General features: G+C 42.2%; 5 protein-coding genes and 1 long non-coding RNA gene across 14 annotated transcripts; 3 read left to right on the top strand and 3 right to left on the bottom strand.

The window, feature by feature from the left end:
• Positions 1-35,005: 35,005 nt before the first annotated feature.
• On the top strand, positions 35,006-57,476 carry SEPTIN8 (septin 8). 6 transcript variants are annotated; one of them, XM_055547779.1, is made up of 10 exons: positions 35,006-35,307; positions 46,394-46,514; positions 47,508-47,703; positions 48,043-48,223; positions 49,274-49,435; positions 50,000-50,096; positions 50,292-50,460; positions 50,645-50,777; positions 50,882-51,072; positions 55,388-57,476. In XM_055547779.1, the coding sequence occupies exons 1-10, from the start codon at positions 35,278-35,280 to the stop codon at positions 55,437-55,439; spliced, it is 1,332 nt and encodes a 443-aa protein (XP_055403754.1). In that variant the 5' UTR covers positions 35,006-35,277; the 3' UTR covers positions 55,440-57,476. The 6 variants fall into 6 exon arrangements, with proteins under 6 accessions (XP_055403754.1, XP_055403765.1, XP_055403747.1 ...); XM_055547790.1 differs by lacking the exon at positions 55,388-57,476 and adding an exon at positions 53,796-54,215 and having other exon boundaries at positions 35,007-35,307; XM_055547772.1 differs by having other exon boundaries at positions 35,008-35,307; positions 48,037-48,223.
• A 21-nt stretch (positions 57,477-57,497) lies between these two features.
• Positions 57,498-64,705, bottom strand: CCNI2 (cyclin I family member 2). Its single transcript, XM_055547821.1, has 6 exons — positions 64,234-64,705; positions 63,696-63,827; positions 63,134-63,208; positions 61,379-61,519; positions 60,203-60,433; positions 57,498-59,570 (listed from the first exon to the last, which is right to left on the bottom strand). The coding sequence occupies exons 1-6, from the start codon at positions 64,672-64,674 to the stop codon at positions 59,508-59,510; spliced, it is 1,083 nt and encodes a 360-aa protein (XP_055403796.1). The 5' UTR covers positions 64,675-64,705; the 3' UTR covers positions 57,498-59,507.
• Positions 64,706-69,686: 4,981 nt separating this feature from the next.
• On the top strand, positions 69,687-159,614 carry KIF3A (kinesin family member 3A). 4 transcript variants are annotated; one of them, XM_055547834.1, is made up of 17 exons: positions 69,687-69,900; positions 73,101-73,374; positions 93,291-93,435; positions 93,571-93,655; positions 114,635-114,740; positions 135,490-135,629; positions 136,023-136,220; positions 136,943-137,117; positions 143,198-143,296; positions 150,053-150,209; positions 150,454-150,634; positions 150,840-150,950; positions 151,305-151,430; positions 152,852-152,905; positions 153,421-153,489; positions 154,065-154,189; positions 156,592-159,614. In XM_055547834.1, the coding sequence occupies exons 1-17, from the start codon at positions 69,895-69,897 to the stop codon at positions 156,638-156,640; spliced, it is 2,100 nt and encodes a 699-aa protein (XP_055403809.1). In that variant the 5' UTR covers positions 69,687-69,894; the 3' UTR covers positions 156,641-159,614. The 4 variants fall into 4 exon arrangements, with proteins under 4 accessions (XP_055403809.1, XP_055403826.1, XP_055403816.1 ...); XM_055547841.1 differs by lacking the exon at positions 69,687-69,900 and adding an exon at positions 70,381-70,403; XM_055547825.1 differs by lacking the exon at positions 69,687-69,900 and adding an exon at positions 71,732-71,865.
• Positions 119,437-127,803, top strand: LOC129628413 (uncharacterized). Its single transcript, XR_008702822.1, has 3 exons — positions 119,437-120,680; positions 122,239-122,288; positions 126,732-127,803. It is a non-coding gene; the product is annotated as an uncharacterized LOC129628413 (long non-coding RNA).
• Positions 159,615-164,904: 5,290 nt separating the features above from the next.
• IL4 (interleukin 4) lies at positions 164,905-172,810 on the bottom strand. Its single transcript, XM_055566670.1, has 4 exons — positions 172,676-172,810; positions 172,342-172,389; positions 167,602-167,727; positions 164,905-165,320 (listed from the first exon to the last, which is right to left on the bottom strand). The coding sequence occupies exons 1-4, from the start codon at positions 172,808-172,810 to the stop codon at positions 165,222-165,224; spliced, it is 408 nt and encodes a 135-aa protein (XP_055422645.1). The 3' UTR covers positions 164,905-165,221.
• A 17,297-nt stretch (positions 172,811-190,107) lies between these two features.
• IL13 (interleukin 13) lies at positions 190,108-192,086 on the bottom strand. Its single transcript, XM_055566671.1, has 4 exons — positions 191,913-192,086; positions 190,900-190,953; positions 190,553-190,657; positions 190,108-190,215 (listed from the first exon to the last, which is right to left on the bottom strand). The coding sequence occupies exons 1-4, from the start codon at positions 192,084-192,086 to the stop codon at positions 190,108-190,110; spliced, it is 441 nt and encodes a 146-aa protein (XP_055422646.1).
• Between the last annotated feature and the right edge of the window lie 38,974 nt (positions 192,087-231,060).

A 231,060-nucleotide genomic window follows, 5' to 3' on the forward strand; every position in this document is an offset into this window, starting at 1 on the left:
TGTTTGTATGTTTTGGAGAGAAATTCCTCATGTGTGTCTTTGTTTGCACATATTAGTTCCATTATGAGGTTTGTCTTTTTGTTGTGTTTATGGTTTCCTCTGATGTGCCAGCGCTTTTAAGGGGAGTTAGGTCTGATTTATTTATTTTTGTTTTATTTTTCATGATTCTAAGAGATGAGTCAAAGAAAAACTTGCCGCATTTTATGTCAAAGTGTGTTCTGCTTTTTCCCTTAAGAGTTTCACATTATCTGTGCTTTTATTTAGGTCTTTAATCTATTTGGAGTTTACTTTTGTGCATGCTGTTAGGCACTATTCTAATTTCATTCTCATGATCATTTCTTAAAAACCCTGCACACTGTTCTTCACAGTTCAGTTCAGTTCAGTCACTCAGTCGTGTCCGACTCTTTGCGACCCCATGGACTGCAGCACACCAGGCCTCCCTGTCTATCACCAACTCCTGAAGTTTACCCAAACTCATGTCCATTGGGTCAGTGATGCCATCCAACCATCTCATCCTCTGTCATCCCCTTATTCTCCTGTCTTTAATCTTTCCCAGCTTCAGGGTCTTTTCAAATGAGTCAGCTCTTCGCATCAGGTGGCCAAAGTACTGGAGTTTCAGCTTCAATATCAGTCCTTCCAATGAACACTCATGACTGATCTCCTTTAGAATGGACTGGCTGGATCTCCTTGCAGTCCAAGGGACTAAGAGTCTTCTCCAACACCACAGTTCAAAAGCATCAATTCTTCGGCGCTCAGCTTTCTTCACAGCCAAATCTCACATCCATACATGACCACTGAAAAAAACCATAGCCTTGACTAGATGGACCTTTGTTGGCAAAGTAATGTCTCTGCTTTTCAATATGCTGTCTAGGTTGGTCATAGCTTTCCTTCCAAGGAGTAAGTGTCTTTTAATTTCATGGCTGCATTCAGCATCCGTAGTGATTTTCACCTTTTCACTAACAGTGTGGGAGGGTTCCCTTCTCTTCATACTTTCTCCAGCACGTATTGTTTGTCAACTTTTGGACAAGAGTCACTGTGAACCATGTGAGGAAATACCTCATTGTAGTTTTAATTTGCATGTCTAATATTTAGTGATGTTGACATCTTTTCATATGGTTCTTTTAAAGGGTGTGAGTTAAACTTACCTCTTGAAATTGGCCACTTGAACATCTGCCCTGTTTTGAATTTTTTTTCAGTGACACCTAGGCTATTTCTTGAAGGCAGGTATTTTTTACTTAGAGCCCCCTGATGCTTGTGCATATTAAATACCCAGCAGCACTGCTTTTCATGGTGTTGTTAAATTAAAAGGCCACAAGGGAGCAGCACTTGTTCATGTCCCACTCTTCTTTTTTTCCCCAGTAATTTCCTTGTTATTTTATGTTGGGATATTGTTGATTTCTGGTGTGTTTGTTTCAGTTGTACAGATACACAATTCAGTTATGGGTAGACATTCATTTATTTTCTTTGTGTTTACTTTCCCGTATGGGTGATTATGATGTGTTCATCAACTTTCTTATGCTATTCAGTAGTTACTTTTTAATCATCTATTTGATGTATATTACTGTGAATATATTAACTCCAAACTCTTAATTTCTCCCACTTGTTTCTGAAGGTTGGGGTCTCTGCAGAGGGCAAGAGACACTCCAGGTCCATTGTGGAGGAACACTCCCTGCACATGCTCCCAGTTCCCTCAGCCCCAGGACACTCCGGCCTTGGTACCCAAGCCAATCAGGCTCCAGGGATGTGACACCAGCCCAGGTCACTTATGGCCTCAGGGGAATAGAATCAGCATTTCTCTTCCATATTTTTCTGTTTTTACCCTATGATTTGAACTGGAGTATATAGGTGAATTACAATCTTGTGGGTTTTTTTTTTCCTTTTCAATCTAATGCAGCTTGATTTTCTTGGTGACCAGAAGTTTCTTTTCTAAATCTGTTAGGCTGTGTTTCTTTGGGAAAGAACTTAATTTGTATCCATTTTTAGATTATACCTAGAGGTGATATCATATGATACTTGTCTCTCCCTGTCTCCCTTATTTCACTTGGAATGATAATCGCTACTTTATTTCCTGTGGCCGGACTTAGCATTATTTCCTACTTTCTTATCGTTGAGAAATATTGCATTGTGTACATATGCCCCATCTCCTGTTTCCATTCATCTGTAATTTCTACATTTAGCTTGTTTCACAGACTTGACTATTGTACCTTGTTGGGCTGAGATTGCAGGAGTTCCCATGTCTTTTAAATTTTTTGTTTTCTCTGGGTTTATGCCCATATGTGGGACTGCTGGGTCATAAGGTACTTGTGTTGCAGTGAAAAGGGGAAAAAGAGGAATTTGTTGCAGCAAAAAGTAAAAAAAAAAAAAAAAGAAAGAAATTAGTTTTTCTCTTTCTGCTTCCTGAGAGCAAAGAAGATAAAGGGAACAGTGAGCAGCCCTGAACATTCCTAGTTGTTTTTTTTTTTTTACTTTAGCCACTCCTAATTCTGCATATCTATAATTAAGTTTGCTTTCCTGTCCCCTAACTCTGCAGGAGCTAAACTTTGCACCTATTTAAAGTCTCCTCCATACTGGGAGCAATTAAATCATACGAAGGATAATCAGTCTAATAACACTAGAAAGCTAGGCTGGGTGCCTTATGGACAATGCCAGTATATAGTTTCCCTAAAAAATAAGGTTTGGTGTGGAACAAGCTAAGGCAGATGACTTAGGTATATACTGGGCTACACATAAGGGAAGTTCTTGACTTAAGTTCTTACTGATGACCTTATTGCTACCTATATTGCCTGTTTCAAAAGTGTTGTCCCGAGCCTATCATACAGAGTGAAGTAAGTCAGAAAGAGAAACACCAATACAGTATATTAATGCATATATATGGAATTTAGAAAGATGGTAACGATGACCCTATATGCAAGCAGCAAAAGAGACACAGATGTAAAAACAGACTTTTGAACGCCATGGGAGAAGGCGACGGTGGGATGATTTGAGAAAATAGCATTAAAACATGTATATTACCATAGGTAAAACAGATGACCAGTGCAAGTTTGATTCATGAAGCAGGGCACTCAAGGCCAGTGCTCTGGGACAACCCAGAGGGATGGGGGAAGGGGAGGTTGGGGGGGGGTTGCAGGATGGGGGAACACATGTACACACATGGCTGATTCATGTTGATGTATGGTAAAAACCACCACAATATTGTAAAGTAATTATACTCCAATTAAAATAAATTTTTAAAAATTAAAAAAAAAATTTTGTCCCTTACATCACCAAGTATGTGACAAAACGGTTATGTAATGCCCCCATCTGTAGTCAGATTTATGACCCTGAAGGGGCTCTGCCATCTACCTGTACAAAGATTAAATCATGAAGCTGCTGACCTTCAACACCCCGGAAAGGAGTTCAGAGCAGAAATTAGGAATGAGGCACTCTGTGCTTCATCCAGTCTGGCATTTCGTGTGATATACTCTGCATAGAAGTTAAATAAGCAGGGTGATAATATACAGCCTTGACATACTCCTTTCCCAATTTGGAACCAGTCTGTTGTTCCATGTCCAGCTCTAACTGTTGCTTCCTAACCTGCATAGAGATTTCTCAGGAGGCAGGTCAGGTGGTCTGGTATTCACATCTCTTGAAGAATTTTCCAGTTTGTTGTGATCCACACAGTCAAAGCCTTTCGTGTAGTCAATAAAGCAGAAGAAGATGTTTTTCTGGAACTCTCTTGTTTTTTTGATGATCCAGCAGATGTTGGCCATTTGATCTCTGGTTCCTCTGCCTTTTCTAAATCCAGCTTGAACATCTGGAAGTTCACAGTTCATGTATTATTGAAGCCTGGCTCAGAGAATTTTGAGCATTACTTTGCTAGCGTGTGAGATGAGTGCAATTGTGCGTTAGTTGAACATTCTTTGGCATTGCCTTTCTTTGGGTTTGGAATGAAAACTGACCTTTTCCAGTCCTGTAGCCGTTACTGAGTTTACCAAATTTGCTGGCATATTGAATGCAGCACTTCACAGCATCATCTTTTAGGATCTGAAATAACTCAACTGGAATTCCATCACCTCCACTAGCTTTGTTGGTAATGATGTTTCCTAAGGCCCACTTGACTTCTCATTTCAGGATGTCTGGCTCTAGATAGGTGATCACACCATTGTGGTTATCTGGGTCATGAAGATCTTTTTTGTATACTTCTGTGTGTTCTTGCCACCTCTTTTAATACTGTCTGCTTCTGTTAGGCCCATACCATTTCTGTCCTTTATTGTGCCCATCTTTGCATGAAATGTTCCCTTCCTATCTCTAATTTTCTTGAAGAGATTCCTAGTCTTTCCCATTCTATTGTTTTCCTCTATTTCTTTGCATTGATCACTGAGGAAGGCTTTCTTATCTTGCTGTGCTATTCTTTGGAACTCTGCATTTAAATGGGATGCATTTGAATCTTTCCTTTTCTCCTTTGCCTTTAGCTTCTCTTCTTTTCTCAGCTATTTGTAAGGCCTCCTCAGACAACCATTTTGCCTTTTTGCATTTCTTTTTCTTGGGGATGATCTTGATCACTGCTTCCTGTACAGTGTCACGAACCTCCATCTATAGTTACAGGGACTCTGTCTTATTCAATCTAATTCCTTGAATCTATTTTTCACATCCACTGTATATTCGTAAGGGATTTGATTTAGGTCATATCTGAATGGTCTAGTGGTTTTCCCTACTTTCTTCAATTTAAGTCTGAATTTTGCAATAAGAAGTTCATGATCTGAGCCACAGTCAGCTCCCCATCTTGTTTTTGCTGACTTTATAGAGCTTCTCCATCTTTGGCTGCAAAGGATATAATCAGTCTGATTTCAGTGTTGACCTTCTGGTGATGTATGGTGACCATCTGTGTCACCGTACTTGGTGATGGTTTCAGTCTAATGCCTTTGCAAAATGTTTCCTCTTCAAGATTTATGAAAAGGACTTAAAGTTTCTAACTTTCAGAACATAATACTGAGCTGAGTAAAAGAAGAATTGAAGCGTTATATTGAGAAACCTGAGGACTTCATGAAGCTGTTAACAAAAAGGATTAGTTACATAGAACTGAGTAAACTGGTAAGCATGGTTGTAATATTATGGTTTCTATCTGAAAGAATTATTGGTTTAAATCCGTGTTTCCCAGATGTCAGAAAAACTTCTTCAATTCATTATGACTTGCAATAAATAGTTTGGTAGATTATGTCTTTTGGAACACTTATCTTTTTCTCTCTACTTGGTTGATCCTGCCAGTAACATAGGCTTGTTTCAAAGATTAAGCTGTGAGTTAAGAGTGTGTGGCAATTTCAGTACAATGAAATTGCAGATACCTCATTAAGTCAATTATAGCTCCTTTGGCCACTCTATTATTATAAATGGATTATAGCTAGTTATACTAATCATTAGTTAAATTTGCTCTTTGTTTTCAAATCATGCTTCGTGTCTATGCTGCTCTATGTCCTTGTCTGCATTACTTATATCCTCTCTAATTTGTAAGATTGTTGTCTCTTACAGTAACCAGTGTATAAATCAGACCTCCAACAAAACTTCTATGACTAAACATTTTAGAAGAAATAATTGTAATAGTGTGGTTCTTGGTATGGGAAGAAGTAATGAGGGAAAATGTCTCCTGGATTATAATTAGACAGAATCCAGAGAATTTTAATTATTGGTGGAAGCTGGTCCAAAACTTAACACCTGGAGTGAAAAAATCAAGAACTTTTTGAGTGAACTGGAGTGAAGCTCCCAGTGCCTTGGGACAAACTTTGATCATGAAATGTTTCCCTGTAATGGTCATTCATGAGCTAGAGGGGAAGGCCTGAGAAACGGAATCAGCAATTGCAGCCCTTCAGTGGAGCCAGTGTGCCCTGAGAAAGGGGAATGCCACCCCCCTGGCAGTCCTTAGACTGCAGCCACTCCACCCACTGTGGAGTGGAGGAACCTTGAGGAGACTCTGAAAACAGGATGATAGGCCCCAGTTAGCTAAGATATATTAAATAGATTTAATCAGCCCTGACTCTTGCGTCTTCCCATGCATAGAAAAGTGATAGATTTCTTAACTTGAGATGCTGCCTCTTATGTTTAAAGTTAAATATTTCTAAGTCTACGGATGTAAAGTAGGCACTTTTCCAAGAGGAACAAAGGAAGACAAGTCTCAACATTTAAAAACACCAGCACCAATGGCAGGCACTCCAGGAAGACCCATCTGACAAGCAAAACGGCCCCCCTTCTCCCACAAAATTGTGGGATGGACACTGAGAGGGGGGATTTGTTACCAGGAAGGGTTAATTTTAAATTTACACTGGATCTGCTTCTGTGACGTTAATCCTTTTTTGTTAGTATAAATATACATAAAGGCATTCATTCTTCAGGGAAATAACCCAAGCTGCCCACCTGTGAAGGACTCTAAGGAAGTGAAACTAACACGTTCCCCTGCCTGAGGCTCGCCATTCTAGGGGATATTTGCAAGGATTGAATAGTCTTTTTTTTTTTCCCTCACCTCCCCTCTCATCTCTGATCCACAAAAGAACCTGGCAACCAAGCCCTGACAAGATGGTTATCAAGGTGCTAGCCTGCCCTCTTCTTACTCAGCTGGCTCCTCTATTGAAGTCTCTTCCTTGCCACAACCCCTCGTCTCTCAAATTCATCGGCCTGTCTTGCTGTGAGCGGAGCGAGCCAGGACTCCGAAACAGAAGCAGTGCTGCGGCATGCGTCGGGTGCGTGCGCCTTTTGATCGACGGTTTTCTCGGGATATAGGCCATGGTGTGAGGCCGTCAGATCTAGTTTTGATCCCTCTGAGAGGTTTTTTTCAGGCCTTCAGAGACTGTCCATTATGCTGACTATTGCCAGTGTATATTCCCAGAGACAGTTTAGGGGCATTCTTTTTCCTCCAGGCTCCCGCCTGCCTTTATTGTCTGTAGATTTGTGGTGATGGTGGTTGTGACTGGTGAGATTTATTTCCTGTTGTCATTTTGATTGGGGTTCTGGCAGGAATTCGGGATCCTTAGCATCTTGTCCTGTTGTGGAGGTTTATTTTGTCCTTTTTTTTTTTTTTTCTAAGGGTGTCAGGACACTTTAACTTTGACAGTTGGGTTCCTGAAAGTCAGGTGTGTTTGGAATTTATTTCTCCAGTACACACCCCAGGACATTTCCTGAGGGCATCTGTCATTAACAGAATCCCAGCCCTTGTGAATTGAGGTGCCCGGGAACACCAAAGATAAAGTTTTAGTTACAGAAAGTGTCCACAAGGTGGCAGCAGTGTTAAGTCCTACCTTTAGTTCCTGGGATAAACAGAGCCTTCAACATATGCCCAACTGACGGAGGATACATCTGGAAGATCTTGCTTTATACATTGTGAATGTATATATATTTATACCATTCACATCACACTTTTGATGCAGAAAAAAGAGAAAGAACTGCAACTCTGGGTTAGGACACCTCAGTCCTAAGTAAGGTTGGGTACCTTCTCATCCCACTTACTTCCTAGGACTGGGAGTGCCCCATTTCTGTTATGGTTGGGGCCATGAGAGCCTCCCTTGTGGCTCAGCTGATAAAGAATCTGCTTGCAATGTGGGAGACCTGGGTTCCATCCCTGGGTTGGAAAGATCCCCTGGAGAAGGGAAAGGCTACCCACTCCAGTATTCTGGCCTACGGAATTCCATGAACTGTATAGTCCATGGGGTTGCAAAGAGTTGGACATGACTGAGTGACTTTAGGGAAAGCTGTGGCAGAAATTGAAGAGGGACTAAAGAGCCTCTTAATGAAAGTGAAAGAGAATGAAAAAGCTGACTTAAAACTTATCATTCAAAAAACTAAGATCATAGCATCTGGTCCCATCACTTCATGGCAAATAGATGGGAAAACAGTGGAAACTCTGTCAGCCTTTATTTTCTTGGTCGTCTCCTTCACCTCCTGCCTTCAGTCTTTCCCAACATCAGGGTCTTTTCCAATGAGTCAGTTCTTCACATCAGGTGGCCCAAGTATTGGAGCTTCAGCTTCAGCATCAGTCCTTCCAATGAATAGTCAGGGCTGATTTCCTTTAGGATTGACAGGTTTGATCTTGCGGTCCAAGAGACTCTCAAGAGTCTTTTCCAACACCACAGTTTGAAAGCATCAGTTCTTTGGCGCTCAGCCTTCTTTATGGTCCAACTCTCACATCCATACGTGACTACTGGAAAATCATTCTTTAATTATTAAATTTTTGGCTGTGCTGGGTCTTTGTTGCTGTGAAGGCTTTCTCTAGTTGTGATGCGAGGGCTTCTCATTGCAGTATCTTCTCTTGTTGCAGAGCAAAGGCTCTAGAGCAAGCCCACTCAGTAGTCGTGGCGAGTGGGCTCAGGAGCTGCAGCTCCCAGGCTCTAGAGCCCAGGCTCAGTAGTTGTGATGCACGGGCTTAGCTGCTCCACGGCATGTGGGATCTTCCCATACCAGGGATCGAACCCATGTCCCCTGCTTGGCAGGCAGATTCTTAACCACTGGACTACCAGGGAAGTCCCTTGGAGGCTTCTTCCTAACTTGTTTTCCAGAAAAGCTACACCAGGAAATTCCCTTGTCTCTCCCTTGCTGATGTTGAGTAGTATCTTTTAGTATGTCATTTTGAAAGGCAAAAAAAAAAAAAAAAAAAGCCTCTCATTCTAATTCCCATTTCTTACTAATGAAGTTAAATTTTTTTCCCTCGTATTTATTGTCTTTAATTTGTTCTTTTGTGATTTGGTTGCTTTTTTCCCATTTACCCACATTTTCTTGCTGATATGTAGTTATTGACCCTTTATTATATACGTTGTAAATATTTTCCTACTTTGTCATTTGTCCTTTAATTTTGTTTTCTGATGGCGCTTTCACTTTTAGACAACTAGTCTTTAATTGCAAATATTGTATCCTTTTAACTCAAGAATATAAGTGAAAAATAAGAAGGTACATCTCCCTGGTAAAGGAAAACTTTTAGCATCAATTTACTCTATAGCAACAAGCAGTCTACAACAGAATGACAATAATGCCCTTGGGAAAAGCCCTTGTGTTTTTAACCCAGAAATTATAACCGTAATCTGCTATCAGTTCTAAGTATTGCCCCTTCCTTAAACCCGGCTCAAATCCTACTCTGTCAAGCCTTTTGCAGCTGCCCCGGCTCTATCATCCTCGTCACTCTTCTTTAATTTATTTCAGTAAACATCTATTGGCTATGTTTGAGTGCAAGGCGGTGAGCCAGGTCTTTTAGGAAGAAGACACAACCTGCCTTTGAAGAGCTTACTGCTTAGTGGAGAGAAAAACACAAGTTTGTTACATGTCCAAATGAAATGAATGCTCTATGTGATTTCTAACAGGTGGATTCTGGGAGAGGCACCTGGGAAAATCTTCACAGGCAGGCTGTGAGAACAGGGTAGGAAAGGGCTTGGAAGTTGGACTGTGAAGATGGAATCTGGGGTAAAGAATGCCTAGTGTGTTTTCTATTTAGGATATGTGTCAGAGACACAGAAGAAGATAATATTCAAAAAGTAATCTGGGGTCATGGATGGAAGTCTTTATATGCAGTTTGGACTTTATCCTCTGCGGTAGGATGCCATTAAAAACTTTCTTCTTTTTAAAAAGTAGCTGAAATGATTTCATGATTATGAAATTAATAGTGATGTTTCCCCAATTCTCAGTAGTTTCCCAAATATGTAAAGAACAGAACACATGTTAAAGAACCACTCCTAATATTTTTGGTTTATTTTGTGAGGTTTTCTTTTTTACATCCATAGATACATATATACCATATATATAGCCATATATACCATTCTACTCAGATAGAATTAGACCACTAACTGTCCCATAACCGATTCTCCCTTACTGCCTGTTGTAACCAGTGCTGATGTGGTGAATGGGTGGAGGAGGCGGCCCTGGAGAGGTTACGATAGGGTCTTTGTGAGAGATGGTGAAAGTCATCCGGCTACAGCAGAAAGACAAGGATGGACGACAAAGATGTTTCAGGAGGAGAACTTGCATTATATTGCTGGTTTTCATTTTTAAAGCCACATTTCCTTTGTTGCAATTTTCATTTCAATATCTACTTTTTATGTTTTATTATCTTAGCTTTTGCAGAACAAGTGCTGGGTCCCTTGAAAAAATCATTTCCATGATCTCATAGGTAGTGGAGCCTCAATCAACTTGGAATTTTGTTACTGCCCCTTCTCTGCAAGGGGAGGAGGGAGAAGTTTCCCCTGTTAAAGATCGTTATTGATTTATGTGGTTGGAATTCTTTCTATGATCTGTAAGAATAGACAGGAATTAAATACTTTGCTTGTACTGAATTGCTGGTACAAGCAAAGTTTATTGACAGTGCTTAGCAGGCTTCAGGCTCTGAGCTATACAAAGAAATATGCCCAAGGTCACAGTTAATAATTCGCTGAGCCCAAACTCATACCCCAGGCTGTCTGATTCCAAAGCTCATGCTCATTTACCATGCAAAATTGGATTACCCATGCTTGAAATTGATGTTCTGTATGTTTAATAAATAAACTGGGGAAGAAGTCATCAAATAAAAATCTAGCTTATATAATTTATAGCTGTATCTGAAAATACTCTGCTTTGATATATTAAGTGATTGGTTTACAGTTTGAGGACACATTAGGATGAGAATGCCAATGACATGCAGGTCCCCAGTCTGCTTTTAAATTTTGGTGCCCTGCTACCAATGAGGCCATTGAATCATTTCTTCTAGTGACCCAGCAGTTTCCCAGTAAACATTTCCCAGGAAAATCAAATATGTAATGTATACTTATAGCAAGGATAAAATTCTATAGTGTTTTGATCATGAGAGAAAGCAATAAGAGGGACATTTGGTTCCTATCTCAGTATCTTAAATTTGGAGGAGGTCAGGGCAGACAGCTCTTTGCATTTTTAAAGTCACATTATTAAATCAATATAAAATTAAAATCCTTCATAACTATATATTTTTTCATAACTGTATTATATTATGTAAGACCATAAAGAAAACTGAGCACCAAAGAATTCATGCTTTTGAACTGTGCTGTTGGAGAAGACTCTTGAGAGTCCCTTGGACTGCAAGGATATCCAACCAGTCCATCCTAAAGGAGATCAGTCCTGAATATTCATTGGAAGGACTGATGCTGAAGCTGAAGCTCCAATACTTTGGCCACCTGATGTGAAGAACTGACTCACTGGAAAAGACCCTGATGATGGGAAAGATTGAGGGCAGGAGGAGAAGGGGACGACAGAGGATGAGATGGTTGGATGGCATCACCGACCCGATGGACATGAGTCTGAGCAAGCTCAGAGATTTGGTGATGGACAGGGAAGCCTGGCGTGCTGCAGTCCACGGGGTCGCAAAGAGTTGGACACGACTGAGCGATTGAAGTGAAGTGATGCTGCGTTGTTGTGTTACATTGCCTGTTCCAACCCACCTGTGCTCTGAGCCCCATAGAGAGCTGTAGCATAGGCTTTATGTTTGCAACTGTCTTGTCTTGGCATCAGTAGGCCCCTTCCATCAGGCTTAGTCCACCACAGCCTGTTTCCTCTGCCCCCTGCAGTCTCACCAGTGCCTTTTTATTTTTTAGGAGTGTCTGGGGCCCTAGTAGGCAGGAGCCCCAGGGACATGAGGGGGATGGGCTACCCAGAATGGCTGTAAAGGGACTTTGTCCAGAGATCAGGCTTGTGTAGTCCTGACTCCAGGAACAAATCATGTTCTGTTCTTGCTTACCAGCCCAGGGGAAGCAAGAGGGGCCTCTTTTTTCTCATGCCTATAACTTGTTAAGGCTGTCCTCTCTGAGGTTCAAATGAACTTTATTTCTAAATCTTAGTGACAAGTGTCAGATCCTTCACCTCTGAGTTTTCATATCTGCAATTCATTTTTCAGGCTGCTGTTCTACCTGGTTGCTCAGTAGGAAACAGGAGACTTGGCTGTGAGAGCTAGAAAGCTGTGTCCTGGCCAAGTGTAGCATGAGAGGATGCTTTTGCTGCCTTTGGTCATCCCTTCGTGGGCTGTTTTATTCTCATAGGCAAGTTTTTCTTAAGCCCCCGGAGAGACCTTTAGGGGCTTTCACCTGGGTCAGTGTCTACATTAGGAGGGCTTAGTTTGAGAAGCCTGCAAAATACTGTTTTAACCATTTTCTTAATTGTAAATTAGAGTCCCTGCTTAGGTCAGGGTGGACAGATCAGCAACCCAGAGGCCAGCCTTGCATTCCATTATGGTTGCCCATTCAGAAGGGCTTGCAGATGACAGCGCCTCATGTTTGGAGCTGTGAAGCCTACCCATAGCATCTGGCCTTAGAGATGGACAGGCAGAACTAGCTCAATCCTTCCCTAAACTTTTATTGGACAAGCACACCATGTTTTTCTTGCCTTCCACGTGACAGCATGGGTGAAGGTAGAGAGAATCCTTAGAGATCAACTTATCTAGCTTCCTAGTCACTGTTTCTTAGAGCCCATGAACAGAGAGCTGAAAAATACAATAATTTGAAGTAAATTATAAGAAAAGACTGAAAGTTATATGTTGCCAAGACCCTCCCTTCTAGAGGGAATGTGTTGGGGTCTAGCTGGGGTCTGTGTAACAGAGGGAGCAGCAAGGGGAGTGGGGGTGAGCAGGCAGCCAAAGGGTTAGTTCCTCAGGAGATCTGCGTGTTTGCTACTTTGAGACCATCCGCTAAGAAAATATGGAACGACTTTATTAACAGAGTAATAATTGGTGACCCTAAACAACAAACAAGAAGCAGGAAGATGAACTGTACTTCTGAGGCTGTGTGGCCGGGGAAGAGGTCATGAACAATGCTGGTTTTTCTTATCTAGGCATTAATAAAATGCCAGCAGCACTGACTGAAAACGAGGACGAGATATGTCTGTCTTCATCAACTTATGCCTGCAATGGCTCAATCCCGGGAGGAAGATGTTGTGTCCGTATCAGTTCGGATGTAGCTCTATATTCAATTAATATTGATAGTGATAAAATGGCAACAGTTCGTCACACGAGTGACTTTCGTTGCTTTGATTTTTCTTCATCAGAGTGGAGCTAGAGGGCGTTGTCCACAGCAATTATTCAGTAGTTATTCAATATGTTCCATAACTATTGATAATGACAAGACAGTAACACTTTGTCGTATGGTAGTCACTCTCATCCCTTTGGCCCTTTCTTTTCATATGGTAGTCACTCTCATCCCTTTGGCTGTTTCTTTTCAAAAGTGGAGTCAGAGGTGACCATCTACATCCCTGACTCTCAGGAAACAACTTGAATACGTTACAGCAGGTTATCATGGCTCACTAGCCACATGATTTCAGAAGCTAGGCGTGAGACCATGGAGAGGGCTGCCTTCCTGGACTTCTGGAAATGTAAACTTCTGGTTACCTTCCCAGCTGTTGATCAAATGGAGGTGAGCACAGCCTAGTAAACAACACGAACATCTATGCTGACCTTGCGAGACTTCAGTCTCAGATGAGAATGGCTGGAGCAAGAGCAAGGAACAGAAACGCAGAGGAATTTGGGGTGCTCTTCCAGAGGGGAGGTTCTGCTTTCCCACCCAGGCTCTGAAGCACAGACTACCGAGGGTCCATCTCAGTGGGAAAGGCTGGAGTCTGCAGCTGGGCTCTTCATGCATGTGCTGTGTTGCTTCCTCTCTTCTTTCTCCTCCATCTTCTCTTCTTTGGCAATGATGATAGAATTTCCTGGGCAAAATAATCCTTTCTTTTTTAACTGGAAAAATCTGGCATAATGTCACAGTGTTCTAATGTCCCCAGAGCTCAACATACTGGGCCTTAGAAAGTTTCCAGGGGAGAGACAATAAGACCACAGTCTGCATAGAGCCTTCTGTGCGGCTGTGGCTGTGAAGACAAAAACAATCATGTTAATGTTGCTGTTTAGGATTGGGCTTGTTTGCTGCGGCTTCTTTGTGAGTGTTTCACTATTCAGTCTAAGTTTTTAAAGGACATTGTGTATGTCTGCATTAAGACAAATTGTTTATATCTCAGAGCTAGCACGTTCTATATCCTCTTTGTTATATTCTGTTCAGAAGATGTAGTAGGTGGAATAGTGGACCCCCACCCCCACCCCCAAGGACATACCTGCATCCCAGAGCTTGTGAATATGATCATATTTGAAAAAAAGCATCTTTGTGAATGTAATTAAGGATCCCAGGATGAGAACATCCTGGATTATCCAGTTGGGTGCCAAATCCAATGAAAAGTGTCGTTATAAAAGGCAGAAGTCGCAGAAGAGGAGAAGGCTATGTGAAGACTGACGCAGAGATTGAAGGGATGCAGTCAAGGAAGCCAAGGCATGCCTGCAGCCCCCAGAAGCTGGGAGAATCAAGGAAAGATTCTCCCCTACAGCTTTTGGGGGACTACAGCCTGATGACACCTTGATTTTATTTGTTTATTTTATGCTTTTAATTTTTTTTTTTTTTTTGCCAGATCACATGGCTTGCAGAATCTTAGTTCCCTGACCAGGGATGGGACCCTGGGCCTTGGGCCCTGGAGTTCTAAACACTGGACCATCAGGGGGTTCCCAACACCTTGATTTTATTTTATTTTTTAAAAATTTTTTTTAAATTTTATTTTATTTTTAAACTTTACAAAATTGTATTAGTTTTGCCAAATATCAAAATGAATCCACCACAGGTATACATGTGTTCCCCATCCTGAACCCTCCTCCCTCCTCCCTCCCCATACCATCCCTCTGGGTCGTCCCAGTGCACCAGCCCCAAGCATCCAGTATCGTGCATTGAACCTGGACTGGCAACTCGCTTCATACATGATATTTTACATGTTTCAATGCCGTTCTCCCAAATCTTCCCACCCTCTCCCTCTCCCACAGAGTCCATAAGACTGTTCTATACATCAGTGTCTCTTTTGCTGTCTCGTACACAGGGTTATTGTTACCATCTTTCTAAATTCCATATATATGCGTTAGTATACTGTATTGGTGTTCTTTATTCTGGCTTACTTCACTCTGTATAATAGGCTCCAGTTTCATCCACCTCATTAGAACTGATTCAAATGTATTCTTTTTAATGGCTGAGTAATACTCCATTGCGTATATGTACCATAGCTTTCTTGTCCATTCATCTGCTGATGGACATCTAGGTTGCTTCCATGTCCTGGCTATTATAAACAGTGCTGCGATGAACACTGGGGTACACGTGTCTCTTTCCCTTCTGGTTTCCTCAGTGTGTATGCCCAGCAGTGGGATTGCTGGATCATAAGGCAGTTCTATTTCCAGTTTTTAAAGGAATCTCCACACTGTTCTCCATAGTGGCTGTACTAGTTTGCATTCCCACCAACAGTGTAAGAGGGTTCCCTTTTCTCCACACCCTCTCCAGCATTTATTACTTGTAGACTTTTAGATCTCAGCCATTCTGACTGGTGTGAAATGGTACCTCATAGTGGTTTTGATTTGCATTTCTCTGATAATGAGTGACGTTGAGCATCTTTTCATGCCGACACCTTGATTTTAGACTTCTGGATTCCAGAATTATGAGAGAACACACTTCTGCAGTTTTAACCCACCCAGTTCGTGATAATTTGTTATGGAAGCTCCAGAAAACTAATCTAGAAGGTTAGGAGGACCCAGTGGATTTATCCAAACATTGTTGGAATGGAAGATTTCATCCCAAAGTAGCATTCCTCAAGTCTCTAGGACTCAGATAACCCAATGTTGTGACATGATCTGGCCCAGGCATGTCTCAACTAAAACCCATGGCTGTAGTTGCCAAGTCCTAATATATACATCAAATTTGGGGAGCAGAAATTCCTTGACAGTATAAAGGTATCCAGACCTGGAGGAACACTCCTCATTCTGCGAGGTATTTTATGTGATAGAATGGTAGACCAGCATGGTATTTTCACTCTGTTGGAGAGGGGTGTTTCTTGTTGGTTCATTCGCTGAACTCCTGGCTCTGTCTTCTCTCTGCTGACAGACTTTCTCTTTCCCAGAACCCACCACCGCCTTTCAGTGCCTGTACCCCTTCGGAGTCATCTGCAATGTGGCATTCTGTGTGGTCATCACCAAGCTAAGAGTGTTGGCAAACAAGATGAAATATCTTCATACTTCTAGTTTAAGGGGTAAAAATAGAAAGGATAATAAGTGACAGTTCCTCTGTACTATAAACCATGGCCTGGGAGAGAAGACAGACACATAAATGGAGATCTATAGGAGACTGTGCTTAGGGCCAAACAGAGATCTACTGGCCTCCTGGGGCACCCAAGGGTGGGAGCACTTCTCCTTGGGAGAAGATTTATGAGAAGACAAAAGATTTGTGCTAATGACCTGGAACTCTGCAAGCTGAGAAGGGAGAGGAAAGCATTCTCAAAAGAGGCATCAGCATAGACAAAGACATATAGTCAATTTGTGGAATAGCAGGAAACTCAGGGTAGCAAGAGAGTAGGGTGCGATTGGAGGTGAGTGAGTGCAGAAACACAGAAATCACGATCAGCCAGGCATTGGTTGTGATTCTTCCTCACTCTGTTTGTTACTTCTTGAGCCCATCCAGCTCTCTCCATTCCTATGCCAGGCTGCCATCATCTCCAGCCTGGACACCTGTAATGGCCCTCTTGCCCCCTTGCACTCAATGTCCTTGCTCCCAGTCTGCCCTGCTCTCCAGTCCATCACTCTTAGCAGCGAGAGCAATCCATTTAGAACACTGACCTGATCATATCCCTCGATTGTCTTTGTAAAACTCAAAACTATTTTAAATGGCTCAAAAAGCCCTCTGTGATATACCTTCTAACCAAAGCAATACATGCACAAAGGAGCATATAATGGGAAGCACTGGGGCCCTGACGTGACATTCTCTATCCCCAGGCTTTCTCCCTGCAGAAACTCATTTGACTAGTTCTAGATTTTGTACTTCTGGTGATTACATCTACATCCCAAGTTTTATGCTTGTGCTGAAGTCTCCAGGTTTATCAATCATGAATGTCCTGGTATAATAAATAAGGGTTTAATTGACTTCTATCACCTTTTTTCTCCTTTCTCCATCCCCAGATTATTCCTGGTTCTTTCTCAGATCTGTTCTGAAGCCTCAAAAAATATACTTAAGCCTTAATTTCTTTCTTTATCAATCTAGGACAGATTTACCTCTAATTTGTCATGTATGGACGTGAGAGTTGGACTGTGAAGAAAGCTGAGCGCCGAAGAATTGATGCTTTTGAACTGTGGTGTTGGAGAAGACTCTTGAGAGTCCCTTGGACTGCAAAGAGATCCAACCAGTCCATCCTAAAGGAGATCAGTCCTGGGTGTTCTTTGGAAGGAATGATGCTAAAGCTGAAACTCCAGTTACTTTGGCCACCTCATGCGAAGAGTTGACTCATTGGAAAAGACTCTGATGCTGGGAGGGATTGGGAGCAGGAGGAGAAGGGGAGGACAGAGGATGAGATGGCTGGATGGCATCACCGACCCAATGGATGTGAGTCTGAGTGGACTCCGGGAGTTGGTGATGGACAGGGAGGCCTGGCATGCTGGGATTCATAGGGTCGCAAAGAGTCGGACATGACTGAGCAACTGAACTGAACTGAACTGAAGATGGGAACATTAGAGCTCCCACCCTACCCTCTGCCTTCCAAGCCCCATGTCTTGCCTACACCTTGACTTATGCATTTGTCATTTGATGACATCTATATTCCATTTAACTGTAGTGAAATCGTCCATAAGTTCTTTTTAAAATAATTAATTAATTCATTGATCTTGGCTGTGCTGGGTCTTCACTGCTGTGTGGGCTTTTCTCCAGCTGCATGGAGCAGGGGCTGCCCTCCAGTCGTGACGCGCGGGCTTCTCACTGCGGTGGCTTCTCTTGTGGATCATGGGCTGTAGGGCATGTGGGCCCAGTAGTTGCGGCCCCTGGGCTCTAGAGCACAGGCTCAGTAGTTGTGGCACACGGGCTTAGTTGCTCTGCAGCATGTGGGATCTTCCCAGCCCAGGGATCGAACCAGTGTCTCCTGCATTGGCAGGTGGATTCTTTACCACTGAGCCACCAAGGAAGCCCCCCAGCCCCATGAGTTCTTTTTAAGTTGAGTCTAAAAGGCAAAACAATTAAAAAATTTTTGTAATAACCATGGAAACCCATTCACTGCAGCTCACTTCTGTGCTGTGTTTCATTTTGCTTTATATTTGAGTCCTGCCTTTCTTATCTATTTTTCATTTGTTTTTCTGGGAGTATAATTGGCTTTTTTTTTTTGCCTTCTGTGGGTTTCAAGGGCATCAGTCATACTCTCTATCTTATGGTATCCCTCCCCACAACCCCTTTGTCTGCCTGGTGGCTCCAGACTTGCTGTACAGGTCTCAGCTCTCATCCTGGGACTCCCCTGGACTGCTCTCCTGGCTTGCACACACTGTTTCTGAGTGCCATACCTTTCTCTCTTTCTTGGAACCTGCTGAAGCATGCTATCAAGTAACTTCCTAACAGAAGATGCTTAGGTGGTAATTTTTTTTTTTTAATCTTCTTGTTATGGAAAACTTCAAACATGTATAAAGGCGTAGACAATAACAAAATGAGCCCATAATGATGGGCACATGACCCAACAACCAGCTCCCAAAATTGTCAACTCATGGTCAATCTTATTTCACCTATATTCCTAGTCACTTCTTACAAAGTGAAAAGTGAAAGTCGCTCAGTCATATTCGACTCTTTTCAGCCCCATGGACTATACAGTCCGTGGAATTCTCCAGGCCAGAATACTGGAGTGGATTGCCATGCCCTTCTCCAGGGGGTCTTCCCAACCCAGGGATAGAATCCAGGTCTCCCGAATTGCAGGTGGATTCTTAACCAGCTGAGCCACAAGGGAAACCTCAGTCAATTCCTACACTCCCAGATTATTTTGAAGCAAATTCCAGATATCCTATTACTAGTAAATATTTATGTATATATCTCAAAAAGTAAGGATTCTTTTAAAAAAACATAATTACCATACCATTAACACATCTAAAAGTTAGCTATAATTTCTTAACATCATCAAATAATCAGTCAGTGTTCAAATTCTGATGTACCTAAATGTTTGCTGGTTTGAATTGAATCCAATTACAGCTGTTTGATACACCTCCTGAGTCTTTGAATCTATGGTTCCCCTGACTCTTTCTTCCTTACAATTTATTTGTTGAAAAAGAATTTTTTGTTTGTTTTCCTTATAAAATTTCCCACAACCTGGACTTTGCTCCTTGCATTCCTGTTGTGACATTTGACATAGTCCTTTATATCTTGTACTTTCTATGGGTTAGTAATTAAAAATAGAGTCTTGAGCACATTCAAGTTTGATTATTGTGGATGTAATTTCATAGATAGTATCTTGTACTTCAAAAAGAAGGCACATCACATCTACTTTTCTCTCTTTTATAATGTGAACAGTTGCTGATGATCCTTGCTTAGGTCCATTATTTTATCCTCATGGCGATATTTTGTCACTCCTTCATTTACTAGCTGGAAGATGTCTGTATTAGGGAGAAATTTCCCCTCATTTACTATTTAGTTACTCTGAGGTTTCTACGGGAAAAGTTTAATAAATTCCCTTTCTTTCTTTTTTTTCATAAACCGCAAGAAGTGTATGTAAAATGCAAGCTGTGGATTTTTCATTTATGACTCCTAGATTCCTTTAATTCCTAGTGTGTTGAGTTTTTTTAATTTTATTTTTTATTGAAGTATAGCCGATTAACAGAGTTGCGATAGTTCCAGGTGGACAGCAAAGGGAATCAGCCATACATGTATCCATATACATGTATTACTTCTCCCCCAAACTCCTCCCATCCCGACTGCCACATAATGTAGACCAGAATTCCCTGTGCTATAGGACCTTGTTGGCGATCAATAAATTAAATTCCCTTTATCATTTTTTGAAATAATGGGTCCCTAGAATCTTCCAATGGAGAAGGCAATGGTACCCCACTCCAATACTCTTGCCTGGAAAATCTCATGGACAGAGGAGCCTGGCGGGCTGCAGTCTGTGGGGTCGTGAAGAGTCGGACACGACCGAGTGACTTCACTTTCACTTTTCAGTTCCATGCATTGGAGAAGGAAATGGCAACCCACTCCAGTGTTCTTGCCTGGAGAATCCCAGGGATGGCGGAGCCTGGGGGTCTGCCATCTATGGGGTCGCACAGAGTCGGACACGACTGAAGCGACTTAGCAGCAGCAGCAGCATCTTCCAAAGGCAACTTGTGAGTTTTGAAAGTTTTACTCATGAATTTAAACATATTTGATGAGCTTCAATTTGTTACAGTTATTATCAGTGATGCTCACATTGTATCTTATTTGTCAGTGGAAACTTTGTTCAGTTGGCTCCTGACCCTCTTGACTTCATTCTTCCTTGATATCTGAAATAAGATGTTTCATTTCCATCTTATGTATATACACTCCTAGATCTGGAATACATCATTTCTCACTGTTACTAGATCAGTCATTTTCCTAGTCCTTTTCAGTAGACAGAACTGGAAATATAATTTTTAAAGAGAAAAAATACATCATAATACCAAAATACTAAAACTTGTAAATCAAGTTGAAGACTGAGGAATTTTATTTAACTTCAAGGATCTTTTATTTCCTTTCTCCCACAGTCAACAGAAGGTAAGCATTGTACTTTTTAAAACGTCTAAATATTTCTTTATTCTCCTTTACATTTAACTGACGGCTTCACTTGGCATAGGATTCTGGGTTGAAAATAATTTTCACTGAGAACTTTGAAGGCATTGTTCCATTTTCTTCTAAGAAACCAGTGCTGCTAATGAGAAGTCTAATACCATTCTGACATTTTTCTTGTGTGTGGCCTCCTATTCCTCCTCCTTCCCCTCCTCCTCAAAGAGAAATTCTTTCTTTGCAAATATCTCCTCCTCTTCTTTTGTGTAATGTAGCAGAAAGAAATATACATAAAAATTTCCTTATAGTTATTGCAAATTGGAAAGAGATGGTAAGCATGGACTGGAAGGCTTGACATGGTCTCTTAGCGCTCTTCCCCTGACCTTCAGCTCCTCTTAGTTCCTGGCATGGGCCTCTCTTTCTCTAAATGCTCTTTTATATTAGGATATTCTTGTCACCTCACAGCCCACATGGACTTTGTGTCTGGTTAACTCCTGCTCGTCTTCCATCTTGGCCTGGGCCTTGGCGTGGTCTCCTCTGATCCTTCGCTAGATCGGGTGCCCTCTTACATGTTCCCCTCACAGTCTGTACTTCCCCCATCACCACGTGGCTCCATCTACAGTCATTGCTTGTTCAGTGCCTGTCTTCAGACTCTGAGTCCCTTGAAGTCTCATCTGCCTTGTTCAGGGTTGCAACCCTGCTTCAGAGAAGTGATGTGTGGGCAACAAGAAGTCAATGTATGGCCAGTGTGGCTCCTAGCAAGCTGTCTGATGGCAACATGGGTGAGGAGCTGGAGAGAGCCGGGTTGGGGAGACTAAAGAGGAAGCTACTGCTGGAGCCCACAGGAGATGAAAAGCTCTGGATTGGGGCAGTGACACAAGGGTGGAGAAGAGAGCCTGGTTGAGGAGACGCTTCTGAGGGTGCAATTGGGATTTGTGACCCTGCAAACAGAGGTGAGGGAATATGGGCATTCAAAGATAATTTCCACAATTTAAGTCTTGTCAGAAGAGGAAAGCAGTGTTGCTGTTTGCTGAGATAGGAAGATTAAAGAAGGGGAAGGTGCAAGTTGAGTTTGGACAAACTGAGGTTTCCAGTTAAGAGGTGTTTGTGTATCACCTGGAAGGTAGCTGTGAATGAGCATCTAGAGCTCAAGAGAGATGTCTGGGCTGGAGACACGGGAGTGAGTCATGAGCTTCTAGATGATGGAGGATGTGAGACTGTGGGAGAGCCCTGCTAGGAAGAAGGTGTGGAAGAGCAGAAAGGAGTGGGTGGGGCCCTGGGGAACCTCAGTCCTGAAGGGGCAGGCAAAGAGCAGTCCGTGGAGGAGAAGAAAAGAGAATGCATAGAGAGGCAGGAAATCCAAGGGAAGAAAGTGTTTCCAAAAATTAGAACATAGGCAGATGGCTAAAGGAGGAAAGGAATGGGGAAAGAGTGCTCAAGATGGCAAGGGGTCTAGTGTGACTTGCACACAGAGAGCAAGAGTAGAAGTCAGAGAAGTAATGAGGAGCTTATGTCCTTACCTTGCAGGCCACGATAAGAACTTAGGCTTTCACTCTGAGGGAGGTGGGAGCCACTGCAGGTTTGAGAATGGCAGGGATAGGATCTAACTTGATCACCCATTAAGCAAGAGAACTGGTATTGAGAGTTGGTGCTTTGAAGCCCAACATAGTGATAGATAGAGTATGGGAGGAGAAAATTCAGAAGTTGGCACTGAAACAAGATAAACATTTCCATGGGCCAGAAACAGAACATAAACCCATAGCCTCAAGTCACAGACCTGATGGCTTCAAAGTCCAGATGCAGTGGAGATACCCAGGAGCTTGGCTTTTGTGAAGTGCCAAGGGTAAGAACACTCCTCACAAGTCTGGGGGGTTAGAGCCTGGCCCACGGTGGGAAGTCAGTGCTGGGATGGAGCTTGTAGAATGAGGCATATAGTTTCTTATGTTTGTTTTTTCTGAAAAATCAAAACTCTAACTGTGCATGAATTCTACTTTTGTTTATACCTGGATAAATATTTGGAAAGCCATGCATCAACCCAGGGAGTGGAGTGGGAGGCTGGGACAGGGGCCTCCCACTCTTGCCTTTTTATGTACTTCTGATATATTTGGCTCTTTTTCACCATGAGTATATACAGTATTGTTTCTCTCCCAGGTAGCTTAGTGATAAAGAATCTGCCTGCCAGTTCAGGAGATGCAAGAGATGCAGGTTTGATCCCTGGGTCTGGAAGATTCCCCTGGAATAGGAAATGTCAGCCCACTCCAGTATTCTTGCCTGGAAAATTCCATGGACAGAGGAGCCTGGCAGGCTACAGTCCATGGGGCCTTAAAGAGTCAGAGCACACGCACACATGTACGGTATCACAGAGAAAGTAACAGGAGCTCAGTGCAGTGTGGGAGGAGTAAGATCAGAACTGAAAACAAGCCACTGGATTTGGACACTAAGAGATCAGTAATAGCCTCAGCAAGCACAGTTTCCTGGGAGATATGGAGAAAAAATACAGACTGACAGGAAATATGCGATGCCTGAGTGAGTTGACAAGTAGATTGTTCTTTCAAGGAAAGGGAAGGAGAGAGATAAGCAGGGGACACAAGGGGGCAGGTGGTTAAGACCGGAGGATGAGCGGACTTGTGGGTGTTGGCTAGGTAAGAGGGTAGGAGAAGGGAGGAGGAAGGGAGAGATTTAAGATGTGGGAAAAGGAAGGAATAATTGACACTATAAAAGGGAATGCGCCAGGGAAGGGTCAGGGCCCTACCTTGTTGGATCCCAGAAGATGGTCCAGGTGGCACTGATGGACACATGTTTTGGGCTGGGTGAGTCCTGGAGGGTGGGGTGTGGGATCAAGGCTTGGGAAGCTGGCTTAGCACCTTCACTTGTATCTGGCCCGTCTGTATTTCTCTGGCTCCTCTGTACTACAGGAGGGCAGGAACCAGGCCTGATTCATCCCCATGGCTCTAGCACACTGTAGACCTCCAGTTAGTATCCGTTGACTGAATGGATGGAGTTTCTTTGTAAAGAAGAGGTTGAAGTGTCAGTTGAGTGTGAAGGCGGATGGAGTGGGGAGGAGAGATTGCTATTTGGAGCCATAGCCATGGGGAGTGGGCCAGGGTGGTGACTAGAAACAGGCGTGGGATTTCTAAGCAACCCTGGGGGTCTGCTGAGCATGGCACCACCAGGAGCGAGTGCTGTCAGGCAGCAGGGCTTGTGTTACTTTTTTTTTTTTGTACAACTCCAAGCCGTGCAGGAGCATGCCGAGAAAGCAGATGGGATTTTTGTAATGTGAGCTGACCTGCTGTGATCCTCTCAGTGGAGGCCTGGAAGAGCTACTGTAGCTCCCCAAAGGCCCTGGCTGCATTCCTAGACAGTGTGCTGCCTAGGGTGGGCTCATCCTTTGTGTTAGTAACTGCTGGGGCCAGCGGAGATTCCTGCATCTGAATGTCATCTCCGGAAGACTTCTTCCCTCTCCATCCTCACATCCTCTGGACCCCTGGCAGGGGGTACCGCGAGTCCCACTCGGAAGCCTGGGCTGAGGTGGAGATTGGCAGCAAGAGACTAGAGCAGGTTGTTGGTACATGGGGGTACAGGATTTGGGCTTCAGGATGCTGGTGCTCGTGCCTTTTATTGGACCTGACACTGCTTTGCTGAGAGCAGATTCTTAAAGGGGTGGCCAAGTTTGGCTATATGTTATTATCTTAAACACTTTTTATATTTGCTTTCCTGTTGAACTCTGAACTCCAGGAGACAGTAACTGTGCCTCGTTATCTTCACAGCCACAGCACATGGGAAGTGCTCAGGAAATCTTTGTCGTGTAAATGATGAAATGACCTCAGTCTTTAGCCAGTCTAGGAACTTATAAAATCATAATAGCCTGGACCAGCAGGGCCCTGAGAAGTGAGCCAGTCCTTCCCTCCAAGAGGATTTCATAGATGACAACAAATTTGGAAGGCCTTGTGTCTGTAATTTAATCAGAAAAATAGACTCTGTCTCAAATCAACTCAGTATATCTGACCTCGAGTCAGAAGACTAGACTAAGTGAACTCTTGTGACTTCAAACAGCTGACTTCAGCCATTCTCCCCTTCTTTATAACAGGACTCCAATTTTGTTTAGATAGTAATGCACCCAGTCCTAGAGGTTGACCATTATTGTCTATCACATGGGAAATTATCTTGATTCCATGTGGCTTCCAAGTGCTTTATCAGGGAAGCTGTCCAGAGGTCATGAACAAAAGGACTCATAAACAAATTTAAGATGGTCGAATCACTCAGCTTAAGGATTCAGTTTAAAACTTGCAGTAATAAACAAGGGGAAAGAAGCGGGGTAGGTAAATCCACTTCGAATTCAGTGTATGTAGAGTGGAAGGCGCACACTGCCTGAATCCTGAGTCCTGGTGTTCACATTCCCTCTCTCTCTCTCCCCCAGCATCCTTGCCCACTGACAGTGTGCTTATGAGAACCAGAGTTGAGATTGAATAAAGGGCCTTAGCAAGCAGAAGGTGCCCAGAGCCAACACATGCTCTACCAGAGAAACACAGGCAAGTACCCCTGGCTACAGCTGTAGCATGTTGATGACCCCGCGGGAGCCGGGGAAGAGCAGGATGGGCCAGAATGGGGTGAGAATGGGTGTCACCAAGACAGTTAATTTGGGGATGACAGCTGTCAACCTGGCATTAACAGGATCCTTACCTTACTTTTTCCATCTCCTTCTATCTGCAAATAACACTCTTGTGTTCTTGCATCCTTCTTATCTATGTTCAACATCCATATGTTTCATTTATTCTAAATCTAGCACTTCTCACAAGTTACCAGCTTACTATCTGTACTTAACAGATCTTATTAATTTTGCATGGTTTTTTGTTGTTTTTTCTTCCATTCTACAGGAGATTCAAACATTCTCAATGATACAACCCAAACACATTTCATTAGTCTGAGCCAACCTTTGACAATCCCCAAACCTCTGTGTGGCCATGTGACTCATTTCTGGGGTCAGTGAGACCCCAGGAGGAGTTTTTAGGAGGCCATCTGGGAAAAATTTTCTTCTTCACAAAAGACAAGGGCAATGGAATGGAATGGAGGAGTGTCCCCTCAGGTCTTTGTCTGCTTTCTCGGAAGTTTTTTGTCTTGCCCCTTCTCCCTACCCCAGCTTGCCACTCCCCACAGAGGATGAATATCTGGCAAACCAGCAGTAGGAGCCAAACAGCTGAGTTATGGGGCCTTGGCTGGCTGTTGGCTCATCTGGCTTAGGTTCTATACATTAATCAGGTCATTTATTCTGTTTTCATTCCCCCATCAGCTGGCCCCATCCTTCTCTATGTGTTTTATTTATTGCTAAGTTAGTCTTATTTCTACTCCTAATACAAGTTAGAGTAATTTTTCTCAGTGCCCTCAGATTCATTCTTCCAATCTCCCTGGCCAACCCCTTGGTTCCAGGTAAGACTCCACCTCTCAGCGCTCTTGACTCAAACTCAGTTGTTCCCTTGGATCCCTTCCAGCAGCAGCCTTTTCCAGACCCGTTTTGTCTGTCTGAATAAATTCCCCCCAGAGATGTGGTTTTCAGACTTATTTTTAGCTGCAGAAGAATCCTTTGTTGAAATGAAAACCCAATATATAAAGCAGATGGAATGGAGCTGTTTGGGAAGGGGGTAGGGCCTTCTCTTCCCCACTCTTCCCCAGGGCCCCTCTGGGCCCAGTTTGAAGACTATTGCTCTGCAGACGCCTCCTGCTCTAAGCTATACCCTGCCATTGCTTCTCCTGAGCTAACTGTCTTCTTTCCTGAAGTCTCCCTTTGGCATCTTGGCCAGAAGGAAGCATTCTTTCTCTCTCCACTTTGCACGTGGCCTTTGAAAGTAATTTTTCCCCCAAACTGCAAAATATTTTAACTTCCTCATCTCTGCCTTGCATATCACTATATGGAGCTGCCTCCCACCTGCTTGTATCTCACCTGTTCGTGGCTGCAGGGATGGAGAACATGCTGAAAGGGGCTGGCCAGCCAGCTGCTTATCACTGGCTATTCCATATGTGAGCATCTTAAGCCTAACATTTGTACAGCTTGTAGCTCTCTGGTCACTGGGCAGTCAGCATATTTTCCCCAGAGGATTCTTGTGGTCACAGCTACCTTGGAGGAGCTGAAATGCTTCCACTATAGGGAAGCCTGTGCCTACTGGGGGAAGTGGGGGGAGGCAGGGACAGAGCCATGGGAGGAATCTTCTGACAAGTCACATAGAATCCCATGTAAAGTTGGTATCAACCCCTGTCCTTGGCTCCAGGCCAGGTTTGGAGTGGGGTTTCCTCCCCATTGGGCAGCTCTGGACTATGGGGGTTGCTTCAGAAATCCCTGTGGACTCAGGGACTAGGCACCCATGGGTGTCTTTGTGGCCCCTTTACTAAGGACATCCTCAGTTCAGTTCAGTTCAGTTGCTCAGTTGTGTCCGACTCCTGTGACCCCATGGACTGCAGCACACCAGGCTTCCCTATCCATCACCAACTCCTGGAGCTTATTCAAACTCATGTCCATTGAGTTGGTGATGCCATCCAGCCATTTCATCCTCTGTTATGCCCTTCTCCTTCTGCTTTCAATCTTGCCCAGCATCAGGGTCTTTTCAAATGAGTCAGTTCTTCCCATCAGGTGGCCAAAGTACTGGAGTTTCAGCTTCAGCATCAGCCCTTCCAATGAATATTCAGGACTGATTTCCTTTAGGATGGACTGGTTGGATCTTCTTGCTGTCCAAGGGACTCTCAACAGTCTTCTCCAACACCACAGTTCAAAAGCATCAATTCTTCTGGACTCAGCTTTCTTTATAGTCCAACTCTCACATCCATACATGACCACAGGAAAAACCATAGCTTTGACTAGATGGACCTTTGTTGGCAAAGTAATGTCTCTGCTTTTGAATATGCTATTTAGGTTGGTCATAACTTTTCTTCCAAGGAGCAAGCGTCTTTTTAATTTCATGGCTACAGTCACCATCTGCAATGATTTTGGAGCCCCCCAAAATTAAGTCTGTCACTGTTTCCATTGTTTCTCCATCTATTTGCCATGAAGGGATGGGACCGGATGCCATGAGCTTAGTTTTCTGAATATTGAGTTTTAAGCCAACTTTTTCACTCTCCTCTTTCACTTTCATCAAGAGGCTTTTGAGTTCCTCTTCACTTTCTGCCATAAGGGTGGTGTCATCTGCATATCTGAGGTTATTCATATTTCTCCCAGCAATCTTGATTCCAGCTTGTGCTTCATCCAGTCCAGCATTTCTCATGATGTACTCTGCATTTAAGTTAAATAAGCAGGGTGACAATATACAGCCTTGACGTACTCCTTTCCCGATTTGGAACCAGTCTGTTGTTCCTTTTGTTCCAGGACACCCTGGAGCTCCTGAAACACATGAAGTTTAAGATTCCAGGCCTCTCACTTACATGGATCCCTCCCAAGTCCCGTTCTTTTCTCACTCAATTACTTCCAAACTTGTACTTATAATTGTGTATCCTATTTTCTCAAAGAAAGCCCTCCATGTTCTATAAGCTTCAGGCTCTATAAAGCCTGGATGTGTCACTGGGAACCATGGTCTCTGGGTTCTCCTAAGAGACCCAGGGACTCATGTGCTATAGGAGGCTCTTCTGTTTAAAAAGGCAAACATCCCCATCTCCAGGGCTTTCCAAGGCACTCCTAGTACTTTGTGTATGAGGCATCCATGCCATATGTTCTGGTGGAAGGCAGGGAGGTCTAAGCTCTGACCTGCTTCCTGTTCCGCCTGCATCCTGCAGTCTCTACTGTGGGACTTGAGGTAGAGGACAGCCGGAAACCCACGAGGCCAGGGAAGGGCTGCTTCCTGCTGGTCGTTCCCCCTATGCCACATGACTCCTGTATCCAGCCTTGGTGCAAACTCTGACCAGTCTCCTGGAAGGAGTTGGAACGTGGTTTCTTCCTTCAGGACAGCGGACTCCTGGCCTAGGTCTCAACCTGGCAGTATTGCCATTTGACTATCATCCCTAAATCTGGCTTGTAAGAGTCATGTTTTGCAATATGGAAGAGTTAGCTTGCTTGGTTGGGACAAATTGGGACTTGTGAACTCTGTGCCTAGGACCCAGGAGGCTCCTTGGATCTGCCCTCGTTTTGGATCATTTCATAGCCCTGGATAACAAGGCAGGTGTGAAAGCCAGAGATAGCCAATGCCACTTTAAAAATGGCCAGGGGCACTTCTAGATGTAGACAGTGGATGAAAGCTTCCCCATAGGATTTCTCTTTCTCAATTCCTAACAAAATAAAATAAAGTAGATAAAAATCACAGGGAAAATTTACTGTCAGCAAATACAATGAACTGCAAATTTCGCATCCAAAGAAACAGCCAGAAGATTTTGGAGTGGCAAGAGGTGGCACAGCACATCTCTGCTCTGCACCCTGTCCTCAATGCCCAGAGATTGACAAAACTTTGAACATTCTCCCCAGTTCTTGTGACTCTGAAAAGAAACAGATATGAGTCATGCTCTCATAGTCTTCCTTTCCTGAATGAGTAGTGTTACAGAGTGTACTGGGGAGAAATAGGGGAAGCTTGGAGCAGGATCCATGGTGCTGACTCAGCAAATGGAAAGAAAGACTCCAGAAACAACACTCCAGCTTGAGAAATTGATCCAAAGCCCGAGTTATTCTCCTTCCCTGGAAAAAGTATATGGTGTCCCCCTATTCATCCCCACTCAGGTGACATGAGCCTCGGGCTGGACATTAATCAGAACCTCAGGGCAGGAACACGTACAGCGATTCCAACAAACACCGCACCCTGCTTTGGCTGAGTGCCCCTCTTCCCCCTGCGACCATTCAGATGACCAGAAAGTGTACAGGCTAAATCCCCAGCCTATTGCTTAGGTCAGAGGGAAAACAGATTGGTCTCAAACCTGGGGACATGGTCAGTAAATGCCCCTCTTTGCCATCAAGTTATAGCAGCATAAAGAAAGTCTGGACAGAGCCAGCAAATCAAGATGAAAAGAAATGGATGCAAACACATAGCAGCAAATGATAGATGATAAATAGAGGGAAAACACTGCCAAAAAAAAAAACACACCAAGGGCTCCTCTCCTCCTCCCCAAAGGAAATTTCTTACAATGGCTTCATATATAAAGCAACTTAATAAGAATATGAACTTAATAAATTAGAGGCTCAAAGATGGGATGATAAAATAAGAGCATTGGTGGAAAGGCAACAAAATAAAGACAAAACAGCATCATTATAGAACAAATAGATACATAAGAACTAACAAGAAAGAGAACTGACCCCACAGAGGTTCAAATTACTGAATTGGGGTAACTAAGGTAAACAGATTTAAGAAATTAGAATGAATAGAAATGGAATACGGATAAAGATGATCCAATATAAGGATTAATTGATATCCCCGAAGGAGAGAAACCAAAAATAGAGCTAAAAAAAGAATGTTTAATGCAGAAAAAGCAAAACTAAAACTGCTGGTTGAAAGACATTATATTCCAGAAAAGCTTTATTCAGAATGGTTAATACTAAAGCATGTTTTAGTTACGTTACCGAACTGGAAAAAATAAAGGATGAAGAGTGACTGCTTTAGACACACAAGCAGGAAAAAAAAAAAGTCACCCCCAAGCGGGGAAATTCAGGCTGGCCTCAGACTTCTTCCCAGAAAAAAAGGAACAAAACCTACCACATTCTATGGGGAAAAAAAGTGAGACCTAAGAGTATTTTATCCAGCCAGGATATGGTTCCAGTGTAAAAGCAACAGACAGACATGCTTAAACATCCAAAACCTTCTTAAAAGAACAACTTAACAATGAGATTCAGTCCATTAAGAGATGAGTTGAAATAAAGACCTCGTAAATGGAGAATCTTTGATATTAGTTAAAGGACCAGTCAGGAACACTAAATTTATTTAAATCTAGAATGTATACTAAGTAACTAGAACAGAATATGATTATCATAAACTTGGACAATGTAGCAATAATATGTAACAAAAGTCAGGATGCAGGGTCAAGAGCTGTGGAAAGATGGAAAGAATCATGAGAGCTAATCTACACACACATACAGAAATGTGCAATTATAATGCAAAAAAACCCCCCAAAACCTGAGTCCAGCCTCTTAATGTTTTTCACAGTTTTTACTTTAACCTCAGAGGTATCTTTTAGGAAGTAATTTCTCTTGTGGTGAAGAAGCATTATTTGAATCTCAACTTTCCCTTCAGTTTCACTTCTTTAAATTAAACTTCTTTTAAATTCAAGTAAAATTAAATTTAATTATTAAAATGGCATCTCTATTATTGTTCAATTCTTACAAAATATCTCTATGATATTTTCTCCTGTCTGTAACTAGGCACGGTGGGTTTTCTGGAATGATGTAATATTAAGGTCATTTCTGTGGTTGATTCTGAAAGGTGTATATAGCTGATTATTTTCTTGTCATTTTTTAAAATTTTAATTTCTCAATAAATAAACAAATTAAAAATTAAAGAATTAGAAAAAAATTTCCCGCATCTTACTCAATACATTCAGAAACAGATTTAGCAGAGATTGCTACCATCTCCCAAAGTCTACTCTCCTAACATTTTGTGGAATTTTTAGCTTGTCACATGATGGCCAAAATAAAGACCCCATTTCCCAGCAGTGGCCAATAGGATATAAACAGACGTGCCACATGGCAGTTTCTGGAACCATCTGGGAGTGTTTGCTCATTGTTCTTTATTACCTTCATTCCCTCCCGCTGTCTGGAATGCTGACTTCACCACGTGGGACCATGAGGTCCAGGCTTTTCAAAGCAAAGCAACATGGGAGGTATGGACAGAATGTCACAACACCGAGACTGCCTATCTGGATGATGTGAGAAAGAAATATCTACCTTATTAAAACAAGTAAACCTTATCCTCACTGAGCCACAGACCTACACACACAAATAGAAATTTAGTCTTTGATACTATTTGCATTGTACATCAAGTGATGATGAAACAGTAGGTTTGGCACACACATAAACAAACCACTGAGGATCTAAATGTGAAAAAAATTAATGTTTCATTAGAAGATACAAAGAGAATATCTTTATGCATTTGAGATAGGGAAGGACTTTTTTTTTAAAGGGGGCTTCCCTTGTGGCTCAGCTGGTAAAGAATCCACCTTAAAGGAGATTTTATGGTGAAAACCATAAAGGAAATAACAGGTAAATTTTACAACATCAACATTTTAAACTTTTGTATGACAAAAAAATTATAAACAAAAGTAAAAGACAAGCAACAATGAGGACTGTCAAGTTCAACTTCAGTGTGTATGTGGGGTAGGGGCATGCTGCTGCTGCTGCTGCTAAGTCGCTTCAGTCGTGTCCGACTCTGTGCGACCCCATGGACTGCAGCCCACCAGGCTTCTCCGTCCATGGGATTCTTCAGGCAAGAACACTGGAGCGGGTTGCCATTTCCTTCTCCAATGCATGAAAGTGGAAAGTGAAAGTGAAGTCGCTCAGTCGTGTCCACTCTTAGCTACCCCATGGACTGCAGCCTACCAGGCTCCTCCATCCATGGGATTTTCCAGGCAAGAGTACTGGAGTGGGGTGCCATTGCCTTCTCCCAGGGTAGGGGCATAGAGATGGTCAATTAAGTTTGAGGAGGGCTGCATATTCCCTTTACCACTCCGACAGTGACAATACATATTACCTTATCTGAGGTACTTGTACCTCAGGACTTGTACAGAAACATTTTTCTGTATGGAACTAAGCCTTCCATACATACAGTTGTTTAACTATGGGACCTCTGTGTGTATATGTGTGTGTAACAGCTATGAAGTTCTCAAGGGTTTCTAAGAAACACTAGGAAATGCTGCCCTGGTGACTCAGCTGGTAAAAAATTTGCCTGAAAGGCAGGACACATGGGTTTGATCCCTGGGTTGGGAAGATCCCCCAGAGAAGGGAACAGAAACCCACTCCAGTATTCTGGCCTGGAGAATTCCATGGACTGTATAGTTGATGGGATTGCAAAGAGTCGGACACGACCAAGCGACTTTCACTATCACTATCAGGAAATGCTGCCTTGAGAAATAACATTTCGCCTCATGTGAGAAATGATTGCTGTATTCAGCTTTGCGTCTTCACAGATAACTCTCCCTCCTTCGGTAGTTCTGACCAGCAGCAACACCGAAGGAGGATGGGGTAAAGAAGGAGGAGGAGAATGTGATGGAGGGAGCGAAGGAGAGGAGGAGGGGAGGAGAAGGAGCAGAGAATGAAGCAGAGGGGAAGGAAGGAGAAGAAGAGGAACAACAAGGAGATGGACAAGAGGAAGAAAGAAAAACAAATTTGAGGTTTGGGGAGTAGATGTAAATTTTCCTAGTAAAGCCGAGCAAACATATCCCAAGAGAAGGAAGTCAGCTGTAATCTGGGCTCTTCCTTCTTACAGCCAGCAACTAGCGCTGCTAGAAGTAGATCATTTTGAAATATGCCCCACTGGGGGCTGGTGGGGAGGAATCATTTTAGAAATAATTTAGGGCAGGTCTCAGAGAGTTGTGATGCAGAAAATGGTAGTTGGGACAGATTTCTTGCCAGTTATAGTGGAGAAAAAGCAAATAACAGATCTGGTCTAGGATGATCAACTCAACACTGAGTGACCGCCCCCCCCCCCCCCCCCCACCTCTCTGGATTCTGACATTAGGGCATCTGTCATCTTGACAGGAAGATTTTATTATGCATTTTATTTCAAATATAGTTTAAAGCCCTTTACTTATTTTATTGTGTTTAATCCTGTGGCAGAGGTACTATAAGTGAAAGTAGTTCAGTCGTGTCTGACCCTTTGGGACCCCATGGACTACACAGTCCATGGGATTCTCCAGGCAAGAATGCTGGAGTGGGTAGCCATTTCCTTCTCCAGGGGATCTTTCCAACCCAGGGATTGAACCCAGGTCTTCCGCATTGCAGGCAGACGCTTTAACCTCTGAGCCACCAGGGAAGCCCAGGGAAGCCCTAATTATTCTCAATTTTAATAATTTCAATGTTGTAGTTATCTACAAGAACTGGGCAAAGCTGTGGTTAAGGAAGCTGGACTTACGGCAAACTGCTGGGGTTAGAACCTGACTCTATCCCTTGCTATCTTTTTAACTTTAGGCAATTTACTTACCTATGCCTCTCTTTCCTCCTAAAATTGAGGGAAGCCCTAATCATTCTCAATTTTAGGATGAGGAAAGAGAGGCATAGGTAAGTAAATTGCCTAAAGTTAAAAAGATAGCAAGGGATAGAGTCAGGGTTCTAACCCCAGCAGTTTGCCTAAGTCCAGCTTCCTTAACCACAGCTTTGCCCAGTTCTTGTAGATAACTACAACATAGCTTGTGAAACTCCGCGATAGGGAGGAACAAAGTGAACACACTGAGTCAGAAGGACCAGCAGGATGTCGGTTCACCTTAGTGAGTGTTTGCCCTGGAGAGAAGGGAGGGGAATGCCACTTCAGGGTGACAGGATCAACTACCTGAAAGTCAGCAGATGGGACAGGGAGGGGCTCCTCTTAAAGCCAGGTGTGCCCAGTGCACATATGGTCTTTGGGCACCTTCAACCAGGACAATTTCCTGAGTCAGAGGGACAGGCTGGGTTGTTTCTCAGGAAACTTGGTGGGTGGGAGGGGTGTGGAGGGTGGATACACCCGGGGATGAGGCCACTGGAGGAGCAGGAGGCAAGCCTTGCTATATATATTTCCAAAAGAGAGAGCAGAGAGAAAGGCAGAGAGAAGGGAAAGAAAAAGAATATCACAGGATTTAGAGATGGATTTGATATAGTCAGTGAAAAGGTCCAGAACCCCCTGAGGCCTCTGGCTTGGGCAAAGGTATTCGTTTTCCTATGTTTTGTACAGGTTTTGAGCAGTGAGATTATCAGAAAGAATGTGCATGCATAGGGAGCCGTAGTCCTTTCTGCACAGTGCCCAGATTCCATAAAGACATTTTCCCAAACCCTTGGGGGCAGGAAGGGTGACAGTCATTCGCAATCTGATGTCCTGACTGTCGAGCTCGGCTTTTCTACTGCATGAATCCCGAGACTGAAGTGCGCATCCTGAGCATTCGTTGCGCAAGAAGCTGAAGGCTGGTCCCTGGCCCGGGAAGGCCGCCTGGCCGGACGCGCGGGTCCCGCCCTGTATGCCGCCCTGTCTCGGACCGGAGCATCAGGTGGGGCCCAGGGGCCGGTCATTCGAGGCTGAGGCTCCTCTCCTGCACCCCACGGGCCACAGGCAGTCCATTGACATTCTGGCCGGTGGTCCCAGTGCACTGCAGGCTCCGGCCGACCGGTTGGAGGCGGCTTGGTGGGGGAGACCCTTAGGGCGCACGCGGCACCCCAATCTCCTCCGCACAGAACGGACTTCCCAGCTCGCGGAAGCCGGACACTCCCTCCGGGGCTCGGCCCCAGCCTCTCGGGGACACGCGGCAGGCCAGCAGACACCGGTCCCGGCCACCAGGCACTGCCCTCCCGGCCCCCCAACTTGGAGACTACAAGTCCCAGCAATCCCCGTAGCTGGCACCTCCCGCCTCACAGCGGAGACCCCCGGCCATCCCAGCTGAGGGGCTTGGGCTGCGCTCTTGGCCGGACCGGGCCAAGCGGGGAGGCCGGTCCCGCGGGCGGGGGCGGGGGCGGCTCCGCGGCTTCTCCCGCCGCCGCCGCCAAGGGGAGTTTCCAGGAAGTGGCCATATTGGATCCATTCAGCCGCAGCCGTCCGGGCGGAGCGCGTCCCGCAACCGGCTTGTCCCCGTCGCGGCCCGGGTGCTCGCCCCGGCTCGCCCGCCCGGTGCGGAGCTCGCCATGGCGGCCACTGACCTGGAGCGCTTCTCGGTGAGGGCCCTGCTGGGCCGCGGCGCGCGCGGGAGGCGCGGGGCGCGGGGAGGGGGCCGCCCTGCTGCTGGCCGGGGGCGCGAGCCGGGCTGTCAGCGCCGCGCGGCCGGGCCTTGACGCCGGGCGGGCCGGGGGACCCTGGAGCGGGCTCTTTGCGGCGCTAGTCCCGGGTCCTGGGGCGTCGGGCGTGAGCGCCTTGCCGGGAGGCTGGCAGGGTCGCCCTCCTTGGGCGAAGAATAGCAGACCCTTTTCGCGAAAAGGAGCAGATAAATACCCGCCTGGTTGTGGCCCGGTGTGACGATAGACTGGGGCCCCAGGGATCAGAGGGAAGATCTAGGATACTCCGGAGCCCCCTCTCCCTGAGTGTTCTTTGCACGGTTGGGGAGATTCCTGGCCGCGCAGGTGCTGCTGGATGGGCACAGTCGGTGACGATGAAGCCCTAGGGATCCTAGGAAGTCCCTCGGATGAGCTCAGGGCAGTTGCAGAGTTGGGTCCTGAAGACCTTGGCCTGCTGCTCCTTCCCACTGCAACCCCCGCCCCCCACCCAAGCGCCAGGATCCAGGGTGCGATTCCAGTGGGTGCCTCAGTGGTCGGGTCTGAGGCAGCCGTTCCCCAGGAACTGGGGCGATTCCACATTCAACCCAGTGGATGTGTGTTTGGGCCCCAGTCCGGGTATGCCTTCTGCAGGGGTATGGTCTCTGGTGGTCCCTGCAGAGGTCTCTCTGGGCTTGAGCCAGCCAATAACCAACTTCCCAAAGGCTTTTATAATCTGTCCCCCCACCCAACTCCCCCCGGGGAGAGAGGCCTTTTGGGGATTGTATCTGCGTGTCCCCCAATGTCTAAGGCTGGATTTGGGTGTGTCTGGGAGGTTGAGCTGTGACAGTGAAGGAAACTGTGTCCTCTTGCCAGCATGTGAGCCCTGGTCGGTGCTAAGGGGGAGGGAGGAGGGCCCAGGGATGTTGTGGGTAGGGGGTAAATGCTAAATATGTGACTGATAAGGTATTGGTTCTGGGGCTAAATAAGGGATTCAGGACTTATGTAATTAATGCTATAAATATTGTCATCTGAATTTATATATGTAAATTTTCTCTTTAATCTGAAAATAGATTTGTTGGTCTATTTTGGAAACATGCGTAACTAAAGCAGGAACTCTTGGTGTCATAATTTTAGACTTGAATGTTTTATGAGGGGGCTGCGAGTCAGTTCAGTAAGTTTAAATACAGGAGGAGCAGATTCAGAGGTTGGGCAAATCAGAGATTCACCCCAGCCCTGCACTCTAAACGAGAATTTATGTACCCCAGGAGGGCTGGGCCTGAATCCCAGCAGACCTGCTGGTTAGCTGGAGACCAGCATACCTTTGTGTTTGCACATCTCTGCCTGCATGCCTGTGTGCATTTTCTGTGCCCAGCTGACCAGAACGTTATGTCTGGGTCTTGTCTTCCTGTGGCCAGAGGTTGTTCTAACAGTTGGTCTTGCAGGTGGGAGTGATATGTACAGTAACTGGAATCAGACTGCCTGACATGAATCCTAGATTACTACTTGTTGGCTGTGTGATTCTGGGCAAGTTGTTTAACCCCTCAGTGTTCTCATCTGTATAATAGGATAAAAATACTACCTCCCTCATAAGGTTATAGGAAGGATTTAATGAGAGGGTCCAGATGAGGTATTTAGAACAGTGTCTGGCACATGATGAAGACACAGTAAATGATACATGAGACTTAGTACCCATGTGGATGTGAAGACTGGCCCTCTGTGTAAGAAGGTAGCAGAGAATGAATTTGCTCTGTTCCAGGGCACCCTCCCTAGGGGCTCCCACCACTACCCACCCAGAGATTATCCTCAGAGGCTGAGCTGAGGGGTCTAGCTGCAGTGCCAGGCAATGGGCTGGAAAGGCTCTTTCCCTTAGATTCCTGTGTTTGTAAGGATTTCCGGTATTATCACCTTGGTAATAATGACTGAGGCACAGAGAGGGAACCGACTCAAGTAAGGATGTGCAGCCTGAGTTCAGGATGGATACCTTCCACACCCTTCACACTCTGAGCCATCAGCCTCCTGGGAGGACTTGGACATGGTTGAATTTGGGTGGAGACCTTGGGTTGGGTTTGGCCTGAATCTCGAAGTCTGGACTCCATTCTCCTTTCCTATCTTGTCATCCTGGGAAAATGATTTCTTCCTTTCTCCGGCTGTAAAGTGGAACAACCCTACTGATACTCTTCAAAGCATTTATGAAGATAATTGCAGTCTGTGACATGTTTGGAGATATGTTTAGCTGTCTTACCAGCTGCAGGGTTGAACTGGTGTTAAGCAGTAGCCATGAAGTTATAATTTGATTGAGCTGTGGCAGGTTGACACTGTTCCTCAGGCTAGCTTGGTGGTCAGACCAGCTCAGGAGGGCATGGGAATTGGCCCAACCTGGAGCTTAGATAAGCATATGGAATGATACTTTTTCTTGGGGGCAGGGGAGTCACATTGTATGAAATGTGTGATTTTAGCTCCCTGACCAGAGATCGAACCCACACCCTCTGCATTGGAAGCATAAAGTCCTAACCACTGGACTGCTAAGGAGGTCCCTGGAATGGTACTTTGAGGTCAGTGTGTGCTGGGTTCCTATTGTCCACAGGCTGAGCCACCTTTACATTTTGACTGGGCCTTGCTCAATCCCAGATCAGCCCTGTGGTTATGATCAAAATCTCCTAGGATGTGCATGTCTGGGACAGCCCTCTGGGGAGTCTGTTGCCTCTTGTCCTCCTTGGGCAGCCAGATTCCTATCCACTCTTCCTCTGCCCTTCCTCCTTACTGGATCCCAGACTCTTTTTCTGCCCCAGGGGCCATCTCCTGTGCCTCTCCTGTCAGAATCTCATGGGACAGGGTTCAAACTCCATGGTGGGGGAGGCCTGAGGAAGGGTTGGAGAAAATGAAGATCTGAGGGAGAGAGGGAAGAAACGTGTGGCATGGCAGCCTGGAGCCTGGCACTCCTCCCAGCCAGTCACTCCCCCTCACCCCCATCTCCACTTTATCCCCAGCACCATCTGTCACTTCCGTTGTCACCCCTGTAATCTTGACACTTTCCCAAGAAGCAGGCTACCCAGGGAATGCCTGTTCTGTCCTCAAGGCAAGAGCTGGTGGGAAGGAATGTAGACAGCAGCCCCTTACTCAAGTGGGGGTGTCACAGAGGGTGTCTCCCTGTCCTATAAAAATGGCCAGAGACCTCTTTGCTGAGCTGCTCTGAAGGAGAAGTGAGAACCGAGCGAGGGACATCGGTGCAGCTCTCAGTGCCTGGTGGCGGGGAGGGGCCATACACGAGCACCGCCTGCAGAGCTGAAGCTCCACGCCCTTCCCCGGGAGGCTGGTCCACCTAGCTCTGCCCCCCGCCCCACCATGGGCATTGTCCCATGCTACGGGTGCTTACTTTAGGAAGGTCTGCCCAGGATCCGGATTGGCATGGACCAGAGCAGGGACACTGATGAGAAGGCACTGGTGATCCAAGGGGGCACCTGACAAGGGGTTGACCAGAGTAGGAGCAGAGAGTCTGGTAAGAGGGAGACTGGCCACAGTGCAGGAGAACAAATGGAGGCTGGGAACCCAGGGCCAGATATTTATCAAAAGCTTTGGATGGCATGGAGGGTGCTGGGTGCGTTGTGCCCATCATCTTGATGCCAGCAGCTCGCCTGAGACCTACCCTCAGCCCCCATGGACCCCTTGTGATGACAGAGAGGGTGGAGCCCTCTGAGTTTGGAGCCCAAAGAAGAGCTAGCTGGAGGTATGTATTTGGGGCAATAACCACCACGAAGGTTTCTGTGGCTCTGGTCCAGCTCCCAGAAGGAAGCTGCTGCAGGATGACGGAGCAAAGGGCCTGAGGACTGGCTGGCCTCTGTGTGTCCCCTGCAGCCTCTCCGGTCTTCCTGCCTCTCCGCTGCCAGGTTGATTCTCTCTCGGGATCCCAAGTCCCGGCCCCCAAGGCACAGGCTTTGCCAGACAGCTAGGTGTGGAGCTCTGCAGGCAGGAGGGAGACACGTGTGCCTGGGGAAGGGACGCCTCCCAAGGTCGACATGCCCTCGTGGCAGAGCTGGGGTGCTCTTCACTGCAGCTGTCAGCATCCTCAGGGCTCACGTGAGGAGCTGTGGCTGGGAAGAGGCGGTGGGCGACAAAGCATGGGGCGTGTGGGCTGTAGCATCCATCGCCCCGATGGCACTGGGGCAAATTAGATATTCTCCTCCTCAGAACACATGGCTTGCAGATGGTTCTTGGTCCTTCTCTTGGAAGCTGCATTAGAGGGACAGAACCAGGGGAGGAAGTAGTAAGAGCCTATTTCAGATCACAGGTGCTGGCTTCTTTCTGAAGGCTCTCCTGGGCTTGGGCCACCTGAGGGCTGTGGTTCGAGAGGGGCTGTGGGCCATGGATCCAGGTTCACTCACCAGATCTGGCTGTGGGGCCTGGGTGCGAGTGTGACACTCTGCCTGGTGCTGGCGTGAGTGGTGCAAGCAACAGAGAAGTATCGCCGTGCTGCCCTGAGCCTCTGCTGGCTCACGTCAGTGCTCATGTAGCTCTCTGCTGCTTCCCAGCACCGGCATCCATCCTGGGGTAGGCGGGGGGGCATGGTCACCTTTGCCGCTCACATTCTTCTTTCCGAAGTTGGGTGGAACAAAGGCCGCCTCCGTCCCACGATGTCTAGATCCCTGTGGTCATCCCTGCTGCGGGGAAGTCCCCAAGTCCCAAGTGGGAAAGTACGAACACTGGGCTTCCAGTACCTTCTGTGGCCCAGAGTGCCTTCCCCATCTGCTCTGTGGTGGGATGGACCATTCCCTCTCGTGGGACTGTATCCCTCACAGCACCACAAAGCCTAGGAGCATTTTTGTGTCCTGGGTCTGGGGAGGGCTGGGTGGGCCCAGAGGCTGATAACTGGGCTCTTGGCTTCTGGAAATCTGATTTTGACATGGGAAGTGTGAAACAAACCATCCCAAATTCCTGAGTGGCAGTCCTGGCTGTCTGTGTGCAGCAAGAGGGAGGAAAGTGCCCTCAGTGAAACAGGGAGCAGGGAGACTGAAGTTTTGGGGTCAGGGCACTGTGTGGCTTTGGACTCCTAGGGATAGTTTTGCTTCCAAAGTCCCTTCACTTCTCAGGGTGGGGAAGAGGATGACTGGCCTTGAGAGAGTGACTGGCAGCCTTCTCCTGGGGCCCAGCTGCCACCTTGCCATTCTTACCTCTTCTGCTACTGCGTTGGCACCAAGAAGGCTGGTCCTGGCTCGTGCCTTTTTCCCAGGTTTGTAGCTGCCACAGGAGACAGACATTTTGGTTCTCTGGTGTCCTCTTGAGTGGGGACAGGTATATCCTGCCTCTGTTCTTCCCTCCTGGTCCAGGGTGGCAGCATTCCCCCTGCCCCGTTCCCGCCACCCCCACCCCATGCACATCCCTGTGGTTATTTCTCGTAACCTTTGACCTGGGTTTAGAGGCTCGCTTTGGAATCCTGGGACTAGAGCCTAAGCCTTTCCTGGGAAAATTCTTAGGATTCCTCTCAGACTCAAGGACAGTTGCGCCGTGACCACGGGTTCTGGCCAGAGGCCTCTGCTCTGGCTATTTAAGGCCCAGGCTGCTGAGAGTGGTGAGATCCGAGGGGAGGGTGGTTTGTGCCAGGAACATGGGTGGAGGAGGTTCCCAATGGCACAGTGACTCCTGGGTCCACTGCATGAGGACTCTATAGGGCCTCCTAGAGCTGACTGGTGGCCTCCTGGGGCCCAAGTGCCCAAGCCTTCTCCTGGGGAGAAGGCTTCCTGCCTGCCTGTGGGGTGCTCAGGGTGGCGGGAACCTGAGGGGAGAGAAGAGTCCGAAGTCTGATGCTCTTGGAGAGAACTCTGTGGAAGGCCTGAGGGGCTGCTCTTTGCCTGGGATTTAGGAGCCAAATGCTTGAACGGCGGAGTGTCACATCTACTGCTACCCCAACAACTAACTTCATTTGGGAGGTTTGTTCTCAAGGGGCTCTTTTCACCCATAGATTCTCTGGCTATGTTGGTTCAGACATCCAGCAGATTTCCATTTCCTTCTGGATAAAAGCCTGTTTCTGTGTGGGCAAGTGCAAGATATGGTTTCCCCCCAAGTCCCGCCTCTCTTCTTGGTAAAAGGGGCGGCTTCTTTCGGCTGGCGATTGGGGCTGCTCTAGAAGGCTCAGACAGCATTTCCTGGTCAGGAAAAGGACGTCCTATTTATCCACTGGACTGCATAACAAAATGCCATTCTCCACTTTGTTCTGGGTGACCGGGCATGGAGGAACGCAGTCAGCCTGAGCAGTTATTATTTTGGTTGTTGTCTTTGATGTGCCAAAGAAATGATGACATAGAAGCCCGGAGCCTGGCTCAGGAGCCAGAAGCTTGTTAGTGATTAGAAGGGGGATAAAGGCCCTGTGGAGTTTCCCATTGTGTGTGTAGAGCTCAGAGCTGCCAACTCTCTATCCTGGAGCTTTGAGTACAGTTTGAGCCCCCTGAACTGGCCCCCTGGGAGCTGGGTGTGTGGAAAGAGTCAGAAGCAGCTAGGTCTGCCTCTCATCAGAGTCCAGGTTAAGTTGTCCAGCCCAAAGGCTCCTCCCACAGAGCAGCCTCCTGTAGGTGTCCTTGCCCCAAGGGTGCACCCTGGGGGTTTTGTCCTTCCAGGTCAGCATCTTGCCAGTCCTGGGGTTGCAGACTGTCAGGCCACGGATCAGGTTCAGCCCTCAGACATGTTGACCTGGGCCCTAATGGTTTTCTCCATTGGCAGTTGTTGCCAACTTTTGAAAACTAGTGCATTTCACATAAAAATCTGAATTTCTGGATTCTCTTTAAAAATTGGAAGATTTGGCAGCACTAGGCCTACATTCCCACCGCTGGCTGGAGTCGCGGGACCCTAGCAACCATGGACTGAGCCCAGCCTCTGCAGTTCCCCGCTGCTCCTGCCTTTCCCCAAGGGCCCCTGCGCTCAGCCGAGTCACCGGGGCTTTCGTCCAGCAGAGCGGAGCTGTGGCTGGAGGTGTAGCTCGTGCTGTCACACCATCACCCAGAGAGTCTGCCTTCGCCCTCCTGAGCAGCGTGATCTTGGGAAAATGACTTCATCTCTTGGTGCTTCAGTTGTCTCTTTCTATACAGTGGGCATAATATACAGCCTACCTCACAGGGCTGATGTGTGGACGAAGTGAGATTAGAGTCATAGCAGGTCAGCAGTTGATAACTGTTCTGTGTGGTGGTTGCCATTTTTGTTACTATCCTTCACCCATTTACACTACCTGCCAGGCCGCCACAGCCATTTGAGTCTAGACTAAGACTGGGCCCCTGAGGTCAAGGATCTGGTGTCTTCGTCTTTTCATTGGCTGCCATCCACTGACACCCAGTGGATGTGACCAGTGAGCCTGTGTTTTGAGGCTGAATGAATGAGTTGGGAGCATAGTAAGAGTAGGGGGCAGTGTAGCTCAGTGTTCTGGAGCATGGGCTTGGCTGCTCTCAGATCCCTACTCTACCCTGATTAGTTCTTTAGCTTAGGTGCACCTCAGTGTCCTTACCTGTACAATGGGCATAATAATAGTGTCCGCCACACAGGGTGGTTAGGGGCTATAAAGGAGACTGTGTAGGTCACTTGGCTGAGCCCACACAGGTGTCCTTGGTGGGGTGTTGGTGCCATCATTTGATGTTCATTCTTTCCTGTGGTTGTAACACCACTTTTTTCTTCCCTGTCTTTACTCTCCTTGCTTTCTCTCTGTTCCTCTGTGTTCAGAGTTTCACTTTGGGAACTGTAGCACTCAGGATATTTTCAGTTGCATGTAATAGATAGCCGCATTCAGCTAGCTTAAGCAGTAGAAGGGAGATGTGGCTGGGGTAGAGGGAAAAACTGGGGTGGGGGATGCTGGCTGTCTCTCCTCTGTGATGTGCTTGGCTCTGTAGTCCTCGGTGAGTGGGCTTCAGTCTTAGGCTGACTCCCCTGATGGTTACAGGATGGTCATGAAGGTTCAGTCAGGGGGGCTTGCCCCTGCCTGTACCCATTGTGGGATCATGCTGATTGGCTCAGGACTAGTAGGACTCAGCCCTGGAGCTAGGGGCTTCCCTGACAAATTGCAGGTAACCAGTGGGAGATCTGACGTTCCTTCCTGAGCTGTTGTATCTGTGTCAAAGGTGCTTTGTAGGCTCCTGGCTCCTCCTGGGCTGAGACCCCACGCACGTCAGCAGACACACCTGGGCAGTCACCTTGGAGAGGGTGGTGCACCTTGGGTCACATGTTGTTGATGCCAAATGTAGATCAGGGAAGCTGGCATTAGTGAGAGTCACGCCTCAGTAGAGCTGGGAGGTTAGAGCAGTCTCTCAAGACCAGAGAAAAACACTCTGTACCCATGAGGACTAGCGGCCTTCCCTGTGTGCGTGTGTGCGCATGCTCCAGGGGTCCCTGAGGCTCCTGAGCAGCATCAATTGCCCCAGGTCTGTGGCCCCTGGATTGACAGCACAGCTTCGGCTACAGCTTGGGGATGGAGACTGCCTTGTACTCCACGCACTTCTCCGGAGAGCCCAGCTGCATGAGGAAGGCAGGCAGGGCTCACTGAACATGGGTAGGCGGGCTTGTGTGAGACCCCCGAGTGCTGCTGTTAGAGTCGGGGAGACTCAGGAGTAGGATAGCGTCTGAATCTTTGCAAGGACTCTAACTGAGGGAGTGCGCATGCGTGTGTCTTCCAGACACAGCCGACTTGGTGGGTTTTGGCGGTAGACTACAGGATGTTGGATTGCATCCTGATTGTGTCACCCTTGGAAGAAGAGGATGAATAAACACATAGCCTTCTCTGCAAGCACAGCACGCCTTAAATTTTGGAGATTCTCAGTCTCGCCCAAAAAGAAAAAAGCTCTAGACTAACAGCTCTGTCCTCCATTTGATCCTTAAGCTGCCATGAGCAGGTGGGACAGAGATGGAATAATGAAGCTCTGTGTAAGGTGGGCAGATGTGCCCGATGCTGTGGCAGTGAAGCCGTGCCCAGCGATTTATAAATGGTAGTGTTGTCTAGCACGTCGGCCATGGTGGTGGGAGGGTGGGAAGAATGGGAACACTGACCTCCCCCAGCCTGCGGCCCACTTTGAGGAGCTCATGGAAGAGGTGAAAGTCACGATGCATATCAGGACAGCTAATCGTGTGAGGAAATGGGGTCACAGCCAAGTGAAGGGTCTGCAGTAGGAGTACTTAGGGGCCAGGTCAGGGCAGGTGCCAGGGAAAAGGCAGTGAGCTCCAGAGCCCAGGGAGGGGGCCGAGTTTGAAAAGTATATCCAGAGATAACCAGCTGTGCAGGAACCGAGCCTGGGAAAAAGGCCTCAGATGATAAAGGGCCTGGAATGCCCTGCTAGGGAGTTTGGACCTGACCCAGCACATCCTATGCTCCATTTACTGGTTTTGCTGTGGCCTCCAGTGAGAGGAAGCTGCCTTTGGGGCCTCTTTGTTGTTATGTTTGCAGCCCTGGGGGGACCTGACTTGATTGGAAAGGTTGTGACTCAGTTCCCTGGGGATAGGGGACTCCAGCTTTGAGAGCAGAGACTCTGTGGAAAGAGGGTCATTGGAGAGAAGAGCTTAGGGGTAACTCTGACTTGTGGGCTTCCCCAAGGGGCCATGTGAGGTCTAGGCTGCCCCTGTGCACACTTGGGAGTCATTGATGCAGGGGTACTGTGACTGAGCTGGGGAAAGGACTTGGGGAAGGGGCAGGGGGACTTAGTTAATGAAGAAGAGAGGGTTGGGTTTAAGTGTCGAGGGGCTCTGGTTGGGAGGAAAGAATGGTTGGAGGGTTCAGGCTGAGACGACAGGCTGTGGCTGCAGAGAGACTGAGGGGCCGCAGATGCTCCGGAGACCCCTGTGCTGGAGGGCAGGCAGCCAGGGCCCTATTGGCTGGTCCTCAGCCTCCTCTGCCCCCTGGGCCTGCGCCCACATAAGGGCTGCCACTGTCCTGATCTGTGCCCCTGGGACTGTCTTCAGCTGGGCCTGTTTCCTCCTCTCTGGAGCTGTGGGCTGGATGGCAGGATGAGACTCAGACCCATCGTCCTGTCCTGTCCTTGCTCTGTGTGGCTGGCAGTCAGGGCAGAAGGGCTAGGGGACAGAGGAGGTGTGTTTCTGCCCTATACGGAGCTGTCTGGGGTCTGCCCTCGACGGGGCCAGTCCCGGGAAGGCTGAGCCTGGGAACCTTCCCTCAGGACAACATTCCACCCCCATTCCCAGGGAAGCAGAGAATCCACACAACTTGGAGCCTGACCTTGACCCTCTGCTTAGGGTCCTGCTGGGTCTTTTTATAGTGCTGTGGGCCAGCTCAGTGACCCCTGCTCGCTCAGGACCTGCTGCCTGCCTCTCTGGGCAGGCCTCCACATTCTCACCCAGAATCCTCTGTCTAAGCAACCAGGACTGGGGCGGGGCTGGGAGGGGGACATGAGCCAGAGCCTGGGTGTCCCTAGAGAGTACCGCTGAGGCCTTGGACTCATGATGCCCCCGAGACCAGTCCTGAGACCCATTGGTGGGTCTGAGTGAGTCCTGGCTCCTTTAGTAGGGCTCATGTGTGCATTCCATGCTTGGGTGTGTGAGAAGCAAGGGGTGCCCATGGAGGATGGTGAGCCCACCTGAGGGAGAGCCTTCCAGCAGTGTGAGTGTGAGGGGGTCAAGCCAGATCTGCCCGTGTCCTCATCCTGCTTCAGCAGGAGAGGGCCACAGGAATGTGCACATCCTCAAATCTTGGCCTTTTGAAATCTTTAAGATCTAGGGAACATCTGGGGCCTCCTCCCAGGCAGGCAGGCAGGTGAGCCCTTGGGGTAGCAGCCATGGACCTGGGGCCTTCTGCCAGGTGACACCTCGGGCTCAGGTGTCCCTTGCCAGCTCAGAAGATGCAGAGCCCCAGGTGAAAGGGCCTTTCCCAGGTAGAGTCATGGGTCCTGAGGCCCATGGGACTCCCTGTGTGGAAACTTGGCCTGGAGTTGGAGGTCCAGTGCCCTCAACAATGTGTCCGGAGATTTGCTGAGAACTGAGACAAGTTTGAGGGGCATATTGACTCAGGTTTAGCCTCCCCTGTTCTCAACCCCTCTTCCCCAGTGGGCTCATTGCGTCTCTTCTTTTCTCTTCACAGAATGCAGAGCCGGAGCCCAGGAGCCTCTCCCTGGGTGGTCATGTGGGTTTCGATAGCCTCCCTGACCAGTTGGTCAGCAAGTCGGTCACTCAGGGCTTCAGCTTCAACATCCTCTGTGTGGGTGAGTGTCATGCCTGGCCAGGGGACAGCCTCCACTGAGGATGGACGAAGGCCTCCTGGGAGATGAGATGCCGCTGTCCTGACTACCTGATGAGCTGCAAGGGGACCTCCCAGGCAGAGTGACACTTTGAGGGGTCAGGATGAGGCTTTGGGGTGTGTCTCTGCCAGGGTCAAGGATAGAGTTGGAGCCAGGGCCTGACTCAGCTGCCATGAAGAATAAACAGGATTAGGTACCTGAGAGTGCTTTGTAAACTGAGAGTATTTGTCACAGTGGTCGGGATCCATTTGTTTGTTTTAAGAACATGTATTGTTCTTACCATGTGTCAAGGACACTGTGGTAAGCCAAACTGTCTCTCCATTACGTTGTCATGTAGTAAGAGCTCCAGTACTCATCTAAACAAATACATCCCCCAACAGGGAGGCACTGGAAGGTTCCATGTGTCTCAGGCCACAAAAAGTTCTGCCAGACCCTCCACAGGTGCTCTGGGAACCCCTTGGAAAGCAGCCTCTCCTGAACCTCCGCGCCCCAGTTAAAGCTTCGTGGAGTCGAGGCCACCCATGCCAGGTGGGCTGAGCCACTGGTGCCTGTAGACCTCGGCCCCGCTGGCCCCTTGGCCTTCCTGGGCCCAGGAGGAACAGCATGCAGAGCAGGTGACCAGGTCCCATTGAGGCCAGAAGAGGCCAGGGTCCATTGGTGTCTCCCAGCTGCCTGGCTCTGCCTCTTCTCACTCCCAGCAGAAACACCTTACACAACCCACATAGCCACGTCTTATGTCCAGGCCAGCCTTTTGGCTCTTCCTTCCACATGTTATTTCTGAGGCCACTAAGAAGGGATGGTTTTTGGGGTTAGGGACAGTAAGGGATGGAGTGGGAGGCCTGCCCCTCTCTTGTATGGAGACCAAGGGTGCCTGAGCCCCTCCTGGCCCAGCTAGGAGCCAGGACAGCCCCAGTTCCAGTCTGTGACAGCCCCTCTGCCCACTCCCCGCTCCCCTAGGGGAGACTGGCATTGGCAAGTCCACACTGATGAACACGCTCTTCAACACGACCTTTGAGACCGAGGAAGCCAGTCACCATGAGGAGTGTGTGCGCCTGCGGCCCCAGACTTATGATCTCCAAGAGAGCAACGTGCAGCTCAAGCTGACCATCGTGGATGCCGTGGGCTTTGGAGATCAGATCAATAAGGATGAGAGGCAAGAGGCAGGACGGGCGGTGTCTTCCCTGTCCCTCCAGTTGGCCGTGGTTCTAACACTCTGCCCTAGCGCTCCGCACTCCTTGCTGCCCCCAGACAAGTAACCAAGCCCGCACTCCATGAGGTCCATGGGAGGGCTGCCTGGAGAATGTCTAAGGTCCTGAGGACCCCGTGGGGGACCAGGAGACGGGGTCAGCCACCTGTACCCAGGCAGGAATCCCCAGGCAGAAGCTGTTTGTTCTCACAGAGAGAAGGCTGGTGGGCCGCTTGGCTGGGCTCCGGGCCCGGGGCTCTGGCTCCGCTGTCTGCCTCCCTGTGACAGAGCTGTCTGTAGTTACAGGCCCATCGTCGACTATATCGACGCACAGTTTGAAAACTATCTGCAGGAGGAGCTGAAGATCCGCCGTTCGCTCTTCGACTACCATGACACAAGGATCCATGTCTGCCTCTACTTCATCACGCCCACGGGGCACTCCCTCAAGTCCCTGGATCTGGTGACCATGAAGAAACTGGACAGCAAGGTGTGGCCCCCTTCCAGCGGATCCTGTGGGCGCCCTGTCCACGGAGGCGGGGTGTGGTGGCTGCCTGTGACTGTCCGCTGCAGTCCCCGGGGACTTGGGCTGGGGGCTTGCAGAATTGGCTTGGTTCTCTCACTATCTTCTCTTGTGTCTGTCCCTATGGCTCCAGCCGGCCCCCGTTGATCTGACCTCTTCAGAGCTCTGTCCTTGCCTCTGGCCCTGGGCACCTTCCCTCCAGCTGAGATGATTCTTATTCTCAGCCTGGTGGCTCCTTGCATCCTCCCCGTCCCCCTAGAGTTACCTCCCCACCTCGCCCCTGCCCCTCTGCCCCTCTGACCTCCGCTCCCCAGAGCGTGCCGATTCTCTACTCTTTTTCTCTCTCTCAGTTCCTAGTTCCTCTGCTCCCTTCACTTCCCCTGCCCTTCCTTCTGTGACTTTCCCTTGGGGTCCTCCTGAGGCCAGCAGAGAGAGGAGAGTTAAGCCTCAGAATTGGAGTAGGAATGAGGAGTGTGTATTAAAAAGGCAATTTCATGGGAATGACAGGAGCGATGGGGGGTTGTGGAGGGTGTGCAGCCCCAGGGTCACCTGTCAGCTCTCATGTGACTCTGCTCCCCATCTCAGGAGTTAATTTTCATTGTGAACAATGAGATAACTTTGGCCTGGGAGATACTGAGGTCTTCCTGTAGCTACTGCCAATGGGTCATCTAACTTGTGTAGGGGCACAGCCCCCTACTGCCACCCCTGTCAGGCCCCATACTGGCTAAGACCTTCAGAACACTCTGAGTCAAAGCTGGGTATGCCCACGGGACAAATCTGGGGCTGGATGGAGGTTTAGCAAAGCAGGGAGGGGCTGTAAGAAGGACTGCAACCAATTGTCACAACCTGTCAGAATGGTCCCACCTGGCTGGGTTCAGGCTGGGACTCCACTGGGGAGCTTTGGGGGCAGCTCCATCTCTTTGGCTTCCTGCCCCTCTGCCCAGGGGTGTGACCTGAGAAGGGCTATCCACCGTGAGGGAGCAACTCACCCCTGACTCCTCTCCATGGTCCTGGCAGGTGAACATTATTCCCATCATTGCCAAAGCTGACACCATCTCCAAAAGTGAGCTCCACAAGTTCAAGATCAAGATCATGGGTGAGCTGGTCAGCAATGGGGTCCAGATCTACCAGTTTCCCACAGATGACGAGGCTGTTGCTGAGATTAACGCAGTCATGAATGTGAGCATTGGGCAAGGGCCTGAGGGCTCTGGGGTTGGAGGGCTTGGAGCTAGCCCCTGGCCACTGTCTTTTCCCTGGGTTCTAGCCTTAGCTCTCCAGGAAAGATGGCTGGGAACCAGGAGCTGGCCAGTCCTGAATCCTCCGGACAGGGGATGGGAAGAATCGGGTATTGGGCTGGTCCTAGAACTTCCCCAGGTTTAAGTACCCCAAGGTATGAACTCAAGGCAGGGACCTGAAACCTGTAGGATTGAGCAGGCGGGATGCCCAGACTTGGGAACCTAGAAGAGAGGCCCACAGGTCTTTTGAGGGAGCGTCTACTGGCCCCTGGGCAGCCCAAGGGCTGAAAGAATACCCTATAACAAGAGGAACAGGGTTGTGTTTCAGCCCACTCCCTTGTTTGGAGGTCCCAGGATAATTCTCTAGAGGAGAGCCTGAAAGTGAGCATCTGGCCCCGCCTTGTTCGGGTTTGGGCAACCCCTCCCTGGGGCCCAGGGGCAGTGAGGGTGGGTCTGTCCACTAGCCCATGTCTGCGCAGTGCTCACATACACTTGGGCCCCTTTCCAGGCTCACCTGCCCTTTGCCGTGGTGGGCAGCACCGAGGAGGTGAAGGTGGGGAACAAACTGGTGCGAGCGCGGCAGTACCCTTGGGGCGTGGTGCAGGGTGAGTGTGGCGGTGAGAGCACAGCCCTGGCTGGGAGCCTGGACTCAGTCCCCTGTCCTGTGTCCTCCCCATGACCATCTGCTGCCTGTCTTCCCTCTGGGGTCGGCCTCTCACACCCCACTGCTGTCCTGCACCCTGTCTCCTCCATCCTCGTGGCCGGGTCCCTGTCTGATGCCACGTGCTCTCCACTTCCAGTGGAGAACGAGAATCACTGCGACTTCGTGAAGCTCCGGGAGATGTTGATCCGGGTGAACATGGAGGACCTCCGCGAGCAGACACACAGTCGGCACTATGAGCTCTACCGGCGCTGCAAACTGGAGGAGATGGGCTTCCAGGACAGTGATGGTGACAGCCAGCCTTTCAGGTGACAGCCTGTCTCCCCAGCCACGACCAGACTTGACTTGTGAGCCAGGTGGGGAGAGAGGCTGCTGGGACAGTAGCATCCTCCCCTGACCCCCATGTGTCCACGTGATTCCAGCCCTCTGGCTCTGGCCAGCCCCATCCCACCGTGATCCCCTCCTTGGCCTCTTCTCTCTGGGTCTCCACAGCCTCCAGGAAACATACGAGGCCAAGAGGAAGGAGTTCCTGAGCGAGCTCCAGAGGAAGGAGGAAGAGATGAGGCAGATGTTTGTCAACAAAGTGAAGGAGACGGAGCTGGAGTTGAAGGAGAAGGAGAGAGAGGTGTGTGCTGGGCTCGGGGGGTGTGTGTGGCAAGGCCAGGCCAGGGAGGGCCCAGGCTCCTCCAGGGCTCACACAGAGCCGGCCTCCCCACCTTCTGCTCCCAGCTCCACGAGAAGTTCGAGCACCTCAAGCGGCTGCACCAGGAGGAGAAGCGCAAGGTGGAGGAGAAGCGCCGGGAACTGGAGGAGGAGACCAATGCCTTCAACCGCAGAAAGGCAGCAGTGGAGGCCCTGCAGTCTCAGGCCCTGCACGCCACCTCACAGCAGCCTCTGAAGAAGGACAAGGACAAGAAGAAGTAGGTGGTGGGCTCCCTGCCCCGCGCTGGCTGGCTCTCTCGCTCTTACTCATTCTCGCTGGCTCGCCATTTTGCTGTCTCCTTTCACTCGCTCTCCACCTCATTCTTGCTCACCTTTCTTCTTTCAGTGGTGATCTTCACATCCTCAGGCATCAAGCGTTCATGCCCACTCTTGTGTTTGTGCACGAGTGGCTCCTCTCCCCACTCTTCTACCCCACACCCTGCTTTTTTCTCTATCTCTTTTTCTCTTTCTCCTGCAGACCCCTCAAGAGCTGGGTGGAGAAGGCTGGGCCACACAGGCAGGGAGTGGCCCCTGAGAGGGTCCTAGGGTCTCAGGGAAGGTCCTTCAGGCCAGGAGATGGTCAGGGCTTGGGAATGTCAGCCTTTTCAGACAGATTCCAAATGCTCCTGTGGTTTCTGCTTGGACAGCTGTGGTGCCTCCCCCTCAGTCCTGAGGCTGTGGACGTGGGGCCCGTTTTGGCAGGTGGGTGGTAACTGAGGGCAGTGGAGACCTGAGCCCAGCCAGCACTGATCCCCGGACACCGTGGTCACGACCTGCTGAAGGAAGGACAGCAGCTCCCTGGAGGGGCTGTGTGAGTCCTACTGAAGAAAGGAGCTGCTCCTTAAGCAGAGGCTGGAGCTGTTCCTCCGAGCTTAGCTTTAGAGGAGAGAGAGTGATGGGAGAGGGGAGGAGATGGAGTGATGGGGGAGAGGAGGAGGCTTTTCCCAGCCTCCAGGAGTGCAGTCAACTTTGGCGAGGTGGGGGCCGCTCTAAGTCTCTTCTCCTTGGCATAGCCTGATTCCATGTGCACAGCTGGATCCCAGATGTTCTGGGTAGGGGTGGGGGGGCCTCCCTTCCTTGCCCCACTTCATTCAGTGTCCCCCAGAGCATCTCTCCATGGGGATCCTGTCTGCCCCAGCTTCTCCCTGCCCCTGGTCTGCGTCCGGTACCTTCTTTCTCTTGCCAGCCTGGAAACTAAGCAGGTATACTCACCTTGGCCCTCATTCTTATTCTCTTGGAATTCCAGTTCCTTCTTGAATGTTTGGGAACGTGTGTGTTCAGGCTGTTCCTTCCTTGGTGGCAGTGGAGCCTTGTGGTTAGGGCCATGCAGTGCATAGCTGTGGCCCTGGGGTGCTGCTTGTGGCATTGGCCCTCCCCCTGCCCCCCAGTATTGCGTTCCCCAATGCTGCACACATGCATGACACATGTACACTGTCTCACTCTTGCCCCATCACATACACAGATCCAGACACATCTCCACTAACACACACAGTCTCCGAGACACACAGGCACAGAGGCACAGACACATCAAAGTTTAAAAAGCTTCTCCCTGGGGAAGACCAGGGGACAGAACCAGGCATTTAGGAACTGGATGCTAATTCTCGTTCCTGAGGCCTGTCTCCTGCTTTGGGACAGACCCTGTAGTCTCTCCCACCTTGCTGACTGGCCCCCCTTCCCTCACCCCCACCCACACCAGCCGTTGGCCCTGCTGCAGCAGATAAGCCCCTGCTGGTCCCCAGCCCCACACTCCTCTCAACTGTGCACATTTCCCTTCTGCTTTGCATTTACTTCCGGCCCTGTCTAGATGTTGGTGAGCTTGGTGAGCACGCTGGCTCTGTGAATTGCAACCCATGTGGATTTTGAGCTGGTAGCTCAGAAATCTGGTTTCTCCTGGGAAGCGGTATGCTATCCATGACCCAGTGCTGGCTCCCAAAGAGACTTTGCCTTGCTCCCTGCCAGCTTAGCCCAGGCCATCTTGTTTTTTTTGTTTTTCTTTTTCTTAAAAAAAAAAAAAAAAAGGCAGGCAGAGTCTCCTAGGAAGTAAGCTATGAAGAAGCCACTCAAAAGCAGCTCAAGGACCTGTGGCCAGGTCAGGGTGTTGAGGGCCAGTGGGGGTGGGGTGCAGGCTGGCTGCAGGGCACCAGGCCAACTCAGGGTGGGGCTCATCACTGATGTCAGATCTCCCTGCTTTTTTTCATGTGATGTGGGCCTGGAGAACAGGTCTTTTCTGTTTGCTGGACATTCCAGAAAGCTTCAGTCAGTTTGGCCTCTGGGAGAGAGCCCTCTCCTCCCATGCTGGCCTTGCGGAGGCCAGGAGTGGGGTGGGTGGGCTGGCTGGGAGCACCCCTTCCCTCTGCCCTGGTCGGGATGGGTCAGGAGTACATTTGGAGGGGGGATGTTGTTTTGCGACCATTTAGTTGAATGGCTTTGATTGATTGTACTTATTCTTCAAATTTTAATTCATTTTTACAAAATTACTTCCCAATCAGATCTTGACCCCTCAGCCTGGGATGCCATAAGCTGAAGTGAATTCTCTGCTTTGCTCGTCACAAGTGCCAAACTGACTGTCCTTTCCCAGTGTTCATCTTGCTGTCTTTTGCTTCCATTTGATTTGGTCGTCTGTGTATCTTTTAATGTGTCTGTTTTTGTTCTGTTTGTTTTATTTTTATTTTTCAGTTAACGCACGCACAGACTTACATGTCAAGAGCGGACTTTAGACTTTCATGTGTTAAGTTGCTTGAGTTACACCTTGTGACCCTTCTCCCATATCATGGTGTGAGGACGGACTGGGAGCCGGTACAGACTCCAGTGTTTACAGCCCTGCTTTGTCCCCTACCCCTGTGCCCCAGGCTGCCCAGGCCTGGCGGGCCACCCTCTCTATGCAAACTTGTTAAAGCCATGAATGCTGGAATCCAAAACTGATGAGGTTTATTTTTTTCAGAGCCAGTGGCTGGTCTTCCATTTACAGTGTCACTATTCCTTGACGGAGCAGTTTTGTGCCGCTCTAGCAGAGGCCCCAGCCGGCGATGCTCGGCCTAATTGTTCAGCGTCAAGATGGCAGCTCATGCAGTGCCCTAGGTGTGGCCACGTGGTGTGGTATACATGCTGCAGAACTCCCCCCACTCCCCTTCATTTTAATTTTTCTAACCTAGAGCTTAATTTCAATAATAACTTTTAAAGCACTTCTAAATTTTTATTTTGGCACGAGCGTCAAGACAAATAATACCCCCTCCCGTTATTTTCGTAAGTAACACAGATGCCCTGGTTTTTAAAGACTAAAAACATCTCTAAACCCTTCTTATGTATAAAGTATCCCTATAAAGTATAGGGAGAGGCGGGTAATAAACGTGCTGTAATGACAGTGTTTGGGATTTCTTTACGAGTGAAAGTGGATCATGAAGAAGGCCACGCTCAGCGTTGTTACTGTGAATGTAAATGGAACAGCAGCCCGAAGCCGTTATCTCTGTGCTCCCCGCCCCAGGTGCTACCTGTGAACAGGGACCAGCCCCATGAGTGCGTGTTAAGTGTTTGACTCTTAACTAAGACCGCCAGCACCCCACCCCACGCCCACCCCTGCATATTCCAAATGCAAAGAGTGCCCAGAGGGAACAGGTTTCTCTCTGGGTCGTTCTTTCCTTTTTCCTGGCTGAGTTGCAGGGAAAGCGATGAAGGTGCCTGATGTATGTGAACAATTAAGAAAAAGTCTACCAGCAGAAGAGCTTTTTCCCCTTCAGCTGCATTCTTAAAGAGAGCCTTCTAAGAAAGTACAGCATTCTTCTGTGTTCCTGTTGGTTGGCAAGCCACTGAGACCGTCAGGGTCGAAAGTATGGCCTGATAACATGGGACATAAAAAATGAATAGATGAAAGGAAGGATTCCACTTAATGTTGATGAAGCACTGTGCTGGGCACAGGCAGCCCAGAGTACTGCACAGCTCTGCCCTCAAGGAGCTCACAGTCTAGTGCACTCCCTAGTTGGAAGCCTTAGGAAGCTGTGCTAATACATTGTTGGATCAGCGGTTTGTGTTTTTATGTCCTTCATTTTCTTTCCCATCATTGTTTCCCTCTTCCCGCCTTGGCTTGCTTTACTGATTTCCAAGGCTAGGTTCTGGCTCCCTCCTGACCTTCTTAGATCATGTTCCATTCAGAGAGGGGTGGAGGGTGAGCTGTATGTATCCACTGAGGTATGACCAGGAAAAGGTGGTCTTTTTCGCTTCACCTGGAGCAGAGCAGGTTTTTGTTGAGACTCAAAGTGAAAATTCTCCAAAGTTATGCCATGACCACGGGTGGATACAGATTTTTGAAAGGCTCAAACTACTTGAGAAGCCTTCTTAATAGAACATGAGTATAAAATCAGGTATAGGGCCTTGGAAGAGGCCCTGAGAATTAAGTTTCATTAGCTTTAGAGTAAACCCACTTGTGGTTGTAACTGGTAACTGATGCTTCAGTGTGGGTATCTAAAAAGGTAAATCAGCATATCTAAGGCAGATGTGGACTGCAAGTGGCTTAACTCTAGGGTCATTATATGTCTGCAGGTGTATTCATTTGGATGGAAGTAAGACCTTTACGCTAGCCTCTGTCAGCTAGTGTATTTCTGAAGATGAGGCTCAATGACCCAGCAGGCTCAGTTATGTAAGAAATGAGGACTCCTGGCCAATCGGGACTCTTACAGCGGGCAGATCCTGCTGCCCATCCACCCCCATCTGAATGTGGGCTGCACCCAGGGCATACTTGGGTGGCCAGAATTGTGGCTGGCTACCTGCCTGCGGGCCCCAGGCTTCCAAGAATCTCGGGGAGACCTGTCCTTGTTACATTTTCTGGGGTCTGGGCTGCCTCGGCAGCACCCTTTGACTTTAGTGAGCCTCACTGCACTTTTCTCTCATGGGCTGTTTGTGTTTAGAATTTTGTCATTTTTAGCTGAGACCAAGTTAATCTTTGGTGCACAAGGTGAGCTTAAAAGCTTACCATTCATTGTTTAACAAGCTACCCGCCGCATGGAATGTGACCCCTGTCTGCAGGATCTGACTTCCCCCTCATTTTCTGTCTCCGTATCATCTGTTGGCATTGTTAGGGCTGTTAGTGGGATCGCTGGCATTTACTATCATGTCTTTCATGAACCAAGTTGATTTTTGGGTAGAATCACCATATAATTTATTGCCCAAGCTGAGACTTTTGAGAGTGAAAGGAGATTTCATTAATAATTACGCCAAGTCGACAAGCATAAGCCATGATTGTCTCAGGCAAACTGGGAGGTATGGTCACCCGAATTATGGGTAACCTGAGTCTAGGTGGTCTGTGCTTGTGCAGACCGACTCCATATATGTTGTGTATGTCTTTGTGTGGGTTCCCTGTTAAGTGGGGCTCCTGTTACTGGAAAAGAGGCCCGAGGGAAGTGTGGCTTGCTAGTCTGTTACGTTAACATGCTTCTCTAAAACTGCTTCACTTGTTAATTCATTTATTCCTTCATTCATTGACTGTTTTTGTTCCTTTCCATTCACTTTGTACTCATTTTTTTCATTAAATTTTGCATTTATTTTGAGTTTTTGTGGTGTCTTTTTTGGGCAGTGGCTTTTCTGATTTAATGTTTCCTCTATTAATCTGCTACAGCTGTGGTAAAATACAGCTTGTTTTTTCCGTTAACTTTGTGGGGTTGATCAGCTTCTATAGGAGTTATGTTTTAATAGTGAATCCTACCACGGGCATCTGTGAACGGCTCTTGAATGGGTGTGGGATGGAGGCAAGATAGGAAAGAGAAGTTGCAGCCTGTGGTCAAAGGATCTTTATCAGGCAAGACACGAGAGAAGGCAGACCCTGCCCTTGAGAAGCTTACATCCTTGTGGGGGCGGCTTGACACAGGACAACTAACCTTTGAGTTCTTACTGTGTGCTAGTCATTGTTCTAAAGTGCATTACATGTATTAATTCCTCTAATCTTCACAATAATCCTATGATTAGGTACCATTTTCTCCTTTTTATAGGCAAGGCCGAGAGGTACCCAAGGTCACACAGCTCATAACTGGAGGAAGTGAGGTTTAAATATTGCTATCCTGTACCCTTATTCCTGTGCAGTTTGACAGTGTAGGTTGGTGGACCTAAGAAGGTTTTGCTGAGATGGGATGCTGTAGTAAGTAGGCAAATATTTGGTTGAGGAAGGGATGGCAATCTCCAGGGCCTATTTGTCGAGGAGCTTTCTCTGTTGGACACTAGGCTAATCTCTGGGGAGACCAAAATGAGGAGATGGAGGACTAGGCCCAGCAGGGAGACTGGCATGCTGGCCTCCCCAGGGAAGATACAGCACAACTCTGCCCCTGGGCAGGCAGGTGCAGGGAGGCAGTCTTCACCAAGCTCTGAAGGACCAAGACTTTCCAGGAAGCCAGGGGAAATAGGGCCACCTTGGTGGAAGGAACTTGGCTCACCCAAATGAGGTAATATTTGGACAAGTTTAAGATGTGTCTGTACTACTCATCTACTGTGTTCTTCTCTTAGCTCATCTGCCTCTGAGCCCTGTCCCATCTCTGTTTTCAGCAGTCACAGCCCAATCTCTGCCCTACGTAAATGGTGACAAATGGAAGGTGGATCATGTCCTTATTTCTCCCACCATAGTGAACCCCCGTCTCTAATCTGAAGTGGGATAGAAATTCCTAACTGCAGGGAAAAAATGTTAGAGGAGAGTAAGATAGAACTTAGGGCTCCAAGGCAAGCTTGAACAACATAAAAACTTAAAAACCGCTCACAAGTGGTACTTTGGCAATACGAAAGTTTGCTTCCCCAGAAAAGAGAATACTATTTACAGAAAGATGAAGCAACAAGGCTGTCCCTTACCCCCATACTGTGGCTCACAGGTCTACCTTCTTCTTTTCCCAAGAGATGGAGAGTTGGTTTAGCTCTGGGGAATGAAACTTACATCCAGAGCTACTTGGTTCAGGGGGTGGGGTCCAGGTAATTCCTACCTGTTTTCTGAAGTCAAAAATAGCCTGAGTTGGCGTGGGCCCTCAGGCTTAGCCTCTGTTCCACCAATGACAGTGCTGCTCACAGTGGAAGGAAGGAGGCAGAGGAAGCTGAGGCTACGAGCAGCAGGCTGCCCCCCAGCACATTCATTTGTGCTGGGCTGCTGCTGCTACTGCTAAGTCGCTTCAGTCATGTCCAACTCTGTGCGACCCCATCGACGGCAGCCCATGAGGCTGCCCCGTCCCTGGGATTCTCCAGGCAAGAACACTGGAGTGGGTTGCCATTTCTTTCTCCAATGCATGAAAGTGAAAAGTGAAAGTGAAGTCGCTCAGTCGTGTCCAACTCTTAGCGACACCATGGACTGCGGCCCACCAGGCTCCTCCATCCATGGGATTTTCCAGGCAACAGTGCTGGAGTGGGGTGCCATTGCCTTCTCCATGTGCTGGGCTAGGGGACAGTTACTGATAGGGTTTGAGAGACTGCATTTCACGTGTGTTTGCACGGTATCTAATACATGTAAAATAAGACACAGAAAGGATTGAAAGGAAGCGTATTTCAACAAAAGCTCCAACAAGCAAATTTGTCTTAACAAAAGGCAGAGATTTGTGCTGACTACAGTACAGACACTAATACGGTATAGCTAGTACTGCACCTAGCAGCAGATCACCTTCCCCGCGGCTGAGCACATTTACAGAAACCGTTCCCTGTGGAAGGACTTCACAGATGACCTCTAAATGTGGGCTCAGTCATTCACATCCCCAGCACTACCTCCACAGTCCCAGCTGGCATCACTGTCAGCTGCACTCCACTGCCTAGAGAATGGCTCCATAGTGTCACTGCTTCCCAGGGGCAGCTGGCTTCTCCCTCACAGCCATGCTAGTGGTCCTCCCTCCTCCCTGCAGTAGTGGGAGCTCAGCCTCAGGACCCGCTCATCTCAACCAAAACTTGGGGAGCTGTGGCTTCCCAACACAAGGATCACCTCAAAGTGTCATTTTCTAAACACAAAAATTCCTCTAGTTAAGTCTGTAAACTACGAGCAGCCAAGCAGAAATATGCCTAAAGCTTGATTTGGTTACTGTATATGAAATAAAGCACACTTTATGAATCGAGTTCTTACAAAGAAAAGACTTAGATGCTGGGCGAGTCAGGGTAAATCCCGTTTCTGCAAAGGCGGGCAGAGTACTTGGGACTTGAAGCCTGCACATGCTCTTGGTTACAGGCCTGGGAAGCTGGAAAGACCCGGCCAGTTCTGGCAGGTGGAGCAGCAGAAACTTGTCTGTCAGCACCAGCCTGGCCCTTCTGCCCTGAGCAAGGCCTGCCTCTGACCTCATCGTCCAGCTGTCTTATAGGCTGCTACAGCCCTTGATGAGGAAGAAAAAGCAAGCTGCACTATGAGCATTTATTCCCTCCCCCTGGTTTCGGGCCCAGGGTTGTGAGAGAGGCAGGAGTCTGAGTGACTTATCAGACTACCTTTCCCTTTAGGGACCCTGACCTGTCTTTTTGCCCCCTTGTTGTTGTTTTTTCCTGAAGAATCAGGAGTGTTTTCTCAGTTGCTGTTTCAAGGCCTTCTTGCTTTCTTGTTACAGGACCCATAAAGCCTAGAATATAGAGGAGTCCAAGTCCAGATTTGCCATTATGCTGTAAAGGGCTCTGGGGTAGGGCACAGATGCTGGCAGGTGAGCCAGAAAGTGTCCGTTCAGGAGGATGACTAAAGGCTTGCCAGTTGCTCCTTTACAAGTTCTTTGCAGCAGTTCCACTGCCTAATACCAACCTGTAATTAAAACGGAGTGGTCATCCTTGAGGCAGAGCCATTTTACATTCTAAACAATGAGCAACTGAGTGCCAGAATGTCAGCGTGGAGCAATTCCAGGAAGTTCCAACCACCCAACTTGAGAACATTAACCCCACCGTCTCAGGGACACCCATCTTCAACCTCAGTAAAAACTGTCGTTTTTCTAACTGCATTCCATCTTATGCTGTCCATCCTGAGTGATTCTGACCTCCCTGTACCTACCTCATAGTACCCTGGTGCCTGGTACCATATAAAGGGTAAAGGGCCTGAAATTTATACTCCCCAGTGTTAAGCTCAGCGTTGTTTTCTCCTGAGCTCAACATGTCCCCACATCCTCTTGACTACCAGGGCCGCCACTGAGATACAGCTTCACTCAGTGTCAGAGAAGCCCACTGTGGTGAAGGGAACGTGTACCTAATACTCAAGTCCAGAGGATATGCCATGTGTGGAAAGCCTAGCCCTTAGGAAGACTCGTCAGAGTCATCACAGCCAGGGTATGTCCTGGAGCCCACAAGGGCCAAGAAGGGGCCACAGGTACTCTTTTGGGGGCAGAGTGCATCAGCTGAAGGGGCAAAACTGAGAGCCTGGTGTGGGGCAAAGTTGATGTCTACCTGTGCTTTCTTTAGCAGATCAGATATAGGAGTACAGCAGTCGGGCATGAGCCTCTCCAGCTCTAAGGTGATGATGACCAAGGCCAGTGTGGAGCCCTTGAACTGCAGCAGCTGGTGGCCCGCCATACAGTGCTGCAGCTGCCTGGTCAGGGACGCGACGTGGAGGGAAGGATTCCTCTGAGGCATCAGCTCCTTCACGTGGGGCCAGCCCAGGACCACCAGGGCGTGGAACTGGAGACCGTGGTTTTTATGTTAGAACAGAAAACCCCATACTTTTCATAGATCAAAGACCAAAAGTGCAAAAAACAATTTAAATTTTCATCAGGGAACATTAAATATTGCCCAACCCTTTTCGTTCCCATCCATGGCCCCAGAAGGGGATTGAGGCTTAATACCCACTGTGCGGCCAAGCTAAGCTTCAACCCTGGTGAGAAAAAGACAGTCCGCTTTGTGACATGGTCATTAAGAGCCTAAAGTACCCACTTGACCGTGTTTCAGTTCTGAAAAACAGAAGCATACAGTTCAAGATTAAGGTAGCACAGAAGTTACTTATATGTGCTCAACATGAGAAGAAATGCTGCCGCTTGGCCACAATGGTCAGTTTTTATAATGGTACAGCCCTTCGTGATTTAATCGTCATACTTCATAACAGACCAAAACCCCATGACGTTTCCATATTACATAATTTTGCCTTACTAACAGAATCCTATCCTTAAGGATGACCATCATTCTCTAACTAAAACAAATACAAACTAACATGACATTTTTAAGTGCCAGATCAATATGGTCTAAAGCCTCAGTAAGGACTGCGTGTAGGTGAATAAAAGACAGCTAAGTGAATGTGTGTAAAGTACAGCAAAAGCAGACAGATTTTTATGTACAATATTCATAGAATGGAAAGTTAAATATTTTTGCAGTGTGTATTTAAAAGAGAAGCTCACCATAATAGTGCCGTCTAAATATCTTTGTAAAGTTAATGTCCTTTAGAAGCGGGAGTCTGGCGGAACCGTGTTGGATGTAAGATAATATTTCACTCTGCCGTTATGTCGTGAGCCTTGTGGGTCACGTCACTGTGCTGCATGTGTAAGGACGTGTGCTTTGCCGTCCTATATTGTGAACAGCTGTTCCAAAGGCACAATGAGTCCAGGGTAGGCTCTGGAAGTTCCTCGTACTTACTATGGACAGAAAGTCCAGCGGTGTCCCGATGTAGAGGTCCCAGTGCAGGTTGTCCAAAATAGCCAGCTCCATCCTGAGGAGCTCATTCGGGGAATAGCCAGAGCCATAATGCTTTATGAAGTCTTTTATGCGTGGAATTAACTGTAAAAAGAAAATAAAAGAGGCCAAAGCCCTACACTATGTCACAGTAGCTTTTGTTTTCTTATCGCTGGGGACTGGGCACCCATGACCCTAGTAGAGCTGTCTTCCAGTGACCCACCACAGAAAACACTTCTGAAAGAAAAACCAAACCAGATCTTGGCTATCTGTCAAGTCCCCAGGTAGTCGTGACAGTGCGCAGTAAATGTCACATGGTCATCTGCTGCCAGCAGGTCTTGATCCCCAACTGCACTGCAACGCCTACCCAAAGGTGCTTTGGAGGCTGGGACTGTGCCATCTCCCACATTCACCTATAAGAACTCACTCAAAGCTTTCCGGCTGTGGACTCTACCCATTCCTGGTCCTGATCACTACCATGATTGTTAGTCATAGAGAGAAGTAGGCCTTTGAGCTTCCTGGTCTGCGTCAGACAGACTCACTGATAAAACCTCCCAGAACCAGGTAACACCATAGCTGCAAACACATTCCTTTCAGCCTCTGTTGAAGGCTATGACTTTCCCCCAGAGAAATTATAAGGCTTGTCTATGAGTAAACATTCAAGTACCAAGTGCATTGAAGAGTTGGTCCTACTCTTTTAGATAAACAAAGTATTATATAACCTCTAGAAATAGTTCTTTTAAGGGTTATTTACTTGGTTCTTAGTTGGACAAAAGCATCTTTGCGGGGCACACATTACATTCTAACAAACAGGGTTAAAATAGTTTTTATTGCAAGTTTGGGACTAGACACACCATGCCTTTTTCTGGCCCCTTGGACCTTGAGATCAGCTAAGGGGACCTTGTATGAATGGCAGTGGTTCCACAAAGGGGGAGAGGTTGGAGGGAGGGAGTAGGAAGGGAGGTTTGGGAAGGATACTGGGAGAGGATCTTCTGAACAGAAGCCATAGTGAAACGGAGAAATTCAAGCAAGCCTGAAGCACTTACAGGGGTTTCTCTTCCACCCACTGCTCGTGGCCCTCCTGCCCCTCCCAGATGAGGCTCCCAGGCTCCCTGAAGACCAGTTTCTTTGACACAGGCAAGTCCTTAAGTCTCAAGCAGCTTTCTTGGATATAGTTTCTGGGGGATGGCTATTAGGCCATATGGTCTGGGAGGCCACTTTCCTCTGCTTAGTGGGAAGTGGCATCTTCCATCAACCAATGCGGCAAGATATATCTGCCAGGCGGTCAGGCTTCCAGGTTTGCTGGGCCAGGACAATTCAGCTGTTCTATTTTCCCATTTGTGGGGTACCAGAATTCCCATGGCTCAGATGGGTAAAGAATCCATCAGGAGGTCTAGGTTTGATCCCTGGGTTGGAAAGATCTCCTGGAGAAGGAAATGGCAATCCACTCCAGTATCCTTGCCTAGGAAATTCCACAGACAGAGCAGTGTGGCAGGCTATAGTCCATGCGGTCGCAAGAGTCGGACAGGACTTAGCGACTAAACCACCACCACCAGCGTCTGACAAGCCTAAGGAAGGGACAGCAGAGATCCTGGGAGGTGTGACTTTTCCAAAATGTCCATTCCCAAGATCACAGACCTTTCAGGAAACTCGTGTTTCCAATGTTATACACCCCTACACCTCAAAAGTAGCCCTTAATCAGCTTCCAGGGATGCATACCTCCTCTTCTTCATTAACTTTTGTAGCAAGTCTCAAGGAAGTAATTGTCACACAATGGAGTAAATGCTTTTTTATCTGCAGTATGGAAGAGACACATTTGAGAATATGAGTGTCATAGACTAACCATAAAGCATCTGTGGGTTTTTTGTTGTTTTTAAGAAATCGAGTTTTTTAATTTTTAAAAAAGACATTGTATTTATTTGCAAGGAATTTAGCCCCAATTTTCGATGTGACCAGTGAAAACCTCCTGGTTTCAGAACCACAGATGACTAGTCAATAGCTCTTTGTTAGAAGACTGACTGGAGATGGGAAATACAGCATCATCTCAGGGAACACACAGCCCCCTCCTGGCCTCAGGCTGACCACTGATGGCCACACAACACGGAACCAGACAGGTAAGGTGGTAGGATTTTCCAATTCCAGTTCTATTCTTGGAGCCATTGACTTAATTTATAATGTTGGGTTTGAGCACCTGGGATGGCTCCCCTGTCAGGTAGCAACAGGAAACAAAGGTCAGTTTCCACACCCAATCATCTGTCACCATCCCTCATAACTCCCCTACCTTTACTGAAACTATGAGGCGGCTGAAGATGGAGAGAGCCAGGTTAAAAGTGGTCTGAGAGAAGTCAAAGATGTTCTCAACTCTCAGGAGCCACAACACAACTTCCCTGAAGGCTTCGCAAATCTCAGCCTGCTGAAAGGAGGAGGTGGGAGAGAGTAGAGAAGGTCGTCGGTCTCAGTCCATCAGTGGCTGGTCCAGAGGGGTTGTAAGAAGCCCCTTCACCCTAAATAGCGGTCACGTAAAAGGGTCTCTCTCGTCCAGTTGCACCCCCATTCAGACCCTCTCCTTCCTGCGCCCGTTTTTTGGGTCTTCAGCCGAATTCCCCAACTCAAGCCCTTTTCCAAAGCCCTCTAGTGAAGCACCGTTTCAGTGAGATAAGCTGGGGAATCTCGTGAGAGGGACGCACCTGGGGAGGCTGCAGGCTCCAGGGTGCGGTTCACCTGGTCGCGGGTGCACGTGGAACCCGGCCTCGTCCCGTGCGCGCGTGAGGGAGGGGGATGACCGTGCTTCCGGGTGGGCCCCGCGAGGGTACCGGTACCTGGAGTTGGCCACCCCGCCACAGACGCGCCTCGCGGCCCTGGGCCTGCGTCAGGTAGGCGAGCAGCTGGCGCTGGTCCGGGAAGCCTCCCCAGGTTTTCTGCATGAGCCTGGGGGTGCTGGGGACTGGGGGCTGCGTAGATGGTGCGGGCGGCGGCCCCCGAGCTGCGGCGGGATCGGGGCCTGCAGGTGGCCGAGCGCTCATTCCCCCCCGCACGGATCTGGTCCACGAAGGCGCCGGGGGCCGGAGCGCATCGCGCAGGCACGTCTCCGAGAAACTTTTCTGGATCGCCGCGGAGAGAGAGACGTTCCACGGCCGCGGGGGGAGCGGACAGCGAAGGGCCATTTCGCCTAGACTTTCGTCCGAACTCTTACCTGGACACCGGGAGGGTCTCACCTCCGAGGCCGAGTTCTGCGGCGCATGCCGCCCTCCGGAAGCCATGGCTGCGTCAGATCCTGGGTCTGGGTCCCGGCTTAGCTTGGCGTTTTCTACCCCAGCGTCAGTGACTTGCAGCTGGGGAGGCCACGAGGCGGGGCGGGGCGGAGCGGGCCCAGCTGGCCCACCTCCCACTCCTGGCCCTGGGACTGTCCTGGCGCGCGGGGGCCCACTCCTCCCGGCCCTGGGACGCGGCGGGAGGGAGAGCGCGCAGGTGGGTGAAAGATTCTCTCTACTCTTACTCCACCCCACGCCCACCCACCGAGCCCCTCTTCCGCACCTAAAGCCCTAGCCCCAGGCGCAGAGTCCCCAGCCGGGGTGGGGCGGCTGGGGAGAAGGTTATCTATTGAAGGCTGCAATGTGTTAGGCGCTGGAAAATAACAGTGAATAGAAGTGAAGTGAAGTCGGTTCAGTGGTGTCCGACTCTTGGCGACCCCATGGACTGTAGCCTACCAGGCTCCTCCGTCCATGGGATTTTCCAGGCAAGAGTACTAGAGTGGGTTGCCATCTCCTTCTCCAGGGGATCTTCCGGACCCAGGGATCGAACCCGGGTCTCCCGCGTTGTAGGCAGACGCTTTACCGTCTGAGCCACCAGGGAAGACCTATATAAATAGAAGAAAGGTGGAACTTATATTCTAGTCAGGAAAGAGGAAAGCTTGCGTAGAATATATGAAAATCCCAGCAATTCCACTCCTAGATGTATGTCCAACAGAAATGCATATGTGAACCTACATGTTCATAGAAGCACTATTTGTAATAGCCCTAAACTGGATACAACCTAAATGTCCATCAATAATTGAATGGGATAAACAAATTGTGGTATAGTCACACGATATAGGGGATACTATACCACATTGTAAGGAAGAATCTTACAAACATAATATTGAATGTTGGAAGACATATAAAAAAGAATTCATGCTGTATGATTTCATTTATAAAAAGCATAAAGAATGGATCTATAATGTTAGAGTCAAGATAGTGGTTGCTGCTGCTGCTGCAAAGTCGCTTCAGTTGTGTCCGACTCTGTGTGACCCCATAGAGGGCAGCCCACCAGGCTCCCCCGTCCCTGGGATTCTCCAGGCAAGAACACTGGAGTGGGTTGCCATGTCCTTCTCCAATGCAGGAAAGTGAAAAGTGAAAGTGAAGTCGCTCAGTCATGTCTGACTTTTAGCGACCCCATGGACTGCAGCCTACCAGGATCCTCTGTCCATGGGGTTTTCCAGGCAAGAGTACTGGAGTGGGTTGCCATTGCCTTCTCGGAGGATAGCGGTTACCCTTGGGGAATATGTGTGTATGCTGCAGAAAACTACAGAACATTACTGAAAAAAAAATTAAAGAAGATCTAAATAAATGGAGAGACATTTCATGTTTATGAACAGGGAGATTTAAATTATTAAAATAGCAATAGTTCCAGAACTGTCTATCAATTCAACATAATCCCTGTTAAGTTTCTAGCTGTCTTTTTGATCCCTATATCATATCATATACAAAAATTACTGAAAACAGATCATAGATCTAAACTAACAAGGTGTTTTAAAAATTCCTATGAGCAACCAAGGAATTCAGAATGACCAAAACTACCTTGAAAAAGCAGATATATAGGCTTCGCAGTATCTAATTTCAAAACTTACTACAAGCCTATGGTAATCAAGACAATATAGTACTGGATGGACATATAGATCCATGGAATTGAATTGAGAATCTGGAAATCAACCCTCATATTTATGACCAATTGTCATTTGCCCAGGTTGCTACAATAAGTCAGTGGGGGAAAGAACATTCTTTTCCGCAAATGGTGATAGGACAGATGAATATTCATGTGCAGAAGAATGAAACTGGATCCCAATAACATATCATATACAAAAATAACTCAAAATAGATCATAGATCTAAATGTAAGAGCTAAAACTAGAAAACTGTTAAAAAAGAAAATCTTCATGTCTTGAGTTAGGCAGTGGTTTCTTAGATTTGCACCAAATGTACAATAAAATAAACAAGAAAAGAAAATTTTGGAATTGATCAAAATTTAAAACTTTTGTGCTTCAAAGAGCAGCATCTAGTGATTCAAAAGACAACACACATAATAGGAGAAAGCACATGTATATCATGTATCTGAAAAGAGACTTGTATTTAGAATATACAAAGAATTCTTACAACTTAATAGTGAAAAGGGCAAAGAATTGATTAGACATTTCTCTGAAGAAGATATTCAGATGGTCAAAGAGTGTGTGAAATCATGTCCAACATTACTGATCATCAAGGAAGTACAAATAGAAACTACAATGAGATGCTATTTTACATCAGCAGGATGGTCATAATAAGCAATTCAAGACAACAGCAGGTGGTGGCGAGAATGTAGAGAAAATTGTAAACCTCATACACTGCTGGTGGGAATGGAAATCCTCTTACACTGCTGGTGGTACAGCCACTTTGGAAAACAACTTGATAGTCCCTCAAAATGTTAAACGTTAGCGTTACTAAATGATCCATCAATTTCACTTGTAGTATATACCCAAGAGAAATGAAACATGTTCACAAAAACTTACTATCCATAGTACCAAAAAGTAGAGACAACCCAAATGTTCATCAATTGATAAATAGATAAAAATGTGGTATATTCATACAACAGAACATTATTCAGCCATAAAAAGTAAAGGATTATTGTTATGTGTTATGATAGGGATGATGCTTGAAAATATTATTCTAAGTGATAGACATCATTTCACAAAAGGTTACATATTATGTAATTCTATCTATATGATAAGTCCAAAATAGGCAAATCTATAGATACAGAAAGTAGGGATGTTGCAAGGGGGAAGGGGGAGTGATAGCTATAAGTGTTTCTTTTGGGTGTGATGAAAATGTTTAAAATCAATTGTGGTTATGGTCACACAGCTCTGTATACAGTAAGAATCATTGAATTGTGTAAATTGGTAAATCTCAATAAAGCAGATATATATTCTATCTATCATGTATCAGAGAGTGGTAAGTACTATGGAGAAATATAAACTAGGGAGGGAAGATAACAAGGCTGGGACTGAAGATAGGAATTTTGTTTTCTTCTTTAATTTTTGGCTGTACCGTGTGGCATGTGGGATCTTAGTTCCCTGACCAGGGATGGAACCTGCATCCCCTGCATTGGACAGCGGAGTCCTAACCACTGGACCACTGGGAAAATATCTGAAGGTTGGCATTTTAAGTAGAGAGATCATTGGTGGGGTTCACCAAGGAGGTGATATGTGAACAAAGATATTCTGAAGGCAATGAGGGAGTCAGGCAATATTTAGCGAGGAGCTTTCTAGGCAGGGCCTGGCTTTGGATCTGGGCTTTGTTGCTGTCCATATGTATGACCTTGGACAAGTTACTTACTTAATGGCTCTATGCTTCAGTTTTTTTAAATCTGTGAAATAGTTCCTCCTATTTTCTATAAAAATGACTAATAGTACCTATTTCAAAAAGTTTTTATGTGAATTAAATTAATAATTAAAAAGGAATTAAAGCACTTAGAACAGTATGCAGACATTAAGTATTTTTATTAGCTCCTACTGCAAGCATAGAAGGCCTTGTATTCTATCATGAAACCATGCCTGCAAGGTCAGATGAATCAAGGAGGCCAAGTGGAGCTGGTGCGAGAGGGATCAGATTAGATCAGATCAGTTGCTCAGTCGTGTCCGACTCTTTGTGACCCCATGAATCGCAGCACGCCAGGCCTCCCTGTCCATCACCAACTCCCGGAGTTCACCCAGACTCACGCCCATCAAGTCAGTGATGCCATCCAACCATCTCATCCTCTGTCATCCCCTTCTTCTGCCCCCAATCCGTCCCAGCATCAGAGTCTTTTTCAATGAGTCAACTCTTCGCATGAGGTGGCCAAAGTACAGTTTGCAATAATGAGTAAGAGGGAAGATTGCAGGAAACAGGGACTGTCATCCAAGCCTGTGACTTTTATGCTGGGAGATGAGAAATCACTGGCAGGATATGAATGAAGGCAGTGTTGTTTTAGTTGCTAAGCCGTGTCAGACTTTTTGCAACCCTACCCACTGTAGCCGCCAGGCCCTTCTATCCACCGAATTTCCCAGGCAAGACTGGAGTAGGTTGCCATTTCCTTCTCCAGGGGATCTTCCCCACCCAGGAATAGAACCTCCATCTCCTGTATTGGAAGGTGGATTCTTTACCGTTGAGCCACCAACAGTATCTGACTCATTTTAACACCAGCACTCCCTCTCTTGTGTTGACAGTAGAGTAGGATGGGCAAGGATGCACTGCAAGGAAACCAGTTCTGAGCTGTTTAGTAATGCAGGTGAGAGATGGTGGTGCTCAAAGTGGTCAGATTCTGGTTCTACTTCTGAGATAGAGACTACTAGTTCTAGTTCTATAGAAAGATTGGATATTAAATATGAGAGAAAAAGACTGGTTTTAACTTGATCAATTGTCAGAATCCAGCTTACATTATTGTGATGGACTTTTTAAATTGTTTATTTTATATTTAACAGGTGTGGCATAGGTACTAGTAGGCGATAGGGAGTGGGAATCAACGTTTCAATTTTGGACATGATAAACTTGAAATGTCTATTGCACGTCCAAGCAGAGCGGTGTTCAGGGGAGAGGTTCAGATAGATCATTCTTTCTTTCACAAATATTTATTGAAAACCCACCTTGTGCCAGCTTCTATTCTAGGCTCTGGAGGTAATTGTGAGAATACTAACAAAGTTCCTGAGCTAATGGTGAGACAGGTCACAATTAAGTTGGCAATCAAGCACAAAAACATATGTAAAGTGGCTCTTCTGAGGAAACACGATGTACAATTGCTGTCGTTGTTTATAATATTTAGAACATAGCAAGCGCTAGAAGATGGGTGGCGTTGCCGGTCTACGACTGCCTCTTCTTCCCCATCGGTAGTAGCCAGATATCCCACCTCTAAATCCGGCCAGATTTCCAGCGGTAGCGAAATGGCAGCATTGCGCAAGCGCAGTGGCTTCCTAGGCGAAGGACTCGGAAAGTTCTGGCGCAGGCGTAATACAAGAGGCGGAGGACGCCTCGTGCCCGGGGATGGGGCGGGGCGAGCTCAGAGTGCGCCTGCGCACAGCGAGCTCTCACCAGAGGCGCCGCAGTCTTGGGTGCGCCAAGGTAGTGTTTCAGTAGTCTCTGATCTGCCTCTCCCGCGAACCCGTCGTCGTTGGACTGCACCCCGGGCGGGGACGTCCGCGGGGCACGGGAGGAAGCCGCAATGCCGGTAAGGAGAGTCATTCAGCCGCTGGGGTTCCTCCTCATCTCTGCGGCCTGGCCGGGTGGCGCGGCCGTTACCATGGAGGCGAGGAGCAGGCGGGCGGCTCGGGTGGGGTGGGGCGGGGCCGGGCCGGGCCGGGCCGGGCTGGCCGGCCAAGCGGTGTGGGAGCCAGGCGGTTGGGCCCGGGCATGTGGGGGTCCACCCGACCCTGGGAGGGGCCCGGAGCAGGCCTTGCCACCTTGGTCGCTGGTGCATCCCGAAAGGCCTGGGGTGCTTGACATAAAGGCGCTGTGCCAGAGGATGCGCTCTCGCTCCCAGCCCTGTTCTCTGGGTAGGCCGTCTAGGAGCGGCCGCGGAGGGTTGGCTCTTGGATGCCCGGTGGATCTCTGCGTCGCGGAGCCAAGCTCCGGAAGGCAGCAGAGCACGGGTTGTCTGCCCCTACTCCAGGCCCCTGACTCGAGCTGTCATCCCTCTTGTGGCGCTCTAGCTTACAGTGCAGAATGTAATCCGTAGGTGTCTTTGTGTGTGAGGCGGGTGAGTGGTGGGTGATGGTATGCTTGTCTTGTAGGATTTCACAGATTATTATCGTGTGACTTAATAAGGGGGCGTCGTAAGTCCAGTCATGGGGAACACTTCAACTGTGGCCGGTTATTTACGTGAGGGGGTGAGTGGTGGGTGGTCGTATGTTCGTCTTGTAGGATTTCACAATTATCGTTCTCTTAAGCAGGCGTCGTAAGTCCATTATAGGGTTATGGAGAACACCTGAGAAGTGGCCAGTTGCGAGGCCCTGGGTAATTTATCTTTCTGGGTTCTTCTTTTCCGCATAATTAAACTTTTCCTCATGGGGGTATCAGGATGAAGTAAGATAATGCGCAGGAGGCTTGAAGGACAGTGCTTGACTTTTAGCATTAAACGCTTAGTATTTGTTCCTTGTTGCTTTCTATTTAATTATCAATTTATTCAACAATTTATTACTGGGCACCAGCCACACTGGTGGCTCAGTGGTAAAGAATCCCCCCGGTAATACAGGACTGAGCGACTGAACTGAATACAGGAGAAGCTGATTTGGTCCCTGGTTGGGGAGGTTCCCCTTCAGAAGGAAACGACAACTCACTCCGGTATTCTTGCCTGGAAAATCCCATGGATAGAGGAGTCTGGCGGGCTACAGTCCATGGGGTCACGACTTAGCAACTAAACAACAACTACATACTAGGCACAGGAGATACAATATTGAGCAAAACCAGCCAGGTTCTTGAACTTGGGAAGAGAAAAGCTTGCCCTGTAGGGCAGAGGTGAAAACCACACATGTTTACAGTGATAGGACGCTTAACTAAGTGAAGTGGATAGGTGGCATACAGTAGATAGAAGTAGACTCTGGTGAATTGTCTAAATGTTGCCATGTAGGAATGCTGGCTTACAAATGTCAGATATCTATTTTTTTCAGAGAATCTAGAGATTGTTATTTTAATGAGATTTCTAATTTTTAAATTTTAGCAACTAACTTAAAAGATTTTTAGATAATAGGAGCCAAACAAAAGACATTTGTGAGCTAAATTTAGTCCCTTGACTGAGTACCTGTTTGGAACTTCTCATTTAGATACAGACAGGGACTTTAATAGAATAAGAAGCCAAAAATAAATAAATAAATAAAATTGTAAGCAATGCAGAAGAAAGAATGGTGCTATCAGGACCTATATTAGGTCAGCTCTAGTCAGGGACTTAGCAGTCAGGGAAGTCTTCCCAGGTGAAGGAGCTATTGAGCTGAGCTCTGCAAAGTAACTGAAGAGGGTAGAGTATGTTTTAGGCATAAGAAACTGCACCTGGAAAGGAGTGTGGTGAGAGGAAGCATGAAGACAAGAAAAGGCCTAAAAGAAAGCCAGTGTGGCTGTGACTAAGAAAGCCAAGCAGAGTAACTTGTGAAATAAAGCTGGAGAAGTGGACATGGGCCAGAACCAGACCTTACAGACCACTGTAAGAATTTTGACTTTTATCCTAAAATCTGTGGGAAACTAGAGAGTTCTGAGTAGGGGAGTGACATAATTAGATTTGTTGAAACCGACTGCCAGGTAGAGAACAGACCATAGGGGAACCTAATTATATGCAACGGTACAGTTGTTGGTGGTGTTTAGTTGCTAAGTCATGTCCAACTCTGTGCCACCCAATGGACTGGAGCCTCCCAGGCTCCTCTGACCTTGGAATTTTCCCAGGCAGGAATACTGCAGTGGGTTGTCATTTTCTTCTCCAGGGGATCTTCCCAACCCAGGGATCGAACCTGAGACTCCTGAATTGCCAGGCAGATTGTTTATCGCTGAGTCACCAGGGAAGCTCAGCAGTATAGTTAGGAGTCTCTTATAATTCAGGACAAGATAATAACCTGGAGTAAGGTGGTAAAAGTAGAGATGGAAAGAAGTGTGTTGAATTGATATCATCTATTCCTTGTGAATGATAGTGGCTCATGTTTGTTTCTCTGATGCTTAGAAGAGTATCTGAAAGAGTAGGAATTTAGTATCTGTTCAACTTAACTGTTAAACTGGATAATAATTGGATTATATTTAATAATTGGATTGAATTTTAATATAGATGCTTAATCATAGAATTTCAGAGTTTGAAACTTTACGTATACAAATGTTCATAAGGGTAGAGTCATTTAAAAATTTTTTCCAAAACATTTTTTCTCTGCCATTAGGCTTTTTTTTTTTTCTGTCTTTCACTAATATAGAAAAAGTAGACCATATGTGGATGTATTATTTGATTAATATCTTTTTTTTAACTAATGCATTGTAGACAAGAAAATTGAAAGTCTGAGAGGGCACAGAGGACCTACTATTGGATTCTTGATTAAAGTTATTAACCACGTTCACATTTGTTTTTCTATAGGCAGGAAACTCAGAGGAAGTCAGGGACTTTGAGCAGAAAGACAAGTCTCTTACAGATTCTGATTTTCTGCCTGAATAGCATTAACTATAAATGTAAATTAAATTACCTCTTTCCTTATTTGTATTATAAAAGAAACTATTTTTATACCTTTTTAATAAGTTTTTCTATATATCTGTAAGATCTTTAATTAAATTTAACAAATAATTATGGAGTGTTTAATGTGTGCAAGGCACTGAGGTGGCAAAATAGCCTTTTCAGGTTTTAAATTTAATCTGTCGAAGGTAAAAGTAAATGTTCTTTTCGTTATTTGTAAATATTTTCTCCACCAGATCAATAAATCAGAGAAGCCGGAAAGCTGCGATAATGTGAAGGTGGTTGTTAGGTGCCGGCCCCTCAATGAGAGAGAGAAATCAATGTGCTACAAACAGGCTGTCAGTGTGGATGAGATGAGGGGAACTATCACTGTACATAAGACTGATTCTTCCAATGAACCTCCAAAGACATTTACTTTTGATACTGTTTTTGGACCAGAGAGTAAACAACTAGATGTTTATAACTTAACTGCCAGACCTATTATTGATTCTGTTCTCGAAGGCTACAATGGTGAGTACTTTAGTTTACTTCTAAACAACTTTTTATCAAGTTATTAATAACACCCAGTGATTTCACCCACTGTAATTGTATAATTGAACTGTACAGTTTGAGTTGTAGTAAATACATACAGTTGTGAAACCATCAGTTTTATCATCCCCATAAGTTCCGTGTCTGTTTTCGGTCCTACCCCCAGCAACCATGGACCTGGTTTCTGTCTAGTTTTGCCTTTCTTTAGAATTTCATATAAATCAGATTATACACTATTTTGTCTTTATCTGTTTTCTTTGACTTGTTCAGTTGTATTCGACTCTGTGCCACCTCGTGGACTGCAGCATGCCAGGTTTCCCTGTCCTTCACTATCTCATCGAGTATGCTCAAACTCATGTCCATTGAGTTGGTGATGTCATTCAAGCATTGTGACTCAGACAGTAAAGAATCTGCCTGCAGTGCAGGAGACCGGGCTTTGATTCCTGGGTTGGGAAGATTCTTTGGAGGAGAATTCTCCAGTATTCTTATCTGGAGAATTTCATGGACTGAGGAGCCTGGTGGGCTGCAGTACCTGGGTCTGAAAGAGTTAGACATGACTCTCTATATGAAAACACCACCTTTTGTGATCTTTGGGAATTTGAATGATGCCAGTTTTTTTGCTATTAAAAATGATACTGTTAAGAACATTCTTTTGTCTTTTAAAAACATTAATTCTTTGTGCAGATAAGTTTCAAAATTTGTCTTGGATAGATACCCAGGAGTGAAATTGCTTGTGTCTTGTGGTTTATGTATGTTTATCTTTTGAAGAAACTGCAAAACAGGTTTCCGTAGTGGTGACTGAACTTTTTTTCCCGACAGCATGGTATGAGAGTTCTAATTTCCTTACAATCTCACCAACTCTTAAACTATCATTCTTCTTAGTTATAGCTATTCTAGAGGATATGTAGTGGTATCTCGTTGTATTTCGCTAATGATTAACAGCATGAAACATCCGTGTACTTATTGGTCATTTATATATCTTCTTGGTAAAATATCTCTTAAAATATTTTACCCATTTTAAAATTCGCTTGCCTGTGTTTTATTATTTAGTCATGCTCTTTATATATTGGACTCATATACATGATCAGATATGTGATTTGAAAATATTTCTCCCAGTCTGTGGCTTGTCTTTTCATTTTTTTAGTGATGTTTTTTGAAAAGTTTTATATTTTGTTGAAGTCTCACTATCAGTTTTTCTTTTATCACGTGCTTTTTAGGTGACATAGCTCAGAAATTTTTTTCCAAACCCAGGACCACAAAGATTTTCTCCTGTGTTTTTATCTAGAAGTTGTAAACATGTAGATCTTCAGTTCAGTCGCTCAGTCGTGTCTGACTCTTTGTGACCCCATGAATCGCAGCACGCCAGGCCTCCCTGTCCATCACCAACTCCCGGAGTTTACCCAAATTCATGTCCAATGAGTCGGCAATGCCATCCAGCCATCTCATCCTCTGTCGTCCCCTTCTCCTCCTGTCCCCAATCCCTCCCAGCATCAGAGTCTTTTCTAGTGAGTCAGCTCTTCGCATGAGGTGGCCAAGGTATTGGAGTTTCAGCTTCAACATCAGTCCTTCCAATGAACACCCAGGACTGATCTCCTTTAGGATGGACTGGTTGGATCTCCTTACAGTCCAAGGGACTCTCCAGAGTCTTCTCCAACACCACAGTTCAAAAGCATCAATTCTTCTCTGCTCAGCTTTCTTTTTTTTTTTTCTTGCCTGATTGCTCTGACTTAGACTTCCATTCTATATTGAATTAAATTAGCAAAACTGGGCACCCTCATTTTATTCCTGATATAGAGGAAATACTTTTTTCTTTTCACCATTGAGCATGATATATTGGCTGTGGGTTTGTCACACAAAACTATTATTATGTTGAGGTTTGTCCCCTTTAATTGCACTTTATTGAGAGCTTTTATCATAAATATCTGTTGAATGTGTCAAAAGCTTTTCTGCATCTATTGAGATGGCTATATGATTTTTATTATTCAATTTGTTTTTTTAATATTAATTTATTTATTTTAATTGGAGGCTAATTACTTTACAAGATTGTATTGGTTTTGCCATACATCAACATGAATCTGCCACGGGTGTACATATGTTCCCCATCAGCTTTCTTTATAGTCCAACTCTCACATCCATATATGACCACTGGAAAAACCATAGCCTTGACTAGATGGACCTTTGTTGCCAAAGTAATGTCTCTGCTTTTGAATATGCTGTCTAGGTTGGTCATAACTTTCCTTCCAAGGAGTAAGCGTCTTTTACTTTCATGGCTGCAGTCACCATCACTGCATTAAGATCTTACATTTCTTAAAAATAATTCGATTTATTTTTTGGCTGTGCTGGGTCTTTATTGCTCCATGGGCTTTTCTCTAGTTGTGGTGAGCCAGGGCTACTCTCTAGTTGCAGTGTGCAGGCTTCTCATCGCAGTGGCGTCTCCTCATGCGGAGCATAAGGCCCAGTATATGTTGCACATGGGATTAGTTGCCCCATAGCATGTGGGATTCCTGACCAGGGATTGAACCTGTGTCTCCTGCATTGGCAGGCAGATTCTTTACCACTGAGCCACTGGGAAAGCCCTCTGGCCCATTTTAATTTTTATATATAATGTGAAGTTGGGGTCTGAGGTTTTTTTTTTTTCCTTTCTCTGTCTCACTCCCTTTTTTCCCTATCTTTTTTGTGGATGTCTAATTGTTCCAGCATCATTTATTGAGAAGACTGCTGCTGCTAAGTCGATTCAGTCATGTCCGACTCTGTGCGACCCCATAGACGGCAGTCCACCAGGCCCCCCCTGTCCCTGGGATTCTCCAGGCAGGAACACTGGAGTGGGTTGCCATTTCCTTCTCCAATGCATGAAAGTGGAAAGTGAAAGTGAAGTCGCTCCGTCGTGTCCGACTCTTAGCGACCCCATGGACTGCAGCCCACCAGGTTCCTCCATCCATGGGATTTTCCAGGCAAGAGTACTGGAGTAGGGTGCCATTGCCTTCTCCGAGAAGACTACTCTACCTCTATTGAATTAACTTGGTGCTTTTGTCAAAATTTAACTGACCTCAGATCAGATGAGATCAGTCGCTCATTCGTGTCCGACTCTTTGCGACCCCATGAATCACAGCACGCCAGGCCTCCCTGTCCAACACCAACTCCTGGAGTTCACTCAGACTCATGTACATCGAGTCAGTGATGCCATCCAGCCATCTCATCCTCTGTCGTCCCCTTCTCCTCCTGCCCCCAATCCCTCCCAGCATCAGAGTCTTTTCCAATGAGTCAACTCTTCGCATGAGGTGGCCAGAATACTGGAGTTTCAGCTTTAGCATCATTCCCTCCAAAGAAATCCCAGGGCTGATCTCCTTCAGAATGGACTGGTTGAATCTCCTTGCAGTCCAAGGGACTCTCAAGAGTCTTCTCCAACACCACAGTTCAAAAGCATCAATTCTTCGGCGCTCAGCTTTCTTCACAGCCCAACTCTCACATCCATACATGATCACAGGAAAAACCATAGCCTTGACTAGACGGACCTTTGTTGGCAAAGTAACGTCTCTGCTTTTGAATATGCTATCTAGGTTGGTCATAACTTTCCTTCCAAGGAGGAAGTGTCTTTTAATTTCATGGCTGCAGTCACCATCTGCAGTGATTTTGGAGCCCAGAAAAATAAAGTCTGACAGTTTCCACTGTTTCCCCATCTATTTCCCATGAAGTGATGGGACTGAATGCCATGATCTTTGTTTTCTGAATGTTGAGCTTTAAGCCGACTTTTTCACTCTCCTCTTTCACTTTCATCAAGAGGCTTTTGAGTTCCTCTTCACTTTCTGCCATAAGGGTGGTGTCATCTGCATATCTGAGGTTATTGATATTTCTCCTGGCAATCTTGATTCCAGCTTGTGTTTCTTCCGGTCCAGCATTTGTCATGATGTACTCTGCATAGAAGTTAAATAAGCAGGGTGACAATATACAGCCTTGACGTACTCCTTTTCCTATTTGGAACCAGTCTGTTGTTCCATGTCCAGTTCTAACTGTTGCTTCCTGACCTGCATATAGGTTTCTCAAGAGGCAGGTCAGGTGATCTGGTATTCTCATCTCTTGCAGAATTTTCCACAGTTTATTGTGATCCACACAGTCAAAGGCTTTGGCTTAGTCAGTAAAGCAGAAATAGATGTTTTTCTGGAACTCTCTTGCTTTTTCCATGATCCAGCGGATGTTGGCAATTTGATCTCTGGTTTCTCTGCCTTTTCTAAAACCAGCTTGAACATCAGGAAGTTCACGGTTCACATATTGCTGAAGCCTGGCTTGGAGAATTTTGAGCATTACTTTGCTAGCGTGTGAGATGAGTGCAATTGTGCGGTAGTTTGAGCATTCTTTGGCATTGCCTTTCTTTGGGATTGGAATGAAAACTGACCTTTTCCAGTCCTGTGGCCGCTGCTGAGTTTTCCAAATTTGCTGGCATATTGAGTGCAGCACTTTCACAGCATCATCTTTCAGGATTTGGAATAGCTCAACTGGAATTCCATCACCTCCACTAGCTTTGTTTGTAGTGATGCTTTCTAAGGCCCACTTGACTTCACATTCCAGGATGTCTGGCTCTAGGTCAGTGATCACACCATTGTGATTATCTGGGTCATGAAGCTCTTTTTTGTATAGTTCTTCTGTGTATTCTTGCCATCTCTTCTTAATATCTTCTGTTTCTGTTAGGTCCATACCATTTCTGTCCTTTATCGAGCCCATCTTTGCATGAAATGTTCCTTTGGTATCTCTGATTTTCTTGAAGAGATCTCTAGTCTTTCCCATTCTGTTGTTTTCCTTTATTTCCTTGCACTGATCGCTGAAGAAGGCTTTCTTATCTCTTCTTGCTATTCTTTGGAACTCTGCATTCAGATGTTTATATCTTTCCTTTTCTCCTTTGCTTTTCGCTTCTCTTCTTTTCATAGCTATTTGTAAGGCCTCCCCAGACAGCCATTTTGCTTTTTTGTATTTCTTTTCCACGGGGATGGTCTTGATCCCTTGTAGTCTTGACCATAAATAGGTGGGCTTATTTCTGGATTGTCTGTTCTATTCCATGTCTGTCCTGTTTAATTTACTATAGCTTTGTAAAATGTTTTGAAATTAGGTAGTGTATGTTTTCTAATTTTGTTACTCTGTCAAAGTTGTTTTTACTTTTCTAGGTCCTTTGCGTTTTTATATAAAAATTTTAGGGACACTTTGTCAATTTACACACACACACACACACACAAAACCACCTAGGATTTTGGTAGGGATTGTGTTGAATTACTATTCTGACACTATTGAATCTTCCAATACATGAACATGATGTATCTATTTATGTCTTAATTTCTTTCATCAGTATTTTGTAGTTTTTAATTGCAGATCTTATACTACTTTTGGTAAGCTTTCTTAAGTATTTTTTGATGCTTATTGTGAACAGAATTGTTCTCATAATTTTCTTTTGGGAATTGCACATTGTTCATGTATAGAAGTGCAATAGATTATTTTAGACTTTTAAAATTGAGATAAATTTTAAATAACATGAGTAAGTGGTAAAGCGTTTGTCATTTCAGTCATGTTTGACTCTCTGCAACCCCATGGACTGTATCCCGCCATGTTCCTGTGTCCATGGAATTCTCGGAGAATACTGGAGTGAGTTGCTATTCCCTCTTCCAGAGGATCTTCATGACCTAGGGATCGAACCTGGCCACCAGGGAAACCTAATAAGTTCACTGTTTTAACCATTTTACACTGCACAAATTAGGGGTTTTAGTACCTTCATACATGCAACTATGTATCTGTTTCCAGAACATTTCCATCACCCCTCAAAGAAACTCTGTACCCATTAGCAGTTACTCCCAATCTCTCTCTCCTACCCTGGCAATCACTTACTTTGTGTGTATGAGTTTGCCTCTTCTGGGCATTTCTAATATATAGAATCATACACCATTTATTCTGGTGTGTCTGGCTTCTTATTAATGTGATTTTAAAATTTTATTTATTTATTTATTTTTTGGCTGCACTGGGTCTTCCTTGCTGTGCTTGGTCTGTCTCTAGTTGCAGTGGCTTCTGTGGTTGTAGAGCCTAGGCTCTAGGGCATGCGTGTTTAGTTGCCCCATGGCATGTGGAATCTTCCCAGTCCCAGGACTGAGCCTGTGTCTCTGGTATTGATTGGCAGGCAAATTCTTAACAGCTGGACCATCAGGGAAATCCTAGCATGATATTTTTGACGTTCATCCATGTTGTTGTAATTATCCATACTTCATTCTTTTTTTTATGGCCAAATGATGTTCCGTTGTCTGGATATGCTATATAGTTTATTCATCAGTTGATGAACGTTTGGGTTGTTTCCATTTCTTAGCTTTTATGAATAATGTTGCTATGAACATTGTACAAGAACATTGTACAAAAACATTGTACAAGTTTTTACGTGGACATATATTTTCAGTTTTCTTCGGTACCTAGGAATATAACTGCTGAGTCAAAAGGCTAACTGCCTTCATGTTCATGTTTGGCAGAAACCAACAAAATTCTGTAAAGCAATTATCCTTCAATTAAAAATAAATTAAAACAAAAACAAACCAAAAAAAAGGTAACTGCCAGTCTGTTTTCCACAATGGCTATACCATTTTTACATTCCCACCAGCGATATGTGAGATTTCCAATGTCCGCATATCTTTGCCAAAGCTTGTTACTTGTCTTTTTGATTATAGACAATGTGGTGGGTGTGATCTCTCATGTGGGAGCTCATGTTTTTCAGCTGATTTTTGTATGTTGATTTTGTATACTGCAACCTTGGTAAATTTATTATTTCTAGTAGGCTTTTTTTGGGGGGGATAAACTCCCTAGGATTTTCTACACATGAGAGCTCATCTGAAAATGGCTTCTTTCTTTCCAGTCTTTTTGTTACCTGAATTGCCCTGACTGGAATAGAACCTCCAGTACAGTGTAGAATAGAAATGGTTAAGGGGGGACATTTTTGTATTGTTCCTAATCTTAGGGAGAAAGCCTTCATACTTTTACCAATGTGACGTTCTCTGTAGATTTTTCATAGACACTTTACCAGATTGAGTGAGTTCCTGTCTGTTCTTAGGTTGCTGAGAGTTTTTTTCAGAAATGTATATCAGATTTTGCCAAATGCAGTTTTGTTGCACTTAAATTATTTTTAAAAGTTTGTCCATTACATTGACTCATTTTAAAATGTGAAATCGGCATGCCCTTGGTCATGGTATATTATCCTCTCATATAATGTTAGATTTGATTAGCTAAAATGTTTAACATTTTTGCAACTGTGGCCATGAGGGATGTAAGTAATGTAGTTTTCTTGTAGTGTCTTTATCTGGTTTTGGTATCAGAATAATGCTAGTTTCATAGAATGAGTTGAGAAGTATTCCCTCCTTTTTAATTATCTGGAAAAATTTGCCTAGGATTAGTAGTATATCTTCTCTAAGTGTTTGGTAGGATTCACCAATGAAGCCTACTAGGCCTGGAATTTTTTTCATGGAAAGGTTTTTAGCTCCAGATTGAATTTCTTTAATGGATACAGAAATATTCAGGTTATGTTTTTTATTTATTTATTTTTTTAGTGAGCTTTGGCAGTTTGTCTTTAATAGAATTTGTTTCATCTAAGTTATGGGCTTTATTGGAGGACAGATGTGTGTATCAATCCTCTATTCTTATGTTAGAATGTAGTGATGTAACCTTTTTCATTCCTGATATTGGAACACACAATTGAAATGTGTGTTCTCTTTTTCTCCTGATTAATCTGGCAAGAGGTTTATCAGTTTTATTGATCTTTTCTAATTTTCTCAAAAAAGCGACTTTTGGTTTTACAAATTTTTCTTCATTATTTTTATGATTTTTAATTTCATTGATTTCTTCTTGTTTTTCCTCTTACTTGCTTCTTCTTTTTCTGCTTTCTTAAAGTAGAAGCCAAGGCCATCATTTTGAAACCTTTCTTCCTTTACAATATAGGAGTTTAATGCTCTAAATTACCCCCTAAGTACTGCTTTAGTGACATACAGATTTTGACATAGGGTGTTTTCATTTTTATGCACTGCAAAATACTTTCTATTTTCCTGCTTGATTTCTGGGTTATTTAGACATGTCTTAGTTTCCACATGTTTTGACATCTCTTCTGTTACTGATTTCTAATGTAATTCCATTTTAGTCAGAGAACATACTTTATGTAACTTGCATCTTTTGTTTTATGGCCCAGAATGTGGTTTATTATTATTCAGTGCTTTGTGTATATCTGAGAAGGATGTATGTTTTTGCTATTGTTGGAGTTTTTATAAATGTCCATTAGGTCAGTTTGTTTGGTAGTGTTCAAATCTTCTGTGTACTTAATTATTTTGTACTTGGTCTGTTATTGAGAAGGGGGTATTGAATTCTCTATTAATCTTGTATTTCCCTATGTCATTAAATCTGTCAGTTTTTGCTTCATATATTTTGAAACTCTTTGAGTAGCTGCATAAATGCTTAGGGGTGTTATGTTCTCTTGATGAACCTCTTTTTCAGTATTAAATGATTCTCTTCATCCTTGGTAATATTCTTTGCTCCAAAATCTACTTTGTCTGATATTATTATACACATTCTAGCTTTCTTTTGAATGGAATTAACATGGTATATGTTTTCCATCCTTTTGCTTTTAACCTATATGTGTTTTTATATTGAAAGTTCATTTCTAGTAGGTAGTTGTCCTGGAGATCATTGAGATCACCCCAGGTTTGATGATTGCTAGGAGGATTCATGGAACTCAGCATATGGTTGTTCTTATGGCTTTGGTTACTAGAACAAAAAGGATACTGGAAAAAACAATCAGCAAAGAGAAAAAGTGCATGTTGTGAAGTCTGGAGGAAATCAATTACAGACGTCTAAGAGTCGTCTCCTGGTGGACCCTCAGGATACACTTAATTCTCTTTGTGAGAGTACTTGTGAATGTTGTCTGTCAGAAAGCTCTGCAGAGACACAGTGCCCAAGGTTTTTATTGGAGGCTGCTCATGGAGGCACCCTCAGCCTGGCACATGCAAAGATCCCAGACTCTCATAAGAAAAGCAAATGTTTAGTATAAACCACCATGTTTATACAAACAGTTTGGGCATAGTGAGTCATTCTCAATAGTCAGTGATTGGTGGGAACCCTTCCTAAATCTGAATTCCCTGATATCAGCCAAAGGCCAATTTTGAAAGCTGGACTTTGAAAGTATAGCTTTCTCAGGTCTGCTAAGTTAGCCATTTTCTGTGTAGCAGCATGTGACTGGTCTTGGGTTTTAGTCCAATCTTGTCTCTGCTTCTTAATTAGGGTGTTGAGACAATTTCTGTTTATTGTAGTTACTTGCTTAGGTGTAAATCTGTCACCTTGCTGTTTGTTTTCTCTTGGTCCCATTTGTTTTTTTTTCCCTTTTTCTCTTTCTATGCTCTCTTTAAGGTTAATCAAGTGTTTTTATTATTCCATTCTATCTTCTTTGTTGGTTTATAGCAGTGTATCTTTGTTGCATTTTAGTGGTTGCTTTAGGGTTTATAATATAAATATTAAATACATTATGGTTTTTCAAGTGATACTGTACCACTTCATGGATAATGTAGAAACTAACACTATACTTGCATTTCTCTCCTAAGCTTTGTGCTATTGTTGTCATACATTTTACTTGTGCATGTCATAAACTGCAAACCGTGTTGTTATTATTTTTGTTTAAACCATCAGTTATATTTTAAGGAGATTTATATTTAAGGAGAAAAATTGTATTTATTTACCCATGTAATTACCATTTCTAGTATTCTTCATTCCTTTATGTAGATCCATATTTCCACCTAATATCATTTTTCTTCTGCATTGAAAATTTTTGTTTAAACATTCCTTAGAGTGCATGTCTACAGGTGATAAATTCTTTCAGCTTTTGTAGTCTAAAAAAGTGTGTGTTTTTTTGCCTTTGTTTTTGAAGGATATTTTCACTGGATATAGGATTCTAGATTGATGGTTTCTTCCTTTAGTACTTGAAAGGCAGTGCTCTTCTTTTTTCCCATTTGAATTAGTTTCTGACCAGAAATCTACTTTCATCCGTATCTTAGTTCTTCTTCATATAACATGTCTTTCTCTGGTTGCTTTTAAGATTTTCTCCTTTGTCACTGGCTTTGTCAGTTTGTTTATGATATGCTGTAATGTATTTTTTCTTCATGTTTCTGTGCCAAAGTTCATTAATCTGCATGGATCCGTGGGTTTTATCAAATTTGGAAAATTTTCAGTCATTTTTCTTCAAATATTTTTTCTGTCCTCTCCGCTTTGGTCGGGGCGTGGAGGGGGGTGGTCCTGTAATGACATATATACTTGGCTGCTTGAAATTGTCCCACAGCTCACTGATGCTGGTTTTTTACTTTTAATTTTTTTCTGTGTTTCATTTTTGATTGTTGGTATGTTTTCAGGTTTACAGATCTTTTCTTCTACACTGCCTAATCTATTATCCCTGTGTGTTGTTATTTTTCATCTCATACATTGTAGTTTTCATCTCAAGAAGTTTGATATGGGTCTTTGTTATATTATATCTCCCATCCAAGTTCTTCCAAATTTCCATCCAGAGTTTCCACTGAACTTTATTGTATATAGAGTACAGTTTTTATAACTGTTTTAAAGTCATCTGCTAGTTCTAACATTGTGTTAGTTATAAACTAATTTTGATTGATCGATTAATTGATTTCTTCATTATGAGTCATCATTTTGCCTTTTTTTTGCAAGCTTGGCAATTTTTGGTTGAGTGTTCTGAATTTTACTTTGGGTCTTGGATTTTTTTTCATTCTATAAATATTCATGAGCCTTGTTCTGGGATGCGCTTACTTGAAAGCAGTTTCATCCTTTCAGATCTTTTTTGGAAGATTTTTTGGTTAGGACTAGAGCAGTGCTCAGTGTAAGGTTATTACTCCCCACTACAGAGGCAAGGCCCTTCTGTATGCTGTGTGCTCCTAATGTCCTGTGAATTATGCCTTTGTGAGTGCTGGGGGCTTTTCCTTCCCATCTTTCCATATGATTCCCTCCCCTATCGCCCATATTTAGATAGTTTCCTTATACTTTTGTGCTAGTGAGTATCTGGCTGAATACTCGAGGAGGAACTTCTGTAGATCTCTGGAGCTCTTTCTGTGCAGCTTTCTCTTCTCTGGGAATGTGTCCTCCAAATTCTAGCTATGTTGGCCTCTCTGGACTCTCAGCTTCTTCTCAACTCAGGGAATCTGCTGACAGCTACTTGGGTTCTTCCTCCTCCTCCACGACTTGGATTCTGTCTCACGACAGGAAGCTGGGCAATCATATGACCTACCTTACCTTTCAGGAACCACAGCCCTTTGTTGACTGATGTTCATTCTCTTGAAAACTATCATTTTATATATTTGGTCTTCTTTTTGTTCCATCAGGACAGTAAATTTTGTTCTTATTCCATCTTTGTTGGGAGCAGAAATGCCACAAGTTGAATTTTGAATTAACAGTTATGTATATATAAAAAATAAACATTATAGAGGGTAATGTGTGTATGTCAAGGACTTTCTGCCTGTTTTCTAGTGTATTATGCTGACTGAAGATGGTTGATAGTAAAAATAAAATATTTTGCAAAAGGACAAAAATTAGGCATGTATATATAATGCAGTTTACTGTGCATTATTCACATGTAGTTTAATTGTAACTTTTTGGATTCCCAATAGCAAGTACATAATCCTTCTACCATTTAAAAAAGATTTTTAAAATGAATAAGCTATTTTTAGAACATTTTATGTTTGCAGTAACATTGAACAAAGTACGGAGAGTTCCCCTGTGTCCCAAAATGCACAACCTTCCCCGCTGTCAACATCCTGCACCTCAGTGGTCACATTTGTTAAAATGGATGAGCCTGTATTAACATATCGTTATCCTCCAAGCCCCATATTGCATTAGGTTCACTCTAGATATTGTGCATTCTGTGAGTTTGGACAAATATATACTGACAGTTATTCACCACTGTAATATCATATGCAGTTGTTTTGCTCCATTCTCTACCTGTTCATCCCTCTCTCCCCCTTAAACCCTGGCAGTCACTGGTCTTTTTACTGTCTCCACAGTTCTGCCTTTCCCAGAGTGTCACATAGTTGGAGTTTTATATATATATAGTATGTTGCCTTTTCAGGTTGATAGTAACATGCACTTAAGTTCCCTCCATGCCTTTTCATGACTTATTAACTCATCTCTCTTTTTTTAATCAGCAATAATATTCCATTGTCCTGATGTACAGCAATTTTATCTGCCTACAAAGGAAATCTTGGTTGCTTCCAAGTTTTGGCAGTTATATGTAGCTGCTGTAAATATCCTTGTGCAGTTTTTTGATGAACCTTCTGTCATTTTAAGTATTAGCGATAGTTAGAAACAAGAAGACTGGGTAAAATCTCAGGCCATTTTTAGTTTTTAAAAACTAACATTTAAAAAGTTTATATGAAGGAAATGATAGCATTAGATTTATTAAGACTACATTTAAAAAGTATAAATTTGGATTCTCGTTGAGAATAAGATGAGATTCTTGAGGAGATTTGTGGTCCTTCTTTCTCAGTTTTAATATTGTAAATTAGTATCCTTTTATTTAAAAATTTTTTTAAATTTAATTTTTATTTTATATTGGAGTATAGTCGGAGAAGGCAATGACAACCCACTCCAGTACTCTTGTCTGGAAAATCCCATGGACGGAGGAGCCTGGTGGGCCGCAGTCCATGGGGTCGCTAAGAGTCGGACACGACTGAGCGACTTCACTTTCCCTTTTCACTTTCATGCATTGGAGAAGGAAATGGCAACCCCCTCCAGTGTTCTTGCCTGGAGAATCCCAGGGACGGGGGAGCTTGGTGGGCTGCCGTCTATGGGGTCGCGTAGAGTCGGACACGACTGAAGTGACTTAGCAGCAGCATAGTTGATTTACAATTTTGTGTTTCAGGTATACAGCAAAGTGATTAGGTTATATGGATATCCACCTATTTCGGATTCTTTTCCCATATAGATTATTACAAGTAATTGAGTTCCCTGTGCTGGACAGTATGTCCTTGTTGATTATCTGTTTTATATAGAGTATGTGTATCTGTTAACCCCAAACTCCTCACGTAGCCCTGCCTGCCAGGTTTCCCCTTTGGTAACTGTAAGTCTGTTTCTGTTTTGTAAACAAGTTCACTTGTATAATTTTTTTCGAGATTCCACATGTAAGTGATATCATATGATAGTTGTCTTTCTCTGACTTCACTTGGTGTGATAATCTCTAGATCCATCCATACTGCTTCAAATGGCATTGTTTTATCTTTTTTATGGCCGATTAGTGTTCCATTGTATATAGGTACCACATCTTCTTTATCTGTTCTGTTGTTGATGGACATTTAGGTTGCTTCCATGCCTTGAGTATTGTAAATAATGCTCTAATGAGCATTGTGGTGCCTATATTTTTTTGAATTATGGTTTTCAGTGGGATTACTGGATCATATGGTGGTTCTATTTTTAGTTTTTTAAGGACCCTCCATAGTGTTCTCCATAGTAGTTATACCAATTTACATTCCCACCAACAGTGTAGGAGGGTTCTCTTTTCTCCACACCCTTTCTAGCATTTATTATTGGTAGACATTTTAACAATGGTCATTCTTACTGGTGCAAGGTGATATGTCATTATGGTTTTGATTTGCATTTCTCTGATAATTAGTGATGTTGAGCATCTTTTCATGTGCTTTATGGCCATCTGTATGTCTTCTTTGGAGAAATGTCTGTTTAGGTCTTCTGCCCATTTTTTGGTTGGGTTATTTGGTTCTTTCATATAGAACTTCATGAGCTGTTTGTATATTTTGCAGATTAATCTCTTGTCAGTGGCATACTTTGCAAATATTTTTTTCCCATTCCATTTAATTTTGTTTATGGTTTCCATTGTTGTGCAAAAGCTTTTAAGTTTAATTAGATCTGATTATTATTATTATTTTTATTTTTATTACCCTAGAAGGTGGATAGAAAACAGTCTTGTGATTTATGTCAAAGAATTCTGCCTATGTTTTCCTCCAAGAGTTCTGTAGTGTCTGGTCTTACATTTAGATCTTTAATCCATTTTGAGTTAATTTTCATGTATGATGTTAGGGAGTGTTTTATTTCTTCTTTTTTTTTTTTTACATGTAGCTGTCCAGTTTTCCCAGCACCATTTATTGAAGAGATTGTCTTTTCCCCATTGTATAGTTTTGCCTCCTTTGTCATAGGTTAATTGACAATAAGGGTTTCGATTTATCTCTGGACTTTTCTATCGTATTACATGGATTTATATTTCTGTTTTTGTGTCAGTACCATGCTATTTTGGTGACTGTAGATTTGTTGGATAGTCTCAAATCAGGGAGCCTGATTCCTCTAGCTCCTTTTTCTTTCTCAGAATTGCTTTGGCTATTCTGGGTCTTTTGTGTTACCATATACATTAAAAATTTTTTTGTTCTGTGAAAAACGCCATTGGTAATTTAATAGAGATTGCATTGAATCTGTAAATTGCCTTGGGTAGTATAGTCATTTTGACAATATTGATTGTTCCAATCCAAGAACATGGTAAAGCTTTCCATCTGTTTGTATCACCTTTGGTTTCTTTTATCAGTGTCTTTCAGAGTACAGGTCTTTTGCCTCTTTAGGTTTATTTTAGGTACTATATGCTTTTTGATGCAGTGGTAAAGGATTGTTTAATTTCTCTGTCTGATCTTTTGTTGTTAGTGTATATAGAATTGCAACAGATTTTTGTGTTTTGACTTTGTATCCTGCAACTTTACCAAATTCATTGAGCGCTTGTAGCATTCTGTTGGCATCTTTAGGGCTTTGTATGTATAGTATCATGTCATCTGCAGTGGTGACAGTTTTACTTCTTTTCCAGTATGGATTCCTTTTATTTCTTTTTCTTCTCTGATTGCTGTATCTAAGACTTCCAAAACTCTGTTGAATAAAATTGGCAAGAATGGACATCTTGTATTGTTCCTGATTTTGGAGGAAATTCTTTTAGATTTTCCCTGTTGAGAATGATGTTAGCTGTGGGTTTGTCATATATGGCCTTTGTCATATATGGTCCATCTGTGCCCACTTTTTGGAGACTTTTGATCATAAATGGGTGTTGAATTTTGTCAAAAACTTTCTCCATCTATTGAGATGATCATATGGTTTTTATCTTTCAGTTTGTTAATATGGTTTATCACACTGATTGATTTGTGGTTATTGAAGAATCCTTATATCCCCAGGATAAATCCCTCTTGATCATGGTGTATTATTCTTTTAATGTATTGTTGGATTTGGTTTGCTGAGAATTTTGTTGAGAATTTTGCATCTATGCTCATCAGTGATATTGGAGCCTGCAATTTTCTTTTTTTGTGTGTGGCATCTTTGTCTGGTTTAGGTGTCAGGATGATAGTGGCATCATAGAATGAGTTTGGGAGTGTTCCTTCCTCAGCAATTTTTGGAAAGTTTCAGAGGTGTTAACTCTTCTCTAAATGTTTGATAGAATTTGCCTGTGAAGCCTTCTGGTCCTGGACTTTTGTTTGTTGGGAGTTTTAAAATCAGTTTTAATTTTCAGTTCAGTCGCTCAGTCATGTCAACTCTTTGCGACCCATGGACTGCAATATGCCAGGCTTCCCTGTCCATCACCAACGCCTGAAGTTTGCTCAAACTCATGTCCATCGAGTTGGTGATGCCATCCAACCATCTCATCCTCTGTTGTCCCCTTCTCCTCCTGCCTTCAATCTTTCCCAGCATCAGGGTCTTTTCCAGTGAGTTAGTTCTTCCCAGCAGGTGGCCAAAGTATTGGAGTTTCAGCTTCAGCATCATTCCTTCCAATGAATATTCATGACTAATTTCCTTTAGGATTGACTGGTTTGATCTCCTTGCAGCCCAAGGAACTCTCAAGAGTCTTCTCCAACACCATAATACAAAGGCATCAATTCTTTGGCACTCAGCTTTCTTTATAGTCCAACTCTCACTGGGAAAACCATAGCTCTGACTAGAAGGACCTTTGTTGGCAAAGCAGTGTCTCTGCTTTTTAATATGCTGTCTAGGTTGGTCATAACATTTCTTCCAAGGAGCAAGCGTCTTTTAATTCCATGGCTGCAGTCACCATCTGCAGTGATTTTGGAGCCCAAGAAAATAAAGTCTGTCACCGTTTCCATTGTCCCCATCTGTTTGCCATGAAGTGATGGGACCAGATGCCATGAGCTTAGTTTTTTGAATGTTGAGTTTTAAGCCAGCTTTTTCACTCTCCTCTTTCACTTTCATCAAGAGGTTCTTTAGTCCCTCTTTACTTTCTGCCGTAAGGATGGTGTCGTTTGCGTATCTGAGGTTATTGATATTTCTCCTGGCAATTTTGATTCCAGCTTGTGCTTCTTCCAGCCCAATGTTTCTCATGATATACTCTGCATAGAAGTTAAATAAGCAGGGTGACAATATACAGCCTTGATGTACTCCTTTCCCAATTTGGAACCAGTCCGTTGTTCCATGTCTGGTTCTCACTGTTGCTTGTTGACCTGCATAGAGATTTCTCAGGAGGCAGGTCAGGTGGTCTGGTATTCCCATCTCTTGAAGAATTTTCCAGTTTGTTGTGATCCACACAGTCAAAGGCTTTGGTGTAATCAATAAAGCAGAAGTAGATGTTTTTCGGTAACTCCCTTGCTTTTTCTATGATCCAACAGATGTTGGCAATTTGATCTCTGGTTCCTCTGCCTTTTCTAAATCCAGTTTGAACATCTGGAAGTTCGTGGTTTACGTACTGTTGGAGCCTGGCTTGGAGAATTTTGAGCAGGAGAATTGAGCATTTTAGGAATCAGTGAACATATCAGGAATGTTTTGGGTTTTAGTTCTAGAAGGTCTTGTAGGTGTTCATAGAACCGTTCAACTTCAGCTTCTTTAACATTACTGGAGGCAGTGATCAAGACCATCCCTGTTGTAACTTGTAATTGGTCTGTTTGTATTTTGTATTTCTTCTTGGTTCAGTCTTTGAAGGTTGTATATTTTTAAGAATTTGTCCATTTCTTTTAGGCTGTCCATTTCATTGACATATAGTTGCTTGTAGTAGTCTCTTATGATCCTTTGTATTTCTGCGGTGTCCTTTATAACTTCCTTTTCATTTCTAACTTTATTGATGTGAATCGTCTTTTTTCTTAATGAGTCTGGCTAAAGATTTATCATTTTATCTTTTCAGAGAAGCAACTTTTAGTTTGATTGTTCTTTTCTGTTGTTTTCTTTGTCTCTATTTCATTTATTTCTGCTTCTCCTCTGATTGTTTGATTTCTTTCCTTCTACTAATTTTGGGTTTTGTTTGTTCTTCTGTCTCTAGTTACTTAATATATTTTTAAAATTAGTAATGATCATGTATTTAATACATTCATAGAAATTGCATTCATTTTATTTATGTATTTTTTGGGCTGTGCTAGATCTTCGTTGCTTTGCATAGGCTTTCTCTAATTGTGGCAAGCGGGGGCTACTTTTCGTTGTGGTGCGTGAGCCTCTTATTATTACAGTGACTCCTCTTGTTGCAGAGTACAGGCTTTAGGCACACGGACTTCATTAGTTGTGGCCCAGAGGCTCAGTAGTTGGAGTTTGTGGCCCCTAGTGTGCACAGACTTACATAGTTGTGCCACACAGCCCCAGCAGTTGTGGCTTGCGGGCTCTAGAGTGTTGGCTCAGAGGCACACAGGTGTAGTTGCTCCACAGCATGTGGAATCTTCCCAGACCAGGGATCCAACCTGTGTCCCCTGTGGTGGCAGGCAGATTCCTATCCACTGCACCACTAAGGAAGTTCTGCATTAAGTAGGTATTAATTTTGAGGTAAACATTTTTTTTTGTCATTATATACTGGTAAAAATACATGGGCTGTGCAGCCAACTGGCATGTGTTCAGATTTTGTGTAAAATGACATAGAGCAAGTAATTCAACCTCTCTAAGCCTTTGTTTCCTCAGCTAAGCTATGGGGATATAAATATTGCCTAGCTCTTAGGATTGGGGTGAAAATTAAATAGGAATGCATATAAAGTATATGACATAGCACAGCAGATGATCAGTAGATGATAGCTGTTTTGTCTTTTCTAAGATGCAGTATATGAGTTCATGGTATTTTTAGCTCCTTTTAATGTAGTAAATTATATTCTTAATGAAAGAGTTTGAAATATTTAGGGAGTTAGACAAAATTTACTTCTTTATTCCCACATATAGAAATGGTTTATGTTGTGATTGTTTTCATTAGAAGTTTGACAATGATGACATTTGTATTAACTGAATAGAGGGGTAGTAGTTAAGGAACCTTTTTCGTTTATGCTGTCACTTCCTAGGCTATCTACTGTAGTCTCTCCTGAGGAAATCTCACCCAGTGCTGTAGCTTCAGTTGGCATATGAGTCTCACCCATCCGCCTGCTTGCTTGGCACATCCATTTGAGTGTATTGTAGACTTAAAGCTCAGTACCTCCAAGCTCAGGCCATGATCTTCCCGTTCAAACTGTTATCTCTTCCAGTGGTGTTCACCATCTCAGAACATAGCTTAGCGTTACATTCCCTTGGTCAGGCCAGAAATTTGAAAGTCACCCTCAGTTCTTCCTTTTCCCTCGTCCCCTTTTGACTAGTTCTTTCCCAGGCATCTTGATTCTAACTGCTAAATACCTGTGAAACACTTTCCATCTTTCTCAGCCCCTGCCGTTGTCAGCACCATCTCTTACCTGGGTAACCGTGTCAGCCCTCTAGCTGTTTCTTCACTTCTCCCACGCTCGTTTCCAGTTCTTTGTATACAGTATAGCCAGTGATGGTGACACTCTTCTGACTGAAAAATCATTGTGTCTTCACTTTGTTTTTAAGATAAGCTCTAGAACCTTAACATGTTCTTCATCACCCTGTGTAATTAATCCCTTCAGTTTTTTCAGCTCTAACCGCATCCACTGTCCTTTTCCATCTCTTTTTCTTCCATTCTGGTTTCCTTGCATTTTTGCAAAATCACCATTCTCTTTTTTGCCTTTTGCTGCCCATCTGTTTCTAACTCATGCTCATATATTAGATGGACTCTTCTGGAAAGCCTTCTTTGACCTCTTCCCCTTTCCTTCTTCCTTAGTTTTCTTGCCTTGATTATGTCCCTGACTCTCATGTAGAACTCTGTGTTTCTCATTCCCAACACTCATCTTGGTTATAATTATTTGGCTAATATGTCCTGCCCAAGATGACACACAGCATGAGATTAAAGATTGTGTTTGTCTTTGCCATTGTGTCCCTGAATCATAGCACCATGCCAGACTCAGGTGTGTAGTATTTGTTAAATTTGGATATTTAGAAAATTTAAGTTGTATCTGTAATTACTTTTAATATATTGTCACTTCTTTTTGTTAATTCCCCCTATTCCTTACAGCTGTTACTTAAAACTTTTATTTTGAAATAACACTTATTTTAGGATTAAGCTATTTGCTAGGTGTCATGTTGGTTGCTTGAAGTAAATTGTTTCATGTGATTCTTGTTTCATGTGATCAATGCAGAATAGTTATTCTTATCCTCATTTTACTATTGAGATAATCTTTGGGTAGATAGTTTTTAAGGTCATATGTCGAAAAGTGGCAAATGTGTGGATTCATGTTGAGGTCTTTCTACTCTGGGACCTTTGTTCTTTTGCTGTAACTATACTACCTTCTCCAATTTATGTCCGCATTAAGTAATTAAAATAAATATAAATTTTTTAGGATTAGCTAAAATGTTCGATTTTACATTTATCTCATTGGCTCTAGAACTTCAACAGTACTGTGCTCGTGTGCTACACAGTTCATGCTGTAATTGCTGATAATAAAGGAGAAATTTATATTAGAATAAACTTTAAATCCAGGCTAGAAATTGCGTCACAGTGTCAAAAGAATTAATTTTAGGAGCTATTGTTCTGTAGCATCAGACTCTACAAAGTGATTGATCTTCTTCATTGTTTTCAGGGACTATTTTTGCATACGGACAAACTGGAACTGGGAAAACGTTTACCATGGAAGGTGTTCGAGCTGTTCCTGAACTTAGAGGAATCATTCCAAATTCCTTTGCTCACATATTTGGTCATATTGCAAAAGCAGAGGGTGATACGAGGTAAAATAATTACTTTCTAATATCGAGAAGTACAAACATAAGATGTACAACCTTTATAAACACGTTTTTAAAAGTGTTCTAAAAAATATTTCACTACTTTTTTTTTTGTATTTAAGAATGATGTTTTCTTTACAGATTTTTGGTTCGAGTGTCTTATTTGGAAATATATAATGAAGAAGTTCGTGACCTTTTGGGCAAGGATCAGACACAGAGGTTAGAGGTAAGGATAATTGAAATTGGAGTACTTTCCAGAGCAAGAGAATGTGTGCTGAATTAAGTTCTGTTTTGAACAAAAGGTACTCTTAATATTTTATTTTTGACCAGGAAACTTGGTAACATGCTTCAAAAATACAACTATTTTAAACACTTATGCATTGAAAAGTGTTGGTTCCTACCCTATTTCTCCCCACCCTAAGATAACCACTTTCGGTATCCTTTCAGTGTTCTTTATGTAAATATAAATATAATTTTAGTTTTACTTTAAATGTAGCACCCTATATACATTGATCTGCACCTTTTTTTAAACTAAACTTTTTATTGAGATAAATTCACATGCAGTTGTAAGAAATAATACAGAGGATTACCCTTTACACAGTTTTCCCCAGAGATAACATTTTACAAAGCTATAATGCAATATCATAATCGTGATATGGATCTTGATATAATCCACAGATATAATGTGTTTGAATCCATTGTTCAAATGCCCCAGTTTCTCTTGTAGTCATTTGTATTGTATACTGTTTTATCACATGTGTAGATTATTATATCCACTACTGCAACAAGGTACTAAATTGTTCCATATCAAAGGTGCCCTTTTATAACCATATCCACCTCTCTGGTGACTACTCCCTTCTGTCGCCATCCCTAACCCCGACAACCCTAATCTGTTTTCCAGTTCTATGGTTTTGTCATTTCAAAAGTGTTATGTTGTAACTTTTTGGAATTGGCTTTTGTGACTTTGTATAACTCCCTAGAGATTCATCCAACTTGTTGCATGTATCAGTTACTCATTCCTTTTTATGTCTGAGTAATATTGCCTGGTGTGTTTAACCATTCACCTGCTACGTACAGTTTGGGGCTGTTATGAGTAAAGCTGCTATGAACATCCACGCGTAGATTTTTATGCAAACGTAAGTTTTCATTCTCTGGTATGAATGCCCAAGAGTACTCCAGAATTTAAAGTCAGAAGTTGTGGGCTTTTTTTTTTTTAATTTAATGAATGAATTAATTTTTGGCTGCGCTAGGTCTTCGTTGCTGTGCATGGACTTTCTCTAACTGTGGCAGGTGGGAGCTACTCTCTGTTGCTGTGTGTGGGGCTCTCACTGTGGTGGCTTCTCTCGTTGCAGAGGACGGGTTCTGGGGTACCTGGGCTCAGTAGCTGCAGCTCAGGGGCTTGGTGGTTGCAGCTTGTGGGCTGTAGTGCCTGGGCTCCCCGTAGTTGCGGCACATGGGCTTAGTTACTCTGTGGCATGTGGAATCTGCCTGGACCAGGGATCAAACCCACGTCCCTTGCATTGGCACGCGGACTCTTTACTAAGTTTTTACAGTGTCAGAAATGTAGGTATTAATACTAATTATGAATGTTGTCACAAATATTTGTGCTTTTAATCTTTCTGTTACCTGAAGGAAAAACCAGACTTTCTGATTGAGAAACTCTGGTTTGTATACTTTTGGGTAATATATTGGCACTACTTTAATCCTACATCTTAGAAAAAGGAATGTGAGATTATATGCATAACTATCAGATAATCACAAAAATTGTGGATTGGTTCATTATAGCTGATTCACATTCAGTATTTTTTCTTTTTTTCCCTCAAACTTTAAACTTTTATTTTGTGTTGGGGTATAGCCAATTAACAATGTTGTGGTAGCTTCAGGTGAACAGCGAAGGGACTCAGACTCCATTCTTCCTCAAATCATTATTTTTTTAATTGAGATGTAATTTACATCTGTAATATTCGTCCTTTTAAAGTGTACAATTTAGTGACTCTTTGTATATTCAGAAAGTTATGCAAGCATCACTACTATCTAATTCTAGGACATTTTCATTATTCCTGAAGGAAACTCCATGCCCATTAGGTGTCACTCTGCATTCCCCTTCTTCCTCCTGGTAACCAGTAACTTACTTTCTGTCTCTATGAATTTGCCTATTCTGGACATTTCATTTAAATGAAGTCATACAATTGTGGTCTTTTGTGTCTGGCTTCTTTCACTTTTTATGATGTTTTCAAGATCCATTCATGTTGTAGCATGAATCAGTATTTCATTTTTCCTTTTAACGTCTTGTAAAAGTTTTTGTGTGAATACAAGCGTACCTCACGTTATAGTGCTTCACTTTATTATATTTGTTGATACTGTTTTTTTTTTTTTTTAAACAAATGAAGGTTTGTGGCAACCCTGCATGGAACAAGTCTGTGCAGCTCAGTATTTCCAACAGTATTTGCTTAATTAATTCATGTGTCTGTGTCACATTTTGGTAATTCTTGCAGTATTTTAAACTTTCCACCAGCAAAAAGATTATGGCTGACTGAAGGTTCAGATGATGGTTAACGTTTCTTTTAGCAATAAAATATTTTTAAATTAAGGTACAAACATGTTTTAAACATAATGCTATTGTACATTTATAATCTATGGATGGTATAACGTAAATATAACTTTTATATCCACTGAGGAAACGAAAATTCATGGTACTCTTTATTGTGGTAGTCTGGAACTGAACCTGCAGTATCTTTGAACTGTATATTTTTAAAGTTCTCTTGGTTATATATCAATGAATGCAGTCATTAGATAATGTGGTAATTCTACTTTTAGGCACTGCCAGACTGTTTCCCACAGTGGCTGTACCATTTTACGTTCCTATCAGTAATGTAGGAGGAGTCCAGTTTTTCCATATCCTTATTGACACTTGTTATTGTCATTTATTACAGCCATTTTAGTGGGTATAAAGTGTTATCTCATTTGTGGAGTCCAGTTTTTCCATATCCTCATCAACACTTGTTATTGTCATTTTTTATAGCGATTTTAGTATAAAGTGGTATCTCATTTGTGGGCTTGATTTCCATTTCCCTGATGGCTAATGACATTGAACATCTTTTTACACCATCTGTGTGTCTTCTTTGGAGAAATTTCAGTTCAGATCCATTGTTCATTTTTAATTGGCTCTTTATTTTTTTATTAAATATTAATAATTTTTTATATGGAGCTTCCCTGGTGACTCAGTGACAAAGAATCCACCTGCCAATGCAGGAGGTGTGGGTTCGATTCTTGGGTCAGGAAGATCCCTTGGAGCAGGAAATGGCAGCCCACCCCAGTATTGTTGCTTGGGAATTCCCATGGATAGAGGAGCCTGGAGAGCGATGGTTTGTGTGGGTCGCAAAAGAGTTGGACACGACTTCATGACTAAACAACAATTCTTTATATATTCTAAATTCAGCTTGTTAACAGATAATAGGAATTTACAAAAATATTCTCTTATGGATTGTCTTTTTACATTTTAGATGGTGTCCTTTTGGAGCGTAAAAGTTTAAAATTTTGATCATATTTGCTTTATCTATGTTTAGTTTTATTTCTTGTGTTTTTTGGTGTTGTATCTAAGAAATCATTGCTTCATCCAAGGTCACAAAGATTTATGCCTTTGTTATCTTCCTAAGAGTTTTATAGTTTTAGCTTTTACATTTAGGTCTTTGGTTTGTTTTGAGTTAATTTTTTATATGCCTTGTGAGTTAGAGGACCAGCTTCACTCTTGCATACAGATATCCGGTTGTCTTAGCACCATTTTAATTTTTTTTGTAACTGCGCGATGTGTGGGGTCTTAGCTCCCCAACCGGGGATCCAACCCACGCCCCCTGAGGTGGAAGTGCAGAATCTTAACCACCAGATGGCCAGGGAAGTCCTTCAGCACCATTTATTGAAAAGACTTTTCCCCTCTCATTGTATACTTTGCCTTTTTTTTTTTTTTTCCCCAAACTGAGCAATGGATTGTGACAGTCTTTCCATATAAGTAAAGAGAAATGCTTCTTCATTCTTTAGTATTTTTTTTCCCTTTCTGCCTCATAGTATCCTTAGTATGGACATAACTTTTAGTTTGCTTAGCTGCCTCGCTATTGATAAACAGTTGGGTTGTTTAAAATCTTTTGCTCTTACAAACAGTTCTGTGCTAAATAACCTTGTAATTATACCATTTCATATATGTGCAGGCTTGTCTGAGGATAGATTCCTGAAACAGGATTGCTGAATCGAGTGGTAGATAACTAGTAATTATTGCCAAATATATTAAAATTTTGGTGTATAAGACAAAAGGTTAGCCTTTAAAATATTAATATTGGAATTTTGATTGGAATTGTATTGTCAATAATTAGAGAATAATGTGTTTAGAAGAACAATAGAATAGAATACAGAATCGTGGCAGCCTCTATTGTAGAACAGTGTGGAGTATACTGAGAATAACAGTAGAATAATAGAATAACTATTATTAAGAAGCTCTTATAATGCAGCAGTAGGCATTTAGTGTAGTAAATGATGGTAGCAGTACATATTTTATTTCATTTAACCTTTCAGCAGTTCAATTTTGTTAATGTAAAAAAATGAAACCTAGAGGAATTTCCTGACTTGCTTGGGTAAGGTAAATGGATTGAGGATTAAAGGGTGATTTCTGAGGTTTTAACACCTTATCTTGAATATTGGCTCTGATCTCTTAAGCAGGTTACTTACCTTCTATGAGCCTTAGGTTTGCCACATGAACATGGAAATAATAATAGTATCTACTTTATGGGATTATTGCCAAAGATAACAAATTAATACAAAATTTTAAGATTATTGCTTGACACATAATAAAGTAATAAATTTTAGCTTTTTTAAAAAAAAATTTAGTATATGAACTGAGCTTTTGCAACAATATGTTACAGGCTTAGGTGTTAATATTATTGAATTTGTTGGACCTTACTGAAGACTTAATCCATAATGATGTATAGACAACAAATATACAGATAAGTTTCTTTTTTCTGGTCATCTTTGGTTTTGATGGATCCCTTAATTCTATGCTTTTTATCTTTTAAATGTTTGTTATTTGTACAGATTATTAGAATAAAAACCATTTGGAAAGAACATTTCCATTTTTATAATAGTAATTATAGATCACATTTATTTTCAGAAACAGTCTTGTCAGTGGTTCTCAAGTACAGTAGAACCAGTGTTCCTTTTTTTATAACATATATTTTGTAATGCCCCTTTGATTATTCTGAAATAAAATTCATAGATGATAAAATCTATCTATACATATAATTTTAAAGATATCAATGTACTGTCCAATTATAATATTACTTTTAAAAAGTACTGGTATTTCAATATATAATATAAATGCTTACATGTGATCATACTCAATGACATATATAAATAGAGGCATATTTAAATCATTATGACTGCAATACCCACAAATGCAAACTGTTACAAGTATGTTGAATTGGTAATCTAAACACCTTGTTTGGTGTTACTCAATGACATTGTCCTTTACAGTAGTATCTAGCTCTTGGTAGAGTTCTGAGGAAAATAAAGTAGTTCTTTCCTCAGTTTTCCTGCATTCCTATATTATTATTACCATGGGAAAGCACTTTGTCTTTATATGTAGAGTTAGGATCTAAATTTCGATAATTAAATTAATAAGTTGTTTTTTTCACCCATGTGACTATCTGGTAGGACATTCAAAGTTGCATGGGACCATTCATGATTGTGACCATCCCACCTACTTCAGGGTGTTCAATATCCCAGTCTCCTTAACTGAACCAGAAACTCCCCCTCAAGTTTCTAAAACAGTCTGGTCAGGGGAGTAGCTGCCTTCATTGAGATCTATTGTTTTGGTATCACAAGCTATTTGTTATAGAAATTAAATTTCTTTGTTTTTATGATAAAAATTATTTGCTAGGATTACCATCCAATTTTTAAGAGCTTTCATAAACAAATAGTAATCATAGACAGTAATATAGAACACTCACATTCACATGCCTCACTTTTAGATGAACTTGCCAGCTCTGACTCAGCCTCATGACTGAATTTAAACTGTTAGTTTCTATGAGTGTCTAGAGCACATTTAAGTTACCAGGACTCTAACAAAGGTAAAGACCAGGGTCCTCTAATGAGGATCAGTGTCAGGGGTGTCTCTGAGAATCATTAATCCTTTCATTTCCTTTCTCTCCTTATGGTGGGGTCTCCTCCCAAATCAGGTCCAGGATCCCCTAATGAGGGTGGAAACCAGAGAGGAAACAGAATTCACACTCATGTACTGAGACTCCCAAGATAAAAGTCAGGTTCATTTTGATGCAATGCCATAAAAACCTTTACATAAGGAATTTTATCCCATTTTCTTTCCCTTTTAAAAAACAGTTCTAGTTGAATGTAGGTGTTATAGTCTAAAGACAATTGAGGGGTCATTGTTCATCAGAGCCTAAAGAATATTGGGGCCATGTGGTGTTACAGTTAAATATCATTGTCTTTCTTTTCACGGGAGTACAACTTAAGATCTTCCAGGTTTGCAAAATACACCTTAGGGAACTACAAGATGGAACATAGCTTTCATTACCCATTGTTCTTTCACATGACTGATGTTACCAGAAACAGACTAGCAGATCCATATCTAGAGTCTTCTCAGGGTCACAGTTACCTGGCATGAGAATGGGGGTGCAGATGAGCCTTGCTCTAACAGGGAGTTTCTCGATCACTGCTCAGGCAGTGCTGGACAACAAAGGGACTCTTTGATCTGGAAAGGAAAGTCCAATTAAAGTGGTAGTGTGCTCAAAACCAGATGACAGAGTCCTACACCTCCCCCCCTTCCCAAAGTAAAATTCCAGTCAGGGCAGCCCAATGGGGAAGAATGCCCTGGACATGAGTGGTTGCACCACTAACTAGAGATCTCTTACAGACGAGGACCAGAACCTTGTTTCCTTTACCAGGGCATTGAAAACACTGCGGGCCAGTGATGCCATTAGTGGTAAGCACTTGGGTTGTCCCTGAGACAGACGTGCTCAGGCACCTGGTGGACAAGATCTGAGTGCCGCTGTCAGTCGGGGGCTGATGTACAGTGGATGAGATGCCTCTCAAGATGGCTGTGCCTTCATGGTCACCAAAATTGTTACTGAATCAAACTTAGGTCTGCTTGCCTGTGACACAGCAAGGCCAATCTATTGCAGGGGTTTGTGTTGAGGGAAAGTACAGTGTTTTATTGCATGGTGCCAAGCAAGGAGAACAAGCAGCTCATGCTCGAAAGGCACAAACTCCCTAATGACTGTTTTTCGGGGAAGGTTTTTTTAATTTGGCCGCCTCCATTCCTAGTTGTGGCATGTGGGATCTTCTTTGCAGCGCATGGACTCTCTGGTTGCTGAGCTTGGGCTTAGCTGCCCCGTGGCATGTGGGATCTTGCAGGGCGTATTCATAACCACTGGACCACTAGGGAAGTCCTTCAGGAAAGGGTTTTTAAAGGCAACATTTGTGTTGAGGGTTGCAGGGTGCTTCACTTTCTTCTGATTGGTTGGTGGTAAGTCAACAGGGTGGTGTTTTAGGAATCTTAATCATTAATCCTAGTTTAGTCCAGTCTAGGGTCTAGTGCTTGTGGTCAGCATGTAGTTGTCATGCTCAAGCTGGATAGGGGTCTTAGTTTCTGCAGAACAGTTGTAAGATATGCATGAGATTGTTGAATATATTCCTCGAGGAGGAACTAGGACTCTGATTATAGATGAACTATTGTTTCAACTACAAAGAGCAATTTCTTGGCTTTTTCTTTGATTTTATATTCCTTCCCTTCCTTAATTAGTGACTGCTTGACTCTGCTCTTTGGATTTCAGAAAAGGCCAGCAGACTACATCCTTTCTGTACAAACAAGAAACAGGGAACACGCAGTGGCTTTTGTACATGGGAGGGTCCCGCAGGGTCTGTCGTTTTTTACCTTTTTTCTTTTCTATTGGAGTGTGGTTGGTTTACAGTATTGTGTTAGTTCCAGGTGTAGTAGTGTAGTAGTAGTGAAGTCGCCCAGTCGTGTCCGACTCTTTGCGACCCTGTGGACTGTAGCCTCCCAGGCTTCTCTGTCCATGGGATTCTCCAGGCAAGAATGCTAGAATGGGTTGCCATTTCCTTCTCCAAACAGCAAAGTAATTAGTTGTACATGTATCTATTCTTTTTCAAGTTATCTTTCCATTTAGCTTATTACAGAATGTTGAGTAGAGCTCCCTGGGTCCTTGTTGGTAATCTGTTTTAAATATAGTAGTGGGTATGTGTCAGTCTGAAACATTTATCCTTTCCACCCCGCCCCCCAACTTTTCCATTTTGGTAACCATAAGTTTGTTTTTGAAGTCTGAGAGTCTCTTTCTGTTTTGTAAATACATTCATCTGTACCTTTTTTTTCTTTCTTTTTTTAATATTCTGCATGTAAGCAAATGTATTTGTCTTTCTCTGACTTACTCAACTTAGTGTGATAATCTCTGGTTTCATCCATGTTGCTGCAAATGGCATTTCATTTTTTTTAATGGCTGAATAATTTTCCATTGTACAAGTGTACCACATCTTTTTTAATCCATTCCTCTGTCGATGGCCATTCAGGTTGCTTCCATGTCTTGGCTGTTGTAAAAGTGCTGCAGTGAACAATGGAGTGCATATATCTTCTCAAGTGCCCAGGAGTGGGACTGCTGGAGCATATGGTAGTTTTTTTTCTTTTTCCGTTTACTTATTTGGCTGTGCTGGGTCTTTATTGCTGTGTGCGGGCTTTCTCTAGTTGCAGTGAGCAGGAGTTACTCTGTAGTTGCAGCGGGCAGGCTTCTCATTGCAATGCTCTCTCTTGTTGTGGAGTATGGGCTCTAGGGTACATGGACTTCATTAGTTGTGGCGCTCAGGCCTAGTTGCCCTACAGCATATGGATTCTTCCCAGACCAGGGATCAAACCTGTGTCCCCTCTGGGACGTGGATTCTCAACCACTGGACCACCAAGAAGTCCCATATGGTAGTTCTGTATTAGTTCTTTAACGAATCTCCATACTGTTCTCCATAGTGGCTGTACCAATTTACTTCTCCGCTAACAGTGTAGAAGGGGGTTGCCTTTTCTCCATGTCCTCACCAGCATTTGTTATTTGTAGACTTTTTGATGATGGCCATTCTGAGGATGTGAGGTGATATTTCATTGTAGTTTTGATTTGCATTTCTTTAATGTTGGGTATCTTTTCATGTACCTCTTGGCCATCTGTGAGTCTTCTTTGGAAAAATATCTATTTAGGCCTTTGCCCATTTTTTTTATTGGATTGTTAATTTTTTTGTTATTGAGCTGCATGAGCTGTTTGTATATTTTGGAGGTTAATGCCTTGTTGGTGGCATACTTTGTAAATATCTTCTCCCTTTCTGTGGGTAGTCTATTTGTTTCGTTTATGGTTTCCTTTGCTATGCAAAAGCTTTTACATTTAATTAGGTTCCATTTGTTTGTTTTTGTTTTCATTTTCATTACTCTGGGAGGTGGATTGAAAAAGATCTCTCTGTGATTTTTGTCAGAGTGTTCTGCCTATGTTTTCCTCGAAGAGTTTTAAAATATTTAGCCTTAACGTTTAGGTCTTTAATCCATTTGGAGTTTATATTTTTGTGTATAGTGATAGGGAGTGTTCTAGTTTCATTTATTTAATGTAGTTGTCCAGTTTTCCCAGCATCACTTACTGAAGAGACAGCCTTTTCCCCGTTGTATATTTCTGCCTCTTTTGTCGTAAATTGCGTGACCATAGGTACGTGGGTTTGGTCTGTTCCTGTTTTCTCATTCTTCCTGGTTCAGTCTTGGAAGGTTGTGCCTATCTAAGAATTTGTCCACTTCTTCCAGGTTGTCCCATTTTATTGGCATATGGTTGCTTATAGTAGTCTCTTATGATTCTTTGTATTTCTGTGGTGTCCATTGTAATTAATCCTTTCACTTCTAATTTTACTGATTTGAGTTCTCTTTTTCTTGCTGAGTCCAGGTAAAGGTTTATTAATTTTGTTTACCTTCTCAAAGAACCAGCTTTTAGTTTTATTGATCTGTTGTTATCCTTGTCTCCATTTCATTTACTTCTGCTCTGATCTTTATGATTTCTTTCCTTCTACTGACTTGGGGTTTTGTTTTTTCTTCTTTCTCTAATTGCTTTAGGTACAAGGTTAAGTTGTTTATTTGAGATTTTTCTTGTTTCCTGAGGTAAGATTGTATTGCTGTAAATTTCCCTATTAGAGCTGCTTTCACTTCATGCCATAGCTTTTGGATATTCTTGCTTTCATGTTCATTTGTCTCAAGGTATTTTTTGATTTCCTGTTTGGTTTCTTCAGTGATCCATTGGTTGTTTAGTAGCATATTGTTTAGCCTCCAAGTATTTGTGTTTTTTACAGTTTTTTTTTTTTTTCTTGTATTGATTTCTAATCTCATAGCATTGTGGTCAGAAAAATGCTTAATATGATTTCAATTTTGTTAAATTTACCGAGGCTTGCTTGGTGACCCAGTATGTATGTGATAGAGTTTTGCCAAGAAAATGCACTGGTCATAACAAACACCCTCTTCCAACAACACAAGAGAAGACTCTACACATGGACATCACCCGATGGTCAACACCGAAATCAGATTGATTATATTCTTTGCAGCCAAAGATGGAGAAGCTTTATACAGTCAACAAAAACAAGACTGGGAGCAGACTGTGGCTCAGATCATGAACTCCTTATTGGCAAATTCAGACTTAAATTGAAGAAAGTAGGGAAAACCACTAGACCATTCAGGTATGACCTAAATCAAATCCCTTATGATTATACAGTGGAAGTGAGAAATAGATTTAAGGGACTAGCTCTGATAGATAGAGTGCCTGATGAACTATGGACTGAGGTTCGTGACATTGTACAGGAGACAGGGATCAAGACCATCCCCATGGAAAAGAAATGCAAAAAAGCAAAATGGCTGTCTGGGGAGGCCTTACAAATAGCTGTGAAAAGAAGAGAAGCGAAAAGCAAAGGAGAAAAGGAAAGACATAAGCATCTGAATGCAGAGTTCCAAAGAATAGCAAGAAGAGATAAGAAAGCCTTCCTCAGCAATCAGTGCAAAGAAATAGAGGAAAACAACAGAATGGGAAAGACTAGAGATCTCGTCAAGAAAATTAGAGATACCAAGGGAACATTTCATGCAAAGATGGGCTCAATAAAGGACAGAAATGGTATGGACGTAACAAAAGCAGAAGATAATAAGAAGAGGTGGCAAGAATACACAGAAGAACTGTACGAAAAAGACCTTCATGACCCAGATAGTCACGATGGTGTGATCGCTGACCTAGAGCCAGACATCCTGGAATGTGAAGTCAAGTGGGCCTTAGAAAGCATCACTACAAACAAAGCTAGTGGAGGTGATGGAATTCCAGTTGAGCTATCCCAAATCCTGAAAGATGATGCTGTGAAAGTGCTGTACTCAATATGTCAGCAAATTTGGAAAACTCAGCAGCGGCCACAGGACTGGAAAAGTTCAGTTTTCATTCCAACCCCAAAGAAAGGCAATGTCAAAGAATGCTCAAACTACTGCACAATTGCACCTATCTCACACGCTAGTAAAGTAATGCTCAAAATTCTCCAAGCCAGGCTTCAGCAATATGTGAACCGTGAACTTCCAGATGTTCAAGCTGGTTTTAGAAAAGGCAGAGGAACCAGAGATCAAATTGCCAACATCTGCTGGATCATGGGAAAAGCAAGCGAGTTCCAGAAAAACATCTATTTCTGCTTTATTGACTATGCCAAAGCCTTTGACTGTGTGGATCACAATAAACTGTGGAAAATTCTGAAAGAGACGGTAATACCAGACCACCTGACCTGCCTCTTAAGAAACCTGTATGCAGGTCAGGAAGCAACAGTTAGAACTGGACATGGAACAACAGACTGGTTCCAAATAGGAAAAGGAGTTCGTCAAGGCTGTATATTGTCACCCTGCTTATTTAACTTCTATGCAGAGTACATCATGAGAAACGCTGGACTGGAAGAAACACAAGCTGGAATCAAGATTGCCAGGAGAAATATCAATAACCTCAGATATGCAGAAGACACCACCCTTATGGCAGAAAGTGAAGAGGAACTCAAAAGCCTCTTGATGAAAGTGAAAGTGGAGAGTGAAAAAGTTGGCTTACAGCTCAACATTCAGAAAACAAAGATCATGGCATTCGGTCCCATCACTTCATGGGAAATAGATGGGGAAACAGTGGAAACAGTGTCAGACTTTATTTTTCTGGGCTCCAAAATCACTGCAGATGGTGACTGCAGCCATGAAATTAAAAGACACTTCCTCCTTGGAAGGAAAGTTATAACCAACCTAGATAGCATATTCAAAAGCAGAGACATTACTTTGCCAACAAAGGTCCGTCTAGTCAAGGCTATGGTTTTTCCTGTGGTCATGTATGGATGTGAGAGTTGGGCTGTGAAGAAGGCTGAGCACCGAAGAATTGATACTTTTGAAGTGTGGTGTTGGAGAAGACTGTTGAGAGTCCCTTGGACTGCAAGGAGATCCAACCAGTCCATTCTGAAGGAGATCAGCCCTGGGATTTCTTTGGAAGGAATGATGCTAAAGCTGAAACTCCAGTACTTTGGCCACCTCATGCAAAGAGTTGACTCATTGGAAAAGATTCTGATGCTGGGGGGGATTGGGGGCAGGAGGAGAAGGGGACGACAGAGGATGAGATGGCTGGATGGCATCACTGACTCGATGGACGTGAGTGTGAGTGAACTCCGGGAGTTGGTGATGGACAGGGAGGCCTGGCGTGCTACAATTCATGGGGTCGCAAAGAGTTGGACATGACTGAGTGACTGAACTGAACTGATGCATGTGATCAATCTAGAAAATGTTGCATGTACACTTGAGAAGAATGTATATTCTGCTGCTTTTGGATGAAATACTCTATAAAAATCAGTTGTCTATCTGTTCCAGTGTCTTTTAAGGCCTCGTTTTCCTTATTGATTTTCTGTCTGGATGATCTGTCCATTGTTGAAAGTGGGGTGTTTAAGTCTTCCACAATTACTGTGTTACTGTTAGTGTCTCCTGGTCTTAGCATCTGCCTTATATATTGAGGTACTTCTGTGTTGGGTGCATATATATTTACAATTATTATATATTCTTCTTGGATTGATCCCTTAATCATTATGTTAGTGTCCTTTGTTTCTTGTAACAGTCTTTAATTCTGTTTTGTCTGATATGAGTATTGCTACTCCAGCTTTCTTTTGATTTCCATTTCCATGGAATACCTTTTTCCACCTCATCACTTTTAGTCTGTATGTGTCTCTAGATCTCAAATGGATCTGTTGTAGACAGCATATATATAGGTCTTGTTTTTGTATACATTCAGCCAGTCTGTGTGTTTTGGTTGGAGCATTTAATCCATTTACATTTAAGGTAATTATTGGTATGTATGTTCACTGTGTTGGATTTTTTTTTTTTTTTAGGTCTTTTTGCTCTCCTTCTTTTATTCTCTTTTTTTGTGATTTGATGGTTAAGTTTAGTGTTCTGTTTGGAATCCTTTTTCATTTTTGTGTGTGTATCTATTGTAGATTTTTGATTTGCTGTTACCGTGAGGTTTTGATATAGTAGTTTGTATGTAAAGAAGATTGATTTAAGTTGCTGGTCCTTTCCAGTACCCTGCTTTTGTGCTGTCCTCTTCTTAGGATTATGATATCATATTTATGTGTGGGTATTTCCTACCTTTACTGTGTGTTTGCCTTTACTGGTGAGTGCTTCCATTTGTAATTTTATTTTTTCTATTTGTGTCCTTTTCCACCTGGGGATTTTCCTTCAGCCTTTGCTGCACAGCTAGTCTCCCAGTGCTGAATTCTCTTAGGTTTTGCTTGTCTAGTAAGCTTTTGATTTCTCCATCAAATCTGAATGAGTCTTGCTGGGTAGAGTATTCTTGGTTGTAGGTTCTTCCCTTTCATCTCTTTAAATATGTTTTGCCACTCCCTTCTGGCCTGCAGAGTCTCTGATGAAAAATCAGCTGATAATCTTACAGAGAGTCCCTTGTATGTTAATTGTTGCTTGTTTCTTGTTGCTTTTAATATTTTCTCTTTGTCTTCCTTATTTGTCAGTTTGATTACTATTTTGTTTTGGCATGTTCCTTCTTCAGCTTACCCTGCATGGGGCTTTCTGTACTTCTTGGACTTGGGTGACTGTTTCCTTTCTCCTGTTAGGGGAATTTTCAGCTGTTATCTCTTCAAATATTTTTTCAGGTCCTTCTAGGACCCCTGATGCAAATGGCAGTGTGTTTAATGTTGTCCCAGAGGTGTCTGATACTGTTATCATTTCTTTTTTTTCTGTTTTCTGTTCCACGGCAGTGATTTCCAGTATTCTGTTTTCCAGCTTACTTACCTGTTTTTCTGTCTCATTTACTCTGCTACTGATTCCTTCTCTTGTGTTTTTTATTTCAGGTGTTGTGTTGTTCATCTCTGTTTTTTAGATCTTCTAGCTTTTTTAAACATTTCCTGTATCTTTTTGGTCTGTGCCTCTATTATTTTTTGAGATGTTGGATCGTCTTTACTCTCATTACTCTGAATTCTTTTTCCGTTAGAGTGCCTATCTCCATTTCACTTCGTTGTTTTTCTCTAGTTTTATCTTGTTCCTTTGTCTGGGACATACTCTCCTGCCATCTCATTTTGTCTGCCTTTATGTCATTGCTGTTTCCATTCCACCAGCTGCAGGGTTATAGTTATTATTGCTTCTGCTGTCTGCCCACTGGTGGGGGAGGCTGATCTAAGAGGCTTGTGCACACTTCTTGGTGGGAGGGACTGTTTCTTGCCCACTGGAAGGTAGAGCTGGACCATATACCTCTGGTGGACAGTGCTGTGTCAAAGGGTGTGTTTAACATGCAGCTGTAGGCTTGGTAAGATTTTATGCAGCCTGTCTGCTGATGGGTCAGGCTGTGTTACTGCTCTGTTGGTCATTTGGCCTGAGGTGTTCCAGTACAGGAACCTACTGTCTGTTGGGTGGGGTGGGGGGTCTTGTGAGAAAATGATGGCCTCCACTCCAGGAGGGCTCACATCAATGAGTACTTCCCAGAACTATTGCTGATAGTGTCTTTTCCACACAGTAATCCATAGCTGCCCCTGACTCCCTAGGAGGCTCTCCAAGACCAGCAGGTAGGTCTGGCCTAGGCTTCTATAAGGTCACTGCTTTTCCCCCTGGATACTGTTCTGCATGAGACCTTGTGTGTGCCCTCCAAGAGTAGAGTTTGTTTCCCTTAGTCCTGTGCTCTGTGGGCTTCTCCTCCCAATGCCAGACCCCCAGGATGGGATGGGAAGCCTGATATGGGGCTCAAAACTTTCACTCTTGTGGGAGGACCTCTATGATGTAATTATTTCCCAGTTTGTGTGTTGCCCACCTGGTGCATATGGGATTTGATTTTATTGTGATTGCACCCCTTCTGTGTCTTGTGGCTTCTCCTTTGTCTTTGAATACAGGATATCTGTTTTGGTAAGTTTCAATGTTTTTTTTTTTTGGTGGTGGTGGTAATTCACCAGTTAATTGTGACTTTGGTGTTTTCTTGATATGGTGTGAGCTCACATCCTTCTGCTCCACCATCTCGTCTCAGGGTCCTGCTTTATTTCAGAATCATACTCAGTTTTTTCATTTTTCATATATAATTTGTCTATGCTTAATAATTGTATATAGAATTAATAACTTGTTATTGGAAATGACCTTAGACTTTGCAGACTGATGCCAGTTTGAAGAATGTTTCCCGTCTGCAGTAACATAAGCATAGAAAGTGAAAGTACATGATTAAAAACTTTCACTGCAATTAGACATTTTCATGACATCCAAGGGCATGATTTTTTTTCCAGAGATACCACTTTTCCACATTAGACATATACACATTATTTTTTAACATAGATTTTCTAAGCATTGATATAGACCAATAATGTTCAAACGAAGGTTTAAAGCATTTTAACACTTAAATCAAACCAGACCTTATGTGGAAGCCCAGTCTATAAAATACATGAAAGTAAAGTTCTCTTTAGAATTTGTCTGGATCTGAAAAACCCCACACTCACACTGTGGCTCCTCATTGCCAGCACTAGGCCATATAGTGCTTGTCAGAGCACAGTCTGAAACCCACTGCTTTATGGAGACCAACACATTTACTGCAACAAAAATTAGGAATAACATATATCCCATGACAGAGAAAAGGCAGTTTTTGTAATGTATAAATATATCTTATAATACAGCCCCCAAACTCTAATTAGGTTTAAAATCAACACCCAGAATTCAGAGTATTTGCTTTTGTGACTTTGTCTCTGATATTGTTTTTTAAACTTTTGTCGTTTTTGTCTGTGAGGTCTTACTACCCGTGGAAATGGCTTGCCCCACTGGCAGCCCCTCTACCTCAGTTTCACTTTATTCTTTTGATTTTTGGAGGTGACTTCTAGTCCATGCAAAATGAGTTTTATATTTCTATGTATATTTTACAGGTAGTATTAAAATACTATCTGTATTTTAGATACACATATCCTAAATACAACCTTCAAGTTGGGTCAAAGTTCTCATAAAGTTACTCACAGAAAGATAATATTTTTACATAGATACCATCAGATCAGATCAGATCAGTCGCTCAGTCGTGTCCGACTCTTTGCGACCCATGAATCGCAGCACGCCAGGCCTCCCTGTCTATCACCAACTCCCGAAGTTCACTGAGACTCACGTCCATCGAGTCAGTGATGCCATCCAGCCATCTCATCCTCTGTCGTCCCCTTCTCCTCCTGCCCCCAATCCCCCCCAGCATCAGAGTCCTTTCCAATGGGTCAACTCTTTGCATGAGGTGGCCAAAGTACTGGAGTTTCAGCTTTAGCATCATTCCTTCCAAAGAAATCCCAGGGCTGATCTCCTTCAGAATGGACTGGTTGGATCTCCTTGCAGTCCAAGGGACTCTCAACAGTCTTCTCCAACGCCACAGTTCAAAAGCATCAATTCTTCGGCGGTCAGCCTTCTTCACAGCCCAACTCTCACATCCATACATGACCACAGGAAAAACCATAGCCTTGACTAGATGAACCTTTGTTGGCAAAGTAATGTCTCTGCTTTTGAATATGCTATCTAGGTTGGTCATAACTTTCCTTCCAAAGAGTGAGCGTCTTTTAATTTCATGGCTGCAGTCACCATCTGCAGTGATTTTGGAGCCCAGAAAAATAAAGTCTGACACTCTTTCCACTGTTTCCCCATCTATTTCCCATGAAGTGATGGGGCCAGATGCCATGATCTTCGTTTTCTGAATGTTGAGCTTTAAGCCAACTTTTTCACCCTCCACTTTCACTTTCATCAAGAGGCTTTTGAGTTCCTCTTCACTTTCTGCCATAAGGGTGGTGTCATCTGCATATCTGAGGTTATTGATATTTCTCCCGGCAATCTTGACTCCAGCTTGTGCTTCTTCCAGTCCAGCGTTTCTCATGATGCACTCTGCATAGAAGTTAAATAAGCAGGATAACAATATACAGCCTTGACGAACTCCTTTTCCTATTTGGAACCAGTCTGTTGTTCCATGTCCAGTTCTAACTGTTGCTTCCTGACCTGCATATAGGTTTCTTAAGAGGCAGGTCAGGTGGTCTGGTATTCCCATCTCTTTCAGAATTTTCCACAATTTATTGTGATCCATGTAGTCAAAGGCTTTGGCATAGTCAATAAAGCAGAAATAGATGTTTTTCTGGAACTCTCTTGCTTTTCCCATGATCCAGCGGATGTTGGCAATTTGATCTCTGGTTCCTCTGCCTTTTCTAAAACCAGCTTGAACACCAGGAAGTTCATGGTTCACATATTGCTGAAGCCTGGCTTGGAGAATTTTGAGCATTACTTTACTAGCATGTGAGATGAGTGCAATTGTGCGGTAGTTTGAGCATTCTTTGGCATTGCCTTTCTTTGGGATTGGAATGAAAACTGACCTTTTCCAGTCCTGTGGCCACTGCTGAGTTTTCCAAATGTGCTGGCATATTGAGTGCAGCACTTTCACAGCATCATCTTTCAGGATTTGGAATAGCTCAACTGGAATTCCATCACCTCCACTAGCTTTGTTTGTAGTGATGCTTTCTAAGGCCCACTTGACTTCACATTCCAGGATGTCTGGCTCTAGGTCAGTGATCACACCATCGTGATTATCTGGGTCGTGAAGATCTTTTTCGTACAGTTCTTCTGTGTATTCTTGCCACCTCTTCTTAATATCTTTTGCTTCTGTTACGTCCATACCATTTCTGTCCTTTATTGAGCCCATCTTTGCATGAAATGTTCCTTTGGTATCTCGGATTTTCATGAAGAGATCCCTAGTCTTTCCCATTGTGTTGTTTTCCTCTATTTCTTTGCATTGATCGCTGAAGAAGGCTTTCTTATCTCTTCTTGCTATTCTTTGGAACTCTGCATTCAGATGCTTATATCTTTCCTTTTCTCCTTTGCTTTTCACTTCTCTTCTTTTCACAGCTATTTGTAAGGCCTCCCCAGACAGCCATTTTGCTTTTTTGCATTTCTTTTCCATGGGGATGGTCTTGATCCCTGTCTCCTGCACAGTGTCACAAACCTCATTCCATAGTTCATCAGGCACTCTATCAGATCTAGGCCCTTAAATCTATTTCTCACTTCCACTGTATAATCATAAGGGATTTGATGTAGATCATACCTGAATGGTCTACTGGTTTTCCCTACTTTCTTCAATTTAAGTCTGAATTTGGCAATAAGGAGTTCATGGTCTGAGCCACGGTCAGCTCCTGGTCTTGTTTTTGCTGACTGTATAGAGCTTATCCATCTTTGGCTGCAAAGAATATAATCAGTCTGATTTTGGTGTTGACCATCTGGTGATGTCCATGTATAGAGTCTTCTCTTGTGTTGTTGGAAGAGGGTGTTTGTTATGACCAGTGCATTTTCTTGGCAAAACTCTATTAGTCTTTGCCCTGCTTCATTTCGTATTCCAAGGCCAAATTTGCCTGTTACTCCAGGTGTTTCTAGGAGAAGGCAATGGCACCCCACTCCAGTATTCTTGCCTGGAAAATCCCATTGTCGGAAGAGCCTGGTGGGTTGCAGTCCATGGAGTTGCTAGGAGTTGGGCACGACTGAGCGACTTTACTTTCACTTTTCACTTTCATGCCTTGGAGAAGGAAATGGCAACCCACTCCAGTATTCTTGCCTGGAGAATCCCGGGGACAGAGGAGCCTAGTGGGCTGCCGTCTGTGAGGTCGCACAGAGTCGGACACGACTCAAACAACTTAGCAGCAGCAGCAGCCAGGTGTTTCTTGACTTCCTACTTTTCCATTCCAGTCCCCTATAATGAAAAGGGCATCTTTTTTGGGGTGTTAGTTCTAAAAGGTCTTGTAGGTCTTCATAGAACCGTTCAACTTTAGCTTCTTCAGTGTTACTGGTTGGGGCATAGACTTGGATTACTGTGATATTGAATGGTTTGCCTTGGAAACGAACAGAGATCATTCTGTCGTTTTTGAGATTGCATCCAAGTACTGCATTTTGGACTCTTTTGTTGACCATGATGGCCACTCCGTTTCGTCTGAGGGATTCCTGCCCGCAGTAGTAGATATAATGATCATCTGAATTAATTTCACCCATTCCAGTCCATTTGAGTTTGCTAATTCCATAGATCTGATTATTTCACTCACCTGTGTGAAATACTCTAGTGGTTTCAAATTGCTCTTAAGATAAAGACCAATAATTAGAGAAGTGCAAATCAAAACTACAGTGAGGTATCACCTCACAGCAGTCAGACTGGCCATCATTAAAAAGTTTGTAAATGCTGGAGATGGTGGGCAGAAAAGGGAGTCCTCCTGCACTGTTGGTGGGCATGTAAATTGGTGCAGCCACTATGAAAAACAGTGTGTAGATTCCTCAGAAAACTAAAAATAGAGTTGCCAAGTGACGCAGCAATTCCATTCCTGTGTATATATTCAGTCAGAACTCTAATTTGAAAATACACATGCTCCCTTACCTCTTCTGAACAGTCCTTCAGAGCCATCTGAGAGACTGTCTCTTGGGCTTAAATCTTTAGTATGTCCACTGAATAAAAACACAGTTCTTAACTTTAGGTTGTGTATATTTTTAAGTGGACACTAATTTCTTGGTGAAGCAGAAAGGATGTGGATAGAGGGTCCAAGTCAGAATATAAACAGCAGCACTATTTATAGTAGCCAACACATGGAAACAACCTAAATGTTCATCGACAGATAAATGGGTAAAGAAAATGTGGTATATATATGCAATGGAATACTACTCAGTCGTGAAAAGGAATGAAATAATGCCATTTGCAGCAGCATGGATGAACCTAGAGACTATCATACTTTAAGTGAAGAAAGTCAGACAAATACTACAATGTTGGTTTTTTTTGTAGAATCTAAAATATAGCTAAAAATTAACTTATTTGTGAAACAGAAACAGACTCACAGACATAGAAAACAGACTGGTGGCTGCCAAGGTGGGGGGAGTGCAGGAGGGATGGATTAGGGGTTTGGGATTAGCGGGTGCAAACTATTATATATAGAATAAAAAGCAACAAGGTCCTACCATATGGTACAATATCCTGTAATAACCATAATGGAAAAGAATATGAAGAAGAATGTGTATGTGTGTATATGTATGTAATCTGAGTCACCCTGCTGTATACCAGAAGCTAGCACAACAGTGTAAATCAACTATAGTTCAATAAAATCAAAATTGTCCAATAACTATGCTTAGTCTTATTTTTGTGTACCTCTTTAGCCAGGTATCCCACCTGTTTCCCCTGTGCTGCCCACTCTTGACTTGGCTTTTGTTTGTTTAGTTGGTTTTCATTTTTTAAATTACCTAGTTTTTCTTATTTCAGGCTTCTTGCACATACTCTTTTCTCCTATTCTAACACACAGATTGAACCTGCTGTTTCTTCAGATCTTAGCTTAAACATCATCTTGGGGAAACTTATCCTGTCCCTGTTTCACTAGCTTAAGTCTCTCCATAATGTATTCTCCTGTAGTTTCCTGTTTTTTTTTTTTTTCATAGCATTATCACAATTAAAATAATTTTTGTGTGTAATTATTTATTTGTATGTTCTCCCTGCAGATTTTTACTTCCACCGTGTAGAAACTCTGCCTCCTTCATCACCCTCTCCTCACTGTCTGGTAGCATCCAACATGTACTAGATATTTGGTAAATACCTGAGGAAGAACTATGGATATATGTGTAAAATCTGTATTTTTATTTTTTTTTTAGGTGAAAGAAAGACCCGACGTGGGAGTTTATATCAAGGATTTATCAGCTTATGTGGTCAATAATGCTGATGATATGGATAGAATTATGACACTGGGCCACAAGAATCGTAAGTGTAGTGCTTAACTGTGATTAAACAGTTACATGTCGAGAAGTCTGGTTTAGAAGCAAAGTTGCTCTGGCACTTTGCACCATAAAGATTGGATTTTTCAGTTTCTTGTAAACCATTTCTCTTTGATTATTTACTGTGTGGAAAGGATACATGAATGAAAGATATCACAGATTGCTTTCTATGTTGTCCAAAATTTTGTTGCTTGTTGATAATGCTGTGTCTGAGACGCTCATATCACTGTCTCTTGTTAGGTGTAATAATATTGGTAACATTTATTGAGTACTTACCATGTGGCAAGTGCTTGTGCAAATGCTTTGTAAGAATGGTCTCTTTTAATCCTCAGAATGGACTTTATTAAGGTATTAAATTCCTATATTATGGCTGAGAAAATTGACATTTAAAGTAAATTATCTAAGGTCATATACTGTTTAATAAGTGTCAGAATGAGTATGTGAATCTACACTGTTAGTTAGCAGTAACCACTCAGTCACAAAAAGGAACAAATGTGAATTAGTTGAACTGAGGTGGATGAACCTAGAGCCTGTTATACAGAGTGAAGTAAGTCAGAAAGAGAAAAACAAATATTGTATATTAACACACATATATAGAATCTAGAAAAATGGTACTGATAAACCTATTTGCAGGGCAGCAGTAGAGACACAGATGTAGAGAACAGACTTGTAGGCCACAACAGGGGAAGGAGAGGGTGGGATGTATTGTGAAAGCAGCATTGACGTATATATGCTGCTGCTGCTGCTAAGTCACTTCAGTCGTGTCCGACTCTGTGCCGACCCCATAGACGGCAGCCCACCAGGCTTCCCCGTCCCTGGGATTCTCCAGGCAAGAACAGTGGAGTGGGTTGCCATTTCCTTCTCCAATGCATGCAAGTGAAAAGTGAAAGTGAAGTCGCTCAGTCACGTCCGACTCTAGAGACCCCATGGACTGCAGCCCACCAGGCTCCTCCATCCATGGGATTCTCCAGGCAAAAGTACTGGAGTGGGGTGCCATATGTATACTACCATGTGTCAAATAGCTAGCTAGTGGGAAGCTGCTGCATAACACAGGGAGCCCAGCCTGGCGCCCTGTGACACCCAAGAGAGGTGGATTGGCCGGGGGAGGTTGGGAGTGAGGCTCAAGAGGGAGGTGATATATATATATGGGCTTCCCTTGTGGCTCAGCTGGTAAAGAATCTGCCTACAGTGTGGGAGACCTGGGTTTGATTCCCAGGTTGGGAAGATCCCCTGGAGAAGGGTATGGATACTCACTCCAGTATTCTGGCCTGGAGCATTCTGTGGACTGTGTAGTCCATGGGGTTGCAAAGAGTCAGACATGACTGAGCAACTTGCACTTCACACTTCACTTCAATTCATGTATATATACACACACACATATAGTCATGACTGATTCATGTTGTTGTAAGGCAAAAACCAACATAACACTGTAAAGCAAGTATCCTCCAATTAAAAAATTAAAAATATATATTCAGCTTAAAGAAAACCCCAGCACTATAATGTCTTCCTTTTATTGCTAAGAAGGCAAACAAAGTGGCATTCTTTTTAGTAAGTTTCATGTTTTTTATAAAGAATGAAAAACTTCTGCAATATTGCTGATCTCCCTCTCCCTTGCCTCCCTGTCCCAGTACTAATGATGTTGCTAACAGCAATTAGAAGTTTGCGGTAAAAGGTAAGAACATAGAAAGTAAACTTTTTTTTTTTAACATGAAACTTTGTATTTTGTATTGGGGTGTAGCCGGTTAACAGTGTTGTGGTAGTTTCAGGTGAACAGCAAAGGTACTCAGCCGTAGATACACATGTATCCATTCTTCCTCAAACCCTCCTCCCATCTAGGCTGGCACATAACATTGAGCAGAGTCCCATGTGCTGTACAACAGGTCCTTGTTGGTTATCCATTTTAAATATAGCAGTATGTACATTACCTTCCTAAAGTCCCTAAGTCCCCCACCTCCTCCCCCCCCAACCATAAGTTCCTTTTCTAAGTCTCTGAGTCTGTTTTGTAAGTAAGTTCATTTGTATCATTTCTTTTAAGATTCCACATATAAGGGACGTCATATGATATTTCTCCTCTGACTTACTTCACTCAGTATGACACTCTCAAGGTCTACCCATGTTGCTGCAAATATCATTATTTCATTCTTTTTAATGGCTGAATAATACTCCATTGTATGTATGTACTGCACCTTTATTCGTTTCTCGGTTGATGGACGTTTAGGTTGCTTCCATGTCTTGGCTATTTGCATACAGTGCTGCAGTGAACATTGTGGTGCGTGTATCCTTTTGGATTATATTTTTCTCTGGGTATATGCCCAGGAGTGGGATTACAGGATCACATAGTAACCATTTTTAGTCTTTTAGGGAACCTTCATACTGTTCTCCATAGTGGCTGTATCAATTTACATTCCCACCAACAGTGCAGGAGGGTTCCCTTCTCTCCACACCCTCTTTCGCATTTGTTGTTGGTGAATTTTTTGATGATAACCATTCTAACTGGTGTGAGGTGATATCTCATTGTAGTTTTGACTTGTATTTCTCTAATAACTAGCTACACTGAACATTTTTTCATGTGCCTATTGGCCATCTGTATGTCCTCTTTGGCGAAATCTCTATTCAGGTCTTCTGCCCATTTTTTGAGTGGGTTGTTTGTTTTGATGCTATTAAGCATCATAAACTGTAAATTTTAGAGACTAATCCCTTATAGGTCACATCATTTGCAAATATTTTCTCCCAGTCTGTGGGTTGTCTTTTCATTTTGTTTATTGTTTCCTTTGCTGTGAAAAAGCTTTTGAATTTAAGTAGATCCCATTTGTTTATTTTTGCTTTTATTTCCATTATTCTGGGAGATGGATCAAAGAAAATGTTGCTGTGATTTATGTCTGAGGGTGTTCTGCCTATGTTTTCTTCTAGGAGTTTTATGGTGTCCCTTCTCACATTTAGATCTTTAATCCATTTTGAGCTTATTTTTGTGTATGGAATTAAGGAATGATATAATTTCATTTTTTGACATGTGGCTGTCCAGTTTTCTCAGCACCATTTGTTGAAGAGACCGACTTCAGACATTGTGTGATCTTGCCTCCTTTGTCATAGATTAATTGATCATAGGTTCATGGGCTTATTTCTGGGTTTTCTGTCCTGTTCCATTGATCTATATTTCTGTTTTTGTGCCAGTACCATACTGTTATGATGATTGTGGCTTTGTAGTATAGTCTGAAGTCAGGGAGCCTGATTCCTCCAGCTCTGTTTTCCTATTTCAAGGTTGCTTGGCTATTTGGGGTCTTTCGTATCTCCATACAAATTTTGAGATTTTGTTGTTGTTGTTATTCTAGTTCTGTGAAAAATGTCATTGGTAATTTGATAGGGATTGCATAGTCATTTTGACAATATTGATTCTTCCAGTCCTTGAACATGGTTTATCTTTCCATCTGTTTATGTCTTCTTTGATTTCTTTCATCAGCATCTTATAGTTTTCAGAGTACACATCTTTTGTCTCCTTAGGTATTTTATTCCTTAGGTTTATTCCTAGGTATTTTATTCTTTTTGACACAGAGGTAAATGGAATTGCTTTTTGAATTTCTCTTTCTGATCTTTCGTTGTTAGTGTATAGAAATGCAACAGATTTCTGTGTGTTAATTTTGTAACCTGCGACTTTACCACATTCATTGATGAGTTCTAGTAGTTTTCTGGCAGCATCGTTAGGATCTTCTACTTATAGTATCATATCATCTGCAAACAGTGACGGTTTAACTTATTCCTTTCCAATTTGGATTCCCTTTATTTCTTTTTCTTCTCTGATTGCTGTAGCTAGGACTTCCGAAACTATGTTGAATAAAAGTGGTGGGAGTGGACATCCTTGTTTTGTTCCTAATCTTAGAGGGAATGCTTTCAGCTTTTCACCATTGAGTATGATGCAAGCTGTAGGCTTGTCATATATGGTCTTTTTTTATGTTGAGGTATATACCCTCTGTGCCCACTTTCTAGAGAGTTTTTATCATAAAAATGTGCTGAATTTTGTCAAAAGCTTTTTCTGCATCTATTGAGATGGTCATGTGGTTTTTATTCTTCAGTTTGTTGAGGTGGTATATTACAGTGATGGGTTTGTGGATGTTGAAAAATCCTTGCATCCCTGTGATGAGTCCCACTTGATCATGGTGTATGATCTTTTTAATGTATTGTTGGATATAAATTGCTAGTATTTTGTTGAGGATTTTTAGATCTGTGTTCATCAGTGGTATTGGCCTATGATTTTCTTTTTTTGTAGTATCTTTGTCTGGTTTTGATATCAGGGTGATGGTGGCCTCATAAAATGAGTTTGGAAGTTTTCCTTCCTATGCAACTTTTTGGAACAGTTTCAGAAGGATAGGTATTAACTCTTCTCTAAATGTTTGATAAAATTTGTTTGTGAAGCTATTGGGTCTTGGGCTTTTGTTTATTGGGAGATTTTTAATCACAGTTTCAGTGCTTGGGATTGATCTGTTCATATTTTCTGTTTCTTCCTGGTTCAGGAAGACTGTACCTTTCTAGGAATTTGTCCATTTCTTCCAGGTTGTCCATTTTTTTGGCGTACAGTTGTTCATAGTAGTCTCTTAAAATCCTTGGTATTTCTATGGAGTCAGTTATAACTTCTCCTTTTCCATTTCTAATTTTACTGATTTGAGTCCTCTCCCTTTTTTTTCTTGATGAATCTGGCTAAAAGTTTATCCATTTTGTTTATCTTTTCAAAGAATCAGCTTTTAGTTTCACTGATCTTTATGATTGTTTTCTTTGTCTCTATTTCTTCTCTGATCTTTATGATTTCCTTCCTTCTACTAACTTTAGGTTTTGTTCGTTCTTCTTTCTCTAGTTGTTTTAGGTGTAAAGTTTGGTTGTTTATTTGAGATTTTTTTGTTTCTTGAGGTAGGATTGTATTGCTGTCAACTTCCCTCTTAGAACCGCTTTTGCTGCATCCCATTATTTTTTGGACCGTTGTGCTTTCATTTTCGTTTGTCTCTAAGTATTTTTTTTTCTTCTTTGATTTTTTTCAGTGATCCAGTGGTTGTTTAGTAGAATATTATTTAGCTAAACACACATGTTTGTGTTTCTTAGAGTCTTTTCCTTGTAGTTTATTTCTAATCTTACAGCATTGTGATCAGAAAAGATGCTTGATACGGTTTTGATTTTCTTAAATTTACTGAAGCTCGCCTTGTGGCCCCGCATGTGGTCAGTCCTGGAGAATGTTCTGTGTGCGCTTGAGAAGAATGCATAGTCTGCTGCTTTTGGATGGAATATTCTATAAATATCGATTAAATCCAACTTGTCTATAGTGTCATTTAAGGCCTGCGTTTCCTTACTGATTTTCTGTCTGGATGATCTGTCCATTGATAGAAGTGGAGTATTAAAGTACCCCACTGTTGTTATGGTAGTGTCTATTTCTTCCTTTATGTTTTTTAGTATTTGCCTTACATAGAAGTGCTCCTGTGTTGGGTCCATATATATTTATCATTGTTATATCTTCTTGGATTGAACCCTTGATCATTATGTAGCATCCTTTGTCTCTTATAACCATCTTTGTTTTAAAGTTTATTTTCTCTGATATGAGTGTTGCTGCTCTAGATTTCTTATGATTGACGTTTGCATGAAATACTTTCTCCCATCCTTTTACTTTCAATCTGTAAGTATCCGTAGGTCTGAGACAACATATAGACAACATATGTATGGGTCTTATTTTTGTATCCACCAAGCCAGCCAGTCTATGTTGGTGCATTTAATCCATTTACATTTAAGGTAATTATCGATATGTGTGATCCTATTACCATTTTGTTAATTGTTTTAGGTTTATTTTTGTAGATCTTTTCCTTCTCTTGTGTTCCTGCCTAGAGAAGTTGCCTTAACATTTGCTGCACAGCTGGTCTCATGGTGCTGAATTCTCTTAGGTTTTGCTTGTCTGGTAAGCTTTTGATTTCTCTGTCTAATCTGAATGAGAGTCTTACTGGGTAGAGTATTCATTGAAGGTTCTTCTCTTTTATTACTTGGAATATATTGTGCCATTCCTTTCTGGCTTGTAGAGTTTCTGTTGAGAAATTAGCTGATAACATGGGATTTCCTTTGTATGTTGTCTTTTTTCCCTTATTAGTTTTGTCTTTAATTTTTGTCTGTTTGATTACTATGTGCCTTGGTGTGTTCCTCCTTGGGTTTGTCCGGATTCCTTTTGTATCCTGGACTTGGTTGACTATTTCCTTTCCCATGTTAGGGAAGTTTACAGTTGGTATCTCTTCAGATATTTTCTCAGGTCCTTTCTCTCTCTCTTCTTCTAGCATCCCTACAGTGCAAAAATTGGTGCATTTAATGTTGTCCCAGGGGTCTCTCGGGCTGTCATTTCTTTTCATTCTTTTTTCTATATTCTGTTTTGCAGCAGTGATTTCCACCTTTTTGTCTTGAGTCATTTATCCATTCTTCTGCTTTAGTTATTCTGCTGTTGATTCCTTGTAGTGTATTGTTCATCTCTGTTTGTTCTTTAGTTCTTCTAGGTCTTTGGTAAACATTTCTTGCATCTTCTCCATTCTTTTTCTGAGATCCTGGATTGTTGTCACTGTCATTAGTCTGAGTTCTTTTTCTAGAGGGTTATCTATCTCCATTTCATTGTTTTTCTGGGGATTTATCTTATTCCTTTATCTGGGACATAATCCTATTTCTTTTCATTCTGGTTAGCTTTCTGTGATTATGATATTAGTTCTGGAGAACACAGGATTATAGTTACTGCTTTTTCTGTCTGCCTTCTGGTGGATGAGGATAAGGGGCTTGTGCAAGCTTCTGGGTGGTAGGGATTGGTTTTGGGGAACAGTGGGTCTTGCTCTGGTTGGCAGGGCCATACTCAGTAAAACTAATCCAGTTGTCTGCTGATGAAGGGGCTGCACTCCCTCCCTGTTAGTTTGGTTTGAGGCAACCCAGTCCTGGAGTCTGTAGGTTCTATGATAGGGCTCTTGGCTACCTCCAAGAGGACTTAGGCCGAGACGCATCTCCCAAGACTGCTGCTGTCCATTCCTGTGACGGGCCACCGCCAACCGACACTTCTGCAGGAGACCCTCAAGCACTCACATCAGTCTCCTGTGGGCTCACTGTTTCTTTCCCCTGGGTCCTGGTGCACACAAGGTTTTATTTGTGCCCTCCAAGAGTGGAGTCTCTGTTTCCCCACAGTCCTGTGGGAGTCCTGTAATCAAATCCTGCTGGCCTTCAAAGACAGATTCCCTGGGGATTCCCCGTCCCATTGTTGGATCCCCAGGCTGGAAAGCCTGATGTAGGGCCTAGGTATTACTGTTCTCCAGTTTGTGGTTTGCCCACCCAGTGGGTTTAAGATTTGATTTTATTGTGATTGCACCCCTCCTACCATCTCGTTGAGGCTTCTCCTTTGTCTTTGGATGTGGGGGTGTCTTTTTTTTTTGGTGGGTTCCAGTGTCTTCCTGATGTTGTTTGTTCAATAGCTAGTTGCAATTTTGGTGCTCTCGCAGGAAAAGATGGGTGCACGTCCTTCTACTCTGCCATCTTGAACCAATCACAGGTAAACATTTTTTTAAAAAAAATTTGTGACTACACTAAAATCTAGCAAACTCAGGGAAATGAAGCAAAAAGTTAAAAAATAATCAATTGCCTTCTTATAAGCCAAATAATAGAAAAATAGAAGACCAAAATTTTTTACAGGAAAATGAGCAAAAGCTATATGTGACTGTGTTGTTCACAGAACTATCCACAGCAGTAAGTATATGGAAGGATGTTTAACTTGACCAGTAATCAGGAAATGTATATTAAAACAACAAAGGGAGATATTTTACTCATCAGTTTGGATGAAAGGATATCCAGGTTGGTGATACTCTGAAGAAATGGTCAGTGGTGTTGGAAATATACAGCCTTTTTGAAGGGTAATATAAGTGTATCTGTTGAAATTTTAAGAATGCAGTCCTTTGACCCACTGTTTCTAATTCTAGATATATTGAATATATTCTAGAAAGATATTTTTCGATGTGAACAAAAAATACCTTATTGCATCATTATTTTTAAGAGCAAGAAGATTGATGTAATCTAATCATCAGTAAAATATTGGTTATATAAATTATGGTGCAAAAATACTGTGGACTATAATGAAGCTATAAAAAACAACTCTGGGTTAAATCTACATGTAGAGACTCAAAAGACTTTATAGATGTAAGTGAAAAAGCAAGCTAACTAGCAAAGTCTGTACTGCATTATTCTATTTATATATGTGTTAAGAAAGCCAAATTATTAAACTATTATATATTTAGGTATTGTGTGTGTGTGTGTTTACATGTGTGTATGTGAAGTACGAATGAAAAGACATTTAATAGTTCTTAAATTTAGTGAAAGGGAAATAAGATTGAAAGAAAGGGCTGTAAGGGAGCATTCTCTTTGCTTTATGTATGTTTGTATTTTTAAATTTTTGTATTAGGAATATGTTCATGTATTGCTTACTTAATTAAAAAACGTAACATAATATATTCGTAATAGTGACCAAAACCTTCCATTAACTACTTAAAAATTAATTTAACTTGATATGTGAGATTTGTCCAAGTTTGAAAATGAAAAAATTCTAATGGGAGAAATAAAATGAAAGGAAGGTAAAGAGATTTGAAGACCTAAGATAGCAGGAAGGAAAATAATCTTAATAAATACATTGAGTTCAAAAATTAAATATTCAGGGTGGAGAGGGAGGGGGAAGGGAATCCTCCACTATTGGTGACAGTGTAAATTTGGTGCAGCCACTATGGAAAATAGTATGGAGGTTCCTTAGAAAACTAGAGTTGGCCATATAGGTGAGCAGCCCCACTCCTGGGAATATATCCAGACAAAAGTATAATTTGAAAAGATACATGCAGAGAACAAGATGGTGGAGGAGCAGGTATATGTGGAGTACATCTCTCTTCAGGAATATACCTTCAGACACAGAAGTGTGTGCGGAACACCAGCTGAGAGTGGACAGGAGTACCTGACGGGCAGAAAAGGATGTATTGGCTCACGCAAAACTCAGTAGGAGGAAGGAACTAGGGGAAAAACAGTAGTGTTAGTAGGACCGGACCTTCGGCAGGTGGGGGAGCTGAAGCAGAGGTCCGGTCCCCACCTCGGGGCAATTGTCTGAGATAGAGGAGAAACGTTTAAGGCTGAGAGTGAAACAGCTGATCTGTGGCAGCCTAAATGGAATGAGAATCAGTCCTTGCTGCAGCCATACATACCCCAGATGGCGTAGCGGCTGGGGGCTGGAGTTTAGGGATTGTGGAGCAATCCCCCGCGGCGAGGGCTGTGGAGAGATGGAGGGGATGTGAGGGAGGAGATTATGGTGGGAAATGCCTGTGGAGGAAAGCGGGGCAGCTATGGAAGCAAGGTCATACTGCTGAGTCACGCGTAGCGGGTGGAGCCATTACCATAGCCTCTCTCCCCCCACATGCCAGCATGTGCAGCTGAACAATAGAGAGGCTGGCCCATCAAACGCCTGATGCACCAAACTACAGAGTAGGACCCTAGCCAGGGGGGCCCTTCTATGTGCCTGATGCTCTGAACAACAGAGAAGGACTGCAGGCAAGCCTCTCAGTGCCTGATTGTGTGGAGAGAGACTGGCCAAAGAAGTCTTCTGATTGCCAGCTATAAGAGGCTAGAAAAAAGACTCTGATAGGGCCATAACTCCTGCAGCAGAGGCAGTCCCTGTCCCTGCACACTTGGCACCGCAAGGGTCCCCACTAGCCAAGCAGCTGCACCACCTTCATGCTCAACTCTCACTGGGCCAAAGCTGCCACAGGCAAAAAAAATCTTGGGCCTATGCGTGCAGGGTTGCTTCCGTAGTGTCTGACTCTTTGTGACCCTGTAGACTGTGGCCTACTAGGCTTCTCTGTCAGGGAGGGGGCTTCTCCAGGCAAGAATACTGGAGCATATTGGCCAATACGCTATGGCCAAAGGGTATTGTCATACCCTTCTAGAGCACTATATTTCCTGCTGCCCTAGCCGCTGACTCCCCTGAGTACCAGGTGCTTCCAGAACTCCTGCGACTCAAGCAGCTGCACCACCTCCTCACCTGGTCCTCACTGGGGCAGACCCAAGTCATCCAGGGTAACCTCAGGAGCAAACCCCAGTGGACGACCCATATGCAGAGGTGGAAATAAAACCACAGTTGAAGCCCAGGGGCAGTGTAACTAAGGAAGAAGACCCAGAACCCTCCCACCAGCTGTACAAGCTGCAGATTAAATCCCCATGATCAACTAGGCAGACTCTGTGTGTGTGGAATATATAAAGGGTCATTGAGAGCTCCCACACAAAAAAACGCACTAGTTCTGATAGCTGTGGACATTGGAGGCAAGAACACAGAGAAGTAGGACCAGATTAGATCCTGAGCTGCCCCCACAGCAGGTCCAGAGATCAGCACAGTGTTGGAGGGCATCCTAGGGAGGTGAGGTGGACTGTGACTCCCAGCGAGGGAAAAACTCTGACAGCAGTGACTCAAGAAGAACATTTATTATTATTATGTTTTGACTTGTTCTGTAGATTCTTTTGGATTTTTTTCCTTTTTTTTCTCTCCCTGCCCCATTGTAGTTGTCGATTTTATTGGCACTATGAAATCTAATTAAGCTTTTGAGCTTTTTTTCTTTTCTCTTTTTTCTTCAGTCACATTTTTTTTTATTGTTGTAAATCTCTGCCTCTATGTTGGGCTTTTGCAGTTCTGGGGAGTTTTCCTTTTTTTTTTTTTTCCTTTTCTCTTTAATTTTAAAAATCCATTATTATTTTTCTACATTTATTCCCATGTTTGCTTTTCCCACTGTTCTTTTCCCCTTGCTAATCTTTAATATATATAAATCTTTATCTACTTCTATTTAACTTTGCATATCTATTCTTTCTTTCTTTTCTTTCTTCTCAACATATTTATTAGTTTTATTTTCATTGCTTTATACCCCAATTGACATCTTGCCTTAGTTTTGTTTTTCAGTTTGTGCTTTAGTTAGTTTTGTTCTGTGATGTTGGAGAAGACTCTTGAGAGTCCCTTGGACTGCAAGGAGATCAGTCTTGGGTGTTCATTGGAAGGATTGATGATGAAGCTGAAACTCCAGTACTTTGGCCACCTGATGTGAAGAGCTGACTCATTGGAAAAGACCCTGATGCTGGGAAAGATTGAGGGCAGGAGGAGAAGGGGACGAAAGAGGATGAGATGGTTGGATGGCATCACTGACTTGATGGACATGGGTTTGGGTGGACTCTGGGAGTTGGTGATGGACAGGGAGGCCCGGCGTGCTGTGGTTCATGGGGTTCCAAAGAGTCAGACATGACTGAGCAACTAAGCTGAACTGAGACATAATTTTTGGTTCCCTGGGTCAATCTATTGTACTTTATTTTTGTTGTACTGTTTTGATTTTGCTTATGGGTATATATGTAGATGTGTATATTCAGTCACACTTTTTATTGTTGTTATAAACCTCTGCATCTGTGTTGGGCTTTTGCAGTTCTGTGGAGTTTTCCTTTTTTCTTTCTTCTTCTGTTTTTTTTTTTCTCTTTTTTACAATTTTAATTTTTTAAAACCTGTTATATTTTTTCTACATTTATTCCTTTGTTTCCCTTTCCCACTGTTCTTTTCCCCTTGCAGTTAATCTTTAATGTATATAAATCTTCTTCATCTGCCTCTATTTAACTTTGCGTATCTAGTCTTTCTATCTTTCCTTTCCTCTCAACATATTTGTTAGTTTTCTTTTCATTGCTTTATTCCCCACTTGCCACCTTGCCTTAGTTTTGTTTTCCAGTTTGTGCTTTAGTTAGTTTGTTCCTAACTGGTAAATATAATTTTTGATTTCCTTTGTTTGCTGGGTCAGTCTATTGTACTTGATTTTTGTTGGACTGTTTTGACTTTGCTTGTGGGTATATATGTATATGTGTATGTTCCATTATTGTAATTATTATTTGCCTGATTTTATAACTGCCATTTGTCTGGGGCTCATCTTTGGTTTCTCATTTTTAGATATTTGTTTTAATCTCACTTAATGCCATAACAAACCACTTGTGGAATCTTTGTTCCTGACCAGAAATCAAGCACTGAGCCTTTGGAGTGGGAGACCAAGACCCTAGACTACCAGAGAACTAACCCTTGGGGGTATCAAATAGTGAGAACTCACACAGAGGAAACCACTGGAATACAAGACCTGGCATCACGCACCCTGTGCAGGAACCCTCATTTAAACAACAAACCAAACAAAAATACAAACCCAATCATCAGCAGACAGGGTTACCACCTCACTCAGCCTGCAATGCATGAGACCTGGGTTCGATTCCTGGGTCGGAGAGATCCCCTGGAGAAGGAAATGGCAATCCACTCCAGCACCCTTGCCTGGAAAATCCCATGGACGGAGGAGCCTGATAGGCTACAGTCCATGGGGTCGCAAAGAGTTGGACACAACTGAGCGACTTCACTTCAGCCTTGCCAATCAGAGGAAAAACAAACAAACAAACAAAAACTCATAACAAATTTCACCCTATACAAAACTTACACAAACCACTGGACCAACCTTAGGAGGGCAGAAACCAAAAGGAAGAAAGAATTCAACCTTGAAGCCTGAGAAAAGGAGACCTCAAACACAATAAGTTAAAAAAAAAAATAATGAAAAGGCAGAGAAATACTACACAAATGAAGGAACAAACTAGAAACACAGAAGTCCAAATAAATGGAGAGGAAATAGGCAAACTATCAGAAAAATAATTCAGAATAATGATAGTAAAGATGATCAAAAACCTTGAAAGAAAATGGAGAAAATGCAAGAAGCAATTAACAAAGACCTAGAATAATTAAAGAATAAACATGAAGAGACAACACAATTACTGAAATTAAAAATACTCTAGAAGGAATCAATAGCAGAATATCTGAAACAGAAGAACAAATCAGTGACCTGGAAGATAAAATGGTGGAAATAACTTCTGAAGAGCAGAATAAAGTAAAAAGAATGAAAAGAACTGCGGATAGTCTCAGAGACGTCTGGGACAATATCAAACACACCAACATTTGAATTTTAGGGGTCCCAGAAGAAGAGCAAAAGAAAGGATATGAAAAAATTTTTGAAGAGATTATAGCTGAAAATTTCCCCAACATGGAAAAGGAAATAGCCAATCAAGTACAAGAGGCACAAAGAGTCCTATACAGGATAAACCCAAGGAGAAACACCCCAAGACACATACCAATCAAACTAACAAAGACTAAACACAAAGAATATTGTAAGCAGCAAGGGAGAAGCAATATGTGACATACAAGGGAGACCTCATACGCTTCACAGCTGATCTTTCAGCAGAAACTCTGCAGGCCAGAAGAGAATGGTAGGATATATTTAAAGTACTGAAAGGGAAAAATCTACAACCAAGATTACTGTACCCAGCAAGGATCTCATTCAAAATTGATGGAGAAATCAAAAGCTTTTCAGACAAACAATAGTTAAGAGAATTCAGTACCACCAAACCAGCTTTACAACAAATGTTAAATGGACTTATATAGTCAAGAAATACAGAAGAAAAAAGATCTACAAAATCAATCCTAAACAATTAAGAAAATGGCAATAGGGACATATATATCAATAATTACTTTAAATGTAAATGGATTAAGTGCTCCAACCAAAAGACACAGACTGGCTGAATGGATAAAAACTTAAGACCCATGTATATGCTGTCTACAAGAAACCCACTTCAGACCTAAAGACACACAGACTGAAAGTGAGAGGATGGAAAAATATATTCCATGCAAATGGGAAGCAAAAGAAAGCTGGAGTAGCAGTCCTTTTATCAGACAAAATACACCTTAAAATAATGAAGATTACAAGAGATAAGGAAGGACACTACGTAATGATAAAGGAATCAATCCAAGAGGAAGACATAGCAATTGTAAATATCTATGCACCCAACATAGCATCTCAATACATAAGACACACTAACAGACCTAAAAAGAGTAATTGACTGTAACAAAATAATAGTAGGAGACTTGAACACCCTACTCACACCAATGGACTGATCATCAAAACAGAAAATTAATAAGGAAACAAAAGTCTTAAATAATGCATTAGATGAGATGGATCTCATAGATATCTTCAGGACATTCCATCCAAATGCAGAAGAATACACCTTCTCAAGTGCACATAGAATATTCTCCAGGATAGTCCACATCTTGGGTCACAAATCAAACCTCAGTAAATTTAAGAAAATTGAAATCATATCAAACATCTTCTCTGACCACAATGCTAAGAGACTAGATATCAATTACAAGGAAAAAAACTGTAAGAAACACAAACACATGGAGATTAAATAACACATTTCTAAATAACCAGCAAGTTACTGAAGAAATCAAAAGGGAAATCAAAAAATTTCTAGAAACAAATGACAATGAAAACCTGACAACTCAAAGCCTGTGGGATGCGGCAAAAGCAGTTCTAAGAGGGAAGTTTATAGCAATACAATCCTACCTCAAGAAACAAGAACATAGACTAGACAACCTAACTTTACCCCTAAAACAACTGGAAAAAGAACAAAAAACTCCCCCAAAATTAGTAGAAGGAAAGAAGTCATAAAGATCTGAGCAGAAATAAAAAAGAAATGAAAGACAATAGTAAAGATTAATAAAACTAGAAGCTGGTTCTTTGAGAAGATAAAATTGACAAACCTTTAGCCAGACTCATCAAGAAAAAGAAGAATCAAATCAACAAAATTAGAAATGAAAAAGGAGAGGTTACAACAGACAGTGCAGAAATACAAAGGATTATAAGAGACTATTATGAACAACTATATGGCAATAAAATGAATAATCTGGAAGAAAGGGACAGGTTCTTAGAAAAGTTCAATATTCCAAGATTGAAACAGGAAGAAATCGAAATTATGAACAACCCAATTATAAGCACTGAAATTGAAGCTGTGATAAAAAATCTCCCCAAAAACAAAAGCCCAGGACCAGATGGCTTCACAGGAGAATTCTATCAAACATTTAAAGAAGAGCTATTGCCTATCCTTCTAAAACTCTTTCAAGAAATTGCAGAGGAAGGAACACTTCCAAACTCATTCTACAAGGCCACTATCACCCTGATAGCAAAACCAGACAAAGACAACACCAAAAAAGAAAGCTGTAGGCCAATATCACTGATGAACATAGATGCAAGAATCCTCAACAGAATTTTAGCAAACAGAATTCATGAACACATCAGAAAGCTTATACAGAATGATCAAGTTGGGTTTATTCCAGGAATCCAAGGATTCTTCATTATATGCAAATCAATCAATGTGATATACCATATTAACAATTTGAAAGATAAAAACCATATTATAATCTGAATAGATGCAGAAAAAGCCTTTGACAAAATTCACCACCCATTTATGATTAAATCTTTTCCAGAAATGGGCATAGAAGGAACCTACCTTAACGTAGTAAAGGGCATATATGAGAAGCCTACAGCAGACATTATTCTCAATGGTGACAAACTGAAAGCATTCCCCTGAAGATCAGGAACAAGACAAAGGTGTCCAATTTCACCACTGTTATTCAACATAGTTCTGGAAGTCCTAACTACAGCAATCAGAGGAGAAAAAAAAGGAATCCAGATTGGAAAAGAAAGAAGTAAAGGTCTCCCTGTGTGCAGATGACATGATACTGTACATAGAAAACCCTAAAGATAGTATCTGAAAATTACTAGAGCTCATTAGTAAATTTAGCAAAGTTGCAAGATACAACATCAATACACAGAAATCACTTACGTTTCTATATACTACCAATGAAAAACCAGAGAAATTAAGGAATTAATCCCATTCACCATTGCAACAAAAAGTATTAAATATGTAGGAATAAACTTACCTAAGGAGATAAAAGAACTGTATACAGAAAATTATAAGATGCTGATCAGATCAGATCAGTTGCTCAGTCGTGTCCAACTCTTTGCGACCCCATGAATCGCAGCATGCCAGGCCTCCCTGTCCGTCACCAACTCCTGGAGTTCACTGAGATTCACATCCGTCGAGTCAGTGATGCCATCCAGCCATCTCATCCTCTGTCGTCCCCTTCTCCTCTTGCCCCCAATCCCTTCCAGCATCAGAGTCTTTTCCAATGAGTCAACTCTTCGCCTGAGGTGGCCAAAGTACTGGAGTTTCAGCTTTAGCATCATTCCTTCCAAAGAAATCCCAGGGCTGATCTCCTTCAGAATGGACTGGTTGGTGACACTGATGAAAAAAATCAAAGACAACATAAACAGATGGAGAGAGATTCCATGTTCCTGGGTAGGAAGAATCAATATTGTGATAATGACTATACTGCCAAATGCAATCTACAGATTCAGTGCAGTCCCTCTCAAATTACCAATGGCATTTTTCAGAGAACTAGAACAAAAAATTTCACAGTTCATATGGAAACACAAAAGACCCCAAATAGCCAAAGCAGTCTTGAGAAAGAAGAATGGAGCTGGAGGAATCAACCTTCCTGACTTCAGATTATGCTACAAAGCTACAGTCATCAAGACAGTACTGGAACAAAAACAGAAATACAGACCAATGGAACAAGATAGAAAGCCTAGAAATAAACCCATGCACCTGTGGGTACCTTATTTTTGACAAAGGAGGCAAGAATATACAATGGGGCAAAGGCAACCTCTTTGATAAATGGTGCTGGGAAAACTGGACAGCTGCATATCAAAGAATGAAATTAGAACACTTCCTAACACCATACACAAAGATAAACTCAAAATGGATTAAAGACCTAAATGTAAGACCAGAAACTATAAAACTCTTAGAGGAAAACATAGGCAGAACACTTGATGACGTAAAGCAAGATCCTCTATGACCCACCTCCTAGAGTAAGGGAAATAAAAACTAAAGTAAATAAGTGGGGCCTGATTAAACTTAAAAGCTTTTGCACAGCAAAGGAAAGTATAAGCAAGGTGAAAAGACAACCCTCAGAATGGGAGAAAGTAATAGCACATGAAACAACTGACAAAGGATTAATTTCCAAAATATACAAGCAGCTCATACAACTCAATGCTAGAAACTTAAACAACCCAATCAAAAAGTGGGCAAAACACCTAAACAGCCATTTCTCCAAAGAAGACATACAGAAGGCTAACAAACACATGAAAAGATGCTCAACATCGCTCATTATTAGAGAAATGCAGATCAAAACCACAATGAAATATCACCTCTCACCAGTCAGAATGGTCATCATCAAAAAATCTACAAACAATAAATGCTGGAGAGGGTGTGCAGAAAACGGAACGCTCTTGCACTGTTGGTGGGAATGTAAATTGATACAGCCCCTATGGAAGATGGCATGGAGATTCCTTAAAAACCTGGGAATAAAACCACCATATGACCCAGCAATCCCACTCCTAGGCATATACCCTGAGGAAACCAGGGTTGAAAAAGACACATGTATCCCATTGTTCATTGCAGCACTATTTACAATAGCTAGAACATGGAAGCAAGCTAGATGCCCATCAACAGATGAATGGATAAAGAAGTTGTGGTATATATACCCAATGGAATATTACTCAGCCATAAAAATGAACACATTTGAGTTAGTTCTGATGAGGTGGATGAACCTAGAACCTATTATACAGAGTGAAGTGAGTCAGAAAGAGAAAGATAAAAATCGTATTCTAATGCACATATATGGAATCTAGAAAAATGGTACTGAGGAATTTATTTACAGGGCAGAGCTGGGAATACCAGACCACCTGATCTGCCTCTTGAGAAATCTGTATGCAGGTCAGGAAGCAACAGTTAGAACTGGACATGGAACAACAGACTGGTTCCAAATAGGAAAAGGAGTACGTCAAGGCTATATATTGTCACCCTGCTTATTTAACTTATATGCAGAGTACATCATGAGAAATGCTGGACTGGAAGAAGCACAAGCTGGAATCATTGCCAGGAGAAATATCAATAACCTCAGATATGCAGATGACACCACCCTGATGGCAGAAAGTGAAGAGGAACTAAAAAGCCTCTTGATGAAAGGGAAAAAGCTCTGAGAGTGAAAAAGTTGGCTTAAAACTCAACATTCAAAAAATGAAAATCATGGCATCCGGTCCCATCACTTGATGGCAAATAAATGGGGAAACAATGAAAACAGTGGCAGACTTTATTCTTGGGCTCCAGAATCACTGCAGATGGTGACTGCAGCCATGAAATTAAAAGACGCTTACTCCTTGGAAGAAAAGTTATAATCAACCTAGACAAAGCAGGGCGTTACCTGGTCGAGAAAGGTCTGTTTAGTCAAAGCTATGTATTTTCCAGTAGTTATGTATGGATGTGGGAGTTGGACCATAAAAAAAGCTGAGCACTGAAGAATTGATGCTTTTGAACTGTGGTGTTGGAGAAGACTCTTGGGAGTCCCTTGGACTCCAAGGAGATCCAACCAGTCCATCCTAAAGGAGATTAGTCCTGGGTATTCATTGGAAGGACTGATGATGAAGCTGAAACTCCAATACTTTGGCTACCTGATGTGACAAATTGGAAAAGACCCTGATGCTCGGAAAGATTGAAGGCAGGAAGAGAAGGGGACGACAGAGGATGAGATGGTTGGATGGCATCACCAGCTTGATGTACATGAGTTTGAGCAAACTCTGGGAGTTGGTGATGGACAGGGAAACCTGGCGTGCTGCATTCCATAGGGTCACAAAGAGTCGAACATGACTGAGTGACTGAACTGAATTGACGCTGTGGAAATAATGTATAGTGTGTTTCTTCTGATTAGATAGGTTGAAGTGATGTCAGATTGATTTGTTTTTTTAATATCTTGTGGAAAAATTCATAAATTTGATTTTTAAAAATTCATGATTTGAGAGAAAATGGGAAAAGATTATGTATGAGGAGTCACAAATCCTTGCATTTTCCCTCACTGATTTCCATTTACCTTCTTTCATTGAGCTTTACTTTTCCTTATCTATGCAATTTACATTCTAGTTCTCTGGCTTCTAATATAGCTATTTGCTGATAAACAGTACCCTTTTAGTGTTTAAATTCTAAAATCACAGCTGGCCTGTACATTGAATATATAGTAGGAAAATAATTTTGGTGTTGGATGAAATTAACATATTGCTTTTAAAATACTTTGACATTTAAGGAAAAAACCCATATATGCCCATTGTGAAAAACAAAGCATTTATTTATTTATTTATTTTACTTTACAATATTGTATTTGTTTTGCCATACATTGACATGAATCTACCATGGGTGTACATGTGTTCCCCATCCTGAACCCCCCTCCCACCTCCCTCCCCATCCCATCCCTCTGGGTCATCCCAGTGCGCCAGCCCCGAGCATCCTGTATCATGCATCGAACCTGGACTGGCGATTCGATTCACATATGATAATTTACATGTTTCAATGCCATTCTCCCATATCATCCTGCCCTTGCCCTCTCCCACAGAGTCCAAAAGACTGTTCGATACATCTGTGTCTCTTTTGCTGTCTCGCATACAGGGTTATTGTTACCATCTTTCTAAATTCCATATATATGTATAAGTGTACTGTATTGGTGTTCTTCATTCTGGCTTACTTCACTCTGTATAATAGGCTCCAGATTCATCCACCTCATTAGAACTGATTCAAATGTATTCTTTTTAATGGCTGAGTAATACCCCATTGGAGAAGGCAGTGGCACCCCACTCCAGTACTCTTGCCTGGAAAATCCCATGGACGGAGGAGCCTGGTGGGCTGCAGTCCATGGGGTCGCTAAGAGTCGGACATCACTGAGCGACTTCACTTTCACTTTTTACTTTCATGCATTGGAGAAGGAAATGGCAACCCACTCCAGTGTTGTTGCCTGGAGAATCCCAGGGACGGGGGAGCCTGGTGGGCTGCCGTCTATGGGGTCGCACAGAGTCGGACACGACTGAAGTGACTTAGCAGCAATACCCCATTGTGTATATTTACCACAGCTTTCTTATCCATTCGTCTGCTGATGGACATCTAGGTTGCTTCCGTGTCCTGGCTAGTATAAACAGTGCTGCGATGAACATTGGGGTTCTCCTGTCTCTTTGAATTCTGGTTTCCTCAGTGTATATGCCCAGCAGTGGGATTGCTGGGTCATATGGAAAGCATCTTTTTGTTTGCACAATATATTCATGTAAAACATTTATACACACTCAAATTCTTAGCATACTTTGAATGGATGCTTTTGTTTTACAGAAATGGGATTATACTCTGTACTCCTAACTTTTTTCTCTCTAGTTCATATGTTTTGGGTATCTTTCCATGTCATTAAGATCTACCTTATTTTTTTAAGAGACTGCTTCATAATGCATAGTGTGACTATTCTATTAACATAATTGATTAACTGCTGCCCTATTGATTGTTTTTGATGTCTTGCTGTTGCAAACGGTTTTACTGACGATTTTTGTTACCATCTAATGTACATATGAAAGTATTCCTGTGATTGTTTCCCAGAATATAATACCTTTTAGAGACAGCTGAAACAGAAGTTTATTTTTTGAACTATTTAACATATATTTTAAAGTCAGTTAATTTTTTAAGCCAGTAATACTTGAAATTAAGTATTTTGTCCTAAAAGTACCTCTTTAATGTGAAAAAATTGTTTTTTTGTTTCCAACATAAATGTCAGAAATTTCATAGCTAAATACACCTAAGCTTTTGTGTCTTAACCATGTTCTCTGGCTTTTGGCTGTGATGAAATTTAGTATTTTGGATATTATTTTTAGAGGCACTCCCTGTTGTTAATAGTTTTAAAGACTTTCCTTCCTTTATTCAAGGTTCTGTTGGTGCAACTAATATGAATGAACATAGTTCCCGTTCCCATGCCATCTTTACAATCACAATAGAATGCAGTGAGAAAGGTGTTGATGGTAACATACATGTCAGGATGGGGAAGCTTCATCTTGTAGATCTTGCTGTAAGTAAGGGGATGCTAGTTAAGAATAACTCTTGTAGTTTCTTTTTATTTTATAAATGAGTAATAACTCAAGTGAAAAGGAGTGATTTTATATATATATATATATGTTTTATATGTGTGTTTAACTTACTATTAATTATGGACTGTTTCTAACCTATACAAAGAATAGTATAATTTTCCATGTACTCATCACCCAATTTTAATAGTTATCCGTTCATGTCCAGTTCTATTTCTTCTCTACCCTCAGCCACTTCTTCCCTTCCAGTATTATTTTGAAGTGAATTCCAGATACCATATTAGAGTTTTTACTGTTAATATACTTTTTTTTAACTTTGGGAAGAATATTCTGTATTTTTTTGTTTTAGCTTTACTTCTGTCTCTGTTTATTGCTAGGGTTCAGAAAGACAAGCAAAAACTGGAGCTACTGGACAGCGCCTAAAAGAAGCTACAAAAATCAATCTTTCGCTTTCCACCCTTGGTAATGTTATTTCTGCCTTGGTTGATGGAAAAAGCACTCATGTACCTTATCGTAACTCTAAATTGACTCGTCTTCTTCAGGATTCCTTAGGAGGAAATTCAAAAACCATGATGGTAAGACTTAATTGGTTGTTTAGTACCATCAGGAAAATTTTAAGATTCTGATTTATGCCAGCAATTGATATACATAACATTTTAAAAACTATCGATTATTTCACTTTTTAAAATTTGTGGTTATTTTGACTCATTGGAAAAGACTCTGATGCTGGGAGGGATTGGGGGCAGGAGGAGAAGGGGACGACAGAGGATGAGATGGCTGGATGGCATCACTGACTCGATGGACGCGAGTCTGAGTGAACTCCGGGAGTTGGTGATGGACAGGGAGGCCTGGGGTGCTGCGATTCATGGGGTCGCGAAGAGTCGGACACGACTGAGCGACTGAACTGAATTGAACTTTCTAGCACACCATGTGTGCTAGCCTATAATTGGATTGTTTGGAAACCCATGGGGTGATGCCCTCTTTTTCACAGGCAGAGTGGAAATATGTTCCAGAATTCTTTGATATATTCATAATGGTAGTAATTTTAAGTGTGTTGGAACTTCCCTGGTAGTCCAGTGAGTGATTAAGCTTCCACTGTAGGGGATGCTGCAGTTTCCATCCCTGGTCAGGGAACTAAGATCATGCATGCCATGCAGCATGGCCAAAATATAAATAAATTTAAAAAATTAAAATAATAAAAATAATATTATAAATATTATTTATTTATAAAAATAAATTAAAGTTTTAAAACTGTATCACATGTACAGCAAAATGTTTTGTGTTCCTAATTCAACAGTGTGCAAATATTGGGCCAGCAGATTACAATTATGATGAAACCATCAGTACATTGCGGTATGCTAATCGTGCTAAGAATATTAAAAATAAAGCTAGAATTAATGAAGATCCAAAGGATGCTTTGCTTCGTCAGTTTCAGAAGGAAATAGAAGAACTGAAAAAAAAGCTTGAAGAAGGTAACGTTTTCCTGAGAATATTAATCTTAATGTTGGTTAAAAATGTGTTTTTAAGCAATAAGTGTTCTAATAAAACCACCCATTAAGAACTCTCTGAACCTCTGATATTGATGTTTAAGGGAATATTTTTGCAAAGTAACTTGCTACTTACATTATTAAGCATTTTCACAACAAGCTTAAGTAAAATTATGTAATATTTGTGTAGTGATTTAAAAATTCATTTGATTTAAACCTCCATCTCAGTCCTCATGATCTTTTGTAAAGATTTCATATGACCACTTATTAAACAAGGAATTTTTGATTCTCTCTCTATGAGTGAGTTCTACCATACATGTAATTAATTATGACCAGAGTTCTTTGTAATAGATCCCAGGCACTATTACTTGAAGTAAATAAAGCAATTACAGAGTTATGGGTAAACATTGTTTGTTGTTTGTTGTTGTTGTTCATTTGCCAAGTTGCATTCCACTCCTTGCAGCCCCATGAACTGCAGCACACCAGGCTTCTCTGTCCACTGTCTCCTGGAGTTTCCTCAAATTCATGGCCACTGAGTCAGTGATGCTATCTAACCGTCTCATCCTCTGCTGCCCCCTTCAGTCTTTCCCAGCATCAGGGTCTTTTCCAATGAGTTGGCTCTTTACATCAGTTGGCCAAATTATTGGAGCTTCAGCGTCAGACCTTCCAATGAGTATTAAGGGTTCGTTTCCTTTAAGATTGACTGGTTTGATCTCCTTGCAGTCCAGGGTCCTCTCAAGAGTCTTCTCCAGCACCACAATTCAAAAGCATCAGTTCTTGGGCACTCAGCCTTCTTTATGGTCCAACTGTCACATCCATACAGGACTGCTGGAAAAACCATAGCTTTGACTATGTGGAACTTGGTTGGCAAAGTGATACCTCTGCTTTTGTATCTCTGCTTTTTCATACGCTGTCTAGATTTGTCATAGCTTTCCTTCCAAGGAGCAAGTGTCTTTTAATTTCATGGCTATAGTCACCATCTACAGTGATTTTGGAATCCAAGAAAATAAAATTTGTCACTGTTTCTACTTTTCCCTTCTATTTGTCTTAAAGTGATGGGACCAGATGCCATGATCTTAGTTCTTTTAATGTTGAATTTTAAGTCAGCTTTTTCACTCTCCTCTTTCACCATCATCAACAGGCTCTTTAGTTCCTCTTCACTTTCTGCCATTAGAGTGGTATCATCTGCATATCTGAGGTTGTTGATACTTCTCCCAGCAATCTTTATTCGAGCTTGTGATTCATCCAGCCCAGCATTTCTCATGATATACTCTGCATAGAAGTTAAATAAACAGAGTGACAATATACAGCCTTGTTGTACTTCCTTCCCAGTTTTGAACCAGTCAGTTGTTCTGGTTCTGTTTCTTCTTGACCTGCATCCAAGTTTCTCAGGAGGCAGGTAAGGTGGTCTGGTATTCCCATCTCTTTAAGAATTTTCCACAGTTGTGATCCACACAAAGGCTCTAACATAATTGGCGCATTGACTGCTCATGGAAACCCAGTTTACTATAAGTAAAAATTGATTGCATGGCCTTGAAAATATGCTTTCATATTTAAATTTGAACATGAGATTCTATTTTGGAAATCCTTTTCTAATATGATATAATGTTAGACGTTTAGAAAATTTGAAGACCTCATCATGAGGGTGAGAAATTTACTAACCATTGTTAGGTGGTCAGTAACTCCCTGAATCTTAATGCTATGAACTAGCTGGCACAGGGCTCCGTTGCATACCTGGTGAATAAAGGGCTTTGAAATTGCCTTTCTCCAGTCTACGGGGAAACTGGTTAAATCAGATGTAAAATCCAGATCCAGACATCACAAACATTTGAAGAAGGTGCTGATTCAGTAAATTTGAGTAAGATTTTTGAGGAAGAGCTATAATTTAGCTGCCTCTTAGATAATGAAATTTGGTATTTTAACTGTGACCACTAGGTGGTATTTATAGTCAGTATGTTTCAAAGATGTAAAATTTCTTAGATTTGTTAGTATTGAGTTCATACCTTTATATTTCTGACCCAGTTTTTACATTTTAAAAATTGTGGTAAAATATATAATACATAAAATTTACCATTTTAACTATTTTTATGTTAAGTTTATGTTAATGTGCTTAAGTACATTGGCATTGTTCTTCAGCTGTCACCACCATCCATCTCCAGGACTTTTTAATAATCCCAAAATGAACCTCTCTCTGTACCCATTAAATGCTAAATCCCCATCCCTCTCTCTCCCTCAATCCCTGGTAACCATTATTCTACTTTCTGTCTCTATGAATTTGACTATTCTAAGTACCCCATATAAGTAGAATCATACAATATGTCTCCTGTTGTGTCTGGCTTATTTTACTAAGCATAAGGTCCTCAGTAGTCGCCCATATTGTGGCATGAGTCAGAATTTTCTTCCATGTTTCTTTTTATCCTTTCATCTGTTAATGTATACTTGTGTTGTTTCTACCTTCTGACTATTGGGAATAATGCTGTTATGAATGTGGATGTACAAATACCTGTTCGAGTCCTTGCTTTCAGTTCTTTTGGATATATATCCAGAGGTGAAGTTGCTAGATATTTGGTAATGCTAACTTTATTTTTAATAAACTTCATTTTATTTACACTCTTAGGACATTTCTTATAATCCAGTTAATAGAGTTGATCATAGGAGTAATCTAAAAATAGGCAAAACTATTAAAAGAATAACTTTTTAACTTTTATTTCAAAATAATTTTAGGTTTATAGAAAACTCACAGTATAGCAAGGAGAGTTCCTATGTACCTATTACCCAGCTTCTCCTGATGTTAACATCTTACATTATTACACCAGGAAATTTACAGTGATAGAAACTTATTAATTAATCCATAGATTCTTACTAGAATTTTGACAGTTTTCTCTTCAGTACCCTTTTTTTTGTAGTTCAGGATCCAGTTATAGATCATGCATTGCATTTACTGATAGTTGTCATGTCTGTTTAATTTCCTTCAGTCTCTAATTCCTCAGTCTTTGTAATCATGACATTTTTGAAGAGTATTGGTCATATATTTGTAGAATGTTCCTCAATTTGAATTTATCTGTAGTTTTCTCATAATTATTCTGCAAATTTTCACCACTGAAAGATTCCTTGGAGAAGGGAAAGGCTACGCACTCTAGTATTGTGGCCTGGAGAATTCCATGGACTGTATAGTCCATGGGGTTGCAAAGAGTGAGACACAACTGAGTGACTTTCACTTTCACTTATCATAATTATTCTGCAAATTTTCTCCACTGTAAATTTATTTTATTATTTCCTTTGTAATCAATTTATATCTTGTGGAGATATACTTTGACACTATACAAAACTTCTGTTTCTCATCATACTTTTCTTCCCCTAATTTTAGCATCCAACAGTAGTTCTGTGGATTTGCTCAGTGATAATGTTTTCTTCCCATTTTTCTTTCTAATGTTTAGTGTTCTGAATTTTAGTGTAAGGAAAATCAGTCTCCTCTCCCCTATTTGTTTGAGTATTTTTTAATGTCAGTATGGACTCATGGATATTTATTTTAGTCTGTGGGTTTATAATACAATAATATTATTTATATTACTGTTCAAATTGTTCCAGCTTTGGCCATTAGGAGATCTTTCAGGGTAGTTCCTGTATCCTTTCAGCATGCTCTCACCAGTTTGTTTGCTTATCACTTCCTCATTTTCTGGCACCACAGATGTTTGGGGCTCATTTTTATATTTTTCTTACCTTGTTCTTAAAATCATCTGTTTCTCCCTGGTTCCTTTCATTGGAGAATGGTATTTAGAAACCAAGATTTAGGCATTAGGTGTACTCATTGCTGCCAGGGTGTCATTGTTTCTGGACCTGAAGAAATATATGTTTAATGAATTTCTTCTCCCAAGACTCTGAATTCTTTCCACTTTTTGTTTTTTAGGTTCAACTATTCTGAAGGAGATCAGCCCTAGGATTTCTTTGGAAGGAATGATGCTAAAGCTGAAACTCCAGTACTTTGGCCACCTCATGCGAAGAGTTGACTCATTGGAAAAGACTCTGATGCTGGGAGGGATTGGGGGCAGGAGGAGAAGGGGACGACAGAGGATGAGATGGCTGGATGGCATCACTGACTCGATGGACGTGAGTCTGAGTGAACTCCGGGAGTTGGTGATGGACAGGGAGGCCTGGCGTGCTGCAATTCATGGGGTCACAAAGAGTCGGACACGACTGAGCGACTGATCTGATCTGATCTGATTATGATTAGTATACATTTTACTCCCTCCCACCCAGTTATTTTTATTTTCCTAGACATTTCATATGTGGACAGTGGTAATTTCAAGTAACTACTTTGAAGGTGCCATAGTACTGATTTGCATTAATATTAGCTTTGTAATTTCCTTTTTAAAAATTTTTTTTAGATTAACATATTTGTTGTACAAATAAGCCCTTCTTCTATTACTTGATGCGATATAGTCCTAAAAGTGGGATCATGTGTTAGATGATAGTTGTATGGCTCTTAAAATATAAAAAGGTTGAATAAATTATTTAAAATCTTAGAGATTTTCCTGGTGGTCCAGTGGATAAGACTCCATGCTCTCAATTCAAGGGACCCAAGTTCGATATCTGATCTGGGAACTAAGATCCCACGTACCGCAACTAAGCCTGTGCGCCATAACTACAGAGCCCACGTGCTGTAGAGCCTGCCAGCTGCAACTGGAGAAGCCTGCACCTAGTAATGAAGACCCAGTGCAGCCCAAAAATAAAGAAGCAAAAGAAATGAGCCAATGAGATGTGGCATTTATAAAAATAAATAAATGAAATCTTAAACAGAAAACTGAGGAAAAAATGCTTTCCAAAAGTGATCAAATTTTTCAAACATTGAAATAATACCTCTAACATGTAACATTTAAAACTGTAAACTAATCACTTTAAAGTTTAAATAGGTCAAAGTCTTAAATTCTCTTTCAGTTCAGTTCAGTCCAGTTACTCAGTCATGTTCTACTCTTTGCGACCCCATGAATTGCAGCACACCAGGCCTCCCTGTCCATCACCATCTCCCGGAGTTCACTCAAACTCACGTCCGTCGAGTTGGTGATGCCATCCAGCCATCTCATCCTCTGTCGTCCTCTTCTCCTCCTGCCCCCAATCCTTCCCAGCATCATAGTCTTTTTAAAGTTTAAATAGGTCAAAGTTAGGGTTGGGGTTGGGGTTAGGGTTAGGGTTAACTCACTTTTTCCAATGAGTCAGCTCTTCACATGAGGTAGCCAAAGTACTGGAGTTTCAGCTTGAGCATCATTCCTTCCAGAGAACACCCAGGGCTGATCTTCAGAATGGACTGGCTGGATCTCCTTGCAGTCCAAGGGACTCTCAAGAGTCTTCTCCAACACCACAGTTCAAAAGCATCAATTCTTTGGCGCTCAGCTTTCTTCACAGTCCAACTCGCACATCCATACATGACCACAGGAAAAACCATAGCCTTGACTAGATGGACCTTTGTAGGCAATGTAATGTCTCTGCTTTTCAATATGCTATCTAGGTTGGTCATAACTTTTCTTCAAGGAGTAAGCGTTTTTTAATTTCATGGCTGCAGTCACCATCTGTAGTGATTTTGGAGCCCCCAAAAATAAAGTCTGCCACTGTTTCCCCATCTATTTCCCATGAAGTGATGGGACCGAATGCCATGATCTTCGTTTTCTGAGTGTTGAGCTTTAAGCCAACTTTTTCACTCTCCTCTTTCACTTTCATCAAGAGGCTTTTGAGTTTCTCTTCACTTTCTGCCGTAAGGGTGGTGTCATCTGCATATCTGAGGTTATTGATATTTCTCCCGGCAATCTTGATTCCAGCTTGTGTTTCTTCCAGACCAGCGTTTCTCATGGTGTACTCTGCATATAAGTTCTCTTTAGGAACTTTAAAAATAAAACCTCTGTGTATATCATATCTATTTCTGAGGCTAACATATCTGATATACTCTCTAGGAATATTAAAATAAGGTTTGTTTCGGGCACAAAAACTTAATGAAGAAAGTTGATATAGGCCTTTCCTGAATAGGCAGTGACCTGGTACAGAATAAATATCATTGTATTAAATTTCTGTTCAAGGGGAAGAAATATCAGGCTCTGATACCAGCGGTTCAGAGGAAGAGGATGATGAAGAGGGTGAGGTTGGAGAAGATGGAGAGAAAAGGAAAAAAAGAAGGAGTAAGTTCATTTCAGTGTTCTAGAAATTAAATGAAATTGCTGCCTAATGATGGTTTAACATTTCTAAGGCTGTTGAGTACATGCTTTTTATTTTGCTATTTTTTTATTGTGGTAGCAATTTGAACAGAGGATTTGCTATATACCTGGTTAACTTTGCATTATTTTTTCCTCCTATACTGATCTGTTATTTCTAGATGAATCAGCATACAGTATGTTCTAGTTTTTTATACTACTTAGAATTATAAAAATCTGTGATAGTGGATATTCCATTTTTTAATTTCATGTGGGATTTTAATGTGGGGACTTTTATCTGTGTTAGGGATCTGAATATTTTAGAAAGTTAAGATAATGTGAATTTTTTTCAAATATGATTAAGCTTTAAAAGTCATTGAATTTTTAGTAAATTTGTAGAAGGATTCTATTATATAATAGCATGTAAAATGTATTTTCTTTATAAAATGTACTGATCTGTTAACACAGTGTTCGTTTCCAAGTATCAATTAAAACTGTATATTGTGATAAAGATATAGATGACAGTGCAAAAGAAAGACAAACATTATAATGGCCTACATTTCAGATCTTTCTGTCTGAGTATTTATTTCAGAACTCTCTTCCATTAATGTGGATCATTGTTTTCAAGCTGGTGCATATTTTGCTTGTCTTAGTAAGATGTTCTTGCTGAAAATAACTCATCACTGTTTGATCAGGTGTCCCAAATTTAAAAGCCATAGGGAGTCCTTCAAAAGGCAGGAAAAATATAATTTAGAGCAAGAGTTGGCAAGTAGTCTGCTGACCAAAATCAGCCCACCACCTGTTTTTGTAAATATAGTTTATTCAGCAACCATGTTCATTTGTTTACATACAGTCTACCGCTGTCTTCACATGTGTCTGTATGGCCTGTGAAGCCTAAAGCACTTATCTTCTGTCCCTTTACAGCAAGTGTTTACTGACCCTTGATTTAGAGAAATGGTTTTGTGTCCATACATATTTTTTCAGAGTAAGCTATTTAAAGCTAAAACAGATAATAGATTTGTTTAAAAATGAAAATTTGAATTTAGAAAAATGCCATTGCTTACTTACTATATTAAAATATTTAATAGTAACGTCTTCCTTCAAGGCTTAGAAATTTCCAAAATTTCAGTAAGCCTTCTAAAGTTTTTCTGTGAAACTTTAAACATGTATATCTGATAGTTTGATGTTTTGGAGATTAAAGAGTGAAATTAGAGACATACCCAAACTGTTTGTGTTAAAGGGTAATTTATCATTCCTATAACTTTAATTGTGCATGACTTTTAAGCTCAGTTTTGTTAGTTTATCAACGTAAATGGTTTAAATAGACTTACTTGTCACCAAGTGACTTATTTTTTATTCTTGTCATTCCAAACCTCTGAATTACTATACTTTAAGTGAATAGTGAGGTTTGCCTACAGTGGATACTTAAAGGAATACAGTTTCTAATTCCCCTGTATCGCTTTGTAATTAGAGAATACTATATAGACTGCCAAGACTGATTTTAAGGGAAAGTAAGTTTTGGTTCTTTAATACAAAACTTGATTGTCCTTTAAAATTCTTTCTCTGTGTATGTGTTCATTTTCTTGTTTCCTCTTTCTTTGGTTCCCGTTGGGCTCATTTCTTTGTCTTCCAGGCAGTAGCAGCAGCAGTAGTTCAGACTCCACATGTTCTGTCATAGAGAAACCTCTGGATAAGTTCTTGCCTAGTGAGTGGTAGCTCTTAAATTCTCTAACAGAGCTTTGGCTTTTCCATAACTCATGGGCTTCATTTGAGAAATGCTGCACCGCTCCCTGTCATGACTTAAAGAATACATGTTGGACTTCTCAGTAAAACAAAGCATGTGGTGATTTTTCCTCCCTTCTTCATTGCTTCCAGTTAACCATAATTGTTAAAACATATGCTTAAGCTTATGTTTGAGACAATGGAAGAGAGATTCATGCTTTTGCAGTTGAGATAATGTAAAGAGAGCTAGTAAGCTGTATAGGAGAATAACTCTTAAGGTTCCTTTTCATGTTTTGTCATACTCCTAGTCAGTGTAAAGGACCTATCTATAATAACAAAATTCTGAATTTCATAAGGTACACATTATGTTTGGAAGTACAGTGGTGCCAATTATAACATATCTTGTAGTTTAAAAGATTTTATGCTTTGGCGTCCTATTCTTAGGGGTAACTTAAGACCAAAAGCTCCCAAATAAAGAAAAATGTAAAGTTTGAAGCAAGTAAAAATAAATTGAATGGTATTTTATATCAAATGACCATTTATCTCTATTTCTAAATGACCTGATTGATTTTAAGAAACTTTCTATGTTATGATTAGAGAATTCAGATCCACAAGAAATTGTGCAGGATCTGTCTTGACTTATTTCAAATCTAAAGCTTTTTCTTAAACCATGATTTTGATAATTTTGAAAAGTATTATTAATTTTATTTATATTTTAGTTTCAGAAGAAAAGAGAATTGATGCTTTCTTGTACTAGCTTGCAGCTTACTGCTTTTTAAAGCATTATCTATATATTCTTACCTTTCCAAAACTAATAACAAAAGCATTTGGTTGTTGTTCTCATGCTTTTAGCTTTCTAGAGGAAGAATTCTGAGAATATTAGGAATTATTTTCTCTATTGTCCTTATATTTTTTCAAGACAGTTAATTTCATAAGCTAACTCAAAAGACATGACATTGCTTTAGAAACCATATAGAAGTCTCATTTTGTATTATAAATTGCTAAATGTAAGAAAATATCTGAGTGAGAGGTATTATAATTTAATTTTCTGTTTTAAAATTTTACTTTAATTCTTAAAAGGTATTTACATGAAAAATTGGTTATGAAATGAATTGTAGTTCAAGCAGTTTTAGTTACTCTTTGTGTACCTAGTGTATAATGTTAAGTTCTTTTGTTGCACTGTGGGTGTGTTGATGACGTGGAAAGATGGTTGCCCCAGCATGTGGTTGCTGTGTGTAACTTGTATGTACCTTCCTTTTTAAAAATATGAATGGCCCTTTTTTTTTAGGTGTTGTTTGCTTGAATCATCAATTGATCATTTACTTCTATAGAATCATTATAATTACTCTTAACAGTCTACTAATAGATTGAATGCAAGTTTGTTACTGTACAGGTGTACTTCACTTTATGCAATAAGCATTTCTTGAAAATGCTTATAAATCAAGTTGGGAAATCAGTTGTATTGGGAGGATTGCTGTCTTTAAAAATTCTTTATTAAGTGCTTCTGTTAGTTACATGATCACTGCAAATTTCTCTAGTTTATTTGTTTAGTTGGTTGAAGGTTTTGCGTTCGATTTTCTTAAAGGGGGGCACACCTGTAATGTATCCTTATTAGAGGTCATTGAATTGGGAAATTTTGAAAATGGACAGTGTGACTTCTGCTACTTTTAACTTACTAATTTTTAAAATTGGCTTTATTTCCTGTTTTGCTCTTTATATTACTTGCCAGGTCTTAGCAGGTTCCCAATTCCATGTCCTCCATTTGTTGCTCAACTGTTACATTTGCAAGTTTGGGAGTCAAGGTTGATTAGAAATATGATTAAATTAATCTTACTGTCCTTGCTTAAATTATCATCTCTGATTATGTTGAATATACTTTTCTTTTTGCATAAAACTGATCTATTTCAGTTTGTATAATGATTGTACTCCTATACTTATACTATAAATAAATGCTATAATACATTTTTCTTTGTTTTATAAAAGAAATAATGTTTTTTTCTTTTTTTCCTCTTCATCTCTGTGCATATGCTTCCTGTCTCCGATTTGCTTACTACTTCTTGTTGAAAGATCAAGCAGGTTGGTGTGATTGATTTGCACTCCACGTGGTACAATTATTTAAACTATAGAGAACTTTGTTATTTAACCACATTACAATTTTTTAATTCATTTTTTTACAAGGTAAGTATCTGTCTTGTATTTTAAAGTATATTTCAGCTTTAGCATTTTTTAAATTCCTTTTTTATTCAATTCTTTTTTAAAAAGCTTATTTCAGTTTTTATTAACAAAGGTATTAGGAACATTTTAGTTTCCAAATTATCTTCTTAAGGAAACAATTCTGAACTACTAGCTTGACAGTAACACATTGTATATTCTAGACCTAATTAACAAAATAAACAATAAAAATAAATATATCACCAGAACCACATGGCATAATCATTTCTCTAAATTCTTAAAGACCTAGTAAGCCAAATTTTAGAAATATAAATGATTTCATATGCAAGCATTTTTCTCCTTTTTTTAAACCAAGGACTCAAATGCCTGGTTATGTATGGCCATGGATACTCATGTAATGAAAATGAAGTTAATTCAATTAACACTTCCTAAAATTCTTCCCTTTAATTTTGCCTTGCCGAAGTTCACCTCAGTTTTGGTTAGAGGATGTGGTAGATGGGAATTAAAATATTATCACTCCTCTTTGGCTCAGTTAAATATTCTGTGGCATTAACATTCTTTTTAGATTTTTTTACCTGAAACTTTGTGTTAAATTTTTACAATTTTAGAAGGTTTTTTTTTTTTTTTTTTTTTTTGATTGGTTGGTTGGTTTGATTCATTAATATATTTTTAAAATCTTAAAAAAAAAATCCAAAAGTGACTTTTCATAATATCATGCCTTGTTAAAGTTGGTACATATCCACATTTAGCTTACAATAAATGCAATTCATCAGACTAATTCTGGCTAAAATAATATATTACTTAAATATCAGACTTTTGTAACTGAAACTATGTATATATGGTCATTTTTATGAAAATGCTGTGAGAACACAGTAAGATTTTTGCTGCTTAAACATCAGTTTGAAAATATTACCTGAATAATTTTGAATAAGTGAAGCAGTTCAGGCATAGTAGTAATTCATCAGTAGGCATGTGCTTTTGTATCTCTACACATATATATATTTTCTTATTTAGCTGCTTTTTAATGCATTTGGAAACTATGTATTTTTAACTAACAACACAGTTGCAACCCTAGAAGCCTAAAAAATGAATGTATGTGTGTTGAGGGGACCATTTCCTCTATACACATACAGTTTTCACACATACAATTTTTAACATATTTTCCATTTTTTCTTTACCATAATTTTAGAGTCTAAAGGAAATCATAATTATTTTAGTGCATACACTTACTTTATACCTGAACTTACACTTTCCCCCCTCAAATTTCTAAGAAATAGTTACTACTGATGGGAAATCCTTTCTAGGAATTCATTGGGAATAAGAGTTAAATTACTTTTTAATATTACTTTTTAGCAGAATAGTTCAGAGTGTTCAATACAGGTGATTGTGCTAAAAAAGCCAATAGAGTCAGGTCTGTAACCTGACTTTGGGATGCAATGAATCACACCACACCAAAGCATGAATTTGGATCAGTGCTTTTGTTTACTCTTTTATTTAACTTATTCATCTTGTGGCTTTAGTTTGCTCTGGACTTATATTTCTAAAAAAGTGAAGGGTAATGTATTTTAAACCTTTGGGGGTTTTATATGATTTTAACCCAAAGAATTAAAGCTTGTGAATGATTCATCATCTTGTGGTTCCTGAAAGAGTTTATTCAGATATATATATCTCCATCATCTTTATTTTTCAGTTCTCTTTCCTTGTCAGCATGTGGGGTTAGTTTTTGGGTGGAGACATTAACAGTTTATAAATTGTTCTACACTCTTCTGTGGTCCTTTGGGAAGGAAGTTAAAAATGACAGAAAGCTTTCAGGAGAGCCTCAGACCAGTTCTGCGAAAAATTTGATTGTTTTTTCTGAAGGAAAGTACATTTCAAAGAAATTGTATTACCAGAAATGAATTATCTTTAATTCGGTTTCATAACGAGTTTAATAAGCTGGTTTTTCTTTTTTTATTTTTCATTTTAATTTCATGATTTTGAAATTCATTAAATCTTTAGTGAACATTTACTATATATATATATAAACTGTGTTAGGCATTATAATCAAAATAGTCATTTGGAAATTATATTTCTAGCTGTATTATTTGATAATATTTCTACTTATATTTCACACTTGAAATGTTTACTCTGACTTAGGGAGATTTAGGATCCTGAATTTGACATAATAAGTTATTTTAGTTGTTCATTTAAGATTTGATGATATGTCATAACAGCTCAGCAACTAAAAAGTGACTGGTTAATTACTATGTAACTGTTACATAATTAGTATAGCATTACTTCCTTTAAAAGTATGCTATGAAATAAAATACTTTCAAGTAATTTTATCAAGTAAAATTTTTAAAAACCTCTGGAGATATATTCAGTGTTAAAAACGACTTGATATAAATTCTGTCTGATTTGTGTGTGACTTTTACTTATTCGTTCATTTTAATAAATTTTGTGGGAAGGTGTTTTGAGAAGTGACTTGATTTTGTACCTGGTTATCAGAAAAAAGTAACTAAATAATGATACTGCTTTTTTGGTGAAATATGTCATTTGGGCATACAGAGATCTTTGCTTTTTTATTTATTTGGTTTTCCTGTTAATCTCTCTCTTTTCCTACTCGTCTCATTTTCTCTTTTACGTACTTTTGTTCTTAGTTATCATTGCACAGTTGGACAACAGTTTGAATTTAGCAGTTAAAAAATCTTTTAGGAACATAATAAGTAGAAATAAAAAATACTGTTCAGTTGATTTCCTTAAAATGTTGAGATTTGATTTTGTATTCTTGAGGAGTGTATATTTGAAGGTAATGTGTATGTCTGAAATACTGACTCTGAAGTGATTGTTGCAATTAAATGACTCAAACAGGTAAAAAGAAAGTTTCCCCAGATAAGATGGTTGAAATGCAAGCAAAAATTGATGAAGAGAGAAAAGCACTTGAAACAAAGCTTGACATGGAAGAAGAAGAAAGAAACAAGGCTAGAGCTGAGTTAGAGAAACGGGAAAAAGATCTTCTTAAGGCCCAGTGAGTATTATTGAATTGAGATGAATTTGTGATTTAAATTTCTGGGTTTTTTCTTACAGTATGCATAAGCAAGAAAATTGAATTATGATTAAAAGCAATACTACTACCCAGTTGTGTAATTTGAGAGAGATGTAATTACATTCTTATTTTGAAATTATATATCTAAATTTTTGTTACATTTGGGTAAATTTAGTAGAATAGTACATAATTGATGGATATTGTGTATTCTCATTTTAATTAACAGACAGGAGCATCAGTCTTTGCTAGAGAAATTATCTGCACTGGAGAAGAAGGTAATTGTTGGTGGTGTTGATTTGTTGGCAAAAGCTGAGGAACAAGAGAAACTTCTTGAAGAATCCAACATGGAACTGGAAGAAAGGAGAAGAAGAGCAGAGCAACTTCGTAGAGAACTTGAGGAAAAAGAGGTGATGTGAATTTTTATTGTTGGTTGATGTTTCATCTGAGGGATTTACTTTTATAGTGAAAAGCTGAGCGTCTATAGTCTTAATAAAATTTTAAAGCATATCTATGGATTGCTTTGAAAGATAATACTTGCTAAACATTTATATCATTTGTTAATTAAGCTTTAATGAAGAAAATTATTCTGAAGTTCACCACTTTTTGTCATAGCAAGAACGCTTGGATATTGAAGAAAAGTATACCAGTTTGCAAGAAGAAGCACAAGGAAAGACCAAGAAATTAAAGAAAGTTTGGACTATGCTGATGGCTGCAAAGTCAGAGGTTGATCTCTTAGAAATTACCTGTTATTGTTGTTTGAATTTTTTAGCTTTGATTAAGTATGATTAAGAATCCTAAAGGAGTCATAAAGTGTGCTTACAATTTTACAGAAATAAAATTTTCACCTTTATGTGCAATTTTAAATTTCATCTGTTAAGTTAGTAAAAATAGTTTATTTCAGCTTTAACTACTAATGTGGTGGAGTGGACAGTGATAGTGTTATAATATTCTGTCCATTATTTTTGTGAAAGAACTGGGTAAGCTTTTACAAAGTTTCCTTGACTACTGCCCTGTCAGATGAAATTGTTTTGTATTTAAAATCTTACTTGTCCTTAGTATTTTCATTGATTCTGGTAGATGGCTGATCTCCAACAAGAACATCAGAGGGAAATTGAAGGCCTCTTGGAGAACATTCGACAACTTAGCCGGGAACTGAGACTTCAGATGCTTATTATTGATAACTTTATACCTCAGGATTATCAAGTAAGTGGGAAGTTCTTTGACTTAAATATTAGGTCATTGGCTGGGGTTAAGGACTAAAGAAATGCAATTTCTAATTTAATTAGCAGTAAATATTTACATTTCAGTTGTTGCTGATAAAATTTTCTTTAATTCCATCACATTTCACTCCAGCTGTTAACTTTTTTTAATATATTATTCTCCGTTTGAGTAACTAAGTATCTGAACAAGAATTCCTCATTCCTTAGGAGGAAGGCCAGATTCATGTAATTCATGTAAAGGCATAGGTCCTATTTATTTTTTCAACATTCTTTATCCTATGAATAGAATAAACAGAACTCCTGTGCTAATTTTTTTTTCCTGTTTATGGATGCTAATTCTGTGCGTTTGAGGTGAAATGGTAAAATAGACATATGAAATTTACCATCTTAACTTTTTAAGAGTACATTTCATTAAGTACATTCACAATATTGTACAATGACCACTACCATCCATCTCCAGATAGATGCTAACTCTGAATACTACTATAGTTTTAAAATCAGAGCCTCTATTATTCTTTTCACCAAATATCTCTTTCCAGTACATTTTAGTAGACTTTAACATTGATTTTTAAATTTTATTTTAAATCTTTGTACAGTTTTAAGAATTGTCTAAATATAAGCTTTAATTTTTTTTCTTTCTTTTCCTTTTCTTTCTTTTAAATCTGTGTACAGTTTTAAGAAATTTGTCAATATAAGCTTAATATTATTTTCTTTTTCTCTTTAATTTTCTTTTCTTTCTTTCTTTCAGAATTAATATTTGGTTCACAGTACACTGTCCTTGATGGTCCTTGGATGGCCTCCTTTTATTTACTTATTTTGTAGTTAACTTGTCACCCAGAACAAAATCTAGGACCATTATAGTGACCTATTTTTAACCAAATGGTTTCTCTCTCCCCTCTTCCGTCCCTTTACCTCTTCACACTCAAGGTATCCTGAATCCTAAATTCTTTATTTCCTTGCTTTTTATTTTTATATAGTTTAATTGCATCTACTTATATTCCTTGAAGGTATATATTTTTAAATTTATAAAAGGGACATCGCATGTGCTTGCTCAGTTGCTCAGTCATGTCCAACTCCTTGCAAACCCATGGACTGTAGCCTGGCAGTTTCCTCTTTTCATGGGATTTTCCAGGCAAGAATATTGGAGTGGGCTTCCATTTCCTTCTCTAAGGGATCTTCCCAACTCAGGGATTGAACCCTCATTCTCCTGTGTCTCCTGCATTGGCAGGCAGATTCTTTACCACAGAGCCATCTGAGAAGCCCAAAAAGGGCATCATGCAATACATAATGTTTTGAAACTTAACTTTTTTCACTTAATATATTAAGATTTTAGTTCCATGTTTAAGTCAGTATTTTAAATGTTACTAAATATTAAAAGTAGATCATCTTTGACTCTTTTAAAAGGAAATGATTGAAAACTATGTCCATTGGAATGAAGACATAGGAGAATGGCAGCTAGTGAGTACTAACCTTCATCCTTTTATGAAACAGTTAATGGAATACTTCCTATAGACGGGAGTTGTGCTGGCCACAGTGGGGAGGTTGGTCCAGAGGGTGAATCAGATGATCATCCACTAGGGTGGATAAGATGATTAAAGGTTACAACACAGAATATTCAGGAGAGATGGTGGTATTGGTTGGTGTGTAGGACCGAATGACCTCTGGGTCTACCTTTCTGTCCCAGCATTCAAGTCATGTTTTGTTTTTTTTTTAAAAAAAAACATTATTTATTTACTTTTTGACTGTGTTGGGTCTTAGTTGCCCCATGGCATGTGGGGTCTTAGTTTCCTGACCAGGGGTTGAATCCACATCCCCTGCGTTGGCAGGTGGATTCTTAACCACTGGACCACCAGGGAAATCCCTCAAATCATGTTTTATGAGTGTACCATCAGAATATCTCATAGTAATTTACCTCATTCATAGTATTAATTGCTAATTAAAATAATTCTCCCCCTCTTTTTTCCTTTTTTGAGAAATGTGTTGCCTACACAGGAAATAACATGAGAAAGCAGACTCCAGTTCCAGATAAAAAGGAGAAAGATGTAAGAGTGCTTTTTTTTTAAAAAAAAAAAACAAAAAACAAATTACAGTTGATTCTTTATAAGAATATGGTCACTAAATTGTGTTATCATGATATCTGTTAATCAGCTCTGCTGAAAATAGGCTAATCTTTTGAGAGTAGAGGCTCTAGAATTGGGTGATTATTAGGACAGTTCTGCTTACCTGCAGTCATGGGGGCAGCTTATCATTTCTATATCACAAGAGGGGCATGGAGTCCTCTTCAGAAACTCACCACCTCTCTGGGTCTTGGGAATTTGTTTAGGGACTAGAATGTGTCTGTCCCTCTCAAAGCTGGTCCTAATCTTAGGTTAACAAGAGAAAGCAGCAGCTTTAGGGAAAAACCAACAGTTTTTATTTACTACTGAGGAATTTATAGTGGGTCAGGGCTTCTTCACCAATGATTGGTGAATACATTTGAGATATATGGCATTAGAAAAATATATCTGTAGATATTTATTTGGTTTTGTCTCTGGCTTTTTCCTAGAAGTTTATTCAGCATTTTAAATCTTCCCTCAAATCTGTGTGTTAGAATGTCTTATTCCTTTCCTTTATATAGCCCTTTGAAGTGGACCTTTCTCATGTGTATCTCGCCTATACTGAGGAAAGCCTTCGGCAGTCCTTGATGAAATTAGAGAGGCCACGGACTTCAAAGGGAAAAGCAAGGCCAAAGACTGGGAGAAGGTAAGAACTGTCTTTGGGTTCCATGAGCCAAGGCAATGAGATTTTCTTTTTTTTTTTTTCTTTTTTTTTGAGATTTTCAAATTAGGTACATTGATGCTAAAGCTGAAACTCCAATACTTTGGCCACCTTATGCGAAGAGTTGACTCATTGGAAAAGACTCTGATGCTGGGAGGGATTGGGGGCAGGAGGAGAAGGGGACGACAGAGGATGAGATGGCTGGATGGCATCACCGACTCAATGGACGTTGAGTCTGAGTGAACTCCGGGAGTTGGTGTTGGACAGGGAGGCCTGGCGTGCTGCGATTCATGGGGTCGCAAAGAGTCAGACATGACAGCAACTGAAGTGAACTGAACTGAAGGGAAATTTAATTAACATGATAGTGAAAGTCACTTAGTCATGTCCAAGTCTTTGCTACCCCATGGACTGTACAGTCCATGGAATTCTCCAGGCCAGAGTACTGGAGTCGGTGATCTTCCCAACCCAGGGATTGAACCCAGGTCTCCCTCATTGCAGGTGGATTCTTTACCAGCTGAGTCACAAGGGAAGCCCAATTAACATGATAACTATTTAACTAAATAATTCAAGTCCTTATGTAGTTCGGATTTGAGTGAATAAAGATCTGGCTAAGGAAATAAGGTCTTCAACTTCTTTAGCCCTCCTGACTAGTAGAATTTATTTCTAATTTACTTTCTTCTTTCCAAATGTGTAATAAGGCAAATTCCTCGATCTTTGTATTAATTTTTCTAGTGAGATGCCAATTAATTTGCCTGGTTAGACTCTCAAGGTATTGTATTCAACTGATTCATTTTTTCTGTCATGAACATTGCCTCAGGAACCTTGATTTCCTCAGTTACCAGTTAAAGAAAACTTCTCTGACTACCATTCCCTCTCCTTTGTGGTCTAGTTTTGACTGTTGAGTAGTTTAAATGTATTGTAATGTAGCCCAGGAAACCAGGATATGAAATTGCTGGGCTGGAGCTTGTTTATTCTCTCCCTTCCTTACATCAAATACTGTTCAGCTTAATCAAACTGACTGTAAGACTTTGGGCCTAAAATGATAGGAAATAATAAGCTTTTATTTTTCCCTACTTTGAGTACATAGCCTTCATCCTACATGTAACTCAAAAGTCTTAAGTTTTAATGTTTTTGTGTTACATAATCTTATAGGCATAACCTAACTTTTATAAATTTTGGAAGGAGAAATCACATATTAAAAGTATACAAATTTTTACGTTCTCCAGCATTTAGATGTCAGACATGAAAAGCTTTTCATATGCCAAAGGAAGCTATGCATGTATTATTAATGAATGAAGCAAATTGGTTCAAAGAAATACAAATTCCTCTAGATCATTAAGTTTTTCACTTTTAATGGAGGTGTTTTCCTCCTAACTTTACAGTTATTAAAAAAAAAGTAACAGGTAAGTGTGATGATAAATGGTAAGACAGCTGGCCTCAATGTAGGAGAAAAATAGGCATTGATGTGCTGGGATAAAATGGAACAAAGTGTGGTCTGAGGAGCTGCTACCCTGTTTCTAGTGAGTTTGGGGGAAGAGGGCCCATTGTTTCTGGATCTTCCTATGTCAAAGGAGAAACCAGAAATAAGAATTATTTATATGAAGTCTCTGTTTTTAGTCACTTTTAAGAAACTATGTGGACTTAAAACAGCCAAGCAAATAATAAGATACTTGGATATAGATTTCAGAATACTCATTTTAAAATAATGTACTTTTTTGTTAGTCTAAAAAAAAAAAAAATGTGAGTGAACATTAGATGAGCCAAACCCAGCACCTCTGTGTACCAGAATTAGCCTGCTGTGTTATTAAAACAGTAAATGGCCATAAATATAGACAAATATGCACATTAAATGGTTTTTTGATATTAGGTTACATTACTTGATAATGTTCAATGTGATGTTCCTCATTAGAAACACATAGTTCAGTGTACTAAGCAAAACTGCAATAAACATGATACATTAATGGAGCATTTCCATCAGTTCCTACACAGTCATCTATGAGGTGTTGCTTCAGGTGATTTGTGGCTCTGATTTTCACTGAATAAGCTGGAACCTTTAGCACACTCCAGAAGAGATAATCAAGGAGTTCAAATCTGGCAGGCATGCAGACCACTCGGCCTGTCCACATTGTCTAGTCTAATTTATCATTTACTCATTCCCTCATCACTGTGGGTGGTGGAGTGCAGTGCCATGCTCTTGGGCTCACTCTAAGTGATTTGCCCTAGCCTGAAAAGGCAGGCATTAATTGATCTCTTAACATAGCATGTCAAACCTTGACTGGTTTCTAGATTCTCTGGCTGCTTGATATTATCTACTACATAATGTAAAGTGTTTGTACTTTTGTCTTTTAGGGAAGCATTCATGTTTTCTTTTTCTCTTCTCCAAACAGAAAGCGTTCTGCAAAGCCTGAAACTGTAATTGACTCTTTACTTCAGTAAATGTTACAGACTTAAAGTCAAAATAAAAATGAGTGATATTCTAATGCCTGGATACAATATTTAATTAAAACATTGAAGATTTTTGTGTAATTTCCAGTAATGCAACTTGTAAATCGTGGAGTAAGACTGGAACTAATAATTTGCTTAATATCTTTTAGTCCATATATATTAAGTTAATATAACATTAAAATTGTACCACTGGTAATTGTTCAAATTGTCATAATTACTTTTTCAACTTATACTGTGCAGGGAAGTTGAAGGAGCAGTTCATACTATAGAGAGTTGCAGTTTAAATGTATACGTAAGTCTACTAGTGATTTACTCAACTACTATCTATTTAGATAACTGGACAGATATTCAAAATAGAAAAAAAAAAAAAGAATAAGTCCTGTTTTGCACATAGAAAGTTGCAGGTCTAGTTGTCCTGTGGTTTCCTGTTACATATGAATATATGGGCTGCATATCTAAGAAATAATGGAATCCTAACACCCACCTGGCCTTCTAAAATATATTCTAATTTTTATACTCACATTCATTGCATTTAGTGTATGAGATGGGTGATCTTATTGATCTATAGAACACTGTTACGATTTGATAGTCTAGAAGTATACATGTTTAAGAAACAAAAGCTGAAAATAATGTTTCATCTGGACCTCTCTTGACCTTTTCTGCCACTTTAACTTCAGGTCAAAAATTTTGTTTGATTTCATGTTTGTTGAAACATTGAATTTGTACCTAAATATAAAGGAGTCACCCAGTTACAGAAAATTAAGAAACTAAATATTGGTCACTAATATTTGCCTCTGTAGGTATTATTTTTTAAATTCACTTTGAAGCTTGATTAACAGATACTGTCCTGTGTCTGACTTCTAAATTTTGATGTCAATTGCTCTGTCTCTCCCAATTGAGAAAGATCTCCATTTTCTGGAAAATACAACCAAAGCAGGAAAAATACCTTTTAATTCTTTGCCTTTAAAACACTTTGTTTTGTCTTTCTTCTTATTTTATAAAGAAAATAGTCTTCCCTGAATTTCTTCCATTGACAATTCCAATTAGACCATACCTCTAAAATAAAAATTATTTTTATTTTATAGTAAAAAAGAAAAGTTGTCATAGAATTATTGTTTTTTTGTTGGCTGCTTGTAAAATTTTTATTTTTTTAAGTTATGCTACTCTAAAACCACTATATATATATATATATATATATTTATTTATCTTTTATGAGTTTTAAAATTATGTAATCACCCCTGAAATACATTGGCTACACATTTTAAGACTGCATAAATTAATAAGTTTGGTTAAATATTGTTTTACAATTACAAAGCTATGTATAGAATGGGAGTGAAGGTAGCATACTTGTGAATTGTGTAAAAATGTGTCCATAAACTTAAAGTACATTTCAAAGGTGATGTAATAAATATCTTATGTATGGTGAATTTTTTCTAGGTAAGAAGAATTGGATTTAACTAACAGCATTTTCTTTGTGATGTGCAAGATAGTTAGACATTTATAACTTTGTGGGGCATTGTTTAGATACTGTGAAGACTTGAGGTGAACTTATGTCTTGTAAAAGCTTTGTGTAACCAGAATATCTTGGGAGTTATAGATGCACATTTAAACCTATTAGTATTTACTCTAGAGAAATCTTAATTTTACCAGTAGGAAAAAAAATGACTATGTCTTTTATTTTTTTTAAAGTCCACAGGTCTAGCCTTTAACCATCCATTTAATAGAAAAGGGATAACTTTTGCATTAAGCTTTAAAACATTAAGGAAAATTTAAGTCAGCATCTTAGATATTTTTCTTTTCCATGTCACTGCAGTAACAAAAAGAAAGCTATAAAAAGTCAAAACATTGATAAATTTTAAAAATAGGCTGCTTTAGCATTACATTAGAACTGATATCAAGATTAGATATTGGAGCCAGGCCTGAGTACCCATGTGAAAGCATGGGAACCTAGCGTTAAAGCTGTTCACTTAGCTCCAATCATAGCAGTCCTGTGGTTCCTTCACATTTACTTTGTGCCATTGTCCACAAATGAAATATTTTGTAACTTCAGTGTTAGTTTCATGAAAAGATAGATAAATTTGCTCATTATTTGAAATAAACATTTAAAATGAGTGTCACATATAAGTAGGTTATTGAATGTGAATGGCGATTTTTTTCTCTTTAATTTAAAAAAGTAATATTTATTAAGAGGAGCCTTGGTAGAATGTTGTTTGTGGTATGTTCTTTAGTAAACCTTGCAAATATATGTAGTAATAACTGAGATATTAAAATATGATAGTATTCCCCATTTCTGTTTAGATTCTTGTGAGGTGTAGGGGTAATTAAGGTGGGAGGTTTACATCCATGTGTTCGTCCCACAAGTAGAATCAGTTTCACATGCTGTGTCATCTATTTTTTGAGAAAAGAGGACCTTTTTTTTGCTGCACGAAATTTAAGGTTACTTTGGGGGAGAGGGTGGTGCTACTTCAACTAACATATTTTTTTAAATTATGATTGTAGCTTTAGTTTGTTATGTTTCTTTTTCATCTTTTAATAACATTTTTCCCTTAACTGTTATCATAAGGAAAGTCCCTCCCTTTCCTGCAGGGCTGTAAATTAAAGGATGGGTAGAGTTTACATTTGAGTACGTCAGTGTCTGCCCAGTTTATTAATGTATGCATCTGTGTTCCTTTTTAGTTACTCTTTGATATAAATGCTAGACTAAAACATAGATCTTCCTAGTGCCTTTGAACTTCTACTGTAGTCTAATTTAAATCATCAGTAACTTCAATAGCATTACTACAATATTGTATACTGGCCAGAATTACAAATTGTATGATGAGTTTGTTGTATTAATTTCAAAAGCCACACTTTCACTGTATTTTATGTATAAATTGTAATTGTTCAAGTTGTATATATTGATATTGTATGTATACATACAGCACGCTTAAGTAAGAAATAAAAATCTTTAGCCTAATGCCTGTAATTGTGGTCTGCTTCTTTACTCACCTGTTTTTGTGTTTGCGTCCACCTTGATCTTAATAATTAATAAGCAGGTTCTTTGTGCTTGACATCTCAATTTCATGAGGTTAAGAGAAGCCTGTGTAGTTTTGTACCAGAAACTCTTAATGTTGTGGGCCTTTAAACAGAAGTCATCATGATACAGAAACCTGGGAGAGATGTTTTTAAAAATGCTTCTCATTGATAAAAATTTATTTTCACCAAAAAAAATTTAAGTTTTATTCTCCTTGTCATTAGGTATTTGAGAACAGAAACAAGTCTATATGGAAAATGTATCTCACTAAAAGATAAAAGACATATCTTAGTGGTAACGGTATCATCATCTCTTTCAAAAACTTAATTTGCTTAAAATATCTCAAGCCATAATATTGCTTGAATTATTGTTAATCATGCATTCTTTTCACAAACACTTATTGATTATTAGGCAGCCACAAGAAGTTCACAGTGGACATTACAAAGTTTTGATTTGTCGGCAAGTTTCAAAGGATTTCCGTGTGCTTTTTGTATAGAGAAGGGGACTCCTCTGGCCATTTTAGGTCTTGCTCTCTCGCTCTTCCCAACTGCTTGTTGGTGTAAAACTGCTACACATGTGTAGAATATGAAAGTAAGATTAGAGGCCTGCCATAGTGTAAGCAAGAAAATCAGTAGTGTACCGTCGCACTCGCTGCCCCTCCTCCCCAGTTGAATTCTGGAGCTATGATACTCACTTTGACCGAGCAACACCACTGAGGCACATCCTCAGGGAGCCTGTTGCTGCTTGTGTTGTCAGGATGCTGCTGAGGTCATTGTTCATCCCGCCTTCCTATGAAGACCCTCGAGAGTCTGTTTTAAATTCAAGTACTAAAAACAGAGCAAAATAAAAATCCCAAGTACCAGCCTAAGGTACCTCAGTTCACATGTGCCTACAGGAACTGTTAACACAGTTCTGAAGCTGCAGCCTAAACTTAAAGTGAGCCTTCTAAACAAGCTATAAGATTATCTGAATGTCTCATTCTTAAGCTGTTTCATTTGCAAAGCAAATCAAGTATTCAGTCCTCCTTCGGAAGTTGAACACATGTGTGGGAAAATGATTATGAAGAGGCTACTTCAAAAAGAACCTGTTTCCTCTTTGCATTTATCTTGGGCTTCCTGTGACCCAATCTTAAAGTTACTTTTATCAATGTTATCAGAACATCACTTTGTCTTACCCAAACACGTTTATGGCTCTGACTAAAGAATATGACAGATCAGACATTCTTCTACACCTGCTCCCCTCCCCCACCCCTCTTTAGAGGCCTGGGGAAATTTTAGTTTTTAATCAAAGACTTTATTTCTCCAGCTTTACAAAGGAATTTAACTGGGACTTTACAACTGAATAAAATATTTCTCAGAGTTGATACCAATCTTAACAAGAGGATATTGCCTAACCCAACCTAAACTGCTAGAGTCATTACAGAAATATTATGTTGACCTTGATTTCTATTCCATCATGGGTTATGCCGCCCAATCACCAGGTGTCTTCTGCATTTACTGTGGACCCATGCATGGCTCATGGCCATATGAGTGGAGAATGACATGTCAAGGGCTATAGTGAAGGAGGGTGAATGGTGAGCTACCAGGCACAGCATTCCTCCCTAGCAGCTGACCCAATGCCTAGCACATGTCTCTCTGACTGGAGAGTCAGAAAAGGTTCGTCCCAGAAGTGCTGTTCAAGGTGTTAAAGCAGTGGAATGGGTGCGGCAAGGCATTCCAGGCAGAAGGAGTAATGTGAGTATCATGTGCATTGGTGGCCTGCTTGAAGTAAGGCAAAAGAGGTAGGGACTGATGATCCTGAAGAGGAAAGAGACAAGGCAGGATCTAGTTGTCGAAGAGTTTTCTTTAAGCAATGAGAAGCCACAGAAGGATCTTAAGGGGGTGACTCACATTATTTGTGTTTTAGAAAAACAACTGCTGAAAAGATTGTGAAGGATTAGATTCGGAGGAGCTGGGAGAGCAGATGATGTACTTATTTGTGCCTTGGAGGCTGTTTCGGTCATGGGCCAGAGGAGCCAACCTCCTCCTCTTCTTGCTGGCTGTCTTGCCCTCAAGACCAGCCCCTAGGCTGAGGGAACCTATGTATCTTTACTTTTCTTTACTGATGTTGCTAACAGGTACCCAGGTATGCAGTCACCACCTGAAACATCTGAACATGTTTGTGTTTGGTTTAATGCTGGCTACTAGAAAGCAAGCAAGGAAGAGACAGCCTAGAGACTGAACATTGAACAAGGAAGAAGTTGACATGAAGGATGGATCAAAAGAAACACTAGAGCTGAGGAGAAAATTTCTTGAGTGTTCAAGGGCAAAGGCAGCTAACTAGGAGGTTTGAAAACTCCACCTGGGAATGGAGCTCCAGTTGCACTAATCACTTGAACCAGGAAATCAGCTCCGAGACTAGGCAAAGTGCTTGCTTTGCTCTCAATGGAAGGTGGTAGGAATTGCAAGGCTAACCTTGTATGCTGAGAGGCCAGGCCATGAGAAAACTGTGCCCTGTGCTTTGCCCTGAAATGCTGCATTCTCAGGTGATTTGGGCACCCTAAGAAGCTGACCAAGAGGACCTGCCGAGAAGGGTGGGGAAAAGTCAGGGCACTGGCGACTAGCAACAGGAGAGCCCTTGGTGCACTTTTATCAGAGGCTGGCATTTCTAACTTGGTTTCAATGAAGATCATTCAGCTATAGATTTGAGCAACCTGCTGTTTCTTTGATTTGCTTATTCAGTAAGGATTTATTATCTAGAATGCCAGTTAGAGAGAGACTGCTCATAGGTAGAAGGTGGAGGTAGGATCAGCCCGTGCTGGCAGTGTCACACATTCCATGTGTAGACAAGACGCACGTCCCATGAAGTAGGTGTGGGCTGTAGCTAAGCTTCCTGAGTGAGCGTGCTTAAGCGATTAGCATCTCAACTTTCACTTAATCCTGACGTTTCTCTGCTTGCCCTTCTTACGTGTGTCCTCCTCGGTTCACGTTCTCTCACTCCTTTGGTAAACCCCAGTGCTTACTGTTGGATATTTCCATCCATGACAGACAGACGTGCCTGGAGCCTACGTGCGACCCTTCCGTGGCCTGTTCTCTTTGTTCCGACTGCCTTTCTTTTTACCATCCTGGCCTCATACACAAACTATAACCCACAAGTCATATCCTGTGGCAGACTACAGCTCACATTAGCCATTGAATGCAAATGAATTAAAAGTTTTCACTGTGGCCTTAGAAGGCTCCATGACTCTCTTAGTTACTTGTTGCCCTTGGCATGCTGGTATTTTATGTGGGCAGGGTGAAACTGGCTGTGGTCAGGGTGAGACTTTAAGCTTTTGATTTGTTCCCTTATTTTGAAAGGGTTAAAAAGATGTTACATGTTTTGGTATAATTTTAGTACTAGTATTAATTTTTGTCATATGTGTGTGAGCAAGAATGAAAAGAGAATGCTCATTCACTGTTACTAGATCCATATTCTTGCAGACATGTCTTTAAAGGCAAATTTCAATGACTTGACATTTGGTTTTTGCCCTTTAATTGCTTAAAATAGCAACTTTATTGAGATATGTCACATACTGTAAAATTCATCCTTTTAAGTATATAATTTAGTGGGTTTTAGTAGTTTCACAGAGTTGTACAGCCATTATGACTATCTAATATCAAAGCATTTTCATTACTCTCAAAAGAAAGCCTGTATCTGTTAGCAGTCATTTGATCTTCCTTCATCCCCTCAGCCTCTAGCAACCAGTATTCTTACTTTTTGCCTCTGTGGACTTACCTCTTCTGGGCATTTCTTATAAATGAAATCATACCATATGTGGCATTTGTGTCTGGCTCCTTTGAATTAGCATAGTGTTTCCAGGCTTCATCCATATCGTAGCATATGCCAATACTTTTCTTTTTACTGCCAAGTAATATTTGTTTGCCTATACCATATTTCATTTATCCATTCATCAGTTGATTGACAGTTGTGGTGTTTCTACTTTTTTGCTATAAATGAATAATGCTGCTGTGAACATTTGTGTAGAGATTTTTGTGTGGGCATGTTTTCAGTTCTCTTGGTGTAGATACCTAGGATTAGAACTATTGGAGTATATGGTAGCTATGTTTAATCTTTTGAAGAATTGCCATACTGTTTTCCAGAATGGCTGTACCACTTTCCGATTATACCAGCAATGTGTGGTAGTTCAGTTTTTTCACATCTGCACCAGTGTTTGTTGCTGTCTTTTTAATTTTAGTGCTTTAACTTCTAAACTTTGATTTAATTTGTTTTAACCTTTTGGCTGCACCTCACGGCATGTGGGATCTTAGTACCCTGACCAAACTCAAACCCCGTGCGCTGGCAGTGCAGGATCTTAACCATTGGACTGCCAGGGAAGTCCCCTAACTTTTAAACTTTTAAAAGCATTTTCTTACTTGTGCACATGGTCATACACACAGACTTCAAGTAGAAAGCCAAGAATCTCCTGCCCTTTCACTGTTCCTTATTTCAAGTCCCATCCTCAACAATCCAGCTTCCCCCCTTTTTCTAAGTTTCTCTGGTGGTTACCATTATAATTCCAAGGATTTCTTGATTTACTCACTATTGTCCCCCCCACACACAGACTTTTCATTGTAAAAACTTTCAAACATGTAAAAGCAGAGTAATGCAACCAAACTTCATGTACCCTTCTCCAACTACAATGTTCATCAACTCATGATATTTTGTGTTGGTTTCTCCATTGAAAAGTGAGAGTCTGCCTTATTTATACTACCCTTTCCAAATTTTTATAGTAAGCTATTTTTACCTCTTCTGTTACTTTTGCACTTTTGAATAAATATTTGACTTGTTCATGTTCCATCAACCTTTGACAATATTGCTGACCTCTCCCTGAGTGGGGGGTATTGGTGCCCCCCACTTTTCTTTCTCTTCTTTTGCTTTTTTTTCTCTTCTTTTCTTTTTTTGCTCTTTTGCTCTTTACCTCTTAATCATTTTCAGCTTATTTTTATGTTGTCAGTTTGATAGCATTTACAGTCTGTTCTGTAAGCATAATTAAGTCTTCCATGCTTTGTCTATTGGTTGGTTCTAAGACTTGAGAATCAAAAGAATTTACATTATTAGGACTTTAACTCTTGTTTACTGTAGTGCCGTGTAGTGTGCTAGAATTATTCCTCCCACCCCCATGCTCGTGGACTAAATATAACAACCCTTGTGCCAATAGGAGAAGAACGTTCTAAACATCCAGTTGACCCCTTTTCAGTTCAGAATTTTTCGATAATCAATGTGACTTGTGGACTTAATCTGCAAGCTCTTTTAATTATCATTTACATCTTGTGTGGCCTTGTATTCTTTAATCATACCATGCGTTATGTCCCCAGTGAGGAAACTTGAGAGGGAAGTAGTGTTTCCTTTTTGACTCTCACATCAATTTTGGTCTCTTCAGTAAATTGGTTTCCCCAACAGTTGGCAAGCAAATATAGCCTATGCCATTAAAGTGACATAATGCGTCAGATTCTGCATATACTTTATTTTATGATGAGTTATAAATATATAAATATGTTTAAAATAAGGCTATTAAAAACTCATAAATTAAAATATTCAGCTTCAACACTTTGAGTATTTCTCCTTCATAATCGTCTTTAGCCTTTCCAAGAGGTCTTTCAGCGTACTTGTGCTCGTCTTGGCTTCATTCACAGAACAGGTCTACAAAAAAAATATTTCATTAGCTTGCATTGCTAAGTATTTGAATCTTGCTTGTGCCAGTCTACCCAGGTCAAGCCTGCGCTTGCACTTGCCACTTGAACGGTGATCAAACCAAGGCTGCCAGTCTGGCTTGACTCTGCTGCTAGGCTAACAGGGTTTAGCTGTTTTTCGTGCATGCTACTTACATTCCAGAAATGGCCACTGTAAATCTGTAACTGTCTGCCTTCAGGGTGTGGCCATCCCTGGACAGGTGTGTCACAGCTAGGTGCTGCTCAGGGGCATAACAGGGATGTGGAGGCTCAGACCTGCCCACTGCCATCTTGGGCCTTTTGTGTGGCCTCCTGGACTACTGAGAGACAGATTCAGTCCATTTGCCATCCTGCCCATTAAACAGCAACATAACAGGTTGGCAGCACTTCAGTTGGGAAGGATTCCTGCTGCCTACCACCTGGCCACTGCTTCAGTTTGAATCTTAGCTCTACCAGTTTATTAATTGCATTGCTTAAGACAAACTACTTAGTTTATAAAAGTTTCAGTTTCCTCCTTGTATAAAATGGCAACAGTAGTGCCTACTAAAGATCATTAGGAGGGTCAAAAGAGACAATGAGTGTAATATCTGCTCCCTGTTCTGTTACCTTATAAATAAAGCAGCGTGCCCAGACAGAGGATGAACGTCCCCAGTTCCTCTACTTGGCATTAGGTAACATCCGCTCTTGGCTCTGCCACTTTTCCTACATCATCAGTTCTCCCCTCTTACTAGGTCATTCCCACTGGTATATTGACATGCTCCGTATAGACCTCATCTAAAAGAACTTCCTTCACTTCATACCTGCCTTCAGCTATTGTTCTGTTTCTCTGCAACCCTATAGAAAAATACCCTAAAGCAGTTTTTCATACTCAGTACCACTTTCTTTTCACTCCTCCCCACACCTGGTCTCTGTGGAACCCACTCTCCTCAGACTTTCATTCCCACATCTCAATCTGTGTCAGCACCATCAGTAACCTCCATCACGCCGAGTTCAATGACCATTCTTAGTGTTCATCTTACTTGATCTTTCGGTACATTTGACACACTCCCTCCTCCTTAAAAGAGTTTCCTCACTTGCCTTCTGGGATACCACACACTCTTTGATTTCCTCCTACTTCACTGGCTAGTACTCGGTCTCTCGTGCTGGTCCCTCCTCTTCCTGACTCCTATATGAGTGCCTCTGGGCTCAGTCCTTGGATCTTGTCCTTTCTCTGTGTCATTCAGGTCTGTGACTTAAAGATCTTTCTGAGAACTCTTCACTTAATACCATAAGTTCTGACCTCTCCCTTAAGCTTCAGACTTTTTCAACAGTCCTGTCAGTATCTTCACAGCCTCTAGCCTTGATCACCCCTAGACTTCCATATCTGTAAACAGCACCAACCATCCACCAAGGGGCCCAGGTTAGGAACCAGGAGGCCATCTTCTACTCTTGCCATTACCCCGCACCATAGATCTGTCAGCAAGTCCTTCTGGCTCGATTTTTGATCATAGCCAAAATCCAACAATGTCTGCCACTCTTACTCTGCAACACCCACCATCATCTGCAGCTGGAGTACTGTGGTTGCTTCCCAACAAGCCATCTTACTTCTGTGCTTACCCCTACTCAGTCTGTTTACCACACAGTAGCCAGAATGATCATTTAAAATCACATAAATCAGGTGGTGGTCTCTGCCCTGCTCAGAACCCTGTGGGAGTTTCCCACCATGCGTGGGGCAGAATCCATAGGCCCTGTGTGGTCTCCGCCTAAAAGCCCCTCACTTACTCAGATCCAGCCACATTGGCCCTCCTGTTGATCTTTGAATACATGAAGTTCATTTCTACCTTAGGGCCTTTGTACAGCTGTTCCCTCTGCCTGGAATGTTCCTTCCAAGTTAGCGATGTGGCCAACTCTCTTGCTTAATTCAAATATCTGCTTAGATGATGTCGCCAGCTACTAAATCAGCCCTCTCCCTCTTGACCCCTATGTTCTTTACCCCTTTATTTTTCTTCATAGCACTTATCACTACTGGACATCATGCTGTATGCTTGTTTTCCTTTCTCACTGACCCATTACAACATTCTGTGAGAGCAGGAAATGTATCCCCAGTGCCTAGAACAGTACCTAAAGCAACACTCACAGAGTCTCAACAAATAGAATTTGTCGAATGAATGAACAAGCTGATTAAAAGTGTACTGCTGGTCATAAGGAGGAATATTTTAAGAAGTAGTACTGCCATCCATTGGAAGGCAGGCTGTTGCCATAGCACAGCTTACCTTGCTTGCCAAGCTGTTGAGATTCCTGTCAAGTCCGCCCAGGAATTTGTTCAAGCACGTGTGGCTCCTGTAGATACGCCTAAGCTCAATTCCAACCCTGCAGAAGGTTTCCTTCTCAGTTGTGTTCTAGAAAGAGAAATGCTACAGATAGCCATTGGCCAGCTCGATTTTGAACACTGGAGAGAGAGATTGCCTTTTGATTTCTTCTTTCCAGGGGGACAAGTGGAGAAGATGAGTTTGCTCACCTGTGGTCCAGCTATTCAGGTATTCCTGCCATGTGAATGGAGGCTGCACAGTAAACAGCCTCTCCCAGTTACTTGCAAATACAGTAGGCTTTTACCGAAACCTCCCAATGTCTTTTCCATCGGAGGGTTTTATCGAAAGGGTACCTGAAGCAAGTCACTCAACTAAGTTAATGAGAGAGTGGGGTTTGAATGCAGGGTTACCCGTCTACAGCCCATGTCTATTTCTTTACCCCATGCAAGCTGTTCTCTCTGTGGAGGGAATCTTAGGTACATGAGCTCATAATCAGAATCTGCTCTTAACTTCTATAATTTATAGTTTTTGAATCTAGGTTTCTCTGAAAATCCCACATGCTTATTGAGAAAATGAATGTCCATCCTTAGGCCTGGACAGTGCTGCTTTAGCCTCAGCACTCTCCCATTTAGCCCTCCTCCTGGAAGGTAGCAGTGTGAGGAGACAGACATGTCCCCACACAGCTGGAGGTGAGTTCCTGGATCAGGGCCAGGTGCCCCAGGTGGTGGGCCTGGGAAGATGAGGGGCAGCTTCTGAGAGAGTGCTGGGCCTTGGACGGAGTTTCTCTAAGGGGCCTTTGGCCTTGAATGTGCAGGGTCAGAACCTCTTTGGAATGCTGGCAGCTCTGACGTGAGTCTGGCCCCATGGTTCTTCTCTTTTTATGAACCTGGGAGAGGGAATATGTCTCAGCCGGGTCAGGCCTGGTGTGTCTTCTCATTCTCCTGTAGGACAGAGTCATGGAGCCTGGATGGTGTGTCTTAAGCTTGAGCCCAATCCAGCTCAGATAAACCTGTTTTCAGCCTCTGCCAGGACCTGTTCTCATCCCTTGCCACTCAAAGTGAGGTTCATGAAGCAGCAACAAGGACATTACCTGGGAACCTGTTGAGATGCAGAATCTCAGGCCTCCCTCTGGACCCACTAAATGAATCTGCGTTCACAGGATCTCCAGGGGATTTATATGAGGAGCTCTGTCCAAACAGCTTTTTTGGTTCTCCCATATTTTTTGATTATCAAGGCTGTTTACTATAAAGGTTATATGCAGTCAACAAAAATGGATTTTTTTTCATTAACGATCAGCCAGAGAGAACTACTATTACAATTTCGGTAACTATATGTCCAGATTCTTTTTAATACTTTTTTTTTTCAATAGGGACCAACTAGTGATATTCTTTTCTAACCTCTTGCTTAACATATAGTACTAGCAATTCCTTAAATCATTCAGTAGTATTTTAGAACATGAGATTGAGAGCTGTGGAGGAACGTAGGGCATATTTGTGCCACAGCTGATCAATCCCCTACCTTTGCATTGTTTTTACTTATAGCAGTACAGTAGCAGCAAGTCATCTGTATAGATCTTTGAATTTATCTCTTATTTTTTCAGGCTGAGTTCCAGAAGTGCTGTTGATTTTTTTAGGGTTTTTCCAGGAAAACCTTGACCCAGACCGAGGCACCAGAATCCCAGACTACAAAAGCTTCCTCTCTGCACTGTGGAGCTTGATGGCCCATGGTCAGGGCCTTTAGAAGGACATGTATATAATGAACAGCCGTGAACCCTCCTGGGTCCTGACTCTAATTGAAAGTTTAAGAATAGCACCAGTGTCTCTGGGCTCTGGGAGTCAAGAAACCTCCCATAAATCACCGTATCTCTGTGGAGCGTTGTGGGTGAACAGAGGTGATGAGGCCAAGAAGACAGACACCAGCTGTGTATGCAGTTGGAGGCAGATGCCTGTGTTGGGGACAGAACAGTGAGGTTCAAGAATGTCAAAAGGGGAAGAGATCCTTTGCTTATTTTTCCATCAGAATCTAATGAGACTTTTCTAAAACTTTGACTACTTTGACTAGGGACTTAGAACTTACACTGCCTAGGTTTTGAGAAAACATCTTCTAAAGAACTTTCAAACGATTTCTAAAGATGATTAGGATAAGTATAGAAAAGAGTTTGAATCAAATGGAAAACCTTTAAGAGAAGAAATTCTAAAGGCAGTTTTAGTTAAAGGCCTTAATGTTTTAGTTCCATTGGGATTGTAGCAATAGGATGACACTCTGGACTGCCTGTATTTTCATCTGCTTATCCAGCTTTCACGGCCTTGAGTATATCTTTCACACACCACTTGGGAGACTTCTGTGCAGGGTTTCGGCCCGAGTTCTAACTAGGGTCTTGACTAGCTTCTCTTCGGGACAGACAGATCTGTCCTATATGTATTGTATCCGTTATCTCCACTTATGCACAAATTTAATCAGCCAGTGCTATATGTGAAAAAAAAAGTCCTCTGCTTTCACTTTTGAAAAAAGATTTGGTGTTTGGCATAGAGCTCTCTGAAAAATTCTGGACTTTTGCACCTTTTGGTAGTAGAAAATGCCTCCAACTAATAGTCCACCAAAGAAGTCCTTCTTAGACCTGCCAGCTTGCTTGCTTTCTACCTTGCTCACCTTACTTCAGAGACACCGGGAACACTGCCTGCAGAATCCAGCATTTAGATAAGCACATTGTTCCAGCATCTGCCAAGAGCAGGATGTCACCTAACTTGAGCGTAATGGACCTCTGGATCTCTAAAAGCACTAAAATTAATATGCTCGATTTTGGAAAGATATTTTTGAGAACACAAGAAAGTAACTTTTCCTCCCATATAGCACCCTTGTGGGTTTTGAAAATAACCTTTCTTTGTTCTGAAGTATCTTGAAAGGTAAGTAAGCAGTGCTGAGTCTTTGAGGAAAAGAGAATGGAAAAAACGAGATTGTTAATCCAGGAGGAATAGGAAGCAGTTCAGGAAGGCGTGAGATAGGTAAGAGTGAAGGAAGGTAGTGGGAACTGACCTGCACCTCGGCTGGGGAGAGGATTGGCTGTCTTCTAGAGCAGCCCAGAGTGGGGTTGCCCTGGGCTCGCAGTCATGGAGAGTTGATGATTTCAAACCCCTGGCCCCTCTCTCTCAGAATGATTGCTTCTCTACAACCAGTTTTTGCCTTTAATCAAGAGTTATATAGTAACATTTTCCACTAACTCAAGAGTTGGATTCCAACCAACTTTCAAAATTGCTTTCATATCTTCAGATGTAGAAACTGAGGCACAGAGAGGTGTAGAGGCTTGTCAAAGGCCACATAGTTAATAACAGAGCTGGGGCTAAAGCCACCAGCTGTCTCCCTTCCAGCCTCATGGTGCTTCTGCTGGGCCTTGCCCTTGGCTTTGATAGCACCCTCTCAGCAGTGAGCCAGCCCCTGGAGAACCCAGAGCATGACTCAGTGACTCTTGGCTATTTTATTTCTCTCTGTATAAAATATTAAAATAAGATAGATAAAGCATTATATATAAGGTATATACATAAAATATTAATAAATGAAATATATAAAGTATTATACACTAGATATGAAATTTTATATATACATATATATGAAATCCTTCCAACCTGCTGTTACAGGATGTCTGATACAGGATGAGATTCTGAAGGATAAAATTATACAATATGTACTATACAGTACATATGTTTATATTATATGCTATTATATAATTATTATATTTCCGACTCCTGGAATAATCTTTAATGAAAAATGAGATAGTCTGGATAAAGGCCCGAAGAATAGTTTTGCTCACGAGCAGGACAGGCCTACGCTCTGGCCCTGGCCAAGTTACCCTCTGGTATACATGGAAAGCAGGTGGTTAGGAGACCATTGGTAAATTGAAGCTTTGGGTTTTTCATTCTCACTTGTGTGTTTCCATGAAAACAGGAACTGATGTGCTGAAAGCTATTGATATGGCTGTAGTCATGTGTTTGTCAGAGAAAATGCACTATCAGCTGTCAAATCTATCTCCTCCCACTGAAGATCGGGGGGCGGGGGTGAGGCGCAGGAGGAGGAAAGGTGAGATGCTCTGGCAGGAGCAGCCGGAGGCAGGGATATGTTGGCCCCTGTCTGACAGGATGGTTCTGGACTGGCCAGAAGGGAGTTTGCAGGACAGAGAAAGCTGAGGGTCTCCGGACAGCGGTGCCCGGAGCTGGTGGGCTGTTAGGTGACCAGGCTGCGGAAGAGGAGGGGCTCTGGCGATACATTTTCTGTTGCCATAGGAAGTCTCTTAGACAAAATGAAAGCTCTCTCAACCTGTAATCTCAATATCTGTTTTTGTGAGAGTATTTGGTTTTTCAGAAATGTATGGGCCAGAAAAATTCTCTCCTTCAGCAGCATTAATTGAGTGCCTCCTATATTCCCGGTACTAGACCTGGGTGGGTAAAATCTTAAAGAGCTTTTCCTTGATTGAGGTCTAAATTATGACTATAAAACCCAAGCTTTCTACTATATATCTTCTAAGTCAAGTGAAACTAGAAACACTAAAATGCATTTGAGAATAAAGATCAGAATTCTCAGTCATTGACAATATTTCATACATTATAGTTAGGTTGAGCCTGTTTGCTTTCTGTTAAATTTGTTTAAACACTTGTGAATGGCTCTCTTCACCAAGTCATCCATCTGCCAAAGTAGACCCAAGACAGCTCTTACCTTTGGGGCAGCAAAGACGTCTGCTACAGGCAGCTCCATGCATGAATTCTTGGCCCAGGCAGGAACAAGAGAACAAGAGAGTGAGTTACTTTCAACTGCACAGGGTAAGCCATGCTGAACAGCTCTGACCCTCTCAAACTAAGAAAACTTCCTATAGTCCCTCAGGGGGAAAAACAAAAAACAAAAAAACACCAGGAGAAAAATCTCCACAGTGCTCACCATCCTACCACCAACCACCAAGTCTCTTGGAGCTGTTGTGTTCTTTTCTCAGTCTAAGAAATAGGCACAGCATCACCAGAACATCTGGAGAGATGGTGCCAGATAGCTTACTCACCTTTCTCGTTGTGAGGATGTTCAGCGTTTTGATGATCTCTGCTAAGGTAATATCGCACTTGTGTCCATGGACGAAGTGACTGGTACATACCAGTAAGCAGACCAGCACTGGGATCAGCTGGGAGGTGAGACCCATTAATAGTATCTCTATTTGCACTGACAATGTGAGACAATTAGTTTACCAGGAGACGCTAACAATGCAATTCTGATAAAGATATCTCTATATATAGATTTTAAAATTGCTGAAACTGAGGGAAAATAAGTTTACATTGGAAATTTTCATTACACCAGGTTGTCAGTCATTTGGGGCCAATCAGCACCTCTCTTCCAGGAGAAAAAATGCCTCACAAAAACAGGTAAAATGTTCCTGTGAAATCAGACCAGTAGGAAAATGAAACCTTTTTTTAAAATTAACTACAAAGTATCAGCATAGGAAATTACACCATAATTTTCTCTTTAGATTAATCTTATCAGCTTGGGGTTGCTGCTGGCTTTTTACTTTGCATAGAAGGAAGAGGCCACAGGTGTCCGAGTTTGTTTTAGTGCAGCCCTCCTGGGGAAAGATAGAGTAATATCAAGAAAGTTTGACTTGATTAGTATTTCACCTTGGCTTCTTCCAAGTATGGGTGGCATCTGGGAAACTCTCCTTTTGTGGAAAAGCTGATCTGTGGTTCTTTTCTCTGGGTAGAAGGAAAGTAACGGGCACAGATTCTCTCCTGTTGTAGCACTTAAACATGCCTTTCTTCCACATTTAGGATTTTGGCCAAGGACAAGTAATACATGGTGGAGCTTCATTAGGACCATGTCAGGTCCATAGGTCTTTAACAATAAGGAGGCTCTAGGCAAAGTATGCCTATCCCGAGTTTTCAGGAGTGACTCCTTTGAGGGACTTTCCTGGCAGTCCAGTGGTTAAGGATCTGCACTTCCACTGCAGAGAATGTGGGTTCGATCCCTGGTTGAGGAACTAAGATCCCACATGCTGCTACTGCTACTGCTAAGTCATTTCAGTCGTGTCCGACCCTGCGACCCCATAGGCGGCCTCCCACCAGGCTCCTCTGTCCCTAGGATTCTCCAGGCAAGAACACTGGAGTGGGTTGCCATTTCCTTCTCCAATGCATGAAAGTGAAAAGTGAAAGTGAAGTCACTTAGTCTACTGTGCGGCAAAAAAATAAATAAATAATTTTTAAAAAAGGAATGATCACTTTGAAAATGGATTTGAAATACAGCCTCAGCTAATTAGGGGAAAAGAGTGATATCAAGGTGCTACTAGCCCTTGCCCTGGCACCTCACTGTAATTCCTGTGGGTGCTGCACACCCATACCACTGACTTAGATGCCTGCGTCCCAGCACACCACTGGTTATTCCTCCCTGAGCCCTTCTCTTTCCTCTCTGCTTCCTTTCTGTTGGTTTCTCACCTTCCTCTCCAATGATTTCCTCTGGAAGGTCATACAGAAATGACGACTGCTAAGGTCATTCCTGAACTTTGGCTTTTATTTGTGGTGACTTGTAGTCCATGAAAGAATCTGGACAATTGTAACAGGAAGGTCCTTGGACCATATTTAGGATCCTTCCATTGGGACTGTGCGGTGAATTTGCCGGGCTCAGCGCAGTGACGTCTGACAGCAACTGCATGAAGTCGGGCCAGGCTTCCAGGTTAAGGGCACCGCCTCCACAGTGCTGTCCTCACTTCATCACTGGCTGATCATTCAGGGGTCCCCATTCCACCTTCACTTTGTCCAACTGGCTGCAAAGTTGAGTCCCCACTATCCTCTCGGATTCATAATTTGCTAGAATGACTCACAGAAATCAGAGAAGCACTATATGTAAGGTTATATTTTTATTATAGCAAAAGGATACCAGTCAGACTCAGCCAAAAGAAGAGACATGGAGATTGAGGTCTAGGAGTGTTGCAGACGCGATGCCTCCTCTGTTCTCTCCTTGGAGTCAGAACGCATCGCTTCCCCAGCACTTTGATGTGTGACTCCACACAGATCGTGCCAACCAAGGCAGCTAATCAGAGCTTTGGTGTCCAGCTTTACTGGCGTGTCATTCAGTAGACGTGACTGATTGAATCCATAGCCACTTGGTTGACCTCATCCTCCAGCCTCCTCCCTGGGGGATGGGCTGATGACGCAACAGCTTAATAGTGTTACTGGTCTCCATCTTGAGTGGCCTTGTTAGCATGAACTGTCAGGTTCCGCCACAAATAGCAAAGACACTCCTGTAACTTGGAGGATCCCAAGGATTTACAGCCTACCTCCAGGAACTGGTGACAAAGACCTGTCAAAGTCTTTATTCAAAGGTTTTAGAGGTCACCTCCCAAGAGCCAGGACAAAGGTCAAACTTCTCTGGGTAAGTTCTTTTTTTATTTTTTATAATACTTCTTTTTTCCCCCAGTTTTATTGAGATACAATTGACATGTCACTGTATAACATAATGATTTAAATTATATATATCAATATATTGTGAAATGATTACAGTAAGTTTAGTTAACATCAGTTCTCTCATATAGATATAAAAAAAGAAAAAATATTTTCCCTCATGATGCGAACTCTTAGGATTTATACTCTCAACAACTTTCAAATATTCCATACTAGAGTATTAACTATAGTCATCATGTTTTATGTTATATCCTTAGTTCTTATTTACAGCTGAAAGTTTGTACCTTTAAAAAAAAAATTTTTTTTTTTCTTTCTTTCTTTGGGCTTCTCTGGGTGTTAGTTTTGGCATGTGGAATCTAGTTCCCTGACCAGGAATAGAAGCCATGCCCCTTGCGTGGGAACTTGGAGTCTTAGCCACTGGACCACCAGGGAAGTCCTAGTTTTTACTTTTTGATTCCCTTCATCCAATTTCCCACCCCTCTTCCCCCCACCTATGGTAACTAAAAATCTGATCCCTTTTTCTATGAGTTGTTTTTTTTTAGATTCATAGTGAGATTATATAGCATTTGAGTTTTCACTTCAGCATCTATCTCTGTTATCATACATGGCAGGATTTCCTTTCTTTGGGTGAATAATATTCCATTGTATATGTACTGCAACTTTTAAAAGTCATTTGTCCGTGATGAACACAGGATGTTTCTATACCTTAGCTGTTGTAAATAATGCTGCTTTGAATATGGAAGGCAGGTATCTTTTTGAGTTAATGATTTGGTTTCCTTTGGATACATTCCCAGAAGCGAAATTGCTGGATTATGTGGTAGTTCTTATCTTTTAATTTTTTGAGGAACCTGTATAACTGTTTTTCATAATGGCTTTGCCAGTTTGCGTTCCCACCAACAGTGCATGAGGGTTCCCTTTTCTCCACATCCTTGCCAATGTTCTTGTCTTGTTGATGCTATTCTAATAGGTGTGAGGTATTTGTGGTTTTGATTTGCATTTCCCTGATGATCAGTGCTGTTGAATACCTTTTCCTGAACTTGTTGCCCATTCATATATCTTCTTTGGAAAAGTGTGTATACGAGTTTTAGACATTTTAAAATTTGATTATTTGTGTTTTTTTCTAGGGTATTTTTTTTTTTTTTTTTTTGGCTACACAAATGGGAGTTAATGAGAAGGGCAGACTTCCTTCTAGAATAGATAGAGACTTCAGATCCAGATTAGCTGTCATTTGGAATAAAATGGTAGTCCTTTTTTAAGAAAAGGTTCAAGGGGTGTAGAGCACACCTCTAAAGCCTTGAGGTTTGAGGCAGAGCTGGAGAGGAGGAGAGTTCACCAGAATCCCAGCATGTGTGGGAGGCAATAGAAAAGCTGTCTACATATTGAACAGTTGTTTGTTTTTTTAACCTTTGCTGAGGGCCAAACCTTGGGCTTGGGGTTCTGGGCTTAAAGATGTGAGTCAGAAAAGGAATATAATTTGGTATCCATAGCTCAGAAGCAGAATATAGCTTCTTTTTTGCTGTTTCAGTGGTTGGATGAGCCCAGAGAAAAAAGGATAAACTCTCCAGACTATCAGGAGTGACCAGAAGGTCCCCTCAAACAGTGGCAGTTAAAAATGGTCACCCTGCCTACAGGGTGGAACCATGGCAGCTATGCATGTGGCTGGGTGTTCAGAAGCTGGGAAGGTGGGGACCTGCATGTCAGGGACAGCAGCCAGCACCTAGCCATGTGAGACAAGGGAACCTTTCCCAGCCTGCGGGAGCTATGGGGCAGGATGGCGAGGCAGGTGGGGCAGCACTGGAGTGCCATGTTCCAAAGGACAGCATTTGAATCTGCACAGGCTGGGGAATCTGTCTGCCTCCCCCACTGTTGGGGGAGCCATTAATGCTGTGAGTGGACAGAGGTTATGCCTTGCAGGTCTCAAAAAGAAAACAAAGTCGAGAGTGAGAGAAAGAAAGCAAGAGTGAAAATTAGTTGCCTCAAGCCAAAACTGGGCAAAGCCTGCAGGTTACCTTGACTTCCTGAATTCCTAGGTTTCAGCACCAAATATGATCTCAGATGGCATCAGCTTGCAGCAGCTTGAAGCCAAGCTTCGGTTTCCCACCAGACTGAGGTCCAGTCTTGGCAGTGAAAGCATCAAATCCTAGCCGCTAGACCAGTGGTCAGTGACAAGGCCCTGGCCATTTGGCTTTTCAGAAAAAGAATTCCCACAGAGATGGAAAGTAGTGAAACAAGTAAAGTACTTATTAGGAAGAAAAGAAGTATAGTATGTGCAGATAGGCACACAGGTGGACTCAAGAGAGAGTTGCTGAGTCTTGCCCTTGTGGTAAAATCATTTACCTCAGATTGGTACTTGAACCTATGTGCTGGAACTCAAGCCCAGCCAAAATCCAGTTTGGGACTTGAATCCACATGACTGGGACTCAAACCTGGCCACAACCCACAATCTTCCAATGAAGGTCACACACCTGGTTTCTGGACTTAATAAAGCTCAGGTTCTTTGTGTCTTAGTGCATAAAGAATTTAACTAGAGGCAAAGTGATAGGCAAGAAGTAGATTTATTAATATAGGATGCTTGTAAGAGATGCAAGGGGGCAGGCGAGGGAGCTATGCCCTGAGGATTAAGTGAGCTACAATTTTATGTGTGTGCTTAATGCTCAGTCCAGTCCAACTCTTTGCAGCCCTTTGGACTGTATCCTGCCAGGCTCTTCTGTTCATGGGATTTTTCAGGAAAGAATACTGGAATGAGTTGGCGTTTTTTTCCTCCAGGGAATCTTCTCAACCCAGGAATAAATTTTATAGTCAAAGGAAAGTGGGGGAAGGGAAAAGATAGTCTTCTTTGAGGCTTAAATTAGATGTGAGGCTTAAATTGCTAGCTTCTCCTTCATATCAGGCAGAAAAGTATCTGACCCTGTGAGGTCAAACTAGGATTTTCATAGCGTTTATTTGAATCAGTAAAGAGAGGGTAACATTTTTCTTGCACTTAATGGCCTGAGGCATATCTCATACTTTTTATAAGCAGGCTTTACAGTTAAGCAAGCCTGTTTCATTCAGTGACATTCCAATAGATCATTAACTTACAGTAGTCTCCCAAAGTTTCTTAGGTTTCCCTCTATCTACAGTCCCTTACTGGGACTTCTACAGCTACCTGCATAACTGACCTATCCCTGTCAGAGATGGTTTGAATTCCTTTTATGGGGCATTTCTTTCAGGTTTTCTTTGGCCAATCATTTTGATTTGTCTGGTTCAGAGTCCATATTTGGCATATCTCAGGATCTTCCCACCTGTGCACACACATCAGTTATCCAAAGAGGCCTATGGGTAGTCTGGCATCAGTTAGCATCACTCCTCTTGTGACCTCCAAGGAGGCTTTCTGCTGATGTGTAGTTGGGGAGGTCTCCTGACTTCGAGTGAGAAAAGGTTTTGGAATGGCCTAGCCTCCTCTCTCAATTGTCCTGCTATTCTCATCTTGGAGTTTTGGTCCATGGGGGATGAATCTCATATCAGTGTACCCAAGTGAGGGGGCTGGTGCCCATCTTCCTGCCTCTAAATAGATTAGAGAAGCAAGGGCTTAAGATCAGTAAAAGACTGTTATAATCAGAGGCTCAAGCACAGGTGGGAATCTGGTTGTACAAGGTCAGCATATCTTTGTTATTTTCAGGCTTTAAAATTTAGTATCTTTCTCTATTTCTATAATAGAAGATCTGAACCTATTGGTCCCAGACCTCATTCTTGGACTGAAAGGTCTTAGTGCAGATGTCTGAGAAAAGGGAGGGTTATAAGAGAATGGAAACCTCCTCTCAGAAAGTTTTTAATACCTTGTGGGATCCAGGAAAACAAGTTAGAGAAACCATTTTCAATTTCCCCACCCATATTGATTGGGTGGATTGGTGGTGAATTGTCTGTTGAAGCCAGGTAGCTTGCTGTCAAATTTTTTCCATGTCGATCTCTACCGGGGAAGGAGTGTTAACGTATGTGCAACAAGAAGTATTGACAGCTGCACAAACGGTCAACAGGTAATCCAGGGCCAGACGGCTGTCAGGTGCCACCTTGACCAGCGAATCTAGAGACTTCTGTAAACTAGTGAGAGAATTAGCTATAGCAGTAAGAGATAAGTTTTGAAGAACATGTTGGTGGGCGTCTACTCCCCACCATGGTAATGAGGTGTACCCAAAGAGATAGGCATGTCCATCTGGGATACCAACAGGTAAATCTCGAGTTAGTTGAGTAAACAGTTTAATGAACTTGCCCATTGCTTGGATTCATTTAAGGAGTGGATTGAGAAAGGAGTAATCAAGGCTCCTAGCATACACTGTGTGGACATGGAGTTATTGTGTAGGCAATTAGTGGCCCATGGTTTCTTATCTATTTGGCATATGTTTGCTGGTAGGGCACAGCAGACTAATGGGCTTAAGAATTTAAGACCTAGCCATCTAACTGGACCTAGCCAACTCATTGGAAAAGACCCTGAAGCTGGGAAAGATTGAGGGCAAGAGAAGAGGGCAACAGAGAATGAGATGGTTGGATGGCATCACTGAATCAATGGACATGAGTTCAAGCAGACTCTGGGAGATAATGAAGAACAGCGAAGCAAGGCACGCTGCAGTTCATGGGGTCACAAGCAGTTGGACACGACTTAGCCACGGAGCAACATCCATTTCTATTGTTATGGAAATGTTTTCCAATCATATATTCAATGTGTTCTATCCACGTCCATCCCAATACCTGTTCCTGTAAGGTGGATCCTTCTTACTTTGTTCAGGTAGCGAGTTAGAATTTGAGACAAATAGGTTGCTGGAATTCTGACTTAGGAGGATCCTTTATAAAGTGCTGGGGTGCTTTAATGCCAATTCTTCATCCTTCCAGTTTGATTTCATGTTCTCCTTCTGTTGCTAAGGGGAGGATTAGGGAAGAGGCATTAGAATTTTCTTTAGTAGGAAAATGAACAGTTCTAATCCTGTACATTACTGCTTCAAGCCTTGGGTCTCTGGTAGAACCAATTTCCATCAGGAACTTGGCTAAAATTCCTCATGGGATAGACAGGTTGCCATGGCCCATGATGAACTTAACTCAGGGTAAACAAATCCAGCAGTCAACCAAGTGGAGGAAGCGTGAGTTTGTGCAATGTGGAGGAGAGAGTTGTATGTCCGTCCTATAGGTTAAGGGAAATAGGCCTAGAGACGCTAAGGCAGTTAGTAGTTTAATAGTAGCACCAGTCAGGGTCAGTCAGTCAGATAGTAGCTACGGGTACTTAGCCTAGGGTCTCAGAAGTATTTTTTATCCTTTTTGAATAGTAGCTTCAAGTCTTGTAGTGGCTCACTCATCTGCCTGGAACTTTCAGGCTCTTCGGGGTCCTCTGGATCCTGTAGAGACTTGGAGGGAGGGGTGGATTCACAGGGATGGCTGGAATGTGGGCCTTGAGGTTCCTGTAACGTATCAGTGGAGACAGGTTTGATCCTGGATGGATGAACCCAGTCGGTGACCCCCTGGAGTCTGACTACCGTAGAGGTGCTCAGCAGGACTTGGTAAAGACCCTTCCATTTGGGGAGTCGCTGGTCACCTGGGGACTCATTTTTCCAGGTCTTTAAAAGTGCCCAATCTCCAGGTTTTACAGCAGGGTAACTGGGACTGTCATCTGAAAAGGGCTTTATTACTCTTCTGCCATATTCTTATATAGCCTTCTGGACCTGGCCTAAGTTTATAATGTATTTAAGATGAGCCTTGTTTTCTGGGTCAGCATATCTAGAGTAAGGAACGGTCATCTGTATGTCATTTTGAAAGGGGTTAATTTAGTGGTTATTTTAGGAGCTTCCGTGACCCTTAGGAGAGCTGTTGGCAGCAGGCAGTCCCACAACCCTGAGGCAGGAGGTAGATGGGCCCCCCTTCCGTGGAAGAATGATAGGACATTCATCTCCTGTGGACTGAAATTCCTCAATGAGAATAGCAGGGCAATTGAAAGAGGAGGCTGGGTCCTGCCCAGGCCACATATTTATTACTCTTGGAGTCAGGAGAGCTCCCAAACTACACATGGGCAGAAAGGCTCCTTGGAGGTCGAAAGGGGAGTGATGCTCAGGCTACCCATAGGCCTCTTTGGTCAAATCCATCTTGGCTAAGAGATGCGTACACACTCATGGGAGGACCCTGAGATATGCCAAATATGGGCTGTGACCCAGGCAAATCAAAATAATTGGCCAAAGAAAACCTGGAAGAAATGCCCCATAAAAATAATTCAAACTGCCACAAGGGCACAGCTCGGCGACTCTCTCTCTCTCAGCCCACCTGTGTGTGCTGTACTCTGTTTTCCTCCTAATAAGTACTTTACTTATTTCACTACTTTGTGTCTTTGTGGGAGTTCTTTTTCTGCAAAGTCGAATGCCAGGGCCTTGTCAGTAACCTGGTTTAGTGCCTAGGACTTGGTGCTCTTACCCTGTGACCTGGCCTCAGTCTCTGGCGGGAAGCCAAAGCCCTGCTTCAAGCTGCTGCAGGCCGAGGCCACCCGAAATCAACTCCATGAAGGGTGGCTGTTCTGGAGGCTCCCAGAGCACATAGTGGGCCAGCTCTGGTCCTGTTGGTCCTGGCTGCTCTGCTTTCTTGCTGTGTGGGCTTAGGCATGCCCCTCAGCCTCCTCTGTCTGGTGGGGATCATAGTGGAACTTGTCTCTGAGGTTCTTCTGAGGAGTAATTAAGTTAATGTTTCTGAAGTAGTCAGATTAGTGCCCAGCGCCTAGTGAGTGCTGTTAGTTAACGTTAACCCTATCTTTGGTCATCTAGACAACTGTGGTACTTTTACCTGTTAGGCAAACTTGAGTCCGAACAGCACCAGTGGAGGTTTCGCCAGTGGCCACTTCCCCACCCATGTCCCTCTTGGATGCATCTCCTTCTTTGAGGCTCCATTCCTGTTTGGAGAGTCACTCTTAGCTGCTCCACTGTGGCCCTTATGATTATTTATCTGGATGCATTACAGGAAACAAATACTGCAGTGGCACCTTATGCAGAAAGCTTGAATGCAGGAAGGTAGGTATTATAAAAATGTTGGGAGGTTAGAGGGAAGGCTCCAGGCTGAGTTCAGAACTCTAAAGAGATGGCCCGCAGGGAGGACCACTAGCTGTGAGGCTGCCATTACAGGCTGGGAGCCCAAGAACGTCCTCAGGCTGCCATCCAGGGATCCTAAGGCTGCAGCCTCCACTGCCTCCTAGCACCCACAAACTCCTCCAGGGGGACCCTTACCTCCCCACCCCTGGTCCAAGGGAATGGAAAATGGTGTCTGCACATACCCACCCCCCACCTCCCTCTAGGAGAGCAGTTACACCCAGACTCTCACTAACTTCAGGGGTGTCTGCGAGCTGTAGTTGTGAACATTCAGGGGAAAGACATGGAGGGTGAGCAGAGTAGCCCTGTCTCTCTGGACCCTGGCTGGTGATTCCTGCCTCTCCCACCATCCACATGGCTCATCCCACCCCAAGCCTGGCTCCTCTTCTGTCAGCTGTGCCAGACAACACCCACAAAAGCCCTTCCAGCTCCTCATGGGCTTCTTCCTGGAGACAGGTGATTCTCTTCCAAGGGGGTGATGCTTAGTAGAGACTGGAATACATAGGGGATGGGAGTAGGGGAGGGCGCTAGTGCAGGGGTGGCAGTGAGAGGCCTACAGCGGCGGGTGGGGGAGCCAGTTAGAACACTGCAGTCATCATGAGGGAGGGAGCCAGCGTGGAGGGTGAGACAGAGTGCTGTGGGTCTGGGGTTACTCAGCAGCAATAGAATATTCTGGACTCAGTGGGACCCAAGTCTCAGCTCTGTCACTTATTCTCTGGGTGACCTTAGGAAAGGGTGACCCTGTCCAGGCTTCTCTGTCAAACTGGGAAGATTATCTGAGGTCATCAAGGTTTGGTGTGCCTTCCATGTGGGAAACCCATAGATGCCAGCTAGCATTGTAACCTTTATCATTGTTATCATCATCATCATTACTATTAATAGCACTTAGAATTGGCTGAATATGGGGAAGAGGACCCCAGGATTCTAGCTTGGGGAACCACTGTTTGCAGAGATGGCCATTGAGGGAGGAAAGGTGGGTGGGAGGCGGCCGTGGACTGAGGCCCCTGCCGCTGGGTCTGCAGCTCTGACCTGAGGGGGGGCTGCATGGTAGACAGAGAGTGAGGGGATGCCAAGGGAACAGTCCTGCCAGGGTGGGGCGGAAACGGAAGAGAGGGAACTAGAAATGACTGTGGCACTTCAGTGACGCTGGAGGGAGGGAAGGAAGAAGAGAAGTTAGGCGTCAGGGCCTCGGAGGATAAGGGAGAGGTCCGCAGTGTCACGGGTTCCTCAGGGCCAGATGAGATAGGGCAGAAGGGCTTCTGCTAGATTTAGTGATGGGAGATAATCAGTGACATCATGGAGGTGGCTTCTGGAGTGTGTGGGCTTATGAAATGGAAACAGCAGCGTGGGTACATTCTGGAAGGCGAGCTATGTTGGGGTATTAGCTGCAAGGGATGGGGGACAACACATGATTAGTAGTTATTTTTTTTAATGAGCCCACTTGAGCACAGGCCTCCTTTGTAAACGGCAATTCCATTCTTCAGGGTGGTTGTGTGTGTGCGCACGTGTGGTTATGCATGTGTGTGAGTTGCTCAGTCATCTCCGATTCTGTGTGACCCCATGGACTGTAGCCTGCCATGCTCCTCTGTCCATGGGATTCTCCAGACCATTCCCTTCTCCAGGGGATCTTCCCCACCTAGGGATGGAAGCCCGGTCTCCCACATTGCAGGCAGACTCTTTACCGCCCCCAGGGTGCTCATACCCTGGTGCAAACCTGCTGTGCCCTACACCCAATTTGCCACCAAAGCCTTCAGACTGCAGTCAGCATTGAATGATGTGCTGGCTCAGAAGTGGGACAGGTAGGGCAGAGATAGATGAGTTGATAACTTTTTTCCCTAAGGTTTATTTAATTACCTTCGTGGGTCTTCGTTGCTGCGTGCTGCCTTCTCTAGTTGCAGAGAGTGGGGGCAACTCTTGGTTGAGACGCGTGGGCTACTCACTGTGGTGGCTTCTCTTGTTGCGGAGCGCAGGCTCTGGGCACACGGGCTTCAGTAATTGCGTGTGTGGACTCAGTAGTAGTGGCTTGTGGGCTCTAGAGAGCAGGCTCAGTAGTTCTGGTGCACAGGCTTAGTTGCTCCACCTCATGTGGGATCCTCCCAGACCAGGGATCAGACTGGTGTCCCCTGTGTTGCAAGGGGGATTCTTAACCACCGGACCACCAGAGAAGCCCATGAGTTGCTAAGTGTTGAAGTTGGGCAATGGATATCTGAGAGTTACTTTTGTACATATTTGAAAATTTTCTATAGTAAAAGATTTTTAAACTTTTTATGGATAGAAAAATTATATATTTAACATATACATTTATGTACTGCATAATATACATGTATTTATAATGACTGTATATCATATGTAATGTAATATGTAAATGATACATACAAATAGGTGTGTATCAGTGTATATGTGACTCTGACCTCCCCTCACAACATGGCAGCCCCTGCTTGCCCCCTGACTACTCTTTTGCCCCCTACAACACTCACTGCCCCCTGCACATCCTGTGTTCTCTTGTTTGTGCATCCTGTCCCCCCAGTAGAAGTAACCTTGTTTTTTTCAGCCTGAGTCCCCAGCTCCTAGAAAAGTGTCTAGCACCTAATAAAGGCCTCAGGAGATCTTGAATGAATGGAGCTCCATTTCACAGAGGGGCAGCTGAAACACTGCCTAAGTCACAATAGGGGAAGTCAAGGGCACAGCTGGGACTTGAAACCAGGGCTGTTTGGATGCTGAAGTCATTGCCCTGAACCTTTGAAGAAGGTAAGGGGGATGGGGTTCTGGGTATAGACCCAGGAGGACCCCTGACAAGGGGACAAGGAAAGGAGGGAGGCAGGCTGTGGACTTGGTCTTTGCCAAGCAGATGCTAAAGCAGTCCCTTCTCCTGAAAGAGAAGGAAGCCAGCAGGAGTCTGCTGGAGCTGTCCCTCTGCCCCCAGGGCACCTCAGTCTCAGAGCTGGGCTGGCAACCCACCCTTTCCTCTCTCTTCCTGCTCTGATCCCCTTGGCCCCACCTCCAGGCAGGTTGGGCTAAGTGAAGATTCCCAAGAATAGGACATCTTCCTCTCTGTTTGGCAGTATAGGATCTGATTGGTTCAAGAAGATCCAGCCTATGTGGGGAATAGTGTAGGACCTCCTGCGTCTCGGCCCCTACAGAAGGCCCCCTCCTCTCTTGAGTCAGCTGACCCTAGGGAGCAGTTGGACCTGAGTTGAGGGGTCCTGGGCTCTGCCTTTCATGTGCACTGCTGGCCCTTCCCAGCCCCAGTTTTGATCAGCTCCTTCATGGACGTGGCATCAGTTCCATGTTCTGTTGCTTTATTTTTCTAATTATATTTGTCTTTGTCCCCCAGTGGGAGATGAACGTATGCTCATTATTCATACAAAATGTGGGAAGACAGATTAGAAGAAAGAAAAGGCAATGAATAAGAAACTGCTTTTCTAGTACTGTAACCCCTTCTGGCCCAGGGCCCTCTGGCCCACCAGAGGCCATCAGCTCAGCTCTACAGGGGTCGCTACAGGCAGCTCAGGCCTTTCCACCCTCGTAGGTTTCAGGAAGAGCCCTAGGGCCCCCACGCTGGTCTAAGTGATGCAGAGAGCAGAGCTGATGAGAGTTGCTATGTTTAATTTTGGCGTCTGCGTCACTGGTGACCACACAGCAGCATCTGCCCAGGCAGCGCGGGCTGGGGGCGTTTCTGAACGATGCTTTGAGAGAATCACTTTCCACAAGAGAAGACACTCAGGAGGGGAAGGGAGAGAACGCAACAGAAAGTGAGGTCGTAAGTAGAAAATTGCTTCTGGGATTTCAAATGGCTTCGTCATGGGGCCCTCCCTTGCTGCCGAGAAATCAGTTGATCTGGGAAAGTTTGTTGCAAACCCTGTGCTCTCTTGCTTTTGGGTGGAGCCGAGAAATGAGTGAAGATAATGAGGCTTTATGACTTTTATTTTTCAGAGTAGGAGTGGGCAGCATGTGTGGGAGGGGTGATACAGCCAACAGTTCTGACACCAGCTTGGACCTCTGGAAAGGCTGGCTCCCTGGCCTGTGTATGCCAGGCCAGGCCGCCCTGGCTGGACACAGTCAGCCTGGACTTGTCCGGGTCTTCTTAGAAGGGAGTCAGCTCAGGGGAGGAGCGGGTTTTAAGTTTGTTCAAACTGACCAGCAAATTCAGATCAAGAGCAGAGGGCACTTCCCCATTGATCATAATGAAAAAACGATAAGCTGATGGATTCGATAAACCCCAGCCTTCAAGCTTCTTGGTCACAAGGAGACAAGATGCAGGCCCTTGTCCCCCTGGGTCCTGAGCAGCTCAGACGGCCAGCCTCAGAGAAACCCCCAGGTGACTCGGAATGTTTCCTGACACCTCATCTGAGCAGCAAACAGAGGTGTTTGGCACCAAGTTCACTGGAAACCTGAGTGTGTGTCTCACTTCTCACTTGAGTCCCAGCCCCTCTTCTAGTGAAACCTCCCAGGCCTGGGGTTCCTGGGGTGCCAAGGGGCTCCCCACCCTGGGCCCCACCACTGCATCTCCCTCCCACTCACCAAGCATTCTATCTCTTCCAATGCCCCTTGTCTCTGGGCCCTGCTTGGGGTTTACCTTGTGCATGAAAGATGTGAGACCACATGGTTAGAGAAAACTTCCAGCAAGTACCCAGCGGGTCAGTCCCCAGGTGGTAATGCTCCCAGCCACGAGAGCTGACACATACCTTTTATTTCCTCTTTCTTCCTTATCTCATTCCTGACCGGCCCACCTTCCTGTTGCCAGCAGCAGAGACTTGATTCTGTGGCTCTGTGAGGTCTGTCATCCCTGGAAGCCCCCAGCCCCCTCCGGCTCACCGCGCACCCCTGGAGACCACAGGCTCCTCTAGGAGGTGCAGGCAGGGAGCTGCGGCAGTTGAGGATGTGGCGCACTGTGGACCCCTAGTGGTGGGGTCCAGGCAGGCCTGTCGGGACTGTGCATCCCACAGCCGGGCCCTCCTGAGTTATGTGGTGTGGGAAACCCTAAGGGGTCCTCCCCTACGTCAGCCTCTGTTCCAGCCTTTGCTCTCGAAAAATTCACGTGGAATTTTCACTGGAAGTCTTTTCATCTTGGACAGACAGTACAATGCCCTGCTTGAGCAGGGAGGATGTGGGTCAAAGGTGATGCCACCAGAGAATGGATCACTAAGTATTGTGTTAAGAAAAAAAAAAAATCACCCTGGAGAAGGAAATGGCAACCTGCTCCAGTGTTCTTGCCTGGAAAATTCTATGGACAGAAGAGCCTGGTGGGTTAAAGTCCACGGGGTTGCAAAGAGTAGGCTGCGACTTAGCATATCAGCACATACTGTGATATATTTGTATTCCTACCAGAAGAGTTTGGGGCTTCCAGCTCTTCCATATCCTTGCCAATATGTTTAGTCTTTTTTAAACTTTCAACTTTTAAATAAATGTGTAGCATTAAAAAGGTCAATCTTCCATAAATAATACTCTTTTGCCTTTAAAATCTTCAAATTTCTGGATGAAGGAGGGTGGCAGAGATCTCACGCCTACTCCCACTCTGACGTTCGCGCTCCTCCCCCTCCGCCCCAGGGTAGAGCACCCGCCTGCAGACGCCGTTGTTTTGTTGTTCCGTTGCTCAGTTGTGTCCGACTCTTTGCAACTCCATGGTTTGCACCCCATTCTTTAAAGACTTATTTCTGCTGCTAAGCTTTGAGTATGTGTGGTGTCTTGGTCATCACTGTCCCAGGCTGGGGAGGTGCAGGCCTCAGGCAGTCCTCCGCAAATGCGGTGGCTCTTGACAGGTACTGAGACCTCCTGGGCGCAGAGACTGTCAGTTCCCACCTTGGACAGCCCATGAGATACGCAGCTCCTGTGCTACCCCCAGGTCTTCCCTCTCTGGGCTGAGCATTCCCAGGCCCCTGCACAGTTGACTGTGGCTTCCTCCCTCGCCTCTGTCTGGGTGCAGATGCGGGGTCCACTCTGTTTGAGAGCGGTCCCCGGGGCAGTGCACCGTGGTCCTCTGCGCCCTGGGCAGGCCCCGCCATGGTCTCTGTTGCCTGAATCACGCATGGCATAAACTCTCACTGCTCCTGAGTGACTGTCTCCACTGACTTGTGAGCATCACTGTAAATGTTCCCACAGGGTTCTGGGCTCCGCAGGAAGTGTGTCTGCCTTCCACTCAGCATCTGAGACTGGTCTCTGATGACCCACCACCTATTGCAAGAAGCATCCTGTGTTTCCAAAGATGCACAGTGGAAACCATGGCTGATGCCCATTAGCTGTGGCTTGCTGTGGCCGCTGCTTCCTGCCTCCCATGTGCTGACCTTGACTGAAGGAGAAGCAAACAGACCTGCTTAGGGGAGCAGTCTGGCCTTGGCTCTCCACCCCGGTCACTCCACAGTCCAGGGGCCACAAGTCAGTGTGCTGTGTTCACAGAGGTGGTGAGTGTGCACTGTCTCATGCCAAGAGGTGTCCAGACGTTGAGTGGGCTGCCCCCAGAAAGCAAGTGGCCTGAATCCACGACCTTTATGATATTGTCACCAGTTTGTGTGGGTCCCTCCCCTGACGGGTAATTCACTACTTACTCTTAATTACTAAATTACCCGTCAGGGGAAGGGCCCGCACAAGCTGGTGACAATATCATAAAGGTCGTGGATTCAGGCCAGATGGCATTTAGACAGAGGAAGGCAGGTAGTTAAATGTGTGAGCTATGGAGTTGGAGTGAGTTTGGGGTTCACACCCTGGCATTGCTCCTGACCAGCTGTGGGACCTTTGGTAAGCCACCTGCTCTTCCCTGAACATCATAGGGTGATACCAGAAGGCGAGTGGGTGGTGCCAGACACAGGCTGGCCACCCATCAAGAGCTGTGGTCATGAGACCACTTCCGAGGTCTCTGCCTGCTCCAGACATCCTCTTTGAACCCCGACACCCTGACCCATGCTTCCTCCGCCTCCCTGTGGGTGGTCGTGGGGGGGGACTTCCTCCTGGCCAGGTCTCCTCTCCCCAAGGGGTCTGCTTGTTTTCTTTCAGCCTAGGTCTCTCCCTCACTCCCCTTCCACTCTATCCTAGGCCCCCTCCTCCAGCTGGCCTGCTTCCCAGAGAGCTGCTCAGAGTTTTAAGAACACAGGCCAGTATCCCCAAAAGGCCAAAATAAAATGCAAACACCATCAGGTCTCTTGACATCATCTTTATTTTAGCTTTCAGCTTGACAAAATCAATGAAACAGTTTATTCGGTAACCCCCACCCCCCAACTCAGTCCACACATACCATATGCAGTGTTCTAGACTTCTATATATTAACTCTTTGATAACATATTTTAATACTTAACTTTAAATACTAGGAAAAATAATAAATTACTTGGCTGAGGGCCCACTGCTGGCTATCAGACAAGAGTGGCTACTCTGGCCCTCTCTCCTGTCCCTTGGCCCCAAGACCCTAGTGAGGTAGCAGAAGTTTGCATACAGTACTTACTGCCAGGGATTCCTAATGCCCACTGCTTTAGTGCTGGAGCCCCAAGTCTCCAAGCCCTTGGCTCCAAGTTCTGGCAGTAACAGTTCCTCCTAACCCCAGTACAGACAAAAACACTTGTTTAAATAACACACAATAATAAATAAGGCCAAGAAGGAATGTGCCTGGGCTGCTCTCTGCCTCAGTTGCCCCTGTGTAAAGCAGGTGTCTCCTCCACCAGGTGTCTAATAAACACTACAGTTTGTTCTGAGGAGGGGGAGGTCATGTGGGGCAAGGTCCACCCTTGTCCACCGAGCTCGGATTCCTGGATGGAGGAGACCTGCTGGGCTGAGTCTCAGATATCAAGGCACAGGGCAGCTGAAGTTGGCTAGGCTCAAGGCAGGCAGCGCAGGCTCAAGTCTAAGCTAAGGACATCTTATCCCCCCTCCCTAACCCTCCTTTAGTCTCCCCAAGAAATTTCTGACATCTGAAAGGAAAATAAACCTGCAACTTAGATGGTCAGGATCTGCCTCTGCAGATAATAATGCTAGCTTTTCATGTTTCAGTTGAATCTTCCATTGCGAAAAACGATCCTTGAATGTCTGAGCAGGTCTTTTAAGAACTGGGCCACTTCAATTTTGGTGTCTCGGACGTACTCACTGGAAACCTGCTGCAAGGCAAATAGGCCAGCATGTTGGTGGGACGCCAGAGTGAGGACGATCAGCATCTATCAGGGGCTTTCCACTCACCAGCTGGTTCATTCTTCACAAAAGCCCCCATGAGGTGGGTACTGCTCTCACCCACATTTTACAGATGTGGGACTGAATGAAGCTCAGGTAGGAGTTGGGAGCCCTCAAGCCCATGTCTTGGAAATCCCAAAGCCATGTCCCTGCTTCCACAGTGGGCCCACCCCTTTGTGGACACATGTCTCAGATGCTCTGGGGCTCCCAGGGTGAGCCCAGGGCTGGCAGAAGTGGGTGCCAGGTCAAAGGACAGGGGGGCCTTACCTTAGCTGAGGGCTTGTGAGGACAGAGGGCATTCAGCATCCTCTTGGTCCTTTGGATGACACTGCAGTTGGAGATGCTGATCAGGGAGTCCAGGGCTGCACAGTACTGTGGGGGGTGGGGGGAAACACCGGGGAGTCAGGCAGCACATTCAGTGAGTCTGTAGGAGGAGGGGAACTGAGCGGCCCAGCGGAGACAGGTCTGGGTGGTGGGGGAGCCCAGATTATGAGGGGGCAGAGAGTGGCTTTTAAAGCTTGCTTGGAACCCCCCAGTTGTGTAAGCGAGGCTCAGACATGACCTCAGAGGGCTGCAGCCCTGGCCGTGTCCCCGCAGTGTTGGGGGGTCCTCACCATGCTGCTTGTCAGGTTGAGGCTCCACACCATGCTGCCATTGCACAGCGGCACCTGAGGGAGCAAAGGACAGCGAGCTGAGTGCTGGCAGGGTCTCAGGCCAGGCCTCCACAGGGATCAGGCCCCACAGGCATTCCCAGGACAGCAGACCTGGGACCTTCGGTGTTCCCGAGCTTCATTTCCCGCTCTGCACAGTGGCGGAGACCCACTGTCCAGGGGCTTAGAACTGAGAGAGAAATACTGAGTGCCACAACCAGTAAGGGACAAGCCTTGTGTGAAGCTTGCCAGAGCCAGAGTGGGAGGGCAGGTGACACTGGCTGACGGGGGGCCTGCAGGGAAGGCCCAGGGCAGGGTAGGGTGAGGGCAGGGTGGCCAGGCCAGTCTGATGGGAGGTGATGGGAGTCTAGTCTGGAAACAGCCTGCCTTCTGAATTGGGGATATGGGCACTCTGGTGTCACCCAGTACTGGCTTGAATCTGACTTTTGTCATTTAACCTCACTGATGCTTAGTCAATAAAATGGGGTATCATACCTGTCTCTTGAGGTGGTTGGCAGCGATGTTATAAGATGTAAAGCCCCAGAAATGGGCCTGGCACGTTATAGTGCTCAGAAAGTGTGGGCCGTCACCACTGGGGAGAGGAGCTGACCCCACTAATGGATTCTTCCATAAGAATGGGCTTAACTAAGATGCTGTGAATAATGGCTCCATTATGGTGTTCAGATCTAGTTGGCAAATGCCAAATAGTTCTAGGAGGGTGCCAGCTCTTCTCTTCTTTCCTCTGTTCCAAAACCACTGAGCAGGAGCTGACCATGGCAGGCAGGGCCAGGCCAGGGGAGCAAGTGGTCCCTGGGGGCTCTGCCATATTCCTTCATGGGTCCATCCATATTGCTGCACTTCACCCCTGGCTCCTCTCCCTCAAGGCCAGACTCACCTTGCAGTCCTCAGGGCTTCTTCCTTGAGACCCCCTCACCCCTGCACCCTCAGAGCTGGGACCCTGGCCCACAGGCACTCACCTTCTGGTTCTGGGTGATATTAACCAGCTCTTCAATGAGCTCCTTGAGGGCTGTAGCGGAAGGCACAGGGCTTGGGGAGGCGAGGCCACCAAAGCAGATAAGAACAATGACTGCGGTCAATAAAAGCGCCATGGAGCCTAGAACAGCACAGGAAGAATTGAGAAGCAGATGCATAGACTGGCCTAAGCTGCGTGTCTTGTGGCCTTAGGCACTTGTGGCAGCTTTTATAGGCCCAAGTGGTGACGCCTCACGCCTTGGTCTCCGCTTTGTCGGGCAATATCTACAAACCACATCTTTACTCATCTTAATTTTACTTTGTGGAAAATCCAGTGTCGCATAAAGGAAAGAATTTGATTTCTTGTGGACTTATTACTGAGAAGGGTCTAGGGCACTTTCAAGATCTGGATGAACTTACTGCAGGGGTGAACGAGAGGACCCCGAGGGCAGCCCGATGTCAACTATGCCAGCTGGAACTCCAGCACTTTTAGCTCCAGCACTTTTAGCGAGTGCCCACCCAGCTCCTGTCCGCAGATCCCTTTGGGTCACCAGAAATGCTGGAGAGACAGTGCTCTGATCACAGTCTATCAGATGTGGGAATCTGGAGGGATGATTTGTTCATTGAACAGTTTTGTTACATTACCAAAACAATGCTTGCTCTGGATACAAAATTCAAACAGGATAAAAAAAGAGTGATGTTCATTTCTTTTAACCCATCTGGTTCCCTGTTGCCCCAGTGTGGGAAGGACTGTGGAATTTCAGATTCCCAGGTCTCCATTGAAAGATCCAGTCAGATTCAGGGATCCTTGCAGGAGTTTCCCTTTGGAAGGTTGTTTTGCTGATAATTCTCAGTATGTGCAGCCTGAACACTGAGTGCCACACCCAGCCTTCACTGTGGGTTCATCTTGCTGGGAAACCTTCAGAGGGCAGCGCTGGCAAGAGGTGGACCCAGCCTTCACCCTGGAGAGTAGCTGTCCCCACTGCCACTGAGACCTGGGGCGACCCCCTCTCTGCGTCATTATCTGTGAGACCATCCTGTGCTCTCTGAGTCGTCAAGTTTCCCTTGCAGACTGAAGGCTGTGGAGGGTGACTCCTGGGCCTGCCCCCACTCTGGGGTCCCCTGTGGGCAGCCCACCCCCTGAAGGGACACTGGAAGGGAGCCATTTCCCTGTTCTCCCCTCATTTCTCTAGAAGTCCTTCAGAAACTTGTGCAACCGAGGCCCCAGTATTTGCCTATCGGGTGCTGATGTCAAGCTTGCTCCTTCACCCACTTCCTCCCCTAAGCCAGTGCTTCCCCCACTAGGCCCCCTCTCTGTCTGCTCTGGCTGCCTCTCTGTCCTATGCCAGTGGGGCTTAACCTCCTCACAAGTGTCCTCTAAGGGACACTGGGGCTGCCGCTCCTGCTCAGAAGAGAAAGCCCAGCCTCACCCACCCTCTCTCACTGGTAACATGGTTCTCACCCTCTCTTCTCTCCCAGCCCCAGGCTTCCCGGCATAACTGCAGACCCTAAGGCCTGGAAACCAGGCCCTGCCTTTTGTGGCTCGTGCAGGCCCGGAGTGCTGCCACCTGCTTGTGAGACCTCAGTTTCTTCGTCTGCAGAACAGGGTCAGTAGCATCTCCTGGCGGAGGGGGGGGGTCTCTGTGTTGGGGGAAGGAGTGGGGCACCACCAAAGCCTGCTCCAGGATGAGTGGAATGCCCCCTCCCCCCTACGAACAGCACAACCAAGCGGGGAGCGGTGGGCAGGGGCGCCCCCGCGCGTGGGAGAAGGCCCGCGGTCGCTGCGATGCCCCGGAGATAGGCGCCGCCTTATGTAATGGGAGATGGGGCTGATAAACGGGATCCGCGCAGCTTGGGTCCCCTCTGGCTGCAGACGTCGGCCGGTGAAGGAGGGAGGGGTAGGAGTGCAGACTTGCTTCTCCGCGGAGCCGCGAAGTACCCACTCTTGCCCCCGGCCCTGGTCCACGCGTGTTGGAGGCCCGACGAGAGAGTGGCAAGGGTGGGAGCAAGCGGACTGAGCGCCAGTCTGGGTCAGGGTGCCTGTGCGCACCAGCTAGGGGATGGCGCCTATGTCCCCGGGGCAGGGGATCTTGTAGGGACACAATCGAGCTGCCCGCCCCTCCTGAGCTAGCTGGCCCTCAGCCCCTGGCGAGCCCCTTCTGGTCAGTCAGTCCGACCGTGATGTTGTTTGGTTTTCAGCGGGGCTCGGTTCACATCCCGAATCGTTGCAATAAACACAACTACAGAAGTGCTGCTCCGGGCACTTGACAAACGCGGCTTGCAAATCTCCACCAGCCACTGCGTTGGGCCGCCAGGTCGGCTCTTACAGGAGCAGAACCCCGCGCTCAGGCCGTGTAGGAGCCAGCCCAGATCCGCGGCCAGGGAAGGGCAGGCTCACGAGCCTCACTGCCCAGCTCTTGGCACAGATGGGACTGATGGGGTTGCCTACCCTGCGCGAAGTTTTGAAAAACTTCCTTTAACAATCCCCGCCCCCAACCCCCCAATTTTGGTTCTGCGTTAGTAGGAATAAGGGTTAGGCAAGTTGTTTTGATAATGTAAAACTCCTAACTTAATAGATTTTCTTTTTTATGAAAGTTATATGTGCATGTAATTTTTTTAATCAAACAATTTGAGGAGGTTTATTGTGAAAAATGGCACTTTGGAGAATTTCCCCATTGGTGTGCACGTCTGGTGAGTGAAGCACTGAGTGCCCTACTTTGTTCCCTGCAATCTTTTTAAAAGTGTTTGCATAGCTAACAAGCTTGGAAGAGATAGCATCTTCTGAAGCAAAAAGCAGGCAGGCTTAAATATCCATTATTAGCAATTCAGGTTGTCTAAGCTCAGACTTCTTATCTCGTAATGCAACTCACTGTGTGTACAGGTACCATATGGCTCTCTTGACATTACTCTGTGAGAACTGGGGTTCAGGTAACCTAAAAAAGATAATACTCTAGGAACTTCCCTGGTGGTCCAGTGGGTAAGACTCTGCCTTCCAATGCAGGGGGTGCACATGCCTTGTGGCCAAAAAACCAGAACATAAACCAGAAGCAATGTTGTAACAAATTCAATAAAGACCTTAAACATAGTACACATTAAAAAAAAAATAAAAGATAATACTCTAATACTTGCGCTTCATCTAATAAACTGTTCTTTGTCTCTGATCTGGGAGTCTTCTGCCAGCCTCCATGAAACCATGGCAGGCTGACTAGTTAGCATGCAAGTGGGATAAAAATCTCAGAGCCGCCAGTTCCCCGCCGCCTCGTTGGCTTCCAGAGGAATTGTGACCTTAACTATTTCTTTTGGTGTTTCCCTCCTCCATGTTTCTAGATTTCTTGGTTTTTAGATGCAGGCATTATCTGTGGTTTACAGTGAATATTTAATTCTTTCTCCTCCTTGCCATCCTTCCATTGCATCATTCCTTTTTTTTCTCATTCTACCAGGATACATAGATCATAATTTGGGTTGGTCAAAAGTTTTATTGTTTACATAATTATGCTAATATATTCTCTGCTAAAGCATATAATTAAGATTAATTTTCTCTCAAAACTTTTTTTTCTAATAATAATAGTCTTTGTCCATTTGCTTAGTTTGTATAATGTCCCTCTCAGTGATTTAATCTTAAATTCTCAGCCACTTAAATAAATCTCCTTGCAAAAGATTTGGGTAAATCAGTTATTCTCAAATTTCATCTTCCCCAGAAAGTCTCCCCTAGAGCCTGCTGACCTGCCCTGACGTGGACACTGCCATTTGCAATGGGAATTCCCTTCTCCTGTTTCCTTTGTGGCTCTCCTATTCCTTGTTTCCCTGGTCTTCCTCTTTCTTGGGAGGAACACATCCAAAAAAAACACAGAATTTCAGAAAAGTAATTTTCCTTTAGAATTTTGAATACCTGTGCTATTGTCTCTTAGCTTCCAATATTGCTGTTCAGAAGTCCAATAACATTTTGAATCCAGATCTTTTCTAACTCTCCTTCTGGAAATTTGTAGGAAAATTTCTTGGTTCCCATGCTCCAAATTTTACAATGATGTTTCTTGATGTTGCTCTGTTTTCATCTGTGATGCCAGATATAGTGGGCTCTTTCAAACAAACATGTCACTAAGTTTTAGGAAATTTTCTTTCTTTAAAATTTTTTTAAAAAATTGATAAAGTTGATTTACCCAGTTTCAGATGTACAGCAAAGTGATTTGGTTGTACATATAACCTGTTTAAAAAAATCTTTTCCATTATTCTATATTTAAAGATATTGAATATAGTTCTCTGTGCTATACAGTAAATCCTTGTTGATTATCTGATTTACGTATAGCAATGTGTATCTGCTAATTCCATACTCCTAATTTATCCTTCCCTATCCTTCCACTTAGGTAACCATAAGTTTGTTTTCTGTGTCTGTGGGTCTGTTTCTGTTTTGTAAATAACTCATTTGTACTGTTTTTTAGATTCCACATTTAAGTGATGTCATAATATTTGTATTTCTCTGACTTGCTTCACTTAGTGTGATAATCTCTAGGTCTGTCCATGTTTCTACAAATGGCATTATTTCATTCTTTTTAATGGCCCAGTAGTATTCCATTGTATATATGTACCACATCTTCTTTATCCATTCCCTGTCCATGGACACTTAGGTTGCTTTCATGTCCTGGCTATTGTAAATAGTGCTGCTATGCACATTGGGGTGCATGTGTCTTTTCAAATTAGCTTTTGTCTTTTCTGGATGTATGCCCAGGAGTGGGATTGCTGGATCATCTGATGACTCTATTTTTAGTTTTCCATAGTGGCTGCACCAATTTCCATTCCCACCAACAGTGTAGAAGGGTTCCCTTTTCTCCACACCCTCTCCAGCATTTATTATTTGTAGACTTCTTGATGATGGCCATTCTGATAAGAAATTTTAAACCTCTTATTATTTTACTTTTTAAAATTATTGTAAAGCCATTGCTGTTTTAAAAAATAATTTTATTTTTTAGAACAGTTTTAGATTCTTGGCAAAATTGAGTAGAAAGTATAGAAAGTTTCTGTATACTCCTTAATCTCACACATATGTCACCAACATCCTCCATCAGAATATGTTCATTACAATTGATGAACCTACAGGAACACATCATTATCACACAGAGTCCATAGTTTACTTTAGGGTTCACTCTTTGTGTTGTACATTCTATGGGTTTAAACAAATGTATAATGTTGTATATTCACTGCCACACACACAGATAGTAGTTTAATTGCACTAGTCACCCTATCTTCACTCTAACCCCTGGCTACCACTGGTCTCTCTACTGTTTCTATAGTTGTGCCTTTTCCAGAATCATATAGTTGGAATCATACAATATATAGCCTTTTCAGATTGACTTCCTTCACCTAGTAATATCCTCCAAGTCTTTTCATGGCTTGACAGCTCATTTCCTTTTAGCATGGGGTAATATTCTGTTGTCTGGATGTACCAAGTTTATTTATCCATTTATCTACAGAAGGATATCTTGGTTGCATCAAGTTTGGCTAAATGTGAATAAAACTGCTATAAACATCCACCTGCAGAATTTTGTGTGGACATAAGTTTTCAATTTATTTGCATAAGTACAAAGGAATGAAGTTACTGGATCATATGGTAAGAGTATGTTTAATTTTGTAGGAAACTGTCAGAGTGTCTTCCAAAGTGGCTGTACCATTTTGCATTGCCACCAGCAGTAAATGAGAATTCCCATTGCTTCACATCCTCATGAAAATTTGGTGGTATCAGTGTTTTGGATATTGACCATTCTTATGGGTATGTAATGGTTCAGTTCAGTTCAGTTGCTCAGTCGTGCCCGACTCTTTGTGACCCCATGGACTACAGCACGCCAGGCCTCCCTGTCCATCACCAACTCCTAGAGTTTACCCAAAATCATGTCCACTGAGTTGGTGATGCCATTCAACAATCTCATTCTCTGTTGTCCCCTTCTCCTCCTGCCTTCAATCTTTCCCAGCATCAAGGTCTTTTCCAGTGAGTCAGCTCTTCGCATCTGGTGGCCAAAGTACTGGAGTTTCAGTTTCAACATCACTCCTTCCAATGAACACTCAACATCAGTCCTTCCAATGAACACTCAAGACTGATCTCCTTTAGGATGAACTGGTTGGATCTCCTTGCAGTCCAAGGGACTCTCAAGAGTCTTCTTCAACACCACAGTTCAAAAGCATCAGTTCTTCAGCACTCAGCTTTCTTTAGAGTCCAACTCTCACATCCATACATGACTACTGGAAAAACTATAGCCTTGATTAGATGGACCTTTATTGGCAAAGTAATGTCTCTGCTTTTTAATATGTGTCTAGGTTGGTCATAACTTTTCTTCCAAGAAGCAAGCATCTTTTAATTTCATGGCTGCAGTCACCATCTGCAGTGATTTTTGAGCCCAAGAAAATAAAATCTGTTACTGTTTACACTGTTTCCCCATCTATTTGCCATGAAGTGATGGGACCGGATGCTATGATCATAGTTTTCTGAATGTTGAGCTTTAAGCCAACTTTTTCACTCTCCTCTTTCACTTTCATCAAGAGGCTCTTTAGTTGTTCTTCACTTTCTGCCATAAGGGTCATCTGCATATCTGAAGTTATTCCAACACAATGAAACTATGAGCCATGCCGTGTAGGGCCACCCAAGATGGTCAGGTCATGGTGGAGAGTCAAAATATAGTCCACTGGAGAAGGGAATGGCAAACACTTCAGTATTCTTGCCTTGAGAACCCCATGAACAGTATGAAAAGGCAAAAAGATAGGATACTGAAAGATGAACTCCCCAGGTCAGTAGGTGCCCAATATACTACTGGAGATCAGTGGAGAAATAACTCCAGAAAGAATGAAGAGACGGAGCCAAAGCAAAAACAATACCCAGTTGTGGATGTGACTGGTAATGGAAGCATGGTCTGATGCTGTAAAGAGCAATATTGCATAGGAACCTGGAATGTTAGGTCCATGAATGAAGGCAAATTGGAAGTGGTCAAACAGGAGATGGCAAGGGTGAACATCAACATTTTAGGAATCAGCAAATTAAAATGTAATGGTATCTCCCTGTTTTAATTTGCATTTTCCTGATGGCATATGATGTGGAACTCTTTTCACAGGTTTACTTGCTATATAATGTTCTTGGGTGAAGTGTCTATTAAAGCACTGACCTCTTTTTAAAATTGGGTTGTTCATTTTCCTGTGTTGACTTTCAAGAGTTTTTTGTATCTGACGTCTTTGTTTTTTAAATGAAGGTTAATTGCTTTATAATATTGTGTTGGTTTCTGCCATACATCAGCATGAATCAGTTATAGGTGTATATATCCCCTCCCTCTTGAACCTCCCGCCCCTCTTCCCCTCGTCCCACCCTTCCAGGTTGTCTCAGACCCCTAGTTTGAGTTCCATGAGTCATACAGCAAATTCCCACGGCCGTCTATTTTACATATGGTATTGAGTATGTTTCCATGCTACTCTCGCCATTTGTCCCGTCCTCTTCTCCCTGCCTTCCCATGTCCGTAAGTCTGTTCTCTATGTCCATGTCTCCATTTTTGCTCTGCCAATAGGTTCCTCAGTACTATCTTTCTAGATTCCATTTATGTGTGATAATATACAGTGCTCATTTTTCTCTTTCTGACTTACTTCACTTTGTATAATAGGCTCTAGGTCCATCCACCTCATTAGCGCTGACTCAAATGCATGCCTTCTTATGGCTGAGTAATATTTCATTGTATATATGTGCCATGGCTTCTTTATCCATTCTGTCAATGGACATCTAGCTTGCTTCCATCTCCTAGCTATTATAAATAGTGCTGCAGTGAATACTGGGGTACATATGTCTTTCAGTTATGGTTTTCCAAGGGTATGCCCATTAATGGGATTGTTGAGTCATATAGTAGTTTTATTCCTAGTTTTTTAAGGAATCTCTATACTGTTTTGGCTACCTCACGCGAAGAGTTGACTCATTGGAAAAGACTCTGATGCTGGGAGGGATTGGGAGCAGGAGGAGAAGGGGACAACAGAGGATGAGATGGCTGGATGGCATCACTGACTTGATGGACGTGAGTCTGGGTGAACTCCAGGAGTTGGTGATGGACAGGGAGGCCTGGCGTGCTGCGATTCATGGGGTCACAAAGAGTCGGACACGACTGAGCGACTGAACTGAATAATGAGTGATATTGAGCATCTTTTCATTTTTTATTAGCCATCTGTATGTCTTCTTTGGAGAAATGTCTGTTGAGGTCTTTTGCCCACTTTTTGATTGGGTTGTTTGTTTTTCTGGTATTGAGTTGCATGAACTACTTGTATACTTTGGAAATTAATCCTTTGTCAGTTGTTTCATTTGCTATTATTTTCTCCCATTCTGAGGGTTGTCTTTTCACCTTGTTTATAGTTTCCTTTGCTGTGCAAAAGCCTGTACGTTTAATTAGGTCCTGCTTGCTTATTTTTGTTTTTGTTTCCACTCTAGGAGGTGGTCCATAGAGGATCTTCCTGTGATACATGTCATAAAGTAGTCTATCTATGTTTTCCTCTATGAGTTTTATAGTTTCTGGTCTTACATTTAGGTCTTTAATCCATTTTGAGTTTATCTTTGTGTATGGTGTTAGGAAGTGTTCTAATTTCATTCTTTTACACACAGCTGTCCAGTTTTCCTAGCATCACTTATTGAAGAAACTATCTTTGCCCCATTGTATATTCTTGTCTCTTGCCTCCTTTGTCAAAAATAAGGTGTTAGTAGGTGCGTGGGTTATTGTATCTGACATCTTTTGCAGATATATTTTCCTAATCTGTGGCTTGTCTTCATTCTCTTGACAGTCATCTTTTGCACAGAAGAAATTTTTAATTTTAATGAAGTTCAGTTCATTTTTTTTATGGTTTCTGCCTCTGCATGACTCTGGTGTTGCATGTAGAAAGTCATCACCAAACTCAAAGTCATATGTTTTCTCCTCTTCTAGAAGTTTTATAAATTTGTATTTTACATTCAGGTCTGTGATCCATATGTGTGTGTGTGTGTGTGTGTGTGTGTGTGTGTGTGTGTGTGTGTGTATCTATATCTATATATATTTCACTTGCAGATGTCCAGTACCAGTATTGTTCACTGAAAAGATTTTCTCTGCTCCACTGAATTCCCTTGCTCCTCTACCAAAGATCAGTTAACTGTATTTACATGTCTGTTTATGGGCTTTCTGTTTTGTTCCATTGATCTATTTTATTCTTTTGCTAGTACCACATTGTCTTAATTATTGTAGCCTTACAGTAAGTCCTGATGTTGGGTAGTGTCAGTCTTCCAACTTTGTTCTTCTCCTTCAATATTCTGGAGCTTTTGCCTCTCCATATAAACTTTATAATCAGTTTGTTGATATCTACAAAATAACCTGTTGGATTTTGATTGGGATTGCTCGAATCTATAGATCAAGTTGGGAAGAACTGATATTTTGACAATATTGAGTCTTCCTATCCATAAACATGGACTTTTTGTTGTTGTTCAGTTGCCAAGTCGTGTCTGACTCTGTGCCTGCATGGACTGCAGCACCCCAGGTTTCCCTGTCCTTCACCATCTCCCAGTTTGCTCAAGTTCATGTTCATTGAATCAGTGATGCCATCCAACCATCTCATCCTCTGTTGCCTTCTTCTCCTGCCTTCTGTCTTTCCCAGCATGAGAGTCTTTTCCAATGAGTCAGCTCTTCGAATCAGGTGGCCAAAGTATTGGCACTTCAGCATCAGTCCTTCCAATGAGTATTCAGGGTTGATTTCCTTTAAGATTGACTGGTTTGATTTTCTTGCTGTCCAAGGGACTCTTAAGAGTCTTGAAAGCATCATTTCTGTGGCACTCAGCCTTCTTTATGGTCTAGCTGTCACACCTGTATATGACTACTGGAAAGACCATAACCTTGACTGTATAGATCTTAGTTGGCAAAGTGATAGCTTTGCTTTTTAACACACTGTCTAGGTTTGTCAAAGCTTTCCTGCCAAGAAGCAATTGTCTTCTAATTTCATGGCTGCAGTCACCATCTACAGTGATTTTTAGAGCCCAAGAAGAGGAAATCTGTCACTGCTTCCACCTTTTCCTCTTCTATTTGCCATGAAGTGATGGGATTGAATGCCATGGTCTTAATTTTTTTTAATACTGAGTTTTAAGCCATCTTTTTCACTCTCCTCCTTTACCCTCAGCAGGAGGCTCTTTAGTTCCTCTTTGCTTTCTGCCATTAGAGTGCTATCTCTCCATTTATTTAGTTCTTTCATTTCTTTCATCAGAATTTCGTAGTTTCCCTCATATAGATCTCATACATATTTTGTGAAATTTATACTTAAGTAGTTCATTTTGGGGGAACTAATGTGAAAGTATTTCAAATTCTACTAGTTCATTGTTGGTGATTGACTTTCATGTATTAAACTTGTGTCATGCAAGCCTGCTATAATCACTTATTTGTTTCAGAAGTTCCTATTGATTTTTTTGAATTTTATACTTAGATGATCATGTCATTGACAAAGTTTTCTTTCTTTATTCCTAATCTATTTTCTTTTTTATTTCCTTTTTTTGTCTTATTGCTTTAGCAAGGACTTCTAGTATGATGTTGAAAGCAGTGGAGGTATCCTTGCCTTGTTTCTGATCTTTGTGAGAAAGCTTCATTTCTCACCATGATGTATGATGTTAAGTATAGGTTTTTGTAGACATTCATTATCAAGGGAAGCTCCTTTCTATTCTTAGTTTACTGAGAGTTTTTTTATCATGAATTGGTGATGGATTTTGTAAAATGCTTTTTCTGTATATATTACTGTGATCATGTGATTTTTCTTCTTTAACCTGTTGATGTGATGGATTATATTAATTGATTTTTTAAAATATTGAACCAACCTGTCATATCTGGGATAAATCCCACTTGGTGGTACTGTATAATTCTTTGTATACATTTTAAATTTAGTTTGCTAATATTTTGTTAAGAATTTTTGCATCTATGTTTATGACAGATATTGACCTGTACTTTTCTTTTTGTCTAATATTTTTGTCTGTTTTTTTTGTTATGGTAATGCTGGCCTCAGAGGATGAGTTAGGAAGTATTCTGCTTCCATATTCTGAAAGTTATTGAAGAGAATTTCTACATTTCCTCCTTAATGTTTGGTCAAATTCACTGGTGAACCCATGTGGGTCTGGTGTTATCTGTTTTGGAAGGTTATTAATATTATTCAATTTCTTTGATAGATATAGGCCTATTCAGATTGCCTGTTTCTTGTATGAATTTAGGCAAATTGTGTCTTTTAAGGAATTGGTTTATTTCATCTAGGTTATCAAATTTGTGGCCATAGAATTGTTCCTATTGTTCCTTTATTATCCTTTTAGTGTCCATAGAATCTATAGTGATGTCTGTCTTTAATTTCTGTTATTAGTAATTTGAGTTGTCTCTTTTTCCTTGAGAGACAACTCAAATTACTAATAACAGAAATTAAATTTTTTGCCTGACTAGAGGCTTATTAGTTTTATTGATCTTTTCAAAGAAACAACTTTTGATTTTATTGATTTTTCTCTATTGATTTCCTGTTTTCAATTTCATAGATTTCTGTTCTAATTCTTAATGTTTCTTTTCTTCTGCTTACTCGGGATTTAATCTGCTCTTTTTCTAGTTTCCTAAGGTAAAAGCTTAGATGATTGATTTTAGATCTTTCCCTTCTTTTCTAATATATATTTTCAATGCTATAAATACACTAAGCATTGCTTTCACTACATCCTACAAAATTTGATGTTATGTTTTAATTTTTATTTCAAAACATTCTCTTGAGGTTTCTTCTTTAACCCCATATATTATTAAGATGTATTTTGTTTAGTCTCCATATTTTGGGGGAGTTTTCCAGCTTTCTTTCTGTTACTGACTTTTAATTTGATTGTAGTTTAAGAACAGTAGGCATTGTATGCTTTCTATTGTTCTAAATTTGTTAAGGGATTTTATGGCCTGAAATGGCGGTCTGTCTTAGTGAACTTCCTCTGTGAGCTTGAGAAGAACATGCATTCTGCTGTTGTTGGATGAAGTAGTATATAGATGTTTTTATATATGATGGTGCTGTTGAATGTCCTTATTTTTTTTTAAATTTTATTTTATTTTTAAACTTTACATAATTGTATTAGTTTTGCCAAATATCAAAATGAATCCGCCACAGGTATACATGTGTTCCCCATCCTGAATGTCCTTATTGAAGTGTTACTTGCTGAATGTTTCTATTTCTGATAGATGGGTATTGACGACTCCTAGTTATAATACTGGATTCATCTATTTCTCTTTGTAGTTCTAACAGTTTTCACCCCATGCACTTTGATACTCTGTTGTTAGAGGCATACACATTAAGGATTGATATGTCTTCTTAGAGAATTGACTCCTTCGTCATTATGTAATGCCTCTTTTTATCCATGGTAACTTTCCTTTTTCTGAAGTCTGCTCTGAAATTAATATATTATTACTGTTAATAAAGCCATTCCTTTCTTTTGGTTAGTGTTGTCATAATACATTTTTCTCCATCAGTATACTTTTATTCTATATGTATCTTTATATTTAAAATGGGTTTATAGTTAGGCCTTGTTTCTTGACCTACTCTGAAATATTTGGTGCATTTAGGGCATTGATGTTCAAAGTGATTATTGATATGCATGTGAAGTGAAAGTCACTCAGTCATGTCTGACTCTTTGTGACCCCATGGACTATACAGTCCATGGAATTCTCCAGGCCAGAATACTGGAGTGGGTAGCCTTTCCCTTCCCCAGGGGATCTTCCCAACCCAGGGATCAAACCCAGGTCTCTGGCATAGCAGGCAGATTCTTTACCAGCTGAGCTACAAGGGAAGCCTGATTATTGATATAGTTGAATTAATTGTTGTTGAATTATAGTTGAATTAATCTATCATAATTGTTACTGTTTTCTAGGTTTTGCCCTTGCTTTTTATTGCTATTTTTGCCTTTCACTTTTTTCCCTGCCTTTTGTGGTTTTTAATTAATTAAGCATTTCAGATTGTTCAATTTTCTCTCCTTTATTAGTAAATTAGTTATACTTTTAAACTTTTTTAGTGGTTGCCCTAGAGTTGGCAGTACGTATTTACAATTACTCCAAGTTCACTTCAAATAACACTATACCACTTCCTGGGGAGTGTTGATAGCAAATAACAAAATCCTGATTCCTCTCTTCCATCTCTTGTTTCACTGTTGTCATTCATTTCACATATATATAAGCCTGTATGCTTATGTATGTATACTGTTATCCATCAGTATCCATCAATACAGGGGATTGGTACTAGGACCCTCTCTAGATACCAAAATTCACAGATGCTGAAGTCCCTTACAGTCAGCCCTCTGTATTCATGGATGCAGAACTCATGGATATGGAGTGTGTATGTGTGTGTGTTTATTTATATATAACCATATATAATCAAATACATTGTTGCTATTAATTTGAAGAAATTGTTATCAGATCAATTATGAGTAAGAAAAATGTTTTTATTTTATCTTCACTTATTCCTTCTCTGATGCTCTCTTTCTTTATGTAGATCTGAGTTTTATCATTTTCCTTCTCACTAAAGATTTCTTTTATCATTTCATACAAGTTCAGTCTACTAGCAGTAGATTACCTTAGTTTTCACTTGAGAAAGTTTTAATTTATCCTTCAATTCTGGAGGATAATTTTGCAAGGTACAGAATTTAGGTTGGTGGGGTTTTTTTCTTGTAGCATTTAAAATATTTCACTTTACTCTTTGCTTGCTTGCCTGATTTCTGAAGAGAAAGAGGTTTAATTCTTATCTTTATTCTTTTATAGGTAAGGCATCCTTCCCCCCACCCCCAGCTTCTTTTAGAGTTTTTTCTCTCTTTTTATTGAAGTATAGTTGATTTGGGGCTTCCCAGATGGCTCAGTGGTAAAGAATCCACTTGCCAATGCAGGAGATGTGGGCTTCATCCTTGGGTCAGGAAGATTCCCTGGAGGAGGAAATAGCAACCCACTCCAGTATTCTTGCCTGGGAAATCCCATGGACAGAGGAGCCTGGCAGGCTACAGTCCATGGGGTTGTGAAAGAGTTGGACACAACTTAGTGACTAAACAACAACAATAGTTAATTTATGGTGTTGTGTTAATTATTTCTATTCAGCAAAGTGACTTAGTTATACATATATGTGTATATATATATATTTTCATATTCTTTTCCATTATGATTTATCACATATATTGAATATAGTTCCCTGTGCTGTACACAGTAGGACCTTGCTGTTCATCCATTCTATATATACCAGTTTGCATCTGCTAATCCCTAACTCCCAGTCCATCCCTCTCCCACCCCCACCCTTGGCAACCACCAGTGTGTTCTCTAGGCCTGTGATTCTGTTTCTGTTCATAGATAGGTTCATTTGTGTGTGCTCCCCATGACTGGGCCCCCTAGAGTTTTTAGTCTCTCAGATTTGACCATAGTGAGCCTCCAGCAACTCATCAGTTGTATTTTAGATCCCATATATAAGTGAGATCATATGGTGTTTGTCTTTCTGAGTTCACATAGTATGATCATCTCTAGTTGCATCCATGTTGCTGCAAATGGCATTATTTCCTTCTTTCTTTTATGGCTGAGTTGTATTCCATTGTATATATGTACCACAACTTTATCCATTCATCTGTCAATGGACATTTATATTGTTTTCCTGTCTTGCTTACTGTGAATAGTGGTTTTATTCTTTGACTTTCTGTATTTTGAAAATGATATGCCTAGGGTATTTGGAGAGAGGAGTTTGGGATGGGGCATTTATCCTGCTCTGTGTACTCTGAGCTTTCTGGAATTATGGTTTGGTGTCTGACATTAATTTAGGAGAATTTTCCCTTCATTATTGTTTCAAATATTTCTCCTGTTCCTTCTTTTCTTCTTCTGAAATTCTGATTATACATATGCTTCACCTTTAGTATTTGTCTCACAGTTCTTGGATATTTTGTTCTTTTTTTCTCTCTTTTATTCTCCTTGCTTTTTTCAGTTTTTGGTGGTTGCCACTGAGCTATCCTCAAGTTCAGAGATTTTTTCCTCAGCTGTGTCCAGTCTACTAATAAGCAAAACAAAGGCATTTTTCGTATTGTTTTTTTATGTCTAGCATTTTTTGGGTTCATTCATGGAATTTCCATTTCTTTGCTTACACTGCCCATCCATTCTTGCATCTTGTCTATTTTATCCATTAAAGGCTTTAGCATCTTAATCATAATTGTTTTAAATTCCTGATCTGATAATTGCAACAATATCTGAGTCCAGTTCTCTTGCTTGCTGTCTCTTCTGTGTTTTTTTGCCTTTAGTATGTCTTATAATTTTTTTCTCGATAGCCAGACATGATGTACTGGATAAAAAGAACTGCTGTGAATATGCCTTTAGTAATGTGATGCTAAGTTGTGTATGTACGGGGCTGGGTAGTTTTCTGTAGTCCTGAGAGTAGTGCCCCTTAGTCTTTTAGTAAGCTTGTCCCTCTGGAACTTCACATGTGCCTGTCAGTCCTCTCACCCTTCAGTGGGACAGAATGCCTACAGCCAGCTGGAGATGGGAATTTCTCTTCTGTTAGACCAGTTAGGCTCTGATAAAACTCCAGCAGATTAGGCTTTGATGTTATGGAAAAACCCAAATGAGTTTTGGTTAACCCAGTAACTTTGAATAGGTATTCCATTCATATGGCTCAAAGTCAAAATGAAATATATGAAAAAATTAAATGAACTGCCTCAAACTCCCCCACAGATTTTGTTGTTGTTGTTCAGTTGCTCAGTTGTGTTCGACGTTTTGCAATCCCATGGTCTGCAGCATACCAGGCTTCCCTGTCCCTACCATCTCCCAGAGTTTGCCCAAATTCATGTCCATTGAATTGGTGATGCCATCCAACCATCTCATCCTCTGTTGCCCTCTTCTCCTTCTGCCTTCAGTCTTACCCAGGACCAGGGTCTTTTCCAGTGAGTTGGCTCTTTGCATCAGGTAGCCAAAGGATTGGAGCTTCAGCTTCAACATCAGTCCTTCCAATGAGTATTCAGGGTTGATTTCCTTTAAGATTGACTGGTTTGATCTCTTTGTTGTCCAAGGGACTCTCAGGAGTCTTCACCACCACCACAGTTCAAAGCATCAATTCCTTAGCACTCTGCCTTCTTTATGGTCCAGCTCTCACATCCATATATGACCGCTGGAAAGACTATAACCTTGACTATACAGACCTTTGTTGGCAAATTGATGTCTGCTTTTTAACACACTGTCTAGGTTTGTCAACGTTTTCCTGCCAAGAACCAGTCACCTTCTAATTTCATGGCTGCAGTCACCATCTGCAGTGATTTTAGAGCCCAAGAAGAGGAAATCTGTCACTGCTTCCACCTTTTCCTCTTCTATTTGCCATGAAGTGATGGAACCAGATGCCATGGTCTTAGTTTTTTTAATATTGAGTTTTAAGCCGGCTTTTTCATTCTCTACCATCACCCTCATCAAGAGGTTGTTTAGTTCCTCTTTGCTTTCTGCCATTAGAGTGGTATCATCCACATATCTAAGGTTGTTGATATTTCTCCCAGCAATCTTGATTCCAGCTTGTAACTCATCCAGCCCAGCATTTCACATGATGTGATCTGTGTACAAGTTAAATAAATAGGGTGACAATAAACAGACTTATCGTACTCCTTTCTCAATCTTGAACCAGTCAGTTGTTCCATACTGACATGCGGGTCCATGTTCTTGACCCACATACAGGTTTCTCAGGAGACAGACAGGATGGTCTGGTATTACCATCTCTGTAAGAGTTTTCCATAGTTTGTTATGATCCACAAAGACAAAGGCTTTAGCATAGTCAATGGGACAGAGGTAGATGTTTTTCTGGAATTCCCTTGCTTTCTCCATGATCCAGTGAATGCTGGCAATTTGATCTCTGGTTCCTCTGCCTTTTCTAAACATCCAGCTCGAACGCCTGGATGTTCTTGGCTCATGTAACGCTGAAGCCTAGCTTGAAGGATTTTAAGCATAACCTTACTATCATAGGAGGGGAGTGCCACAGTCCAGTGGTTTGGACATTCTTTAGTACTGCCCTTCTTGGAAATTGGGGTAAGGATTGACCTTCTCTGGGGCTTCCCTGGTGGCCCAGCTGGTAAAAACTCTGCCTGCAATGCAGTAGAACCCGGTTTGATTCCTGGGTCAGGAAGATCCCCTGAAGAAGGGAATAGCTACCCATTCCAGTATTCTGGCCTGGAGAATTCCATGGACCGTATAGTCCATGGGGTCACATGGACATGACTGAGCAACTTTCACTTTGACCTTTTCCAGTCCTGTGGCCACTGCTGGATTTTCCAAATTTGCTGACATATTGAGTGGAGTACTTTAATAGCATCATCTTTTAGGATTTTAAATAGCTCTGCTGGAATTCTATCACCTTCACTAGCTTTATTGGCACCAGTACTTCCTAAGGCCCCACAAATAACTAGTTTTTATTAGTTTTTTGGTGTGTCCTGCATTTACATAAATATAAGCAACTATTAATATACGGCTTTATTTTTCTCTTCTTCGTACACAAGAGGTAGCATCCTACAAAACTTTTGCACCTTGCTTTTTCTCACTTTTTATAAGAATATATTTCTATATTCAAACTTAGATTAGGATATTTTAAAATGTTTTATAATTCTATTATCTCTCTTCTTTCTTATTGGAACTACAAGTTTTTGATGATATACCTCTTGGACTGGTACTCTAATTTTATCTTTCTCTTACTTTTTTATTCAAAATTTTCTCTTCTCTAGGGTATTTCCATAACATTATCTTCCATGCCAAGGGTGTTATACTCTTCTCTGAATATGTATATGTCTAATAGCACTAAGTTCTTATTTTCATTGATGACTGTCTTTTCTTAGCAGTCTGAAATGTTTACTGATAATTGTATTTTTTTAAAGTTTCTTTCTCCATACGTAGTCTCTATTTCCTCCATGTTTTTTCTTTTAAGTGTGTTTTGATTTTTTCCTTTCATGTTATGGAATTCCCTGATCATATTTAATAAGAGTGGAGGTCTAAGAGCAGATTTAAAGCCTTCAGAGTGTGTGTGTGTGTGTGTGTGTGTGCGTGCGTGCGTGTGTGTGTGTGTATGTGTGTATGTCTGTGTGCTGGTGGTGGCAGTGTTCACTAGAGGGCTGTTGGCTTGTTTCATTGGGGGCCCTCCCATACCAGCTTCTTAAGGTCATTTTGTGGGAGGTGGGGCAGCTTCCCCAGGAAAATTCACCATGTCTCCAGCTTGGCTGACAGCATTTTGGCAGCCAAGGGTGGGTAGAGGGCTGCACCTGGGGGTCCCAGTTCAGTCACTCAGTTGAGTCCAACTCTTTGCGACCCCATGGACTGCAGCACGCCAGGCTTCTCTGTCCATCACCAACTCATGGAGCTTGCTCAAACTCATGTCCATTGAGTCAGTGATGCCATCCAACCATCTCATCCTCTGTCATCCCCTTCTCCTCTTGCCTTCAGTCTTTCCAAGCATCAGGGTCTTTTCCAGTGAGTCAGTTCTTCGTATCAGGTATTGAAGTATTGAAGTTTCAGCATTAGTCCTTCCAATGAATATTCAGGACTTATTTCCTTTAGGATTGATTGGTTTGATCTCCTTGCAGTCCAAGGAGATCCAACACCACAGTTCAAAAGCATCAATTCTTTGGTGCTCAGCTTTCTTTAGAGTCCAACTCTCACGTGCATACATGACTACTGGAAAAACCATAGCTTTGACTAGATGTACCTTTGTTAGCAAAGTAATATCTCTGCTTTTTAATATGCTGTCTAGGTTGGCCATAGCTTTTCTTCCAAGGAGTAAGCGTCTTTTAATTTCATGGCTGCAGTCACCATCTGCAGTGACTTTGAAGCCCAAGTTAATAGTCTGTCACTGTTTCCATTGTTTTCCCATCTATTTGCCAAGAAGTGATGGAACTGGATGCCATGATCTTAGTTTTCTGGATGTTGAGTTTTAAGCCAAACTTAAAACTTTGTTTAAAGATTTAAGGTTCCAGCATCTGTTAAGGAGGTCCCAGCATCTGTTAATTTTTCACTTAATGCCCTGATTTCAGCAGAGCTAGGACACAATCAGCTGTGCCTAGTGTTTCTTGGTTTAGATACCCTCTCCAGAGAAAAATTTCTTCCATCTTCTGCTGGTGTGGCATCACTCAACTTTAAGGAGTAGAAATGGGAATTTAACTGCTTCTTTAACCAAGTTCTGACTTATTTTCACCACTCTCTGTCCAGAGGTACTTGGTCTTCTGTCTGTTTCTGAGCATCTGAGGAATCCATATATCAGAGTAGGTCTCATCTTCTCTGTGGTTGGTTTAGGATTCAGTATTTTGGGGTCAGCCAAGTAGTGTGTCTGCTTCAGTTTGGTTTATACCTTCAAAATGCTGTTGTTGTTACTTTCTCCCATTTTCGTGGGTTTAAACCTTTTAAAAATTCAGTTACTGTCATCTTACTGGATTATCAGGTGGGAGTTTTAGGTGTTCGTTCCACAGTTTTTATTTGGAATATATGTTTTTAAAATAGAGAATTTAGTAAGGACACAAGCAATGAGTAGGAGACACTAACCCTGCACCTTTTTGACCTGGCACTGATAACACCTCAGTATCTATTAGCAGTCCTTTTTCTGTGCACATTTATATTTTGTTACAAAAATGGGATTATATAATTTTTGCATTCTTTTTTTCAGCCAAAATATATGAAGAGCATACTCCAATATCAATATTCTGTATTTTAGAAAATACACAAAATACTGTGTAAAGTGCAGGTTGCAAAGAAAGAAAAGTCCCGCATAATCTCAGCATCCAGCATCACTGTAGTCATTCTAGTGGGTGTATGTGTATATGAGGAGTACCTCACTCCTAAACTAAAAATGAAATCTTTGCCTTTGTAAATATTCAGCCTAGTGTGAAGGCATGTTTTAAGCATATAAGTCACACAACAATGTATGTGTGTCATACTATACAGAATAATCATAGTGCAGCTGTAACAAAAATTAACATTGGTTTACTATTATCAAGAAACTACAGACCTTATTCTAATTTCAACAGTGTTCTCTAATGTTCTTTTCCTGTTCCAAGATGTAACCCAGGAGCCCACATTGCATTTAGTATTAGTTCTTAGTCTTCTGTGTCTGTAACAGGTCTTTAGTTTTTCTTGTCTTTCATAATCTTGACACTTTTCAGCATTGATCAGTTATTCTGTCAAATGTTCCTCAATACCACTCTTGATGTTTTCTCAAAACTGAAATAAAGTTATACATTTCTGGCAAGAATATCACAGAAATGAAATTGTGTCCTTCTTAAGTACATGTCATGGAGTTCATAATGCCAGTATGTCTTATTATGGTGGTGTTGACCTTGATCTCTTGGTTAAACTGGTTTATACCAGGTTTTTCCACTATAAAGTTACTTTCTCTTCTTAGTTAATAAATATATTGAGATAGTTTGAGACTGTATAAATTATTTTTCTTCAAATTTGTGTCCACTAATATTAGCACCCATCAGTCATTGGGCTGTTCAGTTGCTCAGTTGTGTCTGGCTCTGTGTGACCCCCATGGACTGCAGCATGCCGGGCTTCCTTGTCCTTGACTACCTCCCAGAGTTTGCTTAGACTCATATCCATTGAATCAGGGATGTCATCCAACCACCTCATCCCTTTCTCCTCCTGCCTTCAGTCTTTCCCAGCATCAGGGTATTTTCCAGTGAGTCAGGATCTTGTTTGAAATAATTTTTCCTGTGGTATTTGCCTAATGGTGGTTATTCTATTTCCCTCTTTCCTTCCACAATTGTCATTTGTAATTCTGCTATAAAGAAGAGCTGTCCCTTGTCCCTCTTTTCATTTATCTAGTTAAGTACTTTATATCAGTATGACCTCATGACTTCAGTTCATTTGGATATGGATCCTGAAGTGAAATTGCTGGATCATATGATAATTCTGCTTTTAATTTTGGGGAACTGTTGTAGTGGCTACATCATTTTACATTTGTATAAATACTGCCCAAATGTTTGTTTCTCCACATCTTCATCAATGCATTTTCTATTTTTTTGATAGCCATCCTAATGGATGTGAAGTGATACCTCATTGTAGCTTTGCATTTCTCTAAAGATTAATGATGTTGAATATCTTTTTATGTGCTTATTGGCCATTTTTATATTCTATGGGTTGTTATATAAGCATCCTACTCTTGGTACTTATTTCTATCTTAACTGATTTGGGCTGCTGTTAAAAAAAATACCATAGACTGGTATTTTTAACATTTGTGAGTGACTTAAACAAGAATAGCTTATTTCTCAAAATTGTGGAGGCTGGGATGTCCAAGGACAGGGAATTGGCAGATTTGGTACGTGGTGAGGGCCAGCTTACTGGTTCATACATGGCCATCCTCTTGCCGTATCCTCACATGGTGGAAGGAGCAAGGGAAGCACTCTAGGATCTTTTATATAAGGAAACTAATCCGATTCACTAGGGCTCCACCCTCATGACCTAATAATCTTCCAAATGCACCACCTCCAAATACCATCATACTGGTGATTAAGTTTTAACATACGAGTTTTGAGGGATACAAACATTCCGTGTGTAGTAGGAAGGTTAGGTCACTGATTTGAGATCAGTTTTTTCTTTTGAAATGTAAGCATTTACAGCTATAAATTTACCTCTAAGCACTGTTTTCACTGTCTCCCATAAATTTGGGTGTTGTGTTTTCATTTTCATTCATCTCAAAATCTTTTGTCTTTTCCCTTGCAATTTCTTCTTTGATCTATTAATTATTTAATAGTGTGTCTTTTAATTTCCACATATTTTGACTTTCCCAAATGTCTTTATGATTTCTAATCTCCACTGTGGTAGGAGAACATATTTTTTACAATCCCAATCTTTTCAAACTTATTGAGACCTGTTTTATGGCATAACATATGATGTATTCTGGGGAATGTTCTGCATCACTTGAGAAGAATGTGTATCTTGCTTTTGTAGGATGGAGTATTCTATAGGGGTCTGTTTAGTTTGTTTATCGTGTTGTTCACGTCTTCTGTTTCCTTGTTGATCTTCTATTTCTATCCATTACTGAAAGTGGGTTAATGAAGGCTCTAACTATTACTGTTGAAATGGTCTACTTTTTACTTTAATTATGTCAGTTTTTATTCATACATTTTCCATTCATGTATCTATTGTTACCTGCATATATGTTTATAATTGCTGTGTCTTCCTGATGGATTAGGGCTTCCCTGGTGGCTCAGATGGTGAAGAATCTGCCTGCAATGCAGGAGATGCAGGTTTGATCCCTGGGTCAGGAAGATCCCCTGGAGAAGGGAATGGCTACCCACTCCAGTATTATTGCCCGGTGAATTCCATGGACCAGAGGAGTCTGGAGGGCTGTAGTCCATGGGGTCGCCAAGAGTCAGACATGACTGAGTGACTAACACTTTACCTTTTCCTGATGGATTTACTTTTCATCATTATAGAATGCCCCTCTCTGTTTTTAGTAATAATTTTTATGTTAAAATTTATTTTTCCTGAAACTTCCCTGGCAGTCCAGTGGTTACAACTTTGTTTTCATGTGGGTTTGATCCTTGGTTGGGGAGCTAGGATCTCATATGCTTCTCAGCCAAGAAACCAAAATATGGGACAAAAACAATGTTGTGGCAAGTTCAATGAAGACTTCAAAAATTGTTTACATAAAAAATATTTTTTTAAAATCTATTTTTTTCTTTTGAGTACTGTTTGTGTGGAATTTCTTTTTCCATCTTTTATGTTCAACCTATTTATATAAAACATCTAAAGCATGTCTCTTACGGAGAAGGCAATGGCACCCCACTCCAGTACTCTTGCCTGGAAAATCCCATGGATGGAGGAGCCTCGTGGGCTGCAGTCCATGGGGTCGCTAAGAGTCAGACACGACTGAGTGACTTCACTTTCACTTTCATGCATTGGAGAAGGAAATGGCAACCCACTCCAGTGTTCTTGCCTGGAGAATCCCAGGGATGGGGGAGCCTGGTGGGCTGCCGTCTATGGGGTTGCACAGAGTTGGACATGACTGAAGTGACTTAGCATTAGCAAAGCATGTCTCTTATAGACAGCATATAGTTATTTTTTTAAAAATCATTCTGCTAATCTTTGCTTTCTGATTGGAGTCATTAGTCCATTTAGTGTAGTGACTGCTAATATATGATTTATGTCTTTCATTTTGATATTTGTTTTCTGTCTGTCTCATGCTTTTATTGTTTTTCTTAGTCTTCCTTAACTGTTTTCTTTTGTGTTAGGTAGATAAATTCAAGTACATTGAAGTTCCTTTTTTTCTTCTGCTATAGGTTTTTTGAATTATTTTCTTAGTGGCTGCCTGGGGGTTGTAAATTAGCATTTTAGTTTAGATGAATACCAACTTAATTTCTGTTTCAATAGCTTCTGTATAGCTCAGTCCTTCCCCTTTCCCCTGTACAATTATTGTCATATAAATTATATCTTTATACAGTATAAGTCCATCAACACAGTGTCTAAATTTATTCTTTTAGTTTTTTAAAATCAAATAGAAAAACTGAATTATAAATCAAAGTACATTTATACTTGTATATTACCTGTGTATTTACCTTTACTTAAGCTATTTTTTCATGTGGATTTAAGTCTAGTTTTACTTCATTTCAGCCTGAAGGATTCTCTTAGTATTGCAGGGCCAAGTCTGATGGAGACAAATGATCTTAGTTTTTGTTTATCTAAAAATGCCTTATTTCCTTGTGTTTTTTGAAGGATAGTTTTACTGGATATAGAATTCTTGGTTACAGTCTTTTTCATTCAGCCATTTTAGTATGTCATCCCAGTATGACTTTTGGTTCCCACTGTTCCAAGGAGAAGTCAACTGTTAATTTTACTGAGGCTTCTTCACTGCTTTCTCTTCTCTTTCCAAGATTCTGTCTTTTGTTTTTTGACACTGGCTGTGATGCATCTAAGCTTAGATCTCTTGCGGGTTTTTTTTTTGAGGTATAATTGACATATAACATTGTATTAGTTTCAGGTGTACAACATAATGATTCAAAAGTTGTGTATTTTGCAAAATGATCACCACAGTAAGTCTAGTTAAAATCTGTCACCATATATAGCTACAGGTTTTTTTTTCTTATGACAAGAACCTTTAAGATCGAGTCTCTTAATAACTTTCAAATATGCAATACAGTATTATTAAGTATAGTGGCTATGCTGTATCTTACATCCTCATGACTTATTTTACAACTGGACCTCTTTCAGGTCTTTTATCTTAGACTCTCCTTCACCCATTTCACACACACCTCCATCCTCTACCTTTGTCAACCTGAAATCAGGTCTTTTTATCTATGAATTAATTGTTGTTGTTGTTGTTGTTTTTAAATAAACTCTTATAATTTATTAAACCTTTTTTTGGCTGTGCTGGTTCTTGTGACATGTGGGCTTCTCTTGTTGTGGCACTCAGTTTCCAGAGTGTGTGGGCTCAGTAGTTGAAGGGTGCTCTCCTGTTGTGGTATGTGGGCTTGGTTGCCCCACAGCATGTGGGATCTTAGTTCCTGACCAGGATTGAACCCATATCCCCTGCATTGGAAGGCAGATTCTTAACCACTGGGCAACCAGTGAAGTGCCTGTTTTCATATTTTAAGATTTCATATGTAAGTGAGATCTGTATTTGTCTCTGACTTATTTCACTTAGCATAATGCCCTCAAGATCCATCCATGTTGTTGCAGTAGCAAGATTTCCATCTTTTTTATGGCTGAATTACACACACACCCCCCCCCCCCACATTTTCTTTATGTGTTTATCTGTTGATGGAGATTTAGGTTTCCCTGTCTTTATTATAAATACAATGAACAGTGAACAGTGGGGGTACATATATCTTTTCAAGTTAGTGTTTTTGTTTTCTTCAGATAAAATACCTAGGAGTGGAATTGCTGGATCACACAGTAGTCCTATTTTTAATTTTTAAAGGAACTGCCATACTGTTTCCCAGTGGCTGCACCAGTTCCCATTCCCACCAACAGTACTCAAGGGCTCCCCTTTCTCTATATCCTTGCCAACACTTGTTTCTTCTTGTCTTTTTAATAACAGTCATTCTAACAGGTATCAGTGATATCTCATTGTGCTTTTGATTTGCATTTCCCTGTTGGTTAATGAAGGGCTTCCCTGGTGGCTATTAGGAACCTTTTCATGATCCTATTGGCCATCTGTTCTTTGGAAAAATATCTTTTTAGATTATCTGTCCATTTTTAAAATTAGATTGTTTCACTGCTATTAAGTCTTATGTGTTCTTTATATATTTTGGATATTAACCCCTGGTCAGATACATGATTTGCAAATACTTTCTCACGTTTACTAGGCTGCCTTCTCATCGTGTTGATGGTTTCCTTTGCTGTGCGGAAGCTTTTTAGTTTGATGTAGCCCCACTTACTGATTTTTACTTTTGTTGCTTTCACTTTTGGTGTCAAATCCAAAAAATCCAAATTGCCAAGAATGACATCAAAGAACTTACTGCCCATGTTTTCTTCTAGGAGTTTTTGGTTTCAGGTCTTACGTTCAAGTCTTTAATCCATTTTGGGGTCATTTTTTGTACAGTGTAATAGAGTCCAGCTTCACTTTTCTGAATGTTGCTGTACTGTTTTCCCAGTACCATTTACTGAAGAGACTGTCCTTTCCCCATTTTATGTGCTTGGCGCTTCTGTCATAAATTAACTGACCATATATGTGTGGATTTGTTTCTGGGCTGTCTATTCTGTCCCATTGATTGATGCATCTTTTTTGTTTTTGGCCATGCCACGTGGCATGTGGGATCCTAGTTCCCCCACCAGGGATCAAACCCATATCTCCTGTATCGGAAGTGTGTAGTCTTAGCCACTGGACCACTGGTGAAGTCCCTTGATACATCCGTTTCTGTCAATACCATACTGCTGTTTTGATTACTATAGCTTTGTAATACATTTTGAGATTAGGGGGTACATGATGCTTCCAGCCTTATTCTTTCTAAAGACTGCTCTGACAGTTAAGAGTTTTTCATGGTTCCATACAAATTTTAGGATTGTTAGTTCTTTCGCTATGAAGAATGCCATTGGAATCTTGATAGGGAATACATTGAATCTTCAGGTTGCTTTGGGTAGTATTTTAACAGTGTTAATTCTTCCAATTCGTGAACATGGAATACTGCTGCATTTACTTGTATCAGCTTCACTTTTGTTTTGCCAGTGTCTTATAGTTTTCACTGTAAAGATCTTACATCTCCTTGGTTAAATTTATTCCTGGTCATTTTATTCCTTTTTACTGCAATTGTAAATTGGATTGTTTTAGTTTCTCTGATAGTTCCTATACAGTCCATGGAATTCTCCAGGCTAGAGTACTGGAGTGGGTAGCCTTTCTCTTCTCCAGGGTATCTTTCCAACCCAGGGATCAAACCCAGGTCTCGCACATTGCAAGTGGATTCTTTACAGTCTGAGCCACAAAGGGAATCCAAGAATACTGGAGTGAGTAGCCTGTCCCTTCTCCCGCAAATCTTCCTGACCTAGGAATTGAACTGGGGTCTCCTGCATTGCAGGCGGATTCTTTACCAACTGAGCCATCAGGGAAGCCCTGGTTCCTTATTAGTATATAAGAACGGCACAGATTTTTGTTTACTGCTTTTGTATCCTGCACTTTACTGATTTATTAGTTCTAAGTTTTTTAAGTGGTGTTTAGTGTTTTCTATTATACGATCTGCAGATAGTGACAGTTTCACTTTTTCCTATTAGATTTGGACTTCCAATATTATGTTGAAAAAAATCAGCAAGAGTGGTTACCCTTGTTTTGTGCCCCATCTTAGAGGAAAAGCTTTTAGCTTTTCACTATTATGATGTTAGCTGCTGGGTCTTTGAGTTTATTCTTCTTGCAGTTTGTTCAGTTTCCTGGACATGATGATTAATGATTATCATAAAAGTTCAGAACTTTCTGGCCACCAATTCTTCCAGTGATCTTTCTGCCCCTTTCTCTTTGCTCCTTCTGGGATTCCTGTTAAGCTTGGTGGGCTTGCTATGTTAGTATGCTTGACAGTGTCTCATAGGTCTCGAACTTTCTGTTCATTTTTCTTCATTTTTTTTCTGTTGCTCAAACTAGATAATCTCAGTTGAGCTGTTTTCCGGTTCACTATTTTTCTGTCAGTTTAAATCTGCCATTTAGCTCCTTTAGTGTATTTTTATTTCAGTTATTATATTTTTGAATTCCATAATTTCTATTTGGTTCTTTTAAAACGAATTTCTACTTCCTTAGTAGCAGTCTCCATTTGGTGAGACATCATTCTCATTAGTTTAGTTCAGTCGCTCAGTTGTGTCTGATTCTTTGCGACCCCATGGACTGCAGCATGCCAGGCCTCCCTGTCCATCACCAACTCCCGGAGTTTACCCAAACTCATGTCCATTGAGTTGGTGATACCATCCAGCCATCTCATCCTCTGTCATCCCCTTCTCCTCTTACCGTCAATCCTTCCCAGCATCAGAGTCTTTTCCAGTGAGTCAGCTCTTTGCATCAGGTGGCCAAAGTATTGGAGTTTCAGCTTCAACATCAGTCCTTCCAATGAATATTCAGGACTGATTTCCTTTAGGATGGACTGGTTGGATCTCCTTGCAGTCCAGGGGACTCTAAGAGTGTTCTCCAGCACCAGTTCAAAAGCATCAATTCTTTGGTGCTCAGCTTTCTTTAGAGTCCAACTCTCACATCCATACATGACTACTGGAAAAACCATAACCTTGACTAGATGGACCTTTGTTGGCAAAGTAATGTCTCTGCTTTTTAATATGCTGTCTAGGTTGGTCATAACTTACCTTCCAAGAAGCAAGTATCTTTTAATTTCATGGCTGCAGCCACCATCTGCAGTGATTTTGGAGCCCCCCAAAAATAAAGTCAGCTGCTGTTTCCACTGTTTCCCCATCTATTTGCCATGAAATGATGGGGCCAGATGCCATAATCTTAGTTTTCTGAATGTTGAGCTTTAAGCCAACTTTTTCACTCTCCTCTTTCACTTTATCAAGAGGCTCTTTAGTTCTTCTTCACTTTCTGCCATAAGGGTGATATCATCTTCATATCTGAGGTTATTGATATTTCTCCTGGTAATCTTGATTCCAGCTTGTGCTTCATCCAACCCAGTGTTTCTCATGATGTACTCTGTATATAAGTTAAATAAGAAAGGTGACAATATACAGCTTTGATGTACTCCTTTTCCTATTTGGAACCAGTCTGTTATTCCATGTCCAGTTCTAACTGTTGCTTCTTGACCTGCAATTGTGCGGTAGTTTGAGCATTCTTTGGCATTGCCTTTCTTTGGGATTGGAATGAAAACTGACCTTTTCCAGTCCTGTGGCCACTGCTGAGTTTTCCAAATTTGCTGACATATTGAGTACAGCACTTTCACAGCATCATCTTTCAGGATTTGAAACAGCTCAACTGGAATTCCATCACCTCCACTAGCTTTGTTTGTAGTGATGCTTCTTAAGACCCACTTGACTTCACATTCCAGGATGTCTGGCTCTAGGTCAGTGATCACACCATCGTGATTACCTGGGTTGTGAAGATCTTTTTTGTACAGTTCTTCTTTGTATTCTTGCCACCTCTTCTTAATATCTTCTGCTTGTTAGGTCCATACCATTTCTGTCCTTTATCGGGCCCATCTTTGCATGAAATGTTCTCTTGGTATCTCTAATTTTCTTGAAGAGATCTCTAGTCTTTCCCATTCTGTTGTTTTCCTCTATTTCTTTGCTCTGATCACTGAGGAAGGCTTTCTTATCTCTCCGTGCTATTCTTTGGAACTCTGCATTCAAATGGGTATATCTTTCCTTTTCTCATTTGCTTTTCACTTCTCTTCCTTTCACAGCTATTTGTAAGGCCTCCTCAGACAGCCATTTTGCTTTTTTGCATTTCTTTTTCTTAGGGATGGTCTCGATCCCTGTCTCCTGTACAATGTCACGAACCTCTGTTCATAGCACATCAGGCACTCTGTCTATCAGATCTAGTCCCTTAAATCTATTTCTCACTTCCACTGTATAATCATAAGGGATTTGATTTAGGTCATACCTGAATGGTCTAGTGGTTTCCCTACTTTCTTCAATTTAAGTCTGAATTTGGCAATAAGGAGTTCATGATCTGAGCCACAGTCAGCTCCCAGTCTTATTTTTGCTGACTGTATAGAGTGTCTCCATCTTTGGCTGCAAAGAATATAATCAATCTGATTTTGGTGTTGGCCATCTGGTGATGTCCATGTGTAGAGTCTTCTCTTGTGTTGTTGGAAGAGGGTGTTTACTATGACCAGTGTGTTCTCTTGGCAAAATTCTATTAGCCTTTGCCCTGCTTCATTCTGTACTCCAAGGCCAGATTTGCCTGTTACTCCAGGTGTTTCTTGACTTCCTACTTTTGCATTCCAGTCCCCTATAATGAAAAGGACATCTTTTTTGGGTGTTATAAAAGGTCTTGTAGGTTTTTATAGAACCGTTCAACTTCAGCTTCTTCAGCGTTACTGGTTGGGGCATAGACTTGGATTACCGTGATATTGAATGGTTTGCCTTGGAAACAGAGATCATTCTGTCGTTTTTGAGATTGCACCCAAGTACTGCATTTTGGACTCTTTTGTTGACCATGATGGCTACTCCATTTCTTCTAAGGGATTCTCGCCCACAGTAGTAGATATAATGGTCATCTGAGTTAAATTCACCCATTCCAGTCCATGTTAATTCACTGATTCCTAGAATGTTGACATTCACTCTTGCCATCTCCTGTTTGACTACTTCCAGTTTGCCTTGATTTATGGACCTAACATTCCAGGTTCCTATGCAATATTGCTCTTTACAGCATCGGACCTTGCCTCTGTCACCAGTCACATCCACAACTGGGTGGTGTTTTTGCTTTGGCTCCATCCCTTCATTCTTTCTGGAGTTATTTCTCCACTGATCTCCAGTAGCATATTGGGCACCTACTGACCTGGGGAGTTCATCTTTCAGGGTCCTATCTTTTTGCCTTTTCATACTGTTCATGGGGTTCTCAAGCCAGGAATACTGAAGTGGTTTGCCATTCCCTTGTCCAGTGGACCACATTTTGTCAGAACTCTCCACTCGTCCGTCTTGGGTGGCCCTACACAGCATAGCTTAGTTTCATTGAGTTAGACAAGGCTATCATCCATGTGATCAGATTGGCTAGTTTTCTGTGACTGTGGTTTCAGTCTGTCTGCCATCTGATGGCCCTTTCAGCACCTACTGGGGTTTCTCTTACCTTGGACGTGGGGTATCTCTTCATGGCTGCTCCAGCAAAGCACAGCCGCTGCTGCTTACCTTGGATGTGGGGTAGCTCCTCTCGGGCGCCGCTCCTGACCTTGGACAAGGGGTATCTCCTCATGGCCTCCGCTCCTGCCCTTGGACATGGGGTAGCTCCTCACAGCCTCTGCTCCTGCCCTTGGATGTGGGGTATCTCCTCCGGGCCACCGCTCCTGCCCTTGGACGTGGGGTAGCTCCTCTTGGCCGCCGCTCCTGACCTTGGACATGGGGTATCTCTTTACTGCCTCTGCTCATGCCCTTGGACGTGGGGTAGCTCCTCCCGGCCTCCGCTCCTGCCCTTGGACGTGGGGTAGCTCCTCCCGGCCGCTCACCGCTCCAGCATTGTGCAGCCACTCCTGTAAGCCCCTGATCGCCCGTGTCCTGGGACGTGCGAGTGGATGCTCTCAAGAAAATGCTTCAGTAGCAGTGTTGCTCCAGCCGATGGGCCACGCCGTCTGGTACAGAGCTCGAGCTGCTGAAGTTCCGGCTGATTCTGAAGTCAGCAGTCTTTCCCTCCTAGTAAAAAAAGAGAAAGTCTTTAGTCCTTAAGAGGACCAAAGCATGGAAAAGCACAGGGCCCACTAGCCAAGTAGATAAGCAAGACTTGCCACACTTGCCCAGCGTGCACTCTGAAAATCTCATTCTCATACTTAACTTTAATTCTTTAAAAAAGAATTATTTATTTGGCTGTGCTGGGTCTTAGTTCCAGCATATACAGGATCTAGTTCCCTGACCAGGGATTAAATCTGAGCCACCTGCCTTGGGAGAGTGGAGTCTTAGCCACTGGACCACCAGGGAAGTCCCTCCTTCAATTCTTTAGACATGGTTTTCTTTAGTTCCTTGAACATACTTATAAAGCTGATTTAAAGTCTTTATCTGGGCTTCCTGAGGGACAGTTTCTATTGATTGCTTTTTTTCTTGTGTATGGGCCCATATATTCCTGTTTCTTTCCATGTCTTATAATTTCCTATTGGATATTTAAACAAATATAATGTGTTGATTCTGAAAATCAGTTTACCTTAATCCCCAGGGTTTGTAATTGTTACTGTTTGTTTAGTGACTTTCCACAAAAAGTGAAGTTTAGTGACTATCAGTTCAGTTCAGCCACCCAGGCATGTCCGACTCTTTGTGACCCCATGGACTGCAGCACACCAGGCCTCCCTGTCTGTCACCTGGAGCCTGCTCAAACTCATGTCCATCAAGTCGGGGATGCCATCAAACCATCTCATCCTCTGTCTGTCTCATCCTCCCACCTTCAATCTTTCCCAGCATCAGGGTCTTTTCCAATAGTCAGTTCTTTGCATCAGGCGGCCAAAGTATTGAAGTTTCAGCTTTGGCATCAGTCCTTCAATGAATATTCAGGACTGATTTCCTTTAGGATGAACTGGTTGGATCTCCTTGCAGTCCAGAGGACTCTCAAGAGTCTGCTCCAACACCACTGTTCAAAAGCATCAGTTCTTCAGCACTCAGCTTTCTTTAGAGTCCAACTCTCACATTCATACATGACCACTGGAAAAACCATAGCTTTGACTAGATGGACCTTTGTTGGCAAAGTAATGTCTCTACCTTTTAATATGCTGTCTAGGTTGGTCATAACTTTCCTTCCAAGGAGCAAGCATCTTTTAATTTCATGGCTGCAGTCCCCATCTGCAGTGATTTTGGAGCCCCCCAAAATAAAGTCTGTTACTATTTCCATTGTTTCCCCATCTATTTGCCATGAAGTGATGGGACCGGATGCCATGATCTTAGTTTTTTGAATGTTGAGTTTTAAGCCAACTTTTTCACATTCCTCTTTCACTTTCATCAGAGGCTCTTTAGTTCTTCTTCACTTTCTGCCTTAAGGGTGCTGTCATATGCTTATCTGATGTTATTGATATTTCTTCCGGCAGTCTTGATTCCAGCTTGTTCTTCATCCAGCCTGGAATTTCTCATGATGTAATCTGCATATAAGTTAAATAAGCAGGGTGACAGTGTACAGCCTTAACGTACTCCTTTCCCAATTTGGAACCAGTCCATTGTTCCATGGCCAGTTCTAACTGTTGCTTCTTGACCTGCATACAGATTTCTCAGGAGGCAGGTAAGGTGGTCTAGTATTCTCATCTCTTGAAGAATTTTCCAGTTTGTTGTGATCTACACAGCCAAAGGCTTTGGTGTGATCAATAAAGCAGAAGTAGATGTTTTTCTGGAATTCTGGACTTTAAATAGTGACTTTTAATTACTGACTTTAATTAGTACATTAATGACTTTACTTTTCTTTAAAGCTGTATTCTTTCTCATGTGTGGTCACAGAAGTCTTAGCTTAGTGGTATATTGATGCTTTGACAGAGATTTAATGCCTTGAACTAATAAATTTCCAAGCTTTTGTTGGAGGGCTTTGTCTGTATGAGACGGTTTGTTCAGTCATGTCTTCAGTGCTGCAGAAGGTAAATTACAACTGGGTCAGTATTCTTGCTTGGGAAATCCCATGGATAGAGGAGCCTAGCCTCTATGAGTCCATGGGGTCGCAAAAGAGTGGGACATGACTGAGCAACTAAATAACAACAACCTCACCTTCACTTCTTTTTTGTAAAATACATGTATCTTACAAAATTTTTAAAAATTTGGTTGGCTGCTTCAAGTCTTCGCTTCAGCACACGGAATCTTCAGTCTTCCCTGCAGCATGTGGGATCTAGTTCCCTGACCAGGGATCGAACCTGGCCTCCGGCATTGGGAGTGTGAAGCCTTGGCTACTGGACCATGAGGGAAGTCCCACTGCCTTCACTTCTTGTATAAGTAGTTTCAAGGTCAATCAGAGGTCAGAGCTTAGGGTCTTCTTAGGTCTTTCCTGAATATGCACAAAGTTCTGACACACACATGAACTTCTAGACTCCTAGGAATTATGTTCAAGCTTGTTGAAGCCCCCACAGACATCTCCTTTAAGTTTTTTGGTTACTCTCTTGTTGGTTCCCATTAGTAATGCTGCCTTGGCAGCTGCAATGTCAGCCAATCATCACTGGTTGACTACAGCAGGTAGGGCTGTTTGCAGAATGAGCTGGAGTCAGACTGAATAAAGAATGGAGATTTTCAGTAAGCTGCCAGACAGGTCAAACACTGGCACTTCTGTTCAGCTGAAGATTTTGGGGAACTCCGTATCTATTCTGCTCTTTCCGGTCGTTGCTGCTTTCACAGGTACTGAAGTTATGGGGCTTTTGATCTTCAAAGCTACCACAAAGACAGGGCGAGGGGAGTGGGTTTAGGGCAAGTTAAAATGCCACTGGCTTTTCTCCCTGAAATTCAGCTGTTTTCCTTGAACAAACAATCCTTGGCTTGTTGCAAGCCTTAATTTCCAAAATTCTGAAAAAGGTTGACAGTTTTTGATAGGGTTTTCATTGGTTTTATGGAGGAGCAGAGTTTTGGCAGACCTTACTCTTCCATTATTCTCCCTACTTTCTTCCCAGTTTCCCCTTCCATCCCTGAAGAAAACAGAACTCTTTTACTAAAACCATACATTTATACTGATACTTCGGATTCAATCCAGCACTATAGGGTTCTTTTTTATAGCCTTCCCCTTTCTTGATATGCAAACATCTTTCTCTAACAGTGAGAAACTCAATTATCTACAAATGTGTATGTATTTATTTTCGTATGTAAAGTGGTTTCAGAATTGCTAACCCATACTCCAGTGAGAAATGCATTTACTTTTAAAAAGATGACTGACTGACTGCTATGTTAACAAATTGTGAGGAGAGGGACCAAATCAGCAAGAACAGCTAGGTGATTCCTGATTATTTGGCTTAGATGATGATGATGGCTTGGACCAGAGCAGTGGTGGTTTAGATGGTGAGGCATGGTCAGATTCTGGATATAATACTAAAGTTGAGTCCATAGTATTAAGCTGATGGGTTGAATGTGAGATGAGATAAACAGAAAAGGGAAGATGTCAAGATTTTTTCCTAAGTAGTTGGAAGACTGGAGTGGTCATTCCTCCAAAGCTATGGGAGGTGCAGGTTCTCAGGGAAGGACTGGGCCATTTTAAGTTCCAGATGTCTATTAGATGTCCATCCAGGTGCAACCAGATATCAAGTTGTTGTTCAGCTGTGTAGTCATGTGTGAGTCAGGACTTTAGACCACTTTGGACTGGAGGCACATCTGAGGATTCAGCTCCACAAGACTGTCAGAGGGGCAGCCAGCGCCCGCCCTCTGTGCCAGCAGCACCCAGTGTGCTCCGGCCCGCTTCCAGATGCTGCTGTTCTCTGTATCTCTGTCGGAAAGCTTTTTTCTCACCCCCCCCCCCCTTTTTTTTAAACTGTGGAAGGCAGCTCTGTGGAAGATGCATATGGAAAGCCAGTAGCTTAACAGGCCCTGAAATAGCCCTCAGCTAGTGATTCTTGGGAGTTGGTATATAATACCCCAGCTGTCTTGCTCCTGGGTTGGGATAATTCTGAGGTGCACGCTTTGCCAAATTTCCCACTCTGTCTGTGGGATTAAACCCCAAATTGCCTACTATGGTAGCTGGTTTAAGAACACACTATTCATTGGATGCTTTCTCCTCACTGTATATTGTCATTCCCCATCTCCTATTGTTGGACTATAAAGCTGAATGCCGAAGAACTGATGCTTTTGAACTGTGGTGTTGAAGACTTTTGAGTCCTTGGACTGCAAGATCATCAAACCAGTCTTAAAGGAAATCAGTCCTGAATATTCATTGGAAGGACTGATGTTGAAGCTGAAGCTCCAATACTTTGGCCACCTGATGCAAAGAACTGACTCACTGGAAATGACCCTGATGCTGGGAAAGATTGAAGGCAGGAGAAGGGGATGACAGAAGATGAGATGGTTGGATGGCATCACTGACTAGATGGACTTGAGTTTGAGCAAGCTCTGGGAGTTGGTGATGGACAGGGAAACCTGGAGTGTGGCAGTCCATGGGGTTGCAGAGTTGAACATGACTGAGCGACTGAACTGATCTCCTACTGTTAACTTTGCTTGAATCACTGTTTCAGGTTTTACTTTTGGGAGAGCTCAAACTAAGATAATTTTAAAGCTGTGCAACTGGATGATGTCACCAAATAAGTCAGTATAAGAAAAGAGATGCAGATGAAGAGTGAGCTCTAAAGCAGGGCAGCACCAAAAGGTCAAGGAAATACAGAACCAGCAGAAGAAACTACATGTGCAGGGTAAGGGAGAGTCCTGTTTTGCCAGGGTTAGGTACCGTGAGAAAAACTTGTGGATGGAAGAGGGAAAAGAAAGTTGAGTTTTTATGCAAGACAGTGATACTAGGATGGACCATGGAATTTAAAGACCATGAAATTACGGGCATGAGGGAAGTGAAGAACTGAAAAAGTGGTAGAATCAATGGATTGAAATCCTGGTGGGCTTCCAGTGCGCCTTTCCAGCACGGTCCTTGCTAAGAATGCTGGTGAGGACAGAGCTGGGACTTCATTGAGCTTCATGAACGGTTTCGTGTGACCTCTCTTGTTTGTGCATGCTTGCTAATAGATGTTTTATGGATAGCAGAAAAAGAAATCTTGGTGGGCTTAAAGAATTGCTGGAGTTGGAGATCCCAGGAGTGAACTGAAAAGATACCAGAGGTTACTGTAGATGCTTAAAATGGAAATATGGCGAGTTGTGGTTATTGTTGTTAAAGGGCTGGACTCTGGCTAAAACTGTGGAGTATCTCTCACTGGAGGAAACAGCAAGGAGCTGAGAGGTCTAAATGTGTTAGACCATCATTTGGATTCTGAAGTCACCAATGGTCATGAAATTAGTTTGGAGAATAATTCTCAACTGAGAGCTAAAATTGTTGCTAAGTGGGTCTGGGGCCTAAAGATAACTGCAACAAGAAAGAGTAAACCAATGAGGTGATGGTTCTCTCAAATACATACACACTTACTTATGTGCCAGGGAGTTCTAAGCAGTTTTAAGTTGCTTAACCCTCATACCACCACAAGATAGGCACCATTTCAGCTACTTTTACAGATTAGGAAACAGGAGCAAAAGAGGATAAATGACTTGCCCAAGGTCCTAAAGCTAGTCTGGCTCATATTCTTCACTTCCATATTGTGATGTCCATTCATCTTCGTGTGTGTGTGTTTAGGGGGTAAGGGGTGGGGAACAATGTAGAAGCAGCAGTGAAAAGCTTAAAAAGGGCACCTACGCGACCTCCAAGCCCAGTGACATGAGGGAAATAGGAGAGAAAGTCATTCAAAAGGGCTGTGAGGGAAGTCACATCCTCAGAAGAAACCAGACTTGAAACTGGGAGTCCTGTTTTAATAATTTGTAAGTAACTTTGTTTCATTGGCTGTATTTATCTTGTGTTGCCTTTTTATTTGTTTCAATGACTAGAGCTTTCAAAAATATGTTGATGGAAGTTACCTGGTATTTTTATTTAATGGAAAATATTTCATCTTTTACTATTAAGATGACTAAATTAACTCAGACAAATTACACTAAGAAAATATTCTTTTATTCTTTGCAAAACTGAGTTTACTAAAGCTAGGAGGTGTTGAATTTTATCAAATAATGGTCAATGTTGGGTATCTTATCAGAATTTTTCCCCTTTGGCTTTATTGTGGTAATGATTTGTGACAGAGTTATCCTCTGAAATATCCTTACATTCTTGGGATAGATACCTTGGTTATTACATATTTTATTACATCTTTTATTTTAAAAGATGACTGGAATTGCTTTCTTTTTTTTTGTTTGTTTGTTCTTTCTTAATTTATGAATTCTTGGATGTGTCCTCTGAGTGAGGATTGGTCTGCTGTTCTTTCCTCATGGTACCACTCTTGATATCATGCTAGCCTGGCTAATATAGTAATTTTAGCTTTTTTTTTTCATTTATCTATTTAATTGGAGGCTAATTACTTTACAACATTGTAGTGGTTTTTGTCATACATTGACATGAATCAGCCATGGGTGTACATGTGTCCCCCATCCTGAACCCCCATCCCACCTCCCATCCCTCAGGGTCATCCCAGTGCACCAGCCCTGAGCACCATCTCATGCATCAAACCCAGACTGGCGAGCTGTTTCACATATGGTAAAATACATGTTTCAGTGCTGTTCTCCCAAATCATCCCACCCTCTCCTTCTCCCACAGAGTCCAAAAGACTGTTCTTTACCTCAGTGTCTCTCTTGCTGTCTCGTATACAGGGTTATTGTTACCATCTTTCTAAATTCCATATATGTGCGTTAGTATACTGTATTGGTGTTTTCTTTCTGGCTTACTTCACTCTGTATAACAGACTCCAGTTACATCCACCTCATTAGAACTGATTCAAATGTATTCTTTTTAATGGCTAAGTAATATTCCATTCTGTATATGTACCACAGCTTTCTTATCCACTCATCTGCTGATGGGCATCTAGTTTGCTTCCATGTCCTATTATAAACAGTGCTGCAATGAACATTGGGGTACACGTGTCTCTTTCCCTTCTGGTTTCCTCAGTGTGTATGCCCAGCAGTGGGATTGCTGGATCATAAGGCAGTTCTATTTCCAGTTTTTTAAGGAATCTCCACACTGTTCTCCATAGTGGCTGTACTAGTTTGCATTCCCACCAACAGTGTAAGAGGCTTCCCTTCTCTCCACACCCTCTCCAGCATTTATTGCTTGTAGACTTTTGGATCGCAGCCATTCTGACCGGCGTGAGATGGTACCTCATAGTGGTTTTGATTTGCATTTCTCTCGATTTTAGTTTTTCAAAGCTAATTGGGATGACTGAACATAGTGGACAAGCAGCAGGTGGCTGGAGCGGTGGTTCTGCTCGGCCCTTTCCTCCAGGGATTAAACGAGGATCTGGACCAGACTTCCTCAGACAAGGTTCTTTCTGTGAACCAGAGAACAGAAAATGAGTTTTTCATCTGAAAACTGAAACCTTTTTTAGTTTTCTCAAGGTAGTATATAATCACCATCAGATGCACAGAAATTGGGTATATACAGTGGATACTGTATTAGTTCCTACTGCTGCTGTAACAAATTTGCACAAAATTAGCAGCTTAAAACAAGTATTATTCTCTTACGTAACTCTGAAGGCCATAAGTCCAAAAATCAGTTTACTGGACTGAAAGTGAGGTGTGAGCAGGGATGGTTCCTTTTGGAGGTTCTGAGAGAAGAATCTGTTTGCCTTTTTTCAGCTTCTGTGGTTGCCCGTATTTCTTGGTTTATAGCTGGTCCTCCACCTTCAAAGTGCATCACTCCAGTCTCTGCATGTCTCAATACAGTCAGGACCTTCTCTTCTGCCACCCACTCTCTCTGCCTGCTCCTTACTAGGATACTTGTAATTACATTCAGCACACCAGGATCATTTCCCCATCTCAAAATCCTTAATTTTAATCATATTTGCAAAGTCCCTTTTGCCATATTACTAGGTAACATTCACAGGTCCCTGAGATTAGAACCTCAGTATCTTCAGAGGCCATTATCCAGCCTATTACAGATGATGCTGAAAACCTTAGGGCTTCTTTTCTAGACTTGTGTTGAAAAAGGCTGTCTGTACCATATGCTCATTAGAGTTGCAGATGGCACAAAAGTGACTGTGCCATGTGACTGACAGACTCTGAAAGTCTAATTCAGAAGTGTGTGATTTGGTAGCACTCTTGTGGCCTGCTTGTGAAAGGCTTCAAGTTGTCAGCTGGTAGTTCCAGGGAAAGGGTATGACTGGGCTCGTACTAGAAACAACATCTGGAATGAAAACGGGGCCGGCTTTTCCAGGGCTGCTTGGATCCCGTCAGGAGCAAGTGTGGACTCTTGAGCAAGCCCTGCTTCCTGTCCCCACCAGAGCTGCACACTGGGAGAGCAGTCGGGACACATGGTAAGGCCAAGCTGATGAAACAGCACAGACATATGGGAAAGACATATGCAAGAAGGCGGGTCAGGTCCCCAGTGAGGCGGCGGCCTTGCTCTTGGGCAGAGCTTTCCAGAAATGGATGGTGCACAGTGGGGAACGTCCTG

This window comes from Bubalus kerabau, chromosome 1 (assembly GCF_029407905.1).
Source record: "Bubalus kerabau isolate K-KA32 ecotype Philippines breed swamp buffalo chromosome 1, PCC_UOA_SB_1v2, whole genome shotgun sequence".
NCBI lineage: Eukaryota > Metazoa > Chordata > Mammalia > Artiodactyla > Bovidae > Bubalus > Bubalus kerabau.

Excerpts from the sequence above, each read along its gene's own strand:
- SEPTIN8 (XM_055547772.1), top strand. The coding sequence starts at position 35,278 with ATGGCGGCCACTGACCTGGAGCGCTTCTCG. Across the intron at positions 48,224-49,273 it reads TGAAGAAACTGGACAGCAAG|GTGAACATTATTCCCATCAT; the intron begins GTGTGGCCCCCT and ends TGGTCCTGGCAG. Across the intron at positions 50,778-50,881 it reads TGAAGGAGAAGGAGAGAGAG|CTCCACGAGAAGTTCGAGCA; the intron begins GTGTGTGCTGGG and ends TTCTGCTCCCAG.
- IL4 (XM_055566670.1), bottom strand. The coding sequence starts at position 172,810 with ATGGGTCTCACCTCCCAGCTGATCCCAGTGCTGGTCTGCTTACTGGTA. Across the intron at positions 172,390-172,675 it reads ACATCCTCACAACGAGAAAG|AATTCATGCATGGAGCTGCC; the intron begins GTGAGTAAGCTA and ends GCCTGGGCCAAG. Across the intron at positions 165,321-167,601 it reads TCAACAGCTTGGCAAGCAAG|ACCTGTTCTGTGAATGAAGC; the intron begins GTAAGCTGTGCT and ends TTTTTTTTGTAG.
- IL13 (XM_055566671.1), bottom strand. The coding sequence starts at position 192,086 with ATGCATCTGCTTCTCAATTCTTCCTGTGCTGTTCTAGGCTCCATGGCG. Across the intron at positions 190,954-191,912 it reads ATATCACCCAGAACCAGAAG|GTGCCGCTGTGCAATGGCAG; the intron begins GTGAGTGCCTGT and ends TTGCTCCCTCAG. Across the intron at positions 190,658-190,899 it reads TCAACCTGACAAGCAGCATG|TACTGTGCAGCCCTGGACTC; the intron begins GTGAGGACCCCC and ends CACCCCCCACAG.
- CCNI2 (XM_055547821.1), bottom strand. The coding sequence starts at position 64,674 with ATGGCTTCCGGAGGGCGGCATGCGCCGCAGAACTCGGCCTCGGAGGTG. Across the intron at positions 60,434-61,378 it reads CGCTGGACTTTCTGTCCATA|TTCCACGCCCTGGTGGTCCT; the intron begins GTAAGTACGAGG and ends CACGGTCTCCAG. Across the intron at positions 59,571-60,202 it reads ATCTGCTAAAGAAAGCACAG|GTTGGTATTAGGCAGTGGAA; the intron begins GTAGACATCAAC and ends TTTTAATTACAG.
- KIF3A (XM_055547825.1), top strand. The coding sequence starts at position 71,836 with ATGGGCCAGAACCAGACCTTACAGACCACT. Across the intron at positions 73,375-93,290 it reads TGTTCTCGAAGGCTACAATG|GGACTATTTTTGCATACGGA; the intron begins GTGAGTACTTTA and ends CATTGTTTTCAG. Across the intron at positions 154,190-156,591 it reads AGGCCAAAGACTGGGAGAAG|AAAGCGTTCTGCAAAGCCTG; the intron begins GTAAGAACTGTC and ends TTCTCCAAACAG.